This window comes from Schistocerca serialis, chromosome 1 (assembly GCF_023864345.2).
Source record: "Schistocerca serialis cubense isolate TAMUIC-IGC-003099 chromosome 1, iqSchSeri2.2, whole genome shotgun sequence".
In the NCBI taxonomy this organism is placed as follows: domain Eukaryota; kingdom Metazoa; phylum Arthropoda; class Insecta; order Orthoptera; family Acrididae; genus Schistocerca; species Schistocerca serialis.
In genome coordinates, this window is record NC_064638.1 from 186665160 (window position 1) to 186953517 (window position 288358).

The window sequence follows — 288358 nt, forward strand, 5'->3', positions numbered from 1 at the left end:
TGTCGCAAGCCTTCTGGATATGGTATCAATTTGACATCCCCTGTCGATAGCACTCATTACTTTATAAGTAAATGGAGCTAATTGTGTTTCACAAGATATTTTCCGAATCAGTGTTGACTATGTGTCAATAAATCCTTTTCTTCGAGGTAATTAATAATGTTCGAACACAGTAAAACCCTACTACAAATCGACGTCAGTGATATGGACCTGTAATTTAGCAGATTACTCCACGTCAATGATATGAGCCTATAATTCAGCAGATTACTCCGAGCAATTTTCCAGTCTTTAGTCAATTTTACAGTACGGATTTTTCTATGAGCGAGCGGTTGTATGTAATTTCTAAATATGCAGCCATTTTATCAGCATGCTCTGAAAGGAACCTGACTGGTATACAATCTGGACCGGAGGCCTTGCCTTTATCAAGTGATTTAAACTACTTTGGTATACCGAGGATATCTACTTCTACGTTTCTCATCTTAGCAGTTATTATTGATTGGAATTCAGCAATATTTACTTCGTCTTCTTCGGTGAAAGAGTTTCGGAAAACTATGTTTAATATTTCTGCTTCAGTGGCACTGTCATCAGTGACTTCACCGTTGTTGTCGCGCAGTGAAGGTATTGCTTGCGTCTTGGAACTGGTGTGCTCTGTGTATGACCAGAATCTCTTTGGGTTTTCTGCCATATTGCGAGACAGAGTATTAACAGCAACTCGTATTGATAAACGCGCTATATTTAGAACTTCAAACCTTTGACAATCTTGGGGATTTTGCGTTCTTTCAAATTTGGCGTGCTTTTTCCGTTGCTTCTACAACAGCGATCTCACCCTTTTTGTGTATAATGGGGAATCAGTACCATCACGTATTAAGTTATGTGGTATATATCTCTCAATTGCCGTCGATAATATCTCTTTAAAATCATCCCACATTTTTTTACGTTTACAAGATCAGATCAAAAAGAGTGGAGACTGTCGCTAAAAAGGGTTTAAGAACATTTTTATCAGCCTTTTTTAAATAGTTGTACTTTACGTGTATTTTTGATGGTTGTGGGTGTTACGGTATTCAGCCCATCAGCAACCGTCTTGTGGTCGCTAATCCGTCATGATACACCCTATATGTCCAGAATTATTTGTTGCTAACAAGTCAAGTGTGATTTCGCAACCATTTACGCTTCGAATGGGCTCATAAACTGATTGTTCAAAATAATTTTCTGGGAAAGCATTCAGTACAGTTTCGGATGCCAATACTTACGTTTCTTACAACTTAGTTAATAACGTTTCAAATATGTTTATTTACTTATTTGTGAGTTATTCACATTGATTCCAAAGCCTCCCACCAACTGGTTACAGATAAACTATCAGGGGCTTGTTCTTCATCTACGAAAACCAAAAGAAATGTTCGTGTTTCAAGTGTTTTCTCCTCAACTTAGTATCATTGGCAAAAAGATTGTTCAATCATTGATCAAACAGCAGCATTGTATACAATTTCTTCAGACTAGATTTCCTTTTATCCATCTTATGTAAAATGTCTAATAATCAGAGCAGAAAGACTATTAAGGGTTTGATATCTCTTACGCTCATATAATTTTCACCATAATTTTTCTCTCCTCTCTTCGAAATTATTATCATATAACCTATTTTCTGAAGACTTCGATTTGTTTTATTTGATGTATATTATTATTACTACTTTTTTCTTTACGGAGTATTTCCAAAGATTTATTTATTTTCACGTATTAAGTATTTTTGTCATGTCTTTCGTGCTGCGTTACGTTAATCTTCTGCAGCACCGACTATCAAGAGATTATTTCATGACACTGTAGCCTAATAAATTTTTGCTGGTACATTTGGTGTTAATTTATGAAGGCCGCTAGCAATGTATTGTACTCTACAAACAGCTCTCCTAGTGACATCTGATGAAATAATAAATAGTCGAAAGATGACATTGCCTTCAGACGATGACTGGTGTTTACAAACTTCTTGTATACTATGAAGAAATATTATTCTGGCGAATATGATAAAGAAGTAGATATTTGACGATAAAGATGTACACTCCAGCTTGTATTACGACTGGCCTTAGAAATTACGTATGTATATTCGCAACACGGTTGTCAGCTATATATGTCTTACGTGCAACGTAAATGCTTTCTTCTATTCGTCTACTTTGCTAATTTGGAGCGAGTTCTTGCTGCTGCTGTACCTACTCTCTTGTTGGAAAGAGCATGTACAGCTACTAAAACTAGTGTCATAGCTCTAGGCAATTTCGAGGCTTATGAGGCAGCAAGCCCTTCAATTGCGGTACACAGCAGTTTAATTTTATACGGCTCTATTCCAGCAATTACCCGCACAACGAAGTTTTCAAATGACGTGCTTTAACGACCGCCAAGTATATGCAAGAAAACTCTTCATGCAACTTTGTAGTTTATTTACTTAATATGAGGCAATATTTCTTCTGCATATCAGTTAACTTCCTCTGCAGTAATTTTAAAACTGCACAAAGTTTCACTAAGTAATATCAGAAGGAAGTGCATACTCCTCTCTTTTAAGAGAAGTCATATTTTTTCTTATGAGATTTGGATGACGATATACAGAAAAAATTCATAGATAAGATAGGGACGTAAAACTGGATCTGCAAACTTTAGGGGCCATCGCTATATCCTATTCGATGCAAGCCCTTATATTACATAAATTTCCTCGTTAATGTTGCACAATAACTTAATGAATCTATCTCCGATCTTCCACATCATTTATGTAGATAGTGGAATTGTGATACGAAACAGTCTCGTTTTTGTCAGTATACAATGGAACCTCCCGCGGTTTTGCCAATGAAGGGAATTTACTGTGTGGTGTACAGCTTCCTCTCAGCAGGACTCCTTTATTTATAATTCATAGAATTGTCAATCGTCTGACTAGTTTGATGCTACTCGCCATGAATTTGTCTCCCGCACCAAACTTTTCATCTCACAGTAGAAATTCTGACGTATGTGCTCCATTATGTGCTGGATGTTTTCCAGTCTCTGAACTCTTCCACTGTTTATAACCTCTACAACGCCCTCTATTATCATGGAAGTTGCTCCCTGATGTCTTAACAGATCGTCTGTCATAGTGTCAGTGTTTTCCATCTATTCCATTCCTCTTCAGAGAACCTCCGCATTACGTAAGCCCACCTAATTTTGAACATTCTTCTGTGACATCTCATCTCAAATTATTCAATTATCTTGTGTTCAGGGTTTCCCACAGTCAATGTTTCACTGTCATATAACGCTCTTCTCCAAACGTACAGTCGTACTCAAAAGTATCCGAACGACCTGAAATGCATTTCTCCTGATTCGCATGCAACCCACATAACGCAGCTGTCTAGCATATCTTCTAATCGCTCCTCGGTACAGTCGTTTGACTATTGAAAATGGTTCCAACAAGTCGCCACTGGAAAACACTGCTCTGTATCGCAATAACTCAAGATGTAAAGTAATACCACGATACTACAAATATCCGGGAACACCTTATCACTGATAAGACTGTCCTTAAGGCTTGTAAGCTCATCTTTATTACAATAAATGACACACCTGAAATGTTATCACTCTCATTATTACGTCAGATAGGTAATGCACGTAGTAAATGCGTCGTATTCTTGATTTCCTCTTTAAAGTTACATACCGTACTTATTCTATAATACAAAATTACATTTAAAATTTAGGTTATTCACGAGCAGCTAGTTCAGAATATGTACGAACTTCAAATGACATGTCGAACCGTCTCGTTCTGCATATGGATTCAAACCCTGGTCATGGAGACTAAGCAAAGATGTCGTGACTGACGGAATCTAACAGTCATTCCTGACTATTCATACAGAGAGTGATACACCTCGATTTTAGACAGTTTCAGTTCTCAAATAACAACTTTAAATTACATAACGTAAGCATTTTTAACAGACAGGAATTTCTACCCAGCATCTATTGTCCCTGTTAACTAACTACGAGACATGTTAAATATAGCTTCTTCGAAAGTAACTTACTTGAAATGCCGTGAGGTAAAGTTTTGTGTTGGACAGGGATACGAACCCAGAACCTATTCTGATTGTTATCAAAGCACAATCAACTGTACACATCGGATTTTCTCAGCAGTAGCTAAATGTTTTAACTGAGATGACGAGACGAAACATTAATTTTTTCCTTTCCAGGTCTCCAACCCGACACCTATCGCTGTTATATTCTAGAGACAACCATCGTTAAATATGGGTTTGTTACACCAGCAGCGACATGTGAGCATGTTTGAACTAGAAATAATATGACGAAGAGTTGACTGGGAATCGAACCCTACACATATCGTTGTTGACTACACACAAAGAGACGTCAGCTACTGAATTTATCTTCACTAGCATCATTGAACTTACAGTGATCTCGCAAATAGTTCTGACGTAATAATGAGTCACTGGGAGTCAAAAACGTCAGATATCGTAAGTGTTGACAACGAATGAAAGTACATTAAAAATCAAAATTATTATCCTCGAGCAGAGAGGTGCTCCCATGCTAGAGCTTGATAATACATAATGAAAACCTTACTGCTGGGCCAGGATTCGAACCCATTCACGCCCAATATATGGAAATGTTGAAGAATCTGCAGTTTTGAACAAACAACAAATTGTAGGCGAGCTGTATTGACGCAAAGGGATCAAATTCCGCGTTAAGGGCGGTCTGTGTTGCATTCCCAGTTCAGTACCAATTTCACAAGCTGAAATGAAAGATGGAATAAGCGTCCTGTACCCTACATAGCGTTTGTTTCGTCACTAGAAATAAATAACTAGTATAATAAAGGTTACTACATGTCGCCACACCTGACTTTATTGTGGTTCACCCTGGCGTCTACTTGGTAGAAAAGGAATATCATGATTAATGTGAATTTCAGACCACGATGCCATTATACCTCCTTCACTTGGCGTAGCCAGAACAGAATAGAATCTGTCTCTCCCTATCAAAAATCATTGGCAGAAGTAGGAATCGAACCCACAGCAACTGACCATCGGATCCTCTACTCTAAACGCCGTTGCGCCACACTGGTTCAGAATTCTGACACACAGGCTCCCTGTAGTGGTTTGCAGCATGTTCAGCACATGTCCATTTACTTGGTTTATCGAATCGCAATGAACTAGCTGCCTCAGATATCCAGTGCATACATTCGACTTTATTTTGTAATCACCGAAATAAATCACGTAACTGCCACCTACACAGAACTGCCAACAGTGTAGGATGCAGAAATTTAAATAGGAAGCGTTCGTTTTCACTTGAGCTACTCTGTCGCGCTATCTGTTTGTCTGTTTGTTGAAAACGTCGTGCAGTGCAAAATAAAAGCTGTGGCTGTCTGTCTCTCAGAAGTCTACATCCGGCCCTATGCATTATCTCAGAGCACTGTGGAATGCGGAAGTTCAGGAGGTGCTAGTAGCGTAATGGTAAGCGTTGTGCACCGGGTATAAGATGTCGTCAGTTCGAGTACATTCACTGCTACATTTTTTAAAAAGCAATTCTGCTATCTGCTGATGTTATCGATCTAATGGAACTTTGAACATAATTCCCTTCACTTCTCAACAAAACCGTCGCATGTGGAAAAAGGACTAACTTCTGCGACATTTTGTTCTTTTCAGGTTTAATAGAAGGCCAGGCAGCAGATGTACCTCGAAACTTTTGTATTATTTATGGGGAGAGCGCCTCGTGTCAAAATACGTCAGAAAAGTATTTTCTACATTTGCTGTCGTGTGGTAGTGGCATTTTTTCCTTCTTCGAACCTTGTTTGACTGCTTTAGCTCAGAACTAGTTTTCTACATGCATGTAATCAATAAAGTGCAGGCCTAGCGGTTGTAGGCGCTGCAGTCTGGAACCGCGCGTCTTGTCGAGCACAGTAAGGGGACAAGATGCTAAAAGAACATACCATAACACCACCTTCTACGTTGTTAAGTGTTTGGCACTATGCATGATGACCGGTAACGTTCTCCACTTATTTGCCATATCCAAACCTAACCTTAACAGGGTATTTATTCGATGTTTCCTCACTACACATCACTCGTTTTCAGTCACCCATTGTGTAGTCGCATCGCTGTTTATACCATTTCAAACATCGCTTACCGGTGACTGGACAAATGTCCAGCTTGACAGTTGTACTCCACCCACTTTAACTCCCTGCACACAGTTGCTGTGACAGCTGGCCAGGAGTTAGCGCTTTGGAACTGACTGGTAACTCCGTCCGCTGATCTCTTGTGATTCTTACAGCCACCACTCTCCTCTATGAACGACCGTCCGTGGCCGTCAGTTCTTGGGGTATGCATGGTGTTGAATAAGCTGTCTTTGTCCCTTCACGTTTCCACTTAACATACACCAAGAGTTGACCATGGCAGCTATAGAAAGTTGGAAATATCGCTCATAGATTTGTTACCTGGGTGACATCGAATGCCTTAGTCCACATTCGAAGTCAGTGTGTTCTCCTGACTGAACCACTCTGCTGTTAAACAATACTGCAGTCCTACTTTTATACTAGAGAGTCCACTTCGAGAGAACCGCAGTGGTCATTGCGCATATTGTGGGGATGTCCGATTACTTTTGATCAGATGGTGTGGATTAACGAGACTCCATTTCACTGTTTACATTCTCTGCAGTTGCTGGAAGCACTAACATTTTCCTGATACCAGTAAAACCTCTAAATAATAAACACGAAATGAATGAGAAGTCGGTCCTACGTCTCAATAATGCATCACAATTAGAAGCCTAAAGAAAGAAAGACAAGCATTAGGAAATGTGCAAAGAACTTCAACGCGAAGGCAGCTGGCACCAGCGAGTGCCGACCATTCACAGCATGAGTAAAGTACCACGTCTCTCAACAACTTTTTGTTCATGTATTCATGGTTACAGAACGTATTTACAGTTTTGCTTAGTACTAATTCTTGTAAGACTAAAGAGATTAATTTAAAGCCGTATATAACTGCAACAGTGTATAGTAACAACAGCCGGCCGCGGTGACCAAGCGGTTCTAGGCGCTACAGTCTGGAACCGCGCGACCGCTACCGTTGCAGGTTCGAATCCTGCCTTGGGCATGGATGTGTGTGATGTCCTTAGGTTAATTACGTTTAAATAATTCTAAGTTCTAGGGGACTGATGACCTAAGAAGTCAAGTACCATAGTGCTCATAGCCATTTGAACCATTTAGAAACAAGCCTACTTTTCCTTCTCGGTGCTGTTAATTTTTTTCCGTCAGTGTGTTGACTGGAACTGACGTCCAGAGAAGTGCACGACCTCATAATAGCGCAATTTGTATTCGGAACCTTTCTTATGCTCTCTACATTTGCACCTACACTCTGAAAACAGATGTGAAATACATGACGGGCTATACTGGGCAATTTACTATATACTGGACTTCATTTCTTTTCCTTGCACGAATGTAGCGGGAACAATAATGATTCCTTAAACGCCTCCTTACCCGCTGGTAATTAATGTATTCTCGTATTCCAAGCCACTGCGACAGCGAGATGTACGGGGCTGTAGCATGTTCCTACACTAATTTCTCCTAGTGGTTCTGGAAGTTATGTAGGTGGGTGACAGTCTATCTTAAAGCGACTGTTAGTCCATGTCTCCCAACATTCCAGTGAGCATTCGCGTGTCATTCTTTGTTTACGTTCAAAATCACCTGCTAATTCTTTATGTGGGCCATACACTTGAGCCGTTTTGTAGGATGAATATCACGAGTGATAGATAAGAAATTTCCTTTGTTGCCTGGTTACATTTGCCCACTTCCTGAAAATGAACCACAGTCAACAACCTGCTTCACCTGTGACTGTGTGGTTATCAGTGCGTTTCATGTCCGTACAAATTTTTACACCCAAGCACCTCTATGGCTTCTGATTTCAACTGTCGGTCGTTGATGTTGTAATCATATGTAACACTTCCGTGCCTTTCGTCTTAGCATCGCATATTTATCTTGGTAGGAACAGGGGAATCAGACGCTATCGTGCGTGTAACTGGGCATACTACATGAACATGTTCTACGTGACATTCATTACGGCACACATTTTGTAGTAATAAACGTTAGAAATGTTACAAACGGTCTTAGAACAGACGTGGATTCCAGCACTCAGTATTACCAACGTACGACGACAAGAGGTCGCCGTCAGGTTCGTTTTCCAAGCAGTGTCACAGAGGGAAGACTCTGCTCTGTTAGAACCGAGGGGTGTATTTCTCACATTTAGCACCCTGTACGCGACGATGTGTCGAGCTTCTCCCGTTTTCAGCAGACGCTGTGTTTACAGCGGCGCAGCAGCTGGCGCCTTACACACTGACGGCGAACAAAGCCACTTTGCATCTCATCTGCCGCGAGCTCGCTTCCTCCGGGCCTTCTTAGTGGGGCGTCTGCTGCATCCCCGTACTGCAGCTCGAGCTGTTTTGAACGACGAAACTGGCTGCTTCATAACTTACGTGCTGTGGTCATATATTTTCATAAACGACTAAACTTTACAAATTAAGCCAGCCTCTTCCAGAAAAATCAGCCACGAAGAATTTCCGTGTTTCCATTTTACATATTGGTACGGTGTTGTTGGTAGGGCATTCCTCTACTATTTGGATCTCTTGAACACGTAAGTGCCTTTGGACTGCGTGAAATTATAAGCGCGTTGTGTCATCAGAGATACTGTGTCGTCTGGAAGTTTGCTCGGATCATGTCCGCTTTCCAAGATGCACAGATGATGCGCACTGTTAACGGTGAGATGAGGAGACACAGTAATCGGCAGTGGTGTGTCATGAGTAGTAGTACGGCAAGGGCCAAGGACAGTAAATAATAAATCTGGGGAGTAAGCACTCTGCTCTGCCATTGGCTGACGTTGTGATGTCAGCGTGGAAGAAGGCGTTCACAAGCAGATGACACGGCATACATGTTTACGTCAAGTTTTTGGCGAATGATTTTGTTCATACCAGAATCTCAGAATTTAGATGTCTAAACTGCTTTTCTGCTGCTAAAATATTACAATTAAAACTGACGAGTTATAGTCTACTATAGCTTATTCCTTACGAATCGGTAAAACGTCAGATCACAAATACCCTTACACGCACTTGGAATGCGAACCATTGAGTTACATAAATCAGAAACTATTTTTAATCGTATTGAAAACAAAATACAAAAGAGCTTAATTGCTTTATATTACAAAAACCAAGTTTACTTACCATTTATCCACCACAGTGAAGCTCCCAAGCAGTGTTGTAAATACGCAAAAACATTCGTAAAATCAGTCTTGTAACGCCCGATCAAATTCTGGTGATGTTAACAAACACAGTATCACGCGCCGCTACCACCTATATACAATGGTTCTTTCAAAAACGTATGTACCTACATACACAACTTTTATTTACAAAAACAGACTACATACTGAATTTATTATTGGGATGACATATGCCATTTTCTCCCTTTTTTCCAATGAGCTGTTTCAGATATTCTTGATCTGTCTTTGAATGAAAGCCAGCGCAAGTGAATAAATGTGTGAGTTCTAGCGTAAATTCTAATTATCTCTTTGTCTATATTGGGGAACTGCTCTCCAAGTGTTTCACTCAACTTACTAATGATGCTTTTCTCTCTAGACCAAATTGTCACTACCATGAAGCTGATCAAATGTCAGTTCGAATTGGGTTACTGTCTCAAGCCACTTCTCTAAGGCACAAGTAAACTTCCGTTTGAAATCTTGCACAAACAGCTGATAGATTTTCTTGTGGGATTGACACTAGGTCTTCAGTAGGTGTGGCTAATGTTGTGTCGTACCACCTGCTCCGATGAGCTATATATCTGGCTAGGCACCGAAATCCCTGCACGTTACAGTCCTACCTAGGGATGCTGAGGAGCTCTCATAATTTCCTATCCCCTCAATTTCTTTCTTCCCTTCAACCACTGACATTGCTTCAGACATATCGGGAAGAATGCTGCTGACTATTGTTGCAGTCGCAAATGTTCCTCCTTCATCAGGTCCAACAAAAGAAGCATTTGACAGACCAATATCGGAAGCATTGACAATTAGCAATTATAGCGTTATTCTATTTTTTACGTCTACTGGAGTTGGATGGTCATAAAAATATCCCAGGCCCCTTAAAAGAGAAAAGAAGTTATCCAGAGAGTTTTTATTGAGCCTGGCAGAAAGTATATATTTGACATATTATTATCTTAAGTCACTGAATAGACGTAAAAGTTGCCGAATACATTTCATGAACCCTTTGTGAAAAGGTAACAAATATCTTGATGGTCCGACGCGCATTCTCTCGCATCACTTGTAGGACTTGCGCAGACATTGTTCTTGTGCGTCGACATGAATTCCGAATCCACGTGCGAAAGTTTTCTTACTTTCGAAGGTCCTTGATTTGAAGACCTGTAAAGTGTCATCGTCCAGCTGTATAAAGTCACTAGCGTGTCCTTGTAATGGAATTAAATTGTGAGCGGCCTGAGGTGTGAGACAGCAGTTTGTTTGTTAAACGCACTCTCTGCCGGTCTCTGCCCGTAACAGGGATGTGTTGTGAAGTGGGACGCGAAATTCAAGCGTCACCCATCCACCAGTGTCAGCCCAGTTTGCAGTTGAATATAAGTTTAATTTAGTTTTTGTTTACGTATTTTTGTAATATTTGTAATGGTTGTGAATTGTCTAAGGTTTTTGTATTTATTTTTTATGTTTCATGTACGGAGAGGGCGGCGCAACGAACAGAGACAGCATCTTCGCTGCCGGGACCAGAGAGAAAATTGCTGGCCACTATACGTCGCGGGTCGACAGCCAAAGAGCAACAGAAGATCCTGAAACCGGGTTGCTGCGTCGTGCTTCTAAAAATTGAATAGTTAATAATTTGTAATGTTTGTACAACAATGACGTCATAGAAAGTTGAATCATGTTGTAAAAGTTCTGTTCTGTCTTGTCAAGGCTCAGGTTCACGTCTATATGTAGGAAGATAATAAACTAGTGGATGCTACAAAAGTTTAAATACGAGTTCCGAGAGTTTATTTATGAAGAATTATGTTAAGTAATTTATTTGACAAGATTATTAATTTTTGACAGCGTCCATCGCGAGTGTGATTCTTGAACGTTTATTCAGTGTGGTTCTAATATTTGTTAAAGCAGATCACTTGCATTAATATAATTTCTGAGGAGAAACAAACGACATCTAAATTGAAAAAAGTTTGCGCAAACCAATTGGCCTGAGTGACATAACTCTGCGCATACGACTCAAATGATGATGTTTTAATTACAGTTTCGTTCAAGAACCATTTAGAGACAATTTAAAAAAGAACTTAAATAATTTTGAAGTGTGTTGTAACTCACGTAGGTGACGAAGTCTGCACATGGTCACATATCAAAAGAAAACCATTTATACAAAACTCACGTCGTTACACTACAGTTGCTGAGTTAAGTTTGGCCACATCTTCATCTCTCCGCTGTCTCAAATCTCTTGGACATGGATTTCATCGCAGTCTTATATTCTACAATAATGCCTTCATCCATAAAATCAATCCGTAACAACTTCAGGAAATGTGGGACATTACGGTTCCGTGTGTCACTAAGATGAGGGAAACAACCCTTTAAGTGCGTCTCACCAAGCTCGTTCCTAGTGGAATACTTTTTGTTCCCGTGTCTGCTGCGGAGCTGTAACCGTATACGAATTACAGTCTAAGGCGACAGTAATATCATTCAAGAAGGCAGCTGTCATGCGAATAACAAAATCTCAGCCCCAGCTAGTGTATATAAGCGGCGTACCAGCCGCCCACTGGGAATCATATGACATGACAATGGCCGAGGACTTCTTGGCCGAAAGCTAGTGTAATTTTAAATACTTGACGCGGTTGTAAACCCAAGGATTTTTATTCAAAATCAAAATATAGAGGTTATTTCTAAATCACAAATAGCGCTTACACCCTAACAACTAAAACATTACTGTGGGGCCGTAACACCCTGTCCACTTTTCGATCATAGTATATACTGCTGTGAATGTTCATTTCGTTAATGGAGAAAAGGCAAACACGTTCCTTGTTGGTGAATGCCTGCATTTTAATCACTGCAAAAATATCTTTCAAAATGACAGGACAGCAACTAAAAGAGCGGTTTATCCAAGCCCTCAACGTCGACACTGTCGTTATAGGAATAACGATTTCTTTCCTGAAAAAATTGTAACATTCAGACGACGTAGGAGGCAGAATAATCGCTTTACGAATGTCCTCATAACTTCATCGAACTATTTTTGAGCCGTTTAATAAAATTTTTATTTGTTTGGGTAAAATTATTTTTCCCAACGCACTAGTAATTTCATTAGACGCAAGGATCCCCTTATTAATTTCTTCCTCGCGCCGAAGTCGTGTTCTTGACGGCTGACTCCGAAGATCCTTATTGCGCACTCAAAGTTGCAAACTCTTGTTTGTAAGAGCAGCATTCCTTCTTTCTAACACTTATACAGCGTTCATCAAAGTAACTTCATCTGTACCAGATGAAAGAATTTCATCCGTAAATGTGCCATTGTTAACATGTTTCTTATTTGGTGTCAGCTTTTCCACAGTCACGGGAGACGCTTTATGTAGTTCTCGTTTCCCATACCGTTTTCTCCTTTTTTTTATTGCAGGTGCACGGCAAATTGCGCAATGGAACAGCGTCTGGGTGGAGCACTCTTTTTCAGTGTAAAATGAGCAATTGACCCTGTAAATTCCTAATGTTATCTGCTTTTGCGAAGTGGCGAGAGCATATTCGTGCATGTGCAATATTTACACTGTCTTTCCTTCAACACTTGGAGGGTAATTGTTTTCGTAATGTTTCATTACGCGGGATACTGTGATACATTACGTCAGTTCCCTTTATGTTCCGGTTGGAAAAACAGCTCGTGACAGCACAGCCTGACATAGCAACAATTAGTTTTCGCACTCACTTGTACATTCGGCACAGAGAATTTCACGGGACAAACCGAAAACCATAAAGCTGGAGAAAGCAATGTTGATCCTGGTGTCCACTGTTTGCTAAATATTTAAGTTGCGAATCAAATGTCTATGCAGTTACAGCAAACAGCGCAATACTACAGAATTCGTTAAAGTTTTACTGTCAGCTGTGTACTTCCGAGAGAAGAACGTAATCGAATTACTCCACCAAACTGGTGTACTGTTTGGCGTGGTTGCGTCCACTGTCACATCATACACACAACTGGGAAAACGCATTACTTTCTGCGCATTGCGTGCTGCGGCCCCCCTGGCATAGGTCGTGTGATACGGTTGTAGTTATATTATGAGGAAACGGAGCGTGATGGTTTAGTGATTACCTACTTGAGATTAGGAAAGAGATTGAAGCAGTTTGAGAAGCATGTTTTATTATGATTATTTTGATGAGTAACAGAGAAGGATTTAATTTAAGGTAAGTGATTCCAGATTTTGTAGTTTATTGCGGCAGCTCGTAGTTGCACATTCTTGGTTCAGATATCCAGAGACCTGAGTATAGGGAAAGATAAACTGCAACGCACAATTTTCAATTGGAATATGGCAGCAAGAACAACTGTTGAATACTTTACGTCATTTTTTCTCGTTGCATTTTTGTAAAAATCTCATGAAATGTTGATGACCACATATGTTTGTCCAGTCCAGAAATGTAATTTTTTCTGTCTATTAATGTTTGTGAAGCTAAGACAGATATAATTTTTCAATATAGAACTTTCTAATCAGAAAACTAGTTTTATTTGCTGTTATAATTTGTTGCAATTGATTGTCCGCATCCAAAGTGCATGATAAAATATGATATCATTTTTAATTATTCTGCATTGTTCTGATTACTTAGTTGTAGCTCAGCAAATGCGACATGATTTCAAGAACAAGAGCAGTGTCACGGTGTTTCCATTTTGCAACAGGAAGACCAAAATGAAATAATGAAAAAGGGAACATAGAGTAGTTTCAGGGGACAATTTATCAGGTTGAAACCTTAATGACTCTTAGTATTGAATTCAGAGAGTATTCTTACCTTTACGAATGTTTAAACAGACGGGGAACCAGATAGGCACTTTCAAGTTACTCTCTCCCACTCAGATTTTTTTCAACTTTCTCACAGTCGAATTCTTATGTTCGAAGCTTACGAAATTCTATGTTGAAAGCTTACGGAAGTTTATACTGCCATAAACAAAACGTTTGATGAACGAGAAGTACCTTATTAATTTTAGAAAGATAACTTTCACATGTCGGCCTTCCCGCCTGAACAGTGTGTTACGGAATTTTTTGTAAAGTCAGGTAAGTGCAGTGTTCTGGACTTACATTTTTCACAACTGGGCTTTGCAGTTGCGCCATTTGCAAAGAAAAGTTATGTAACTGCACCTATTAGAGAGACCAGCTTTTATATTTTTCATCATTTAGTCTGAACACTGTATGAATTTCTTGGCTAACATGCCGCGCAACACTGGAAACATTGAGCCGCGTACCACAGTCAACTCTCAGTGAGCATAATTTAGTTGCAATAATGTAGGACGCCGTTACGTCCCGTGCGGACAATTAATATCGACTCTCATTGATCAGACAGGATTCAATATATAATTAATAAGGCATTCACAAATTTGAAAATTTCTTTGTCTGAGGATAGTCAACACTCGAGATTACTCAAACAGTGTAAAGTTATTCAGACACTACAGTCAAACAACCGGTTCATCACTCAACAAATATCACGAACTCTCCCCAGAACAATAACCTTGGTCTTCTGCTTCATCAGTTATTACAAGAAAATAACATAACAATGGCAAAACAATTTGACACTTTACTCAAATCTGGTAAAAAGATACTATCAAAAGAACAAAAAGAGAACGCAGAATTACTTGAGAGGAATTTAAAGAAAATTAAAACAGGAATTAAATGTAGCTTCTAGGATCGATGAATCTGCGGTAACACAGACAGTTATAATGACGTTTTTCGCATAGAGAGGCTGAGGTAGACGAAAGGCTTAAAGCAATCACTGACACATATGACCAAGACAAAGCTTTAGTTATTGCTATCCAAAAGGTAATTCCTAGTGCAGTCGTAACCAAATTACAAAAGAGGTCACGCATATATTCATAACTGATACAAGAAAATAAGATCAATGCCTCAAAAAAGGAACAGTGCGAGACACTGAAAACCCAGGTTGATGGCCCTTCAAGTAAAATAACTCACAGTGAAACGCAGATAATCTATCAGATGGAACCCTACAGGTACACTTTTCAGAAACAGAGTAATACCAATAATTAGAAATTGTAATTAAGAACAGATGGCACTTAATAGACAGCAATGCAAGAACTGACCAAAATTCACACTCAGTTTGGAGAAATTGAAATAAGTTTAACTTCTCAGGATTATACTCACAATTTCCTTGTACTCACAACTGCAGAGAAAACTATAACGCATGCGAAATCGAAAATATTCAACAGCAACACCTTTGAGAGAAAGAGACTTTGTACCAACACACGAACATTCTGGCATTTTCTCCAATAGACAAAATTCTTACTACGACACACAGAGGCACGACAGCTTTGACTACAAACAGTTCTTATCAGTAAGAAAGTTTAATGTTCTTCGAAATGGAGCAAACGACGTATGTCCTTTAGACCGACACCAGCGGTTTAGTTTTTCATTACCACATTTGTAGCCAGTCACACACAAATTTGATTTTATTTGCAGTTTTTTGAAAGGAAAATCGCCAGTGAGAATCATACCGATTGCACGACAATGTTTCTCAGTTGAAGAATTTAAGAGTACAGTCCTTGCAGCGTACTGGTATAAGACAGCAAGCGTAGTGTCTAGGATGAACTTCCAAATTGACCAAACTTTGAAAATTTGAAACACTCACACAATCTTTTGAACACAAAACAACTTTTGTTAGAACCTTACAGCCCATTAGCTATAATCCAACTCCGTATTTCGAAACATCCAAGATTACGCACATCGCTACTGAAAGGGCAGCAGAAACACAGTACGTTTTACAATTACTATAGATTAAGGAGTCATCCATTCAATAGCGGAATATCAAATTTTTCCACAAAAACCACAGATATCAGGCCAGGAACAACAGAGGCCAGTCAGGGTCATTTAATAAAAGACGAAACCATTTTGCCAACGACACACATCAAATCCAAAAGAATAAAAGACCGAAATTTAATCGATCATATCAGAACAGTTAGTAGTAGAATCATAATTATCATCGCAACAACCAGCACACATTCAACACAGGAAGCAAGAAGAATCATTCCTCACATCAACAGGACACATTCGCACACACAGTAATAATTCAGGATGTAATTACGTACAGAGGAATACCAATTTACACAATCACAGACAGCAGCTACAGTATCAAAGATCACGTTACAACAAATGACACTATAAAATCAAAATGACGGTTATGGGAACAGGAATAAAGAAAACTGGGGAACAAGAAACTTAAATAACTAACAAAATCTTTCTTTAAATGAACCAGACAACCGTTTCAAAAATATGATCTGTTTAGAAGATATTCGAAATTTGCTATTACGAGAGAAAGAAGAGCCGCAGATTTACCACCCAGTCATCAAATAGGAAAACACACTTGAAATGCAGTTTTCGACTGAGGCTCTCCCAGCCCTTGTTGCGGTTACGTCGTGCCTCTTCTTCCTTCTACGTGTGGCAGCAGCGATGTGTATCGATATTTGCCCCGTGTAACATCTTTGGTTCGGTCCATATAGTTTCCGGCTAGGGGATCTGGAGGCAGTCGGTCGGTTGTTGCGGACGAGGGAAGTTATCTCCGCGCAGTGCAGTTGGCTGGGACCGCTGGCAGCCCCTGCGCAGTATCGGAGCGTGGCGTGTGTGGAGCTGTCCGATCGCTACGAGCTTCGTGGTTCACCGACCCAGGACGCCAAAGTTGAGTAGAGGTTTCAACAACCGAGGCCACGTCCATTCATGATGTGGTCGTTCGTTTAGGTGGTTTGCTGTTGGGGAGGTTTTCCTGTGAGTGCCAACTGCATAATTCGAAGGCGGTGGTGTAATGGCGTGGTCGTGTTTTTCATAGAGGGGGCTTGCACCCCTTCTTGTCTTGCGTTTCACTATCACAGTACAGGAATGCATTGATTTTTCTAAGCACCTTCTTGCTTCCCACTGTTGAAGAGCAATTCGGGGTTGGCGATTCCATTTTTCAACACGATTGAGCACCTGTTCATAATGCACGGCCTGTGGCGGAGTGCTTGCACGACAATAACTTACTTGCAATGGACTTGGCTGCACAGGGTCCTGACCTGAATCCTATAGAACACCTCTGGGATGTTTTGGAACGCCGACTTCGTGCCAGGTCTCACCGACCGACATCGACACCTCTCCTCATTGCAGCACTCCATGAAGAATGGGCTGCCATCCCCCAAGATACCTTCCAGTGCCTGACTGGACGTATACCTGCGAGAGTGGATGCTGTCATTTAGACTAAGGGTGGATCAACACCATACCGAATTCCAGCATTTCCGATGGTGGGCGCCACGAAGTTGTAAGACATTTTCAGCCAGGTGTATGGATACTTTTAATCACATAGTTTATTTGTAGCTCACCAAATGCGATGTGCTTCCAAGACATGAGCAGGGCCAGCGTGTTTCCATTGTGCAAGAGGTAGACCTAAATTAAACAATAAAAATACCATCAATGTCATTTTACTTTAGAAAAACACAGAGTCTTCTCGTGGCGCTTTACAGTTTTGCATTCTAATAAAATCATTCAGTTAGATGCATGGTTCGAGAATTGTTGTAAATACTATAGTTTAGGTCACGTATGCACGTCGTTACCTGTCGTGCGTCTGCTGTAATGTCTCAGCTATACCAACTGCAGATCCGTCTATCAAATATGTAAACAGAAAAGTAAAACGTAATTCCATCCTTATTGTAGTGCGTATTATCTAATTTTCATTGTCAGTGGGCCTGGTATGGCTGAGACTGAATTAAACTCGTCAGGCAATGTACATGTTTAATTATATGACAAATAATGAAGCTCATCAGTACTGCTTATTTAATACGCAGCTGCTATATTGTGCAGCGACCATATAATTTGTGGTGTCACCGCCAGACACCACACTTGATAGGTGGTAGCCTTTAAATCGGCCGCGGTCCGTTAGTATACGTCGGACCCGCGTGTCGTCACTATCAGTGATTGCAGACCGAGCGCCGCCACACGGCAGGTCTAGAGAGACGTCCTGGCACTCGCCCCAGTTGTACAGCCGACTTTGCTAGCGATGGTTCACTGACAAATTACGCTCTCATTCGCCGAGACGATAGTTAGCATAGCCTTCTGTGGTGTCACCGCCAGACACCACACTTGCTAGGTGGTAGCTTAAATCGGCCGCGGTCCATTTAGTACATGTCGGACCCGCGTGTCGCCACTGTGTGATCGCAGACCTAGCGCCACCACAAGGCAGGTCTCGAGAGACGATATAGCACTCGCCCCAGTTGTACGAGGAGATTGCTAGCGACCATACGGACGAAGCCTTCCTCTCCTTTGCCGAGAGCCAGTTAGAATAGCCTTCTGCTAAGTCCATGGCTACGACCTAGCAAGGCGCCATTAGCCTTACCTACTTTGAGAGTTATAGTATAAATGTCTCAAGAAGAATGCTGTAGTCATCAAATAATAAAGTTAAGTATAAAGCAGCTACGTACTTTTCTTGTTACCATTCAACAGTTATCCTGTTCCAGAATTGACGCCCGTCGGCGTGAGTGTGTACGCGTGCCTTTCTATCGGCTACCCGTCACTGTGGACTGGCTGCCTTGTCAGTCCACTTCACCTTCAGCTACGTCATTTGCTACGACCTAGCAAGGCGCCATTATCATTTGCTAGTTATCTTGTGATGCCTGTACCGTCAGACCGATGTTCACCAATTATGGATTAAAGTTAAGTATTCCAGTAGTTACTTACGTTCTTTGCTACTATAAATTCCCTTACCTGTTCCAGAACTCACGCCAGCCTGCGTGAGCTTAAACGCGTGCCTTTCGGCTTCCTCTCCTAGTGGCTTGGCTGTCTTGCCAAGTCACAACATAATATTCACGAAAGTTAGAGCATAATGAGAAAGACCGCTCTAGGGGTAGTGGTGTGTAAAAGTGAGTTCATTTGATCTAGCTTTATATGATGTATATATGACAGACCTACCTCAAAAAGATAAATAACGAAGCTCAAAATGCACTCCAAATGTTCGTACTTAAAACAATTAACGATTGACATAATTCGCGGTTCGTATTAAATTGGATCCTTTGTGAACATTTGTCATCGGACCTGAAAACTCAGGAGCATAAGCTACATATTTGATGTACAGCATTATGATTTTAGCAAGTTTATGACTATAACCGTCGTGAAAACAACTATCTGATAGTCGTTTCGTGATGACAATGTACCATAACTACCCCACTCACAGTGGTTGGATGTTACAGTATATAGTTTTACCAGTACTCTGTTAAGACCTATGGCGACCGGGGAGCAATGAGGCGGCTCCAGCACATACCATGAACAAACCACGCATACATTTATCACACATATTTATTTATTATGATGTTTAATCCGCTTGTGTAAATGGTATTGAAGGTTTACCATCTTGTTGGCAGCAAAGTCATTAACAAAAAGAAGGGTTGAAGTTTAATGGCCCGTAGACAACAACAAAAAATTGTTCAAATGGCTCTAAGCACTATGGGACTTAACATCTGAGGTCATCAGTCCCCCAGGCCTGGAACTACTTAAACCTAACTACCCTAAGGACATCACACACATCCATGGCCGAGGCAGGATTCGAAGCTGCGAACGTAGCAGCCGCGTGGTTCTGGACGGAAGCGCCTCGAACCGCTCGGCCACCGCAGCCGGCTGGTCCGTAGACAACAAATTCTTCACAAAAGGCGCACGTGCTTGTATTGGGAAATAACGGAGTAGTAGTGCCCTTTCCAAGAGACCATCCATTGGACGGGGTTGTTAACGGATGTTCTTATTTATTGAACCTGATCAAATTAGACTTTTCAAGCCCTCTCTTACATCGGACCAGGCTTTCGCACATTCAATACGTTTGTTTTTACATCATAGTTACCAAAGAAATAACAATAATTTTTATGTTCCAGATGGCAATGAAAGAGTAGTAATAAATTAAGAACGATCTGAATGCTCTCCGGAATGAGAGTCCAGTTTGCTGCCCACTGTACCACCTCGCTCTGCCAGGTCATTACAGGAAAAGGAACGGAGAGATGCAGTGAAGATGCTACTGTTACGTAATAAATAATTGGCAGAATATGTTCACAGTGTTGTCAGGTTGCTAGCAGTTTTCATCCTTTGGTCGTCTTTTCCCAAAACTGTAGCCAGAATTATGTGAACCGCCGGCAGTAGTAGCCATAAATTGTCATATTATCAGCAGAGACACTCCTACTTCCTTCAGTTACGAACTCTACACGGATATCTATCTATCTATGTTGATTCCAGTGCCATATGACTAAATGTCGAAGCTTGATTGGTTAGCCCTAAATAAAAGAAAGGTCATCGATTTAATGTGTACATATTTGACTGGTACTACCCGCATTCCAATTTGACACGAGTTATTTCATGAGATTTCGATAATCTTGTCTATAAGAGTCATGAATTTGAAGTAGGGAGGGGTGGATTACAGAACAGGGTCATCACTTTGTCGATTCCGGGAACTGCACCTTATTTTCTGTCCCTGTAATATCATGATTGTTTAGGTAGAGATAATGCCAGAAGTATTCTTGTACAAAGCTTGGCTTCGTCAATTTGTCTACCCAGATGGTTTATGTGCCATATTAACTGTATACACTTATGTTGACACTTGTGACGAGGTATGTACGACACTAAATTTCCGAGTCTCATTTCCAACAGCGTCGAACGATGACTATGCCTCTAAAGTGAAGAATTTACCAAGGCGTACTTATCTGGAGAGGGATTCGAAAATTGAAATGGTTCAGACGTATCCTCTTAATTTTAGTGCTACTCTGTTCTTGCAGTTATATGAATAACCAGTGCATTGACAGATATTTTCTAGGAACGGTATTAAGCTCTTCGACTTGCCTTTACAGTCTAGCTGCTGAACTAGGAAGTTATTCTCGTTTATTAGGAACGGTCTCTCCCCCCCCCCCCCCCTAACAAAAATGGGTCAAATGGTTCTGAGCACTATGGCACTTAACATCTGAGGTCATCAGTCCCCTAGAACTTAGAACTACTTAAACCTAACTAACCTAAGGCCATCACGCACGTCCTTGCCCGAGGCAGGATTCCGGATTTTCCACAACTTTGTCCAATTACGCAAGATCCACCTCACGATCATCGACGTCGCGAGAATTGACCGTAGCGGTCGCGCGGTTCCAGACTGAAGCGCCTAGAGCCGCTCGGTCACACCGGCCGGCCCCTCCCCAACACTGAACCTTGCCATAGTGTAGTAGTTTATGATTCACAAGGATTCATTTAGCTCTACTATAGATAGAATCACAAAGACAGGTAACTGTAAGAAGCCACATTAATACAGCTTCATCGAGAAGGTTGGCAGTCGTTTCAGAAGATCTTGGGACCACGAACTGATCCAGCCTTGAAACATTGACCTACAGGGCTTTGCTGTCTAGGCAGAAAATAAGAGAGGCTATAGCTGTTATACACAGCCTGGTAAAAAAATGGAGCAACAGAAGACATAGTCCGACGTAAGTATAATTTCGTATATGTACTCATCATTGCCACGTTTTTCTTTTTTTTTTTTTTTTGCTTTTTTTCTCTGCTGATTGGTTTGATGCGGCCAGCCACGAATTCCTCTCCTATGCCAACCTCCCGATCTCGGAATAACACTTGCAGCCTATGTTCTCAATTATTTGCTAGATATATTTGAATCTTTAGCTCTCTCTACAACTTTTACACCCTACAGCGCACTCTACTACCATGGAAGTTATTCAGTAATGTCTTAAATGATGTCCTACCATCCTACCCCTGACCTATCGTCAGCATTCTGTCATCCTACATGCTGCATGCTACTTTCAGAATGTCTTTTGGTATACGTAAACAATATCATTCGTGTAAGATATTCCCAAAAATCTTGTCATCTCTAAGCAGAAAAAATTGTACATATACAGCGGTATGAAAAATTGGAACGGTCATAACACTTTTTATCTAGAGTTAATTCGTTAACATATAAAAACCCTACATTCCAGGTAACCATCAATATTTTTAAGGCCAAAGGTGAAATAAATAATTACCATTCAGGCACACTCAAAACACAAATTTCGAAAATAAGTTTGTATTGCTACAACCAACAGAGGAACAGACTGTTCACAGAAAATAACGTTACTAGAGATTTTCCGCTCTGTTGCAAAATTAGGAAAATATTCTTACACAGTGCAGTATTCCATACATTCCTTTCCTCTCCGATTCTACGGAGAACCACTTCATTCGTTACTTTATTAGTCCAACTAATTTTCAATATTCTTCTGTATCACCACAGCAGGCCTAACAGGATATGCAAGGGAGCACGAATATCGTCAAACGTTGGGTGATCACTCTGAAGGTGACGGAGACGCGATGTACGTGTTTCAGACAGCGTTATCACCAGCTGACACAGTAGGAAGGGTCCTCGTTGTGGGTATCCGTTTAAGCGGTTTGTCGAATCATGGAATACCCTGTGATAAAGGCATCCCAGTGTGACGGTTGCCCGCTCATGGACAGCACACAAACTTGCTGGCAGGCATATTCGTCGTCAAGATTCCGGTCTAACATGTGTGACCACCAACAGGGACGATCGTGATATTGTGTACCAGTAATATAGCAATTCCTTCACATCTTTTTCCTCCATCCAAGATCGAATTAAGGACTCCTTTCAGCATTCTATGTCATCCGGACAAGGGGAGGTGTGCCGTTTCCTGCTGGGGCCAAGTTACCCAATTGGGATCCTTGGTACACGCAATGCATTTTTCCAAGATAACCACCGAGAATTGATCAAGGTCACCCAGGGGAACCACAAGACGCTGCTCTCCTCACCGTCTCCCTCTCCCCTTTTTGTAACTGGAACACCTGCGTGGTGTAGTTCACTCAGCAGCTAAGCAGCATAGAGGCAGAATAAGGCTGTGTCTATTTGTTAATTACAAGTTAAGCCACTCGAGTACTATTTGTTAGTAATAATTTAGTGTTAATAATAGTTTAGTATCATGTGGCACCAGCAGATACCGCAACATGACGGATAGGAAAGTACTTTCATTTTTACGTATTTATCGATATTTTTCATATATTCCCCTAAATTAGGCATTTTTCACTTATTTCCGGATTTTCCATAATTTTGTCCAATTGCGCGAGACCCACCTCACCATTATCGACGTCGCGTAGACGTCATGATGCTCTCAGCAATCATAGTGGAGTATGTCCCTGAATTAGACATCACTGATATTGGTTCACAAAACCACAAATCCATTTTTTACACCTGGGTAGTTTGTAGGTTGTGTATTTGTTACTAACAAATTATGTCACTCGAAGTCTGTTTCTTATTAACAGTTTAATATTTCGTCATCGAGACACCAGCAGACGCCACACCAAAGCAGATACGTAAGAACGCTCATTTGTCAATGTTTTCCACAGTTTTACTCATTTTATCCGATTGCACGAATTATGTGTCAACACAACAACACGTGGCATCGTGTCAACCCCGCATCACCTTACAATGATGTCGTGACGCTCTCACCCGTTCATTCTACAGCACTGTCCCGATTTATGTATCAGTGCTTACTCATCACTCCATTACTAGTGTGTGTGTGATGTTATAATGTTAGAAACGAACACATTGGTAGAAACAGCCACGTCATGTCGAAGACATCGTAGAGAATTCTATAAGCACTGCTGATTTCTAACCGAAGGTATGGTATGTATAAACACAACACAAAAGATAAACGCCCACTACTTTGGTAGATTGTAAGTGATGTGTTGGCAAATGTGCCAACACCTTGTAGATAGAGGAGGCCGAAATGCACGCTATCTAACGCAGACGGGCGTGAATTCTGAAACAGGATAAGTAGTGAATGGTAACAAGAATAGTACGTAGCTGCTATACTTAACTTTTATATCGTCCTTGTGGTACATCGCTCTTGATAATACAAATAAGACTATCTTCAGATACGGTTAATGGCGCCTTGCTAGGTCGTAGTCATGGACTTAGCTGAATGCTATTCTAACTGTCTCTCGGCAAATGAGAGAAAGGCTTCGTCAGTGTAGTCGCTAGCAAAGTCGTCGTACAACTGGGGCGAGTGCCATCCCGTATCTCGAGACCTGCCATGTGGTGGCGCTCGGTCTGCGATCTCACAGTGGCGACACGCGGGTCCGACATGTACTAAATGGACCGCGGCCGATTTAAGCTACCACCTAGCAAGTGTGGTGTCTGGCGGTGACACCACAGTAAGAACTCATAGTAAAATTCTGATGTTTCCAGACATACTGTATTTTTTTAGCATAGTACGAAGGTATTATATGCATAAAAAATACCACAACACAGAAGATAAACCCCCACTACATTGGTGGACTGTAGGACCTCATAGTAAATTTCTGATGTTTCCACAGATACTGTATTTTGTAGCACAGTACGAAAAAATACGGTTCTAGAGAGATGAGCAGTATCAGCAACAACCACGAAGAAAAGCACGTCACCGGCTTGGCAGACTACCCATAGAATTCTGACATACAGGCGTGTATTCGCGAACGCCGATGCTTGGGGAATGATCGCGGACACACTACCAAGCAATGGTCGAAAAAATTGCGGTACAATCATCTCTTGCCAGGTGGCTGACGTTGCTGCTACGAGTACATCAGTTCTAGCTGAGTGATCTCCCAAACTCTGTAATAATAACGATAAACAGATACAAAGACTGGTACAAATACGCACCTAGGTAACGAGAAACTCCCAGCATCATTCAGTAAAGTGAGATGCGGCAGAATACGGAAATCCTCGTATTATCGCGGCCATGAGGTCGCGAACTGTAGAGATCTGCTTCTGCATCCAACACTACCGCCAGCCTGTCTTCCCAGGAAGGGTAGAGAAGTTTGCACAGTTCCTGTGTAATCGTCTTCAATCTGGTGGCTAACAGTTTAAGAGCCAAACACACAACTCCTTTCCACTCTTTCTCTCCAAACCACCTAGGCAATCGAGTAGTAAGTCTATGACATGTACATGCTCACCAGAGGAAATTTGTAGTCTCCTCTGCGGATAAACGTTGTTGACAATTTAAGTGCAAAGCACTTTCCTCCCCTCTACCTTTTCTCTCTGGAGGAATCAATTACATAATACTCGTCCACCCCCAACAGTCATGATTTTGAAACTTGGATGGGTGAGTCCATTTTCAGCCAGGTAGTCTCGTAGGTGGATTGAAGATACATAATTGCATTGTGTAAACAAAATAAACCCTACAGTATTATTAGTATACGCCGCATTACCGTAAGTCTCGTATATCAACCACCGGAGAACCGAGTATGGTCATTGCTGTTAACGCAGTTACGACTGATTCTTAGGATTTCAAAAACACTTACAGGACAGATAACACACAGAATTCGCTTCGAAAATGTATTGTGCGTAAACAATGAGTATCTTTCGAACATGTTCGAGACTGTCGTAATGTGACCCATACTGGCTATATCGGAAATAAACCATGCGAAGTCTTAGAAAATAAACGATGCGAAGTCTTACACGCACAGAGGTCAAGATACTATAAAATCCGAGCTGTGAGACCTACAGGGATCGAGTACCTTTTGTTTCAAGAATTAACCTACCACCTTGTAAACTCAGATTTGGAACAACGTAAGCACACTTGAAATGAGTTGCATATACTTGGTAGCAGAGCTCTCAGCAGCAAATTTGTGACGAGATGCTGCTCGTATCTGCCGGCTCTGTCACAGCAGTGAATAACGGGTGCCTATGTCACCGCTGTGAGCCTGCAGACTGCCATGTGAATGCGGACCAGATCTCGACCGTGCAATACCTCTCTCGCTGTGTTTTTAGTTCTGTTGGGCCGTACCTAGGTATTTTTGTTTGTATCTCTTGACGATGTCACTCTACCTTCATTACATTAGGATGTATTTTAAATAGATCTGACAACGGTCGATCTTATATACTGGAATAAAAGAAACAAATTCTTCACCTGCTAGTTCACTGTTTTTGTTCGTATCTATTTCGTGGCTACTGATAGAAGAGAATATACGCAAACAGAAGGATCGAGCAGTGTTCACAGATCCGTTTATTAAGCTCTAAATGTGTCAAACTCAAGCTGTACATCCATCACAGGCACACCTTTTTGCATCATACGGACATAAATTTTTAGTTCAGTAGTTTCTCTTTGGCTACGTTGTGTCAAAGTATAGAACATAGTCATATCGCCTTCGGCAAGCCGAAGTGTTTTTGTAGTTGAGTAATAATTGGGGCAAGTGTAACGAACTTTCGTGTCGAGCACGCAATCAACATACTAATCTAGTTAGAATTGCTTCCTGGTTTGGTTGGTTTTTTTGGGGGAAGAGACCAAACAGCGAGTTCATCGGTCTCATCGGATTAGGGAAGGACAGGGAAGGAAGTCGGCCGTGCCCTTTCAGAGGAACCATCCCAGCATTTGCCTGGAGCGATTTAGGGAAATCACGGAAAACCTAAATCAGGATGGCCGGACGCGGGATTGAACCGTCGTCCTCCCGAATGCGAGTCCAGTGTGCTAACCACTGCGCCACCTCGCTCGGTGTGAATTGCTTCCTGACTCTGACATCTTACAGCAGGTGGAGTCGGCGGCCCCCTTGAGTCAGCTAGTTTGTTGCAAAGTGTTCATGTACTTGGTAGATTACTTGTTTCCACTGGCAGTTGGTGTTTACGGAATGTATTCAGTTTGTCATCCAAGTTTCTTTGCGTAACAGACCTTACGATTATTTAGTCATTTGTGTAAAACAGAGAGACAATCCGTTTCATCACAACAACCACCTGATCCTTTAACTTGACGTCTGCTTTGATAAGCGAAACGTTCTCCGATGCCACAAGTGCATTCGTAACTCTATGATACCACCGCTACGGATATTAAGAGTTTTGAAAGCGGGACAAGGCTGAGTGCTTCCAGTGAACATTAAAGTGGACTAGAGACTCTTTCACAAGAGCATGGTTTCGTAAAGCACCACACCTAGTCACAAACTGGACAAGCGAACTATGAAATTCATTCTGCACATCTGCTGTCTTCTGTGTATTTTCCAGTGCAGCAACTACTACAGACCTGCAAACGAAATAAAGCAATTATGAAGTGATGAGGTAATGAAAGGTTACATGATCTGATGTCTTTTCCGTGACAACTGTTGGTAGAATGTGCAGCTAACCTGATATTTTTATCGATATTCTGAGAACTGCAACAAGTAAAATAAATCTCACTTCCTAAAGTCATGAAATCGCGATCTTCAATTTCCTCTGCAGTTGTCGATAAAGACGATTCTGCTTTATCGCGATCAACGAAGATTTTCATTTCGCAACAGTATCTCATGGTGCTTTCATATACAGGGCTGTTACAAATGATTGAAGCGATTTCATAAATTCACTGTTGCTCCATTCATTGCCATATGGTCACGACACACTACAGATACGTAGAAAAAACTCATAAAGTTTTGTTCGGCTGAAGCCGCACTTCAGGCTTCTGCCGCCAGAGCGCTCGAGAGCGCAGTGAGACAAAATGGCGACAGGAGCCGAGAAAGCGTATGTCGTGCTTGAAATGCACTCACATCAGTCAGTCATAACAGTGCAACGACACTTCAGGACAAAGTTAAACAAAGATCCACCAACTGCTAACTCCATTCGGCGATGGTATGCGCAGTTTAAAGCTTCTGGATGCCTCTGTGAGGGGAAATCAACGGGTCGGCCTGCAGTGAGCGAAGAAACGGTTGAAAGCGTACGGGCAAGTTTCACGCGTAGCCCGCGGAAGTCGACGAATAAATTGGCTCATACCACAACTGGAGACCGACAGCGCGGACTTCATCTTTCAACAGGATGGTGCTCCACCGCACTTCCATCATGATGTTCGGCATTTCTTAAACAGGAGATTGGAAAACCGATGGATCGGTCGTGGTAGAGATCATGATCAGCAATTCATGTCATGGCCTCCACGCTCTCCCGACTTAACCCCATGCGATTTCTTTCTGTGGGGTTATCTGAAAGATTCAGTGTTTAAACCTCCTCTACCAAGAAACGTGCCAGAACTGCGAGCTCGCATCAACGATGCTTTCGAACTCATTGATGGGGACATGCTGCGCCGACTGTAGGAGGAACTTGATTGTCGGCTTGATGTCTGCCGAATCACTAAAGGGGTACATATCGAACATTTGTGAATACCTAAAAAAACTTTTTGAGTTTTTGTATGTGTGTGCAAAGCGTTGTGAAAATATCTCAAATAATAAAGTTATTGTAGAGCTGTGAAATCGCTTCAATCATTTGTAATAACCCTGTACAACATTTACTTTTACCTTATTTTATCAGGTCACTTTGTTGTCGAAGGTTTCCAGAAATTGCTGAAATCAGCCGCCTTTTGTTTTATTTTCAATTTGTAGTAAATATTTATTAAAAATTGGAGAATAAAACAAAAGGCGAAATCCTGCAGTACTTTCTGTAGATCTTTATTCATTCCTGTCGCAGCGTTCCACGTTCATTATGTATAAAAGTATTATTTTATTGTCTCTCTGTCTGTTTGGCATAACCTCGCGAATCCTCTCTAGTGTAACCGGTAGGCGCGTGTGAACAAAGGGCATTCTGTAGTGTTCGTTAGTATTCACTTGTGTTCACTCGTGTTTCGCTGGTTATGGGCGTTTTACAGAACTGTCAAAGGAAGTTTGCGTCTTCTTCACTTTGGCGCCAGCAACAAATTGCGTGAGCTATACAGTGTTCCGGAAATAATGTTGTTGATAAAAAATAAGTTTCATAAGTGTTTGTGGGTATAGTGCTGGACGAAAAATACTTTTGAGACTCTCGCTTCGGCACTGTTGTGTGGGTCTAGCAGGCGTACATTTACTTTCGAGGAGGTCGTTAAGGTACTAGAACACACAAAATATTACATCACTTTATTCAGACTTGAACAATCTCAAAAATGTATCTTGGAAACAGCCCATGTCCATAGGAATATCTATTTATTTGTCACTGACGCTGAGCACTATCTTATCGCTTGATACATTACAGACAACTCTCAATGTACAACTGATTACAACCTTCGATACAGTTTTGGCTCCTAATACAGCTCGCGCTGCTGAATTTGAAATAAGATGACTCTGCTCTAGCAAGCGATAGTTAGCGACGGAGACAAGACACTCACCTCTAACGTAGGCTATCTTCCGACAACGGAAGCGCATGGAACCACGTGAGGGCGTGTGTACGCCAAGATCTCTCATTCGCTACCGCCTCAGGCAGTGACTATCCGCACTTATGGTTCCGTATCGGATATGACATCATGTCCCGTTCTTCGGACGACACGACTCTGTGATGCAAGAGCTCCACGGCACAAATGCCGAAGGAAGAGATTTACGATTGGTAGAAAATTTTCGAAGCTGTGACAGGTATTACAGGGGACATGACAAAAACGTTAAATTGCACACATACTTGTAATAGAGTGAATAAGTTCGATCTTTGCAAGTCCCTCTATTGAACAGGAGAACCAAAATACGTTTCCGTGAAAGAAGTATAAGGACGCGATCATTCTCGTTGCTAATGTTCATGTCATCTGTAATTACAAAGCTAATGTATTACTGCTATGTTAAATATTTCTGGTAATAATCAAAAATGATTTGGGCTCGAGCTATCTACCCAGACTTTAAAGCCTATGTCTACTTAACATTTTTGTTGTTGTATTGGTCCATACCAACTTCTTCCAAAGTACGGAAAGCAAGGAGTCTGCAGTACAAGAGCCGTTACACAGTAATAAAGATAATGAAGAGCTCATAGCTCCTGCGGTACGCATTTTACAGCCCATGATTAATATACTACTTTTACTTAGTGTTGTGGGTTGGCAGGAGAGCAAACCCCGTGTTAATAGAGGAAGCAGAAAGGCACGCGTTTTAGCTCATGCAGGCTGGCGTGAGGTCTGGAACAGGTCAAGGAAATTAGACCTTAGAAAAACGGACGTAGCTGGTGGAATACTTAACTTTAATCCATTAATGATGAGCGTCGCTCTTGACTGTACATTATTACAGTATCAATAGTAACTGGTACTGGCGCCTTGCTAGGTCGTAGCAAATGACGTAGCTGAAGGCTATGCTAACTGTCGTCTCGGCAAATGAGAGCGTATTTTGTCAGTGAACCATCGCTAGCAAAGTCGGTTGTACGACTGGGGCGAGTGCTAGGAAGTCTCTCTAGACCTGCCGTGTGGCTGCGCTCGGTCTGCAATCACTGATAGTGGCGACACGCGGGTCCGACGTATACTAACGGACCGCGGCCGATTTAAAGGCTACCACCTAGCAAGTGTGGTGTCTGGCGGTGACACCACACTTAGAATGATCGTTCCTATCCTATTCCTGAATACTGCCATTTCCCCTGGGACGCCCCGTAGAACAACTGTCGAAATACGAAACAGTCACTGACATAAATGTCTGCTGTTGCTAAAACCAGAGTGTAAACGATAGCCTTTCCTCAGGTTATATTGGCCATCTGAAATCAGTGTTCCGTTTTTAAATTTCCTCCTCAGCTGTTACGACAAGCCCGTGACAAATATCAACCAAGCTATATGTAAAGTTTTAGAATAGTGCTAAGGAAAGTTGGAGTTGCAATTCAGCCGTTAAGTGCACTACCTCCGCGCATTACACTTTCTGTTGAAAATTATTTAAAGAAATTCTTCCTTTCCGATGCCATTTTTCAGTGGCCCCGCTATGGAAAATAAACCGCTCTGAACATCAATATTTACATTGCAACTCTAACTACATTGGGTTCACTCCTGTGAGCCGAACATTAGAACCTCAAGACGGTAACGCAATAACGCAGCGTTTATAGGTTATCTTTGGTATTGATACCGTCAAATGATTTCCGATTTGTACTTCTGCAGTGTGTACATGCGACCGTAACGATTTCTGGCATCGGTGCGCATTCACGCAAATAAAAATTATTCTGCGATCAGAGATGACAGGATCTGATAGTGGTTTTAAGCGCTCGCCGGGCGAGCCTGAGGGAGTGGTGCTCTGTAGGACAGAGGGCAGAGTTGGCCGTGTAGCGAGAGCCGGGCGCATCCTAGTTGTTTAGTGGAAGGGCGCGAGTGCTACGGCGTCGTACGACTCACGGATACCAGGTTGCTGTTTGGTCGGAGGATGGCAGGGAGCCCATCACATCGGAAATAGTGCCTCGCTCTCCTACAGATTCTGGCATGCAGTTTGAAATTTGAACTGGGTCATTCGTCTTGGCTGGGACAGTAATTTGTCCGTCTGTGATCGACTCAGGTCACGTGCAGGGTCATCCTATTAATTAAACTGTTTTCTATTAACAAGCCGCGGGAGCATTTTTCAAATTTCTTTTGGGACACATTACATTTGACGTAACGCCGAAGAGTGGGTTGGGCTTATTATTCCCTATAGTATCACGAAATAGTACACTGGCAGCGTCCTTCAAATTTTCGTCTTTTATGTGGCTAATCAGATGCCTTTCTTTTGTTTACGTTTCGGGTTGTGCAAATCATGTTGAACTATGTGCATGGTATTCTAGAGAAGTGATGTTAGCTTCGGGCCAATTCATAACTGTGGATACATGTTCTCTGGTTCCAGTGGCCGAAATTTGCATGTAAGGAGGGTTAATTAATTTCTGTATTACAAAGCTACGTTTAACAGTGTTGTTCAAAATAGCGTCACGTTCAAGAGGCAGGTTGAACGTAAAGCTGGTTATCACTGATAGTCATAATTTGTCGTTTATATTGTTTGTTCTTAGCTTACGACTGCAGTAAAGTGAGCCATGCACCGATGTATCTGATACTGATGAAAGGTTGATTTGTATCCTGCTGTATTAGCGCGTATTATCCTTCTATAAACTGTAATTAAATTTGGTTAAAGTTTTTCCAGTAACTATCCTAATGTTGGTTTTCTGACAATGGGATTGATTGAACTGGAGTTAAGTTATTCACATGTCAGTATCCATATGGCCAATTGAGGTGCACTAATGTGAAACTGACTCCGAACTTAAGCTTAATTGTTTTAAAAAGAATACCTTGAATGATTTTAATTTTTTTTTAAAGTTATGGTTTTAATGCTGAAAGGAAATAAAATCTGGAAAAGAAAAGGAAAGCAGCTCTAGATGAGCTTTAATGATTATTCTGAATACCTTGCATGACTTAATTTTTTCAGACTATTGGTTTTAATTTGTAAGGCACAGGAAGTTTTGATTAATTTATAACTTCAGTAATTACCCTAAAATATTAAGAATGATCTTAATTTTTTTAAAAGTTATTGTTTCTGATGTTTAGAAAAAAGTGAAATTTGGGAAGTTTAGAACTTCAGTCAACATTCTAAAAATGTTAGTGTTTTAAGGGTTATTTGTTTTAATGTTAAAGGAAAAATGTAAGAATTTTGGTTCAAAAAATGATTCAAACGGCTCTGAGCACTATGGGACTTAACTTCTGAGGTCATCAGTCCCCTATAACTTAGAACTACTTACACCTAACTAACCTAAGGACATCACACACATCCATACCCGAGGTAGGATTCGAACCTGCGACCGTAGCGGTCGCGCGGTTTAAGAAGTTTGTATACTTGTTTATGCCTCTGTATACTAATCAAACCAATACAAGTTCAGCTACTGTGCTGAGTCGCTTATCACCCTAGAACAGTTGTCTTCTATTTAGACCAGCTCCAAAGGTATCCTTTCCCTTTCGAAACCTTAAGAGAATCCCACAGGTACCTCGATCTCCTTCCATTTCGTCTAGTGTAAACTGTTGTTGACAGATGCAAGAGAATGGCAGTGAATTTGGCGAACTGTCTACGAATGCACATACGCCTGCTTTCGCTTCCGTTCGCTCCTGTACAAAGAATGCTTGAAGGCCCCACGTGAGCGGCTGAAGCACTGGCTGAAGCTCAAGAACGAGAGTCAATGGAACACCGTTGTTGAGTCCAGAGATGCTTAAATGCGCGTTGCCACACATCGCAGAGTTTGCGTTTGTTCTCGTTTCGATCGATAAGCAACAATGGTGACCTGACAGGCAGTTAATAGTATTAATCTGATTAGTAGGGTATATGCTGTTAACCAGCAACGAAATTCCAATTGTGTACTTCCGAAGGTGTTTAATTCGCTACAAATGATATGTACAGAGAGAGAAAATTGACAACTAAGGAGGAAGTGATGAACAGGCCTCACTATTAATTAATGTCCTAATAAGCCATAAATTCATTTGAAACGTAAGCTCTTCGATTAAATTCCCACCAATTACAGGTTACCCAAAGCCAACCTTAATAGGAAATGCTACGTTAAAGATAACATTTGCTGTAACTTACACCACTAGAGGAGATGTTCCACGTGTCGTCCTGACATTTGTTTGCAATGCAGCACTCATCTCTGAAGTGAATCAGGAATTCTTTTAAACGCTCCTGCATCATCTCGCAAATCTGGACAAGATTGTACAATTAGATGCCACAGTTCTTCAACCGTATCAGCAGTTGTACACATACTGAACAGCTGGTTTTCTGACAACGGGATTGATTGAACTGGAGTTAAGTTATTCACATGTCAGTATCCATATGGCCAATTGAGGTGCACTAATGTGAAACTGACTCCGAACTTAAGCACATTAACTTGTGGTTTCCTCTTCGGCTGCATACACAAAAGTTTTGACCACATATGTAAATTTTCAACAACATTCATGTCAAAGTTCCTAAAATTTAACTACCTACTGTTACATTTTCTCCAGACGTATCAGACAATCAATTCAGTGAAACAGTCTTGTGTTTAACACATCAGTATAAAATTAATTGGCAGTTCTATTTTTTTTATTTTGTCATTTGTTTCGTATGAAAAGTAAAATAAATATTAAGTTATAAAATTAAATAGTTCCGTTATTAAACGGAAAGAAATCCGAACTTATATATTTCCATTCTTTCGTTCAGTTTAATACATAGGACATTGTTTTGGATTTAGGACAACACAATATATCTAATTCGTTTTACTTTCAGTAAAAGCTTTTATAGGTCTCAAGAATTGCGTTAAAGGGAAACGAATTGCTCCTTCTTCTAGACTCTAGCTCTGGCTTAAGATCGAGAAATTTATTTCCGATAGAGAGGACTGTCAGAGTAGAATTTATTTTTAAAGAAATTACGGCACATTCTTACAATCACAGATTGATTTTTAAAATCATACCTAGAGCCCAAGGAGTGCCGAGGAATGTTGGTCGTTGTGGACGGGGGGAAGAGGGGGCTAGAGGCAATGGTATTTCGGCCTGTGTACAGACGTCGCGCATGTGTAACATCCGTCATATTCATATACGTATATCTGTAGGTACGAGTATTGGAGAAACGGTCACTGCAAGTGTATTTTCTTCTTGCAGATACCAGTCCGGTTGGAAAATGTGGCCTGTACACATTAAAGCCCGATGGGGGAACTACATATATGAGCACTGAAAACACGGAAACATTGTGCCTCACATATTTATTACGTAGACTACAGGACAGTACTGCTTTCATGGCGCAAAGTGGCTACAGCACAGCTCACATACAGTGTGTATGATAAAACTGGGTCTGAAAGCATTGAATCAAGCCCCCCACATAGTTCGCCATACGCTGCCAAGGAAGTGGGAGGCGCTGGATACTATCTGCGTCGTGTTTGCCGCACCATGTCTGAATCGGGTTATCTGTAGTCGCACAGCACTTGCAGTACTTCCTCATCCCAGCGTCCCCGTTCTCGCTGTAAACGCTCCGCTTTATGAGATTGTGTGTTGTTGTGCACTATGATTGCACTGTCCAACATGTGGTGAACGTTGGAGGCGACGACTCCGATTGCCTTCACCCAAGTTTTATCATGTCAGCTGTATGTGTGCTGTGATAATTTTGCACCATGAAAGCCCTATTATCCTTTAGCCTACCGCAATAAATAAGCTGATGGAAATAAAAATCGCAACGAGGGGAACGACTTCTGCGACATGATGTCTATTTAGATTTCGTACCAGTCGCTTAAGGGGATGCATATTAGGTTGACATTAAATATATACTGGAATGCTCATAAGCGTTAGCTACCTTTCAGACTGGACGTGTTGAGTTGATGTTAATCAAGAATGCCTCCAAGACGACAGAGATACCCTTGTCAACACGCCACTGAATCTGAACTTAGTCGTGTAGCAGGGCGTCAAGAAGCTGGATTTTCCTTCTGCAATACTTCAAAACTCTTGACAAGAATGTAGCCACTATACATGACTGCTGACAGCGATGGTCACGAGAACAAATGGTCGCAAGAAGATCGGACTCCGTACGGACAAGTGGCACTACCGAGAGGGAAGACCATCTTGTCCGGCGTTCGGCTCTGGAACACCGTACTGCACCTGCAGCACCAATTTCAGCATCAGATTACATCGCAATGATGTAAAAAAAAGTTGCAGATTGCTTACTTCAAGGACGGATAGGAGACAGACTCCCTGCTGCGTGCTTTTACTGACACCAAACCACCGCTGTTTTTAACGTCAGTGGTTTCTAGCGTGCAGGGCAGTGTGGAGCCCTGCTGACTATTCTCATGACAACTGCTTCTGCCTCGGTGCCAGTGATGGCCGTATGTTGTGAGGGCACGCAACCAACTTGTTGGTGTGCTAGACACACTGGACCTACACTTCGAGTTATGGTCTGGGGTGCGATTTCGTTTGACAAGGGGAGCACTCTTGTGGTTATCCCACGCACTCTCACTGCAAAACTGTACGCCAGTCCGGTGATCCGAATTGTTATGTTACCATTCTTGAAGAGAATTCTAGGGAGTGTTTTCCAGCAGAATAACGCTTGTCCACATATCGCTGTTGGCTTTCAATATGTTGTAAAGAGTGTCGACATAGTACCTTAACCTGGTCGATCACCAGATCGAGCACGTAAGGGAAAATGTCGGACGACAACTCCAGCATCATCCACAAATAGCATTAAACATCTCTGTACCGACCGACCAAGTTCAACAGGCAAGGAACTCCTTCCCACAAACTGGGTCAGACACCTGCGTATCACAATGCATCCGCGTTTGCCTGCATACATTTAACTTTCTGGGTGTTATACCGGTTGTTAATTTACCAGCGTTTCACATTTGCAATGGTTTATCTGACGTTTACATTAATCTCTGATCCTACAGTATTAATCACAAAATATATTACGTAGACATGTGTATTTCCGAAATTTCTTTTACTCTACATTAATTAAGTTTGGTATAGCGAGTTTTTCTCCGCCAATGTATGTGAGGCACAATGTTCGCTTGTTCATCAGTGTCCTAACATGCAGTTCTCACCTCGGACTTCCATATGTACATGTCGCATTTTCCAACTGGAATCTTATCTGTTAGTAAAAAAAGTAGTGGCAAAGATTTTGCCGCACCCCTCGTATTAAAAGTGTGCTTAGTGAAGGACGACGTGTTACCAACTGAATATTGTCCTAACCCGTCACACACTGTCATTTCGAGCGGCATCAGTGTTTTCAGTACAAAACCCATACATAAATACTGTATCAATATACTCCACATATTTAAATATGTGTGGCGTTCCTGAGCAATATGAATCAACTAGCTAACAAATCACAATCACAGTTGCAACAGATAATTACGAAAACTAAGGCGCAGCTTCGCAATTGTAACTTCAGAACAAAAATGACAAACCAATATCAGTTATAGTATCAACACGTGAAATGGAAACTTCTCTCTCTAATTTGCTCTGTGTCGATAACCAACTTAAACTAGGTAACACTATACAGAGTATTTTATTCGCATTACTCTATACCGTGCTAAAATATTTTCTATTCTACTTCATACACTGTGTGTATTATGTATGCACTCCAAGTTCCTCTGAAAAAGGTGATATAACATGTCCATTATTTGTTCGTCATACTGACCGAATGTGTAGTCTAAACTAAAATTTATATTGTCTGCTATTCATACTGTGTTTTACTAAGAGAAAAAAGCTAAGATATCACCAATTCTGTTAGTTTGCTCTTGCAAGTCTTTTACGGTCTGTGACTGATTTATAGTGTCGTAGACAAATCTCAAAGCTTTTATTTACTCTCGGTGAACTTTAATTATCCTTCCACATTACTCTCTGTCTTCCACGTCCATTCAAATGGTGATTCTTAGGAGAAAGTTTTGTAGACGTTTTCCTGACAAGCTTTCTACACATTTTCGTGGGTGCTGAATCCGAAGTTTCAATGTCTGACCAGTACTACGGCGGTAAATAAGTACAAAATAGAAAAAAAAAACGAATGAAAGGACTTTTTGGGTTTTTTGCTTATAACTCGAAAAAACGCAATTTTCAGCGAAGTTGACTGTTTTTGACAATAAAATGGATAATCTTTCCCACAAAATAGATCCATGTGACTTTTTTTTTTTTTTTTTTTGCAAGATCAACCTTATGGCTGGAAAGAGCATGTTGAAATTTAATTTCGGTCGCCGCCACCTAAATGCAATACGTCATCCCTGAACACGAAAAGACGTTCGTTCAAACGGAAAAATAACTTCTACAATTAAAAAGTGATCAAATAACTTATGAAAATGGTATAATAATAATTTTAGATGAATTTTGGTATAAATAATAATTGTCATTATATATTATTTAGTAATTTAATGAAATTTCAAAGCTGTTTCATCCTCTTCACGCTTCGCAAACCACTACCGTCGCCTTTACTTGAATCTTCTGCAAAATCAGAAAATGTGCTATATGGATATGTTACAGCCAAAGAAGGTAATGCACTAATAATTTCAGTTCACACTAGACAGTACGTGAAAATTGGAGTCGAAACCAATTGACAGTGTGTGTTGCGATAATGTGGTCACTGGATTACCACAGCCTTATTACGATAACAACAATGTGAAATATGGCTTACATTCGTCTGCAGCAGTCCCCTTTTCAGTCTTCTGTTCGTCCTCTATTCTCAACATGGCTTCTTCTAAATCCTGATAATCGAGGTCGGTCACATTCTAGCAAACCATATCGCAGCTGATGCAGAGCTTCAAACAGTGGAGGCCTGTTTATCAGGAGCTACGACAGTAGCAATCATATCCTGCCTTCGGCAAGCGTTCGCAAGAGGAAAAGAAACAATAACTCATTGAGCATTTAGACGTGAATATCGTAAAAAGGGCTCTGAGCACTATGGGACTCAACTGCTGAGGTCATTAGTCCCCTATAACTTAGAACTAGTTAAACCTAACTAACCTAAGGACAACACAAACATCCATGCCCGAGGCAGGATTCGAACCTGCGACCGTAGCAGTCTTGCGGTTCCAGACTGCAGTGCCTTTAACCGCACGGCCACTTCGGCCGGCAATGTCGTAAAAGCGTATGGACGCGTTTTCTTTGACCCAGCTCTCCTCTCTCAGAAGTGATTTGTTAACAGTTGAAACACATAAAAAGAAAAAAATGCTACAGATAAATGCTGCTCGAAGTAAACTGACAATAACTAAATTACGAAAACTAATTGACGAGCTGGGTGTTGATATGGTATGTTTTCCAGACAATTAATTCGCTGCAAAAAACTCATAAAAATCAAATATGTCCATAGTATATACTACACCACGAAGATAACTTGCTACAGACGCGAAATTTAACCGACAGGAAGAAGATGCTGTGATATGCAAATGTCTAATTACTACACAAGGTTGACGCCACAGGCGACACCTACAACGTACTGAAACGAGGAAAGTTTCCAATCGATTTCTCATACACAAACAGCAGTTGACCGACGTTGCCTTGTGAAATGTTGTTGTGATGCCTCGTGTAAGGAGGAAAAATGAGTACCATCACGTTTCCGACTTTGATAAAGGTTGGATTGTAGCCTATCGCGGTTGCGGTTTATCGTATCGCGACATTGCTGCTCGCGTTGGTTGAGATCCAATGACTGTTAGCAGAATATGGAATCGGTGGGTTCAGGAGGGTAATACGGAACGCCGTGCTGGATCCCAACGGCCTCGCATCACCAGCAGTCGAGATGACAGGCATCTTATCCACATAGCTGTAACGGATCGTGCAGCCACGTCTCGAACCCTGAGTTATCAGATGGGGACGTTTGCAAGACAACAACCATCTGCACTAACAGTTCGAAGACGCTTGCAGCAGCATGGACTATCAGCTCGGAGGCCATGGCTGCGGTTACCCTTGACGCTGCATAACTGACAGGAGCGCCTGCGATGGCGTACTCACTGCCGAACCTGGGTGCACGAATGGCAAAACGTCATATTTTCGTATGAATCCAGGTTCTGTTTACAGCATCATGATGGTCCCGTCCGTGTTTGGCGCCATCGAGGTGAACGCACATTGGAAGCGTGTATTCGTCATCGCCATACTGGCGTATCACCTGGCGTGGTGGTATGGGGTGTGATTGGTTACACGTCTCGGTCATCTCTTGTTCTCGTTGACGGCACTTTGAACAGTGGACGTTACATTTCAGATGTGTTACGACCCGTGGCTCTACCCTTCATTCGATCCCTGCAAAACCCTACATTTCAGCAGGATAATGCACGGCCGCATGTTGCAGGTCCTGTACGACTGCTGCCCTGGCCAACACATTCTCCAGATCTCTCACCAATTGAAAACGTCTGGTCAAGGGTGGCCGAGCAACTGGCTCGTCACAATACGCCAGTCACTACTCTTGATGAACTGTGGAATCGTGTTGAAGCTGCATGGGCAGCTGTACCTGTGCACGCCATCCAAGCTCTGTTTGACTCAATGCCCAGGCGTATCAGGGCCAGAGGTGGTTGTTCTGGGTACTGATTTCTCAGGATCTATGCACCCAAATTGCGTGAAAATGTAATCAGATGTCAGTTATAATATATTTGTCCAATGAATACCCGTTTATCATCTGCGTTTCTTCTTGGTGTAGCAATTTTAATGGCAACTGGTGACTTGGTGACATGACATTGAGAAAGCCACGAAACCAGTTGTGTAAATTATTCAAAATTATTTATGACATTGTTTGAGAATTTTTTACATGTAATGATTGTTTTCTAATTCTCTTGTGCAACATCACGACTGGGAATAAAATAACCAGAACCAAAAATCCTTATAGGTAAAGTAACCAATTCAAAATGGAATTAAAAGTGAAACCGGAATTTACGGAAAGCTTCCTAAATACACTGTTTGTTTCATCGCAGTAAAGTTAAGACCGCTACGCAACCGCTTACTTAGCTATGCTTGGTACCGTCTCCTGCATAGTAATTAGACATCCGTCTCCTTAATTTCAGAAATTTTACGTAATGGGTAGCCAGAGAAAAGTTTAATGTTTCTGTGTCATAACATTTTGTGCGTCATAAAAGTAGCTAAATAACGCTTGACGACACGCAAATCGCAAATTTAAATTCACAAAAATAATATGTTTCAATTTTCTGTTTTTCAAAAACTGTAATTGTAATATTCAAACAGAACGGCTCAAAAATCAGTTTCCATGATTGATGACAATGGCGAAAACGCAATGAGCGAAGATGGTGTGCAATTGCAGGATAGAACATCTGAAGTACCAGCACCATGTCTTCCACAATTAGTCGCATTAAATAGTTCAGGGTTGAACATGACCGAAATGACAAGTGCTAGTGAGTTTACACAGAGCTCTAACTCTGATGACCCGTTGATGACGATAGATGAAACTACATCACGTATCTCCGTGAGCAACATTCTGTTCGCATTGGAAAATATAGAAAGCACAGATAACATGATTTTTTACGACACTTTACCGTCACCCAATATACGAAATTCAAATGTTGATTTGCAGAGTACAGCTGTCAACAACAAAAGTACATTAAATAGCAGCCAAAATAGCGCACTTGCCGCGATATTTCAAAAACATGATAGCTTGAGCACCGAAATAAAAAATACAAACACCAATTAGCGAACGGATATATATACAAAATTTGATAGTTTGTCGCAAAACCTTAATATAGTCATACAAGACATAAACCACATACAGCAAGAGCAAAAACAAGTTTTAAGAGATTTTCAGGATACAGTCTGCTGTGTCGACAGAAGTGCCGACACAGTGTTATTTTGAGGGGGCCGATGGGCACGCTATAAGCTCACGCAAAATATCTTGAAGTCTGAAACAGGACGCTCAAAGAATTGCTATAAAGAAAAGTACGTTGCTTTGGGAATACTTAACTTTTAATCTATCCTTGTTGTATACATCGTTCTTGATGAGACATTTCATACTATAACTATCAAACTACGTAAAGCTAATGGCGCCTTTGCTAGGTCGTAGCCATTGACTTAGCTGAAGGCTATTCTAACTGTCTCTCGGCAAATGAGAGAAAGGCTTCGTCAGTGTAGTCGCTAGCAAAGTCGTCGTACAACTGGGGCGAGTGCTAGTCCGTATCTCGAGACCTGCCTTGTGGTGGCGCTCGGTCTGCGATCACACAGTGGCGACACGTGGGGCCGACATGTACTAAATGGACCGCGGCCGATTTAACCTACCACCTAGTAAGTGTGGTGTCTGGCGGTGACACCACACAGTCACACAGAAGATCAGTGATTTGACGAAGTATTTTCGAAAGGAGATGAATTTAAAATTTAAAGAAATGGAGAAACAGTTAAAACAAGATGTTCAAATGGTTCAAATAGCTCTGAGCACTATGGGACTCAACATCTGAGGTCATCAGTCCCCTAGAACTTAGAACTACTTAAACCTAACTAACCTAAAGACATCACACACATCCATGCCCGAGGCAGGATTCGAACCTGCGACCGTAGCAGTCACGCGGTTCCGGACTGAAGTGTCTAGAACCGCACCGCCACCGCGGCCGGCAAAACAAGTTGTACTTTCCGAAGTAAACAATGACATTACGGGTATAAAACAGAAATAAGACACTTTTAACGAGCAAAATGATACAGTAGAGCATCAAATAAAAGCGACGAAAGACACACACACGAAGCTGGATGCTATACAATTAACTTCCACAGTATAGAACATCTCTACCGTAATAAACAAACTGCACAAGGATTACGAAAATATACGAGCAGCAATATATGAACTCACTTTAAAAAAAGCATCACAATCGAATCAGTCTATCCCAAAAAGGAAAGACACAAAATTAATGAAAATTTATGAGACGTAATTTCACAAGCTGAAGCAGGTACTTTAGACAAAATCAGTACCGCAGCGGAAAAGGTAGTGAAGCAATGTAAATTAATCAATGATGTAGTTGAAAATGTTATTGAACAAAAGGAACACCACGTTGGAAGCTACAGAGCACAGGATACGAAACTACTTAGGTGAAACTGATACAGAGCCACCAGTTGTACACATAAACAAAGTGCCAGCCACAGCAAACCAAAGTAATGTATGCACACAGATCAGTGCAAACCCTACAAACAATGTCAGTGGTAATGACAGACCAAAAAGTATAAGTCTACATGGCATAACACCAGAACCAGTACCTACGAGAAGTGTAAATTGTGGTGTCACCGCCAGACACCACACTTGCTAGGTGGTAGCCTTTACATCGGCCGCGGTCCGATAGTATACGTCGGACCCGCGTGTCGCCACTATCAGTGATTGCAGACCGAGCGCCGCCACACGGCAGGTCTAGAGAGACTTCCTAGCACTCGCCCCAGTTGTTCAGCCGACTTTGCTAGCGATGGTTCACTGACAAATTACGCTCTCATTTGCCGAGACGATAGTTAGCATAGCCTTCAGCTACGTCATTTGCTACGACCTAGCAAGGCATTATTACCAGTCACTATTGATGCTGTAAACACGTACCGTCGCGAGCGATGCTCACCAATTATGGATTAAAGTTAAGTATTCCAGAAGCTCCGTACTTTTTTTACTAGACTCAACTCCTTTAACTGTTCCAGACCTCACGCCTGCCTGCGTGAGCTTAAACGCGTGCCTTTCCGCTTCTTCCTAGTGAATTGGCTGTCTTGCCAGTCCACAACATAAATCATTATGACTGCTATGTAAACACAGCACAAAATTCAAACAGCTATTCCACCATATTTTCTGACGAAGGTCTGATAAGACACCGTCAATATCCAACACTTAAGAGTGAAGGTAAGAAATGAAACATGTTGTTTTTATTAGTGCTTTTCGACCTGTGTTTCCTAGAAATTGGACGGAAGCACAAAAGAGCAGGGTTCTTATTGGGTACACGCAAGCCGATGTACTTTTGCAAGCGACCGAGGTAGCTGAGCGTTGTACCACATATTTACAATTTGAACGGGCATTTCTTGACCAATACTGATCAGAAGCTGTACAGGAGAGACTTAGGCGAGAGGATTTTAACCCCTTCCATTTTAATAGCAAGTATGGGAGGTTGCGAAGATATTTTGAGAAGTATCTCAACAAAACACGTTATTGGACGAATCCTATTTCTCATGTGGATGTTTTCAAAATTTTAAAAAGTCTTTTGCCATCACACATTAGTGAAAAATTAATTACTACACCTTAGCAAGACACTCCATTTTAGATTCAACGACCCAATATATGAAGAGAAAGTAGTAACAAAAATGGCGTCAGACAGCCAAACACCACAACAAAGTAACTTGAATTGCCAATACAAAAAGACAGACACGAACACACAGCAAAGCTGGTGCGCGCAACCGCATGGATACTTTAACCGTGGTAATGGATGCGGGAATGGAAATGGTAGGAACAAGAGATTTAAACAAATCTTTCCGTATAACAGGAACGACTAACATCCACAAGCTAATTTCAATCCCTGTTCTCAAAATTATGCACCGCATGTAAATGAAAACGTTCAGCCGCATCTGTGGCCGTAGCACTGCAACAACAATAACATACAACACGCAGTACCGCAGCCAACCTTCGCGCAGCAAAATCACAATGCAGCAACATTTCAGAACAGCCTTACGAACACACGAGAAAGCATGTTACGAACTGGAAATGATACACACTGGAGAAACAATCACAGTACAACTATCAGAATTTTCCCGTGTACGGAAGTAGATCAGACTACACCGCTGGAAAACCCGACTCGGTCGTAGTTGAGCCACATACTATAGACGTTATAAGCGATGGGGGCAAACCGGGTTTTCAAACATGTTTCATACGATTCGATGAACAAGGACACATAAAGGACGATCTATACCTATATGAACTAAAATCGGCGAAAAATACACTGGAAGAACAAGTGCAAGCAGTAACCAGAGTGAAAAGTTTTGGTATAGACACACAGTTAATACTTGATACAAGATCCAAGACTAATTTAATGTCGGAATTATTTTTCACTGGATTAAAAAGACGGAATAAATATCTGCCAGTGTAAAAGGGAAAAGTGAAAACCGCTGCAGGCAGCAATACCAAATTAGTAAAACACCAAGCTTTTATCACCGTGAGCATTGAACAGTTTTCTGTGCAGTGTAATTTTTTAATAGTAGACAAACTTATAGTCAACTGATTGATAGGTATGGACACAGAATGAGATTTTCACTCTGCAGCGGAGTGTGCGCTGATATGAAACTTCCTGGCAGATTAAAACTGTGTGCCCGACCGAGACTCGAACTCGGGACCTTTGCCTTTCGCGAGCAAGTGCTCTACCAACTGAGCTACCGAAGCACGACTCACGCCCGGTACTCAACAGCGGCCACTGTAAGCGTCGATAAAGATATATTTTTTATGCCGGTAGGCGAATAACAAATGATAAAAAAAACTCCTTTCAATTTTTTTGTCAATTAATAGAGAGACTCTGTCCTTAGTTCTCGTGGAGAGAAGACATTTTTCTTATCAATCAATGTGTTGTCTGAATAATAACCCTCTGAAAATACTAAGTCTGATTTTTTTTTTCCAAAACCATAAAAGTTTTCTTTTCTTTTGCGCATCACCTCAATGTCAGGTCAACAAACTGCCTGCATCAGGAGAAGAAGCGTGATTAAGAACTGTTGTACACTCGGTCAAGAGACAAATACTTATGGCGGAAGAATACGAATATAACCAAGGAAACCAGACGTACGTTCACGACACCATTGGCTCAAAAGTGGAAGACAATTAATTCGCTGGAAAAAACTCATAAAAATCAAATATGTCAATGGTATACCATCAATTTGTTTATATATATATATATATATATATATATATATTTATTTATTTATTTATTTATTTATTTGCCATACTGTAGAAGCAATAAGCTCCACATTTTCCTGCGGATATGGTGACAGTTATTGGCCATGATGAAACAATGTCTACCATTGTCACTACAGGAAGGGAATTCACTGTGACAAAAGTTGCAAGGTTGTGTGATAAGCACATGGTCACAGTAGAAGTGAAGGACGCATAGACAAAGTGCGTTGTAGTAAGCATGTACAAGCAGTATTCTCATCCCGTCGTACCTTACGTAGATAAACTCTGGGCGGTTGTTTTATACGCCTGATGTGTGTGTGTGCACTTGTGGCGACGGACAAGAATGCAAAATCCTCTCTGTGTCACAGTAGGCAAACTGACGAACGAGGTGAGATACTACACGGCGCAGTAAAGGAAAAGTACCTCATTGTCTTCAGTCTAGAAGGACTACGGAGTACATTCGAGGGATGAGCAGGTGTAGCAAGAAAAATAGACGTCACTTCCGCAAACCTCATGGTAGCAATTAAGATTAATATTTGGCAAGCGCTGCAGTACCTCAGATCTGGTGACCATAATGCAATGGTCACCGAAGGGGGAAAAGACAATAACACAAGAAGCCAATCAGAGGAACGCAGGATTGCATTAGACATAAGAAACACGGATTGGTATAATTTACTTGAATACCTTTCAGAATCTCCAATGGATCGCTTTAGATACGTGTAGAATTGAGTGTGCAGCTACGAACTGAACTTTTGCAAAGGGGACAGGAAACTTATTTTCACAAGAAGACGTTAAAAAGTCAGGCTACAAACCCTTGCATCCCAGAACATTTTACGGTGAGGCGAAGGGGAAGACTGAGAAAAAGAGCTTAACAACATGCTCTAGGGCAATCTGAGCGCACAGCTGGGCGCCATGAGTACAGAGCAGCTTAGACGCGCTGCAAAACATTGCTTCAGAAAAGTAAAAGAATATACTGGGAGAAATTTCTACTGCAGTGTGACATAGGCGGAAGACCGTATAAATTATTGACTAAAAAGGTTAAGGGATCTGCAACCATCTCCACAATTCGTAAGGGGGATGGCTCAGTGACGGCTGGACGGAGGGAGTCAGCAGAGTATCTGCCGATCGCCCTACCTCCTGATGATGATAACGCAAATACAGATACTGAAATAAATGCACTGCTTCGAAGTGAACTAGATAATGAAAATCAGACGTTGGTGATACCTTTCGCTCAAGAAGAAGTTGCTGTCGCAGATTTTCAAGTTCAAAACTGGAAAGACACACGGTCCGAATGGCATCTTCCCAGGTGTCGTGTGAACGGTAGGTCTATTGACAACGCCAAATTTTACTAACCGAGCCGTTCCGAATAGACAGGATCCCCGCGATATGAAAAACAGCTAGAGCAGTAGTGACTAAAAATGGAAAGGATAAAGATCCGGCATCGCCGAAAAGCTAAAGACCTATTTTTTCTTAAGGACATCTTGTTTACGCCAATGACTGTTATAAGGTTTTATTACTCTATTGCAATTTCGAGCTTAGGCAATTATCAGGTGCTGATATTACGGCTTTAAGCTATGTCAACGTAATGTAAGCACTTGATAATGGTCAAAGGCCGAAAATGCATTAGTGTAATTAAAACCGATAGCAGTCGCTGACGTAAACATAATGTCCTTCAAAAAAATTTTTATGACTGTGAATCCCAACTACAACAAGTGTATTGAAGCTCTATTTGCTTATTAAACATCTTGGCCAAAGTTGAGGAATGTCTGCTACGTGATGGGTTGCAGGCGCACAGGGAGCTCTTGGCTCTAAGCCAATGCCAATATGGATTCAGAAACGGGACGTCTATAGATGATGCGGTTAACATAGCTCTTCAGATTGTATAAAATTTGAACAATCAGTATGCAGTCGTGCCCATGGCTGACACCGCATAACATTCTAGAATCTTTGGTGGCTTGCCGTGTTCGCAGACCGTCGAGATCTCAGGGTCCCCAAAGGACTGTATAAGAGCTTTGTAGACTATTATAGTGGGCGTAGAGTCCAGTGGCTTGCGTGGCAGAGAAAGGTAATAAAACAACTCTCCTCAAGGCTCCAGCCAAATGCCGGGACGGTTCCTTTAATCCGATGAGACGATGACCTCGCTGTTTGGTTTGGTCTGTTCCACCTCCCCCCATCCCCCCCCCCCCCTCCGTGGGACGAGAAGAGAAGCAGCTATTGAAGGTGTTGTCGCCTTCGCAGATGACATCCTAGTAGTTGTCTCTGCAGACTTGAGGGAAAGGCGAGTTCTGTGCTTGCTCAGATACAGCATTGGTGCAAGAGCAACAAACGGACTACAGCTGTTCATATAACCACATACATACTTTTACGGGGAAGACTTTTTATTGTCAGAGGTCCTTCCAAGGGGCTTGACGGAATACCTGTGAAAACGCAGCGCTGTTAGTAGATATTTAAGCTTTCTAGAACACGAAAGATCTCTCGTTCAGAGAGAGACCAAAATTATGCATGAGATAGCCCGTGCTGGCACTGCTGACTATAAATTACAGTTGCATGTGGTGCGGTCATATCACGAAGCTATCTTCAACGCCAGTGTGGTCTTCGCTGCCATCGTTTTGGCGCATCGCCTTAGACTAAATAGCTGCAAAGCAGTATTGCGACGAATTGTACTGAGCGTACTTCACATCAGGTATGTCGAGGGATACCTGGTGATTCTCGGGTTATGTCCAATGGCTATTGTGGTACGTTATAGGGCAGCGCTGTGTTGATTAGAGCGTGAGCAGTATTATCGTGTGTACGAGATCACAGGAAATGACATTACCGAAAAAAGACATTAACGAGCCAGGCAGTTAGATGAATAGCGTTCTGCCTGGGACACTACAAACACTGCAAGGCCGATTTACGATACATTCGCAAGCATCAGGAAGAGGCTCACAACACGGCGACATTGCCTGTATTCGAGATTTGGCGCAACTATTAACAAGTCACGGTCCAAATCCCTAACATTTGCGTCGAGTGGGAAGCAGTAACACACCAATGTGTGAATGTGGAGAGGAAGGCTCCGCTGATCATATCGTTCCTAGATGCCCGCCTTTTCGGGTAGAGAGAGGGACTGCTGACTATTAGACTGCAATCTGCAAACAATTGTGAACCAAACTTGTGGACTAAAGTCAGTATGATAGCACATGGGATATCTAAAAGGTAACTGCTTAACTTTCAATCTGTAAGATCGACACTCTGAATACCAAAATAATGTCGACTGGGCACAAGGAGCGTTTCTTCAAATTACGGATAACGACAGGCACATACACATCTAAGAGAAACTTCAATATATTTTCCGCGACTTATATATATCAGAAAAGAAGCAAAAAGAAGAAAAAGAATGCTATGGCCATCCACATGGGTATGCCTAGACTGTAAGATTGCCGAGGTACGCACATACCAGTGTGGGTTATGTAGAAAAGTGTAGCAACAATAGGTTTGGAAGTAAGTGTAGTTGTAGTTAGTCGGAAAACCTTGCGAGGCTGTCTGCAGCGTATATAATATTGTAAGATGGGAAGTATTCAGTTTCAACTTGAGTAAATTCACTTTATTTTCAAATCTTTTATACAGTATATGTAGGACCTGTTTAAAGTTTCCAGGTAACAGGTCTGAAATTCGCACAGTAAATTGAAATGAACTGAAACCCAGTTTTGTATTTTCATGTAATATGGATCAGAATTTTCATACATAGTCACTGAAGCCGCCAATTTCATTTCCAATCCGAAAAGTTTTTGGGACTTTGAAAATTCGGATTCAGCGTACTAGAGAACAAAAAAAGAACAAAAAAACATAAAAAAAAACTTCCACAGAACTTTTTACTGTTTGATCTTTCAGAACACCATTTGACTGGAATAGTTACTGTCCATGTCCTTATGTCCTTCGAATTTTATAACGGTCATCTGGTATCTCTAAAAGCTTTAGATAACCTTTTCAATTATATATTTTATCCCAGCTACCATTCAGAACATCAAGAAGTTTCAGAGGTTCTCACTGACTTTACAGATGCTGTAAGTGTAGATTGGTCTTTTCTTAATTTGTCTCTAAGCGCCGATTGTGAGGCCAGTACTGCCTCGCATGTTTGTACACTTTCCGGGGCCTGAGATAATGATATTCGCCCAAGCCGGCTTATGCTATTCTTTCCATTCATACGTAGATAAGTTGAGCTAGAATGATGGATTTTCACTTATCTGGACGTATGAATTAAAAAACGCCTTCACTCACAAATTTTCGTGTTTGGTTAAATACACGATGAATTTCGGACCCTCTGGGTCCATCATGAGGTGTAACTTGTCTTAATACATGATATATTTTTGCTCTTGAATGAGGTGAAATGCACGTTCCTCGCATGAAGAGGTTTGATTTTAGGTTAAGAATTTCGTAATTCAAATGTGGAAAATGTGTGCGAAGTAGTAGAAAAAATGTACAGTGTATACATACCACATCGTCCAAGAAGAGTCTTTTTAACTTTTACACTGTTCATTTTTTAGTCTTTTAACCCATACTTCCAATATATTGAATACAGTCACGTTTGAATCTGCAAAATATTAATAAAATTAAATTTTTATTTATCTGTAGAAAATTCAATTATTACCTGGACATCCCCGAAATATACTGGAACAGCGATTGTTGATTTAACAAAACCAGTCAAAATTAAAACATGAGTGCTTGCAAGTATATAACAAAGCGTAGTGCGAGCACGGTCTGCCACAGAGAACCAGTCACTTGCAGGTACGTTATGGAAGTATGAAGCCTAGTTCCCCATTATCCACGTAAATTCATGCAACTCGAGCATGTGGTGGGTAGCCTCTGCAAGATTCGGCACGGCGACGCTCGTATGTTATGCGGATAAAAACAGCGCCGGAAACGGATACCGGTGTGGGTGACACACGGGTAGCCGAGCGGCCGTGCGTCTGTGATTGAAAGCGACGATCGATCAGGAGCGACGATTAAAAGCAACGCGGCACACGGCTTACGAGCCTCGGATATGACTGCGCCAGTAGTTGGCCGGAAAATGGAAAAATCTGTCATTACTTTACACAAAGTCAGATTTCCCGAGCGATGCATCCGTCAAGGTGAAATATGCGGCCGGATTTCAGGGAACATTCGGTTTCATCGATATACTGCAAAACTCTCTCCAACCGAAAATATGTGTATAAAACGGATCTGTAAAATACACTGCCCTGCAGAAGAAGTGAAGAATGCAGAAGAGGAGGAGGAAACGATTTGAAACTTCACTCTTTCTGAAGGTACGTGATGCTATTTGTGTGATTACAAAATGGAGTCAAATTTACAAAGAAGTCAGCAGTGAGAGCCCACTTGTCATTATGACTTTGCAGCCCCCCTGCCTTGCGTGCGTGCACTGGTTCGTTTGGGACATACAGCCGTTGTACCCTGTCCTGTGACAAGCTGACTGACAACTAGTGTAGCTAATCATTTGTATCCTGTATGTTGGCACTCGAAAGGGAGTTGACATCGAAGCTGGTCCCGCACATGTTTTATCAGGGGCAGATCCGAGGATATTTCTGGGTGTGGTAGTACCTCAACATTACCTAAGCAGTTCATTATGGCTCGCGCCTTATATGGGCGAGCGTTCTCCTGTTGAATAATAGCGCTACAATACTGACGCATGGGAGGTAACACATGTGAACATAGTGTAACCACTCTCACATTTCCACTAGTGTTAGAGAAATATTTCTGTAATCTTTCATCCATAATAATGTTTAATCAGCTTAATTTGAAATATTTACGTAAAAATTTCAGTCAAAAGGATGGAAAATGACTAAGAACATAACGTTATAACAGAACAAAGCTGTAATATCGTGTTTTGATTTTGCCTACATGTGCGTGTAACCATAATTGTTAGCTTATTTCTATTCCGATTATTGTTACGAAAACAAAATGTCTCTGAGCACTATTGGACTACACATCTGAGGTCATCAGTCCATTAGTTCTTAGAAGTACTTAAACCTAACCTAAGGACATCAAACACATCCATGCCCGAGGCAGGATTCGAACCTGCGATCGTAGCAGTCGCGCAGTTCCGGACTGACGCGCCTAGAACCGCTCGGCTACCGCAGTCGGCTATTGTTAGGATTTGCTGTCTTGTGATTGTCATTATTACTGTTGTTGCGATTGCTAATACTGCATATTGTGTAGAGTGAAGTGCCTAAAAAATACTAAGTTATTTTAAAATGTCTAGCGATCATTTTACAGAAGTATTACTTGCTCTAAGTCGGTGTAATTTTCATCATCCGAAGATACAGTTTCAAAGACTTGAATTTATTTAAAGATAGAGAAATAGATTCTTTACTGATTCGAGCTGAGGTTATGTGATATTTGACGTTAAATGGAATTATCGAATAAAAATTAAAAGGTGAAATTAACTGGATTTTATTGTGAATGATTGCAACGGTTAACAATATCGATATCGACATTCAAGCATTAGTATAAAATTTCAATATTGCAAACTGTTAGAATCTCTGGTCGGAAGTAAACTTTGATCTAGCTGGAACATTTCGATAATTTGTTAATGAATATTTATTGGCCTATCTAAAGAACAAAAAAACATAGCAAAGATAGTAAAATTTGCAAACCCATAATTAAAATGCAGAATCAATGGCGCAGGCCGATTACTGAAGACGACGTAGAACGTTCTGTAGCGTTCGTAATAAACACTTCAATACTATGGCATGACGTGACTATAAATTATTTAATTTGATTTCATTTCAATTGAAACGACGTATTCCTCTTGAAGCGAGGTACTCGTTCTTAATCTGCGTTCATATATAATAACTGAACTGAAGCTTCATCGCCGTGTTCAAATAAAACAAAATAAGAGCTAGCATACTCCAGTAACATTACGTACGATTTACGTCGATATCTGCACACACGATGAAGCAGCAGTTCAAGAGAACCACTTGTTAACATACCTGCGGTCACGACAACGAAATCCCACCTTCAGCTTCAACAGGATGTCCATGAAGTACAGTTGTACCGTCAGAACTTCTCTGATCACTGCCAGCCGTGACCGTCAATGATACCCAATAGCCCCCTGCAACATGACAGAAGAAGTACCACAGCTGCGCCTCTCCAAAACATTGCATAAAAAAAAGAGACATCTTCCACATGCCATTGGAATGCTCGCTGACGATTGTCATTCAGATTCGAGATACATCACTGAACGCCACGCAACACCATTCTTCAGTACTACATTCACGCCGCTCGCTCCACCACACTAGGCACAGCGGTTTTATGTTCATGCGTTAACGGCAGCCTACCCGTAATTACATAGTCACTATATTTATAGCGTGTGGCGAGCAATACAGGGTGACACAGAAAGTTTCAGCGGCGGTAATTCCAAAGTCACAATACTGCTAGTGGCTGGCCAATGCAGGACGACTGAGATAGTTGCAGGAATGGTAATTCCATAGTCACTATACTGCTAGTGTCTGGCCAATGGTGCAGGACGCCAGAGATTGTTGCAGGAGCGGTAATTTCATAGTTACTATACTGCTAGTGTTCCACGAGCGGTAATTCCATAGTTACAATACTGCTAGTGTCTGACCAATGCAGGAACACAGAGGTAGTTGCAGTAGTGATAATTGCATAGTCGCTATACTGCTAGTATCTGGCCAATGGTGCAGGACGACAGAGATTGTTGCGGGAGCGGCAATTTCTTAGTCACTATATTGCTACTGTTCCAGGAGCGGTAATTCCATATTCACAATACTGCTAGTGTCTAGAAAATGCAGGACGACAGAGATAGTTGCAGGAGTGGTAATTGCATAGTCACTATACTGCTAGTGTCTGGCCAATGCAGGACGACAACGACAATTGCAGGAGGGGTAATTCATAGTCACTATACTGTTAGTGTTTCAGGAGCGGTAATTACATAGTCGCAATACTGGTAGTGTCTAGCCAATGGTGCAGAACGACACAGAATGTTGCCGGGAGCACATTACTTGATCCCGAATGCCAGGCGCAGATGTGAAGGGATTACAATGTGTCTGGTACACAGTTTGGCGATTCTCCCTTGTGGTGGTCAGACGGGCTAGGCCAGAACCTTGTCTACGAGGCTGCCTACTGTCACATTCAGTCCAACGTCGCACCACTGTGACCTTCAAAAGCTCTACAAATTCTGACACTGGGCAAGTTGACTATACCGCCAAATAGAGGCCAACAATTAGGCCCATTTGAACCTCTGTCCGGTACTGGCAAAGTAGGGTCATACGCGTACATGGCATCTCTGTAGGCAATTACAGGCGTCTCCGTAACTTACCTGATTATGTGATGTTGAAACGCGCTACATGATCCTACTCGTAAACGTAGCATCTCACACGCAATGCCTTTCCAGAAAAGCAGAGAATCAAACTAGCCCAATCTAAGCGGCAAAGAGATTTAATCGGCAAATATTGTCTGAACTAGTTTCTTCAGCAGCGTTTCTTGACTGTCGGGAATCAACGCTGTCTTTTAATCACATAACCAGAACCTAACTCTGTCAGTTGGCATGTGTAAAGTATTCTTTTTGCACTATGGTATCTGAGGAATAACTGTAACTAGATCTGTCCCCAAATTGCAACCTTCATTTCAGCAAATCGGTCTTATGAAATGTCTATCTCTTCATCTCTGAGTAGAATTGACATCTAACGTCCTGAGATTTTGTTACGTACATTCCAAGCTCTACCTTCCCCGAGGGTTTTCTCCATCTACTTACTCCTCTAGTACCATCGAAGTAATTCTGTAATCCTAATATATGACCATTTCCTCGCCCCATTCTGTCACATAACTTTAACTTATCATTCAAGATGTTCTTAGTACCCCTCTGCCTTACATCACGAACTCTTTGACTGTGTTCCTTATCGGCTCCTTCAGTACTTTTGCAAACTTCTCGCATACATAATGTAATGTTTCTCAGCGATCCCGAAGCATCAAAGTCGTCAGATGTATTCCATTTAGCACTGGTGAATAGGACAGTGGCTACCAGTTCTCTGCACTGACAGTCCAGGTCAGCCACATTACGCTGCTTTTAGTCCGTTCTGCAACTTTTTAATGTCTATAAATATGCGTAACCCACTTTTCAAGTTTCCGGTCGTAGTGATTGTGCTCGTAATGTACCAAATATAGCTAAACGTAGGCCTCTACGGGAAGGTGAACATCGGTTGGTTGTTTCTTGAAACGATGGTTCAATCAGTTTGAGGGGCAAGAACTCTGCTTTCTCGTCGTGTTTTCGTTTTCTCAGAACGCCTATTCCTAGCACGAACTTCTATTGTATGAACTATCCCTTAATGGTCCTGTGTGACACACAAAGTACACAGGAACCAAGAGGGAACAACAAGATTGGAACACCAAGGAAGAAATGTTGGGATGAAAAAGAATGTACGACAGGGATGCACTTTTCACTCCTGTTGTCCAGTTTATACATCGAAGAGGAAATGATGAACATAAAAGAAATGTTCAACCATGGGATTAAAATTTCGCAAGGATATCAGTGATAAAATTCGTTGATTACATTCCATTCCTCAGTGAAAACGAGGAAGAATTACACGATCTTCTTTATGGGATAAATAGTGTAATGAGTATGATGTTTGTTTTGTATAGCGCTCAACTGCGCGGTCATCAGCGTTGTAATGAGTATATAGTATGGACTGAGATGAAACCGGGAACAGATAAAAGCAATGAGATGTAGCAGGAACGAGAATAGCGAGAAACTTAAAATCAGTATTGGTGATCACTAAATACACGAAGTTAAGGAATTCTGTCTTCTTGGAAGCCAAACAAGCAAAGACGGTCGAAGCACGGAGGCCATAAAATGGAGACTGACACAGGCCAAGGAGGAATTTCCGCCAAGTGAATTCTGCTAGTATCAATCATAGGCCTTAACATGAGGAAGAAATTTCTGGGAATGTACGTTTGGAGGACAGCTGCACAGTTGTGAGCCATGTACAGTGGAATAATCGGGACAGCAGAGAACCGAAGAGTTTGAGGTATGGTGCTAGAGAAGAATGTTGAAAATCAGGTGGACTGACAACATAAGAAATGAGGAGCTTCTCCACATAATCGGCCAGACTAGGAACATATGGAAAAGACTGACAAGAAGTAAGGTCAGGGTGATAGGACACGTATTAAAGTGTCGGGGAATAATGTCGATGGAATTAGAAGGAAATGTAGACGGTAAAAACAGAGAGGCAAGACTGAGATTAGAATACATCCAGCAAATAATTAAGTATATAGGGGGTTAGACCTACTCTTAAATAAAGCGGTTGGCACAGGAGAGGAATTCGTGGTGGGTCGCATGAAACGAGTCACAAAATTGATCGCTGTGAAATAAATTCCACTGCCACTTTTTGCAACCAACAGTCCTGTGGGTCTAGTATGGAACGGAGCAAATTAAAAAGGAGACTCCCAGCTTGCTGCTGTGATTGTACTGAAAACTGACATGAGGACCTATGGCAGAGTGAAAAATTGCCAGTCAGGCTTGGCGAGCGTTTGAAGGATTTAATGTACCGTCAACATCGAGGTATGGACATGGAGCACAAGCTCCAATTATTTCGACGATGGGTAAGGAAACCATATGTGCTGTTTCAAAGAAACCATTATCCCTTGCCTCCGCAAACTCTAAATCAGAATTTGAACTGCCGTCCTCTCAAATGCGAGTCCAGTGTACTAATCATTGCGCTGGCTCTCTCGTTTGTATTTGACATGACAACATAACCGTATGTGATAAGGCGCGTACAATTCGGCGCGTCAAATTCCTCCAACATGGCAGCGTCGGGCTACAACTGTTGACCGCATGGGGTAGAGGAGTCACAGCGTAATCCAACATTGCGCCCTTAAAAATTACTGCAGTCTGTCAGGAAATGGGGTAAAGGATCACAGTCCCCCGTTTAAATTGTGATTTAGTTCAATATTAAAATATTCTCGATTCTTTCTGAACAACTCCGTATTACTTAAAAATTTTTAGATGCATAGAACTAAAACGTTGAGTTTTGATGATAAAGGTGATAAGAGAAAACAAAAAAAAAATATTATTGGCGTATGAAATATCATTCTGTCCCTCTAGTTGTATTATTAAAAATGTACTAAAGTTATAAACTGGCTTTAAATCTGCTGCTAATTTTTTTACAATATATACATCTTGAACAACTGAATTTGTTGGCAGAATGAGATTTTCACTCTGCAGCGGAGTGTGCGCCGATATGAAACTTCCTGGCAAATTAAAACTGTGTGCCGGACCGAGACTCGAACTCGGGACCTTTGCCTTTCGCCGGCAAGTTTCAACTGGATTTGTTGTTTGATGTACAATACATAGTCAATGTCCTGTTTTAGGAAAAAGCTGCTTCTTTTGCCTCAGACATACCAGTTAAATTACCACTACAAGCAATGTGGTTGTCTTTAATACCGCTGTTCTTCACTGCTATAAAAGTACCAGGCCAAAACTTTTCATCTTCATTTTCGCTGATCTATTGCATTATTTTGTAATCCATAAAAAATCAGGATAATAAGAGTAATGAAACATCAAAAAGATTAAGAAACAGTTTCGTTATTTTATATATGAAATTTATTTCAGTCCTTAAATATCCTCGCATTCAAAGGCAAGCTGTTTGCACCGTAAATGTTATGTAGAGTAATCTTACTATTGGTACAAATCTGTTTCCAAAATTCAAGACACAGGCATAGAGGGCCTTTATCGACTAAACCGTCTGTAAGCATTTAATAATTTTTCAATTCTACGCTTCCCGGAAACTGACTTTGGAAGCTAAAGTATTGTGGAGGGAGTTACAGGTCGGTGATAGCCTGGTACAAAGATTTGTTGTTCCAGCCAGTCTCGAGACGATATGTCTCATAAAGGACACTTCGTCCTAACAATTCGTGAGCGGACGACGTGGAAGACTTCTTCACCAAAGCTCGAGGACTAGTGGATAGGTTTGAGTGTGGTGGTGCACAACGTTGTTGAGATGCTGTGGACCTGTTACCTCGCTCCGCTGACGCTATAAGACGAGCCTGTCCTTGGCTCGAGATGGTGCAGTTTAGACAGAACTGTCATTCCTGCTGTTCCTAAGGGGGAGAGAATAGATACTTGTCTTCTTGATTCGTCCTTGCTGGTGGAAACCTGTAAAAGATATAAACACAGTCCCTCATGAGGTCAGGCCGACGCGTGGTTGGCCAGTGGTGTGGTTTTTGGTGCATTCTTCGTATGAGCCGGTTGCGTGAGTGGCCCGCTTTCTCGTAGAACCTCCTGGCGATGGCGAGAATCCTATCTTGGAGCGCTAGGATCTCAGTGTCCTCGTGGAGTTGGCGCGTCGAGTAGTGCCTCGGAAGATGCATGGCAGTCTGTATCCACTGCAGGGTCACAATGTGAACATATGCGGCTTTGCCCCAGACCACGACCGCATACTCTAACAGTGGGCGAACCAATGTTAGGTATGGTGTGATGACGTGTTGCGGTGGCTATGACGACTGCGGGTTTAGCAGCACATACAGGGATCCATTACCTTGCTCCATTCCCATTGTGTTTCTTTATCCAAGAACAAATTGTGGCTCTGCAAGTTAGCGAAAGTATCTGGCGTAGAATATATATTGTGCTTTAATAACGTGTTGTAAATGGGCCGTGACATCTGTATTACTTTGTAAGTTATCCTGACTTAGTTTTATTTATTCTCGGTTAGGAAAAAGGTGGTAAGTTTGGCACTGACGTGAGCGCATACTGATGTCATTCCAATTGTTCCCTATGCTACGTGTATTGTGTTGCGTGTATCCGCTGTGCAGTAGGGTACAGAGGTGACGGAATAGGTGGAGGTCAGTAGCGCTTGAGCATTAAATAAGAGGTCCGATTCACTGAATTCCGCAGGTTACGAAATCTGTATACAGAAGGAAAATACAACAACTTTCTAAATGGATAATGCCTCAGGCAGTTTATATCATCCCAACCAAGAGAAAGCGATTGAGAATATACACGGTGGTCCATTGATCGCGACCGGGCCAAATATCTCACGAAATCAGCGTCAAACGAAAAAACTACAAAGAACGAAACTTGTCTAGCTTGAAGGGGGAAACCAGATGGCGCTATGGTTGGCCAGCTAGATGGCACTGCTATAGGTCAAACGGATATCAACTGCGTTTTTTTAAATAGGAACCCCCACTATTTATTACATATTCGTGTAGTACGTAAAAAAAATATAAATGTTTTCGTTTCACCACATTTTTCTCTTTGTGATAGATGGCGCTGTAATAATCACAACCAAATAGCTCACAATTTTAGGCGAACACTTGGTAACAGGTGGGTTTTTTCAATTACAATACAGAACGTAGGAACGTTTGAACATCTTATTTCGCTTGTTCCAGTGTGATACACGCACCTTTGTGAACTTATCATTTCTGAGAACGCATGCTACTACAGGTTGATAACCTGTAAATACTACATTAATGCAATAAATGCTCAAAATGATGTCCGTCAACCTCAACGCATTTGGCAATAAGTATAACGACATTCCTCTGAACAGCGAGTAGTTCGCCTTCCGTAATGTCCGGGCTGACGCATGTTGTCAGGCATTGTCGGTAGATCATGATAGCAAATATCCTTCAAGTTTCCGCACCGAAAGAACTCCGAGGACGTCAGATCCGGTGAGCTTGCGGGCCATGATATGGTACTTGAATGACCAATCTACCTGTCATGAAACATGCTATTCAGTAGCGCTTCAACCGAATGCGAACTCTTTGCCGGACATCCATCATGTTGGAAGAACATCGCCATTCTGTCATGCAGTGAAACATGTTGTAGTAACATCGGTAGAACATAACGTAGGAAATCAGCATACATTGTACCATTAGATTCCCACCGATAGAATGGAGGCCAATTATCCTACCTCCCATAATGCCGCACTATATATTAACCCGCCAAGGTCGCTGATGTTCCACTTGTCGCAGCCATCTTGTATTTTCCGTTGCCCAATAGTGCATATTATGCCGGTTTACGTCACCGCTGTTGTGAATGACGCTTCGTCGCTAAGTAAAACGTGTGCAAAAAATCTGTCATCGTCCGTAATTTCTCTTGTGCCCAGTGGCAGTGGCAGAACTATACACGACGTTCAAACTCGTCGCCATGCAATTCCTGGTGCATAGAAATACGGTACGGGTGCAATCGATGTTGATGTAGCATTCTCAACACCAACGTTTTTGTGATTCCCGATTCGCGCGGAATTTGTTGGCTACTGATGTGCGGATTAGCCGCGACAGCAGCTGAAACACCTACTTGGGCATCATCATTTGTTGCACGTCGTGGTTGACGTTTCACATGTGGCTGAACACTTCCTGTTTCCTTAAATAATGTAATAATCCGGCGAACAGTCCGGCCACTTGGATGATGTCGTCCAGGATACCGAGCAGCATACATAGCACACACCCGTTGGGCATTTTGATAACAGCAGCAATACATCAACACGATATCGACCTTTTCCGCAATTGGTGAACGGTCCATTTTAACACGGGTACTGTACCACGAAGCAAATACCGTCTGCACTGGCGGAATGTTACGTGATACCACGCACTTATACGTTTGTGACTACTACAGCGCCATCTATCACAAAGCGAAAAATGTGGTGAAACTAAAACATTCATATTTCTTTACGTACTACACCAATATGTATTAAAAATGGGGGTTCCTATTTTTAAATACGCATTTCATATCCGTTTGACGTATGGCAGCGCCATCTAGCGGGCCAACCATAGCGCCATCAGGTTTCCCCCTTCAAGCTAGACGAGTTTCGTTTTTTGTAGTTTTTTAGTTTGACGCTTATTTCGCGAGATATTTGGCCCGGTCACTGTCACTGGACCACCTTGTATAATGGAATGACATAGAAAATTACGTTTAAGCTGCGAACAGATGACTGATACGGAACATTTCTAAATCTGAAATGGGAGTCATAAAAATTAAAGATCAAGAAAGGGTAATACGTGCTAAGGCGGGTGGAAGGAATGGTTGGAGCTTGCCACAGCTCTTGTTTGGGCGATTCTACGTGGATGAAGATATGAAGCTAGCCAGAGAACGCTCCTTAAGAGAAATAAAATTGGACTGGAGGTGGGTTTGCATAACCAAACGCAAGGATAAGCTAAGTACAAAGCCCCTTTAGTAGGATGCAACACCTGTAGAAACGAACGGACAACGCAATTTGCACAGCGACCTACCTAAGTATACACAAACTATACAAGAAGGTTACAAGGAAGATTACATTGAAAGTTAACAGGAATGGTTGAAACGCGAATAAGCACTTGCTTCATAACGTTAGGGGTATCAACACAATACAAACGAGAGTGTTCTGTTTCCTCTGAAGTACGCTAGCTGAAGCAATGACATATGTAGAAGGAACTAAAGTGCTGCATGATGTTATTGGCATGTACCCCGTCAGAATTTTAACCTGTCTGTGTTGCACAATGCCTCTCGTGTAACATATGCCGCTTGAAATTGCCAGGCATCTCGTAAATCATCTCGTGCTTAACTAAGCAAATTCGTAACGAAAGTTGCTGTTAATGTTTGGATATTCTCTGTCTCCTATATTAACTTTACGCAATGAAGGTCCCCTGTTGAAGAGCAGTAGTCGGGTTGACCTAACAATCGATCCCAAATGCCTGCAATGTATTCTTCACTTCATGTATGTTTCTCGTTGGTATGCTTTTCTGGATTTTGCAATGTTGGTGGCACGGATTGGGCAGATGCCCTTCCTGTCACGAAATCCTGCCCCCACCCCCCTTCCCCGCTTGTATCGGGTGTATTTGACCGGAGCGGTGAGCTAATGTACTCATCAATCGTTGCGGGTCACGTCTGCAGCTTGCGGTACCGTAGTAAATAGTAGTGTTCGCCGCCATAGTTCAGTAGCCACCATATCTGAGTAGTATGAAAATGATCTGTGTCGCTTTCCGGTGCTATCATGTCTTTTTCCTTCGTGGTCGGGCTGTAATGGGCTAGGGGAAAGTATTGTACCTTGGCACACTTTCCAGACGTTCACCTCCAGCGAGTCCTGTAATACAAGTTTATAATATTTGCTTATTCCGTTTTTAAATGATGGCATTTTCTTTTCATGTGCCGCAGCCTTTTATGAAGGTACAAATATAACTCCAAAAAAGTAAGGTCTTCCGAAACCCGCCAGGATAGCCGACAGCGCTAATGTGCTGCTTCCTGGACTCGGGTAGGCGCGCCGGCCATGGCTCGAATCCGCCGGCGGATTCGATCCACCTGGACCAGCCTGGATGTAGCTTTTAAGCTGTTTTCACATCACGCTTTGTGAATACTGGGCTGACCCCCATGAATACTGGGCTGGTTCCCACGTTCCTCCTGAGTTACACGCAGACATTAGAAGATTCCATGGCTTACACTAGACACAGACAGCTGGGGTACACTATTTCCATCCCGGCGGGTTCAGGTTGGCGGCAGGATGGGTATCCGGCCACCCTCTGCAACTAACGCTGCCAAATCAATAGCAACATGGTTGACCCCGCGTGATGCGGGAGAAAAAGCTCCAAAAAAGGAATAAAAAATAAAAGTAAGGTGTTTCCAAATGAGAAAACATAGGTACGTCGTGCATAGAATTGCAATTCCATTTCTGGACCAAAAACGACCTCGAACTAGATCGTTGATGACCTTGAACTCTTTGCGTTTAGGGATACAGAATTCATTTTCTGGGTATGGTCTTGGCGACCCTGGGGTTACTGAACTGGGGCTGGCAAGTGCAGCCAGTCCTTTGTCAACCTAAGATCTGGGCTTACTTCAGTGACCACCGTGCGGCACGGCAGTGGAACATCGGTGACACAGGGAATGGCGACCCTGGGCTGATCGCTCAGAAAGCAGAGAAGGTAAAAACGTATATAAAAAAAAACCTCAATCTCAAGGTCTGCTGCGTGCTGAGAAGATGCAGAGTTGTTGAGGAGGAACAGGCATTATGAGGCAACCTCAGAGGAACCTGCTGCACCTCAGTTGTACAAGGCTTACTGAGACACTTGGGAATGTTCGAGTGAACCCTTCTCTTTCCCAAGCTGCTCCTGGGAATAGGACGGATCCTCTGAAATTTTTCGCTTCGCCCTCACAGGGAAAAAAGGTGGGCCACTGGAAAGTACCAACACCCAATATAATAAGAGGGCTCTGGTAGACAGAAATTGAAGTTTTGAGAAAATCTCACCTTTTTATACTGAAAAGGGTTTGGACTGGACTGCATGTACGTTAAAATTTGCTAAGCAGCTTCAAAATGGGACACTCTTGGTGGAAACCTCAAGTTCCCAACAAGTGACAAACCTGCAGAAGACCAAAAATCTTGGGAAATTTTCCACTGAGACAGAGCTGCATACCACATTAAACCACAGTAAAGATGTTGTGACATGAAAGGAGGTGGTGAACATCCCCAAAGAAAACCTGAATGTTAAGTGGCCCAAGAAGGCAATGTAGATGTGCAGAATATTATGAAAAGTGTGCAACGCGATCTAATCAAATCTGACTCATTCTTTTAATAGCACTAAACCCAAGAACATATGAATATGGGTTTTCTTCACTTAATTGTCGAACTCTATGTCCCAAACCCAGAGCCCTGTTTTAAATGCCAGCACTTTGGGCAAACCACTCTTGGAAGTAAGGGAGAAGCCACTTGTGGCAAATGTGGTAAGGTTGTCAATGAAGGAGTAGGATGTTCTTTTCAAAGTTTGTGAATTGCTCTGGGACTCACCCTGTCTGGCTACTGGCCCCTACGTCTTCCTTGGTGAACAGAAGGTATAGGAGACCAAAACCACAAAATGGATCAGTCATGGTGAAGCCAAAAGATTTATACAGCAATTCAGCCTCCCACATTCACTACCTCCTCTGCTTCAGTTTTTAAACAGCCAGTTTAGAAAACCGACGCTCCCACACATACGGATGTTGCTACTGTTATCACTAGTACCTGTCTTTGTCATTGTAATTGTGTTGCTGCGGTTGCATCAAAGCCTACCTTCCTCCCAAAACATTAGCCAAGGCTATGGTAGCCAACGTTATGTAGCTCCATGCTCTGATACACTGTCCAGCGCTCCCACTACCAGTGCCATGGTTATGGTCCCAAAGCCTACTCAGGGCAAAAAGTCAAAGCTTAAGCGTCCAGCACCAACAGGGTCAGAACGCAAACAGTCTGCCGATGTCGACGTAGTCCTCTCTGATGTCTCACATGATTCGTCTATAGAGCTAATGACTGGGGCACTCATCTAGCCCCAAGACTGAGCCTTCACCCATTATCGGCTCTCCTCCCTGGTGAAACGACAGGGTGAGAGTGCAGCACCTATGATAGATGGCTCCCATTTTACAGTCCAACGTTAAAGAGTTCAGGACACATGTGGAGGAAACGCAACTGCTAAAAAAGGATCTCCCCCTGATTACGAGATGCACATTTTAAAGCCACTGACATCCCTGCACTACAGGTCCATAACCTTCACCGAAAGGATGACCTGACTGTGGACAGATCCAAGGGAGGGTTTGCTGTGTTTCACAGTAACATACACCACTCCTTTGCTCTCTCCTTGGTTAGTGACCATGTGGGTCAGAAAATCAGTAGCTGCTCACTGTAGTTATCTCCACATGATTCAATAGATTCTCCCACAAGCCTTATTGAAGAATTCTTACACTTTTCTACTGCTGGGTGATTTCAGTGCCCATAATATATTATGGGGCTCAGGCTATCCTTGCTCTAGGGTTCGAGATTTGAATTAAAGATTTGGAGAACCTCACGATATCTCAGAACCAGTGTATCCTCAATACAGACAGTCCCACTCACTTCCACTCCTACTGTCTCATTCTCAACCACAGACCACTCTTTCTGCTATCCCACCCTTGCACACTCAACACAGTGGCAAGCGACTGATGACCTTCATTCCGGTGGCCACTTCCCACTGTTGATTTACCCACCGGATGGAGGACTGTTTGGAGAGAAGTCACCAAAATGGATGCTAAGCAGGGCTAAATGGACGCTGTTCAGCCACCTAGCTGTGAACACCACAACAGCGTCCATCAGTGGGTGGATCACATGAGTGACCTACCATGCCACAGATGTATCCATCCTGATGTCTTCAAGGTCATTTTAGGAGGCCACCTGTTCCTTGGTAGACTGGTGAGGGAATTTTGTAGACGCCTGCTTTCTTCAGTTGTAAATCGTCTTTAACGGATCCAACCAGGGCCCGGCTCTTGCTGGTGGAAGGAAGATAATCTTGATTTTATTTTTCTTCAGTAATCTGCCTATTTTCGATGGCTTCCGGATTTTGGGATTTTGTAATCAAAGAATCAGTGGAAATACGTCTTAGCGATAATATAATAAATCGTGACAACGGCTTTCAGTTGGATAAAAATTGGAATGCTGTTATTAAAATTATAAAATCACAGCGGAATCGACGGCGTCATTCGATACTCAATGACTAGATGACCTTTTACTTTCACCCGAGAGCACCACTTACTACTTGGCTCTGCCGCGCGTGTCAAAACCCGACGCATACGCTGTAGTATGCCAGTACATTTCGCATGCGCGAGATCAGGCATAAATACCGCGACTGCACCTGGGCTCTTCAGTAGTTGTGTACTCACCTGACGATGGCCGGACGTCTCTGGGCCGAAACATCCTGGCAGAATGTCGACTGGATCCGGCTGCATACCCGGAAATTATTACAAGAAGGATAGAGATTTATCATTTGATCAAACATTACAAGAGCCCAAAAATTTTTTTTAACACACAGCTTTAATATTTGGGACTTAATTCACAGCTGAAAGCCACTTTAATTTGAAAACGGCTGAAGGCCCAACACTTAAAACTCCAAAACATTCCTGTTTTTAAATACCAAAGTCCTTACGTGAAACAGGTCTTTAATTTAAGCTGAAGGCCTTAAGAACAAACAACAGAAACGCAAACCGGCTGAAGGCCGAAAACTTAAATATTCAATAGGTTGAAGTAAACATGTTAAATTCAAATCGGCTAAAGCCGAAGACTTAAAAATACAAAAAAAAAATTAATGGCAAAGGGTTTACTTTAAACTAAGTAGAAGGCCTTAACAGCAAAACAACTCTAATTTAAAGCACAAAACCGGCTAGAAGCCATACAGGTACCAACAAAAGTAGAAATTAAAAAAAAATAAGGCAGTACACACATGGGCAGCCAGATGCTCGAGGGTCGCCCTGTAATTCAAAAACGCTCGCTTGGGTGAGACAGGCTGTTGGGCCAACCATTCACGATCCTACGACAACCCAACCGACCGACAATCAGCGGCCCAACCGACAAGATAATTTCCACTTCACCCGACCAGGGCAAAACAGGGAGTTCAACGGAGCAACGTAGAAGATATTGGCGCCCACAACCAATCATACACGGAGCTGTCAAACTACACACCGTGCTGGACAGCAACAACACGATGAGGAAACTACACTACCTGAAATTTACGTCAACGGCCAGGGCAGGTAAGCGTAACGTTAACTGCCACAAGGCAGAAAATTCCGCTGGTGCATTTCGATTCAAATAGCCAAATACAGCGAAACTCCACCGGAGGGTGGCTAGAATTTTGCAACTTGAAAACCACGTTGTTGCTCGCGGGAATACCCCAAAAGCCGAGAACGAACTCCAACGACACAATGTGAACAGTCTTGACTTGCTGGTAGGTTCAATCAAAACTCAACTTTCGTGTCCAGGGTCGGTGAGCCACAGACCACGTAGCAATGGGAACAGATCCTCACTCTCTGACGGCGCGAAGAGACCGTCAGCGGGCCCCGGCCAAACTACGCCCCGCCGATAATGCCGCTATGTTCCGTGCCAACCGACCGACTCCTCAGAGCCAGTACACCGACAACATTTAAACTAACTTGTCACTCAAAATCGCACAAACTACACACAGTTTCACGAGCACTTGCAAGAAGAACTAGACAATCCTAACGGCAGTGAATGTACAATAACAGGGACGAATCACACAGCCAACCCATAAGCGATCGCCGGCCAAATACACGTCATCCGGCAAGACGACCGACCGACGACCAACCAAAGTGGTCCCCACTCCAATCATGTGTGTCGGCAACCGTCGGGCGAGTCATGGCGGTCCGGACATGACTGCTGCCACGCCCCGACTGAACTTGTGTCCCGTGCCAACTCAAACAATGTCAGGTCCGAACTGCACTGCTGGTGCCTCCCAGCTCACTAGCAGATCCGAACTAACTCAGAAGACACGACATCCGGGGAAGTAATAGCAGTCAGCAAAGATAATACGCCAGGGCTCATATGGATAAGCACCGCTGCTGCCAGTCACGGGCAGGCAAGACGGCAACTCAGTGACACCAGTAATTGAAATTACGATAACGAGGTGGTAGTACAGTAAAAACAGGATGTCAAATGACGTACGGCATGAACACGCATGGCTCAAACTGCATGCATAAGGGTCAAAGTTGGATGAACGGTTTATGGACAATTTGTTAAGACCTTTCTGTTGAATAAATACTCTAGTTTTTTGAAATTATAATCATTTGTTTCTACATCTGCATTACATGTACCGATCTCCACTCCATTGGGATAATTCGATCGTGATGTGTGTTTCTTGTTCAAAAAAATGGCTCTGAGCACTATGGGACCTAACGTCTGAGATCATCAGTCCCCTAGAACTTAGAACTACTTAAACCTAACTAACCTAGGGACATCACACACATCCATGCCCGAGGCAGGATTCGAACCTGCGACCGTAGCGGTCACGCGGTTCCAGACTGAAGCGCCTGGAACCGCACGGCCACACCGGCCGGCGTGTTTCTTGTGTTAGAGTGTACATCAGACGCATCTTTCATGTTTCAATGTAAACAAAGCATATGTCACACAGTTAGTACCACTGGCTCTAACGTAACTCAATCAATAATTTCTCAGGAGACACACTTGAGTCCTCTTGAAGTGATTGATCAAGAACATGAGGGACTTCAGAGCTACACAAAGTTCATTTGTTTGATAAATTAAAGTCTGAAATATAACATAAAATTTCCCGCTTACTTGAACAAATTATTTCTGAAATAGCAACCAAAACGTAATGTCCGCAGTCTTAGACACACATTAAAGTACAAGACTGCAACGGAACTTCCCTGGGCTCGTACATCGCTGATGAAATCCCGACGAGAGAACAGGATAAATTGTCTAACAAGAGGAGGCCGCCAATTGTGAAATTCAGATTCGATTCATATTGCGCATAATAAAAGCTCATGGCCAGAGGTGTAATGTGGCAAAGCACCAAGATGCACTTCTCAGCCGTTGTCGAGAAAATCGACAGTTAAAAGAAACCGTTGCGGTGAAATACTCTCTACGATTAATAATTTTCTACAGTGTCGTGGCGCAGGGGTAGTCGCTCGGGTTCGTAATTCGAAGGTCGCCGGTTCGAATCTCGCGCCATGCAATTTTTTTTATTATTAGTTTTTTGTAATTCAAATATATATATATATATATATATATATATATATATATATATATATATATATATATATAACTATTAATGAATTGCTTATGCATGTTGGTGAAGGCGGATCGCTCTCCAATTGTACCGCCTCCATTTTTCCGTTTGTTTAACAGGGTGTACCAAAGCTCTCCCGTCCGCACTGATTTTCGACGATGTTATAAGTTGCGCTACGGACCGCATCTACCTTCTTTCGAAGTTAGCAGGCAACTACGCTGTTATGCGGCGGCTCGTTTAGGCCCATTCAACATCTATCCTTCAAGTGTAACGAGCGAGTAACGGAGTTTATATTTCATACCTGCCACAGCAAGTTTGTGTTCGTGGGGTCTCTGTTCTAATTCGAACGTTTGACTTACGCTATACGTATTCGTTTCGGAATATCGTTTCTACGTCTTCCGTTAACTATACGTGGTTAACATTATGAAGATAATTAATAACATTTGTGAAATACAACTTTGTTTGCGGAAAACATAATGATGTTCGAAGTCGCCAGTTTTTCCACGACAAACGACTTTCAACAACTTATTATATGCATAATTGTTGCAACTGATTGCCGGGAATTATATATATATATATATATATATATATATATATATATATATATTTTTGAATTACAAAAAACAAATACTAAAAAAAAAAGGTAGCATGGCGCGCGAATCGATCCGGCGACCTTCGGATTACGAATCCGATCGCTTACCGCTGCACCACGACGGCGTAGAAAATTAATGATCGTATAGAGTATTTCACCGCAACGGTTTCTTTTAACTGTCGATTTTCTCGACTACGGCTGAGAAGTGCATCTTGGTGCCTTGCCACATTACACCTCTGGCCATGAGCTTTTATTATGCTCAGTATGAATCGAATCTGAATTTCACAATTGGCGGCCTCCCCTTGTAAGTTTATGAAGTGTTACCAGACAGTGCCAAAACTTCGAAGAAGTAGTGAAGCAGAGTATACCAAGGGCTCCTGGCATGGCACGTCGCTGACGAGGTGCGGTCACTCGGTGACGTGCAGAGTGAAGAGGCGAAGTTTTTCCGGGGCTGCTAGCTGAAACCCATGAAAACAGCCCTTCCGCGAATTCAGCACCGACAACCAGCATGTGAGTGTTGACGCAGCTGAGGCCACCGTATTCGGTACGGGAGGGCCAAGTACGGCGCCTGCTATGGGAAAGTCATCGCTGCTGACGCAGCGTTGAAGTCTTCGTGGTATCCCTGCCGCCGCCGGGCCACGACGCACGGACATCCGCCTGACTACCAAGCGCAGGCAGATAGACTTGCGGCAGCCACCCGCCACTGCTCTCTATCCGTCGATCCGCTCTTCGACTCCGGGCAGCGAATACTCCACGCGGTCTCCTACAGCAAAATACAAGACGTCACTGCCTTTCTCCTCACCGCAGCAGAAGCGGGCCTCGTGGAGCGCCTGTGTCACCCTCGTCACTTCAGCGCGCAAGGTCGACGTCCCATATATAAGCAGATTCCCTTTCTCCGCCACTGGCCGTTACTACACCTGCCACTCAGTGCCGGAGTATTAGGCCTACGTGAAGAAGGAAATACACTTTAATGACTGACTATAGTAATTAACGAGTTGGTCATGTTCATGGAGGACCCAAGCAGAGTCATTGAATGGTAGGTTTACATCCGACTGGTTCTTGGTACCCAGACAATTTGCCGATGGGAAATTGATTTGGCGAATTTTGTTTGTTCCTGGCATAATTGAGTTAGCTGACTGACAGGAGAACTTGAGAAAGGGCTCCTGAGGCCTGAGCAGGTCAGCTCCACACCACAGAAGACAACAAAAGGTGTGGTGCTTACTGTATGTGCTGTGTAATTTCAACTAAGAATTATGGTGCAAAGAAATAAAAAGACCGAAGACAAAAAAGGATAATATTTAGAGGACTTAAAGATAAGCTGCTGGATCACCTTCGATTCGTCTATGTTTTGTTACTTATAACCTTCCGCCAGTCATATCAGCATCATGGAAATGTTGATGAATAAATGTATTTAGCGTAAGTTTGGTGAAGTCAGTGTAGGTTGTGCTGCCGCACAAGATAACATAGAGCCTTGTTCATTTCGATGTTTCTGCTATGTAGAATTGATTTCTGTATATTATTTACTATCTCAGGGCGCAGATTTTGGGGTCGATAGTTACGATACCACAACTAGGTGCACGCTCTAGTAAGTAAGTAAGAAGTAAGTAAGAAGACTAATTACGCTGACAACAGCGCCTTCTGGCCGACTCTCTGGAGCTCAGGGAGTGCCATTTTCGCCCCATTTCATCTAGAGCAGACGGCCCGGAAATATCGCTTCTACTGTCGAGTGGGCTGGCTTGCTATTGAGACTTTGTGTTAGTTACGTTCGATTAAAGTTTGGGCAGCAACGAGTATTTATTAGTTTTGAGATTACACAGAACTGTCATGCTAACATCACAGGATTACACATGGACTACGGCTTGAAACCTACGTGCTCATCCTAGCCAAAGTTGTGTATGCATTTCATATATACCTCTGTTTTTGACTCTATTAAAAGTGTTAAAGTTACATGCTGTACAAAAGTGCTTCACCTATCCTGCTCCCACTCACTTCCTTCACTCTCGCCCTACATTACAGAATCTGTTCACAGGAGCAGACCCACGCAAAGCCTATCCAGGCGGGATACAAAACAGACTGGGTTTGGTGCTACCTGCGACACCATGCACTGCGTTTATGGAGCAGCAGGTGGGGATAATTGTGAGCGTAGAAGCTGTAGGGGGAGCTAAGAGCGGCAGTTTCCCGGCGCAGAGCGCGTGGCTTGCGGTTGCTACGGGGCCGTGGGTAGCGGCTAGCGTCTACGCGGCATTGGAAAAACCCGAGAGCTTGGTAGGGGCACGTATGGCCGTCTTTTCGCTCTTGGAGGAATTTGTATTCCAGAGAAAATTGATAAAAACAAAACTAAGTGTGACATGGAGGTGTGAGTTGGCACTCATGGACAGAAAAGTATATAAAGCTAAATTATCAAGACGCGCCACAAAATATGTTAATGTTTAAAAGTTATTTTTGTCTTAAAATTTGTAAATTTATGAAATTTCAAAATCTAATATCTCGGCAATGCTTTCACCGATTAATATAAGCGTCCGCAGCTCGTGTTCCTGCGGTAGCGTTCTCGCTTCCCGCGCCCGGGTTCCCGGGTTCGATTCCCGGCGGAGTCAGGGATTTTCTCTGCCTCGTGATAACTGGGTGTTGTGTGCTGTCCTTAGGTTAGTTCGGTTTAAGTAGTTCTAAGTTGTAGGGGACTGATGACCATAGATGTTAAGTCCCATAGTGCTCAGAGCAATTTGAACCATTTGATTAATATAAGCAAAGTGTTTACGGATGGTGCTAGTAGAGCTGCATCGAGAAATCATAGCCAATTTCGCATTGTATGTATCATTTTTGAGTGAGAGGTTGGAATATGGGATTCGACTAAGTGAAACTGTGTTTTTGGAAATAAATAAATTTAAAGAGACGAAACTAGCTGCCGCATTCTAAAGTTTAAAGAGGTAGATATGTAACTAAGTACATATTTTTACTTGCTCAGTTATGTTTAGTATCATAAATCCGTGAAAAGCAATATTACGCCACCAGCACATTATTTGTGAACAAACAGTGGCAGATACAGGAAACTTGTTATTGGCCGTAAATTTTCCATATGTTTTAATGTATCATATGTGTTTTTGTGTTTAGTTTTAGAATATTAGTAATTCTTTATGTCAAACATTGTTTTGAGTTAGGCAGTTGTTTCGGGGGTGCATAGGGCGACCATCTTTGATGACGGGGGAGATGGGTTTGAGCGACGCCAAGAGACGGACGGGTGCCCATCTGGGGATAGTAGTTGGTTGGTAGCCCCGTTCGGGGACAAGTATATATGTAGCGACGTTCGAAAGCGATCAAGTGGAGCGCAATATAGTGGTTTAGGACAGCATACAAGACTGTATTTTGTGAATTGTGAACAGACTGCCGAGTGCCGTGATCTCGACACATGAATTTTGTAGTGAACTGTTGAGCATCAGTTAACGGCCACCCTTACGTAAGAGCCCCTCAGACTGCATTTTAAGTGTGTAATGAATATATTGAAGAAATATAAACTGCTTGTTCAAATTATAAATCAACGTGAGCGACTCAATATCTTAAATTTCATCGCAATGCCTGACTGCATTGTTTTGTTATGTTTATTTCAGCTTAAAAACTGAGTTTACTAGAGGTGTGCGCTGGCATCCTATGAAGAAAAAAGATTGAGACTAGCCACATCTCTGGACCACTCAATCAAGCTGTGTGTTCGTGCCATAACACGTGGGCGCTCGAGCCAAACTATTGAGCTACAGTAGGTAGTGCCCAGTACCGTCGTAGCTCTAAGATTCGCATCTTATGTTTGTGGTCCTTACGCGAAATATATGTTGCGGACATATAACTGTCCTGCCGTCAGCTTCAAATGCTGGTTCTCTAATTTTTCTCAGTAGCATTCATTGATAAGAATTCAGCCTTCTCTACTGAATGCCCATTTGAGACCCCAAAGCATATCCATAACACTTGGTTCTTGTTCAAACCAACTAGTAACAAATCTGGTGGCCCACCTCTGAATTGTTTCGAAGTCTTCATCCAGTGTGACCTGGTACAGATCCCAAACGCTAGAGCAGTACTCAAGAACAGGTAACACTAGCGTCCTACATGTGGTCTCCTTCACAAGTGAACGATACTTTATCAAAATTCTCCCATTAAATCCATGTTCACCTCCCGTACCACAGTCATCAGATATTCGTTCCATGTAATATCGGTTTGCAACGTTATGCCCGGATAGTTAAACAGCTTCATTCTATCAATAAGCACTACTAATGCTGTGTCCGAGATTTGCCCGTTTGTTGTAACTACTCATCTGAATTAATTTACAATTTCGTTCAATCGGAGATAACTGCCAGTCCTAACACCAAATACATTTTTTTGTCTAAGTCATAGCGTATCCTCCTACAGTCTTCGATACCTTCCCATATCCCATACACCACAGTATCACTAGAAAACAAATGCAGATTTCTGCCCACCCAATCCGATACATTGTTTATGTAAACAAAATGTAATATTGGTCCACACTCTCCTGGAACTCGTCATCGAGCATGATATTCTAGATTCTATTACTCTAAAAGTCTTTGAGCCATTCGCATTTCTCGTACCATCCTCAACAGTCTGCAACAGTGCACCATTTCAAATACTTTCTGGAAAACTACACTCCGGGAAATGGAAAAAAGAACACATTTACACCGGTGTGTCAGACCCACCATACTTGCTCCGGACACTGCGAGAGGGCTGTACTAGCAATGATCACACGCACGGCACAGCGGACACACCAGGAACCGCGGTGTTGGCCGTCGAATGGCGCTAGCTGCGCAGCATTTGTGCACCGCCGCCGTCAGTGTCAGCCAGTTTGCCGTGGCATGCGGAGCTCCACGCAGTCTTTAACACTGGTAGCATGCCGCGACAGCCTGGACGTGAACCGTATGTGCAGTTGACGGACTTTGAGCGAGGGCGTATAGTGGGCATGCGGGAGGCCGGGTGGACGTACCGCCGAATTGCTCAACACGTGGGGCGTGAGGTCTCCACAGTACATCGATGTTGTCGCCAGTGGTCGGCGGAAGGTGCACGTGCCCGTCGACCTGGGACCGGACCGCAGCGACGCACGGATACACGCCAAGACCGTAGGGTCCTACGCAGTGCCGTAGGGGACCGCACCGCCACTTCCCAGCAAATTAGGGACACTGTTGCTCCTGGCGTATCGTCGAGGACCATTCGCAACCGTCTCCATGAAGCTGGGCTACGGTCCCGCACACCGTTAGGCCGTCTTCCGCTCACGCCCCAACATCGTGCAGCCCGCCTCCAGTGGTGTCGCGACAGGCGTGAATGGAGGGACGAATGGAGACGTGTCGTCTTCAGCGATGAGAGTCGCTTCTGCCTTGGTGCCAATGATGGTCGTATGCGTGTTTGGCGCCGTGCAGGTGGGCGCCACAATCAGGACTACATACGACCGAGGCACACAGGGCCAACACCCGGCATCATGGTGTGGGGAGCGATCTCCTACACTGGCCGTACACCACTGGTGATCGTCGAGGGGACACTGAATAGTGCACGGTACATCCAAACCGTCATCGAACCCATCGTTCTACCATTCCTAGACCGGCAAGGGAACTTGCTGTTCCAACAGGACAATGCACGTCCGCATGTATCCCGTGCCACCCAACGTGCTCTAGAAGGTGTAAGTCAACTACCCTGGCCAGCAAGATCTCCGGATCTGTCCCCCATTGAGCATGTTTGGGACTGGATGAAGCGTCATCTCACGCGGTCTGCACGTCCAGCACGAACGCTGGTCCAACTGAGGCGCCAGGTGGAAATGGCATGGCAAGCCGTTCCACAGGACTACATCCAGCATCTCTACGATCGTCTCCATGGGAGAATAGCAGCCTGCATTGCTGCGAAAGGTGGATATACACTGTACTAGTGCCGACATTGTGCATGCTCTGTTGCCTGTGTCTATGTGCCTGTGGTTCTGTCACTGTGATCATGTGATGTATCTGACCCCAGGAATGTGTCAATAAAGTTTCCCCTTCCCGGGACAATGAAATCACGGTGTTCTTATTTCAATTTCCAGGAGTGTATAAATATGGAATATGCCTGTTGCCATTCATCCAAAGTTCGCAGTTTATCACGTGAGAAATGGGCAATCTGAGTTTCGCAAGAGCGATGCTTTCCAAAACCGTGCTGATTCGTGGACATAAGTTACCCAGTCTCAAGAAAATTTATTATATTCGAACTGAGAAGATGATTAAGGATTCTGCTGGATGTCCATTACTGTTCTGTCTACCGGGTTACCCACACGTGTCTCTTAAACCATATATGCATCTCACCACGCCCACTGGAATAATCAATCCCATCCTGACAAGCAAGAACTGCTCATGTTTAACTCTCGTTCCCCTGGTTCAAATGCCCCGAGCACTATGGGACTTAAAATCTGAGGTCATCAGTCCCTTAGAACTTTTTTTTTATCATCAGTCTACTGATTGGTTTGATGCGGCCCGCCACGATTTCCTTACCTGTGCTAACCTCTTCATCTCAGAGTAGCACTTGCAACCTACGTCCTCAGAAATGGTGCAAATGGCTCTGAGCACTATGCAACTTAACTTCTGAGGTCATCAGTCGCCTAGAACTTAGAACCAATTAAAACCTAACTAACCTAAGGACGTCACACACGTCCATGACCGAGGCAGGATTCCAACCTGCGACCGTAGCGGTCGCACGGCTCCAGGCTGTAGCGCCTAGAACCGCACGACCACATGGTCCGGCACTACGTCCTCAATTATTTGCTTGACGTAGTCCAATCGCTGTCTTCCTCTACAGATTTTGCCCTCTACAGCTCCCTCTAGTACCATGGAAGTTAATCCCTCATGTCTTAGCAGATGTCTTATCATCCTGTCCCTTCTCCTTAGCAGTGTTTTCCACATATTCCTTTCCTCTCCGATTCTGCGTAGAACCTCCTCATTCCATACCTTATCAGTCCACCCAATTTTCAACATTCGTCTATAGCACCACATCTCAAATGTTTCGATTCTCTTCTGTTTCGGTTTTCCCACAGTCCATGTTTCACTACCATACAATGCTGTACTCCAGACGTACATCCTCAGATATTTCTTCCTCAAATTAAGGCCGGTATTTGATATTAGTAGACTTCTCTTGGCCAGAAATGCCTTTTTTGCCATAGCGAGTCTGCTTTGATGTCCTACTTGCTCCGTCCGTCATTGCTTATTTTACTGCCTAGGTAGCAGAATTCCTTCATTGACTTCGTGACCATCAGTCCTGATGTTAAGTTTCTCGCTGTTCTCATTTCTACTACTTCTCATTACCTTCGTCTTTCTCCGATTTACTCTCAAACCATACTGTGTACTCATTAGGCTGTTCATTCCGTTCAGCAGATCATTTAATTCTTCTTCACTTCCACTGAGGATAGCAATGTCATCAGCGAATCGTATCATTGATATCCTTTCACCTTGTATTTTAATTCCACTCCTGAACCTTACTTTTATTTCCATCATTGCTTCCTCGATGTACAGATTGAAGACTAGGGGCGAAAGGCTACAGCCTTGTCTTACACCCTTCTTAATACGAGCACTTCGTTCTTGATCGTCCACTCTTATTACTCCCTCTTGGTTGTTGTACATGTTATATATGACCCGTCTCTCTCTATAGCTTACCCCTACTTTTTTTCAGAGTCTCAAACAGCTTGCACCATTTTATAATGTCGAACGCTTTTCCAGGTCGACAAATCCTATGAAAGTGTCTTGATTTTTCTTTAGCCTTGCTTCCATTATTAGCCGTAACGTCAGAATTGCCTCTCTCGTCCCTTTACTTTTCCTAAAGCCAAACTGATCGTCACCTAGCGCATTCTCAATTTTCTTTTCCATTCTTCTGTAAATTACTCTTGTAAGGAGCTTCGATGCATGAGCTGTTAAGCTGATTGTGCGATAATTCTCGCACGTGTCAGCTCTTGCCGTCTTCGGAATTGTGTGGATGATGCTTTTCCGAAAGTCAGATGGTATATCGCCAGACTCATATATTCTACACACCAACGTGAATAGTCGTTTTGTTGCCACTACCCCCAGTGATTTTAGAAATTCTGATGGAATGTTATCTATCCCTTCTGCCTTATTTGACCGTAAGTCCTCCAAAGCTCTTTTAAATTCCGATTCTAATACTGGATCCCCTATCTCTTCTAAATCGACTCCTGTTTCTTCTTCTATCACATAAGACAAATCTTCACTCTCATACAGGCTTTCAATGCATTCTTTCCACCTATCTGCTCTCTCCTCTGCATTTATCAGTGGAATTCCCGTTGCACTCTTAATGTTACCACCGTTGCTTTTAATGTCACCAAAGGTTGTTTTGACTTTCCTGTATGCTGAGTCTGTCCTTCCGAGTATCGTATCTTTTTCGGTGTCTTCACATTTTTCCTGCAGCCATTTCGTCTTAGCTTCCCTGCACTTCCTGTTTGTTTCATTCCTCGGCGACTTTTATTTCTGTAATCCTGATTTTCCCGGAACATCTTTGTACTTCCTCCTTTCATCAATCAACTGAAGTATTTCTTCTGTTACCCATGGTTTCTTCGCAGCTACCTTCTTTGTACCTATGTTTTCCTTCCCAACTTCTGTGATGGCCCTTTTTAGAGATGTCCATTCCTCTTCAACTGTACTGCCTACTGCGCTATTCCTTATTGCTGTATCTATAGCGTTAGAGAACTTCAAACGTGTCTCGTCATTCCTTAGTACTTCCGTATCCCACTTCTTTGCGTATTGATTCTTCCTGACTAATGTTTTGAACTTCAGCCTACTTTTCATCACTACTATATTGTGATCTGAGTCTATATCTGCTCCTGGGTATGCCTTACAGTCCAGTATCTGATTTCGGAATCTCTGTCTGACCATGATGTAATCTAATTGAAATCTTCCCGTATCTCCCTGCCTTTTCCAAGTATACCTCCTCCTCTTGTTATTCTTGAACAGGGCATTCGCTATTACTAGCGGAAACTTGTTACAGAACTCAATTAGTCTTTCTCCTCTTTCATTCCTTGTCCCAAGCCCATATTCTCCTGTAACCTTTTCTTCTACTCCTTCCCCTACAACTGCCTTCCAGTCGCCCATGACTATTAGATTTTCGTCCCCCTTTACATACTGCATTATCCTTTCAATATCCTCATACACTTTCTCTATCTGTTCCTCTTCAGCTTGCGACGTCGGCATGTATACCTGAACTATCGCTGTCGGTGTTGGTCTGCTGTCGATTCTGATTAGAACAACCTGGTCACTGAACTGTTCACAGTAACACATCCTCTGCCCTACCCTCCTATTCATAACGAATCCTACACCTGTTATACCATTTTCTGCTGCTGTTGATATTACCTGATACTCATCTGTCCAGAAATCGTTGTCTTCCTTCCACTGCACTTCACTGACCCCTACTATATCTGGATTGAGCCTTTGCATTCCCCTTTTCAGATTTTCTACTTTCCCTACCACTTTCAAGGTTCTGACATTCCACACCCCGAGTCGTAGAACGTTATCCTTTCGTAGATTACTCAATATTTTTCTCATGGTAATCTCTCCCTTGGCAGTCCCCTCCTGGAGATCCGAATGGGGGACTATTCCGGAATCTTTTGCCAATGGAGAGATCATCATGACACTTCTTCAATTACAGGCCACATGTCTGTGGATACACGTTACGTGTCTTTAATGCAGTGGTTTCCATTGCCTTCTGCAACCTCATGTCGTTAATCATTGCTGATTCTTCCGCCATTAGGGGCAATTTCCCACCCCTAGGACATGAGAATGCCCTGAACCTCTATCCGCTCCTCCACCCTCTTTGACAAGGCCGTTGGCAGAATGAGGCTGACTTCTTATGCCAGAAGTCTTCAGCACATAGAACTACTTAAACCTAACTAACCTAAGGACATCACACACTGTGGGGCGGCTGGTGGAATAATGTAGAATATTTGTTTTGTATATATGCTGCCAATGCACCATATGTGGGGTGGCGGGTTGAATAATTGTTATTAAATGTTCCTATTATTTATTTATTTAATGCTGTTGTTTGCCGTTCTCAACACTGACTCTCTAACTACAATATTGGCAACCAGAAAGTGATTAGCAAAACGTGAAGCCTGTAATTAGAATTCCTAATGCCCACTTCATCTGAGAAATGTAATTATAGCTACAGCTTATAGCACTGAGGAATTAGGAGATTGTCTGGGATTCATAATTAAAAACTATTCTTTGTAAAATGTTCACTATATTCTGAAAGTCACAAACCAAAAGAATCCACAAAATCCAACTACCGGAGCAGTTCAGAGTCTAATGCGCTGATGCAACTATAACTGTTCAAATTAAATGCTGAAGTGAATGCTCGCCATAATTTGATGGTAATGTTCATCAAACGCAACGCTAAATAATGCTAGAATGTCTGTCACGCAGCGGCACGTAAAATACGACTAATGCAAACTGAAGGTAGATCATTAAAGTCATCCCAGAATTAACACTTTACTCGAAAACGATTTCATGTTTACGCATATCCCGAGTAATTTAATACGGCATCCGAGGCTGTTTATAGCAATGATACCAACGCGACGCTACTCCCGGCACAGGTGGTGCGCTAATCAGCGTCTGGAAAGAGCTGGGGCCTTCCTTCTCTCGCGCAGCGTTCTTATATATAAAGCCGCGGTGCGGACAGCTAAGGGAACGCCTAATCAAAATTGCTCTCCCGACTAGCTGCTGGGCTAGTAATGCACCACTTTAAGTTATCGAATAAATCATTGCTTCCTTTGCTGACGGCCGATGAAGCTCTCAATTTAAATGTGCAATCAGCACACAGGTAAGTATTCATAATAAAAGTATGATGTGGCTAAGTCAAATGCTTTGGGCGAGATAATTGATTTAATTACACTACACGCAGTAGACGAGCTCTCAACTTGCCCTTTGGAGATACGCTATCGCTATAGTTTTATAGTTATTCAGTTGAAACTTCTCACATCTTTATGATTATTGGGGATCTCCCTTCTACTTAAATTTAAACATCCTAGCCTTATTTGTTCGCCTACTTAATCTATCTTGCTTCCTTAATTTCTAAGACAAAACCCAGAAAATCATAAATTTCTACAGAAAATTTTATTTTTGAGATACAGAATACTGTTTCTACTAAATTGTTATGAAAAAGGAATGTAAATATCAATTTTTAAGTTTCTAGCTCTTTTCTGTTGCGCCAGTGATTTTTACAGAAAAATGTCCAAATTTCGAAAATGGTTAAAGTTATTGAACTGATATTCAACACATATTGATTTAGTATTACTCCTGACATGCTACAAACGTTTCAGGTTATTTACTTGTTTTTTAAAGTATTGCGCAACATTTATGACGTCAGAGCTAGTTGCAGCGGACTGGCTGGCACACAATGGAAAGACTGATGTGAATTCTATACCGCGTGAGTAGGCTGCTTCCCTACAACACGTCCATGCCCGAGGCAGTATTCGAACCTGCGACCATAGCGGTCTCACGGTTCCAGACTGAAGCTCCTAGAACCGCTCGGCCACTCCGGCCGTCTCTGGTACCCCTGCAGATATTGCTAGTCCATTACACAAAGCTCACCCACAGTAATTTTCCTATGCCTTGCCGCTTTTTATCAAACGAATTGCGTATTTTATTGGTTCTACCCTTCGAGCACCTTGCGACAATGCGTCATTAGCAACAATCTCTCCCAGCCGTAAGACATTTCCGCTGAGTTCAACAACGGTCTCTGTAGCATCAATTACTGCTTGATATCTGTCAAAGAAATACAACCCCTACATTGGCAGTACCCGTCTTCCAAACTGAGCAAAACTTCTATACTCTCTCTGTTATATTTAGCTACAATGCTAACAATGAGCGTCGCCAAAGTCCACGTTGTCGCCTTATTTCCGACCCCACGTCATCGTCTACTCAAGTGATCAACACACAGCACAGGCATATAATCCTCCGTGTCCAATAACAACTTCCATTGATAAACCCAAACATTAGCATCACCGCCCACCGTGGAGCAGAAACTGACGGCGATTTCACTAGCGATGATATGGGCTGCAAATGGGGAAACCATTAAGATGATCAACTTCGACAAAGAGCAGATTATTATGACCCAGAGCCTGTTAAAGTATCTCGAAAACGACAAAACTGGTCTGATGTCCACGTGATAGAAGACGTGGTCATCGAGGTGAACAACAGCTCAAAACATGCAGCGCACCATGGACGCAGACTGATGGGAGCAGTATGATACAATGGGAAACATCATCCATCGCTTGCATATGGAACCTATGGTAGTAAACGAAGACACGCTGACAGCTGTGAATGATCTGCATTCCATCATGTTTAATGTCTTCCCTGACGGCGATGTCATCTCTTAGCGGTATAAGTGTCCCTGTCTCGAAGCCGAAACTGTGTTATAGTGGTTTGAGGAGCATTGTAGTTAACTAACTTACGTTGATGTCTCGGCGACCAAATTCGCCTGGTGTAGATCCTATGGAACCAACCTAGGTTGCTATCGGGAGTCATCACCGCATATAAAAATCAATGGCCCGTTATTTACGCTATTTGCATGACGTGTGGGTAGACATTTAATGCCACATATTTCCACAAACCTACCATCAAACTGTTGGACCCCTGAAACGCTGTATCAGTGACTTATTTCCTTGCAAAGATTGACAAACAAGCTATTAGGCAGGTGGTCATAATGTTTTGGCACATCGGTGTATGTTGTTTATGATTTACCACTCGAACCAAGAAGGACGTCGCCGCTACATTCCTACATACCTCTTGACAGTAATTAAATTTAATCGGACCACCATTCAGCGGATCTTGAGTTGCTGTTGACGTTAAACGACCATCTTTTACGTCGTTGCTCGTTCCCCTTTTTATCCCTAAAGCCACTCGTCACCTACTGCATTGTGGCTGGTGACACTAATTCTGAAGGTGACCTACATACACGTATCTGCAACATTTTATGTCTGTACAGAAAAAGCATAGTCATCCCTTATTTCAATCACAACGTCTGCCAAGCCTATAACTCTGTGGCTACCTTGACGACAGCGGTCAAGTCCTTTGGGTTTCTGTAAACACTCTCTTAGATATGACGAGTGGAAGCCCCCTTTGAAAAGCATACAGTGCTCTATGCTCCACTTTCTAAAGAATAATCCTTTTGACTCCCTCTTTTCTGTCAGCTGATAGCTATGATCATTTATCTTTCTAATCCTCTCCAGACAATTTTCCACTGACTAATTCCACCTTTGAGGCACTTCAATGAGCTGTTCCCGGAAGAACCTAAGCAAAACCGTTTCTCATAACGCTGCAGAGCCCTTCCTCGTGACACATCACATATGACTACTCCTCACTTTCTGAGCATATTAAGGTTGTCCTTAGTAGCATTTAGTTACTCCAGTTACTCAGGCTTAGCGCTCCTTCTAGGCCATATGTGAATTCCAACACATTCTCCACTGTCTTGCCCGAAAAAGGAAGACAGCAGGCGCAGTGAGACGGGATGAAACTCTTCCTTCCCTCGCTATTGCTAAGTCCCTGAAGTTCGACGTATTTCCAGCCCTCAGCAACTCCACTTGCTGTACCAAAGCTTGAAACGCCAATTGCAAAGCAACTCTCCACGTATTTCATTCTGCCATTGTGAAATCTTTATTTACCAAAGTTTAAAACATACAGTAATAGCAAATATACAATAGTACTACAGGCACACGAAAACAGCAACTGACTCTTCTTAGTCTTTGTGCCTGTCATTATCCACTTTGAGTCTGTGTAGTGCTCAGAGCAATGACCGTACTGTGACACATAATACACTTAACAGGCGCTGACCGCGCACATGACGCGATATGGTGCAACCTGCTGCAAGGAATGCAACTCAATGGCCCCTTGCTAGCATAATCTTCCCTAGTACGCCCTTTAAACTACCCCCTCTAAACTGAGCAAGATTGACAGTTCCTTCAATTCTCATAAATAGCATATTTATATACTGTGGTAATCCGTTTTCCCAACCATTCCTGTGCATATGAAGAGGGGAGGGAAACGATGCATCGTCGAAGCTATTAGCTAGAGCTGCTGAAGTCACCCACGATCCAGCATTTCATGGCAGTCAATACTCCTGATAACAAAAGTGTCAGAAATCAATTCTTCTCCTCGGATAGCGGCTGTCGAAGTTGTAGTGACCGGTTCTGTCACCAAAATGCAGAGTGAAACACTAACTATTGCCACAAAGGATAACTCCGAAAGTATCATAGGAACTGTAGGACAAGAGTTGCATGGGACAGCGAGGGTTATAATATGACCCTGGTTTTATGTTTCTAGGTGGGGATGCGTCTGATATATGAAGGTAAACGTTGTTTTCCCAAATGGGGTGCTATACTTTGACACTTATTTTCTGATAGCAGCTATCGAGACGAATCCAATGATGTGTAAGGTCTTTGAAGGTCAGAAAGGTGGCATTAACGTCCATTTAAAGAAACTGTTCGAAGTAATGACAATTGGTCTCAGTGCAGCGCTGCAATCTTCTTATGACGGATTGAGTGGTATTCCTTATCACATCGGCACTTATCGAAGCACATGATCTGACAATCCTCCCTCACATATCTTCAGGTGTAGTTGGAGCGTCTTTACGAACAATGTTTTTTACGAATCCCCATAAGAAAAATACAGAGGTGTCAAGTCTGGCGAACGAGCCGGCCACGACACATCTCCTCCCCGTCCAATCCAACGATTTGTCTCTGCAACTCATTTCCAGCCATCAGTGAAAAATGTGACGGACACCCATCGTGTTGATACCACATTCTGTTCCTAGTTCCTAAAGGTATTTCTTCCATTAACAGGCCTAATGTGTACATCGTACTATTAAGATTCGCTTCCATGAAATAGGGGCCTATAATTCTGTCCTCCAGAATCCCACACCATACATTCACCGACCACGGTTTTTGGTGTGCAACTTGCAGAAGCCAACATGGATTTTCAGTTAATTCTTGGTGGAGACTGATATGGTAAGGATGATATTTATGGCGATGCAGAGCACGAACAACACTATTCTCACCCATGTCAGATTCCCTTGCAATTTGACGTGAACTAACACAAGAATCTCGAAGCACAGTGGCAAGAGAACAAATTTTTATTTCCTCGTTAGTAACTTTCCTTTGGCGGATTTGTTTCTGATGCGTCAAAGATCCAGTTAATCTCAATTTATCATACTCATATTTAAATGTACGACATGTAGAGTACGTATGAGATCCATCTCCACTTGCTCTTCGAAGGAATACATCATTCACATTCGCTTGATTCGACGATACTAGTCTTACAGTTCCTGTTAATGTTGTATCGCGAAACCGTCGAATGGTGTTTACATCTCAAAAATGGCTCTGAGCACTATGGGACTTAATATCTGAGGTCATCAGTCCCCTAGAACTTGGAACTACTTAAACCTAACAAATCTAAGGACATCACACACATCCTTGCGCGAGGCTGGATTCGAACCTGCGACAGTAGCAACAGCGTGGTTCCAGACTGAAGCCCCTAGAACCGCTCGGCCACAACGGCCGGTTCATGAGGGGGAGATTTGCCACCGTACTGCAAGTCCTTTTAGTTGACGCCACTTCTGCGACTTGCAGGTCAACGATGATGAAAATGATGATGAAGGACACACTGCACCCAGTCCCCTGCTGGGAATCGAACCCGGACCCGGTAGGTGGCGGAGGGAGGCGGACCCCATCACTGGAAGACTGACAGCAACAGCGTATACGTGAGCAAAGTGGCGAACAGCGGTAGTGTGGCCACCTAGCCAGTGATGTCTAGTCCAGCCTCGAACCCACCGCCCACCAGAATGCTCAATGGATAACCCGAACGCACCAAATCGAGAGCATTGAATCTCAGCAGAAGGATCGGTGTGCAGCTATTGGCTATAAATTCTGATGGCGGCAGTCTGATTATTCGTTTTGGACTGTGAGCGGATGTGGATCTCTTCTCGTCTAAACAAGCCAAGGTGATATTCAATAGCGCTGCATCTTGGTCCCTACATCGTAAAATACTCATTCTGTCAGGCACAATCTTTGGGAAATCCTGACACCATTTGCCCAGTCTTTTTCATCTTGTCAATTCCTCCAGACGCCTTGTCAGCAGTGTAATGTACAGCAATGTCGCCTTTCAGTAACGTTGGGCGGCGTCTTCTGGTATGTTAGTGTGGTAAATACGTCCTCTTGTGAACTCAATAATTATTTTTGTGACATGCCACACAGTTACCGAGCTGACTTGCGATAACATCCTTGTGTCGCCGTTCTGTTGAATAGATACAGGAGCTATAGGCTTCGTTAGGTGGAAGCGTGAAGAAAGCTGGTTTATGAAATACTGAAAATATCACACAGGGCGAAATAGTAATGGCGTTAAAAAATTGTTAATAGAAAGCCTCCACTCGTAAAGTACGAGGTGCATTCAAGTTCTAATGCCTCCGATTTTTTTTTTCTAATTAACTACTCACCCGAAATCGATGAAACTGGCGTTACTTCTCGACGTAATCGCCCTGCAGACGTACACATTTTTCACAACGCTGACGCCATGATTCCATGGCAGCGGCGAAGGCTTCTTTAAGAGTCTGTTTGGACCACTGGAAAATCGCTGAGGCAATAGCAGCACGGCTGGTGGATGTGCGACCACGGAGGGTGTCTTTCATTGTTGTAAAAAGCCAAAAGTCACTAGGAGCCAGGTCAGGTGAGTAGGGAGCATGAGGAATCACTTCAAAGTTGTTATCACGAAGAAACTGTTGCGTAACGTTAGCTCGATGTGCGGGTGCGTTGTCTTGGTGAAACAGCACATGCGCAGCCCTTCCCGGACGTTTTTGTTGCAGTTCAGGAAGGAATTTGTTCTTCAAAACATTTTCGTAGGATGCACCTGTTACCGTAGTGCCCTTTGGAACGCAATGGGTAAGGATTACGCCCTCGCAGTCCCAGAACATGGACACCATCACTTTTCAGCACTGGCGGTTACCCGAAATTTTTTTGGTGGCGGTGAATCTGTGTGCTTCCATTGAGCTGACTGGCGCTTTGTTTCTGGATTGAAAAATGGCATCCACGTCTCATCCATTGTCACAGCCGACGAAAAGAAAGTCCCATTCATGCTGTCATTGTGCGTCAACGTTGCTTGGCGACATGCCACATGGGCAGCCATGTGGTCGTCTGTCAGCATTCGTGGCACCCACCTGGATGACACTTTTCGCATTTTCAGGTCGTCATGCAGGATTGTGTGCACAGAACCCACAGAAATGCCAACTCTGGAGGCGATCTGTTCAACAGTCATTCGGCGATCCCCCAAAACAATTCTCTCCACTCTCTCGATCATGTCGTCAGACTGGCTTGTGCGAGCCCGAGGTTGTTTTGGTTTGTTGTCACACGATGTTCTGCCTACATTAAACTGTAGCACCCACGAACGCACTTTCGACACATCCATAACTCCATCACCACATGTCTCCTTCAACTGTCGATGAATTTCAATTGGTTTCACACCACGCAAATTCAGAAAACGAATGATTGCACGCTGTTCAAGTAAGGAAAACGTCGCCATTTTAAGTATTTAAAACAGTTCTCATTCTCGCCGCTAGCGGTAAAATTCCATCTACCGTATAGTGCTGCCATCTCTGGGACGTATTGACAATGAACGTGGCCTCATTTTAAAACAATGCACATGTTTCTATCTCTTTCCAGTCCAGAGAAAAAAAATTGGAGGCCTTAGAACTTGAATGCACCTCGTAGATTCTCATTGTTGATATAACATGAATGAGTGCACCTCTTGGAAATATTTATGACGATGTAATTAATAGTAATATTTGACAACTGTGACGAATTCATGGATTTTATTATTTGGCTTCATTGATTTTATCGCCTAGTATGTTGTGTTTTATGAACCAGATCATGGTCTTTGTGACGCAACTAGTTGTTCAAGGAAGGAAGTTTGTTTTTCCGATAGAAGGAAAGGGTGAAAGGCTCACTAAACTAGAAGCATTAGATATTAAAAATTGACATATACATTGCCACATGTTCTATTGAATGAGTAGACACAGTTTATTCACCCCTTTTTTAATAACGTGGAAACATCTGCATACTGTTTTTATTTGTAAATAGATAATCACACAAATAGTCATTTTTGGGCAGGTAGCTCTACTCATGTACGTTTGTTTATACAATAAAACTGCTAATGATTGCGATAATAGCTGTACAATACAGACGTACATGTGACAAAAAAAAAGCTGAAGTAGCGTTTACAGTTTTAGTCTAGACTTGGTTGGTTAAGAAGTCGACACGCATTTATCTTTGCTTTGATGCCATTCTTGAAAGACTTCTGTACTGGAAAATGAACTTACAATCCGAAACTTTGGTCGTAAAATAATAAACGTTTTCTGAAACAACGAAGCAAGACAGTAAAAATGAGTTTCGTTCACTTAAATTAAATTACCAGGAGCAATGGTGCTGGTGGTAATACGATCATCAGCACCTTACTAAACTTACTGAAGAACAATGTGTGGTTTTTATTTGTAATGATTTCATTAATTCTTGCAGAACTTGTTAGATACATTTTAAATATTTTTGTAAATATCAACCTAATAAAAGCAGTCGGTATCGGTGTTTTTAGCTTGTCTTTCTGAACTTACGTATACATTTTTATGTGCAATAAATGAAGACACAAAAAATTAATTGCAAACTAACACTGTGAACATTAAAGATAAGCACTTTTTCTTTAATACACAAAGTAAAAGGAAGAAAAACAAAGAATAGATCGGTAGTCGTTGTAAATTTAGGGATGCCTGGATCCTGTGGTTACCTCCAGAGTTCTACGTTCCAGATTGTTCTCGAACGGAGCGAGAGTTAATTTAGCGACTGTCGAGCTGTAGAGCTTACATAGTTCAGGATCCTTCGTGCGAGGACACCCTGGCAGCTCGTACGTTGCAGGCAGGAGGAAAGCTGCTGAGTTACATTCCGCGGGTTTCTCGCGATCGCCGTTACTAACAGCATTAGACCTCTAAGCCACTATCGTGCAGTGCAGTAGTTAGCTGGCCGGTGCGCGGGTTTTACACTGAGCTGAACTGGTGGGTTGACCTTCAAACTTATTGGTTCTGGCTGTAGTGTTGAACTTCGTAATCCGAGTACGCAACGCGGAAAGCTATACTGAGGAAACGCCCAGTTTCTCTGACTGAGGGATATCTGTTGCACTGCACGTGTAACTAACGGCAGTGAAGTGTAAGAGTGTGTCAGCGAAACAAAACCCCAGTAACAAAGTAAAAACTATTAATGTCTCCACAGGAAATAATGTATGCATTAGCACCTCAGAAGTCTTAATAACGCATTTCGATGCAAAATAACTGGTACCTTCGGATATCAGCATGGAGTGTTTCTAGGTGCAGAAATCAATACCGCACCAAGAACGAACCACGGTGGTGAAGTTACAACAAACATAGAAACAATTAAATAATTTTGATTAATAATAAAATTATATAACCTTCTTTTGCTACTGATATTTTATTATTTTTTTGTGAGAAATGTTTCATCTAATTGTACCTGGAATCAACAGTTGTCTAGAAAGAAATAAACAAGAAAACTGTTTAAGTGCGAAATATTTGGTTCCGACTAATGTGAAATTTACAGGAAGCATATTTTCATTATCCCTCTATACTCACAATTTTCGAGCATAGTATTGTGATTTAGCAGTTTTGTGACTTCTTTGCCCACAATAAAAGATAGGAGGTGTAAGAGAAAGTGTTAAATCACAGTCCCGCATTTATAAATGCGCCGTCAGGAAACGCTAAATACCTCACAAAAATATTTATATATAGACAGTTCTGCCCATTTTTCCTTTCTTGACAGCTGAAGATGCGTAAAGACTTAGATGAACACTGTTCGGTAGAAACAATAATAAACATTTTGTTGCGAAGGACAGAAAATAATTATTGCTGCCTGTACTGTAAACATAATTGCAATAGTAACTTCCGAACAACAAGTAAGCCCCTCACAGCAACTAGTTATACAGCGTGTTTCCGTAAGAGCACACAAAATATTTAATAGGACATACACGATGCTCCACTAACAATCTGAGGTAGGGAACCTGCTGTTGGAGAAGCAAGCTTAAGGAGACAATAGGAATAAAATCATATTACTGTGTACTTTTTTATTTACATTAGCTACACTTAACTGCAAATACCATCACCGAATCAATGAACGTATCATTTGTACTGTATCTCACAGAATGTGCTTGAACTGACGGCCATCAACCTCAATGCGAGCATGACAAAAGTGAACAAGATTCTGGCGCACCCTAACAAACATTCATCGCTGTTTCGAATGACATCAAAGGCAGCTACAATTCTGGCAACTAATTCCATATCCATATCCACTTTTGATATTCCCATACGAAACAATCAAGCGGATTCAGGTCAGGTGATTTCGCAAGGCTTGGAATAGGACCTCACCTTCAAATCCAGCGACCAGGAAATACAGCACTGACATGATGGCGGACATCCACACTAAAGTGAGGCGGTGCACCGTCATATTGTATCCACATCCTCTCACGAACAGGCAAGGGTACGTTCTCCAACAACTCAGGTAGAACTCTTTGCTCTTTGCGTGAACCTTACGTAGAGGTGGGCTTTCAGACGGCCAGGTAGAAGATACGGCCCAATGAGCTTGTCGCCTACAATGCTGGGCCGGATATTCACAGCAAAACGTACATGACGGTGGGACTCTAATACTGGTTGAGGGTTTTCCTCATCCCGGCCATCGCTATTCCTGCTGATCGAAATATCCTCGTCAGTAAACAGCACGGTTTGGAGGAAATGTGGTCGATCAATCCATCATTGGAGCAACCAGTGACACATTGCGAACCTTGGTGCGACAAGCGCCGGCACGTAGATCAAAACAACACAGCAGAGAGGGCTGTGAGACGACGCCAGCCAACAGCACGCTGACTAGGACGTCATCACGACAGCGGCATCTCCACAAGGAGAATAAAAGCGACGCACCGCCTAGCCACGGCCACATTAGCAGACCCGTAGTAGTGGACGCGGAGTAGAAACCACGCACTAGAAGAGCCGCGACTTGTGACCCATATGAACTTGTGTGATTAACTAGCATGACGTTGTATACAGCGAACGGCATTGATTATTTGCATCTCGCTAATTGCTTGCGACCCAAAGTTAAGTAATGTCAACATACTTTATTGTAATAAAAACTATTAATGTGATTTGTTTTTGTTTAGATATCTGAGAAAGCACCACCGTAAGCACCCTATACTACACGAGTGGGCAGGAGACCACACATTGCATGGACTCGTTGTGGGTGATACGCGTGTCGTCCTTCGTGGATTGCCTGCCACATCCTAGTACGTACAACAATACGGGTATTTGTAGTGGGGTCCGCTGCAGCACGTTCCGGCACATCCTGCTCAAAATCGAGTGGTCCTCATGTCGCCAGATCCCTTGATTCTTCTTTCGAATGAACCAGTCTCCCGTATTCGTCGATCGAGAGAAATAAAGATGCATCGTGACTAACGATACCTGTTAGGAAATTGTTCTCTGTACAGCCTTTCGGCAGCGAAAGTATTACAGCATACTTTCCCATACACATGGCGCATGTTAGTGAGTTCGGCGAAACTGTACCGGTACTACTCCATCGTTCTCTACTGTGCGTCTCTGATCAGAAAGTAATGAATGGGTCTGTCGTTGATTCATAGGACGTCCTGTCATGGGACAACGTAAGTACGATACAACAGAGCAGTCTTACGGACAAATAAAGTAAACAATACCTGCATTTTGACTTCCTAGTAATCAGATTCGTCGTCCTTGTTTCGTTGCAGGAAATAAGCAATTACGTCTAAATAAACTGCACAGTACGTGTAAACTTGTACGCATGTTGGTTGTAAATAAATTGGAAAACAGTAATGCTAGACAAAGCGGTAGACAAATTTACTTCCATGTCTCATTAAGCTATGTTTCCGACCCCAGGTTCCCTACCGCAGATTTTTCAATGGAGCATTCTCTGTGTCCTGTTACAATTTTCACTCCCTTATGGAAACACTTGCAGAATCGAAGACCCGTGTTTATGACGTCGTATTTCATGCGCTGAGTGCCTTTCAAAGATGTAATTTTGTAAGTACATTGAGTGTACATGTCGCCACTGTCTGCAAAATGTGTTGCGAATAGAGGTACCAGTAAAGAAATAATAAACTGAATCACCTTGCCCGATTCCGAAGTCTTACAGCACGGTATGCTAATATGTGGGAAATTATAGCCGGTCTTTGTGGCCGAGCGGTTCTAGGTGCTTCAGTCCGGAAACGCGCTGTTGCTACGGTCGCAGGCTCGAACCTTGCCTCGGGCGTGGATGTGTGTGACGTTCTTAGGTTATTTAGGTTTAAGTGGTTCTAAGTCTAGGGAACTGATGACCTCAGGTGTTAAGCCTCTTAGTGCTTAGAGCCATTTGAACCATATTTTGGTAAATTATAAACTTTCTTCCGAACACTTTCCTAGAAAAAGTTTCGAGAAGGCCTGGAAGTGTGTGTTAAGTTGGTTGTAAGCCGCTAAGCAATTTAATTCTCAAATACTGGAGAAATATAATCTGGATAACTCACTCGCTCACTTTGTGAGAGTTACGCTTCCTTAAGGTACTTACACAGTTTCTACCTTAACACTTGACTTATTGTGTTAGACCTTTAGCGTAAGACTGTACTTCTTAATTTGGACAGCACATTAAATTTCTAATTCGGTCTCTGATCAATTGAAATATTATAAAACGAACTTTTGTTAACACTGGACGCCGTTAGGTAGTCAACCAGGAACCTTCGATCATGCAGCTGTTATATCCATTTAATATCATAGATGACTGCAAACATTAATAACAGAGTGAATTAATAATTGTATAGTGCTATGTGTAATGGCCTAGCAGTGGACAGAGGTCATTTTTATTTTTGTTCTTAGTCATACATGGAAGCTAAAAGATAACTTTCGGAATGTAAACGCACAGTCATGTTACATATCCTCTGCACGGCCCCAGTTCTCTTCTTATCGGCTATAAATTGTGTTCAAGTATCGTTGCGCTTCTGTAAACCTACCTACCATGCAAAGTAGTTGCCTTATTAAGTTTGCTTGCTTGCACGCAGGAGCTGTCTCGTCAAAGGTCAAACAACAAAAATAATGTTGACAACATAGTAACAGTTAATAGCATTTGTTAATATAACTCAGTTTAACTTGTGGAAACTGGTCACACTGTGCAACAATGAAAATGTTAATCGAATGAAAATAGCCAATTCCTATCAATTCCAATGTGATCATCGCGAATATTGCAAAGACTATTCAAGATTTAGCTCTAGTTTTCATTTTACACTGTTTTATTATGGTGAGATAATCATATACAGGTTTTTATGTTAAGTTTAAAATAAAATATTATAATGGTTTGTCAAAGTCATAATAACTAGTAAGAATGGATTATATTATTGTCCCTGGTCTTATGTGCATGGAATATTTGGGATATAAACAGTTTGGTAGCAATTTTAGTGATCTTTTTGTCTCCTTCCTCTTCAACTTCAGTGACTCTATTAATGAATGTAATAATTTTTGTACAATTGCTTACAAGTTAACTACCAGTTGTTCAGTTTGACTGCTATTGAAGTGAACAAAAATGCCACGAGTTTGTGCTAACAGTACTGACACATTTTGCTAAGTGTATGGAGTGCTTCACTAAAACAGCAAGTACCAGTAAATCCATTCATTAAGAAAGATTACAGTTGTTATTTTGAGTGGAAATCGGTGATCCGGATAAACCCTGGGCTCCACATGAGATCTGCAACCCTTGCACCAGCAACTTCAGGAATTGGAATCATGGGAAAGGACGTTAAATGCACATTGCAGCGCCCATCATCTGTCGAGAGGCAACTAACCATGTCAGTGACTGCTACTTTTGTATGGTTCTTCCTATGAAGAAGGGAATATCTAAGAAGAAGAAGGAGACAGTGATCTATTCTAACATTCCATCTGCCGTATGTCCAGTTCTACATGGGAAAGGGTTGCCAATACCTGATCCACCGACAGAGTAAGAGATTAATTCTGATGGGGATTCTTAATGTCCTGAACCATGTACATCACAAGATCCAGAGTTTCTTCCAAATATAACATCAACTGATGATCCACAACAATTGTCTCAAAATAAGTTAAGTGATCTCATTATAAAGACTTGGAGCTCTCCAAAGCTAAGGCTGAGATTTTAGTATCAAGATGGCAGCAGCACAATTTTCTGGGAATCAATGTAAATGTTTTATTCTACCGCTGAAGAGAGCAACAATTCAGTCATTTTTTTAACATGAAATGTGTAGACATAAATGTTCAATGAAGGCTCTCCAAATTAATTACAACCCAAATGAGTGGAGACAGCTTATTGATTCGTCAAAGGTGAGCTTAAAAACAGTGCTTTTACATATTGGTAATGAGCTTCCTTCTATTCCAGTTGGGCACAGTCTGCATATGAAAGAGTCATACCAAAACATAAAAATTTAACTACAAGCCATGAAGTATAATGACTCTCAATGGCAGATTTGTGGTGACCTGAAAGTGTTGTACATGTTATTAGGTATGCGGTTATGGTACACTAAATATTGCTGCATTCTCTGTAAATGGGATAGCCGAGCTCGTGGATCTCATTACAGTAAACATAAATGGCCCACCAGAAAATCTCTTCAACCAGGTATAAAGAACATTAAGAGCAAACCGCTATTAGGCCCTAAAAAGATGGTGCTCCCGCCCTTGCACGTCAAGTTGGGTCTCATGAGAAACTTTGTCAAGGGAAGGAACAAAGAGGGTGACGCGTTTAAGTACTTGAGGCCAAAATTCCCTTACTTAAGTGATGCCAAACTAAAGGAGGGCATCTTTGTGCGCCCACAGATTCCAATGCTTTTTTGGACCATACTTTTGATGGGAACATACAAGGTGATAAGAAGCATGCATGGAAATGTTTTAAGACAGTCTGTTTACACTTCAACAAACGAGCAATAAATTAGAAAAAGATTGTAGATAACATATTATCTTACGATAAACTTGGTTGCAACATGTTACTGAACATATCATCTTGACTTCTTCCCCAAAGATTGTGGTGCAGTAAGTGATGAACTTGGGGTGCGATTTCATCAAGATACAGCCACATTTTGGATGAGGTATACAGGAATTTGGAGCCCTACTATTTTAGCAGATTACTGCTGGACTGTCATAATGGATGTTACCGAATATGTTTATAAACGTCAAGCCAAGCTGAAACGGTCATCTTCTGAATTTACTTTGAACAAAATATATAATTGTATATACTGTACATATGGACATTTAACATTGTAACAATTTATATACATTTGCGACCAGTTAATTTATATATTTTCTTTTGTGCTTTACATAGTTCTGGTGCAAATTAGACTTACAAATTATTTTTGTTCATGTAATACTATTTTCATTTTTTCTTCATATTTTACATCTGTACTTCCAGAATTGCACTGAAATTTATCAATGCATAACACATAACATAATTCAAATAACTATTCACTTAAAATTTGTTATGCTGAATCTTGGAACATGAATGCAAATTAAGTTAGTGAGTTATTTATAAATAATTCAGATTACTTTTCAAAAAAACATGAGCCAAATATTTATGAAGATGATTTTGTATCATTTTATACTGAAATAAACGATACTAACTCAAAATCATGCAATTTACACACTTCCACTTCAAATTTCTTGTTCAGTGTTTAATGGTCGAGTGCAGCTCCACATCTTCTAACTATGCTAACTATGCAGGCCGGCCGGTGTATGATACATAAAATTAATATTCAAATCTTCAAACCCACTATTTGATAAATATTGTTGACTAACCTTAGTGGCTTTTCTTAATTAATTCAATGTAATTAAGGAATATTACATTAATTTCTCCGCCCCTTAATGGGGTGTTTTTTTTTAGAAATATGTTTTTATACGAAAAAGTATAAAATTTTTCGTGTATCGCGAGCCACACGGCGATGGCACTGTGGGCGCACCCGCCCCGTGTTCTGTGGGTTGTCAACTAATTGTCTAAAGGAGATAATCACGCAACGGAATAATGGTCCGGTTTGTAAATTACAAAGAAAAATATTTAATACTGCTATTTATAAACATTTATCAATATCGGAATTGAAAAAGAAATTACGCGCACGAGTTGCAATGTGAGCTACGTTTTTTCACAAATCATACATTTTCACATAGTGTCTGCGAAAGGGAAAGTAGCTTTCTCCTTTGCGTCTTGTTTCAGCGGTGAGGTATTCCATTGATTTATAGCTGTTAACCTTCTAGCAGTATCATATTGTACATTATCCTCCACAGTAAATTAATCATGGACTTTGTCACCATGGACGTCATTCACAAGCGAGAACTGAGCTGGTTCATTACAGAGGCACAGCAATAAATCGAATACATCGTGGTATCAGAAATTCTGGAAAGCGAAGGTAACACCGTTTTGCAGCTCGAATATATGGTCTCCTTTTTGCTGTAAGGGCAGTGAGTGAAACGTCCCTTGGAAACCTGCCAGTGTCGTTCTTCGTCACAGCGCAAACACGACAAGGGTCACAAGCTGTGAGATGTTGACGTTAGAACGACGAGTGTATGTCAGCTGTCACACCTAAAAAGGGTCGCTGAACAATTGTCTCATTTTAATCTGTACCTTTGTTCACATTTCATGATGTATAGCTGACGGTTTTCACAGGGAAACTGTACGATGTCAGACTACTACGTTGTCAGTTTCGTTAATCTCTGTTGTTGTTATTCATTGCCAGCTGTTTTATTAATTAGTGGTTCATCTTGCTTCAGTGGCCAGCTTGTATACAAAGAGTTTTTATTCTTCTATACAGTCCACGTCTTTACTGGACAACGGCTGTTATTCTAATAAACCACCACAGTTGCAACTTAAAAATTTTAAAATTAATACGTAGAACCGAAAATTTTGTTCAATATGCGTCACCGGAACAATAAGGGAGAAATGGTTGAACCATTTCGTATTCAAAGAATTCGTCCTTTGGACGCATCTGATGAAAGAGGACCGAACAATACGTTTTCAGGTTGAAAACATAATTCAAATATGCAAATGTGTATGTTCGATATTCCAAAACTGACAATTATAAGAACCAACTAGAAATATTTTGTTGTACAAACTGTTCTCGTTAACATATTCCTGTTACACAGTATCTCCAGGAAGACGAAGATAGCATCCATGTGTTATTTTCACCTAAACAGAGAAAAAAACACTGCATATATCCTATGAGGTAAACGTTGTTAATATCTTAACACTATCGATGATCAAACAATGTCTTTTGAGCTATTTCATAGGTCTGAAGTCCTATTGTTCAAATTTGCTTTTGTGAAACTAGTGTGTTGTTCAGGAGAAAACTCATGCAAGATTCCAAGAACATTTTACAACGTAGATAAAAACCATTTCATGTATTATGTAAAATACAGTACTAATAGTTTTCGTCAAACTGCAGCGTCATCTGCATCATATTCCAAGGGGATATAACCACAATCTTGTATTCGGTAAAAAAACAATAGATTTGAAGAGCTATAAAAATTTCATAGATCAAACCTCAGGACCTTTCTCCCTGTACAGGTGCAAACTGCTCTTTGAACTGACTTTTCTGTTACTGATACTGAAACTACGCATCTTAAAACAGCATAGAGGATCAGGACAGGAACCAGAACATTGCCTATCACAGACAACACTCCCTCCTATTGGTTCCGGACGTGTAACACATTTCTCCTTATTTGTTTTGTTTTTCTTTTTTTTTAACGGCCTTCTGCCTCTCCTTACGGCACGCCTTTTCTCTCTCCAAAAATGCCTTGACTTTTGTAGCAAATCAGTAACGTCATACCCTCACCTTCTCCCGAAATCCGGTTTTTTAAAGAATCGAGAGTCTGATTATTTTTCAGATGGGTCAATACTTTAAATACTAGATTATAGGAGTGTAAACGATTGAGAGTGTTTTAAATGAAGTAAAAGCTGTACTGAGCGCAATAATATATTGATTTGCTATAGTAAAATGTTTCGGTCCAAAGGTGACCGTCTTCATATACCGTAAAGGTAGGCGGTGGAGATGAACGTAGCAGGTATCGAACGTCAGCTACTGAGCTTGACGTTGGTGGAGCTACGACACCTGCTGCGTGACGACAGTTACGTTATCTGGCCCTAAAATAAACTCCGTTAATGAAAAGGTACAAATCATCCACGTGTTCAACTACAGAATTATAAATACTATGAAATGTACAGCCACTGTTCATCATATTGGCATCTTTCATCACCCTCAACTCACCAGGAAAGAAATTTGCAAAATGTTTCCTGCTATAGAAGATACAGGAAATATTCAAGAAACTCTTTTACGTTAATGTACAAAACGGCAGAAATACAAACAAAATTAACTAAAGGGAAACAGGATAATGTGTTCAGAGACAGAAAAGCAAGTAAAATAAATATTGTGTGTAAAGGTAAAAGATATGTAACCTACGATGAGTAAATGTGGCTTTGAGAGCCTGTAGGATCATAAACAGGAATGGCTCAAATGGACAAGAGTGTTTGCAGAGAACACGAAGTAAACGGTTGACGTGAAATGCCTTAACAATTGATTTGACTAATAACGTGCATCATTAGTTCTGAAAGTCCATATTGGAGAAACCAGTATACATGTGAGATTACAGAACAAGAACATAATATTAACGTTACAAATATTGTTATCCAGTGACATAAGAAGTATTGGAGAACGGGGATACTGAACCAATCAAATAAAATGACTACGTGATTTTTGCCTTTAGTATGCTACGCTGTAATCAATAACGTTAGCTAAACAGACAAGCAAAAGAGGAGTTGTTAGTAATATGACCAAACAAACTAGCGAATCAGTTTTAATAGTTTACGTTTAAAGCAAAATAATGTACACTAGATTACAGTAAGAACACATAATATTACCGCAATATATATAAACACGTGAGGTTGATAATACTGAAAGAAACAGAAACAATGCAGAAATTAATTGCAGTAGCAATATGATTACCATAAAGGTAATTAAATACCAAAAAAGGAAATCGGTAATAGTTCCTATAACTAAACGAAAATATATGTGAGACACTGTCGTCCAACGGCAGGTAACACGGTTTAACCAAGAGAAAACTGTCATACGCAACACACCACATCTCTCGGCAGTGAGTTCTAACTGTACACTATAGTAATTTTAGGAAGAAGCACCAAATTTAGAATGGCAGTTAACTTTCAGGATAATGCAATAAATCCTAGACTTAGACTCTGTCGTGGAGCTTATCGTGAAACTATTTGTCCTTTAAGGCGTAACTGCAGGTAGTGCGATAACATATCTTACAGGCACGACAAAATACAAACATCCATGGCCTGGAATTCACCAGTGGATCCAGGTGGTACGAATTTCAATGTCACACACTTTTCAGGAGGGTTAGTTCGCTATAAAGGAGTGTGATTTTCATACGTAGACTAGCAATCAAACAAAAGTAAGTTATTTTGACCAGCTAATGGCTAAAAGTGGTGCTTATGCCATAGATATAGGTCTCTTACAACCATTTATCCACTCTTGCTTGCTGTGACGTAAATATTCCTTACTGCCGTCGGACGATCACGCACCAGAGAATGAATCGTAGCGGGAAGAGCACCTCCAACCTCTCGCAGTACAATAAACAGCTTTCCAGTCAATTTACCGTACAGATTAACGATCTGAATAATTGTATACGAACGCGTTAAGGCAATGAAGTTCACTGATACAAATCTTTTGGTACTTCTAATTTCCTGGGTTCCATTCATATGCATTTCCTCTTCAAATCCCGATTGGTCAGACTAGAAAATAAATTTCTTACGGACAAGAGATAAGTTTGTTTATCTCGTCTACAAATTTTCGGGCCGATTCGGCAGGTTACTGTGCTTCGTGAAGGGAACGCTTTATTTGAAGTTTGTTATCTTTCGTCCTCTAATTCTGTGGCACCGATTGAAGCTATGCAGCCATCCACTGCTTCCCTTGAAATCACTGTAACCTATGTAGCGTCCCATTTGATGTATATAACTTATTGGGTCACTATCATGCACATCCTGTGAACTGTATCGAGCATCCTCGAAACGCGCAAACACCAGTTTTTGTAACAAGTGCGCCTTGGCTTCCCTTGAATACCCTCATTTTTTCTTATGCACTACACGGTCATACTACTGCTCATCTATTCGAAATATGTCCATTATTGTCTTTTTACTATGCTATGGATGATGTTCGGTGTGCGTAATTATCTTTAGTACGCTCTCCTTGGACGACAATTGTCCTTTCCTACGTTCGACTCGAGACTGGATTTGTGGCTCTCTGTCGAAAAAATGGTTCAAATGGCTCTGAGCATTATGGGACTTAACGTCTGTGGTCGTCAGTCCCCTAGAACTTAGAACTACTTAAACCTAACTGACCTAAGGACATCACACACATACATGCCCGAGGTAGGATTCGAAGCTGCGACCGTAGCTGCAGCGCGGTTCCAGACTGAAGCGCCTAGAGCCGCACGGCAACACCGGCCGGCGGCTCTCTGTCGGACGAGGTTGATGAACTACATGGCTTGACACTTGTTTGAATACCGCATTCACTTCTTATGCACATATCGTAATCATTGTACCCCTCATGTACATTGTCCACATATTCGAGCGTATATGGCAATACACATTCAACTGACACATCATGCAGAAACGTTATCATTTCATCTGTTACTTCTTTCTTAATCCGCGAAATTCCTTGACTTCCTTTCTGACGAAATTTCATCTTTGGCAATTGTTGTTGTAGATATAAGGCAATGGTTGCGTGGTTTATTGCTACCGGTACTGTGCTTGGTATCAATACCCACACACTGTTGTGGATTACTCGTAGAGTAAGTAGTTCAACTATGCTCCATAGCTTCGTGCTCTGCTCACCACTGGATACCTCCAGTCCTATCCCCCTGCTTCATTAGCAGTCAATTTTCCGTTTGCATGGTAGACAATATGTGGCGTGACGAACGCGGTAAACCTCATTGGCTCTCTGCCACCTCGAACTCAAGGGGTTCCATGAGAGAATTTCTTAATTTTATTTCTGTTACTTCCATAATTCTCAGCCACAAAATTTGACTTCGATTTTCCTAACACGAATAGAAAAACGTAATTAAAGTAATAACACTTTTGCCTTTCATCTCAATAAATAATAATAAAATATCAGTGCACGGTTCACACTAGCGTAGTAGTAATGATGTCGTCAAAAATCCTTTAAGAGGAGAAACTGATTAGCAGTGGATCGCGTACAGGCCCTGGCAAAATGTACGCACGCACAGCCGGACGCACGCCCCCACCCACACACACACACACACACACACACACACACACACACACACACACCTATTTGCAAGTGATATTGTGGTTGACACTTGACGTAATGAGTCCCTTATACTTTAATTGTTTCTTATACTTGAACGACAGGTAATCCTCAAACTTAGTGCCAGTACCATGCTCCAATTTATGAAAAAGGTGCTGAATCTTATAATGGAACTGTATGCATCATATTTCGAGCAGCATTGTTTGGCTGTTGCGCGCAGTTGCACGCAGGAAACTGCTCGTGTAACTACGACGGAGACAGAGAATGTCGCCGCCGATGCGAGCTCGTGGATTGAATTACAAGGCGTACTGAATATTAATGCCTCCGAATTTAAGAGAAAGCTCTTAAGACTACTTAACATTCTGTAGCTAATTTCTTCATGCACTCATCGGATCAAAATCGATATCATCTTTGTGTACTAATCCTTTTTCCTGGCAGTTTACAGCCCTCTGCCGAATTCTAAAGTGTAACATGGCGGTGTGCGGCGTAACTTCGCTGAGGTGACAAAACTCATGAGATATCTATATCCACATGTACTGATGGCTGTAGTATGTTGTATATAAGATATAAAATCACAGTGAATTGGCGGATGTGTCATTTTTACTCAGGAGATCCATGTGAAAACGTTTCCGACATTATTGTGGCTGTACGGCAAAAATTAACAGACTTCGAACGCGGAATGACAGTTGGAGATAGACGCACTGGAGATACCATTTCGGAAAAGCGTGAGGGGATTAATTATTCCGCGATCCACAATATCAAGAGTGCTCTCACTACCAAGAACACAGTGGCCGACGACCTTCACTAAAATACCGAGCACAGCAGTGTTTTCATAGAGTTGTTAGTGCTCACAGACAAGCTTGAAATAACCGCAGAAATCAATCTGGGACGTAAGACAAATGTATCCTTTCGGACAGTGCTGTGTTAGCTGTACAATCTGCCACTGCTGCCCTTACAATACTACGATCCTGGTGGCGATCCAGGCTGCGTGGATGTCCAGAACATCATCTACGTGTGTGAGAATGTTCACGTGACCACAACTGAAGCACCACTTGCAACTTGTGTGGCAATTCTCCGAATGGACAACCCCGTCACTCGGAAGGCCGCAATTTGACCTCTTTCGAACTCGATTAGTCTGGCTGTAGGAAACATGAGTGTGTCTCCGTGGCATGGTTTCCTGCATGCTTCACACGTCTGCACCACACTGAGCCTTAAGGCTGCGAGGATTTCCCATTAAAGGGTAAAAGCAAATGGCGCTCTGGTAGTTGTGTCACTATGCTATCTGTCGGATGGCGACACTGAAACCATTACCACTACATCTACTATCCGGCATGTAGCACATGCAGTCATCTGATCAAAATCGATGTCATCTTTCCAGGTGTACTAATTCTTTTTCCTGGCAGTTTATTACTATCCCGCTTCCAGCTATTCTGTTTGATCAGTTTTTCGGATACTTCGAGAGAGGAATTTTACCGTGGCCTTGCATTCACTAGAAATGAGTCTGTGACTTTTATGTGAACTTCAACAAGTTATGTTGTAACCTTCCCACAAAAAATATAATAAATAATATGAATATGACTCTAATTTAGTGTAACCTCCCCACAAAATTCGTTCCCATTTATAACTTCCCTACAGGAGTCCACTACACGCAACAAGCGGCTACACGGGTAGCAGGGGTTGTGTGGCGTGGGCTGGTCGGTTTTTTAGGTTAGATGGCCTTGGTCAGGTACAGAAAGGGCAACAGCCTCAACGGGGGCGGGGCAAAGTCAGGACATGCGGGGACCAAGCAGCAATCGGTATTGTAATTGTCAACTGTCGAAGCTGCGTTGGTAAAGTACCAGAACTTCAAGCGCTGATAGAAAGCACCGAAGCTGAAATCGTTATAGGTACAGAAAGCTGGCTTAAGCCAGAGATAAATTCTGCCGAAATTTTTACAAAGGTACAGACGGTGTTTAGAAAGGATAGATTGCATGCAACCGGTGGTGGAGTGTTCGTCGCTGTTAGTAGTAGTTTATCCTGTAGTGAAGTAGAAGTGGATAGTTCCTGTGAATTATTATGGGTGGAGGTTACACTCAATAACCGAACTAGGTTAATAATTGGCTCCTTTTACCGACCTCCCGACTCAGCAGCATTAGTGGCAGAACAACTGAGAGAAAATTTGGAAGACATTTCACATAAATTTTCTCAGCATGTTATAGTCTTAGGTGGAGATTTCAATTTACCAGATATAGACTGGGACACTCAGATGTTTAGGACGGGTGGTAGGGACAGAGCATCGAGTGACATTATACTGAGTGCAATTAAACAGAGAACCGACTCGTGGAGATAACATCTTGGACCTACGGATAACAAACAGACCCGAACTTTTCGACTCTGTATGTACAGAACAGGGAATCAGTGATCATAAGGCCGTTGCAGCATCGCTGAATATGGAAGTTAATAGGAATATAAAAAAAGGGAGGAAGGTTTATCTGTTTAGCAAGAGTAATAGAAGGCAGATTTCAGACTACCTAACAGATCAAAACGAAAATTTCTGTTCCGACACTGAAAATGTTGAGTGTTTATGGAAAAAGTTCAAGGCAATCGTAAAATGCGTTTTAGACAGGTACGTGCCGAGTAAAACTGTGAGGGACGGGAAAAACCCACCGTGGCACAACAACAAAGTTAGGAAACTACTGCGAAAGCAAAGAGAGCTCCACTCCAAGTTTAAATGCAGCCAAAACCTCTCAGACAAACAGAAGCTAAACGATGTAGAAGATAGCGTAAGGAGGGCTATGCGTGAAGCGTTCAGTGAATTCGAAAGTAAAATTCTATGTACCGACTTGACAGAAAATCCTAGGAAGTTCTGGTCTTACGTTAAATCAGTAAATGGCTCGAAACAGCATATCCAGACACTACGGGATGATGATGGCATTGAAACAGAGGATGACACGCGTAAAGCTGAAATACTAAACACCTTTTTCCAAAGCTGTTTCACAGAGGAAGACCGCACTGCAGTTCCTTCTCTAAATCCTCGTACAAACGAAAAAATGGCTGACATCGAAATAAGTGTCCAAGGAATAGAAAAGCAACTGGAATCACTCAATAGAGCAAAGTCCACTGGACCTGACGGGATACCAATTCGATTCTACACAGAGTACGCGAAAGAACTTGCCCCCCTTCTAACAGCCGTGTACCGCAAGTCTCTAGAGGAACGGAGGGTTCCAAATGATTGGAAAAGAGCACAGATAGTCCCAGTCTTCAAGAAGGGTCGTCGAGCAGATGCGCAAAACTATAGACCTATATCTCTGACGTCGATCTGTTGTAGAATTTTAGAACATGTTTTTTGCTCGAGTATCATGTCGTTTTTGGAAACCCAGAATCTACTATGTAGGAATCAACATGGATTCCGGAAACAGCGATAGTGTGAGACCCAACTCCCTTTATTTGTTCATGAGACCCAGAAAATATTAGATACTGGCTCCCAGGTAGATGCTATTTTTCTTGACTTCCGGAAGGCGTTCGACACAGTTCCGCACTGTCGCCTGATAAACAAAGTAAGAGCCTACGGAATATCAGACCAGCTGTGTGGCTGGATTGAAGACTTTTTAGCAAACAGAACACAGCATGTTGTTATCAATGGAGAGACGTCTACAGACGTTAAAGTAACCTCTGGCGTGCCACAGGGGAGTGTTATGGGACCATTGCTTTTCACAATATATATAAATGACCTAGTAGATAGTGTCGGAAGTTCCATGCGGCTTTTCGCGGATGATGCTGTAGTATACAGAGAAGTTGCAGCATTAGAAAATTGTAGCGAAATGCAGGAAGATCTGCAGCGGATAGGCACTTGGTGCAGGGAGTGGCAACTGACCCTTAACATAGACAAATGTAATGTATTGCGAATACATAGAAAGAAGGATCCTTTATTGTATGATTATATGATAGCGGAACAAACACTGGTAGCAGTTACTTCTGTAAAACATCTGGGAGTATGCGTGCGGAACGATTTGAAGTGGAATGATCATATAAAATTAATTGTTGGTAAGGCGGGTACCAGGTTGAGATTCATTGGGAGAGTGCTTAGAAAATGTAGTCCATCAACAAAGGAGGTGGCTTACAAAACACTCGTTCGACCTATACTTGAGTATTGCTCATCAGTGTGGGATCCGTACCAGATCGGTCTGACGGAGGAGATAGAGAAGATCCAAAGAAGAGCGACGCGTTGCGTCACAGGGTTACGCAGATGTTTAATAAACTCAAGTGGCAGACTCTGCAAGAGAGGCGCTCTGCATCGCGGTGTAGCTTGCTCGCCAGGTTTCGAGAGGGTGCGTTTCTGGATGAGGTATCAAATATATTGCTTCCCCCTACTTATACCTCCCGAGGAGATCACGAATGTAAAATTAGAGAGATTAGAGCGCGCACGGAGGCTTTCAGACAGTCGTTCTTCCCGCGAACCATACGCGACTGGAACAGGAAAGGGAGGTAATGACAGTGGCACGTAAAGTGCCCTCCGCCACACACCGTTGGGTGACTTGCGGTGTATAAATGTAGATGTAGATGTAGAAATTCGTTCACATTTAACCTCCACACAAAATTCTTTCTGATTTTATCTAAGCTCACAATTCATTCACATTTAGCGTAACCTCAAAACAGAAAATTTCCTAAACCTCTCAACAGTAAGAATTATAATTATGTCGTTCACATTCAGTATAACATCCCAATAAAAAAAAATTCATTAACCTGGTAATAAAACAATGTAACTAACCTCTCAATTAAATTGTCGCTCACTTATGAGTTTTCAATAATTCACTGTGAATTTAACCTGGTAAAGTTTGGACGACAGCAGTGCTGCGTCATGGCCCTGAAAGATCATTCCGAATAAAAAAGGAAAAATTCTCACCTCAATGAAGTCTCCGGATATATCTGCTCTTACAATAAATTTTTCCGGCACAGCTCTGTGCAATGCTGGCCGACCTATCTGTCATTTATTAAAGGAAGCAACTGATTTTTCTATTGCAATAATTGGGATGATCATGGATGGCAGAAATTAGTAAATTCTTTAAATTGAAATAAGCGGTGGTTAAAAGTTACTTTTTATGAGGAAGATTATTACTACGAGAGTTTTAAAACATTTAAATGGGACTTGAGATAACATTACTACATACGCGCGAGGCTGCTTTTTTTTACCTTATACATTAATACTCAGGCCCCGACATCGCTGCACCGCGACCGGGCCAGCCAACACGATACACCAGACCAGACCAGAGCAGACTCCAGACTAGCAATGTTTTCATAGCTCTCGGACTCCATGAGAACGTTGCACTGAACAAGGCTTACTGACTTTCAATGAGCGCAACGTGAAGATTAAAAAGAACCTGGAAATTGCATCTAAAATTGTAGAGCATATTTTGTTTTTGGAAACATTTGAAACTCTGCTACGTGGGTGTGATGATAAAGACGATTCGATAAATCTACGTTTAATTAGCGAAGTACGAAATTTTGCATCTGAATTAGATTCAGATTTTAAGAATCATACGAAAACCAGTGCAGTCTTCAAAGGTGTATCCAGGAACATTTAGAAAGAGGTATTTCCTTTGTAACTGTCATGGCTGATATCGCAGCAGAAGCTTCGTAGCACACTCAAATGGTCAGAATTCCATTGTAAAGATAAAAAATACTCAAATGGTCCTTGTCGTACGGTAGGTATAGCATTAATAAATATTTAATCGTTTTTGGGGATTACTTATTTGAGAAAATCAGACTGCAGATGGCTTATCAAAACGTATTTTGGAACAACCGGACGGAACGCTTCAAGAAAATGGACAAAAACTAATAACTCGGACATTTGACGGTGCAGACGTCACGAAAGGCAAAGAAGCAGAACTTCAGGCAAGAATAAATCCTGTTTACAGTAACAAACATTTCATTCGGTATACGCACATCCTCTTCAGTGAACAAACAGAAATGCAGCAAGCACTACAGGAAGATAAGAACGTTGTTTTTTTAAAGCTCTGGCGGTTCCAACATTCTTCTCCAGACAGTCGCAAAGTCTGTACAGTCTCATGAATCGTATGGATTTTAACATTGCAAGTCCATCGTCTACAAGGAGGAATTTCAACAAACAGACCATAAAAGGAATTGAAGGCAATTTGCTACCTTTGAAAATAGCTTCCTGGAATCATCATATTCAGATCAAACCACTGCAGAAGCAACGGGAATTTTAAAATACATGAACGAAGATAATTTTAAATTTTTGTCACAGAATTTCCACAGTTGTCATACACTGATGAAGCGGAAAATTATTAATCTTTCGACGCAAATTAAAATAAGAAGAATAGATTTCACTTCTATATGATTAGTTCAAGCTTGAACTGTACCATTTTAGATTAAAGTAAGTAAAACATGTTTGACTTTGTTATTTTAGAATTTTATTAAGTTTCTGAATAGCTGACTTTTTATATGGGGTTGTTTTCTTTTACACAGTTTTTAAACAAAGGCTGAAATTTTCAGGAGCAGCACACTCCCGCAAATGTTAGCTACGAACTGCCACTGAACCTGATATCTGTTTTTAAACAAGAGCTGACAATCTGCCCGCTTGGAACTTACTTTATGATGTGTAGCGCTGAAAGCAATTCTTTACTCAAGTTTGTTTCGGTACTTGAGAATCATTTTAACTCATAAAATACTTGGCACTGTTCTTATATTCTGGGAGATCAACGGCTGCTTCTTCTTAGAGATTCCCTTTTGGCTTTGTCCATATTTATATGTCTTGCGTGAACCTATCATGTTTACCTGTTCTTCTTCCCAGGCATGGTAATGCGTATATATTTTCAAGATTTTCTTTCCCAGCTGTAAGATCTGGGTCACCTGTTCACCTGTGATGATTTATAGCGCAACAATGAACTGTGAAATACGACCTCATTTGAATTCTGAAAGTACTTTTGCCCTCTACATACAAAATACACAATCGTTTGTCGGTGTGTCTGTACATGCCAGCTATTTGGTGGTGGTGCAGTAGCGAAGTTGGTGGAAAACGGTGAGAGTTTCGTGACTGGGCAATGGGAAAACCGTTACACATACTTCATCCCATGTTGGTTAAGGGGAACGCGCCTAGAACCGCACGGCCACACCGGCCGGCAGAGAATGGAACCGTGCAATATTATGTATGTGTGCACTTCTCCAGTAATCTGTTCTTCCATTTTCAGTCCAAACTACGAGACAAGCGGGCAGTCAATTGCGCCGCGAACACTGCGTGGTGCAGGCGGAAGCAGAGGTGGTACTTGACTGCAGCACTCTGTGTCAACTCGTACTCTCGAGTTCAAACGCGTTAGTCACAAACAAATTGTCTTTGCTGCCCTACACTTCCTCGCCCGTATCCCAAGGTGCGCTTGACCCAATACCCAAACAGCCGGTGGACGGTGTCAGCACTAGGACTGACGTTATTTTTAAAAAATACTGGGAATCCGGTGTGTTGGCGTTTAAGAAACTGTCCTTATTGGCCCTCGATATATGGACAGAAAGTACTGATATATGGAAGGAAAAAGATATCGGCATTTTACCCAGTAAAATTATCGGCTGCAGATTGTAAATAAGCAGCATGTTTTAGAGTTGTTAATTTAGCTAATGATTTATTATTAGATATTGTGTACATCAACAGGCTAGCAGCTTACTTATCCTCCTTGGTGGAAGAATTGAAGGAAAAACACTCAATTAGAAAATTTCTCAGTCAATTATAGCACTTTCTGCAGATGAAAACCTGTATTACAGTACTTTTAGGTCAACTGTTGTGTTTATAATGAACAACTGTGTACATGGTGCATTGTCATGCAATATTTACCTCCATTATCATACCTTATTTTCTTAAGTTGTCAGTGGCTACGTCATTCAGATTGTTGTTCATCATTTTCAGAAACTGCTTTTGAAGAAAGGCGATGTGAAGAAAAATCACACAAGTTGCCTTAAAAATAGTTTTGAACGCAAGTGGTGTTCTAGTTCTTCACATCGGGAAACACGTCATTCCATTCACACCGCCCCTCCCCAGTGCAATGAGACTTTTCTTTTGGGCCACCTATACTTGATTTACACAGTAAAAGACTAGACCTGATGATAGCTGAAAAAGTAATAAGACTTCTTCAACCAGTGAGAAAAGTTGTTTTCTACTAGTTTCAAAAGAACTATTTCACAGTTTTCACCGAAAACTGTGAAAAATATGTAATATAAAATAAAAAAATCAGCACTCGATATTGTCAATGTGATATCGTCTTATCGATATGTAAACAAATAAAAAAATTGGCATCACCCCGGCTCCCGAAACTTCTGAAGATAGACGTTGACTGTGGATATTGTATCACAGACACAATCCCTTTGACTGTTCAGTGATGTCACTAAATCCGCCCAGAAATGTAAACAACCATGCATGAGTAGCGCCTATTAGACGGAGGGAGTCCGATAGCCGATCAGTTCCGGTCATTCTATCAGGAAGGAGGTACACGGCTCGCGTTGTCAGTAGTTCAACAATACCAAGACGGTCAATATCGCGGTTCGATCGCGTCCGCAATGTTACTTTGCACCAGGAATGGCTCTCAGTAAGGGAAGTGTCCAGGCGTCTCGGAGTGAACCAAAGGGATGTTGTTCCGGCATGTAGGAGACAGAGAGAGACAGGAACTGGCGATGACATGTCTCGCTCAGGCCGCCAAAGGCCTACTGCTGTAGTGGAAGACCGTTGCATACAGTTTATGGCTCAGAGGAACCCTGACACGAAAGCCATCCATGTTGAATTATGTTTTTCGTGCTGCCGCAGGACATCGTGTTATGACTCAAAATGTGCGCAATAGGCTGCATGATGCTCAACTTTACTCCCGACGTCCATAGCTAGGTCCATCTATGCAATCACGACACCATGCAGTGCGGTACAGATGGGCCCAACAGCATGCCGAACGGACAGCTCAGAATTGGCATCACGATCTCTTCACCAATGAGTGTCGCATATGCCTTCAACCAGACAATCATCGCAGACGTGTTTGGGGACAACCCGGTCAGGCTGAACGCCTTATACACACGTCCAGCGAGTGCCGCAAGGTGCAGGTTTCCGGCTGTTTTTGGGTGCCATTACGTGGGGCCGACGTACGCTTCTGGTGTTCATGGAACGCACGGTAACGGCTGCACTATCCGCGAATGCCATCCTCCGACCGATAATGCAACCATACCGGCAGCATATTGGCGAAGCATTCTCATTCATGGACGACAATTCGCGCCACCATCTCGTGTTCATCTTGTAAATGACTTCCTTCAGGATAACGACATAGTTCGACTAGGGTGGCCAGCATGAATTCTATCGAACATGCCTGAGGTGGATTGAAAAGGGTTGTTTATGGAGGACGACACCCACCAACCACTCTGAGGGATCTACGCCGAATCGCCGTTCAGCAGTGGACAATCCGGACCAACAGTGCGTTGTTCAACTTGTGGAAAATATGCTACGACGAATACAGGCATACATCAATGCAAGAGGACGTGCTACATGGCATTAGAGGTACCGATGTGTACAGCAGTCTGGAACACTACCTCTTAAGGTCTCGCTGTATGGTGGTATATTGATATATTTTGATGTGTATATGTCTTTGATGTGTGTATACACTCCTGGAAATTGAAATAAGAACACCGTGAATTCATTGTCCCAGGAAGGGGAAACTTTATTGACACATTCCTGGGGTCAGATACATCACATGATCACACTGACAGAACCACAGGCACATAGACACAGGCAACAGAGCATGCACAATGTCGGCACTAGTACAGTGTATATGCACCTTTCGCAGCAATGCAGGCTGCTATTCTCCCATGGAGACGATCGTAGAGATGCTGGATGTAGTCCTGTGGAACGGCTTGCCATGCCATTTCCACCTGGCGCCTCAGTTGGACCAGCGTTCGTGCTGGACGCGCAGACCGCGTGAGACGACGCTTCATCCAGTCCCAAACATGCTCAATGGGGGACAGATCCGGAGATCTTGCTGGCCAGGGTAGTTGACTTACACCTTCTAGAGCACGTTGGGTGGCACGGGATACATGCGGACGTGCATTGTCCTGTTGGAACAGCAAGTTCCCTTGCCGGTCTAGGAATGGTAGAACGATGGGTTCGATGACGCTTTGGATGTACCGTGCACTATTCAGTGTCCCCTCGACGATCACCAGTGGTGTACGGCCAGTGTAGGAGATCGCTCCCCACACCATGATGCCGGGTGTTGGCCCTGTGTGCCTCGGTCGTATGCAGTCCTGATTGTGGCGCTCACCTGCACGGCGCCAAACACGCATACGACCATCATTGGCACCAAGGCAGAAGCGACTCTCATCGCTGAAGACGACACGTCTCCATTCGTCCCTCCATTCACGCCTGTCGCGACACCACTGGAGGCGGGCTGCACGATGTTGGGGCGTGAGCGGAAGACGGCCTAACGGTGTGCGGGACCGTAGCCCAGCTTCATAGAGACGGTTGCGAATGGTCCTCGCCGATACCCCAGGAGCAACAGTGTCCCTAATTTGCTGGGAAGTGGCGGTGCGGTCCCCTACGGCACTGCGTAGGATCCTACGGTCTTGGCGTGCATCCGTGCGTCGCTGCGTTCCGGTCCCAGGTCGACGGGCACGTGCACCTTCCGCCGACCACTGGCGACAACATCGATGTACTGTGGAGACCTCACGCCCCACGTGTTGAGCAATTCGGCGGTACGTCCACCCGGCCTCCCGCATGCCCACTATACACCCTCGCTCAAAGTCCGTCAACTGCACATACGGTTCACGTCCACGCTGTCGCGGCATGCTACCAGTGTTAAAGACTGCGATGGAGCTCCGTATGCCACGGCAAACTGGCTGACACTGACGGCGGCGGTGCACAAATGCTGCGCAGCTAGCGCCATTCGACGGCCAACACCGCGGTTCCTGGTGTGTCCGCTGTGCCGTGCGTGTGATCATTGCTTGTACAGCCCTCTCGCAGTGTCCGGAGCAAGTATGGTGGGTCTGACACACCGGTGTCAATGTGTTCTTTTTTCCATTTCCAGGAGTGTATATTGCTCAAGGAAAAACTCCGATAATTATGGATGTTTTCTTAGGAAGAACTATGATGTATCAATGTATCTATAGCTTGTGAACAGCCCTAGTCAGCACCTTCTAAACGAAAGCCTGTGCACTACGTGCGTGACGACGAATCATGTAGTCCAAGATAGTGTACAATAGCTTCACCTTGTAAAGTTTCGCACGGCATGCTACAGATTGTTATTAAGCTTGTTCTGTGAGCGTAGATACTACGTGACTGAAGGCAAATTCCTACCGTTTAGTTTTGTGTGTTGTGTGTATTAAACTGGAGACCTAGAAACCACCGAGAGGCTTTGTCCCGCCTTGGCCTTCAGTGGTTCACAACCCCACAACAGGTTACAGCAGTCCACCCACCCCACCGCCGCCCCACATCGAACCCAGGGATATTGTGCGATTCGGCCCCCAGTGGAGAACTTCCCCCCCCCCCCCCCCCCCCCCTGCCGGGAACGTCTCAAACCAGAAAAGTGTAACCACAAATGTTTGCGTGGTAGAGTGATTATGGTGAACGTCTACGTGGAGTCGGTGTATGCGCAGCAGTCGCCGACATAGTGTAGTGTGGAATAACGGGAAACAGCCCGCATTCGCAGAGGTAGGTTGAAAACCGCCTTAAAAGCCATCTACAGGCTGGCCGACAAACTGGACCTCGATACTAATCCGCCGGGTGGATGTCAGATCAATCAACCTAAGGTCTTGTTACCGTAATAAGGCGCTTCGTTATCATCTGCCGAACTCCAGAGGACATAACAATGAAACCACAAAAGTTATAATATGCAAAAGTTCGGAGAATAAATGAGGAAGAAATGGGCATCAAACCATTCAGAGGGACAAGTTAGCTCCTTATTTAAGTTCAGTGGTCACATTTCGTTTTCTTTGCGTTTATGTTCAAATGTGTGGATTTCTAAGGGTCCAAACTACTTAGGTCAACGGTCCGTAGACTTACACACAACTTAAACTAAGTTAAGCTAACCTATGCTAAGAGCAACACACACGCCCTTGCCCAAGTGAGAACTGGAACCTCCAGCGGGAGGGCCGCGCAGTCGGTGACATGGCGCCTCAAACCTGAAGGCCACTACGCGCGGTTTACGTTTATGAAAACATCTAATTTTAATTACGAGGCAAACAGTGTATCGAGCTTCTTTGTCTTCGCCTGTTGACCCCCCCCCCTCCAGTTATTGTGCCTACATTATGCAAATCCTTTATTTCACTAGCGCAAGCAGCATAAGTTTGTATATATATGGTTACTGAACGTCATGCGGAAACCTCTACAAAAGAAATTGCTTTCTTACATTCAAAGGCATAATTTTTTCGCCTTTTTGTTGCTAATAGTAGAAATCAGAATTGATAGGTTGGTTTGGATGGCCATCTTCCTCATCAGCTCTTATATCAGTTATGGAAGCGTTTTGCAGTCTTAGTTTATTGTATGGTTAAATGTGATGGCTTCCTCTTGGGTAACACATTCCGGAGGTAAGACAGTACCCCATTCGGATCTCCAGGCTGGGACTACTCAAGAGGACGTCGTTATCAGGAGAAAGAGAACTGGGGTTCTACGGATCGAAACGTGGAATGTCAGATCCCTTAACCGGGCAGGTAGCTTAGAAAATTTAAAAAGGGAAATGGGTAGGTCAAAGTTAGATAAAGTGGGAATTAGTGAAGTTCAGTGGCAGGAGGAACAAGACTTTTGGCCCGGCGAATACAGCATTATAAATACAAAATCAAATAGGGGTAATGCAGGAGTAGGTTTAATAATATATAAAAAAAATAGGAGTGCGGGGAAGCTAATACAAACAGCATAGTGAACGCATTATTGTGGACAAGATAGACACGAAGCCCACGCCTACTACAGTAGTACAAGTTTATATGCCAACTAGCACTGCAGATGATAAAGAAATTGAAGAAATGTATTACGAAATCAAAGAAATTATTCAGATAGTGAAGGGAGACGAAAATTTAATAGTCATGGGTGACTGGAATTCGGTAGTAGGAAAAGGGAGAGAAGGAAACGTAGCAGGTGAATATGGATTGCGGCTAAGAAATGAAAGAGGAAGCCGCCTGATAGAATTTTGCACAGACCACAACTTAAACAAAGCTTCCACTTGGTTCAAGAATCATAAAAGAAAGCTGTAAACATGGAAAGAGCCTGGAGATACTGACAGGTTTTGTTAGATTATATAATGGTAAGAGAGAGATTTAGAAACTAGGTTTTAAATTGTAAGACATTTCCAGGGGCAGATGTGGACTCTGACCACAATCTGTTGGTTATGAACTGTAGATAAAAACTGAAGAAATTGCAAAAAGGTGGGAATTTAAGCAGATGGGACGTGGATAAACTGACTAAACCAGAGGATATACAGAGTTTCAGGGAGATCATAAGGGAACAACTGAAGGAATGGGGGAAAGAAATACAGTAGAAGAAGAATGGACAGCTTTGAGGGATGAAGGCAGCAGAGGATCCAGTAGGCAAAAAGACGACGTCTAGTAGAACTCCTTGGGTAACAGAAGAACTATTCAGTTTAATTGATGAAAGGAGAAAATATAAAAATGCAGTAAATGAAGCAGGCAAAAAGGAATACAAACGTCTCAAAAATGAGATCGACATGAAGATGGCTAAGCAGGGATGGCTAGAGGACAAATGTAAGGAAGTAGAGGCATATCTCACTAGGGATAAGACAGATACTGCCACCAGGAAAATTAAAGACACCTTTGGAGAAATGAGAGCCACTGGTATGAATATCAAGAGCACAGATGGAAACCCAGGTCTAAGCAAAGAAGGGAAAGCAGAAAGGTGGAAGGAGTATAAAGAGGGTCTATACAAGGGCGATCTACGTGAGGACAATACTATGGAAGTGGAGGAGGATGTAGATGGAGATGAAATGGGAGATATGATACTGCGTGAAGAGTTTGACAGAGCACTGAAAGACCTAGGTCGAAACAAGCCCCGGGAGTTGACAACATTCCATTAGAACTACTGACAGCATTGGGAGAGCCAGTCCTGACAAAACTCTACCATCTGGTGAGCAAGATGTATGAGACAGGCGAAATACCCTCAGACTTCTAGAAGAATATAACAATTCCAATCCCAAAGAAAGCAGGTGTTCACCGATGTGAAAATTACCGAACTATCAGTTTAATAAACCACAACTGCAAAATACTAACGCGAATACTTCACAGACGAATGGAGAAACTAGTAGAAGCCGACCGCGGAGAACATCAGTTTGGATTCCGTAGAAATATTGGAACACGTGAGGCAATACTGACCCTATGACTTATCTTAGAAGCTAGATTAAGGAAAGGCAAACCTACGTTTCTAGCATTTGTAGACTTAGAGAATGCTTTTGACAATGTTGACTGGAGTACTCTCTTTCAAATTCAGAAGGGGTAAAATACAGGGAGCGAAAGGCTATTTACAATTTTAACAGAAACCAGATGGCAGTTATAAGAGTTGAGGAACATGAAAGGGAAGCAGTGGTTGGGAAAGGAGTGAGACAGGGTTGTAGCCTTTCCTCGATGTTATTTAATCTGTACATTGAGCAAGCAGTGAATGAAACAAAAGAAAAATTCGGAGTAGGTATTAAAATCCATGAAGAAGAAATAAAAACTTTGAGGTTTGCCGATCACATTGTAATTCTGTCAGAGACAGCAAAGGACTTGGAAGAGCAGTTGAACGGAATGGATAGTGTCTTGAAAGGAGGATATAAGATGAACAGCAACAAAAGAAAAACGAGGATAATGGAATGTAGTGGAATGAAGTCGGGCGATGCTAAGGGAAATAGATTAGCAAATGAGACACTTAAAGTAATAGAGGAGTTTTGCTATTTGAGGAGCAAAATAACTGATGATGGTCAAAGTAGAGAGGATATAAAATGTAGACTGTCAATGGCAATGAAAGTGTTTCTCAAGAACAGAAATTTGTTAACATTGAGTATAGATAGTGTCTGGAAGTCATTTCTGAAAGTATTTGTATGGAGTGTAGCCATGTATGGAAGTGAAACATGGACGATACATAGTTTGGACAACAAGAGAATAGAAGCTTTCGAAATGTGATGCTACAGAAGAATGCTGAAGATTAGATGGGTAGATCTCCTAACTAATGAGGAGGTATTGAATAGAATTGAGGAGATGAGAAGTTTGTGGCACAACTTCACTAGAAGAAGGAATCGGTTGGCAGGACATGTTCTGAGGCATCAAGGGATCACCAATTCAGTATTGTAGGGCAGCGTGGAGGATGAAAATCGTAGAGGGAGACCAAGAGATGAATATACTAAGCAGATTCAAAAGGATGTAGGTTGCAGTAGGTACTGAGAGATGAAGAAGCTTGCACAGGATAGAGCAGCATGGAGAGCTGCATCAAACCAGTCTCAGGACTGAAGACCAAAACAACAACAACAGTTTATTGCAGTGAACGTAAGGCGGAAAACCTAATAACAATGGAATAATATGATTTGTAACTTAATAATAAATTGTTTCATATTCTTTTTTATATTTATTTCTCGCACACCATACTTTGAGTACGTGACATCTAATCATTTAACACTTCAGAATTATAGTTAATATAAAGTCTTTACGTTTAATGCTGGAGTTCTGTACTACGGTGACTTTAGACCATTTGCATGGTTTTCCCTCTAATGGCAAAATGAAATCTTTCTCTAGTGTTGGACACACATCGGCTCCATCTACGGCGCGGGACACTTAAGAAGGCTGGCAAAGAGTTAGTTGTTATCCCCACATGTAACTGTTCATAATAACATATCAAATTTATTCGCTTAATAATTACCTACATTATTATTTAAAATTTACGACGTAATTTCTGTTCACAATGATGGCGGAATGCATTCGAGATGTTACACCAGTCAGATCTTGATAAAGTTTCAAAAAGACTGGTAACTAGCTTTAAATGCATGGATGCATGGTAACAGCATACTGTGACTGCATTTGTAAATCAGAATTGGAAGTCAAGAAATACAAATACCGTGTATAACAGTTTGTAGGGATTAGAACGAACCCATAATCTGGACCAGGAAGAAACGTTCTTCAGTTAAAAGATTGTACCCTACCGTCATCTACTTAAACATCGTTTTCCAATCGGAGCGGCACACCTTCCTTGGGACAAAACAGTTTTCGTACATTGTACCGCCATGAGGATGCAAAAGGGAATGGAAACCACAGCATTAAAGAACCCTGGAATTCTAGATCTTTGAACGTAGCAGGTAAGCTAGAAAACATGAAAAGTGAAATGCCAATGGAGGTGGGGTGGGTGGGGGGGGGGGGGATGGAAGGGTCATAGAAGTGAAGATAAGGACTTCCGTTCGGATGAATATCGGGTAGAAAACTATGCAACCGGAGTAGGATTCGTTATGAATAGGAATCTTGGGCAGATAGTTAGCTAATGCTATTAGTTGAGTGATATGGATGTTCTCATGAGTCTAGGAAGCAAACCAACACCGGCAACGATAGTTCAAGTATACATGCCCACGTCGTAGGTAGAACATGAAGAGAACGAAAAAGTATATGAGGATACTGACTGGTTAACTCAAAGCAAAAAGGGAGATGAAAATCTAGTAATCATAGGAGGTTGGAAGGTGGTTGTAGGGGAAGAAATAAAAGAAAATATTACGGGAGAATATGGGCTTGGCAGTAGGGATAAGAGGAGAAAGACTAATTCAGTTCTGCAGTAAACTGCAGATAGTAATATCAATACTCTGCTAAAGAATCAGGGAAGGAGAAGGTATACTTCAAAAAGACCCGGAGACACCACAAGATTCCAGCTCGATTACATCATGGTCAGATTCCGCAATCAGATACTGAATTGTAAAGTGTATCCAGGAGATGCTAAAGACGAACGGTAACAATTTTGTTTTGATGAAACCTAGACTGAAGGTTAAGAGAAGAGTCCAGAAGAATGACCGTGAAGGAGGTGTGATACTGAAGTACTGAGGGCTAATGAGAAGTTGTTGATGTTCGCTAAGGTTGCTAAGGCTCACTGCTCACTTGATGGGGAGCGAAGTTTTTTTTTTTTTTTTAAATGGTCAGTCGCAGCTGCTGGTAAGACAAACGCAGCTAGAAAGAAGGTAACTGGTTCAAAATGGTTCACATGGTTCTGAGCACTATGGGACTTAACATCTGAGGTCATCAGGCCCCTAGAACTAAGAACTACTTAAACCTAACCAACCTAAGGACATCACACACATCCATGCCCGAAGCAGGATTCGAACCTGCGATCGTAGCGGTCGCGCGGATCCAGACTGAAGCGCCTAGAACCGCACGGCCACAAAGGCCGGCAAGGTAACTGGGAAGATATATGATCAGCCTTTAGGAAAAATATAATCCACACGCTTCAGAAGATACCAAGAGCGGGTAATTCGAGAACTATTACATAATCAACTTATCAGCTCATGCATAGAGTTGCTGACAGGTATAACATACAGAGAATGGAAAGAAAATTTTAGGATGTGTCAGCTGACGATCGGTGGCTCTAGGAAAATTAAAGGCACCAGACAGGCAGTGTTGACGCTCCGCTTGATAAAGGAAGCAAAAATGAAGAAAAGTCAAGGTACGTTGATAGTACAGTACTGGCCATTAAAATTGATACACCATGAAGATGATGTGCTACAGACGCGAAATTTAACCGACAGGAAGAAGATGCTGTGATATGCAAGTGATTAGCTTTTCAGAGCATTCACACAAGATTGGCGCAGGTGGCGACACCTACAACGTGCTGACATGAGGATAGTTTCCAACCGATTTCTCACACGCAAACAGCAGTTTACAGGCGTTGCCTGGTGAAACGTTGTAGGAGGAGAAATGCGTACCATCACGCTCCCGACTTTGATAAACGTCGGATTGTAACCTATCGCCATTGCGGTTTATCGTATCGCGACATTGCTGCTCGCGTTGGTCGAGATCCAATGACTGTTAGCGGAATATGGAATCGGTGGGTTCAGGAGGGTAATACGGAACGCAGTGCTGGATCCCAACGCTCTCGTATCAGTAGAAGTCGAGATGACAGGCATCTTATCCGCATGACTGTAACGGATCATGCAGCCACGTCTCCATCCCTGAGTCAACGGATGGGGACGTTTGCAAGACAACCATTTACACGAACACTTCGACGACGTTTGTAGCAGCATGGACTATCAGCTCGGAGACCATGGCTGCAGGTACTCTGGATGCTGCATCACAGACAGGAGCCCTTGCGATGGTGTACTCCACGACGAACCTGGGCGCACAAATGGCCAAACGTCATTTTCCGGATGAATCCAGGTTCTGTTTACAGCATCCTGATGGTCGCATCCGTGGACATTGGAAGAGTGTATTCGTTATCGCCATACTGGCATATCACCCAGCGTGATGATGTAGGATGCCATTGGTTACACGTCTCGGTCACCTCTTGTTCGCATTGAGGCACTTTGAACAGTGGACGTTACATTTCTGATGTGTTACCACCCGTGGCTCTACCCTTCATTCTATCGCTGTGAAACATTACATTTCAGCAGGATAATGCACGGCCGCATGTTGCAGGTCCTGTACGGGCATTTCTGGATACAGAAAAAGTTCGACTGCTGCTCTGACCAGCACGTTCTCCATAACTCTCACCAATTGAAAACGTCTGGTCAACGGAGGCCTAGCAACTGGCTCGTCGCAATATGCCAGTCACTACTCTTGATGAACTGTGGTATCGTGTTGAAGCTGCATGGGCAGCTGTACCTGTACACGCCATACCAAGCTATGTTTGACTCAATACACAGGCGTATCAAGGCCGTTATTACAACCAGAGGTGGTTGACAACCAGAGGTGGTTGCTCTGGGTACTGATTTCTCAGGATCTATGCACCCAAATTGCGTGAAAATGTAATCACATGTCAGTTCTATTATATTCGTCCAATGAATACCCGTTTATCATCTGCATTTCTTCTTGGTGTAGCAATTTTAATGGCCAGTAGTGTACTTGATGCCTTACCTGACGACAATGTCATCTTCCAGTAGTATAATTGTTCCTGTCTCCTAGGCTACAGTGCTACAGTGATTTAAGGAGCATGATAGTGAAGTCATTTGATGAGTTGGCCACTAATTTCGCCTAATGTGAATCTGATTGAACCCATGTGGTTCAAGAATGGGGTTAATACTCAGGGTGAAAGGATATTAATGGCAAGATTCGCTGACGACATTGCTATCCTCAGTAAAAGTGATAAAGAATACTTACAGCATATATTGAATGAAATGAAAGATATTATGAGTGCAGAATATGGACTGAGAGTAAACTCATAAGAGACAAAAGTAATGAGAGAAGTAGCAACAATGAGAATAGCATGAAACTCATTATCAATGTTGGTGATCATGAACTGTACGGAGCGGACGGCCGCGGTGCGCAGCGGCTAAGGAAGCCACACACACAAGAAGCGGCTGGCTTTATCTGGTGATCTTGTTGGGCCAAATGTGTCACTTTGTGGAAGAGGCGTAAGCCTCATTAGCAGCTCTCATGTGTAGCAAAGCAGTAGGCGCCGTCAAACTGCAGTCAAAGGAGCCATTAGGTGCACACATCCGCTCTAGCTTGCGGCGAATCTGTATTGAGAGACACTCGGCGCTGGCCCTTGTTAACAGGCCGCCTACCGCTGTGTCACAGCCGCACTCTATGCGACCGGTGCGCTGCAGTAACGAACATTTCAAGCATCTGACCTAGCCGTTGCAGCTCAGCGTTGCAGGCCATTCAGGCAGACAGTGTTCGTTGTGGCCAGTCATTTAGCTGCGTAGCGCACACGCAGATTTGCGTGACATGTAATGTGTGAGTGCCTCGTATGATTCGTTAGTACTGTCTTGTCCCTTAGGCTGTGTTCATAGTGGCAACAGCCGTCTGACACCGTCGCCAGATGCCACCCGATACTATCGTCCGATAGCGTGGTTCAAATGGTTCAAATGGCTCTGTGTACTATGGGACTTAACATCTGAGGTCATGAGTCCCCTATAACTTAGAACCACTTAAACCTAACTACCCTTAGGACATCACACACATCCATGCCCGAGGAAGGATTCGAACCTGCGACCATAGCGGTCGCGCGGTTCCAGACTGTAGCGCCTAGAGCCGCTCGGCCACTCCGGCCGGCGATGGAGTGGTCATAGTGCGTCTAATCTTCTTCGTCAGTTTTGGCACGGGCCAAGGAGGTTAGTGAACCGGGGATTTACGTTCAAAATCTTTTCTTAATGAATTAACTTCATTTACTAGCGATTCATCTAGAACATTAACACATTTAATCACACTATGTGAGCGTGGAAGTAGTTGCCAGTGGGTAACTGATGAAAACAAATTTCTTTCAACAAATGGAAATTTTGATCCTAATAACATTTACTTTAAACAGATTTAAAAATTATAATCAGAAAGCACCCTCTAAATATCAAGTTGCAATTTATTCAGAGGCAGAAATAATAATTTTTAATTATTATTATTTTTTTTTTTTTTTTTTTTTTTTTGACAGTATGTGCTTTCGGGCTGAGAAGCTTTCCGCTCCCTTTTAACACGGCCATAGTGGCGACCGCTCACAACAACCTCTGAAAGACTACACTGGTGCAAATCTTCTACACACCAGACTAATTTAAACTAAAAATTTTAACAACTCACACAAGCACATATATTATGCACCCCATAGGAGGGAGGGAAATAGCACAAAACACTGACATACAAAACTTAGTTGCCATCGAACGTGCAACTTGTTTTAAAAGAAAACTCTTACGGTGGAAGGATGGCAACTTAATATACTAAAATGGCCATTTAAATAAAACCCATGAAATGCAGTCGTACATAAAATGTACAAACACGTATATCGCCTCGCAAGATAACAGGCAAGATAAAAACTTTTTCAGGAATTTGGCCGTTACACTTCAAGTAATAAATTCGGTAACACCGAATCCGACAAACATGACAGAGGCAGATATTAACGTACGGCAGCAGACAGACAGACACTAACTGCCTAACAAATGCGGACGGGAGACAGATGAGAAAGCTGTGGACGAGAGACTGACCAAGAAAACAAGTAGAATCTAATAAGTAATGAAACAACATATCACGAATCACTTAACTTCTTATAAACTGCAATGTCTGGCGAAGACCTGGTGCAGCAGCCCTAAAACACTCTCTCGAACCGTCCACTGCCAGCCGCTTCAACGGACGCAAGTAGGTGCGCCGATCTCCCGTCTTATGGCGTCGCAGCTCGCGCCGGCCAGACCGATGTCGTGGGTTGATTCCTGTTGCTCTCGTGTCGGCCGCGAAGCCACTACCCCTCGCTATACGGCGCGGGCCACTGGACTGACGTGGCGACCTCAAATGCGCCGACGCTTAAGACGGACAAGTTATCTTGTGTCCCAGTGCGCGACCGACCAACCGATCGATCCAACCGCCAATGACCATTGCCTGAACAAACTCGAGCAGACTGGCGGCCTAACACATACTACCACTCTGGACGACAGACAGAAACTGACTGCCCCACACTGATCCGTCAGACCAACTGACCAGACTCGCCCAATTGACCAAGCGCCGAGCTGATAGCGCCCCTTAAATCCACGTGAACAGGTAACCTTTCCCACCAGAGGGACACACCAAAGCGGCTATTGCCACAGCGGCGCCACCACCAGAAATGGAGGGCGACTGCTTCACACAACGCGCTGCGGCGCCCTCTTCAAAACCGCAAAGTTTACCACGGCTCAGTTTGGATAGGTTAGAATTTATTCTATGTATAACGTAGGTTAGATTTTATCGTCGTAGGGTATGGTGGACACCGCGACGGCTCTGTGCTTGGATACAAGTGCTATATAGAGGCTTCTGCTATTAAAGAGACGCCAAATAATGTGAATGAGCTTTCCTGTCTCGTAAAGAACGGGGCAAGTACTATGTAAACTGTCCTCAGTCATCGGAATAACCAGACAAGTTTTACCAATATATTACTTGACGGGAGGAAAGTTCTGTTACTACAAGCTCGAGATAATTCGAGGTGAGCTTGAAAAGCAAGTTACAAACACTCTGTTTCGCTGTATTTATTTAAGTTGTGCAGACGTATGTCAGTTAATCCTCAATGACTGTCACTTAGCACACGAGTGAAAGGCAAGCATAAACTGTAGCATAGTATACTCAAAAAACCTAAAGCACTCAAAAGCGCAAATACATACCATACACCTTGTTTGCTAACAGAATCACTACCCTACTGGCGTAAAATGCCAGTAATCAGTTACAATAACAGCGAGTGACAACCGACAACAAAACGATCCAGTATAGTAGCTACAAACATGTAAGATACAATACCCTTTTCACTTGTGCAAATTAATTTTTGAGGTTATAATCTATGACTAAAGTTTTCAGTAATGATTTTTGCCTATTTGAGGTCCATAGATTCCGAATTATTTCCCGATTACAATATTTTCATCCTCAGGATGCCGCAGACTCACTCTTTCTTGGACTAAACCTACCAGTTTCTCAAGCTCCATATATGATGTGCGAGAACGTCGATACATTTTACGAAAGAAAACAAACTGATCTGTAGTCCACCGATCCTCGCCCGAAGTCTGTGCTGCCTGGATATGAGATTGGCTATATATAGTGTGGCCGCACACGTAGTGACATTCTGATGTGAAAAGATCGTCCGTCTCCGGTCGAAGTCGGTCGTCTGCAGAATCAATATCGGAGCCACTGTGACGGCAGCCTTTTGGTCTCTTGGGACAGTTCCTCTTCCTTTTACCGCCAAGTTTCCCTGTCTAAAAATGATTTCAGCTTGCATTCTCAGGCATAAGGACTACGACTAGAATACAGCGTCAGCTTCCATCCTGATTTGACATGACAAGCGAAAAAATATTGTGCCACGCGAGGGATTGGCTGAAAGTGGACACCGCTACTATCAGATACTGAGTGTCTGATAGCAACACCATTACTGTGTCTCTAAACAGTATTGAGATTAGACAACCCATTGTTAACTAGTAAAGCTACTCTGCCCGAAGTCCGGGACGGTTTCGAGAACTAGAACTAAGACTGAGACGAGGTGCGATAGGCGTCATGATGTGAACAGAGAAGAAGACGACTTCGACGCGCCAATATGGTTATTTACGGTGCGGCTTTGACTGCGCGAGAGACGGATAGAGAATGCTGCAAGAGAGCATGCAGAGCCAGAGACGACGCGGTGCGAGGTCTTCTGATGCACGAGGAATGTCAGCCACTGGCGCTGGTTCGACTAAGCGAGAGCCGGAAGCTCACCGATTCAGAGCGGCGTTCGGTTACCGGAGGAACAAGACATTTCGTCAGGTTAATACAGGGTTATAAATACAAAACCAAATAGGGGTAACGCAGGAGTAGATTTAATAACGAATAAAAAAATATGTAAGCTACTACAAACAGCATAGTGAACGCATTATTGTGGCCAAGATAGACACGAAGCCCATGCCTACTACAGCAGTACAAGTTTATATGCCAACTAGCTCTCCAGATGATGAAGAAATTGATGAAATGTATGATAAAAGAAATTATTGAGGTAGAGAAATTATTGGGTGACTGAAATTCGAAGGTAGGAAAAGGGAGAGAAGGAAACATAGTACGTGAATATGATCTGGGGGTAAGAAATGAAAGAGGAAGCCGTCTGGTAGAATTTTGCACAGAGCATAACTTAATCATGGATAACACTTCGTTCAAGAATCATAAAAGAAGATTGTATACATGGAAGAATCCTGGAGATACTACAGGGTATCAGATAGATTACATAATGGTAAGACAGAGATTTAGGAACCAGGTTTTAAATTGTAAGACATTTCCAGGGGCAGATGTGGACTCTGACCACAATCTATTGGTTATGAACTGTAGATTAAAACTGAAGAAACTGCAAAAAGTCGGGAATTTAAGGAGATGGGACCCGGATAACTGACTAAACCAGAGATTGTACAGAGTTTCAGGGTCAGCATAAGGGAACAATTGACAGGATTGGGGGAAAGAAATACAGTAGAAGAAGAATGGGTAGCTCTGAGGGGTGAAGTAGTGAAGGCAGCAGAGGATCAAGTAGGTAAAAAGACGAGGGCTAGAAGAAATCCTTGGGTAACAGAAGAAATATTGAATTTAATTGATGAAAGGAGAAAATATAAAAATGCAGTAAATAAAGCAGGCAAAAAAGAATACAAACGTCTGAAAAATGAGATCGACAGCAAATGCCAAATGGCTAAACAGGGATGGCTGGAGGACAAATGTAAGGATGCGGAGGCTTATCTCACTAGGGTAAGATAGATACTGCCTCCAGGAAAATTAAAGAGACCTTTGGAGAAAAGAGAGCCACTTGTATGAATATCAAGAGCTCAGATGGAAACCCAGTTCTAAGCAAAGAAGGGAAAATAGAAAGGTGGAAGGAGTACGTAGAGGGTCTATACAACGGCGATGTACTTAAGGACAATATTATGGAAATAGGAGAGGATGTAGATGAAGATGAAATTGGAGATGCGATACTGCGTGAAGAGTTTGACACAGCATTGTAAGACCTGAGCCGAAACAAGGCCCCCGGAGTAGACAACATTCCATTAGAACAACTGACGGAATTGGGAGAGCCAGGCCTGACAAAACTCTACCATCTGGTGAGCAAGATGTATGAGACAGGTGAAATACCGTCAGACTTCAAGAAGAATATTCCAATCCCAAAGAAAGCAGGTGTTGAGAGACGTGAAAATTACCGAACTATCAGTTTAATAAGTCACAGCTGCAAAATACTAACACGAATTCTCTACAGACAAATGGAGAAACTGGTAGAAGTCGACATCGGGGCAGACCAGTTTGGATTGAGTGGAAATGTTGGAACACGTGAGGCAATACTGACCTTACGACTTATCTTAGAAGAAAGGTTAAGGAAAGGCAAACCACAGTTTCTAACATTTGTAGACTTAGAGAAAGCTTTTGACAATGTTGACTGGACTACTCTCTTTCAAATTCTAAAGGTGGCAGGGTTAAAATACAGGGAGCGAAAGGCCATTTACAATTTGTACAGGAACCAGATGGCAGTTATAAGAGTCGAGGGGCATGAAAGGGAAGCAGTGTTTGAGAAGGGCGTGAGACAGGGCCGTAGCCTCTCTCCGATGTTATTCAATCTGTATATTGAGCAAGCAGTAATGGAAACAAAAGAAACATTCGGAGTAGGTATTAAAATCTATGGAGAGCAAAAAAAAATTGGCCGATGACATTGTAATTCTGTCAGAGACAGCAAAGGACTTGGAAGATCAGTTGAACTGAATGGGCAGTGTTTTGAAACGAGGATCCAAGATGAACGTCAACAAAAGCAAAACGAGGTTAATGGAATGTAGTCGAATTAAATCGGGTCATGCGGGGGAATATAGATTAGGAAATGAGACATTAAAGTAGTAAAGGAGTTTTGCTATTTGGGGAGCAAAATAACTGATGATGGTCGAAGTAGAGAAGATATAAAATGAAGATTGGCAATGGCAAGGAAAACGTTTCTGAAGAAGAGAAATTTGTTAACATCGAGTATAGATTTAAGTGTCAGGAAGTAGTTTCTGAAAATATTTGTAAGGAGTGTAGCCATGTATGGAAGTGAAACATGGACGATAAATAGTTTGGACAAGAAGAGAAGAGAAGCTTTCGAAATGTGGTGCTACAGAAGAATGCAGAAGATTTTGTGGGTAGATCACATAACTAATGAGGAAGTATTGAATAGAATTGGGGAGTAGACGAGTTTGTGGCACAACTTGACAAGAAGAAGGGACCGGTTGGTAGGACATGTTCTGAGGCATCAAGGGATCACAAATTTAGCATTGGAGGGCAGCGTGGAGGGTAAAAATCGTATAGGGAGACCAAGAGATGAATACACTAAAGAGATACGGAATGATGTAGGTTGCAGTAGGTACTGGGAGATGAAGCAGCTTGCACAGGATAGAGTAGCATGGAGAGCTGCATCAAACCAGTCTCAGGACTGAAGACCACCACAATAACAACGGCGCTGGTTCGACTAAGCGAGAGCCGGGAGCTCACCGGTTCAGAGCGGGATGAGTCGTCATCAGTCAGTGAAATGGCTTGAGAGCAGCCAACCACGAGGATGCAGAATATTGTAAGAAGAGGCGGTGTGGGATAGCAGCTTGTGTGTGTGTGTGTGTGTGTGTGTGTGTGTGTGTGTGTGTGTGTGCGTATATGTGTGCGTGTGCTTGTGTGTGTATTTGGAGCTTACTGGCGCTCAATGGCGAGGTTATCAGCGCCTTTACACACATTAAAATAAACGGATGTCGATAATATTACTAAAATGTTATCATAAGCGCTAAGGCAACGGAGAGAGAGTAAACGGTGTTATACAGGGTATTAAAACACAAGTAACCCTGTCATCCTGTCAACACGTTAAAAACCTTTCTCTAAAACCTTGGAAAACATGTTGAACAATTCACAAAACTTTAAGACTCTAATCACATTCATTTGAGCGTTACCTTAGATACAGGGCATATCCTTCGGTAAATCTGACGAGGGCCGCTGATCGCAAAGTAAAACACAGTCTAATATAATATGGAGCGCAGATCTGTACGCCACAAGACCAAACATTGGAGGGTACTCCCGCCAGAGCAAGAAGTTATGCGTCATAAGACTGTGGCCTATGCGAAGACGAGTGAGGAGGAACTCGTCCCGTCGGCGTAGCTGGAAGGAGGTATGACAAGGCCGCTTTTTGGTCTTTACTAAACGGAGCTTATTTTCTGTCACTTCCAGCCACTCATCATCCAAATGAAGCAAGATTCTGGATCTCCACAGCAGGGCTATTGCATGTAGGGAGATGGCACACTGAAGTAACTGAGGATCACGAAACGCCTCCTTGGTTCCTAGATCCACCCTTTCGTTCCCCGCAATACCCATGTTCCCTGATATGCAGCAGAAAGACATGTTTCCCAGTAGTTGTTGTGGGAGGAGAGCATCCTGCGTGTTCTGAAATGCTTCATCTGCTGGGTACAAACTTTGTAGAGAGTGAAGGGTACTCAGAGAATAAGAACAGACAAGAAATTTAGCACTGGAAAAACGTCTCATCTGCTCCAGTGCCCACGAGATTACGCATAATTCTACATCAAAGACAATATAGTGGAGATGCTCAGTCACAGATAGGCACAACAAAAAGACTCTCACAATTAAAGCATCCGGCTATGAAGGCCTTCGCCAACAATAGACGACAGATACACACACAAACACACACACACACACTCATGTAAACGCAACTCACAACTCACACACGCGACTACAGTCTCAGGCAACTAAAACCACACTGCAAGCAGCTGCACCAGTGCATGATGGGAGTGGTGATTGGGTGGGCGTAAGGAGCAGACTGGGTGGGGGAAGATGAGGGATAATATGGTGGGGGTGGCAGACAGTGAAGTGCTCCAGGTTAGACAGAGGGCATGGGAGAGATGGGTGTGAAGGTTAAATCACTGCTGTGTTTTGCTGGAATGGGAACAGTGAAGATGATGGATAAGTGAATACATTGACTAACGAAAGTTGAGGCCAGGAAGGTTATGGGAACATTGGATGTATTGCAGGGAAGTTCCTAACTGCGCAGTTCAGGAAAGCTGGTATTGTTGGGAAGGATCCATATGGCATAGGTTCTGAAGCAGTCATTGAAAAGAAGGATATCATGTTTGGCAGAGTGTTCAGCAACAAAGTGGTCCACTTGTTTTTTGGCCATAGTTTGTCAGTGGCCATTCAAGCAGACAGACAGCTTCTTGATTGGCATGCCTACATAGAATGCAGCACAGTGGTTGCAAGTTAGCTTTTAGATCACATGACTTGTTTCACAGATGGCCCTCCTTTGATGTTAGCGACCAGATTGGAGTAGGTGGTGCTGGGAGGATGTATGGGACAAATCTTGTATCTAGGTCTCTTACAGGCTTATGAGCCATGAGATAATGGGTTCGGAGCAGGGGTTATGTAAGAATGGACGAGTGTACTTTTTTGGTTCAGTGGACAGCAGAATACCACTGTGGGAGGGATCACAAGGATAGTGGGCAGGACATTTCTCATTTTAGGGGATGGATAGAGGTAATCTAAACCCTGGTAGAGAATGTAATTCAGTTGCTCCAGTGCTGGGTGGTACGAGGGGAATGCTCCTCTGTGGCTGGATGGTGGGACTTTGGGAGGTCTTAGGAGACTGGAAAGATAAGGTGCAGAAGATTTGTTTTTGTACTAGGTTGGGAGGGTAATTACGGTCAGTTAAGGCTTCAGTGACACCATCAGTATATTTCGAGGGGGATTGCTCATCACTGCAGATCCGATGATCATATGTGGATAGATCGTGCAGAAGAGACTCCTTGGTATGGAATGGGAGGCAGCAATGGAAGTGGAGGTATTGATTGTGATTAGTAGATTTGATATGGACATAGGTACTGGTGTAGCCATCTTTGAGGTGGAGGTCAACATCTAGGAATCTGGCTTGTTGAGTTGAGTAGGACTAGGTGAAGCAAATGGGGAGAGGTTGTTGAGGTTCTGGAGGAATGTGGATAGGATATCCTCACCTTCAATCCAGATAGCAAAGATGTCCTCAATGAATCTTAAATAGTTGAGGGATTTAGGATGGACTACTCTAGATGGCCCATGAATATGTTGGCATAACATGTTGCCATGCAGGTGTCCATATCCATGCTTCTGATTTGTTTGTAGGTAATGCCTTCGAAGGAGATGTAATTGTGGATGAGGATTTAGCTGGTTATGGCGACTAGGAAGGAGGTTGTTGGTATGGAATCCGTTGGGCTCTGGCAAAGGTAGTGTTCAAGGCAATGGGCATTAGGAATGTTAGTGTACAGGGAGGTGACATCAACAGTGATGAGCTGGGTGTGGTATGCTAAGGAGACAGGAACTGTGTAGAGTCGGTGGAGGGAATGGTTGATATCTTTTACATAGGAGGGTAGGTTCTGGGTAAAATGTAGAAGGCGTTGGTCTACAAGAGGAGAGATTCTCTTAGTGGGGGCACAGTAGCCAGCCACAATGGGGTGTCCTGAGTGGTTAGCTTTATGGGCTTTAAGAAACATGGAGAAGGTAGGAGTGCAGGAAGTGACAGGGGTGAGTAGAGAGATGGATCCCTGCTGGATTTCTGGAATGAGGTCACTGTAGCAAGGTTTGTTGGTGAAAGTATCTGACAGCTGACTTAGTCCTCCTGCCAGATGATCCTTGGGGTTCAGAGCAATAGTGGTGGGGTGTTTGCCTCAAGGGAGGATTATAAGTCGGGGTTAGTTTTTAGACTGTGGACTGCAGTTCTTTCTGTGGATGTAAGGTTAGTTTGCATGTTGGGGGATTTGGAGAATGGGGGTGAGGCAAGCTTCGAGGTTACATTCCAAGTTATTATTCCATTCTGTATTTTCCATTGTTTGATACATTGAAGATAATCAATTGTTGAGGCTATCAGACCTTGATGGCATGATCTGGAAAACAACAGAGCAAGCAGCAGAACCCATTGTTGAGACACATCCATAAAGACAGCTACATAGTGCGGTGACCATATAAAATGTCAGAAAATATCACATTAAAAACGCAAACAGGAGTGCAATGTCTCCTGTACTACAACAAATCTTAAATTACTGTGGGCCTCTGCAGTAACGAGGACAGCAGACAGTTAAACCATGGGTTTGGGGCTGTACTTGCTCCACATTGAGTGACTTCATCACATGCTGCACACAGATCCCAAATGGCATTGTTGCTCATGGACGATTGGAGAAAAGGCTTTACAGAGGCAAATGAGCAACAGTATGGTATGTGGGTGAAATTGGAGCTGCGAGGAAGTTACATGCCTGGCACGCTATGAGGAGCTGCCACTGGATGGTGAGTAGCGGTTCCCCAACCTCAGCATAGTGACAAGGTATGGGGCTGATGCTGTAAGCACCTGTGATCAGACTAATCCCGTCGCAGATAGCATCAGTAATCTACAGGCAAAAAGGTCTTGCTGACCTGTCCACAGTGCATCCACAGTCTAGCCATGAATGCACAAAACCCTATTAAATAGGAGGAGACAAAACGTATATGCTCCCTAAGACCTGTGGCTAAGACACTTCATGATATTCAGCCTCTGGCCTCTAGGTTCTTTGTCTCTTAGGTGTGTTAACCACGTCAATTTGGAGTCGAAAATGAGGCCCAGAAACTTCACCAAGTCTTTAAAATTTAAAATTATGTCCCTCAGGCGGGCCACTGTTGCAGCGCTGGAGGTGGAACGGAAAACAGGAAAATCATGCAAAAGTATGGAGCACTATCCTGTATCCCTTGCCGTAGATGCGACAGTATTGGTGGCTATGGCAAAGACGGATAACACTGCCCTGAGGAACACCATTCTCCTGCTCAAAACGACCTGACACCACGTCAGCAACTCAAAACCTGAAAAAGCACTTAGAAAAGATAGGATAGCATTATGGGCAGTGTAGCTGGGAGTCTCTGCGAGCTATTGGAGATGCACAAAGCAAGCAGCTCAAACTGCAGGGACACTTGAGTAAATTCTTTGGTACAGCACGCCGTGAAAGAAGCAGGTAGAAGCAGGTGATGGTAATGTTGTAAAATCGTCACAAAGTAGGCAGTAAATCAGTTACGTGATCTAAAAGGTTATTGCCCACAGGAATTCAGTGGCAACAAAACAAAGTTAAATGAGTTTTTGCATGATAATAATAGTTATTGGCCCCAACTCAGCATCATGTCTTATTTAAATTCGTCAAAGCAGGATCTGACTACCGCCTGGTCTGATATACGTGCTAATTTAGTGTGGAACTACATTTGTAAACGCTGTTTAGATTATTACACATGAAAAATGTTTGCAAGTAGGTTAGAGAACAGGAACAGCGTTGCACAGTGGAATTCACACACTGATGCCTAAGAGCATCATTTTAGAGAAGCCATTAGGGGTATAATGGCAGAGCCTGCATTAGTTGGATGTATCACACTGTTTCTAAAAGTGGATGGAGCAATATTCATGATGGCGGAATTAAGATGACAGTAAAGGCCAGAGAAGGGATAGTAAATCTCTACAGGGAAGAATACCATTGTAACAGAGAACGAAAAGGCGAATCCGAGAAATATAGCAAGAATGCCGAAGACTGTCAGATCTAAAAGTCTGTGGTGAGCCAGGACAGATGGCAAAAGATTGTCATGTACATAGATGGGTACTACTTTTTGACAAACCGCCGGAAATAAAGCTCAAAGAGGAAAAACAAGATGTCTTTAGGCTAGCAAACTTGGAGAGGAATAGAAGCAAACAGGTAATTTAAGGGATGCCGTATAGAAACATATTGTTTAGAAGCAGTAAAATGTTCGCAAGTATAATTTGTTGGGGCACAGTACATGTGCAGAGTAAACCAACGTGGTGCGTTTTAAGTGCAATCAGAGAGGCCACTTTGTGGATGGACACTAAGAAGAAACTGTAAGAGGGAGGCAGCTGAATTGCGTCTTATTAGGCAAAATACACTGACAGAAAAAAATCAATGCACCACCAAAGTCTTGTGCGTTATAAACAAAAGTTGGTAGACGTTTTCGTACATTTGAAACATGATGTCAATTAAGATTTGGCGTCAGTCACAATAAGAGTGGCGCTAGTAGCGCGACTATGAGGATGGAAATCAGGTTTGCTTTATACCCACGCTGTGACGCGTCGTGAGCGTTAGTTACTCGTGAGACTGGAGTTAGTGAGTTGATGTTAGCCACGAATGCGTTTGCGGCGACAAAGACGCCATTATCAACTCCTCACTGATATTGAATGGTCGTGTAATAGGGCTACGAGAAGCTTGATGTTCCCCGCTATTGCAGAAAGACTTGGCAGGAATGTGAGCCACTGTTCATGAGTACTGGCAGTGGTGGTCACGAGAGAATAAGTTCGCTAGAAGACCGGGATCTAGATGGCCACGTGACATTGCAAACGGGGAAGACGGTACGTGTTCATAGTAAGGCTCTGGTACATTGTACTGCATCTGCTGCAGAGATCTGAGCAGCAGTTGGCATCATAGTATCACAACGAACTATTCGAAATTACTTACTTCAAGGACAGCTTCGATCCAGATGTCCTGTGGCGGGCATACCATTTAACCCAAACCACCCCGTTTTCGACTTTTTTAGTGTCAAGTGACAGTCACTGGAGGGCGTAGTGGAAGTCTGTTGTGTTTTATGATGAAAGATGGTTACGTCTCAGTGCCAGTTATTTGCTGTGTGTTTGTCATAACGAGGCCAGTTGAGGGCCAGCAATCATCCTGTCTACATTCTAGAAACATCGGACCTACACCTGGGATTATGGTCTGTAGTGCAATTTCATATCATAGCAGGAGCACTTTCGTGGTTATCCCACCCACCCTAACAGCAAATTTGTTCATTACTATGGTGACTCGACCTGTTGTGCTGCTGTTCATGAACAGCATTCCAGGAGGTGTTTTCCAGTTGGATAACGCTCGCCTACATCCCGCTGTTGTAACCGAACAGGCTCTACAGCGTCTGGACATGTTGCCTTGGCCTGCTCCATCACCAGATCCGTCCCCAATCGAGCAGATATGAGACATCAACCAACGACAACTCCAACATCATCCGCAACCAGCATTAACCGTCTCTACATTGACCGGCCAATGCAATAGGCATGGAACTCCATTCCACAACCTGACATCCAGCACCTGTACAACACAATGTATGCAGTTATGTGTGCTTGCATTCAACATTCTGGCGGTTACACTGGCTGTTGACGTACCAGCATTTAGCATTTAGAATGGCTTATCTCATGCTTACATTAACCTCTGGTCTTGCAATGTTAATTACATTAATATGTTATCTAGACAAATGTGTTCCAGAAATTTTATTATTCCACATTAATTATTTCTTGCTGTTGCGAGTTTTTGTCACCTATGTATTTACTGTTGACTGCACGAACGTGAGTGAACTTGGAAAACTGGGTTGTAAAATTTGAAAACGGAAGCCAATAACAGGTTTGATAGATGGTGACGCACAAATAAGTCTAGTTAAAAAGAAAAGTTTATGGAATGCTGGAAAGTGTGATTCAGGGGAAGGCATCAGAGAGTTCCCTTCTTGCTAAGACCGAAGGTGATACAGACACTGAATTGCAGCTCGTGAGCGATCTGATTTTTTTGGCATAGGTGGAGCAACTGTTTAAGGGTTTGTTGGGAAGAGATTTTTTAGTTAGATCGGTTGTTGTGCAGAAAGTGTTTGGATTAATGGGAAGCGAATCGAGTTGCGTACAACATGAAAATTTTCTCGATAAGATTTTAGTGATAGTGCTATAGGAGTGCTGTAAAAGCAAGACGGTAATCGGGAAGTGACAGGAACTGTGAGGAGGCAATGTTTTTGTCCTGCTGCGTTTGAAGCTGCTAAATGGAGGAAAGATTTATCCAATATGGGAAGGGCCTGTTAGATAACAGTAGGAGCTGTGTAAAAGATAGACGTTGTAACGAGTGCAACAGAAGATGAGAAAAAAAGCGTATCGGTTCGGCTGCGGTCGAGGCAGCAAGGATGAGAAAAGCTGTCGCGGATGCTAAGAGCCAGTTTGATGGTGGCAGGAGCTTTGGAACGACTACACCTTAATTCGATTGCTGTTGCTATTTTGGTTTCACAGAAATGTCAGTTGGAGGGACCACAAGAGAAGAGATAAGGAAAGGGAAAGAATACAGGTAATAATGGTTTCCAAAGAGAAACAACTTTTATTAGTGTGTGTAGCCATAAGGAATAGATTGCAAGCTATAACTCTTAAACAAGCAGAAAGACCAGGAGTTTTTATACCAGAAGAACAGGTAACAGTGATACACAACAGTTGCATAACGATTGTACTAAATGCGACAGAAGACAATATATTGATGAAGTGACCAAGAACCAACAGTATACGGTATAACTCAAGAAGAGGTATTGCAGAAGGAAACTGATAAGATGTGAGGCGATATTATGGTTATCAATAACAGTGTGTGGAATTATCCATTAATTTTGATTCCAAATAGAATGGACACTAGTGGGGAAAAAAGTAACGAATTGTAGCGGGCCAAGGACGTCTGAGTGGGATACACATTTACAATGTACATCCCTGCCTAGAACAGATGAAATTTTAGATGGGAAAAGTAAATCCAAGTATTTCTCAATTCTTAATCTAGCAAAAGGTTATTACCAAGTTTATAGGATAAAAAAGACATAGAGAAAACGTCTTTTAGTAGACCATAAGGGCATTATAAGAGAATGCCAGTGGGTTTACGACAGACCCAAGCACTTTCCAAATTTAATGAATTCTGTCTAAATGATGTTTCAGAGAAAAAATATTTTCATGTGTATATAGAATAACATAACAGGTTAATTGAGAAGACCATTGAGAGACTTAGATGCTACGTTTTCGAACCGCAAATAGATAAACGTGAATTCTTATGCAAGGAGGTTACCCTATGTGGCACTTATTTGTAGCAGAAGGGTTAAAGCCCCACTGAAAGCTGGTCGACGCAGTGAATGAATATCCTCAAACAATGATCACTACACAATGAAAAGCATTTCCAGAATGAAGTCAAAACTGTCACGTTTCATCCATCACATATAATAGTGAAATTCTAAAAACCCCGTAAGACTTATTGAAGGCAGGAGTGGCTTACAATTGGAAAATGGAACAGGAAAAGGTATTTCCACAGCTGAAGGAAAAACTGTTAACCCTTCTGGTATTGTAGCAGCCAGATTTATACCAAGAGTTTATTGTTACAATAGATATTAGACAGATATTGTACAAAGTATGTAGCCAGAATTTGATAGGTGCTCTTCTAAGCCAAAGGAAAATGTGTATTGATTTACATGTTGTGTAGGTCTCTACAACATTAAATAAGGCAGAACAAAATATTGAACCATAGACAGAGGAATATAAGCCATATGTTAGGAAGTTAAATATTTGCAACCATATTTGTTCAACTGAAAATTTATTGTATGTACGGAATACAAACGGCTGATGTCGGTAAGTAGCATCTCCGATCTGACATTGAGTTTGCCGAAATTCAGACTAAGATTTTAATAATATGATTATTGAAGTCTATATATTAGAGGTAATCGAAATCGTTCATTTGTCATAAATAAAATTTACTCCCCAACAACATGATAATTACGTAACATGTCCAATTTATGTCCTCTCCAACTTCACTCATGCTCATAAATTAAGGATAATTGCAGAATGTGATGCCACACAACGTGGCACTACACAACACTGGCACTAATAGCATAGGCACATAGGGAACACGCACGACACGGATCTGTAAGTCCACGGTACCGGTGATAAGTGGAAAAAACCATCCCAAAATACATGTGCAACAAAACGCCACTGTTTACTGCGCATGTACCCCGACATCAATATGGGATATCATCACCATGCACACGACCACAGGCCGCACAACGGTTGGCTTACTCTGGATCACGTGACCGAGCAGCTGCTGGGGTATAGCCTCCAATTCTTGCACCAGTGCCTGTCGCAGCTCCTGAAGTGTCGTAGGTGTTTGAAGACGCGCAGCGCTACGGCGACCGAGAGCAACCCAGACGTGATCGATGAGGTTTAGGTCTGGAGAAAAGGCAAGCCACTGCATTCACCTGATATCTTTTGTTTCAGAGTACTCTTCCACGTTGGCAGCTTGGTTGGGCCGTTCGTTATCATCCATCAGGAGGCAGGTGGGACCCACTGCACTCCTGAAAAGGCGGACATTCTGGTGCAAAATGACGTCCCGATACACGTGACCTGTTACAGTTCCTCTGTCAAAGACATGCAGGGGTGTACGTGTACCAATTATAATCCCACCCCACATCATCAAACCACGACCTCCATACAGGTCCATCTCAAGGACATTTAGGGGTTGGTATCTGGTTCCCGGTTCACGCCAGATGAAAACCCGGCTGGAATCACTGTTCATACTATACCTGGACTCGTCTCTGAACATAACCTGGGACCACTGTTCCAATGCCCATGTACTGTGTTCTTGACACTAGGCTTTACTGGCTCTCCTGTGACCAGGGGTCAGTGGAATGCACCTTGCAGGTCTCTAGAAGAATAAATCATATCTATTCAGTCGTCTGTAGACTGTGTGTCTAGGGACAACTGTACCAGTGGCTGCCGTAAGGTCCCAAGCAAGGCTACCTACAGTACTCCTTGGCCGTCTTCGGGCACTAATGGTAAGATATCGGTGTTCTTGTGGTGTTGCTGACTTTGGACGTCAAGCACTGTAGAGCCTGGACACGTTTCCTGTCTGCTCGAATTGTCTCCATAATCTTGAGATCACACTTTGTGGCATACGTAGGGCCCGTGCTACGACCTGCTGTGTTTGACCAACCTCTAGTCACCCTAGTGTTCTACCCTTCATAACGTCATTAGTATGATTTCTTTGAGCCATTTTCAACACACCGCCACCATTAGCACGTCTGAAGATATCTGCACACTTACTTTCTGCACCGTACTCTGACATGGACCAACACACCTTTGCGTATGTGGACTGCAGCCAGCGCCACCGTGCGACGACCGCAGGTCAAATGCACCTCACGATCATACCCCGAGTTGATTTTAACCCTCAAACCACCCACCACAGCGTTTTTTCACCATGTATCAGCATTATCCTTAATTTATGAGCATGAGTGTACATTTAGCCTCCACCAGAGATCAGAGGCAATATGTATACAGGTGAAGCTATTATTGTATGACAGATGTTTCCATACATCTTGAACTGCTTTGGACAGCGTTATCCTGGTTATCGGTATGTGTATTCTACACCTAATAATTTACTCCACCTCCGTCCAGTCGTAGTCTATGGGACTACTGCCAGCACCTTTGGAGGCCTGTCCACCAGCTCAGCGTCAATGTTCATTTAAAACCAGTGTTTTACACTGTTCGCTGTATGAACAGGAGAATGGTCGTGTTGGAAGACTATTCTGCCTCCAAAAATGGAAGGAACATTACGTTCTCCATTATTTCGCATTAGAAATGACTACAAACGGACGCTGGCCTCAGAAGGCCGCAACCACTTGCTGATATTCATCGGCAAGCTGTGACAGTAGTTCGGCCACTGATTTGCCCCTGATGGTCGTACCTGCTGTCGAACCTGGTTGCACTTGGTCGATACACATGGTCTCAAGTATTCGACCGTATATATAACTTTCTCATTGAACGAAAGTGATTTCCTCCAGCACAGCAGTGAGAAGTTTGATGCTCCTTCAACATTTAGTTGACCGTTTATTCTCGTCCATACTTTAATTTCTCGTTGAGGCAACAATGAACTGTCGATCTGCTCACACTTATCTCGAGGAAGTTCCTTATTTATGTGCTAGACTCGAAAGTATCTCCATCACTGCATTGGGGTATAGTGTTGTCTTGATCCTCCGTGGTACTCCGTGGACTTCACGGCGACGACGACTGCTGATTTGCCTTCCTCCGCCATCCTCTTCATCTACAGATGTATCGTAGATTTCCTGTATCTTAGAACGCAGGAAATGGTGCTGATACGGAATCCATCTTGATAAAGCGCATGAATGCGACCTTTAGCATATTCCTTCAGCTGTGACATTTCTCAAGTAAGGACTTACTGACAAGGTAGGAGACACGAAGTGTGATACAAGATGCACTTCATTCGCAGTAGAAGTCAAATTCATTCTCGATTAAAGGACAGAAAATAACGGTGGTAAGTGCTGGGTTCGATTTTCGGTCAGGCAAAAAAATTGTATCCTCATTTCGAATATCTTACTGCTGGTGAAAAAATTCGATTTCTAACCTCTGATTTTTATTAATTACCAATATGATTACGTGCTTCGTTCGAGTCCCCGTCACAAAAATTTACGTCATGGCAATTCTATTTCAACACGTACATACTGTGTTACTTCAAATTACATTAAACGTTTTTCGTGGTTAATTAACAAGGCGATAAGGTTCTTGACAGGGTTCCAGGTAAAGCACAAAAGTTTTCAAAGGTAGATTGGCTGTTAGTGGTAAGAACTTCAATGTTTCACGACTCTTTTGTCTAATCACCAATGATGAACGTTGCTGTGGACGATTCTTGGTCAGGCACGAAAGCTTTGCCTAGTTATAATGGCTGTAAGTCCTTGGTTTCAATCCAGATCCAATACAGAAGTTTTCGTCATGCCGTTTAAAGTTCAGACACGTGGGCAAATAATTGCTTAATCATGAGTAAAGAGAAATTACTGGTGATACGATGTTAATTTTGTGGTTATGGTAAAACGCTTGCCGCATTTAATCACGTTGCTGTTAACTGGTTAGTTCAACATCCATTTTACGCCAAACCACAGGTGCATGAAAAACTTTTAAAGAGCAAAATTACTTCGAATTGTCACAGAACGTTAGGAGTCCAGATATAGGCTCAAAATACCGTTTTCACAAAAATATTTAATTTTGTCTAAGATTGTTGGAAAGACTTGTGTCACGGAGTTAGTTAATTCAATTTCTAATCAATGTGGTAGTGATTTTGAAACGTCACATACTGTAATAAAAAAGAATTTACAGACGTCAAGGACTTCTCATCTGTAAAATCGCATTTCGTAGTATTTGCAACAGCTTGGTTCAGATTTACATCTGTACTGATTATCTTAAAGAACAATGTTCTCTAGTGATCTTCTTTGGCATCCACTTTTTGTAGTCAAACGAAGATACTGCAAAGTGATTAGACGACCTGCAAGACAACACCTACTTTAAGTGGGCCGCAATCAAGTCAGGCGAAACGCAATCCAGGCCGTTCGAATACTTTTGGGTATGATACTACACGACCAAGTCCCTTCGAACTCATTTTTACGTTTGAAAAAATCCTCAATTTTCCGCAGTAGTTTTTATAATTTCACGAATAAACTGTAGCACATAAAAAGTGGATGCCATTCTTTGAAAATAGAATTAATATATTGATTTTCTGTTACAGCGCCGCGCGGGGTAGCCGCGCGGTCTTAGGGCGCCCTGCCACGGCCCGCGCGGCTCCGCCCGTCGAAGGTACGAGTCCTCCCCCGGGTCTGTGTGTGTTGTCCTTAGCGTAAGTTATTTTACCTTAGATTAAGTAGTGTGTAAACCTAGGGACCGATGACCTCAGCAGTTACGTCCCACAGGAACTCACCACAAATGTCCAAAACTTTCCTGTTACAGCGCTGTTTAGAGGCGAACGTGATAAGTGTCCCATTGTACGACAATATCCCCTATCACGCAGAAATACACTGCGGTAATTCGTGTTTTGTTAACCAACAAGGCTTTGATGTCGCTGAAACTTATAATGAAACTCTCAAACTTCTCTTTACGTTATAAGAAACGTAATACTGTTGAACTGGGATGGCTGTTCCCCGTGCTTCAGAACCGCGTTCGTCACTTACAGGTCAATGGCCGCATTGTGCACGTCTTTTGAATTTTGTCAATATATTTTCCAGAGTTTCCTCCTGAAGGCTATACGTGCCAAGATAGCCGAGAGCACTAATGCGCTGCTTCCTAGACTCGAGTAGGCGCGCCGGCCCGGGATCGAATCCTGGGGGGGTTCGGGGTGGTGACAGAAAGGGCGTCTCGCCATCCCTTAAATTAACCATGCCAAATCTGACCTTACCCATCGTGACAGTGCAAAAACGTTGGGCAAAGGCACAACAAAAAGAAGAAGAGGAAGTTTTCTCCGGAAAGCTCTCTGATACTCAGGAATTTCTTTCCTGTCCATCCTCAAAAGCGAAAAACATTTCCTGTTCCTCTTAACAGTCCTTGTCAAAGTTGACGTCGATTTTGTCAGTGTTTCCTTCTTCAAGATCAGCTTTTTCTATAAGATTAGGTACATTAGTTACTAGAAGGTCCACTAAGTTGACTCACAAGTTGGTTCTCTAAGCTCTAAGACAGCAGAATTTACAAAAACATAAGAAATTAAACTCTCATCTATGCGTTCGCTTTAAGTTATGTTTTTTAAAGATATTGTTGCTGCAGAATATTTGTAGACCTCATTTCCGCATCTCAGTTTCTCTACAGCGGGAAAACGGAACTGCAGTGTTGTTTTCATTCTCCACTTCTATTTAATCAAATTTACTCAAATTCGTTCAACGTTTTACATAAGAGTGCCGTTCGCATTTCTGTTAACTGTCACATTAGCTGAGCTGACCTGTTGCTATCAAGCATCGCGTGTGTAAATTCGTTCGACGTCCGGTGTCATATTCACTCGATAACATGCGTACCTTGAGACAGAGCAGGCCGTAAGTAATGACTTACACATTTAATCGTAAGAACGTATATCCATGCCAATGTCATAAATGTGAATGTAGTTCTGTCTCTTTTCTCGACTAAACCGCTTTCGAAATGGTGAGAGCTCAACTTCTGAGGAAGAAATCAGGCTACTTTAAACACCAGTACTTTCTTTAGTACTATTAATATTTTTGAATGCGGTGTACCTGACTACGTGAATAGGATGTAGACGATGCTTGCGCGGAGGTCGCCCTAATTACCCAGGATCTTATAGGTTACTCAGTGGTAGTGCGGATCCAGTAATTACTAGTGCGCGCGGTACAGCCTTTAGAAACATACAGAGGGTTCCAAAAAGTGTATCCACTGTCTAAAAGTCCCTAACTTGCAAACTAATTGACGGAATTGTCTCAATTTTGGTGAAAGTGTAGCTTAAAGTCCAACTTAAAGATATCACTGTAGGTGCTCGAAATGGTCACCATTAACATCCACACACAAACGATGCTGCCGAGCTGCAGCACGAATTACTGACTGCAACGTCTTCAGTTGGATATTTGCACATGAATGTACAATGGATTCTCAAAGTTCATCCAATGTGCGTGGCTTTTGTCGATAAACAACGTCCTTTAGTGTTCCCCACAGGTAAAAGTCCAGAGGAGTTAGGTCTGGGGAACGTGGTGGATACTCCGCAGCGCCTCTATGGCCTATCCATCTTCCAGGTAGATTTTCGTCGAGATACGCCCTAACACGGTTTTGGTAGTGGACTGGGGAACCATCTTGTTGAAAGTATACTCTTCAGCCTCAATACAAGTCTCGGATGTCAGGTAAAATGGATGTCTAAAGCTACAGGAGGTACACCTCACTGGTAATTGTGCAGTCAAAGAAGAATGGCCCAATCACTCCCCAGTAAGGCAACCCACACCACACATTTACGACTGGCAAATTCACGGCTGTGTCTACATGTATGTTCAGGTTTTCGGTGGCCCAGTAGATGCAATTGTAGCGATTTACTGTAAAACTGAGTTCGAACTGTGCCGCATCAGACCACACAATCATTTCTGCAAACTCTTCATCGTTGCGCTACATGTTAGTAAACCACTTGCAGTACTCAATTCTACGATCTGGGTCGTCCTCGTTCATTGCGTGTAGCAATAGTGAGATGTAGAAAGTCCACTTTACTGTCTTCAAAATTCGCTATAACTTGAGCGAGTCACTCCAGTTTCACGGGCATACTGTCTCACAGACTTCTGTGGTGAGCGATTGAATTGCTGTAACACACGATGGACTTGTTGCTGTTACAGGTCGTCCAGATCGTTGTTTGTGTACATCTTTACCACAGCCCTCGGCTTCAAATTTGTCTCGAATGCGACGAATCGTTAAACGTGTTGGTGGCTCTGTTTGATACTCATTTCGCCATTGCCGTTGAACCTCATTAATGTTTTCGTACTTAAAACACCACTTCAAAACTGACTTCCTTTCATCGAATATAATCCTTGCGCAGCCATATTTACCCGAGTAACTAGGTGCAGCCAAGAACAAAACACTAACTATCTGGCGACTGTCATCTAACAAAAAAAAAAACAACGCAATACAACGCTTGTGTGGCGATTGCCGGAACTTCAAACTTTTACACTACCAAAGATGAGACATTTCCGTCAATTAGTTTGCCAGTTATGGACTTTTAAACAGTGGATAAATATTTTTGCACCCCTGTGTATTATTAATATTACGACATGCATCGCAAACGTAAATCAACGCATAGGTCTAGGAGAGACTGAGCTACGAAAGTTATTCGAACTAAAGAAACTTTGGAGCAACCTGTGATATGCTGGAACATAGACGAAGAACGTTATGCGGGGTTGAGTGCTGCATGAACGTCAGAACGGCTACAAGCCTTCCGTATTTTACAAGCTAAGGGTTTCGTGTCTCTTATAGTTTCTCAGACGAGTGAAGAGTCGTAACACCGGCATGATTTAAATGCAGTTCGAACGAGAGGCGTCGTGTCTTAACACGAAGGCAGCGGGAGGCTTTTATTGAGACTGCGTCTGAACATGATCTTTACCACTATATATCTAGCTATTTATAAATTACTAGCCGACTTACTATTACTCATAATACACTACTGGCAATTAAAATTGCTACACCACGAAGATGACATGCTACAGACTCGAAATATAACCGACAAGAATACGATTCTGTGATATGCAAATGATTAGCTTTTCAGAGTATTCACACAAGGTTGGCGCCGGTGGCGACACCTACAACGTGCTGACATGAGGAGAGTTTCCAACCAATTTCTCATACACAAACATCAGTTGACCGGCGTTGCCTGGTGAAACGTTGTTGTGATGCCTCCTGTAAGGAGGAGAAATGCGTACCATCACGTTTCCGACTTTGATAAAGGTCGGTGTGAAGTCTATCGCGATTGCGGTTTATCGTATCGCGACATTGCTGCTCGCGTTGGTAGAGATCCAATGACTGTTAGCAGAATATGGAATCGGTGGGTTCAGGAGGGTACTACAGAACGCCATGCTGGATCCCAACGGCCTCGTATCACTAGCAATCAAGATGACAAGCATCTTATTCGCATGGCTGTAACGGATCGTGCAGCCGCGTCTCGTTCCCTGAGTCAACAGATGGGGACGTTTGCAAGACTACAACCATCTGCACGAACACTTCGATGACGTTTCCAGCAGCATGGACTATCAGCTCGGAGATTATGGCTGCGGTTACCCTTGACGCTGCATGACAAACAGGAGCGCCTGTGGTGGTGTACTCAACGACGAACCTGGGTGCATGAAAGGCAAAACCTCATTTTTTCGGATGAATCCAGGTTCTGTTTACAGCATCATGATGGTCGCATCCGTGTATGGCAACATCGCGGTGAATGTTGTGTTGGCTGAAGAGCCAACACCACGTAACGAATGGAGGCCGAAATGCACGCGTTTCAGCTCACGCAGGCTGGCGTGAGGAGGGAAAGACTATACTGACGTGAGGTCTGGAATATGACAAGGAATTAGAATTCAGAAAGCGGACGTAATTAGTTTGATACTTAATTTTAATCCATTAACGATGAACGTCGCTCTTGACGGTACATGATTCACATTATTATCAGTTCAGAAGACATAGTAACCGAATATGTCACCTTGCTAGGTCGTAGCAAATGACGTAGCTGAAGGCTATGCTACTCTGTCGTCTCTGCAAATAAGAGCGTATGTAGGCAGTGAACCATCGCTAGCAAAGTCGGCTGTACAACTGGGGCGAGTGCTAGGGATTCTCTCTAGATTAGACCTGCCGTGTGGCGGCGCTTGGTCTGCAATCACTGATAGTGGCGACACGCGGGTCCGACGTATACTACCGGACCGCGGCCGATTTAAAGGCTACCATCTGGCAAGTGTGGTGTCTGGCGGTGACACCACAGTGAACGCACATTCGAAGCGTGTATTCGTCATCGCCATACCCGGCGTGATGGTGTGGGGTGCCATTGGTTACACGCCTCGGTCACCTCTTGTTCGCTTTGACGGCACTTTGAGCAGTGGACGTTACATTTCAGTTGTGTCACAACCCGTGGCTGTACCCTTCATTCGATCCCTGCGAAACGCTACATTTCAGCAGGATAAAGCACGACCGCATGTTGCAGATCCGGAACGGGCCTTTCTGGATACAGAAAATGTTCGACTTCTGCCATGTCCAGCAAATTCTACAGCTCTCACCAATTGAAAACGTCTGGTCAATGGTGGCCGAGCAACTGACTCGTCACAATACGCCAGTCATACTCTTGATGAACTGTGGTATCGTGTTGAAGCTGCATGGGCAGCTGTACCTCTACACGGCATCCAAGCTCTGTTTGACTCAATGCCCAGGCGTATCAAGGCCGTTATTAAGGCCAGAGGTGGTTGTTCTGGGTACTGATTTCTCAGGATCTATGGACCCACATTGCGTGAAAATGTAATCACATGTCAGTTCTAGTATATTATATTTGTCCAATGAATACCCGTTAAGTATCTGCATTTCTTCTTGGTGTAGCAATTTTAGTGACCATTCGTGTATTTACAAATTATTTGCCAACTTACTATTACTCATAATAACAAAACCACTGATCGCAGGAACGGGTATGAGCTAGTAAAACTAAGCATATGACGCTTTAATGGTCGTGTATGTGTCAGTGATAGTCTAACGATTAGAGCACTAGACTCCGTACCTAGTGGTACCGGGTTCTATTCCAGATACGGGTGAGGAGATTTTCCTAGTTCCAGTCCCTCCAGGACGGCCTCAGGGCCACGCAGCCTGCTGTCAGATGAGTATCAGGGCTCTCCTCTTGGCGTATGGTCTGGGCCGGGTGACGTGTTTGCAATCCTTCTTATAAGAAAGTGAAATGATCGTTTGACATTGATATCCAGGAGGCCCCATCCGGGGAAGTTCGGCCGTCGGGTTGCAAGTCTTATTTCTGGTGACCCCACATTGGGCGAATTGCACGTCGGTGATGAACTAAACAACCAGCCCACGAGAGAATAAAATTTCCGAACCGATCGGGAGTCTAGCACGTTAACCCTCTGCTAAGCAGGCGGACCGCTCTGCGCTTAGTAGTGCCACGAATAAAGATTGCACTCTACGTGCAGTCAGGCCAGTACCTACTAATGGGCTTGCGCAACAGAATTTGCCGTTACCTTCTGATTCCTGTACAGTTTGTCGGAATATGACATTGCCGAATCCGCTTCCTAATACAGTGGGTCTAAAACCATATATTTTATAACTGTAAAAGCGCCGCGGAAGTTCTCTAGAACTGGTCACGCTAACGTCTTGCTCGTGGTTTCCGAGTTAGATAAATGAGTCTTACCTATAAACCTACCGGCATATCTAAGACTTCCTTTCACCTTACCCGCTAATGATTGAACCCTTCCTGTATCATTTAAAATGAGCTGCCGAATTTTATCACTTTGTACCAGAAACGTCGTAAATTAAGGACACATACCTGGCGCTGTAGAAATAAAATACCATTAACATTCTTCTCACCTTAGGCATGGTCCAAAATGGACCTGTTGTGCCCACATCTTTACTGTTGTAATAATATTGGGTACCCTTGTCTCGTAATTGGATTATTCTAGGAAATGTATATTTGATGTGTATTCTTTGTATATGGAAGGCGAAGTCACGACTCACTGACTGACAGAATGACCGATCCATCCACTACCTGTCACCGAAACCGTCGAAGCAGTAAATGCTTAGGCATTTTAGGAAACTCAACCCCACACTGACTCACCAAATGACCAACCGACCCTACAAAAGACCCATCACCCAACCCGTCGGAGACACTATATACTTCAGCATCTTAGGAAACCCAACCCACATGGGCCATGTGTCCGAATTTAAGCCACACAAAAGCGGTATAATGGGCGATAGCTCCTTTTGAAAATAAAACATGATCGAATGACCAACCTACGCGCCGACCCATCACACCCCAAACCATGGAACATAATACATACTCCAGTGACTTGGGAAACTCAACCCACCATGTGCCAGGGGGGTGGTGGGGGGCAAATTTAAGCCTCATGCGACGATAGAGTGTGTGAAAATCCCTTTTGAATAAGAAACATTGTTAAAGAATTAAAAAAGGTTTTTAATGGTACTTCTATGAAAACTGGTGTTTGACTTTTCGTTTAAAAATTAAAAATACTTCTTTCATTGTTTACGGAAATTCAACTCTTAAGGGGATAAAGTAGGGAATCAACTGTCCTGACTCACTGACTGACCAATCCACCTACCTACCAATTGTTCAAACCACTGAAGTTAATATAGGCTTTAGCATTTTAGGAAATTTATCCCTTTCGGGTTGATATAGTTTGTGAAACTTCAATGTTTCTCGAAATACAACCTCTAAGGAGGTGAAAGGGTGATGATCTACTTTATGAAATATTTCATCACGAAAGCAAATTTTAAAGGTAAATTTATGAACTTATAAATTTATGAACTTATGAAAATTTGAATTTGGCCTCTCGATTAGAAATTTAAAATAAATACTTATTTCACTCTTCTTAGAAATTCAGCCCCTATTGGGGGCAATAGTGGATGAAGGATTTTATGGAAATATTCCACTATGCAGGGGCACAATGATTGTTGGCGTACTTGAGATACCGTAAGCCACCTGTGTCAAGAGAAATATATAAAGCCAAGGAACAGAGGCAGCCAGATAATCTCAAATGTCTCCTGGCTACAATATGTTTGCAACAAGACATGGACTCACACGGTCCTTCTCAGGACTGTCACGCTATAAACTTTGGTCCCGTCATCTTGATATGTCAAATCAACATTCGAGGCATAAGCAAATAAAAATGCGGAGTCTTACAAAATGTTTAAGCTAAACGTAACATTGATGTTGCTGTTGTCCAGGAAACACGTACTGAAAATGAAGAACAGATGAATCAGAGAGAAAAAATTCCCGGTTTGGATTTACTATGAGCAACATACCACTGTGCTTACGGAGTGGCAACATATGTACGATTGTCAGTCAAGAGTCCACATTTATGGTCTGTATCTAATCACAATGACATCCACGTAGTAACAGTAAAAATAGGAGAACTAAAATCAATTAATGTATAGGAACCCCCTACTATCACTTGGCCTCCACAAGTCATCCCTGTATCACTACACCGCGCCATGTACCTCGTAGACGTCAAGAGAAACCATACTCAATGGACGGTTAAGGAAAGTTATGAAAACGGTAAAGCCATTGTAAATTGGACAGAAAGCTATAATTTGGTGTTTGATGAGAAAGAATAAAGAAACACTTGTATCATCAGCATGGGGACTGAAATATAATCCCGATCTGTGCCTTATAACAACCATCGAAAGTAAATTACCTCTCCAAATTTCCCACTCGTTTCATCCTTTCCATGACCTAGGTGGAACTTCAGGAATGCAAAATGGGGTGTATTTGCTAAAAGTCTGGACAAATGTCTTGGTTGGATTCCCCCAAAAGCCAAAAAAAAAAAAGAAAAAAAGCGATGAGAAGCTTGTGGGAGCCATGGAGCCATGACAAGTGGAGCAAGGAAGGCAAACCCTAGGGGCTAAAGTAAGCAACATATTTTATGTTGGAATGAAACAACTGAGGAACAATATTACGATTTTCTAAAAAGCGGGGAACCGGAACTAGCGGATAACGTACTTCATAACCTCAATACAGCCAGACGTATTAGGTGGACAAGAGTAACTCAGTTTCCAAATATGAGGTAGAAAAGCATGGAAACAAGTTGGATGGAAACAAAAGTAAAGTAAGGAACAACACTCATGTATCAGGTAACAGGACTGCATCACATTTACTGTCGTATCAGGAGTAAGAAGGGAAAAATATCATACAAGATACATCAGACGCAAACCTCAAAAAGAACACTAATGAACCATTTGACTTCACAGGAACTTTCTCAATACCTGAAATTTTTGCTACCCATACAACTCTAAGACCCGGAATGGCTCCGAGAAGTAACGGAATCCACCCAGAATTTCTTCTGCATAGTGGGAACTGCGCAAAAAGATGGCCGGCCGATTTCTGCTCTGACATTATGATATCTGGTTCAGTCCCACAAAAACGAAGCAATCAAAACCCGTGGTAACACTCAAGCCCGGCAAGGCACCAGACCAGCAAAATAACTATCGTACAATCGCATTATTTATAATTTTCTTGAAATAATTCTATACAATCGGATTAGTCCAGTAATCTTTCAGAACTTTCCTAATGAGCAAGCTGGATTCCGACCAGGACGGACTGCGCTGATCAAGTCTTATCTTGCACAACATTTACTGGATACCGAATGAAGCAGAAAACACCAATTGCCTTCGTTGATCTAGGTGCAGCATATGACACACCTTGGATGCCTTGACTGCTTCATAAATTATTGCAGCTTGTCCCAAGCAAACTGTCAACAAAACTAATTGACAACATCTTAAATCGAGGTACGTTTGCCATACCTACAGCAAAAGAAACTGGCTGCCCAAAAGTATTAATTAATGGTTTACCTCAGGAATCCGTCCTTGCTCCTCGTTTAATTTAATATTTGATATCCCTCCAACACAATCCAGAAAGTTTGGCTATGCAAAGACTGGGCCATAACTACTTAACATAAAAGTTTTGCAACAACTGAAGAAATCCTGACATCATATACCACTATTTTCGTAAATGGAGGTTACAACCAAACTCGAATAAAACTGAGTTTCACCTGTCCAATAGATTAGCCCATGGAGCCCTCTGTGTCTACTTTGAAGGAGACAGACTTCATCATAACATGCACACAAAGGTACCACGTTAGATAGTACACTTTCTTTTAAGAAGCACCTGACACTAACATCAGCTAAGCGAGAAACCAGAATCAACATTCTCCATAACCCCTGCGGCTCTCGTCGGGGATCGCCAGCAGGTACTGTCTGGGTATCAGCATTCGGTTTCGTATACTCAGCAACAGAGTACTGTGCGCCTGTCTGGCTCAATAGTCCGCCTAACGGGGCCATACGCATTGTTAGTGAGTCAATACAATCTACTCCCACATACAGGCTATCCATCTTCAGTCGTATTCCGCCTCCTGGTATCAGAGAGAAGAGCGCGTTACTACCAGAAGATTGCTAATAACAACGACCTTCCTATAATGGACGACGTATTCCCTGCAGACAAATATCAAGACATCTCACTTTAATCACAGTCAGGACTCCCCTGGAAGTGCTTCTGGCAAAAAAACTGTTCCTCACAATGCCTGGAACTGCCTCGCAACCAGAACAAACCCCCTGCATTTGATCAGCCTCGGGCAATTTGGACTATCTTGAACCGCATCCGACCGGGCCATGAACGATGTGCAGATACTCTCCACATGTCGGGAAAGTCTTCGTCACCATCGTGTGACTGAGGTGCACAACGACAGACAGAAGCTCATGTTTTATTACAGTGCGTGTCTACAAGGGTCCTTTGGGGGATTTGCTCACAGCAACGACTGATTTTATGAAATACATACAAGACCTTGATATCCGTGTATAGCTGTTGTCATTTATATTATTTTATGCTGGTAAGTTGTACATAAATGTTGACGTGAAGCAGTTTTGTAATCTTTGTATGTGTATTGCCAAACGATAAATAAATAATTCACTATGTAAGACTTTTTGAAGCTAAATCAGTTATAAGTTTTTATTTGCCTTCTGTATTAGAAACAATAATGGCATTTCACTTTTTTTTGGAAATGCCTCTCCTAATTGGTTGAAATAGGAATTGAAATGTTTTATGAAAATATTTCATTGTGAAAACATTTTTAAAGATAAATCTATGATAATTCGTATTTCGCTTCGCCGTTTGAAAAAAAAAAAAAAAAAAGAAATAGGAGATTCAGTGTTCTTGGAAAGTCAGGCTACTATGGTGTGAAATAGGAGACGAAAAGTTTTATCACGGTATTTTATTATTATTAGCATTTTCAATGTTATATCTAAGAAAATTTGTATTTGGCTTCTCGGTGAGAAATAAAGCCTGCCGCGGTGACCGAGCGGTTCTAGGCTTCAGTAAGGAACCGCGCGAATGCTACGGTCGCAGGTTCGAATCCTGCCTCTGGCATTGATGTGTGCGATGTCCTTAGGTTAGTTAGATTTAAGTAGTTATAGTTCTATGGGACTGATTACCTCAGATGTTAAGTCCCATAGTGCTCAGAGTCATTTGAGAAATAGAAACAAATACGTGTTCTTCTGTTTTTCAAATTCAGTCGAACAGGTAATGGCGTCTATGTGAGTTCTATATCGGACGAAGATATTTGAGCTTCTACAGTTGTTAATATTTCTCTGCTGGGGGGTAGAGAATAACGATGATAGCATGTTGGGCTGATATATTTGAGTGGAAGTGGATCTGTAGTAATTGCATGTAGTCTGGGAACGCCCCACAATGTGCACATTTCTGCAGAATGGTCAAAACACGGTCCTGTTGCACTAACTCTTTTCTCTCTGTTTTTAGACGGGTTGCAGAAGGTGGTGGATATGGCTTTATCCGACTTCTGCTCAGTTCAGACTTAAAATGGAATTATCACATGCGCAAAGCTGTAGAAATGGAAACAGTTGATAGATGTGTAGGGACTGAGTAAGACCATGTTGGATTTTTCCTGTAGCAGATAGATTCGAGAAAGGTGTCTAGTTTCGAGATACTAAAGCGCCAGAAATATGATTCACTTGTGGCTGTGATCCAGCGCAGGTATGTGGCTGAATGGGGGGACCTGATTCCAAATTATAGACCTCATTTGTAGCGGATAGCGTAACAATAGAGGTGTGAAAAGCTAGTGCACATTTCTTACGACCTCAATAAGCAGACGATGTACTAATGTATGTGATCCTGATCAGTCAGTTATCGCCTTTAACTCAGTGGATATATAACGGAACCTCTGACATGGTATCGAGACAGAATACGTCACACATACTGGATAAATATCTAGCGGCGTGAGGGAGTTGCAAATACCGGTCACATACCACTTTGCTTAGCCGAATTACTTTCAAAATTCGTCGATTTTATCACGAGGTTGCTTCGTCTGTTTGTTTCTAGTTATTGAGCTGACTAGAGCAGCCTCCACTTTGCTAAACATTCTGGTTTGTAAACAAATAATTCCCAGTCTATATATTCGTTAGCTAAAGTTTCGGGTTTGTAAACAAATAATTCCCAGCCTATATATTCGGAATTATGTTGCGTGAGTGATCGGTAGGATGCTGCATGGTGCATGATATCGAGAAGTGCAGCTAAAATGTTATAATATTATAGCGAAAATATGGGTGTTATTATAATGGACAAGTCTGGAGATGTCTGCAGAAATGCGAGCAAGAAAGTGGAAACAGTAACGCGTTTATGCCGAGGGGAGACGAGCCCTTCCTTGCACATCGATTCTGAGACTGACTTCGGTTAGCTGATGTAAAGGGGATGATTTTGTATGTTGGGGGACATGAATTGTATGTTTACTAGATCTAGACGGTACTCGGTGACATATTACTGGTTGGAGATCGGTTTGACGCCCCAGCATTTCTGCGAGTCTGACATGTATTTGATGCCCTGTAGGCAACAATTCGATGTTTTGTTGTCGGTGCAAAATTGTAATCAGTGTAAAACAGTTTATTATTGTTGAGTGTAGCGGCTGCAGAAAGGAAAAACAGGATGACATTGCTTCCCTAGGACTGGGGGAACATCGTGACATATAGGCAGTGTGAGTGTGGGCGTACCATAATATTTTCTGGTGCTGTACAGATATAAAAGATAACTGCGCTGTTTGCGTAAAATGTGCATATATTGTACTTTAAAGTTAGTGTGGCTTACACCGTGTAAGCTGTGTATATATTGCAATGTAACGTAATTTTGTTTATGTTATGGGATGACTAGAGAGGATGACTGTGTGTCCCATGGTGAGGAACGTATAGATTGAGCACATGGATAATGGTGAGCGATTTTTTACGTGGAAAATATGCGCTATTGATACTGAGGCGCAGTCATCAAGAGGAAACATTAACCGTACATTGTCCGGTGTTAGAATGTAGCTGCAATGGTAATATTTAATTTTAGTTACACTGGTAAATATCTTCCTCGCTTCCAATATTCTTGTGAATCTAGTATGTATTTCATAATGTGTAGGCAACTTTGCATGTTTGACTGGCAGTGCAGTTTAGCGGTCTGTGCAAAATAACCACAGAAAGCCTCGGAAAGAAAAAGTGGATCGTGCTTCGATATCGGCTTCATTACTAATTCGGCATGTAAATTCGATAAGAGCCAATCAGAATGATAGATTGATTGTGGTGGGATATAGGAGGGAACGTTTACATGTGTTGAAAGCTGGCAGGGTAACACGTTAGGAGCGTTGGGAAGAGCACGTTCGATGTTATTTTCGTAAAGAGGTTATGTTAGGGGAAGAATTTCCATGCACACAACCTGCGACATCTAGAAAGCGAGCATTAACTATTTCTGGGACATTATACAATTTCCGAGAGGTTGACTTGGGTGTTACTTTTTTATCAGAGCCATGTGACGTAAGAATAAAGTTCAGAACGTTTTAGATGGCGAGTCGTCATGCAGACGTTTCACGTCGAGGCGAGGTCCATACTGGGTAGTTAAGTATGGTTAAACGTGTAAGTGTGTGTCAACATGCCCTGTGCTATTATAACTTCAATGGAAGAGACAAGTGGCACCTGGCGATACCTGACATATGAGACTGGCGTGAGCGCTGCTTAGAATGCTACTTTCATCGGTGCTCGAAGACGCCGGCTCGGGACCCGAGCTCCGGCCGCCTAACTGCACGAGGCTTGTGGCGTGCAGGGGCCAGCTTCGCTCGCATCATCGTCGACATCTAGGTGAACACGTATTTGGATAGGAATTTGACTTGTGTGAAGTATGAATGCAGCTGTCGCCACATCATGTTTGCGGAAGCCGAGCGGTTTGACAGCTGACAGGTGTATGACTTCGCGGGGGACAGGGTGTGGTGGAGGGCGCTTGCGTGCGCCTGTTGCGTTATTTTGCGAGCGGTGCTGTGCCATGCATCATTTGGACATTTTACGAGTACTGAGCGTGTTTGCCGATATGTGTACTGCGTTATTTAGGAGCAGTTTGCTATGGTGTACTGAAATTAGGAATTGTTTGCACGTCTGTGGGCTGTGCAACATGACCCCAGGCACATCTGGGTAGGTGTTCTGTGATATAAATATACTTCATGCAAAAAAAAGTTCGAAAATAAATAGAGCGCTGTCAGTCGTTACTCTCCCCAGCAGCCCAGAGCTGGCTGAGTCGTTTTCACACCATTTTCCCTAACCATCTTGGTTTACGTCACGAAACGGATGACAGTGTCCTCTGCTGGTGGTATTGAGTATTTGACCTCGTGGACAACACACCATTTGCCGCCATCATCGATATCCGTACTTGCGTCGTCAGCTGGTGTCACGGGGGCGTCCTGTGGCAGGGATGAAATGTACTGAGTCAGTTGGGGCCTGGAGCTCGTGGTGAACCCACTAGGTGGCGCCATCTAAGATTACGGTACTTGCATCATCACCTGACGTCACTACATCGTCCACTAGCGGCATCGATATGAACTATGTCAGTTGGGCTATTGACGCAGTGGCGAATACACTTGATGGTGGTGCTGCTTCTAATTGTTTAAATAAAGACTAGTGTATGATTTAGACACTTGACGATTAGGAAGCAGAATGCTTTAGATGGATTATTATGTTGACAGTTTACTAGTTGTTTGGTTCTCTCGACGTAAATGTATTGCATTATTTAAGAGTGGTCCACATGTATGTAGGTTGTACAAAGTGTTATTTTTGACGGTTTACAATTATCATGTGTGTGTTAGAGCCTTATGCATGAGTTATGTAGGAGTAGTTTGCAGGTCTGTATGATGTGGGGCATGTCAGAGCATATATTCTGTGATACATATACTCCATCCCTAAATAAATTGCTCCCATATAAATAAAGTACACTCCCTCCTCAGTCCATCAGCCTAGTTCGGGCAGAGTCCTTTTACCACCTGCCACTAGGACGAGGTTGCACCCTGGAGGCTTAGGTTACTGGTGGCGAGCTTCGTTTGGAACAATTTTCTTAGGTTGGTGGCGAAAGTGCAAGTGACCTTTCTTTATTGCCAGAATTGAAACTCGGCGGCGGTTCCTAGGATGAGGTGACGGTCTGGACCTCCGAAAGTAGTTTAGGTAGTTGAAAATATAGTGAACACGTTTTCACACCTATATGTAGTCGAATCACGTGTCCAACAGGAGGGCGGCATTCGAGGGGTGGGGGATGGCTGGCGCTAGGTCATGAATGAACACCGCACTGATGGTGGGAAAATGTGGAACTTCTCATTTGATGATTGAATATTGAAATTGTAAATTGAATTATTGAATATGATTATAATTGAAATGGAATGAAATACTCAGGTAATTGATAGGTTAGATGCACAATGTGGGTATTACTTTAGTTACCATATTTACAGAAGACTATGTACGGCGCGTGTAGTGAGTTGGCAGACGAGGGTGTGTGACATAAGCGGTCGGACGCCCGGGAACTGGTGGTGCGGCTCGAGTACGGTTATAACACGCGCGTGCTAGATGGAGCAGACGATCTTGTGTCATCACCTGACGTCGCGGTTGCGTCCTCTAGTGTTGACGATATGAACTAAACCACTTGAGCTCTGGAGCTCGTGGTGGATATATCGGGTGCAGCCGCCTTGAACAACAGTACTTGCGTCGTGATCTGACGTCATGGTGGCGCTCTCTGGTGGCACCGATACGCTGCAGTTTGCGAAAAATTAGAAAATATATTTCCTTTGCACAACATGATGACATGTTAGAGGCATTTCTTAGTCGCATTGTACAGTGAGTTAATGAAATTGTAAAGTACTGGGTCATCTGTAGGTGTTGTACGCGAGTCTAGCTACTTCGGATCACCGTTTCTTTTCCTGGTTGATGGCTCTGCACAATGGAATGCTGTATGAGCGTGGAAGCACCAAGATCCATCTCTTTCTTACAGAACTCTTTCTTACTTCGCTGCATATGAGATAGCAAGTTTGACAGAGTTTGCAAGACCTTTCGTTCTGCTGCTGGTTTCTTCGTAACCATTACCTTTTCGCTCTCCACCACTGCCATCGTCGTTCCTAGGTCACATTCTACCATTTTCAACGTTTTTCGTTGCAACAGTGCGTGCGTGTAAGTGTGTGTGTGCCTGCGTGCGTGCGTGTGTGTGTGTGTGTGTGTGTGTATGTGATCAACAGCGAGTTTATCGCCACCTTCTGTTGCAACAGTATCTGTATTTATGGATTGGGTTGATCAGCTGTTGCTTCTGTGTAGATTATCATCTCATTTCCTGTTTGACAGTCTTTGGTACTGTAGAAAACTATATACGGTCGAACTTTACCGATAAACGAGTGCTCTACTTTCATCTAAAATACATAATCATGCGAGCAGTGTACTGTGTGACAAACACTGTATGCCAAGGAACAGTGGAGCGGCTGCAGCTTGACGGATTCAAACTGAGCCACTAGGCTACCAAATTTTATTCCAGAAGCTGATTAAGAAAACCTGCAGTGTCTCGGTTCCTATCAAAGCGTTTCCGAAGACCTTCCTCGTTGACCAGTCTATTGTCTGAATTACATAGTCCGGCCACAATTAGGGCACGATAAAAAACCGATACATCGGTATATGTTCCGGAATATATCGATAGACAAAAGCGTTACTTTCCTCGTTTTATCGATATATCTGTATCAAAATGACAGTTCCAAGTGCCGTTACTTTTATTTTATATTAGATATCTTCATAATTTTCGGTAAATGCTTGACGCTGTTCTTTTGAAACTTTAGTAGAACATAATTTTACTTTCACAATGCGAAGAAGTCTTACTACTTCTTGAGCTTTCTTCATGTACAATCTTTGACTGTGTGAAGCAAATATGTTGTTGTTGTTGTGGTCTTCAGTCCTGAGACTGGTTTGATGCAGCTCTCCATGCTACTCTATCCTGTGCAAGCTTTTTCATCTCCCAGTACCTACTGCAACCTACATCCTTCTGAATCTGCTTAGTGTATTCATCTCTTGGTCTCCCTCTACGTTTTTTACCCTCCACGCTGCCCTCCAATACTAAATTGTTGATCCCTTGATGCCTCAGAACATGTCCTACCAACCGATCCCTTCTTCTGGTCAAGTTGTGCCACAAACTTCTCTTCTCCCCAATCCTATTCAATACTTCCTCATTAGTTATGTGATCTACCCATCTAATCTTCAGCATTCTTCTGTAGCACCACATTTCGAAAGCTTCTATTCTCTTCTTGTCCAAACAGTTTATCGTCCATGTTTCACTTCCATACATGGCTACACTCCATACGAATACTTTCAGAAATGACTTCCTGACACTTAAATCTATACTGGATGTTAACAAATTTCTCTTCTTCAGAAACGCTTTCCTTGCCATTGCCAGCCTACATTTTATATCCTCTCTACTTCGACCATCATCAGTTATTTTGCTCCCCAAATAGCAAAACTCCTTTACTACTTTAAGTGCCTCATTTCCTAATCTAATTCCCTCAGCATCACCCGACTTAATTAGACTACATTCCATTATCCTTGTTTTGCTTTTGTTGATGTTCATCTTATATCCTCCTTTCAAGACACTGTCCATTCCATTCAACTGCTCTTCCAAGTCCTTTGCTGTCTCTGACAGAATTACAATGTCATCGGCGAACCTCAAAGTTTTTATTTCTTCTCCATGAATTTTAATACCTACTCCGAATTTTTCTTTTGTTTCCTTTACTGCTTGCTCAATATACAGATTGAACAACATCGGGGAGAGGCTACAACCCTGTCTTACTCCCTTCCCAACCACTGCTTCCCTTTCATGTCCGTCGACTCTTATAACTGCCATCTGGTTTCTGTACAAATTGTAAATAGCCTTTCGCTCCCTGTATTTTACCCCTGCCACCTTTACAATTTGAAAGAGAGTATTCCAGTCAACATTGTCAAAAGCTTTCTCTAAGTCTACAAATGCTAGAAACATAGGTTTGCCTTTCCTTAATCTTTCTTCTAAGATAAGTCGTAAGGTCAGTATTGCCTCACGTGTTCCAGTGTTTCTACGGAATCCAAACTGCTCTTCCCCGAGGTTGGTTTCCACTAGTTTTTCCATTCGTCTGTAAAGAATTCGTGTTAGTATTTTGCAGCTGTGACTTATTAAGCTGATAGTTCGGTAATTCTCACATCTGTCAACACCTGCTTTCTTTGGGATTGGAATTATTATATTCCTCTTGAAGTCTGAGGGTATTTCGCCTGTTTCATACATCTTGCTCACCAGATGGTAGAGTTTTGTCAGGACTGGCTCTCCCACGGCCGTCAGTAGTTCCAATGGAATATTGTCTGCTCCGGGGGCCTTGTTTCGACTCAGGTCTTTCAGTGCTCTGTCAAACTCTTCACGCAGTATCATATCTCCCATTTCATCTTCATCTACATCCTCTTCCATTTCCATAATATTGTCCTCAAGTACATCGCCCTTGTATAGACCCTCTATATACTCCTTCCACCTTTCTGCTTTCCCTTCTTTGCTTAGAACTGGGTTTCCATCTGAGCTCTTGATATTCATACAAGTCGTTCTCTTATCTCCAAAGGTCTCTTTAATTTTCCTGTAGGCGGTATCTATCTTAACCCTAGTGAGATAGGCCTCTACATCCTTACATTTGTCCTCTAGCCATCCCTGCTTAGCCATTTTGCACTTCCTGTCGATCTCATTTTTGAGACGTTTGTATTCCTTTTTGCCTGTTTCACTTACTGCATTTTTATATTTTCTCCTTTCATCAATTAAATTCAATATTTCTTCTGTTACCCAAGGATTTCTACTAGCCCTCATCTTTTTACCTACTTGGTCCTCTGCTGCCTTCACTACTTCATCCCTCAAAGCTACCCATTCTTCTTCTACTGTATTTATTTCCCCCATTCCTGTCAATTGCTCCCTTATGCTCTCCCTGAATCTCTGTACAACCTCTGGTTCTTTTAGTTTATCCAGGTCCCATCTCCTTAAATTCCCACCTATTTGCAGTTTCTTCAGTTTTAATCTACAGGTCATAACCAATAGATTGTGGTCAGAGTCCACATCTGCCCCTGGAAATGTCTTACAATTTAAAACCTGGTTCCTAAATCTCTGTCTTACCATTATATAATCTATCTGATACCTTTTAGTATCTCCAGGGTTCTTCCATGTATACAACCTTCTTTCATGATTCTTAAACCAAGTGTTAGTTATGATTATGTTGTGCTCTGTGCAAAATTCTACCAGGCGGCTTCCTCTTTCATTTCTGTCCCCCAATCCATATTCACCTACTATGTTTCCTTCTCTCCCTTTTCCTACACTCGAATTCCAGTCACCCATGACTATTAAATTTTCGTCTCCCTTCACAATCTGAATAATTTCTTTTATTTCATCATACATTTCTTCAATTTCTTCGTCATCTGCAGAGCTAGTTGGCATATAAACTTGTACTACTGTAGTAGGCGTGGGCTTCGTATCTATCTTGGCCACAATAATGCGTTCACTATGCTGTTTGTAGTAGCTTACCCGCATTCCTATTTTCCTATTCATTATTAAACCTACTCCTGCATTACCCCTATTTGATTGTGTGTTTATAACCCTGTAGTCACCTGACCAGAAGTCTTGTTCCTCCTGCCACCGAACTTCACTTATTCCCACTATATCTAACTTCAACCTATCCATTTCCCTTTTTAAATTTTCTAACCTACCTGCCCGATTAAGGGATCTGACATTCCACGCTCCGATCCGTAGAACGCCAGTTTTCTTTCTCCTGATAACGACATCCTCTTGAGTAGTCCCCGCCCGGAGATCCGAATGGGGGACTATTTTACCTCCGGAATATTTTACCCAAGAGGACGCCATCATCATGTAATCATACAGTAAAGCTGCATGCCCTCGGGAAAAATTACGGCTGTAGTTTCCCCTTGCTTTCAGCCGTTCGCAGTACCAGCACAGCAAGGCCGTTTTGGTTATTGTTACAAGGCCAGATCAGTCAATCATCCAGACTGTTGCCCTTGCAACTACTGAAAAGGCTGCTGCCCCTCTTCAGGAACCACACGTTTGTCTGGCCTCTCAACAGATACCCCTCCGTTGTGGTTGCACCTACGGTACAGCTATCTGTATCGCTGAGGCACGCAAGCCTCCCCACCAACGGCAAGGTCCATGGTTCATGGGGGGGGAAGCAAATATATGTGGTACAAAACAAGAAGTCCGACTGCACTAGAGGGTTGCGGTGTTAGTGGAACAGCAAGATTTGCTAGGTGAAGAAATAGAACTCCAGTTGACTTAAAACACAGTTTTCAACTAAACTAGTGGGCTGTTTCTTTACTGACAAGATTGGTTTTTGCGGTGGGTGGAGAAGTGTGAGGGCGAAACGCTGACGTAATAGGCGCTTGGCACTGCAACAGAAACTGCAGCGTTTAACTTCACCACGCAAGTGCTAGGTCGCTGATGTTTGCAGAAATGAAAAATCAGGGAACTCGATATCAAGAGCTCCGGGCAAATCCGATATCTGATGAAACCGAACGATGGACCCATCGGACAACTTTTACTGTGCCACATACATGTAGATACCATTGTTCGTGAACGTGAGTCTTTTTTTTTTCTGTCCTTGCTGTAAGGGAGATAGGCAGGCAGCTAGCCTGTTTATGTATAGAATATGTAATAATGGATCAACACTTGATCATACACATCCTAAACTAGCAGTTTTGTAGCCGATATTATTAAAGGCCCGTAGGTCTATGTCGTTTCTGTCGATATGTCGATACGTTTTTCAATTTAACGAGACCCTACGGTGGTATTTTTAAACGTCGATTTATAGGATTAACGATATTTTTAAGAATATCAGCAGTCCTCGCCACAATAATGTGACCTTGTAACACCTCGGTTCAGTTCACAGCGATAAAAGCTATAGAAAGAATAATTGAAAATTAAGAATAGAATTTTTAGGGGGGAAATTAGTGTAGAATCAGAGTTCGGTAATTGCAGATCAAAATTATAGTATATCAACAAGTAGTTTAACGTCTAAGTACAGCAAAGCCACGGAAGCTCCATCATGGAGAAGGCAGTGACATGAGAAGCAGAAATGACTTATATGTTTTTTTGAAGGCAGTGACGTTAAAATCTTGTGATGAAAAAACTATAAAAAGGCTTTATTGTCATTACTGCAGCCGTTTTTCCTTGATTGTTTCGTTAAAGGGCGGGGAACCCGTGTCAGTCAGCGAGACAGTAATTAGATTGGACTCTATCGTGTTAAGATTCACGATAAACTGTTAGAATATTTCGGAGATTAAAAGTAATGTAGTGTACCATCTCTGACTGTTGGTAGCAACGGAGTATTAAGGGGATTTTAGGACTTTTGTGCTAGATTGGAACTTTACGGAAATATAGACGACAGGAACTCAAATTATCTGCTGATACGAGTGAATTCTGAGGTACCGGTATCCAGATATTAACGTGTGGACTTTTGAAAGTGTCGTGTGCCGTTAGTTGCGAATCTGGACGTAGAGCGCGTGCATATCGGCATTTGCGGACTAATTGTGTTCCTCCAGGCTACGAACCTATTAAACAGACCGTCATCCATCACCATCTTAATTCTTGAATATAGAGTGAAAGTGAAATACAATAGTGTAGTACTTATTTCATTTACCTAGTACTAATCAGTGAAGGTTTTACGGAACCAAAACTATTCAGCAGTAAGTCAGCACCATCTAGCGGAAAGCGTAGGCATTAACTAACACGCTAACCGAAGTGAACGTTTGCGTGTTTTACAGACTGCTTATATGAACTTTTCTGAGTCTTTGACGTCCCCACTCCCTCCGAAAGGTGGCGCAGGCTGTCTTAATCATAAAAGGGGAGAGTTTTAGCAGGGCAAATTACTAAATAAAAGCGACATTTACAAGACTCGCAGTAATAGCAAAACACAAGGCCCCCACCTTATCGGAGAGTCGTCGCTGTCACGTCGGGAAATAAAGCCGGAAAACCTACCGACGATATTTTCCATCCCCGATGATCCGCAGTTCGATTACTCCCTCTTCCCGGATGTCCGCGATCGAACTGACACCTCTGTCATTCCCCTCGCTTCTGGTTTCCAGTACTTGGACAACATTGCACACACGGAACTCAATGCTCCTATCACTACACAGGATCTCATTGCTACACTCCGCACGAAACGCAACACCGCTCCTGGTCACGATTGTGTCACCTACCGTCACCTTCTTGATGCTCCAGTCTCTTTCCTCTCCACCCTGGCCAGGCTCTACAATGTAGTCCTGTACACCGGTTACTACCCCGACCTGTGGAAAACCTCCCGTATCCTGATGTTCCTTAAACCTGGCAAACCGCCGTCCGCCGTGTCCTCCTACCGTCCCATCAGCCTTACCTCGGTCTTCAGCAAGGTCCGGGAATCTATCCTCAACCAACGCATCCACCAGCATCTCCGCCGGCACCGCCTTCTTCCCGTTACCCAGTGTGGCTTTCGGCCGTCCTTCTCTTCCGACGACCTTCTCCTCCACCTCACTCATCTCCTTTCCGACCAGCTTAATTCCCGTCGCTCCGCAATCTTCTTCTCCCTGGACCTCGAACGTGCTTATGAACGCTTATGGCATTCCGGTCTCCTCTTCAAGCTCCAAACCTTCGCCCTTCACATTAACTACGTCCGTCTGATTGGCTCCTTTCTCTCCCGCCGTCCTTCCTATGTCACCATCCATAACACAGATTCGTACACCTTTTTCCCCTCCGCCGGTGTGCCCCAACGCTCCGTCCTCTCCCCCCTTCTGTACCTTTTGTACACGGCGGACATGCCGCCGCCGTCACCCCCCGTCCACCTTCTCCAGTTTGCCGATGACACCGCCATCCTTGCCTTGCCCCCACCCTGCAACGCTCCCAACACCTTCTCCAATCCCATCTTGACCGGTTCACCACTTGGTGCAACCAGTGGTTGCTCAAGGTCAATCCCTCCAAAACCCAGGCGATCATTGTAGGCAAAACCACCCCTTCCTTCCGCCTCCTTGATTTCTATCTCACCATCTATGGCCGTCCTATTGCCCTCACTCCCACCGTTAAGTACCTTGGCGTCACCCTTGACCGTCGCCTCTCCTGGACTCCCCATATCCGGACAATCTAAGCCAAGGCACGCTCCCAACTCGGTCTCCTGAAGCTCCTTTCCGGCCGTACATGGGGTCTGGACCTCTCCACCATCCTCCACACCATAAATCCCTCATTCGCCCTGTCCTTTGTTACGCCCATCCGGCTTGGATCTCCACCCCCCCTACCTTTTATAAATTCCTCCAAATCCTTGAACGCCATGCTCTCCACCTGTCCTATCGCATCCGTCTCCCCTCCCCCATGCGGATCCTGTACGATCTCATCCCCTTCCCCCACATCCTCCTTTTCCTTGAAAGGATACAGATCCTGTACACCTCCCGCAAACTCGATCCTCCTCACCCGCTAGTCTCCCCAATCCTCTCCTTCCCCCGCCCACTGCCGCGCCTGTATTCCCACATCCCACCCGGTCTCCATCTCTCCACCCTCCTTACCCTCTCCCAAGGTGGCTTCCGACAGCTCCCTCTCCCTGATGATGCCCTCCTCCCCTCCATCTACCCCTCCTACCAACTTTGTTACTCCCACCCTCCTCATGTGTTTGCTCCTCTGTCCACCCTCCCTCCTTTCTCTCCCTCTTCCCTCCCTCCTCCATTTCTCCCCACTCCTCCCTCGGGTTTCCACTCCACTGTCCCTCTCCTCCTTCCCCTGTCTCCTCACCCATTGGCATCCTTGTGCTCCCCTCTCCCCCACCTCACCCTTATTCACCTCTTGGCAGGACCCCGCACACGCTGAGTGGACATTCGCGCGCCGGAGATCATCGCCATCAATGTCTCGTGTGTGCCATCGTGTTTAGTGTTCAGTGTTCACCGTCACACTCCATCGTTGACCAGTGCCATCGTCATCTTCAGTGTTTGTGCTTCGTGTCAACAGTTTGTAGTGTGGATTGTTATCGAGTGTGAACGGCTTCCCGTTTTTTATGTTCATGTGTCTACTGTTTCTTCCCTCTGTTTTGTTCCAAGTCATGTATCTTCTCTGTTTTTATCATTTTATCACTTTACTATTGTGCTGCTGCCAGCCTACCTGTTCTACAGGTTTCAAAATAACAATAATGAAAAAAAAAACTACCGACGATACGTATCTACGAGCAGACGTCGATGTGGAGTACCTAAAAAGGGAACCACAAGAGACTTGGGTATGCTTCAACCTCCACGTGCATTCGACGTCAGTTTACTATAACCATTCACAAACTGCAGGTGGCACAGATGTGGAGTGCATATGTTACCGGCCAAACCCGATTCTAGGATGAACTAGTTTCGCCTAGGTCAAACTCGTTCATCCTGCTACTGATAGGATAAAACAGTTGAGCCAAGGTCGAATCGGTTTATCCTAGTTAGAATTTACATACTTCAGTATAAACTGGTACGTCCTAGTCTGAATTGATTTCGCCTAATTTGTTTCTTCTTTTCAATGTAAACTGAATAAAGGAATCGAAATAAAATAGTCAATATGAAGCGTTAAAGTTATTTACACTCCTGGAAATTGAAATAAGAACACCGTGAATTCATTGTCCCAGGAAGGGGAAACTTTATTGACACATTCCTGGGGTCACATACATCACATGATCACACTGACAGAACCACAGGCACATAGACACAGGCAACAGAGCATGCACAATGTCGGCACTAGTACAGTGTATATCCACCTTTCGCAGCAATGCAGGCTGCTATTCTCCCATGGAGACGGTCGTAGAGATGCTGGATGTAGTCCTGTGGAATGGCTTGCCATGCCATTTCAACCTGGCGCCTCAGTTGGACCAGCGTTCGTGCTGGACGTGCAGACCGCGTGAGACGACGCTTCATCCAGTCCCAAACATGCTCAATGGGGGACAGATCCGGAGATCTTGCTGGCCAGGGTAGTTGACTTACACCTTCTAGAGCACGTTGGGTGGCACGGGATACATGCGGACTTGCATTGTCCTGTTGGAACAGCAAGTTCCCTTGCCGGTCAAGGAATGGTAGAATGATGGGTTCGATGACGGTTTGGATGTACCGTGCACTATTCAGTGTCCCCTCGACGATCACCAGTGGTGTACGGCCAGTGTAGGAGATCGCTCCCTACACCATGATGCCGGGTGTTGGCCCTGTGTGCCTCGGTCGTATGCAGTCCTGATTGTGGCGCTCACTGCACGGCGCCAAACACGCATACGACCATCATTGGCACCAAGGCAGAAGCGACTCTCATCGCTGAAGACGACACGTCTCCATTCGTCCCTCCATTCACGCCTGTCGCGAAACCACTGGAGGCGGGCTGCACGATGTTGGGGCGTGAGCGGAAGACGGCCTAACGGTGTGCGGGACCGTAGCCCAGCTTCATGGAGTCGGTTGCTAATGGTTCTCGCCGATACCCCAGGAGCAACAGTGTCCCAAATTTGCTGGGAAGTGGCGGTGCGGTCCCCTACGGCACTGCGTAGGATCCTACGGTCTTGGCGTGCATCCGTGCGTCGCTGCGGACCGGTCCCAGGTCGACGGGCACCTGCACCCTCCGCCGACCACTGGCGACAACATCGATGTACTGTGGAGACCTCACGCCCCACGTGTTGAGCAATTCGGCGGTACGTCCACCCGGCCTCCCGCATGCCCACTATACGCCCTCGCTCAAAGTCCGTCAACTGCACATACGGTTCACGTCCACGCTGTCGCGGCATGCTACCAGTGTTAAAGACTGCGATGGAGCTCCGTATGCCACGGCAAACTGGCTGACACTGACGGCGGCGGTGCACAAATGCTGCGCAGCTGGCGCCATTCGACGGCCAACACCGCGGTTCCTGGTGTGTCCGCTGTGCCGTGCGTGTGATCATTGCTTGTACAGCCCTTTCGCAGTGTCCGGAGCAAGTATGGTGGGTCTGACACACCAGTGTCAATGTGTTCTTTTTTCCATTTCCAGGAGTGTATTAACTAATGAATAATTTCACATCGATCACCAAATCGACTTACATAGCCCAATCCACAGAAATCATCTTAACGGCAATTTGCTTATTTACTTATTTTTGCAATGTTTACTTTGCTGGCACTTAGAATTGCAGAGTACTTTGTTTTTCTTACAATTGCATTTGCTTGTTATACAGTTTTTCACGCAACTGCATTTCACGAAGTCTTGTCGTGATGCAACAGAATGTTTCGTGGCTGCAGTCCTTAAATATATTTCAGTATCCTGGTTAATATCTCCCACTTCTAAAAAATTCTGAATGCAGATGTCATAGTCAGTTTTAAAAAAATAAAAAAGAAATTAAAACAAATATATTATTACAAAATGTTGTGGAAAATATTAATATAATCATACCTCTAATAATGTTTTTGGAGTGCTTCGTGTTTGGTGCCAAACTTGTATAGCGCCTCATTAGTCTTTTGAAGTATTACTCCAGCTATGTTTCGAAGGTCACCTCTGTCTTTATTTACGTCTGGAGTAGGTATGGTTACGTTGTCTCAAATGTCAACTGGTGGATGGGAGTTGTCAGAGAAAGCTTTCATTCTTTTAGTTAGCTTTAAAAAAAATTGTCGCAATTTTTCTAGCATTTTGAATGTCGTTTGTGTCAATTTTAACGATGTTATCATCATCACTGTCTTCGTACTGTTCAGTACTGCTGTCATCTTTAATTGCCTTTCTTAGATCATCTTCGCCCTGAATATGATTTATGATTTCTTGAGGCGACCAGGAAGTGGAAAATCCTACTCTAGGTTTGATTCCGAATAATACTTTTTAAGGTGACTGTTTTATGCCAGACTGGTAAGCTCGATTATTCATGAATTGGACATACCTTAATCCTGCCGACCACTTTGTCGAATTGTTGTCCTTTAACCTAAAATTTATTTTTTCAATGTCTTGGTTGGCACGTTCAATGGAACCCTTACTTTGGCTGTGCCTTGGTTTTCCATGCACAGTGTTCAGTTCTCAGCAAAACTTTGGTAGTTCACTTACAACATTATTGCCAAAGTCTCTGCCATAATGAGACTGAAGAATGCACGGCTCCCCTACATTTACGAATATATCATTCAAATGACAATCCACTCCTACAGCCCTCTTTGATGTCAACAAATTTTGTGAGATGGTCTTGGTAAACTAGAATGAATTTTAAATTCCCTTCTGGTTGTGTTTGGAAATCAATCAAATCGACTTGGCATTTGCTATTCATTTCCGGATGGAGAACTGCCACTGAAACTAGCCCTATTTTCTTTTTTGCCTTTGGCTGTGCCTTGGTTTTCCATGCACAGTGTTCAGTTCTCAGCAAAACTTTGGTAGTTCACTTACAACATTATTGCCAAAGTCTCTGCCATAATGAGATTGAAGAATGCACGGCTCCCCTACATTTACGAATATATCATTCAAATGATAATCCACTCCTTCAGCCCTCTTTGATGTCAACAAATTTTGTGAGATGGTCTTGGTAAACTAGAATGAATTTTAAATTCCCTTCTGGTTGTGTTTGGAAATCAATGAAATCGACTTGTCATTTGCTATTCATTTCCGGTTGGAGAACTGCCACTGAAACTACCCCTATTTTCTTTTTTGTCTTCTTTTGTTGACAAATATCACACAGTGATAAATGGAGGCATATCATTTCCTTTGTGATATTGACGTTTTTTTTATGTCTCAGCCTATAGAGACCATCATGACAGACAGCTACGAGAGGTGCGTCAGTCACTTCATAAAGGTCATCAGCCGGAACGAAGTATTTTATATTCCCTTCAGACTGTGCAATGATTTTTTTCACATCACCAATTTTCAAAACAGCAAATCGTTTCGGACTTTTTTTGTAATAATGTTCTTTTTTCCATCTTTTCGGCGTCTTCTACTTGTTTAAACAAATCCACATATTCGTCTACTGGTAACACATTATAATGAGACCACTTTTTCTTTTCACTTTGTAAAATTTCCTCCAAAAACTTTTCTCTCCGCAGCATTTGATTTGCTTGTCCACTACACGAAGGCTCATCCGTGATGAAACGCCTCTCAGTAATTATACCAGGATTATAGTAAAATCTTCTTAACGCAACCAGCAACTTTATACGCACAGTCGTCGATGCAAAATACCGTTCAAAACTAAGAACAGAGCGAGCAAGGAGTGGTTGAGAGGTGCGAGGGGCGAGCCAGAGATGATTTGGTGATTCCCCTTTCATACAGGCGTTCCGACTAGGCAAAATTAGTTCAGGCTAGGACGTACCAGCTTATCCTAAAGTATGTAAATTCTAACTAGGATAAACCGATTCGATCTACGATAAACTGTTTTATCCTATCGGTAACAGGACGAACGAGTTTGACCTAGGCGAAACTAGTTTATCCTAAAATCGGGTTTGGCTGGTAACATATATAAAGCATGTTGGGTGAATGCGGAAAACTGTACAGTTGTTCTCGGAATGTGAGTCTGGTACGGGTTTAGAATCCTTGCCAGATGGCATGGACCTCGATTACCACTAGAGGTCTGTACAGCCGACGCGCCGTGAGCCGTAGCTGCCCACGTTCCTGGCTCGCATGTAACATGAGGGCGCCACGGTGGAGAATGTGGTATCGGCAACCAATAGTGACGTACCGTATCCCGTATATAAGCGCCTGCCTCTCGCTCAGCTAGGCCTTGGCGTCACCCTCGACCGTCGCCTCTCCTAGACTCCCCATCTCCGGCGATCCAAGCCAAGGCACGCTCCCGACTCCGTCTCCTCAAGCTCCTTTGCGGCTGCATGTGGGGTCTGGACCCCTCCACCATCCTCCACACCTGCAAATCCTTCATCCGCCCTATCCTTTGTTACGCCCATTTGGCCTGGATCTCCGCCCCCCCCCCTACCTCTTATAAATCCCTCCAAATCCTTGAACGCGATGCTCTCCGCCTCGCCTATCGCATCCATCTCCCCTCCCCCATGCGGATCCTGTATGATCTCATCCCCTTCCCCCACCTCCTCCATTTCCTTGAAAGGATACGGATCCTGTACACCTCCCGCAAACTCGATCCTCCTCATCCGCTTGTCTCACCCATCCTCTCCCACCCCCACCTGCTGCCGCGCCTGTATTCTCACGTCCCACCCGGTCTCCATTTCTCCACCCTCCTCACCCTCTCCCAAGGTGGCTTCCGCCAGCTCCCCCTCCCTGATGATGTCCTCCTCCCCTCCATCTACCCCTCCTATCAACTTTGATCCTCCCCCCCCACTTCCTGTGTCCTTTCCTTTAGGCACCCTCCATCCCTTCTCTTTCCTTTTCCCCCATCCCCTCCCTCCTTCCATCTTCCCCGGGCTTCCCCTCCCCCTTCCTCCCTTCCCCCTATCTCCCCTGCCCATGGCATCTGCTCTCCCCTCTCCCACCCCCCCCTCCTCCTCTCTTGGCAGGTCCCCAGACTCGTACAGGGTTAGTGAAAATTCGCGCGCCGGAGATCAACGCCTCATGTTCTGTGTGTGCTGTCGTTTTGTGCTTAAGTGATTCAGTGTTATTCGTTTTGTGTGCCTACGTTCACGTGTGACAATTTTCGTCTCTGTCTGTGTCCAAGTGTCTGAACAATTTTATCTTGGACTCTATGCCCGTGAACGGCACCTTGTATTTTAAAAAGTGTTTGTCTCCGTTTATATGTCCACCATGTTTTTTCTCTAAATGTCTTCATTTGTATATTTGTGTTTCTCTGCGGCCACAGAGCGGCGTCGTATGCTGCTGCAGGCCTGCCTGTAATACAGATTTCAAAATAACAATAAAGGAAAAAAAAGAGAAATTCGTGGAGTCGATCGACATCTCTGCAACAGACAGCGTGTTTACAGTACTTTGTTTTCGTTGCTAGTGGACGTTGTGGATTCGTTTGGTTGTCGCTTGTGACCCCGTTGCTTCTTGCGTGTTGTCGTCATACGGTCTCACTAGGTCGTCCGTCGTTGTTCGTGTCCGTCCTTTCCCGTTCGTTTTGTCTTTTTCCGGCCGCTCCCGTTTGGTACCGCCGCACTTCGTTCTCGGCAACCCCGCGACCTTTCCGGTCGCGGTTACAACACTGAGAATGGAACATTTCTGAAATGGCTACATTTGTACACTTTTCGGATGCCGCAGTGTGCGTGGCAAAATGGCGCTATCCACAACAGGCTCCAAGGTGACTGTGCTGCACTACAGGGCACCACGTGCCATAGATGACAGGGACCAACAACGGTTACGGAGATGCGTGCACTTGTTAATTACCCAGATGAACCAAGTGGTTACCAACAGCGTCTCCTCAAGTACCGCTCAGCGAATGTTGCTGCGTATTAGTCACCGGAACAGCTACCTGGTTCATGTACTCATTCTGATCGTTCTTCATTAATGACTGGAACTTCCATGCCAGTATCGCTGATGGACGTACACAGAGAAGCGACGAGTAATCTTTTCAGGCGAATCACATTTTATGCTCCTTCGGGGAGATGGCCTTTGGTGTGTACGGCATGAAAGCTCCGAAAAGAAACACCCTACAACAATCGTCGCAAGTGCCCAGGAAGGAGGAAGCTGCGTTGTGGTCTGGGGAATGTATCCATGTCATTCCTTGGGTGATCTCGTCTTTTTGGAAAGAACAATGGATCAATACAAGCATGTATCTATCCTAGGGGACCACGTCCACCGCTACTTACTGTTTATTTTTCCCAGCATGACGGCACCTGCCAACAGGACAACGCTATGACTCACACAGCTCGCAGTGAAATGCGTAGTTCGAAGTGCGTCAAGATGAACTCAGAGTGAAATTTTCGCTGTGAAGCGAAGTATGCGCTGAAATGAAACCATCTGGAAGATCAAAACTGTGTGACGGACCGAGATTGAATTCAGACGCTTTGCGTTTTGTGGGCAGGTGCTCTACCAACTGAGCTTCCCAAGCGTGCCTCACAACTCAGTGGGTAAAGCAATTGTCCACAAAAGGAAAGGTGACCGAGTTCGAGTCTCAGTCCAGCAAGCCGGCCGGGTTGGCCGAGCGGTTCTAGGGGCTACAGCCTGGAACCGTGCGACCGCTACGGTCGCAGGTTCGAATCCTGCCTCGGGCATGGATGTATGTGATGTCCTTAGGTTAGTTAGGTTTAAGTAATTCTACGTTTTAGGGGACTGATGACCTCAGAAGTTAAGTCCCATAATGCTCAGAGCCATTTGAACCATCAGTCCAGCACACAGTTTTAATCTGCTACGATATTTCAGTACCAGGATGAGTTTACCGAACTCCCTTGGCCATCACACTCCCCAGATTCAAACCCGATGTAGAATCTGTGGGACGACATCAATAGGGCTGTTCACTCGGTGGATCCTGATTTGAGAAACCTAGTACAGCTGATGACAGTACTGGAATGGAAATGGCTCCAGATCCGTCTGGGCAGCTTCCAGAAGCTCACTGACTCTCCTCGTGCATATCTCGCAGCGGTCCACTACGCTAAATGTGGTTATATAAGCATTTTACAGGTAGTGATATTAATGTGTCTCGGCAATGTAGTTATCCCGGTCTAATATGTAAACATCAGGCAACATACAGCTCTCCGGGATTTAGTTGAAGTGAACAGGTCCAAGTCCTACAGTGGATCAGATCCGCTGTAGGACTTTTACGGCATAGTGATAAAAACAAGAAATTTCACAGAATCCATATACCTATTGTTAATCTCCTAAACTTTTTGTAATCGTTATTTCTGGACAGGAGCAATGTAAATCAACAGGACGCCGGCACTGACAACTGATGATGAACCAAAACCAGCAAAAAAGCGCTTGAAAAAAAATTTGAGATTTAGACATTGATTGTTTTTTCATTTCTTTAATTTTACAATTACAGTAGCGATGAATAGCACAATGCACGAGTGAAGCTGGTAAGACGCCATGAGAACGATGAATCGGAATCAGTGGTGCTGGCTGCTGCCAGTGGCACATGGGGAGCAGAAGGCTCTACTCGCTGTGCACTGGCGCAGCGGCATTGACGGAAATATTGATGGCGTCAGTATTTGCGTTCCACACCGCGCAGCCGAGAGTTGGCCACGAGGCCGACATGTGGGTCGGGCATTGCTTGGCTGTATAAGTCAGCTACTGGCCAGGTGTATGTAGGCATGACTGAGATAACGTTTAGTTAAAAACAGAACAATAAAACCATTTTCTCTTTCTCTCTCTATTTGTTAGTCTAGTGACAGTCTTCTTCTTCTAAATTGCGACGCTTTAAATTCAAGTAAAAATACAAAATATACTGCGGGAAAAATACTACACTCCTTTAGATTTTTCCAACTCACTCAAGATTTATTGTGGCAACAGTACACATGGAGTCCATGAAATGATTACATTTATAGATCGATAGTACAAGCGGTTCTTAAGTACCAGGTATCCATCCCTTCTGAAGTGCCCAAATTAGTACATGGTTTAACCTTCACGGGAGCGGTACAGGTGCTGAATCAAGTATCTGGTCGATCGTACTAATGGCAAATACTACCCTGGGCTATGTTCTGCCATACCTGCTCTGCCTGTTCACGAAGTTCCGTTACAGTTGTTGGTTGGCGAGTCACACGTGTCACTTCTCGTTCCATCGTATCGCACACGTGCTCGATTGGAGACAAGTCTGGAGATCGTGTCTGCAGGAAAATTACTGCAGACCTTGCAGAACTCGTTGAGTTCCAAGTGCAGTGTATGGGAGAGCATCACCTTTCTCTTGGAAGAAGGGCAAAAGAAAGGGTCTAATAACATTTTGCATGTGTCAAGCACTGGTCAGCGTCCCCACCAGAAACACCAAAGGTGAACGAGAGTTTTAGCCTATCACACCCCACATCGTATGGACAAACTACCATCATCTGTCTGCCTTCGGACAGAATCTTCTTTTGTCGCTGAATATCACGGCGGGCTATTCCTCCTTCCAAGTCATTCTCTGCCTGCACCAGTCGAGCTGTCCATGTCGATGCTGTGGTGTGAGTGGAAGACGGGCTAAAGATGTGCGTGCCCGTAGTCGCACTGCTAGTAACCGGTTGGCAACTGTCCGTGTTGACACGTCTGAATTCACAAGCCCTCTTATGTGCGCTGTGGATAGCTGTACGACGTGCCTCTGCTGCCTTTACAATACGACGATCCTGATGGGCGTCTGTGCTAGGTTCAAGTCCAGAAACTCGTATACGGGAATGAGAATCTTGACGTGACCACAGAAACCAGAATCACTGCACGACTGACGCTGTACCAAATGGTTCAAATGGCTCTGAGCACTATGGGACTTAATTTCTGAGGTCATCAGTCCCCTAGAACTTAGAACTACTTAAACCTAACTAACCTAAGGACATCACACACATCCATGCCCGAGGCAGGATTCGAACCTGCGACCGCAGCGGTCGCGCCGTTCCTGACTGTAGCGCCTAGAACCGCTCAGCCACTCCGGCCGGCGACGCTGTACGTCCAGCATGCATGGCAGTTCTGCGAAAGGACCATCACGCCACTCGGGAGGCCATAATTTGGACGCTTACAAACTTGCTCAGATGGCTTAGGAAGCATGCGTGTGTCTCCGTGGCATGGGTGACCGCCTCTTTCACACGTCTGCTCAGCACTGAACCATCTCATTGTGAGAGTTCCGTACTAAAGGGCAGACGGCGTTCTAGTAGCTATGCCACTACACCATCCATTGGCGCAAGACGTTCAAATCACTGTCACGGGATCAAAATCGACATCGTCTTTCCAGGTGTACTAATTTTTTTTCCGGCAGTATAGTCCCTCCAATATATGCTGGGTTGAACGTAGGTGGTGCTATAAATCGCGTACCTAACTACAAATTATATAAGTCTTAACATACTTAATTTTCCAATTGATCATTCACTAAACTGTTGACTGGTGATCGACACAAGGTATTATGATGAATTAAAAAAACTGCTCAAACCTCAATAGTGGGTAACTTCACACCATAAATTTAATAAATTAGCAAATTAGATGGGAAACATCAGACTGTATTTACAGCTACAAATACAATGAAACATCTTTACCAATGAAGTGACTAATCGGCATGACGATTCATTGTCCTAAATGCCGATCAGTTAAGGTATTTGACTGAAGTTCCCACAATTCGGTCTGGGAGACACTGTGCAAAATAATGTGTCCAAAGGGTGGCAGAATACTTCTAAGTCACGCGTAACCCGAAATATTTCAAACATCCAATGAGTGCGGCTGCACCTACACTCTTACAACAGACCAATGAAGACCGACAGACTGTCTGAAATGAGAAAAATAATGAGCATCTTGGGTGGTGAGCTTACAAATTCTGAATCACTCCAACCAAACTGTCGCCCTTCTCCAACCCTCGGCCCATCCATCCTCTAAAAGCGGGCCCAGTGAGGTCACGTAAGGCCCTCGCATGATCACCATCCCTTTTATACACAATTTTGTACGCAAATTTGACGAAACTTTTGTTTGGGTCATTAGCTGTGCTCTAAAATTTCACGCTACAAACATGTATAGTAATAATTCTATGTGAATAGTTTGCCCTCATAACAATGTTTAAATATTAATAGTTTAGGCTTGCAATGGCGAGAACTGTTTTTTCACGTGACACCTTTACTACATACTGTACACATATGAGTGATAATCTCCGTTTATAGTTTTGTATCCTCTTTTCATTTCTGTCATTGGAGTCCATGTATCATCAGCGAAATTTAAGTTAGTTAGAAAACATCGTTCTTTTGAAGCACAACTGTCTCTTTATACACACGAATTGTGGAGTGCTATTGACAAGGTATTTCAAACTTATTCCGCAATTCTAGATTTCCAGAAGCCTTTTGACTCTTTATCACACAATTGACTTGTAGTGAAATTCCGTGCTTAAGGAATATCGTCTGATTTATGAGACTGGATTCGTGATTTCCTCTCAGAGAGGTCACAGTTCGTAGCAACTGACGGAAAGTCATCGAGTAAAACAGAAGTGATTTCTGGCATTCCCGGAGGTAGTGTTATAGGATGTCTGCTGTCCCTTTTTTATGTAAATGATTTAGGAGACAATTTGAGCAGCCGTCTTAGGTTGCTTGAAGATTATGTTGTCGTTTATAATCTAGTAAAGTCATCAGAAGACGGAAACGAATGGTAAAACAATTTAGAGAAGATATCTGTATGGTGCGAAAATTGGCAGTTGACCCTAAATAATGAAAAGTATGAGGTCATCCACACGAGTGCCAGAAGGAATCTCTACACGATAAATTAACTAGCTCTAAATGCCAAAAATACAACCTAATACGTAGGAATTACAGTTTCAAACGACTTAAAATGGAAACAACACATAGAAAATATGGTGGCGAAGGAAAACCAAAAACTGCGTTTTACTGGCAGAACACTTAGCACATGTACCGCTAAAGAGACTCTATACACCATCCTTGTCCGTCCTCTTTTCGAGTACTGGTACGCGGCTAGGGATTCTTACCAGATATGATTAACGGAGTACATCGATATAGTTCAAGAGGGAGCAGCATTTTTTGTATTATCGCGAAATAGGGGAGAGAGTATCACTGGCATGATACCGAATTTGGGGTGGACATTATTAAAACACAGGCGTTTTTCGTTGCGACGGAACCTTCTCACCAAATTATAACCACCAACTTTCTCCTCCGAATGCGAAAATATTTTGTTCACGTCGGCCTACATGGGGAGAAACTGTCACCATGATAAAATTATGGAAATCCGAGCTCTCACGGAAAAATATAGGTGTTCGTTTTTTCCGCGCGCTGTTCGAGATTGAAATAATGGAGATTTATCGTGAAGGTGGTTCCATGAACACCATGCCTGTCACTTAAGTGCGGTTTGTGTAGTATTCGTGTAAATGGAGATGTAGACATATAGGCAACAGTATGCAAATTACACATGAAACAGTGAAAATTAATAGTAAAATAATAAATCCGAACATGCAAATGGTGCATGTAGTGAACAGTACTGCTTGTCAACACATGCAGCTGTAGTGTTAGTGAATCTCTCTTCATTCATAAGAAATGTATATTTCAATTTGTTGTGACTTGGCAAGACAGCCAAGCCACTAGGAGAGGAAGCCGAAAGGCACGCGTTTAAGCTCTCGCAGGCTGGCATGAGGTCTGGAACAGGTAAGGGAATTTATAGTAGCAAAGAACGTAAGTAACTACTGGAATACTTAACTTTAATTCATAATTGGAGAACATCGGTCTGACGGTACATGTATCACAAGATAAACAGCAAATGATAATGGCGCCTTGCTAGGTCGTAGCAAATGACGTAGCTGAAGGCTATGCTAACTATCGTCTCGGCAAATGAGAGCTTAATTTGTCAGTGAACCATCGCTAGCAAAGTCGGCTGTACAACTGGGGCGAGTGCTAGGAAATCTCTCAAGACCTGCCGTGTGGCGGCGCTCGGTCTGCAATCACTGACAGTGGCGCACGCGGGTCCGATGTATACTAGCGGACCGCGGCCGATATAAAGGCTACCACCTAGCAAGTGTGGTGTCTGGCGGTGACACCACACAATTAACTTTTTAACTAAAATGTCTTTCACAGTTTAATTATTAAAGTTAATGACCGTGTTAGTTGTTCCGTTAATGTACCTTATCAAGATCTACAAACTGAGTGTGTGGTCTTATTGGTGGGATCAATATTTTAAAAATAGTATATTATTTATTTAATTATTTATATTAAAACTATTTGTCTCTGTACCCCTCCCATATGTCAGTTCGAGGTAATATATTTATATCGATGGATTTGCAACTAAATTCTCTTCATTGGAAATTTCACATGTTTCTGTGCTCATTTCAGATGTGTTAATAAGTAGAATGGAGCTTGAAAGTTGTAACTGCTACTGGAAGCTGACGTCATTATCAGCCCACAAAAACTCCACGTGAAACCACACCGCCCCTAGTGGAGGCGAGACACTGGTGAGGGTCGTATGGGCACTGCACATCCAACAGTTGGCTAGTGGCCCAAACTCCCTGCACTCGTGCGACTTGCTGCTGCGCTCAACCAGAACACTCAGATATGAATTGGACTGTTATGATACCTCCACTTAATTTGCCTCTCACACAGTGAATGAGATACGTTAGGTACCAACAACTGTCATAAGACTCATGAAAATGACTTCAGCAAAGAAAACCAAACAATGGAAAGTCCACAATGGAATGTAAAAAAATGGTTCAAATGGCTCTGAGCACTATGGGACTTAACATCTATGGTCATCAGTCCCCCAGAACTTAGAACTACTTAAACCTTACTAACCTGGGACAGCACACAACACCCAGTCATCACGAAGCAGAGAAAATCCCTGACCCCGCCGGGAATCGAACTCGGGAATCCGGGCGTGGGAAGCGAGAACGCTACCGCACGACCACGAGCTGCGGACGATGGAATGTAAAAACATTATGACAAGGGAAGTTGCTACTCACCATATAGCAGAAATCCCGAATAGCAGACAGGCATAACAAAAAGATGTTCACACTTAAAGCTTTTGATCAATGGTCTTTGTCAACAATACACACACACAGAAACAGGCGCGCGCGCGCGCGCGCGCGCGCAAATGCAACTCACACATACGACTGCAGCCTCAGCGAACTCAAACCTCACTGGGAGCAGCAGCACCAGTGCATTATGGGAGTGGCGATGGGGTGAGGGAAAGGAGGAGGCTGGGGTGGGGAGGAGGAGGGATAGTATGGTGGGGATGGCAGACACTGAAGTGCTGCAGTTTGGTGGCAGGTGGGGGAGAGGTGGAGGGGGCGGGGGGAAAGTATTGGAAAAAGAGAGAAATAGAAGTAAATAAGAAAATAAAAAAATAAAATAAAATAAAGGAAGACTGGGTGTGGTGGTGGAATGATGACTGTATAGTGCTGGAATGTCAGCAGGGAAGGCGTTGGTTGGGTAAGGACAGCAACTGATGAACGTTGAGGCCAGGAGGGTTATGAGAGCATAGGATGTATTGCAGGGAAAGTTCCCACCTGCGCGGTTCAGAAAAACCGGTGTTGGTGGGAAAGATCCATATGGCACAGGCTGTGAAGTAGTTATTGAAATGAAGGATATCATATTTGGCAGTGTGTTCAGCAACAAAGTGTTTCATATGTTTCTTGGCCACAGATTGTCGGTGGTGTTTCATGTGGACCGAAAGCTTGTTGGTTGTCATGCCTACATACAATGCAGCACAGTGGTTGCAGCTTATCTTATAGACCACTGTGAAACCAGTCATGTGGTCTACAAAAAAATGGCTCCAAGCACTATGGGACTTAACTTCTGGGGTCATCAGTCCCCTAGAACTTAGAACTACTTAAACCTAACTAACCTAAGAACATCACACACATCCGTAGCGGTCGCACGGTTCGAGACTGCAGCACCTAGAACCGCTCGGCCACTTCAGCCGGCCATGTGGTCTACAAGCCAAGCTGCAACCACTGTGCTGCATTGTATGTAGGAATGACAACTAACAAGCTGTCTATCCACAGGAATTTCCACTAACCAAATGTGGCCAAGAAACATGTGGACCACCCTGTTACCAAACATGCTGCCAATCATGATATGCTTCATTTCAATGATGTCTTCACAGCCTGTGCCATATGGATCCTTCCCAGCACCTCCAGCTTTTCTGAACTGCACATGTGGAAACTTCCCCTTCAGTACATCATACGTTCCCATAACCCTTCTGGCTGCTGCTGCTCGGAGTTTGGTTTCAGTTGCCTGAGGCAGCAGTCATATGTGTGAGTTTGCGTGAGTGTGTATGAGTGTATGTGTGTCTAATTTTGACAAAGACCGTTGTACGAAAGCTTTAATTGTGGAAATCTTTTTGTTGTGCCTATCTGCCACTCAGCATCTGTGCTATATGGCGAGTAGCAACTTTCCTTCTCAGTAAAGAAAACATACATAAATTGTGTCTTATATTTTGTGCATAGTCACGGGAGCCTTTGTAATGTGTTCTTGTCATCTGAAAAGTAAGATCTGTAAATTCTATTATATAAATGTGTGCTGTCTGTTCATTCAGACAGGTCCGAAAAAACAGGCATCACACATTCCTGTGATTCGATAGATCTAGATGGGCGATGAATTAACCTTCTTCAGTGCAGATGCACAAACACATCTGATCTGCTGTGAGAATATCGGGAGAGCGAATATGGAGGAAATGGAGAGGAGCTGCAGGTAGGTGGCGCTCGATGGGACTGTGGGTCGGCAGTGAGGCAGGCCGAGATAATCCGTGAAATTGTTACAATGCTGCGTCCTAGATGGAGCTGTGGTTACCGCGCCGGCCTAGTAAGCAGGAGATCCCAGTTTCGAATCTCGGTCAGGTACGCGTTTCCACTCGTCGTCGCTGATTCCACGTGATATCCCAATGCAGCTGACAGGAGTGATCCATCTGCTTTCCTTTCTTTCCCTCTTCAATTCATGCATGTGTAAATACAGCATCTGTAATACTTTATAAGTTATTTGAACAACTTCTTATAACAAAACGCAACAAATAAATTAATCTGAACTCGTGTTTGTCTGTTATATACGAAATGTTGCATTATGTATGGAAAACAGCATACTGTATTTTAATTTTGGCACACTGTATTATATCTAAGATAAAGCGTATCTTTTAATCCGTCTTGATTGCAACCTGTTTAGAACCATCTTCAGATCTTTAACGATAATGATACTAATTTACAATTTCACTAATGCAAGTCATTTTATTCCATCTAATAAACATCAAATGCACCAGAAAATACCTGATATTTCGGTTACAGGAGTAACCCGTCCAAATACAGTAACTTTCACATGCTGCGTCAAATAAAATTGGTTGGCAGAATGCACGTCATTTCTAATAATTATTACACTATTACCGACAGGTGGCGTCTGGTGCATTTGTTACACTACATATGCACATACTGTATTCAGTAGATTTCTGTAATTAACTTTAAATCTCTAAAAATGCGTAATTGAAATCTTTAGATGTGCTTACCAAAATCAAAGAACATAGTAAAATTATCATTTTTATACTATCTAAAAGGGCGATTTCTATATCTGTGGCGTTGATGTAGACTTGTTGTCCTCCATGGTCTGCTTTCGTGGTCCCCGCCATTTCGGTGTTGTGCCGCGATCCGCTCAGTTGTCTAATGTCCATCGCCGGGGGAAGAATGCGGCGCGGGAGGGCCCCGTCGACGACGCCAGGCGCTGCACGCATCTTCCAGCTTCTCCATCATGCACCATCTCTCATCCCTCGGTCTGTACCTCCACACGCAACAGTTGTCATCTTCGTAAGTCGTCATAAATACGAAGATCAAATGTGATGACTGCTGTAAAGATCGCTTTCGTCATTTGGCAATATCTGTAACGACATTCCTCACAACAGCGAGTAGTTCGCCTTCCGTAATGTTCGCACATGCATTGACAGTGCGCTGACGCATGTTGTCAGGCGTTGTCGCTGAATCACGATAGCAAATATCATTCAACTTTCCCCACAGAAAGAAATCCGGGGACGTCAGATCCGGTGAACGTGCGGGCCATAGTATGGGCTTCGACGACCAATCCACCTGTCATGAAATATGCTATTCAATACCGCTTACACCGCACGCGAGCTATGTGATGGACATCCATCATGTTGGAAGCACATCGCCATTCTGTCATGCAATAAAACGTCTTGTAGTAACATCGGTAGAACATTACGTAGGAAATCAGCATACATTGCAGCATTTAGATTGCCATCGATGAAATGGGGGCCAATTATCTTTCCTCCCATAATGGCACACCATACATTAACCTGCCAAGGTCGCTGATGTTCCATTTGTAGCAGCCATCGTGGATTTTCTGTTGCCCAGTAGTGCATATTATGCCGGTTTACGTTACCGCTGTTGGTGAATGACACTTCGTCGCTAAATAGAACGCGTGCAAAAAATCTGTCATCGTCCCGTAATTTCACTTATGCGCAGTGGCAGAACTGTACACGACGTTCAAAGTCGTCGCCATGCAATTTCTGGTGCATGGAAATATGGTACGGGTGCAATCGATGTTGATGTAGCATTCTCAACACCGACGTTTTTGAGATTCCCGATTCTCGCGCAATTTTTCTGCTACTGATGTGCGGACTAGCCGCGATAGCAGCCAAAACACCTACTTTGGCATCATCATTTGTTGCATGTCGTGGTTGACGTTTCACATGTGGCTGAACACTTCCTGTTTCCTTAAATAACGTAATTATCCAGCAAACGGTACCGACACTTGGATGATTTCGTCCAGGACACAGAACAGCACACATAGCACACGTCCATTAGGCATTTTGATCACAATAGCCATACATTAGCACGATATCGGCCTTTCCCGCAATTGGTATACGGTCCATTTCAACACGAGTAATGTATCACGAAGCAAATACCATCCGCACTGGGGGAATGTTACGTGATACCACGCACTTATACGTTTGTGACTATTACAGCGCCATCTATCACAAAGCGTAAAAAGTGGTCCAAGTAAAACATTCATATTTCTTTACGTACTACACGAATATATAGTGAAAAATGGGGGTTCCTATTTTTTAAAAAAAGCAGTTGATATTCGTTTGACCTATGGCAGCGCCATCTATTGGGCCAACCATTGCGCCATTTGGTTTCCCCCTTCAAGCTAGAGGAATTTCGTTCTTTGTAGTATTTTCGTTTGATGGTTATTTCGTGAGATATTTGGCCCGGTCACTGTCAATGGACCATCCTGTATGTATAAGTCATACCGATTAATATTAAATAGTAAGTGTGCACAAGATGGGAGATTCATTTAAATTTTGAGAAACAAACAGCTCCCTAAGCCACCTAATATGCTGTGAGATTAATGTTTACAAAATTTTCAATCCTGAATAATCAGGCGCGGGGGCCAACAACCTTGAACTTGGAATATATACACTCCTGGAAATGGAAAAAAGAACACATTGACACCGGTGTGTCAGACCCACCATACTTGCTCCGGACACTGCGAGAGGGCTGTACAAGCAATGATCACACGCACGGCACAGCGGACACACCAGGAACCGCGGTGTTGGCCGTCGAATGGCGCTAGCTGCGCAGCATTTGTGCACCGCCGCCGTCAGTGTCAGCCAGTTTGCCGTGGCATACGGAGCTCCATTGCAGTCTTTAACACTGGTAGCATGCCGCGACAGCGTGGACGTGAACCGTATGTGCAGTTGACGGACTTTGAACGAGGGCGCATAGTGGGCATGCGGGAGGCCGGGTGGACGTACCGCCGAATTGCTCAACACGTGGGGCGTGAGGTCTCCACAGTACATCGATGTTGTCGCCAGTGGTCGGCGGAAGGTGCACGTGCCCGTCGACCTGGGACCGGACCGCAGCGACGCACGGATGCACGCCAAGACCGTAGGATCCTACGCAGTGCCGTAGGGGACCGCACCGCCACTTCCCAGCAAATTAGGGACACTGTTGCTCCTGGGGTATCGGCGAGGACCATTCGCAACCGTCTCCAGGAAGCTGGGCTACGGTCCCGCACACCGTTAGGCCGTCTTCCGCTCACGCCCCAACATCGTGCAGCCCGCCTCCAGTGGTGTCGCGACAGGCGTGAATGGAGGGACGAATGGAGACGTGTCGTCTTCAGCGATGAGAGTCGCTTCTGCCTTGGTGCCAATGATGGTCGTATGCGTGTTTGGCGCCGTGCAGTGAGCGCCACAATCAGGACTGCATACGATCGAGGCACACAGGGCCAACACCCGGCATCATGGTGTGGGGAGCGATCTCCTACACTGGCCGTACACCACTGGTGATCGTCGAGGGGACACTGAATAGTGCGCGGTACATCCAAACCGTCATCGAACCCATCGTTCTACCATTCCTAGACCGGCAAGGGAACTTGCTGTTCCAACAGGACAATGCACGTCCGCATGTATCCCGTGCCACCCAACGTGCTCTAGAAGGTGTAAGTCAACTACCCTGGCCAGCAAGATCTCCGGATCTGTCCCCCATTGAGCATGTTTGGGACTGGATGAAGCGTCGTCTCACGCGGTCTGCACGTCCAGCACGAACGCTGGTCCAACTGAGGCGCCAGGTGGAAATGGCATGGGAAGCCGTTCCACAGGACTGCATCCAGCATCTCTACGATCGTCTCCATGGGAGAATAGCAGCCTGCATTGCTGCGAAAGGTGGATATACACTGTACTAGTGCCGACATTGTGCATGCTCTGTTGCCTGTGTCTATGTGCCTGTGGTTCTGTCAGTGTGATCATGTGATGTATCTGACTCCAGGAATGTGTCAATAAAGTTTCCCCTTCCTGGGACAATGAATTCACGGTGTTCTTATTTCAATTTCCAGGAGTGTATATATAGTGGTTCTGACAAACCGCCCGAATTTGTTCATGCTGCTCCCATCCTCCCTACACTCTTCGTTTCTAAGCACACCCTCTGTGTGAAACACCTCAGCCTCTCTTGAATCACTAATACTACCATTTGATAATTTTCATCAGTACTCTCATCACCATTAATTAGCTTCCTATTCTCTTCCCTGACCATAGACGAGAGAAAATCTAGTTCCTCAGCAGCTGTAGCTGCTTCTACTGATTCACATTTAGATCCCCATTGCCGTTCTCTGTATTAACCGTCAGCCTATCCCAACTGAACTGATTGCTACGACTGTTCGCATTATACTGGGGGTTCTTAACATGACAGTGGTCCGGCTCTCTATCAGCGTTTTATAGATCATGTGAAATTGTGTCTCCCCTAACGTTTCCCAAGCATCTTTGACTACCAGCCCCAGTATTGCGATAATACACGGCGCAACCCTATCTTTCTACGAAATTTAGAACACCTTCAATACTTTCTGTGGAGCTGTACGCTCTCAGCCGCCTCTTAAGAGTAGAGATTTTTGTGAGAGCGCCCTTATGTACTAACTTTGCCCGCCCTGCATTGCAAAATTCGTGCAAGCTACCCTGATTACCGTTGTAACTCAGGCCGATGACAAAATCAGTCTCCAACTGTATCGGTTTCCTAGCGCTTCAGTATTAGCTGAGCAGAAGCGCCTCAAACTTGGAGTAATTGCAAAACGGATCCGCATTTCGGTTTGCCCTCGTTCGTGCACTTCGTCTAGCTCCGTTTAATGAACGTTGTTTTCACCTCGTCAGTCATTTCAGTCTACGAAGCAATCTTTGCATGAGCCTAAGAAATCAACCACATGACACTTATTTTCTCTGAGCACGCCATAAACTTTAGCCACTTTCCCCCCTTGACTAATCGCTACATTACACATCGCGACCCTAGCGGACGTCATTTGTTTTACCCTGACTTCAGCTTCTTTCTCTACCCTCTGCCTCACCTTATTTACACTCTTAGGCGCCGTTTATAGTGCGAATTCAGTCTCTTTGGCCGGTTCTATGCACCCTGTGTCCACAGCATTTATTCACTCCCCCAATATCCTTTTCTACCGCGCTAATACGGTCTCACAAACTCTTATCTACCACACCTAGTTTATCATTAATATCCTATAAAAGTTTTTGAATCGTCCAGTTTTCAGTTTTTATCTTATCTCTGACTGCGCATTTTAGCTCTTGATTTCATCTAATCCTCCCAACTACTCCGTAATAAACTGCATTTGTGCGAGAGAATTTCCAGTTACTACAAATTGACTAATATCTCCCTCAGATCTACTACGATTCCCCATACCGCTCTCTAACTGTCCAGACACATTCTCACTTGGTAACTTTCTTATTTGATCAGTCGCGGCAAACGCAGATGATGTTTACATGTAGCTTTTCGTCTATTGAAGCCATGCTGCCGATGGTACTGGTGTGGCGTGACCGGCGTGGCGGCGTGCTTAAAAACCGCGGGGCTCTTCTTGTTCTGACTCTGCTTCCTGCATGTTGTTGATGACTGTTTGGCATGTGGCTGCCACAGTGTGATGGGGAACACCTCGACGTGGCTCTGTCTCTGCGGCGACAGACTTGAGCCATGCATAATCGAACGAATTTGCGAACTTTTCCTTGCTCCCTTGCCAACCTAGACTGCAGGTTTAGCTGCATGGAAAACTACATCTCGCACGAGTCCTCAGTTGCGACACAATGTGCTTAAAAACAGTGATTCTGCTACCTGTGTTAGTCTAGAGGCAGACTTCTTCCTCAATTAAGGCGGTTCAAATATAAATAAAACTATCAAATAGTTACTGATGGCTACGTTGGACGTAGGTGCTTCAGTAAATCATATGCCCAATAACAGATGATTACGTAGATTCTTGTCCATTTAATCACTCACTAAACTGTTGCCGAGTGGTCAACAAAAGATATTACGTTGAATTAATAAAATGACTTGAACACCTAATAACGCATCACACCACAGCATTGTTTTATAGTCCGCCTTCTTAGCTTAGTGGTTACGTGCTTGCCTCCCATGCAGCGGGCCCGGGTTCGATTCCCTGCCGGGTTGGAGATTTTCTCCGCTCGTGTACTGCGTGTTGTGTTGTCGTGATCATCATGTCATCCTCATCAGCGTCATGCGAGTCGCCCAACGTGGTGTCGACTAAAATAAGACTCGCACACGGCGGCCGAACTTCCCAGACGGAGCCTCTCGGCTTGCAATGCCGTACGGTCATTTCATGTAATAGCTTTAATAAGTTAATAAATCAGATGGAAAACACCAGACCATGTTAACAGCTATAAACTCACTGAAACACTCTCACCAATACACTTGCTAATTGACATCAACCATTCATTGTCCTAAAAGCTAATTAGTCAAGAAATTCCCAATACGCAGATGTGACTCAGCACATTGTGTGGATCTATCACTTAGCTTATCAGATGATCCGTGATGGGTGAAGGTATAAGTGCTTCATCCGCCTGCACCAAACGTAAGATTACTGTATGGACACAAGTACTTAGTAATAAAACGTTTGTGTTTGTAGATAACCAATACACACACACACCCACACACACCCACACACACACACTCACACTCACACGCCAATCAAGGAGGCTAAAATTAATACCAGTTATCGAACACCGCACTCTAGGTAACTGGAGTTCAAACAATTTCTGAGGGTATGTTTGTTCCGTCGTTATAACTGCGAGAAAATGGATCTTTTTCTTACCAGAAACGTTTCACTTTACTGAAGTGCAGCATCATCAGTGGTGGTAGTTCCTGCTTGGTTTTTCGCCTGCATAAGGAAATTTCGTCTGTTAACACTTCTTTGGTTCCTGTATTCAATAGATACTATGAATTTTTTACCTTTTACACAGCATACTTATTCGTACGCAACACCAGAAATGACCACCACTGATGATGCTTTAGTTCAATAAAGCAAAACGCTTCTGGTGAAAAAACACACATTTCCTTGTAGTTGTAACAAATATTCTCAGGAATTATAAGGCAACTACAATTCCTCATTTGTGACCACACAAATGAGGAATTCAAACAACAACTCATTCATTGCAGTTTGCCTATATTAAGCAATAAAAATACTGATTATTACAGATTGACAACAAAAATCTGTGACTCACTTTCCACATTTATTCCACTGTCATTTAATCATTGGAGTATGACCACAATGTGAAAGACAAGATAAAGCTGAGATAGAATTTTATGAACCTGGGTCAACAGTAATTGTCTGAATGAGCATCTGGTCGATTATTTTACTTCTACTGCCAAATAATTATGATCAAAATTAGTCATTATTATTTTTATCCTTGGTATCATGTAGGAATAAACAAGGTGATTTCTCAATACATGTAGTTTGTAATGAGAAACGGAAAGCTGTAAAAGAATGCATGATTGTGGCAAAGATGGATGCTGCCTATAGGAAAGCTAGAGAGTCGTGTGGAGAAAAGAAGCAATTTTACGAATATTAAGAGCTGATATGGCAAGATGCTATTAAGCAAAAAAGGAAATGCTGAAATATTGAAGGCATATAGGGTGCAGGCAGACTTAAAGGAAATATTTTTTAAAAAAAAGATGAAATAAATGAAGATGAGCTGGGAGATCTGAGAAGAATTTAAAAAACAGGTTTACAGATAAGTCGGAACAAATCTCCTGTAGGATATTCCGTCAGAATTATTGAGATCCTTGGACGAGGAAGCAATAACAAATCCTTCATATCGTGTAGACAAGATACTCTCATGTCAGACAGGCGAAATAATCTCATAATCTCATATAACAAGAAAAATGTTATAATTACCATTCTAAACTAAGTTAGTCCTGGCAGGTGCGAACATTAAGGAAAATTTAGTTTAATACGGCATGTATGCAAAATACTGGCTCGAATTATTTACAGAAAAAGATCCGTTTCGTTTTCAGTGAAATGTGGGGACACGGACGATCATACTGACCGTGGAACTTATCTTACAACTAGGTAAATGAAAGGCAAACTTTCGCTTATAGCATTTGTAGATTTAGATAAAGCTTTTGACGGTGATGACTGGATTTCATTTTATAAAAATGTCAGAGGAAAAGAGACATAATATATGCAGAGAAAGGTTATTTACAATTTTCAGAGAAACGAGACTGCTGTTACGAGTGTCGAATGGAATGAACGGGAAATGTTAGTCGAGGAGGGAATGAGACTGGACCTTCGCAATGATACTCAATCTGTACACAGGGCATGCAGTGAAATAAACAACAAGATAATGGGAAAGAGAATTAGTGTCGAGCAAGGTGTAACACACTTCTGCTATTTCCCCATGCCACTATATTCTGCCAAATATCGCAGAAAGGCTTGCAAAAGCCTCTGAACGAAACGGATAGTCTCTTGCTACAGAATAATGTTGAGAATAACAATAACGAACGTGGAAGTACCGAAATTTGTAGCACCACTTCTCTAAAAGGAAGGATTAGTTAACAGAATAAGTCATGAGACTTCAAGGAATTTTGTTTAAAGTCAGAGGTAGGGCTGGGGGGTTAAACTGTCGAGCAAGTCTGCATATAACAAGCAGATTAAGATGGGAAATAGCAACTACCATATGAAACCAATTCTGGTGAATGCAGATTAAACGAAAGCAATAACGTTCCAGTAAACATGGTTCCACAATCAAGCGTTTGGGAACTGTGAATTTGTCGTTACGAGTCCCCATTGATTATGAAATATTGTCGTAAAAAAACAACTGTATTTATTAAAGTTGTCTTCTAACTGAGCTTAAATCTTCTCCATGTTTCATGATTGAGGTAAATCCGTGACTGTGGCATCAGAACGTCTCAGAAGTGAAGATGACAGCAGTTTCGCTGAATGGTTGAAAAATTGAGGAAGAGAACTGTACTCTGTTGTCAAGCTTTATGGGATCATCACGCAGTGTCTGAAAGTATTAAATCGGTCATTTTGGAAAGTTCACAAGTCCAAAAAGAACTTCTCAAACCAAAGAAATCTGTTTCTGAAGTGCATATCAGGATAAAGGCAATTATTTTAACTTCGCTGGAAGAGTATAAGGTACGAAGAGCAAGTTGGATAAAAAAAGTTATATTAAGTTATTGAAGGGTCATATTTATTATAAGATATATATATGTACATGTGACCTTTGTGTAATGAACTGTAGAACTTAGTTTACTATTTCAAGTTTCTGTCGTGTTGCAAAGAACTAACGATTTACTTAATTTTTGTCCTGTAACTCCAGTTTTTCTTTTACATTACTATCTTTCAAATTGTCCTGTAACTCTAGTCTTTCTTTTAAACTACTGTCTTTCAAATTCATGTCTGTCAGGTTTTTCAGTAACACTAACTATTAACAATTAACAGTTGTAATATATCCGCCTCAAACATGCTATGTTCTGAAGGAATGTAACGCATCAAACAACTAATGGCCTGCGTTTCGTTGAGTTTAATTGATGAAGGTGCTCTATAAGCCTTTTGTTAAGCTAAATATACATGTTTTCCTTGATTCCGAAGTCCAAATGTTGCTCAGTTAAATTTCCTAAATAATGACGTGCCAATAAGTAACCTTCTCTGTTGTTATGCCACTCAAAGTATATAAAAATTGAGGGTTGCAGTGACACTTTTTGAGATTTAGGCACATTCTTGCCTTTATTTTCTAGAGATTATCCACCTCTTCTAATACTTCGGCCACTAGTAAGAGAAATTGAGAATATCGTCTGAGGATATACGCTTTTCTGAAAACCTACTGATTTTAGCTAAATGAACTATATACTCCGCATAATGACTATTTATGCGATCAGTTCTTCGAAGCACTTGTTTGATTACCCCAAAATTCCTGTCGCAGACATTATAAAAATGTCCGCATAACTCAGAATCACTCCTCGTTTCCTTAAATCTTCCACTATCTGTTGGGTCTAGGCAGAAACGAATCATAGCATGATTCTAATTTTGTCCCACGCACCCATCCGAATATGGTCTGGTATCTTTCAGTTCGCCTAGCACATGATGACTGATATAGTCCTCCACTGAAGGAACATAGCCGACCGGTGTGGCCGAGCGGTTCTAGGCGCTTCAGTCTGGACTCGCGACCGCTACGGTCGAAGGTTCGAATCCTGTCTTGGGCATGGATGTATGTGATGTCCTTAGTTTAGTTAGGTTTAAGTATTTCTATATTCTAGGGGACTGATGACTTCAGCTGTTAAGTCCCATAGTGCTAAGAGCCATTTGAACTATTTTGAAGGAACATACTTCACTGGCTCCAGGAGCAGTCGACTGTAGACGTAGTAATAGCATTCATTCATTTTCATACTGGTTATACAAAATAAATTCACCCACAGCTATCGAAAGCATAAAACTTCCGGGACCGGAACTTTTGAGAGGGTGAAATTCTGCATATAATCGAAGCACAGTCCTGATACTCCATCATCTTCTATGTGTAAATATGTGCAGTCTTTGAGGGCATTATAAAACTTCTTTCCTCTGTGATTGTACGCCATATATTCTGCAGTGGCCACCGTTTCTGCTGCATTATTTGTCGTATGACTTCTGATTGTCAACATTAAACTCCCACATGTCACACAAGTGCCGATTTGAGGATGTCCAGAATCGGGGATAAAATTTTCATTACAATACTTAGGACAATTTATAGTTTACTGTAGTACCTGGATATTTTGTTTTATACAAATCATATATTTTTGCATATCTGATCTGGAAACTCAGTAAATGTGGTTACCAGATGCATAATGGCTTCTAGTAAACAGGAAATGTGGCAATGTCAAACAATAATTAAGCTAATACTTGCAATTTACTTCAATATGGGGATGCTTTGCTTTGCATAAATCACACATTTTTGCATATCTGATCTGGAATCTCAGTAACCATGGTTACCTTATGCATAACGGCTAATAGTCAACAGGAAATGTGGATATGTGATCACGTAGTGTTCTTACAATTTTGGGTAGTAGCACACGATTTTCATGGCCGAATAATACCTCGTAGCGGCTCTTTAGCTACAGAAGCACTGTGTGATGTCTCCTCACTCGCCCCTCTGATATGCCAAATAAACTATTAAAAGCCTTCTTAGGCTCTTGGATTTGTTTGCTATTGACTGGAACATTATACCAGCATCAAATGGACATGTGACCGTCATAAAGGCACTATAGAATTGTTCCATTCAAAGTTAATTACCACATGTGTTAAGACATTTATCCTACTGGGAGATGAGACGATCAGTAACTGGTTTGCAGAACGCTGACGGATCCACAACCGCACCCACTCTTGCGCTTCCTTGTCCCACTGAAACCGATGTCCACATACGTTTTTCTTCGGGCCGCCAAATATGTGAAAATCACGGTGAAAGATGTGGGTTGTGCAGAGGATGTTGCAGTGTTTCACAACCAAATCGCTCAACCGTAGCCTTTGTCCGATTGGCAGCCAGGCGGCGGGTGTTATCGTGTTGTAGGATGGTTTCGTGAAACAGCGTTTCGACAGACCTAGGGCAAACGGTAAAGCCTACAGTGGAAACATCCCTAATCTCCCCTAGCGAAGGAATCCGAGGTTTTTCACACGCGTTCCTGTCTTCTTTGACCGCAGAGGCCCTGTGTTCGTCATCTTTCTCGAGTGTGGTACTACAATCAATCCTCAGTGCAGAAATTGCGACGCACCACAGAGTCAGAGCGACCAGGAATGCTGTCGTACGGAATTTACGGTAGCCCCCGCCCTGACAGAGCCAATCGGACGAGGGCTATGCTCCGGAGGTTTGGTTGGGAAACACTGCCACATACTCCGTACAGCCCATACCTTGTGATTTTCGCATCTTTGGCGACCTCGAGAACGACAAGCGTAGACGCTGGTAGTGGATCCGTCGACGGATTCTATGAATCAGGAACTGATCATCTCATCCCAGTATGTAAGTACTTGGGTTGATTACTTTTTTACGTAACCATTCCGTGGTCCAGATTTGGGGCGTGTTCGATTTTCATTTGACTGCCCCTCACATTTCTTATTACAGTATGCCGTGGGTGACTTATTCAAGGAGTGTACACTTCAGATACATTTGTAATATACAACCACACATCAATTGTAGTTAGTGGTGGCATGTAACTACACATTCGAAATGTTCACGTAAACCGCTCATTGCCACACACACCTTACTGCAAAAATGTTTGCTTCTGCTATCTTATACTTTCACTCACGTCATTTTTCACTGTAATTATGATACACCTTATTTATAGGTATGCAACAATTTAACAATGTTAAATGAAACACTCGTCAATACAACAATGTAGATAGTCTCCCTCACTGTGGTATGATGACGATAACGAACACACTGTAATTCGACTTAGTCTGGATTTACTTAGCGGTCTTCTTGGAATGGCTTGAGAAACATGATCGAGGGGACAGAAATGTGTGCCGGCAGATGATTACCTGGTTGTTTGAGTTTGACGTGTTTGTCTTCTCGCGTCTGCCTCCATTCCTCTGGTGTCTTGAGTCTGTCGGTCGCCTTAAAAGTAGCGTGGTCGTTAGGGGGATCTACCCTTCTTCTGGTAATCACAAGTTCTGGTATAGAATGGTAGTTGACATAACCAGCCACAGAGTGGCTCCAAACCACGTTATCTGTAACTGGCGTCAAGGAGCTCTTGTTTCTCCTAAAGATCGATCACAAGTGGGACAGGTGTGCCGTTCTCTGGCACTCCACTGTTTTTGGCCATTTGGGCTCCGGGTGGCCTAGAGGCTGGACGGGCTACGTGCAGATGTCCGCGAAGTTGTTTGTTAAAATTCAGAATTTTAGGTTCACCGTACTTAAAACTGCTGACTCGTTCTTTTTCAGAACTGTCACAGTCAGGGTTATGTTCCGACCACCTTTTATAATTACTTCCAAATAAATGCAATGGTTAGAACTTAGATTTCTAACAATGGCATGGAGCTTATTTCAAATTCAGTTGCACGAAATTAATCCCGCAGTGCCTCCAACACGTCTAATGTTTGTGGCATTCATTTTTTCCCTCAACTCGCGTTTCCTTAGTAGACACTTTCGTATATTTATTTCGAGTTTCATTACAATCGAGTGAATAGTGTGCAAAATTTGTGTGTTCATGCGTGTGGAATTTTTTCTTTTTTAAACTGCTGATCATTGTTTCCATGCTTACACTTCAGCACAGCTAGATGGAGAAAGAACCATCTGCTTCGTGAGTTTGTCAAGGATGGGGTTTGTGTATAATGCATTTGAAGTTTTGCTATTATCCCAAGAATGATCCACTATCGTATGTATTTATGCCACTGACTTCCAATTACCCACATCGTGATGGCTGCACAGTCAATGAGGAGAGGCCGTCCTTGTATAATTTCAGAACAGATTTTTTCACCTGTCGTGCGTGGAATATTGCTATTAATCCGAGACTGATCCCACACAGTGAGTATATATTTCTGCCATTGATTTCCAATCACCCACATGGTGCTAGCTGCACGGTCACTGCAGACTGGTCGAGCTTGTAAAATATCATGTAGGCTAAATGTGTGATCGTGTGAGGGATTTTTTACGATGTACTAATAATTGTCTTCTTGGTCTCCATTTGCTCATTTTTGTGATGTCTTGAAATTACATGTTGGTTATTCCTGCTAACGCTATTCAGCCACTAGTAAATATGTTTTGTGGATCATGTTTAGAAAGCGTAGCCATTATCCAATATGTGGATGGCACGTGAGTGGAATTTACATGTGAGAATAATCTTAATTGAAAAATAATTTCCTCCAAATACAGTGATTAATAATGTGTGAGGCTGTTTAAGTTTCGATACTAAGCGCCCTGGGCACTTGAAATATACCTGGTCGTTATAATTAAACTTTCCCTATTTAAGAAGTTATATCGCGGAAACTAATTACCGTATGAGGGCCAAATTTGATAGCATTAATGTCAAGAACATGAGGAAGAGAACTAATGCTGAATGAATTTAACTGAAAAACTTTTTATGTGCTACTACGGTACATCATAACATTACATACTAGAATCATTACTGCCACGAAATGGGCTCAATATGTCGCCCATCAGTGCCTGAAAGAGCAGGATTGCGTTCTGCACAGCAGAACGAAGCATTTCCGTAGGTATGCTGGCTGTCTATCTTAATATGCTGCGCTTCAGGTAAGCACATGTGTGAATGTTCCCCTGGTAAACCCTGTCTTTCAGGTAGCCCCACAACCAGCGATCACAGGGAGTGAGACCAGGTTATCGTGCTAGCCAAGCATTTGGAAACGATCGGCTGATAACTCGATCGTTTACAGATGGTTTTCGGAGAAGCAGGTGAACATCACGAGCGATGTAGTGTGTGGCCACATCTTGCATGACAACTGTAGAGTGCAATGCATCTCTCTCCTGTGGGGCGGGTATAAGAAGCATATCGCAGTAACGCTGGCCACTCACATTGCACGTCTTTGGTCCTTGAGCGCCAACCTGTTCAAAAAAGAATGGGACAATAATGAATGTAGCCGTGAAGGCACATCATACAGTGACAGGTTCTCCATAACGAGGAATTTCATGCACAGAGACTAGAGGTGCCGAGGAATTTCATGCACAGTGACTGGAGGTGAAGATCCCCACACTCTGTATTTCTGAATGTTCACGTCAGAGAAAAAAGGGGTTCATCTGTCCATAGAATGGTCCATGGGTGACCATCGTCAACTTCAATCCTTGAGAGAAAGTGGAGAGCGAAGTCAACACGTCGTTGTTCGTCCTGTGGTGCAAGCTGCTGTACGATATGAATCTTGTACGAATCCCATTTGAGAATGATTCGAAGTGCCTTCAGTGGACCACGGGACGTTCAACTATTGTGACACAGCACGCTCACTGCCTGAGAATCGGTAATTGCTAGCAACGTTGGCTGCCATTGCAATAACGATTTCATCAACCACCCGTGCAGCAGCTGGTCGTCGCCTTCTTCCTGGAGCGACGCCCAGTTCTCCAGTTTACTCGAACTTCTTCATAATGTTCCATATTGAAGGTGAAGAACGAGGACTCCTCCATAATTGTTTCAGCCGGCGGTATTCTCGAAGCGAAGCTGCAGCATTACTGCTGTTTTGATACAAGAGCTTCACCTGCACCTTTTGTTCAAGCTCGTGTTGGGACGTCAAGAAGTGCACTGCGACTGGTTAGGTGACGGGTATTATGTATGAATCAGGTATAAAGGATATTCCTGAGATATATTGAGCCTCACCTTTATTTATGTTTCACCTCTGCCTCAGACAGTATTACTACTCAACGCACATATTGGTTGAAAGCACCGATGATGGCTGCTAATCAGTTGAAATGCATTTGCAAACTTGAATAAATAAAATATGATTTTGCGACTGGTTGCTGCATATTTTGTAATTTTATGGTTTACCGTCACTGCACGTCTTGGGAACCTCATGGAGCCCACCATTCATATATATTCTTTGTTCTCTACTAAGATTTGGGCAAAGTGACTCAATAAAATTTCGTTAGTTAATTAGAATCAATACCGACCCCACGTAATAATGCAATCCTGAATAGTTTCAACCCTAAAAATAATAATCGATCAGTCGTTATCTAAATCATAAACCCACGTGGTTATTAATTTGTCAGATAGCGGTACAAATGATTTCAGCTACCTAGCTCCTTTGGTAGCTTGTCTCCTCTTACTAGTTAACCATTGTGCTCATTCGTTCAGTTCACTATTTAACCAGTTAATGGATTAAATAAATATTCGGACCGTCCTTAAATTATTATCATCAGCAAACACTGAACCACAGAGAATCACGTGAACATTAACCACTATACACACTATAATGTCTACCATCAGATAACGATTTCATTTACTACTCGATGAACAACAAACCAATCGAGTTCTACCTACGCGAAAGTAAAAGCTGCAAAAACGGTAGACCTTCACAGCGTCATCTCGGCGTTGTATGATGCCAGAAGGGAGAAACTGTATCGATATAATTTTCATTACGACTACAAACAGTAAACATCTAGCTAATTAATTTTTTCCGTAATAACATTTCATTGTAGCAGTTGGCAACTATTAAGCATTTATCCGCTCACACGACTAAAGGAACATATCATTCAGCACTGCTAGCTATGCACTTATAGCATGTAGCTGGTGTAACGGCATTTAATGTTGTGAAGTGACGATAATGTAGTGCTGACTAGTGGCTGAAGTAGCAACTAATGACGTTGTAGACATTTACAAATAACATTTCTAAAGTATGTAGATGTATAGCGTTTGACTTATTTCGTCAAGAGCATTATGTCGTTAAGAACATTGTAAGGTTATGCATTTCTCATTATAAAGGGTCATTGATTAAAAATAAGGTTTATTCTGTAGGGAAATCTCCATGGATGTATTGGAGAAGCCATATCCCGCCTTTAGCTGCAGAACAGTACAATGCAGAGCCCTAGTAGAGAATAGGTAACATGAAGGCGTTATGTGTGTGCGTGGTGTCATTTGAGCTATCAACGACAGCCTCCGAATACAACTGTAGAATGCTTCATTCTTACACGAACAGCAGCTAAACAGATATGTGTAATTATGGGCTCAGATATGTTGTTAACACGAGGGCCCTGCAAAATTTGAAGATGCATGGAACTGGCGATTAGTAAAAAGAAGGAAGAAGTATTCAGCCACAAACGTGTATACTGCGGAGTGCGTTCCATAGTAGCACTTTCGACGGAGGCTTGGACACAGATTACCAGATAAGTTTATTTTTGTATACGCTTTTGTGTAATTCAGACATTATACAAGGGGCCCATATTTGAATTGTGAAAGGCGTGTTCTATTCTGATTTTCAAGGTACCTAATAATTTTTTGAGTTATCCTTAAAGGAAACGCTTTTACATTGTTACTATTAGTAGAGATTGGAAACGATCTTGTTTCCTTTGAGAGTGTGTGTTCAACTGCTTACGTTTTGCTGTGATAAAAGCTGTTAGACATATGAATATAAATATTTGGAAATTACTTAATGAAGCTAATTACGTAAATTATTAACTAGTTAATCCTGTTATAAATGTTACGTGTTGCCGATGCTTAACTTAAGAGCACTGCACCACAGGGTAATGTAAAACTTTTATTGTTCTTATTAAAAGCACTGTGGTGGGTTGTACATTACGAAAACTCTCATTTTGTGCGCGCGTGACGAAATAATACACTGATTATTCATAGTTCAGTTATTTCAGACAGAAAGTGTAATTTGTTGTCAGATGTTGAGGAAGTGATCTAAATAACTACAGCTTAGGTATGAGACAAATGTACATAACTGTAAACTTACAAAATCTGCCTCCACAGTAATCCAAGCGTCTTCTATGCTTTCCAGAATAGTTAATGTAATATTTATATGATCAGTGTCTATAACGTTATTTGTGTGGGAGTCATTAGAGTAGTTAACATTCCTAATTAGGATGTAACTGAGACCAACGAGGATGCCAGGAGTGTCAAACCTGGTTCCGGCATATAGCCTACTCTTTTATAATGCCACTAATTTTGCTCGCCGTTCATAACGTCTCCTTTTGACGGACGCATCGCCAACAGCATCACATGCACTAACCCAATAAAGCACTATGGAGAAGTTCGGAATTTAATCCAGAACACTGGCGCAAGGTCTGGTGATTTGGAAGTTTATGTGGCCATCTCGACTCCACTTGCCGACTAGATGGTGATAATTTTTCCCACAATCACTAGTCAAACCATCTATCTCCAAGTCTAGCGCTACATGGGACGTCCCTTAATGCAAAAAGCAGTTTTCTTCATTTCCTATTCGCAGCAACATCAGTTTGTCTGTACGCTCTATGATATGTTCAGTTTCATTTACTCATCCATCAGAAATTTCCACAGCAATTTTGCTAAGAGCGAGAAAAATTCTCTTCTTGTTCTCGAAGCTTACATGCGTAATTGACAAAGATACCGTCATTTTTTGTGTTTTCCGTCGTTTTTTAGTTGCTTCAAAATTCATTGAGGTATGTTCCGTCCATGCAACTAAATGAAAGTCAGTTTGTTAACAGAATACTCTGTCGGTTCTTTGTAGAACAACATTATAACAAATGAAAACCACTAGTTTGCTCTTGCTCTACAGTATTCCATATAAACTGTAGGTTCAATTGTTGAGGCTTTGTTCTAATTGGTACTTGTATTACTTTCCATGTTTAATACCTCTTCTAGGTGTCACATCAATTATTGTCATTTTGTTTACTTCTTTCATTTATTAATGCAAGCTGTTACATAGTCGCAGTTTTGAGTACAGTGTTAATGTTTTTCCTGTTTGCTCCTTTAGTATTTGAGTATTGTTCAGCCCTTTTTGCCTTTTAAAATGCAGTACCACCCCATTCACAAAGAGTGCATTTACAGTATGTTCTTCCACACTTCTCCACTCTCCTGCATTTATTCATTTCTGTTTATCTTTTTGATATTAATTAAGTTCCTTATATATTATGTAGTTACAAAGATAAATCTTTCTTCTTTTAATTGGTTTGTGTATCACTCTCCATTCTTTATACCTCCTGAAGTAGTCAAGTACTAATTTTACTTTATTTTATTAGTTTTCTTTATTAATGAAAACTTTTACGTAAGTATGCTGTTCATACATTGTGTTAAAGCTTTTTCCTGTCTACTCCGTTTTTGTTTTTATTTATTTACTGTCCAAATTTTTTACTTTTTACATTGCATTACCACCACACTGTCAAAGATGTAACTCACTGTATGTTTCTGCTTCAATGAAGACGTCTAACTCGTCTTCCAATGTTGTTTACAAATATTGTAACTTCTTAGGTGACAATAATCAATAAATGTCTGAAGATGGCCTTGTAAGCCGAAAACAGGTTATCACAATAAAAGTAATACTGTAGAACAAAAGTAAACAAGAGCTCAAGAGCTTTTCAGTTATTGGAAAGTCAGTTTGTTTATTGCCATACGTGTTTCGCTTATTTTATTTGGGAAGCATCTTCAGTGGCGATTTCCAATGCTGTCAGTCCATGTACGTAGTCCTGGAGATGTGTTAACTACTCCCCATGCTCCAGCTGGCCTATTTCCGGCGTTTCGTCATCCATCTTTGTTACAACACAGCGCTTCTGCCACTTGCATACAAAATGAAAAGTACAAGTTGCATTTAGTTGTGTAGACGGAACATACATCTATGTACAAAGGAGCCCTCTGTACTGTGCGACTGTAACAGGAGATGGGCCCAATATCCGTTCTTCTAACGATTCACCGTCGAGCCTGGTAGTCTAACGGACGCGTGACATAGGATACCGGTCGGTCCACGGATATGTTTAATCTGCCTTTAATCCAGCTTTCACCTCTCAACGATGTGAAGAGCCGACGTGTAGTTCGGATTCCACGTTAAACTGCTGGATAACTGGAGTACATCAGAGACATTCAAGTCGAGAAGTGATGTGGAATTGAAAAGCTTACACTCGGCCACTTAGTCGCACGAAATTGAATTAACTCGTTCTCCCCGTTCTTTGCTTAGTGCTGCACAGACAAAGAAGCCTCTGTCACGCCCGTCGCGGCAAGTGTTGGAACCGCACGTTTGGCTGCTGTGCAGGTAGTGGCAGCTGCGGCAACGACTGACCGCTGCTCGCGATTGTGGCGGGGTCACCAGCAGTGTGCCTGTGATCCAGCGTTGCCGCTGTAACCGCCGACCACGGGTGCTGTACTTTGGCAGCGTCACAGCAGGCTTCTGTGACCTGGCTCGCAGCCAGTAGACGGAGGCAGGTGGGAAATGCATTGACGACTCTATTAAAAGAACCTGGCTCTGAATTTACGCAGTAGTGCATGATGTTGTCACATATGGCATGTGAAACGAACAAAGGACGCGTGAACTATCAAGCAGATTAATAAAGTCGTATAATCTGATACCGTAGGAAACTTACAGCCTTTCACAAATCCGCAGATCCGCTTATATCCATTAATAAACATCAGCTCTGCCATTTTACATTATGGGTTCACTCGAATATATTTTACCATCGCTGCTACTTCATACCTTGGAACTATACTAATACCGTTGTTTGCGTCAACGTTAATGGAAACTATTCAAGTAGTGAAATTCTCAATCCAGTACTACGGGTATGATTCTGATCTCCTGCATTATTGTATGTCAATGGTGTGCTGTAATAGTACTATTCTTAATAATTGAGTACCATCTCATTATATGGATGCTAAGTGAAGATTAAGTGCTATAATAACAAGTTTGTTTGCTTGGTCATAATCCGCAGCAAGCACACAAATATTCGTTTTTCAAATAAAAAAGCCATCCCTACCTGCAATCTGTTTTATCTGTTCACTGTTGTTTTCAGCAATTACTATGGAGCACTACTGTTCTTCTGTCACTAGCTGCAGATATTTTATAGATAGCTGTGATTTAAAGTCGTAATTACCGTGCGTTCATTTTATGTTTCTAGTTATTTGGTTTGTTATGTGCATGTTACTACACGAACGAAGTGTAAGCTGAAAACCAACATTTGTTCATTTGTCTTCTCTTTACATCCGAGCGCCCCGGCTGTAGAAAGTCGAATGTGAATGTAATAGCTGATAGAGTGCCGTTGAAAGTTTTTGTGTTCAGCTGATTTGAGTTTTGATTTACGTAACGTGGAGAGGTTCAAGCAAGAGTGTGGGGATGGACTGTGCGGCTGATCCCGACGGAGGTTCGAGTCCTCCCTCGGGCATGGGTGTCTGTGTTTGTCCTTAGGATAATTTTGGTTAAGTAGTGTGTAAGCTTAGTGACTGACGACCTTCGCAGTTAAGTCCCATAAGATTTCACACACGTTTGAAAATTTTTGAGTGTGGGAAAGGTGGTTGGAGGGTAGTGTTACCTTAATAATTATCTGTTGGAGTGTTATTCCACTGCCGTACCTGTTAATGTAAACAGTGAGTTGTTTCTTATGTACACTTGATGACTGAACAGTTTTTTCTTGTCTGCTTTGGCTTCTTGTAAGTGGTAATTTTCTTACAGAGATAGGAGGTGCTTTTATTGTTTCTTTCAACTTTTTTCATGTATTCTTATCCAGGGGTTGCCTTGCGGTTGTATTCTCTTTGGTGTTCGGAAAATGTTGAGTGGTTTGTTCCTTACTTTTAGGCTCCTATGTGTTCTTTGCATTGGGTGTAACATTCTGCCTCTTTGTCCAACGTATCTGCCACTAAAAGCGTTCATTGTGATTCATATATACCACCTTTATGATATATGTCTTTTGTCAGTTTTTCGTGCATTTTTGGATAGAACATTCTTTTGTGTATGCTCTGCTTATATACTGTCTTTAAAAAATGTTGGTGGCTTTGCATGTGAATTTGTGTTTGGTGTCATTGTGTACCATCTTCTTTCGTCTCTTATATTCTGCTAATTATTCTGTTTAGTTGTTATGGTACTGATGGTTAGTGGTTGTACCTGGTTCTGTTACGTTCTTACGGTGGTTTTGTGTTTTATGTATTTAATTTAATTTTGTTGTTTAGCTTTGTGACTATGTCACCATTGGAACACTGCTCTATCTAACTGAGTTATTACGCCAACTGTTTTGATAGTTTTCTTTGTTGAGTAGCACTATTATGCGTCTCCGGAGCGTTTATCGAAGTGCTGTTTGCTTTTGTGTGTGTGGGTGGTCTGAGAATTAGGGGACGATAATGACCGGTGCTGTGGTTACGCTATATTTCAAATATATTATTATAGCTTCGTTTTTTGCCCTTTATATCCATGAAGTTAAGTTTGTTATCCTATTCTCTTCCAGTTGTGAATTTTATTCTTTTGTGTACCTTGTTGATGACAGAGTACAGTTTTAAAATTTTTGTGTTTCGTTTATCTATTTAGCAGAGGACGTTATTCATATACCTGAAACAGTATATCATGTTCTGTTCTTTTGCTACTGATTTTGTGAAAATCATCTGCCCAGAGTGGTTTATAAAAATATTTATTAAGGCTTCTGCATCTGCTTGCCCCACTGGTAATCCATCTTCTTGTAAATAAAATACGTTATCGAACTGGAAGTAGTTTTGTTATCTTACGAGCATTATTAATGAGAGTGTTTCATTACTCTGTTATTCAGAGAGGTGAATGTGTGTTTTCAAGTTATTATTTCCTGATACGGATATGGTTGAGTACATGTTTTCAATACTGCTCCACAGCAATTAGAGTGAATGAAATGAAAACTGAATAAAAAAGTTCGTAACGTGAAAATGTGCTTATGATTTGCAAGCGAGATTATAGAGCGACCTCCAACTTGTGACCACATGAGATGAAACGTAGATAACAGCTATAAACGCGAGTAGCAGTAAGCAATGCCTCGTTTAAGTAACAAGTTAGGTTTGAACTGTTTTATAATGTACAAAAATCGAATATTAAAGCAAAACCATATCGTTCCGGTTTCTACTGAAAACGCCTTAAAGGAAAAGGTGAAAAGCGTCTGAGGCAAATAAAATACACTGCAGCAACAAAAAGGCGTTTTTTTTTACTTATAAAACGAAGTGCCGTAACGTTTGTAAATAATAAAAACGTTAGCTTTATAAGTAAACAACGCACCATCCAATGTGTTACTGCGGTATCGATTGTGTCTTTACATACGGCGCGCCGATCACATCTCCGCACTAGAGACATTAAAACCGCCGCGCGGTTGGCATAGAGGACTCCACACAGATCGGCAGGTGGCCAGGTGGTGCCACACATGTTACCAGAGGACGCCAAAACTGCATCACCTCGCTGTCTACAATAGCGATTGGCCCGTCGGCCTCTTACGCCATAAAACTCTTTTTTTAGTCTCATTTTGTTCGTTTTCGTTGTATCTGCTCGGGGCGGACGTCGCAAGACACCCGTTTCAGTTCGTCGTTAACCCATTAACTCCGTTTTTTTTATTACAGAGGGCTGCTAACACTCTGACCGAACACGGTGCGTTACCGTGCCGGCAACTCAAGAGCTATACCTCAGATTATCTTCTGACTATGTACAAACTACAACCCTCACATTACGCTAAGTATACGGATTGCAGTGTAGTGAGACTTTATCCACGGAGAACGACGAGAGGGAGACGTTAAAAACCTAACGGGACGCAGTACTACTCTGACTGTTAACGAATCTTGATAATCATGGTTTGGGGATCAGTTCAAATGGCTCCAAGCACTATGGGACCTAACGTCAGTCATCAGTCCCCTAGACATAGAGCCACTTAAACCTAACTAACCTCGAAACCTCACACACGTACATGCCAGAGTCAGGATTCGAACCTGCGACCATAGCAGCAGCGTGGTTCCTGACTGAAGGGCCTAGAACCGCTCGGCCACATTGGCCGAATGGGGATCGGAAAGAGGACGAGAGAGACAAAGAGAGATTGTAGACAAACTACATGAGAAAAAGTTATGAATTTTTCATACTATACAGGGTGGTCCGTTGATGGTGACCGGGCCAAATATCTCACGAAATAAGCATCAAACGAAAAAACTACAAAGAACGAAACTCGTCTAGCTTGAAGGGGGAAACCAGATGGCGCTATGGTTGGCCCGCTGGATGGCGCTGCCGTAGGTCAAACGGATATCAATTGCGTTTTTTTTAAAATAGGAACCCCCATTTTATTACATATTCGAGTAGTGCGTAAAGAAATATGAATGTTTTAATTGGACCACTTTTTTCGCTTTGTGATAGATGGCGCTGTAATAGTCACAAACGTATAAGTACCTGGTGTCACGTAACGTTCCGCCAGTGCGGACGGTATTCGCTTCGTGATGCATTACCCATGTTAAAATGGACCGGCTATCAACTGCAGAAAAGGTCGATATCTTGTACATGTATGGCTATCGTGATCAAAATGCCCAACGGACGTGTGCTATGTAGGCTGCACGGTATGAAAGTGTCAGGACCGTTCGCCGGATAGTTACGTTAGTTAAGGAAACAGGAAGTGTGTAGTCACATGTGAAACGTCAACCACGACCTGAAACAAATGACGCCCAAGTAGGTGTTTTAGGTGCTACCACGGCTAATCCGTACATCAGTAGCAGACAAATTGCGCGAGAATGCTACATCAACATCGACTGCACCCGTACCATATTTCTATGCACCAGGCATTGCATGGCGACGACTTTGTACGTCAAGTACAGTTCTGCCACTGGGCACAAGAGAAATTACGGGACGATTACAGATTTTTTGCACGCGTTCTATTTAGCCACGAAGCGTCATCCACCAACAGTGGTAACGCTAACCGGCATAATGTGCAGTATTGCGCAACAGAAAATACATGATGGGTGCGACAAGTGGAACATCAACGACCTTGGCGTGTTAATGTATCGTGCGCCATTACGGGAGGAAGGATAATTGGCCCCCATTTTATCGATGGCAATCTAAGTGATGCAATGTATGCTGATTTCCTACGTAATGTTCTGCCGATGCTACTACAAGATGTTATATTGCGTGACAAAATGGTGATGTACTTCCAACATGACGGATGTCCGGCACATAGCTCGTGTACGGTTGAAGCGGTATTGAATAGCATATTTTATCACAGGTGGATTGGTCGTCGAAACACCATACCATGGCCCGCACCGGATCCGACGTCCCCGGATTTCTTTCTGTGGGGAAAGTTGAAGGATACTTGCTGTCGTGATCCACCGACAACGCCTGACAACATGCGTCAGCGCATTGTCAATGCATGTGCGAACATTACGGAAGGCAAACTGCTCACTGTTGACTGTAATGTCGTTACACGTATTGCCGAATGCATTGAGGTTGACGGACATCATTTTGAGCATTTATTGCATTAATGTGGTATTTACAGGGAATCTCGCTGTAACAGCATGCGTTCTTGTAAATGATAAGTTCACAAATGTACATGTACCACATCGGAACAACAGAAATAAAATGTTCAAACGTACCTACGTTTTGTATTTTAATTGAAAAACCCTACCTGTTGTCAACTGTTCGTCTAAAATTGTCATATGTTTCTGACTATTACAGAGCCATCTATCGCAAAGCGAAAAATGTGGTCGAACATTCATATTTCTTTACGTACTACACGAATATGTAATAAAAATTAGGGTTCCTAAATAAAAAACGCATTTGATATCCGTTTGACCTATGGCAGCGCCATCTAGCGGGCCAATCATTGCGCCATCTGGTCTCCCCCTTCATGCTAGACAAGTTTCGATCTTTGTAGTTTTTTCGTTTGACGCTTATTTCGTGAATATTAGGCCCGGTCATGGTCAATGGACCACACGGTATATATTTTCTAAATGAGAGCATTTACGTTTTAATTTTTATAAAGTGTTTGATGTGTTCTAGAGTGTCCATCCGCCTCGTTATCCCGTCAAACACAACTGCTGCAGCAGAGGCATAACGAGCCTGTCCCCCCCCCCCCCCCCTTCCTCCCAACCCCCACCCCACATGGAGGGAAACGAAACTTCATGGAATCGCAAAAAGAATGTACCCGTTTGAACAACTGACAGTTCGTTGAATAATGGTCTCGTAACTGAAACACTTACAGCTATTTACAACTAATAGTCGGGAGTTCGATTGTGAAAATAACATTAGGCATATGCCAGACATTCACATTTTGACAGTAACTAATCCATGGCACAATCATGTTTAATGACATTCTGCAAGGCCTCCCGCTTTCGCAAAAAAGGAAGGACGAAATACACGATGCGACATATCCCACACCACAGTGTAAAACGTTTCTCGTAGACAGGTTTTCGGCCGACAAGTTCTGGCTTTTCTGTGGCAAAATGCGTAAATTCTATTTATCGGGAAAGCTAACGAAATGAAAATGAACTTCATAATGTGGCGATAATGGTACCCATCTCTATTAGCAGTGGTTACCTGGTAACAAGAAAAAAACTCATAACCGAGGTTTAAACAGTTTCTTTTAAACTGTCCACTTATCCGCCCAGATCTAAGTTATTTAATAAAATAATGACGGCCATATACTTCACAAATCACAAGTTCATCAAAACCGTTTCTCTAACACTGAGATAAGTTAGCAATTACGATGATATTTAATATAATTATTTAATTGGAACAAATATTTGTGTGATCACTATTCAAATTTTAATCTTAAAAAATGTCCAAAGTGGACAGCTATAAACTGCAATCGTTAAAACACAATTTAAGAGAGAACAGTCCACAACATTAGCAACTAATCAGCTTTGGATATATGCCACTTGAACGTCATTGTGGCCTCACTTCAAAAGTCATACCAGTGTTCGCCATTTTTCCATAAATTTTAGTAGCAAGTTGGATTCATGGCCGTCCCCTTCCTCATATCAAAATAATTTGGCTCAATGTGTAGAGAGCTTCCTGAATCAGAAACTAAACAAACAAACTGTTCTCACTCACTTCAACGTAGTTCACTCTCAGTATTGTAACACCATCTATCAATAAGCGCTCATTACCGCCGGCCGAAGTGGCCGTGCGGTTAAGGGCGCTGCAGTCTGGAACCGCAAGACCGCTACGGTCGCAGGTTCGAATCCTGCCTCGGGCATGGATGTTTGTGATGTCCTTAGGTTAGTTAGGTTTAACTAGTTCTAAGTTCTAGGGGACTAATGACCTCAGCAGTTGAGTCCCATAGTGCTCAGAGCCATTTGAACCATTTTTAAGCGCTCATAATTTGTGGGCAGTCACAGAACAATAGCAAACTGCCGCATCACATATGCGAAACGATTGTAATGGGCTTACAGAGTGTCATCTGCATACACATATTGTAGACAGTACCAAAGAAATTTCTACCGCAGTATAAAAATTCATTAACAGTCACTCCTGTGCTATAACGTATGACAAAATTAAGGAGGAGCGAAGCACACAACTTTGCTCTCATATGAACTGATATGTAAATAGCAAATGTAAACAAACCTGATGTCCATTGCACAGCATTGCAACAGTAATTCTCCATCGTCATGGTTTCTAGGCCAACTCGCAAAAGCAGCCACGATTATCACTCATGATGCTACATTTTTCTGTCATACTGTCCCAGAAAGAAGCAATGTGCATTCCAAATCACCCAGTCCAGAACTGTACGGCAAACTGTAGAACCAACCCAAATCAATGTGTAGACAATGAATGTGCACTATCTCATCTGCTATGTCAGAACACTTGAAAGATAATTATTGTTAATGAAGTAATAGATCCATGCAGTGGACACCAAGTGTAAAAGCTACTCCTTATGTTTCAGGTATAGACTACCATTAAAAAAAATGCGAAGGAACTGTTAATCGGAACGAAGGGAGAAATTGTAGTCTAATTCACAATCGATTTATTGATCTTAAACATGACAAGACAACAAAATTATTAAAGAAACATCACACAAAAAATTTTTATTTAACGAACGCCTAAATAACATGGGATCTATGGTGGACAAAGTGATCTGCTGGGGATCGAACACTACTCGCTCTATCTGACTTAATTCACATGAATCCAGGTTATGGCATCAAACTACGCCACTGCTGGCATGTGTGGCCGTGCGGTCTAGGCGCTTCAGTCTGAAACCGCGTGACCGCTCCGGTCGCAGGTTCGAATCCTGCCTCGGGCATGGATGTGTGTGATGTCTTTAGGTTAGTTAGGTTTAAGTAGTTCTAAGTTCTAGGGGACTGATGACCATAGATGTTAAGTACCATAGTGCTCAGAGCCATTTGAACCATTTTTTTGAACTACGCCACTATTAAGCATCTGTATTGTACCATAAAAAAAGGAAAATATGGTTTGAAAGAACAGGGTGCTGAGAAAAATATATTATGGCCCTACGTTGCAGCAGCGAATACTTTACTGTCCTGCTGGTCAAGGCTGCTCACCACGATGCGTTCGGTGACTGAAGTCATGGACGGCGGCAATATGTTATTAAATGCGTGTTCCCGAAAAATGCATGCACTCGGTCTCACGTTCGGTTAATTCAGAACGCAGGTACTTCCCTATGAACCTCTGAAACCCCGATGGATTCTAGTGTGCAGGTGGACCCGTTTGCTGGTCTGTCAAACCAATTTGACTCCGTGCCACGACTGTGCGTGTTGGAGTACGTCAAATGTTTAGACGGTTGACTCAAGACAACTAAGTACATGCACGCATCACTTGTTATGACCATGGTGGTGTAAGCAGTACCTCTGACGGTTCAGAACGTGACTGGCACAGGCTCTGAGTCACACACTAGGAAAGGACAAAAGTCTCACCATTTAGGTAGAGATCTGCAGTTCTTTACTAGCGGAGCGTCAGTACACGCGACTTGCATAAGAGTGATCCTTCTTCCTTTCTCTCTGTTTCCTCCTCAACTCTGTTCCAAAAGCACATTTCTCTTTTTTGACTTCCCTCACTTTCGCACAAGCCAATCACGAGCTGAAGCAAGGAATTCTAAGCTCTGAGAATGGTCTTTGCACTGCAAACCGATTTGACCAATGAGAAACTTTAAAGTTAATTGGCAGAAACGGAAAAAAGATTCAGCTCCGTGGCCTCTTTCCCATGCGTTTGCCGTGTCTTTTGCTAACACAATACTGGGTGGAAGCACAGCCCTCCATAAACAACTTGTTAGCTCCCCTGATGCGTCCATTTCACAGTTTCCAAAGAACGGCCATGAACTCGTAAACAGCTTCATGCATTGACAAACGTATGTCGAAACAGAGTCTGGAGGTCTGGACGTCTGGACGCCAGTTGTCTTCTCCCACGGAGATTCGCCGAACGTTTACATTCCTTTCGGCGGCTCGCCCCCTAATAAGAGCCGACAATACGCTGTCGGCGACTTATCGGCGCTGGCCCCGTCTACCTGAACGTCTGCCTCTCGTCCGGCACCAGCTTAATGTGTTTTGGACAATGCGACCATGGCACGTGGCCGTCTGGAAATGTCTCCTCATCGTTCTCCAGGAAACCCTCTATATCATGAAACTATGCAGAGGGAATCTGACGGCCATGTTCCTGCCCAGAGATCCCCGACCACGGAAAAAAATGAGGTCTGTGGCAAAGGTGCAAATAACGCTATGTTCAGGGAACTGGAATATGGCTATATGTTGTCTTAAGTCATGGTACATTATACAGAACTGAGATTACAGTGCCTACATAATGTATAGAATTGAAATAAAGTTCAGAAATTTCCTTTTACAGCTTAGTTTACCATCATCACTTATGGTCGGGGCAAAATGAACTGAGTCCAATTGAAGCCTCGAGAACGTTGCCTGCCATCATTTGTATTGGCAGCATTGATGTAGACAGAATGTACATTTACATTATGGGAATGTTTCTCGTGTTTAAGGTATGGTCCTCTTACTGTCCTTATGAAAACACCACCTGCAGACGGATATGAAAGCATACCACAGTGATGAGTAGAGCGTACATGCAGATTGTTTGTTTGAACTCGACAACTAAATACCTGCAAACCAAAGCATCGCACGAAGAATATTTTCTGGGTGACACGTTAATGGTAGTAAAAGGGAGATAAATTTGCGCTACAACTGGCCGCCTCCTAACCCCCCTTTCCGCGTGAGCAGGGTCAACTTTGTAGTTTCAAATGGAAGCCCCTACGATTCCGAATTCTGATTCTATTTCAATATATATGTACGGTTTTCTCTGACAATTGTTTTCCATTCGTGGTAGATAATGCTGTATTCGGAAATAAGTGCGCCCCTTTTTGCAATTAAGAACGGACGCATTTGTTCTACATGTCATTAACGATGTAAATGTAAACCTTTGTGTTCTAACGGTTAATATCCATGTTCGACATTTACGTCAGTCTTCAAAATTTTATTGTGAAATACTATGAGATGTTTCAATGTCTAGTTAAAAACTATGCCACAATGGCGTGGATGTATTAGTTTTCTGTTCACATCGGGATGTATGATATCGCTGAGTCCCTATGCCTCCCACCATTGGAGTGCTTGATTTCGGTGAGTCCCATGCCAGGTGCGCCTGTCATTCTCACTTCATGGACACTTTACCTTATTACTATTGTTGCAGCTTTTACTCCACCGGTAGCCGCGTAGCGGCTAGTGCGACAGATATGGTATTTGAATGGAAACACACACCGAAGTCATTCACCCAGCTGGCGGAGTTAGAGGAAGCCCAACGATATTAAGCATTCTGATGGTTTGGGTACTCACTACAATCAACCCCGTAGGGAACAGAAAATTGCGTCATTCAGCACGTAGCCTATTTGCCGGAAATGACCATTCTAGCCATATGATTCGTACTGAACAGCCAAGTAACATCTGAATATCACTATTAACCATTAGAACACAAATGTTTACAATAAAATCTTCAATGAAAAATAAAATCAAATGCTTCGGTTCTCAGCGAAAACAGGCATACTTGATTATCGATTACAGTGTCATCTACCAACAATGGAAAACAATGGTATGAGTAAACGGTGCTTATACTTTGGTGTACAATCTGAATATGTAATAAAATGGGGCAGGGAGGGGACTCCCATCTGAAAATATAAAATTGGCTCTGCCAACGATGGAGTGGTAGTCCGTAGGGGGCCTGTTGAAGTACAGATGATTTACTATGATTAAGTTTCCATACAGACGGATTGCCCTAAACTATCATTAATTTTTCACCCAGAATATTCTTTTCTCGTACGAAGCGTCATTCTTGGAACATTTACCTAAAATCAATAATCTTTATGTATATAAAGGGACATGGTAACTGGCTTTCGAGCGAAGGGTGAAAGCAGATCGAAAAGCTGAAGTTCACAAACAGTTCGTCTGCCGCCGTGGTTAGTATATACCGTGGATGACACAGAGGCGTTATGTAAAACTGGGGCCGAGGCGACGTGCTCCATGGGCTGTAGATAATGGGGTGAACGATGAGTGCGTAGAGCTTTACAAGCGAACTGAAGTGCAACTGTTTAGCAACTGAAGACACAGATTAACCAAGGGGGTTACTGTGGTGTCACCGCCAGACACCACACTTGCTAGGTGGTAGCTTTTAAATCGGCCGCGGTCCGGTAGTATACGTCGGACCCGCGTGTCGCCACTCTCAGTGATCGCAGACCGAGCGCCACCACACGGCAGGTCTAGAGAGACTTCCTAGCACATGCCCCAGTTGTACAGCCGACTTTGCAAGGAACGGTTCACTGACAACTACGCTCTCATTTGCCGAGACGATAGTTAGCATAGCCTTCAGCTACATGTGCTACGACCTAGCAAGGCGCCATTATCCTTTGCTATATATATATTGTGGTTATAACATGTATCATCAAGAGCGATGTTCTACAATTGTGGATTAAAGTTAAGTATTCCAGCAGCTACGTACTTTTCTTTATAGCATTCATTACGTATCCTGTTTCAGACCTCACGCCAGTCTGCGTGAGTTCAAGCGCGTGCCCTTCGGCTTCCTCTCATTGTGTCTAGGCTGTCTTGTCTAGACACAACAGTTACCAACAGTGTCTACTCAACATTCGACATACGTTGCTGCGTGTGGACCTCCACAGCAGGTTCAAGCACTCACACTGACTGCTGTCCATCGACGATGAAGGCTGGAATTTGTATGACGAACCGAGAGAGGAAGCACAAGAGGAGGTGGCAGGTGACTCTTTCAGATGATTCACGTTTTATACTTCATCGGGCAGATGGTCGTTACCGTGCACGATGTGAAATACCTGAAAGCAAACTTCCTGCAACTATCGTCGGAAGAGTGCAGTCCGTTGGAGGGTGCGTTGTGGTCTGGGGAATGTTTCTGTGGCATTTTATGGGTTATCTCGTCATTCTCGAAGGCACAATGACTCAGCAAAATATGCATCTATTTTTGGGGACCACGTCCACCCGTACACGCAGTTTGTTTTTTCTCGGCAGGATGGCAACTACCAGCAGGACAATGTATCGTCTTACACAGCTCGCTGTGTACATACGCGATTTGGAGAGCACCAGGAAGAAAGTCCTGTATTTCTCCGGCTACCAATCTCAATTGATTTCAACCCTCTGGGACCACCTCTATCGGGCTGTTGGATCCTCAACCGGAAAACCTAACGCATCTGCCCAAAGCTCTGGAGTCGGTATGACTCAACATCCCTGTCGCTGCCTTCCAGAACCCCCATGTCCGCGCTGACAAAGGTGGTTATTCAGGCTTTTGACAGGTGGTGACAGTAATGTGATTGGACCGTCTATGATGGTCGTTCGGTACTGAACACTTAAGTTTTCATTGATCCCCGACGTTTACATTCTGATAGCTACGAAATTCATTACTGAGAGTTCCTTATAAAATCCCTAAATCTAAATATAGGAGCTTATAACTGCTGCAAAATATTCCTGACTGAATGCCTGAGCCACTGGGACCTCCCTATCTATAGGGTGTTTTTTTTCCAAATACTAGGGATTGATCGATTAGAGGATGCAGATCAAAAAGGTCCTAATGAAGTTACTTCCGGAAAAGTATGGTTTCCCTGCTAGAGACCATTTATTCAATTATATTTTGTTACAGAGACTGCTGTCTGGTTCAAATGGCTCTGAGCACTATGGGACTTAACATCTGTGGTCAACAGTCCCCTAGAACTTGGAACTACTTAAACCTAACTAACCTAAGAACATTACACACATCCATGCCCGAGGCAGGATTCGAACCAGCGACCGTAGCAGTCGCGTGGTTGCGGACGGAGCGCCTAGAACCGCGAGACCACCGCGGCCTGCGAGACTGCTGTCTCACACGCGCCGTACCATGCAGCCACAGGTACAGTATGCACGGTTTCCTCCTAGAGGGTGGTATTGTTTCTCAAACGGCATGCCCTAGCGTCTTCTCAAAGTGGTTCAAATGGATGGCTGGATTCGAACATGCGACCGTAGCAGCCGCGTGGTTCCGGACTGAAGTGCCTTGAACCACTCGGCCACAGGGGCCGGAAGCGCCTTCTCCTGTCATTCTAATTGGTAAAGTTGTGTCTATTACACTTCACTTGCTGACTCGCCTTAAAGTAGATGTGATAGAGCGTTGTGCACAATGGTTCAGTATTCGAATCGAGAGCTTGCCGACATGGCGTTTCCTTATGGAAAGGCTAACGGCGGGCAGCATGACAATTGTTATTACCCTTACCACTCATAGCGTGTGCAGAGAGTACTAGTGACAGATTTTCCACATAGGGATCACTTTTGCCACTGGTTTCTCCTCCGTGCAACCACAATTCTGGGATTTGTGTCATCCACCATATTCACAGATGAAGCTACCTTTACGCACAATGACATCTTCAACTTTCATAACAATCATCTGTGGGATAGTATGCAGAGCCCCCGTGGTATTGTGACAGCGGACCATCAGCATCTGTGCAGCCGGAATGTGTGAGTCGGGATAACTGGCGACCATATTTTGGAACCAGTCTTCCTTCCACGTCGCTTAGCAAGCCGAAACTACCGGCATTTCGTGCTCGTACTTTGCCTCCCCTGCTGGAAGAAGTACCACTGGTGATTCCAAGGGGTGTGTGGGTGCTGCATGATGGTGCTCCAGCTCTCCTCCAGACGCATCTGAATCGTGTTTTCCCTGTCGATGGATCGGACGAGGGGGTCCAGTTGAATGGCCTACTCGTTCATCGGACCTCAACCCGTGCAGTCTCAGGTTATGGGGCCATCTCAAAGGTATCGTGTAGGCAGAGACCATTCCGGATGTGGAGACAATGGAGCAGCGTATTAATGATGTTTTTCTCGCTGTACGGTTGCAGCCTGGCCGATGTGAACGGGTGGGACATAAGATACTACGGCGCCTACACGCATGCGTTAAGGCACGTGGAAACCATTTGCAACACATATTGTAACTGGCTGCTTGGTACAGCGCGTATTAGACTACAGACTCTGTAACAATGTATGTGTAAATGAATGGTCTCTAGCATGATAACCATGCATTTCGGGACATTTGTTCATTAGACCTTGTTTGTTCCTCATCCTCTCATCGATCAGTCCCTAGAGCTTGTAAACAGTGGAAAAAATCAATCTGTAGATACGCTCTCTCCTACTCAGTACGTTGTCCCATGTTGACACAAATCGCATGTCTGAAGAGGCATTTAGATTCGATTCGTACGTGTGCCGTCAAGTGAAAAATATATTTTCGCTAAGAGAACGCCTTTTAGTGTATGAGTCTCAAGGGAGAGACCATGAAGTTTAAGTGACAAACTGCTAGAGAATTGGTTTTTGCAGCCAAAATGAGCAGTCCTGCAGGGAGCCTACAAAACGACCCATTATTAACGTCAATGCACATGAATCACTATCTTAACTTCATATCGCTGTCAACGTTCCACAGCATCTACTATTTCGCTTCAACAATCTCGACCTTTCTAAACAGTATGACAGTTTCGGTTAACAGGGTAGAATTATTCCATAAAAACACGGGAGAACTGCCGGATGTCAGTAAGTCTTCTGGCCATCTTCAAGTGAGTACCACTGTAGTAGTACTGGCGAGTACGCGCTGAGCTCTGCTATTTAAAACCATACTGAGGTGCCATTGCGTATGCGCTGCTCAGCGTGCGCGTTCATAGCAACTCCGTGCGCTGCGCCTAGCGCCCTCCACGGTGAAAGCTTGGCGTATCGATATCAGGTCGATTTTCATCTTTATGCAGATAACTACGTAGACTAAAAAGTTTCTCTATAACAGTATTCCAAGCAGAGTTTAGCTGATAACCGCTATCTCGATTGATGAGAATCTCGTTATCAGACAACCTTATTTCCACAGATTCATTGATAATCGAGCTCCGAAAGTTTGATGTATGGGCCAAAATTTTTGTGTCGTTGTAATTCATGGAGTGGCCTGTAGAAATACAATGTTCGGCGATTGCGGACTTAGTGGGGTGGAGAAGGCAAGTATGCCGTTCGTGTTGCACAATGCGTACCTCACAGTTCGTGTTGTTTACCCTATTTATGATTTGACGCATTCATTTCACACTGAATCTTGTAACCACCTGATTTACGCAGGCACAGGTCGTGTTTAACTGATCCCACCAGTGATGAAATTTTGGAAGAAGGGCGAAAGATGACTCTCACTTGATACTTTCTCAATATTATCCCTATCTGTGAAGAACTATTCCAAATAAGTGGTAGATAAGCAGTCGATCTGAGGGCCTCTTCCTCTTCCTTGTTCCGTCGTTTGTAGGTCTTCATCACACTGTCCATTTACCTTGTTGAAAAGCCATTCTTCAGAAATACATTTTGCAGGTGTTTCAGTTCCGCTTGAAGACTGTCGGCGTCAGAGATGGTATGGGCACGGTGGATCAAGGTTTTGAGAGCGCCCATTGTTTGTGCTGGATGGTGGCATCTAGTAGCTTGCAGTTACAGGTCTGTATGAGTGGGCTTTCTGTACACCGAGTGACCAAGTGTGCCATCACTCTTACGTCGCTCCAAGACGTCTAACAATGGCAAGCTACCATATTTCTTTATCTCCATAGTAAACTTTATGTTTTCATGTGTGGAGTGCATGTGACGTAAAAATTCTTGGAGACAGTCCAAACCATGAGTCCACATTATAAAAGGGTCGTCAAAGTATCGCAAAAATACTGTCGGTTTAAAAGTGGCAGAGTCGAGTGCTCTCTCCTCGAAACCTTCCATAAAAAGATTGGGCGCCAGGGGAGACAAACGACTCCCCACGGCGACACCTTCAGATTTTTCGTAAAATTCGTTGTTAAATATAAAATATGTAGAGGAGAGAGTGTGCTCAAACGCTGTAATGTCTGCACCAAACATATTGCCAATGAGGTGCAGTGAGTTCACAAGAAACACCATTGTGAATAGAGAAACTGTTGTGACTTGGAAAGACAGCCAAGCCACTCGGAGAGGAAGCCGAAAGGCACGCGTTTAAGCTCACGCAGGCTGGCGTGAGGTCTGGAACAGTTAAAGGAATTGAGTCTAGTAAGAAAAGTACGGAGCTTCTGGAATACTTAACTTTAATCCATAATTGGTGAACATCGGTCGGACGGTACATGCATCACAAGATAAATAGCAAATGATAATGGCGTCTTGCTACGTCGTAGCAAATGACGTAGCTGAAGGCTATGATAACTATCGTCTAGGCAAATGAGAGCGTAATTTGTCAGTGAACAATCGCTAGCAAAGTCAGCTGTACAACTGGGGCGAGTGCTAGGAAGTCTCTCTAGACCTGCAGTGTGGCGGCGCTCTGTCTGCAATCACTGACAGTGGCGACACGCGGGTCCGACGTATACTAACGGACCGCGGCCGATTTAAAAGCTACCATCTAGCAAGTGTGGTGTCTGGCGGTGACACCACAGAAACCACATTAAGAGTGACCAATAAGTCGTTACTTTGCAACAGTAGTGACTGAAGTCGGCTTATAAATTCCCTAGAATTCTTTATGTGATGTGCACACTTGCCTGTCACTGGTTTCAGCAAAGAAGCCATCAATTTTGCTAGGTTGTAGGTGGCTGCTAGAATGTTGCTCACAATTGGACATAACGGCACATTTTCCTTGTGGATCTTAGGCAGCCCATATAGGTGGAACTGAACTGTTTGGTTTCATTCTCTTGATGACCTACTTGGTTGAGAACTATTTGATAAAAATTCTTCTGTTTTTCGCACCACTAGGCTCGTGGGATCCTTATCGATTTTGCGATACGTTAGGTCACATAATAAAAGATTGATCTTATTATTTTTTTCATCCCTTGGTTTAAGAACAGTAGCGTTTCCTTTGTCAGATTTTAAGACTACTGTATCCACATCTGCTCATAAGTTACTAAGGGCTATCCTCTCCATTGGCGACATGTTACTCTTCATTGGTGCACCTATGGTCAACACACGGCAAGACTCTCGACGAACTTCATCCGGTTCATCTGTATCAAGACGGCGTACGGCCTCTTCAATCGCTCTGACGAAATCCACTAGTGGCGGTGAAACAGGTGTGGGAGAAAACTTCAGTCCTTTTGCTAGCACAGACGCAGTCGCGTGATCTAAAGTTTTCTCTGTCAGATTAACAACAGGCCGTTGAGTTGGAACTTCATGCTGCATCTGTGTAGAAAGGCAGTCACTCTTGGCAGTTTGCCACGTCGCAGCTTTGTCATGGCTCCAGCTGCATAGTCATCAACAGTAACTGTTCTTTCGGGAACGGATACTACCTTCATATACACTGAGGTGACATTGCGCATGCGTCGCTCAGCGTGCCCGTTCGTAGCAACTCGTTGCGCTGCGCCTCGAGCCCTCCACGGTGAAAGCTTGGCGTATCGATATCAGGTCGATTTTCATCTTTATGCAGATGACTACGACGTTTCCCTGTAACAGGATTCCAAGCAGAGTTTAGCTGATAACCACTATCTCAACTGATGAGAGTCTTGTTGTCAGACAATCTTATTTCCACAGATTCATCGATAATCGAGCTCCAAAAGTTTGATGTATGGGCCAAAATTTTTGTGTCGTTGTAATTCATGGAGTGGTCTGTGGAAATACAATGTTCAGCGATTGCGGTCTGGGTTGGAGAAGGCGAGTATGTCGTTGACGTTCTACAATGCAGTACGTATTGTTTGCTCTATATATGATTTGCCGCATTCACACGGAATCTTGTAAACAACTGAAAAGGCTCGAGGCGCAGCGCACAGAGTTCCTATGAACCCGCACGCTGAGCAGCGCATGCGCAGTGTCGCCTCAGTATGGCTTTAAACAGTAGAGCTCAGCGCGTACTCGCCAGTACTGCAACAGTGGTACTCACCTGAAGATGGCCAGAAGACTCTGCGCCGAAATATCGTGGAAGGACGTTACTGACGTCCGACAGTTCTCCCTTGTTTTTGTGGAACAATCAGTACACCGGGAGAGCTTTAAACATCACAAGGTAGAGCACTTGCCCGCGAAAGGCAAAAGTCCCGAGTTCGAGTCTCGGTCCGGCACACAGTTTTAATTTGCCAGGAAGTTTCATTGTCAAGCTGGCCGTTGTATCTGCCATAGGTCATTAACGCACTACATTGTTTCCATCTGCCTCTGTTCGCCTTCCTCTCTCGAAGGCTAACGCGTTACACAATACGCTATACGAGCAAGTCCCTCTGAGCAAACAATGGGAACCGAGATCCACTCCAGTTATACTAACAGTGTGCAGCATCCACGCCTTTGTTACACAAAGATTCGCAATCAGACACCGAACAAAAAGCAGCCGACTGTAAATTATTACTAGATGTAATACACCATAAATACATAATGATGTTCCATAAGGGACATAAGTACGTATTCCTTTCCAGGAATTTACATACATGTACGAAACAAGCATTCGCATTTCATTTTCAGGGCACATCGATGTAGAACATAAAAGCTCCTCGCAGTCAAAGCACGTTTCTACTGTTTTACAGTAACCATTGTAAGGGTTTCTATACATTTCAGTTAGCTGGTCCCTGAGAAAGACCCAGAAATAATACATATTCTGCGAGCAGTCCAGCACACTCAATGTCGTCGCTGCTAGAATTCCATTTGTATGAAATACAGTATGCCTAATTCCTGATAGAGCTCTGTTCCAAGTAAAATACGAGGGAGTCAACTGCATTTTGTCCACATAACTACTTTCCCTTTTTTTTCGCTCGCAACAGATTGCCGAATACAGTGGCTGTGCTGCACAGGGCCAGATAATTCCTGTCAGCTCTTTCCATGTCAAGTGTAACACTGCAACAGACTCCGATTTTAACAGCAGATTGGTCCATACAGTCTACAGCCTCTTCCCATCAGATGGAACAGGGTGTAAGACCTCTCTGAAAACTCCAAACGCTGCTTACCTTACAGTAACAGTTTAGACACTGGACTATGTGAAGCTGCGTATTGTACATCAGGATAACCAGTTCGTTGAGTTTAACGGAGAGGAAAGCACTGTATGGATAATCTACAGGAGAATCACCAGTGACCGCGAATGTGCGGAAACCTGTTAGGACCAGAAGCGACAGTGGCGACCTTTAACTTGCTGAACCAGAAGCGGTGGCGGCAACGTTCAATCAGCCTGAACTCGCAGCAGCTTCCCAGCGTCCCCATATTGTTGTCGAAGACAGGATGGGCATAGGGTTTAAAACCAATGGGCACAATACTCAGCGTGTCACTTCACTACTGAACAGCAAGATGATAACATGTGTGAACTGAAAGTTTCTTACATCACTAAGTCTGAAACCTTGGAGTGATGTTGTTCGATATAATTAGTATGGCGGAATATGATGAGCATATACTCTGAAGAACCAAAGAAACTGGCATACCTGCCTCATATTGTGTAATATATCCGAGAGCGCCCGAAAGTCCACATAGACTCGACTAATGTTTGATGAAGTGCTGGAGGGGACTGACACCATTAATCCTGCAGGGCTACCCATAAATCGGTAAGAGTACAAGGGGTGAAGATGTCTTCTGAACAGCAGGTTTCAGGGCAGCCCAGATATGCCCAATAATGTTCATATCTGGGTAGTTTGGGTCCCAGCGGAAGTGTTTAAACCAAGAATAGTGTTCCTGAAGACAGCCTATAGCAAATCAGGATGTGTAGGGTGTCGCATTGTCCTGATGGAATTGCCCAAGTCCATTAAAATGCACAATGGACATGAATGGATGCTAGTGATAAGACAGGATGCTTATGTACCTGTCACCTGTCAGAGTCATATATAGACATGTTACGGGTCACATATCAGTCCAACTGCACACGCCCAACACAATTACAGAGCCTCCGCCAGCTTCAAGAGTCCCCTGCTGACGTGCAGCGTTCATGGAGTCATGGGTCAATTCCTTATCTGTTGAAGTCCATCCTTTCGATACAATTTGAAAAGAGACTCGTCCGACCCAGAAACTTTTTTCTAGTTATCTGATCAGCCCAATGTCGGTGTTTACAGGACCGGGCGAGGCGTAAAGCTTCGTGTCCTGCAGTCACCAACGGTACACGAGTGGGTCTTCGGCTCCTAAAGTCCATACCGATGATGTTTCGTTTAATAGTTGGCACGCTGATACTTGTTACTGACCCAGCATTGAAATCTCCAGTAATTTGCTGAAGGGTTGCACTTCTGTCACGCTGAACGTTTATCTTCAGATGTCGTTCGTCCCGTTCAAGCAGAATCCTTTTTCGGCCGCAGCGATATCGGGGGTTTGATGTTTTACCGGATTCCTGATTTCACGGTCCTCTCGGTAAGTGGTCGTATGGAAAAGTCCCCACTACATTGTAACCTCGGAAATGCTGTGTCCCATCGCTCGTGAGTCGACGGTAACTCCGCGTTCAAACTCACTTGAATCTCGGTAACCTGCCATTGTAGCAGCAGTAGCCGATCCAACAACTACGCCAGACACTTGTTGTCACATACAGGTTTTGCCGACCCCAGCGCCGTATTCTGCCTGTTTACATATCTCTGTATTTGAATAAGCATGCCTACACCAGTTTTTTTGGCGCGTCAGAAGTATTTCTCGCATGCCGGCCGCGGTGGTCTCGCGGTTAAGGCGCTCAGTCCGGAACCGCGCGACTGCTACGGTCGCAGGTTCGAATCCTGCCTCGGGCATGGATGTGTGTGATGTCCTTAGGTTAGTTAGGTTTAAGTAGTTCTAAGTTCTAGAGGACTGATGACCACAGCTGTTAAGTCCCATAGTGCTCAGAGCCTTTTGAACCATTTTTTATTTCTCGCATAAACCATACTCATCAACCACATTTGACAAGAATGGTAAAGTTAGGATTGTCATCCAGCACCAAAACGCTTTAACAATACCATGCAAGAATGTCATATATCTTCAAAACGAGTGGTATTGTTACAGTTGCATCGAGCATTACACGTTATGCGCCTGCGTTCCTATTCCATGAGATATGATATGAACTTAACGGTGTATTGACCATACACACAATGTAGGCATATATAAACTAATGTATGTCTTTGCTTCTCCCTCGGATATGAACGATTTGGAAAATGCTGGATGGTTCATGGACGAGATAGCGGAGAGAAGACAGCAAATGTACAAGAGATTTACTGCACTTATACCTCTATAGTTGCTTATGGGATACCTTGAAGACATGCAGCGAATTGTTCTGAATGCTAAACAGGGGCTTATTCTGGTACGGAGTGCAATGGGTAACAGCTCATACGTTCAAGGTCACGACGAGAACAAGATCACCATCAGTAAAATAACATGGAAAATGTCACACGTCACTGTATCGGATGAGCAGTGTTTAAAGCTTTTAAAAGTTCTGAATGCCAGTGTATTTCTATCGTTACCTATCCGTTCATTGGAGGGTTTCGAGTACCCAGTGCTATAGGCTGGAAGCAAGCACACATGGGTATTAGAACCTCTGCTCAATTGGAGATGTCAAGATGCATCACACTTGCGTTACAGACCAATAGGAAAGGGAATGTAGGAAATAATTACAACTAATTAGGCAATTGCAGGTTAACTAATACGGTAGTCTACCTGAGCTCCTGATTTTACCCACATGATAATTTACGCCTACAGTGGAAAAAAATTTATGCAGTCTAGCATATGACTTGTATACTGGGTGCTGTGCTTCATTGTATGAACTGGATGGTTATCAACTCAGCCCACTGAAAGTCAAGGAGCTGGAGCCAATTATCGTAATAGACTGTTCAAGAAAGCACGACTTAGTTAAATCTTGACCTATAGATCTACCAGTACAATCTGAATCTTTGGCAAATTTTGCAGAACACACTGCAGCGTGTGCTCTATGTCTACATGGCCATGTAATTAACTGTGCCCACTCACTGGTGTCATGCAAAAAGCTTTATAAATGAACAGGTGTTGAGCAAAATCCACAGTATTTCACAATGGCGTCTCATTCCAAACCGTCCGAGTTTATATGATAATGAACGTAGACAATTCAGCTTAAAAATGTTGCAATCATAGCATACACAGGAGAGGCCAGTATAACGGAGACATTCTCTGGAAGCACTGCATTACCGAGATCTTTCAATGATGTGAAAACATGGAGGACTGCAACGTGGCTTACACGTTTCAACAACATGGAAGATCCCCCATGCAGCCATAACCGTAGTTTGTTATCTCCAATGTTAAACTTCACCTTCATGGTCAATACTAACGACTGTGTGTCTTGCCCATCCTTTGTATATAGTCGTATACAAATGGGATAGGTTTCTTGTAAATAATAGCAAAAAAGGCGCTCTGGCAATGAATTTTTCATTTATTTAATCCTCACAAATATATTTTCATTCTTAAGATGGGCTCTGGTTCTTGAGATACAATATGATTCTAATATTCAATGCAGATATACCTTTTTTTACACAATAACAAAAACTTCACCTGCTGAAATTTTGCAATTTTCGTATATAAATATTTACACCAATAACTAATATGTAGGTGTTTTTATTCTTACACCACATCCAAATTCCATATGCTCACAATAGTAGTAATCAGATCTGGATGGCTAGCGGCAGCTATAACTTAAAAGAAATTCTATTTACATGACATGGAAAGCGTATATTTCCCATGGAGAATTTTTTGGTCGACGAACATGGTGCACAGATATTTGGCAACCAATATGGTTCACTGACGTTTTATCTTACAAGGTATACACTCTTATTTCCAAGTGTACAGAACAGACATTCCTCACATAAATGGTGTGTGTAAATAAACATTTACGAGACACAAACACATCATAACTTGCAATATGATAAAAGGGTAATACTATTCTGCAACATTTACATCCAATGTTTTTCTCTCCGTCACAGACCTTCCCCATCTCTCTTTCGACTCTCGATTGAGTAATAATTTGCCACAAATACGCTACGGCTGCAGCAGAGCATCGTGAACACGGCTGTACTGGCGCTGCAAATAGTCCTCGATCGAGAGGATTGTCAAAGCTGTATGCCACACACTGTTAGCCCACATCTGGGAGCACGTTCCAGTGTCTGAAACGCATACGTTTCCGCTTGCAGACCTACAAACTCCACAGTCAGTGACTAATTTGTCTCATCTGTCATTAGGCCCATAAAGATCTTGTTCTGTGGAATAATAACATAAGCATTATCGGCCATGTATGATGACGTGTCGAATTCTCCAACATATCACCTCATTACTTCATATCGATTGCAGTTATTAACACAATAGATGAGGCTATCTGTATCAATATGAAGTAACCTGGGATTTATGAATCTAATTTTTTCAAAGTCATAATGGGATCAGTAAATGTGGCGTTTGGACTGGTCTTGTATGCACATCCCCACGTATAAAGGGTTTGTGAACACTATTGCAAACATCACCATATCTGCAGCAACAAAGTTCTCAGTGGATATTCTGACCCTTTTAAAATGTAGTCTAGCGATAGACTTCCTTACGCCGAAACGCCCATCCCATTCGGTTCTCATCAAAATTTCACTATGTTCCCTCCAATTCTTCATTCTTTTGCCGAAAACTGAATTATTCATTAATTTTAAAAAATCTTTCTCCAAGTCACACATCACAGAAGCTCTCTGTTACGAATTCAAATCAATATACATACACCTTAAACCCGGGGTACTGCTTGATGCAGAGAGCCTAGATGATTTTAACCAACGTCATCCCCAATCACAGGCACTGCTGGAGCTTTAGATAATGTATAATGTACCTCAGCTTATTCGGCAGTGCTGGCGTCAACTTGGGGATGACCCAACTCCTGGAACAAATTCTCCTGACACAAAGGCAAATCGGCGAGCACGTCATGCAAAGTAATAGGCTATATAATTTCTGTCTCCACAACATACCCCCCAGCAGAATCAGCCACCTTACCTTCGATTTTCCACCTGATCCCTTGCATACTTCATTGGGCATGCGTTAAAACTCGTCAGTTGGCAGTCATTCTTACATGGTGTGCCATGACATCCAAGTACATGATGTGACTGTAATGAAGGGATGCTTTGAACGTCTCACCAGTAAGTAGGTTATTTGCCTTGGCTTGCTTATTGACACAATGACTATGGTCCCCATGGATCTCTCGCTAAAATAAAAGTGGCACGTCAGCATCGGTTAATATTTCGATGCTGGCCTTCGTTTTCTTGAGCATAGCGCCCATGAATAACTCAGGTGCTGCGTAACAAAAAGCAGCATCCAGACAATATGTGGTCAATCATTGACTCCGAAATTTCTGGAAAAAATCTGCGAGCAAGTGCACGTCTTTGTCTACGTAAAGCTGTGCACACTCTTCTAAAGTGGAGAAGCTGAAATTCCACCATATATTTACAGCATGCACTTCCCTGTGAGGTGATGCAGCCCACAATTGCGGCATTCAACAGCCTTCATGTAAAAATATTCATTCTCTTTGGACCTGTTCATGGGAATGTCGTCGCTGTAAGGCTGCCCACGAATGGTATTCAAGCTGAGTGAGAAGCCAAACAGCAGGATTATCCCCAACATCGAATTTGTATCACTTAAGACTCGAATCATAGGGCGATGGAACTTGGTGTGCTGTCGCAAAGACCTACGGTATGTGATTTTCTGTGAAGGTACTATGTGAGACTACCTTAATATTTGATCAACAGAGCGAGGAGGCATTCAAAGTCGACGTACACCACAAACCGAACGCTCTTGATGTTGAGCATTCTTGAACTTCATGTTTTTGTTTTCCTCAGTCGGTATAACAACTTATACCAGGTCCCTGGAAGCGGAATCTGCTACATGTTTTGGTAATAGCTTGTCTGAAGAAAACGTATTAAGACATCTTGAGCTAATATTCTTCACACGATGATTTTTTGACAAATGGGAGGAAACAAGTCGGGACATGTGCCTGATCCAGTCATAATAATATCTGTCTCAATCTGAGATTAGCAGCATGTTCACATGCGTGTTACACTCATGGTCAAATTTTCAGAAATGGAGGAGTCCAACGACTGTATGTTTATCGTGCTTGTTCTCCTCATATGACTTTCATTTCTCCAGGCTATAAACGTGAACCGTTTTTTTCGATATTCTGCGCGTCAAATATAGGAAAATTGGAAATTTGTGATAAGGTCTTATGGGACCAAACTGCTGACGTCATCGGTCCCTAAGCTTACTTACTACTTAATCTAACTTAAACTAACTTATACTATGCACAACACACATACCCATGCCCGAGGGAGGGATCGAACCTCCGACAGCGGCATCCGCACGGACAAGTCGCCCTAGTCCACGTGGCTACCCCGCACGCCTTCAAATTGAAGTATGTCCTGAATGTTGACGGGAAACTAGACATCATTAAAGTTCTAAACCTTCTGAATGTCAAGGTAACTACTCTATTGAGATGTGTGCTGTAGTTTTTTCGTGTAATTTCTTTAGCTATCCGTGACTGATAATGCATAAAAAGCCATATCGTTTCTATTTTCGATAGTGATGTGGTGTCACTGCCAGACACCACACTTGCTAGGTGGTAGCTTAAATCGGCCGCGGTCCATTTAGTACATGTCGGACCCTCGTGTCGCCACTGTGTGATCGCAGACCGAGCGCCACCACAAGGCAGGTCTCGAGATACGGACTAGCACTCGCCCCAGTTGTACGACGACTTTGCTAGCGACTACACTGACGATGCCTTTCTCTCATTTGCCGAGAGACAGTTAGAATAGCCTTCAGCTAAGTCCATGGCTACGACCTAGCAAGGCGCCATTTGTGACATTGCACGTACCTCAAGATAGAGTCTCACATGTATCATCAAGAATGCTGTATACCAAAGGACGATATAAAAGTTAAGTGTTCTAGTAGCTACGTTCTTTTCTTTATCACATTCATTACGAATCCTGTTTCAGACCTCTTTCTAGCCTACGTGAGATTACGCGTGCCTTTCGGCTACTTCAGTGTGGCGTAGCTGTCTTGTTACGCCACAACAAGTGATACTTATCTGCTTATCAGATTTATCCTTGCGGAGCTTGGTATATCTGGACCGTCCATTTACCGGATGACAGACATGTGCATGGAGGTCGAGGTGTAGTATTTGGTTGAGTGCTTCAGGTGACCCTTTGATTTCCACCTCGGGAAACCGCTACAGTACAGCACTCAAGGTGGACTCACGAGACCTCTTGGCGATTGATGAGCTCCGTGATATCACATCGGTTTCCCCCAAAGATAGTGAAGCCTTGCCTCTACAGTGCTAGAGGCCTGTTTGGAAGTGTGCTACAGTTAACTGCACAGCAGAGAGCTGCATTGAGTGACGTGATACTACCAACTTTGAGGAGCTCAATTTCCAGAAGAGGAAAGCATCCTTTCAGAAACCCTACAGGATGATGGTGCCGTCCTGCTGAGTTCTCGAGTCTGGTGAACGAGATTCGCCCTCAGAGGCATCCGCAGTCAATGAGTATTCTAACTGTGGTATGGCGCCCATGGATTCCAGAGCAGGGTCGGCAGTTCTGGGTCGACTGCGGCTGCGACTTTGGATGCAGCTGCGGATGCTGCAGCTTCCTGTGCTGTAACAACTGGCACCTTAAATGTCTGTGTGCGCTCCACAGAACCGCTTCATATTGGTGGTTTCTTCGTCACCCCCTGTACATGCGCCACAATTTAGTGTGGTGAGATCCCTGCTGGAAGATGAATATGAGAAAAAAATAAGCACAATGTTCCAGACATAGCAGCTGCTGCAAGTATATCGTTATAAACACTTAAAATAGGTAAGCTGCGTGAGTGTGTATAACAATTACTTGTATTCCTCTGGCTCTGTGACATACCCACAGGGTCACTCAGAATCACCTCAACCATCTCCTCACTTCTACGCTGCTCCCTCTACATTTCCTGCACCCATTGTGGTATGTCATCATTCTCGTCCAGTCCAGTTGGCGAAACAACCTACACATATTGAAAATTTTAAACATAGCTGCACAACAGCAACGATTTTACATAATAAAATTATAAACAGACGACCAGTTGCAATGGATAAAGAAATTCTTTATCCATTGCAACTGGTCGGCGGTTTATATTTTTACTACACATATTGATCTAATACAATGGAAACGTATACAGGCACAAAAGTAATAAATTTTCTTTACAATTACACATACACAACAGCTGTGACAACCTCTACCCTTCCCTGCTCCGCTTCAACCAAAGCATATTCAACAACAAACAATATGTCTCAGTTAACAACATATTATGTATACGAACAGCACTTCAATGAAGAAAAATATATTTACTTATAGTTCTGTTGCTGCAGCTGCTGTCACTGCTGCCTCTCATCTTACAGCTGTTAGCACGATTTGGTGGATGTGTTCAGAGGCAATAATATGACATGTATCCAATATTACGAAATTCTTAGTGACTGAACTGCAAAAAACGACAAAATTACAATTGTCGATTTGAGTATGTATTTACCCACTAAGTATGCTTGCCTCGTGTGTTAGCTAGTGTTGCTGCCGCTGTTGCTGCTGATGACCGCTTCATGGTACAGCTGCATGGATGCAATATTGGAAACTTGACATACTAATGAGGACACAGCATACTGATGTGATCTGAGACAATAACACAATGCGGACCACTGGGGGGGGGGGGGGGGGAGAGGTTTTATATACCGTCACTGATTCAGTCACCATTAACCAATAGGAACTCAATAATCTGAGGAGGTGTGAGAACATCATCTGCATGTCTGGACACATTTCTTCATGCGCTTCACCTAGTGCCTACCTGGCAGACTTGATTCAGCCTTCAATGCACACAGATGCATGTGCTAAGGGGTCCACCTGATGTCCAGTAGTGCCTGACAGGCTGAAATATGGTTGGGCGACCCAAGACAGTTGCTAATATGTCACACTTCATTTCTTTCCTCAGTGATGACAGGTACTGCATCATGGAAAGTGGGGGTTGGAGATACAGATGAGAGATCTACACTATGGGGTAGCCCTGTGTCCTGCAAAGTGAAAGAATATGCAAGGTGAACTGAACAGTATATTATTCTGTCAATTGACACTAATTTGATTTATGTGTCATGAGATTCTTACTCTCCAGCACAGACTGAGTCTTTTTCCTGCCGATTTCCAGATTGGGATTAGAAGTGGCTCCATTACTCCTGCGAGCCCGTTACATATCAACCTGATGCGTGTCTGTCGATGTGTCGCTAGTATCGACGCGCATCAGAGAGGTTCGTCCGCGCCAGCTAGGAAACGGGCCATGGCGACAACATCCGTGAATGGCGCTAATCGGCGCGAGGTTTAGTTAGCTGGCGACGGACAGTAGAAGCAGTCGCGTGTCAAAGCGACGAGCTGTCGATTGTGGTCTGAAGTGCGAAGCGACAGAGAGGAAGAGGCGGTGGCCGTCACAGTCGGGAAGTGCAATTGGGTTGAAGCCGCGTGACACTGGCACAACCTGATAAGAGCCGAGGACAGCAGTTGACATACTATGTGTAAGTATTATTCATCGTCCAGTTTAATGCTGGTTACAAGTTTAGGAGGCCCCATGCCTCTTTGTTGGCTTGTCTCCTTTTTTTGGTTTAGTAACTGTCACAGTGTTTAGTATCAAAAAATTTTATTTGTACAGCCAGTACAAAACTGTATTGGTTTGAGAGTTAGTGCCACAGTGTGTCAGCGCACTTAAATATTTCTGATCATATGTGCTACTGTCTGTTATTAGTGGTTAACTAATTTGATAAGCACTGTATAAAACTGTTACTGCTTTAGTAGTAACTGCCCCAGACTGTAGCGTAGAATTACGCCTCTTGTCAAACTATGTATACACCTTTAATGGTCGGACAGCCTGCATGGGGTTGTAACACTGGTTCATCCTTTGAAGGCGACTATTCCAGTGAACTGCTGTCTTTAAGATCGTTGGAAGTTCAAGACATTCTTTTCAAGAAAGAGTAATTGCTGCTTTGGGCTAGTGCCTGTAAACTGCATCTTGAGGAATGTCTTAATATTTTAATACTTTGAAGTGTTTAATATTCAGCAGATGTTGTTTAACAAAGAGTAAGTGCTGCAGTGGGGTAGTCCTCGTAGTTCTTAGTTGGTGTTTAAGAAATAATAAAAAATAATAGTCGTTGGTGGGCTGGTGCCCTTAAGTTTATTTATTTTTCCGGATATGTCAATTTTAACAAAGTAATTGCTGCTGTTCGGTTTTCACCGTAAATTTCACTTTGGCGAAAGTTTCTGAAATAACTGTTTCTCAGTGACAAATTGTTTGTAACTTCTTTTGTTAACAAAAGGTGGTATCACATCCTTTAGAAAACTTTGGAAAGATGTGGTTCGTCTCTGGGCATTAGAATGGTTATGCTTCTTCCTCCAGTTCCTTGGTATTTTGCAGAGAGCCTTGCACTTATTCATCACAGTAGCCATATTTTTGGCCACGAATCCAAAACTGTATATGAATTTCCCGCATATATAATCAAGGCCGCTTCCTTGCGTCTTGTACACTTACCAATAGCTTTAATGCGTTCCGTCATACTGAATGGCTTTCTGTGTCGTTTGCCTCTTGTGTGTGACTTCGTTTTGGTCTGCTATTTTTGATGTTCATTACTCAGTGTCGCGTTTATCAGGGAGCATTCCATTTTTGAGCATCTGTTATGGGGTTTGATTTGATTCGACGATCCGCCTGCTTAGCCGAGGAGTAATGTGTTTGCCTCCCATGCATCGGGTCCGTGTTCGATTCCCGGCGGGGTTGGGGAGCTGTTCCGCTCGTGGACTGGGTGTTGTGTTGTCCTCACCATCCTTTGTCATCATCACCGGTACACAAGTCGCCAATGTGGCGTCGACTGAAATAAGACTTTCAACTCGGCGGCCGAGCTTTCCCGAATGGGGCTTCCCGGCCGACAATGCCACACGATCATTTAATTTCATCTGATTTGAAAACTTTGTGTTTTTTGTGGGATCGCTGACGAGGCGGGTGGCTTCCGTGTGCCTTGGGTTCATCCCGATTTCTTCCATTAGCCTGACACATTCCTTGCGTCAGATATCAAGGAGGTAACTAGCTGTGATAATGAAAGATTTCCTTCTCCAAAGTGGCGCCTTTCGAAATGAGTATAGTACTAAGTTAGGAGTGCGGGCGTTTTAGGGGTAGTTCCTTGTACGTAATTATACATGTATGCTTTAAGAACGAATTCTCTAGAGCAAGTTCTAACTGTTTTCTTGAAGTGATCATATTCTTCTTGGACTGGACTAATCGTCTGGATTTCCTGCCGAACTCGTTCCTGTTTGCCTTTGTAACATTCTATCTCCTCGTAAGCTGCACCTTTTTTGGTCGGTCGAATTTTATGGTGGTAGTATTTGAAACATTAGTGGTGGGTGGTGCGTTCGCGGACGGCAGGATACACTAGTCTGGAACGACGCTCTGCCACCTTCTCTCTCACGAAGAGGAGCTCAGGTTTGTATTCACGGTGTACCTTACTCTGTTAAAAGAGTGAGGTAGTTTGTTGTCTTGAACAAGCGAAAAATCTTTTGGACTCTGCGGATGTCAGGAGAGCTTCACCATTTTTGTTGTCTTTTACATATTCCCAAACGTGGCTGTGACTGTTAAAGTCACCGATGACGGAAGATGTTTTTTGTTTATCGAGGATTTCTCGTGACTTGGAGCTAAAATGTCACTTGACGGCCTATACATTCAGGCCACTGTGCCAGCCCTGAACACTACTTTGATTATCTCAGTATCATCCTCCTTGGTGTGGCACGTTATTCTTACTCGTAAATCTGGTCTGGCGAAGACTGCACTCACGTATTGCACTTGGGTTCTTTCTGCAACTAATTCCACCTCTGTAACTCCGGCACGTCGGTGAATGTCCTTCCAGTGCGTTTATTGCATGCAGAGTACGTCACATTTATTTGATTGGTATTACTTATTTAATGGTTGTTCTTTTTTTTTCTTGCAGAATGAAAGACCTCTTTCGACATTTTTCAATTGACTGCTGAAAGCGGGAAGATTTCTCTCATATACTCATGTCATGTATTAACCATGTTTGATGGCAGTACCACCCAACTGGAAGAGGGGAAGCTAATTTTCGATTTAGTCTGTATCGCAATGTGTGACGGGACGTGATCTACAGCCTCTCTCTAAATTTGACATCGAACACCAGTTGTCCGAATGAGTTCACCAATGATACACATACTTATTGGCTGGCATGTTGTAGACAGAAAAGAAGCATAGTTCACTAGACTGCCATAAGAAATACTTTAAGATTCGCCATTCAAAGGAATATGTTATATAGAATACACCAATTAACTGTAAAAGAAAGAAACGTCCTTTGCCATTATCTACTGTTTACTCATTAATTCTGTTATCGTGTAAAGTAACCCTATCAAAAAAATTGGTTCAAATGGCTCTGAGCACTATGGGACTCAACTTCTGAGGTCATTAGTCCCATAGAACTTAGAACTAGTTAAACCTAGCTAACGTAAGGACATCACACACATCCATGCCTGAGGCAGGATTGGAACCTGCGACCGTAGCGGTCTCGCGGTTCCAGACTGCAGCGCCTAGAACCGCACGGCCACTTCGGCCGGCAACAAAGAAAGGCAAATCCCTTTATCTGGTAAGTCCTTCACCTATAACTTTCGAGTATGCCGTGACCTCCGAAATGATTGCATGCGTAAAAAAAATAAAAATAATAAATAAAAAATAAAAAAATTATCAGAAGAACATGTTGATGCAAAATGGCATGAGAAGAGAGACTGAAATGGTACTGCGATTGCCAGATATAACACCGATAGACATTTTTGTTTTGAGGTTGCGATAAATACTTAATGCTGCAGAAACAAGAGGATATTAAATGCTAACTGCTATATCGTAACGCAACAAAGCAGTCAAGCCAAGAAAAGTGCATTAAATTTCTGATTAAATGTTATGAAGAATTGTTGTGGATTGCCAAAATTGTAACTAGTGCACACTGTTGTACGGTTACAGCGAATCGTTGTAAATTTATTTTAAACTACTGAATGATATAAATTCTATCCGAATGGGTTGAAAGATAACAAACATAGTCTAGCAAATGAACAATACAATATAACTGTTAAAATTAAAACTAAAAAGAAACGCAACAAAATACCACCAATTAAAATAACAACAATTGCTTGCAAGTGCTGATCTGTAAGATCATACCAACTGCGGAAACGGTGTGAAATTCTTTAATTCAAAAACTATTTTCTGTGTCCAGAATAATGACTTTTCGTCACGAAATAGCCAGTAAATGTTTGCTTGAGATGGTGTAAACACACATTAACGCCCAGTTTCTCGTCCTCTCGTTCGCCAGTGTGTGTGACTAGGCACGGCTGGTGTAATCTGTTGTCGACAAACAGGCCGCTCCGCTTTGTCCACAGCTTATGAACTGCAAACTGCTCCTCTATAGTTGGGCTTTGTGTTGCAAGCGGTACACGGGCGCCATCATTATTCACCCCAGCTGCTTCGAGCGTCATATACTTTACGCACGCATGGAAATTATCTCTCTGTTATACATTTCGTGGAGAAAAAGGTGCAACGATCGAAACAGCAACAAACGTAGATGAAAAATCTGTTGTAGCATTTAGCATTGCCACTGGCAAAGACCCGATAGAATATACAAAAAACGTAGTTTAGTACAAGGATTTGGAGAGGTAATTTGGTTTGTGTAATTAAATTTTAAGGTTATATCCCACAGTGGAGATTTTAGGAAAAATAATTAACATTTAACGGTCTCAAATATTCTTTATTATCACCAGACGACTTTCTTTTCCGTGAAATACACTTTTTCAGTATTGTACCACCGCAAAATTTTCGTGCACATGTTTTCATTATTATTAACTACCAGCCTTGATGCATTGATAGGTTGAAATAACTGTCAACTAACTGTTTCGAAGATCTAGTCCTAAAATTCACATCGATAAGAAATATGTTAGACCTTGTAATACGGTGACCAAGATGACGTTGTGAAACATGAAATAACACATTCTTGTAACCAATAGATAGTAGATATTAGATACTTTTGGTATGTGGATTATATGACTTCTTTCTCTGAAAATATTCTCCAGTGCTAAAGTATCAGGTGTAGAAAAGCACAGCAGCAACGATCAGTTACCTTAGTTAAGTTTTCAATAAATAATAATATTAGTGTTTTACTATCGATTTCAAATTGTTCCATTAACATCCCACTATGCAATTTCAGTATTTCATCATTATGCACTTGTAATGAAGTTAAGATTGTGCAAGATCACACATCACTATTTTTTCATGTAAAACTACATTGCAGTAGATATTGAAACAACTTAAATATACTCGGAAACATCGAATGAGTATTTCACTGCATTAGCTCTTTAATTTTGTGTCAAGGACTCAGTAACAATTTTCGTAATCGGATTTACAGCATAATTAGAGTGTAAATAAGAATTATTCTCATGACATTGACTGCAAAGTTTATTTTACTAATTTTCAATTTGGACTATATTTCCAACTAAATTCCGGTGGTAAGAAACTTGGTATTGATTTTATTCGTAACAAATGTTGTCACTCAGTGTACTATACTTCCACAATATTTTATGTAATCTCAATTTTGATCATGTTAAACTAATGTAAACAGAAATATCTATATTCTGTTGTCATGTCTTTCCACACTGCGACTGCTTCTGCCAGTTAGTTGTTTTTGTGAGTCAGCTATTATTCTGCTGTGGTTGCAAAAGTAGTAATAATCCATATGTTTCACTTAGATATGTAATTTTTTCAGTGCGTTTCTTCAAGGAACCGCCGGCCGCGGTGGCCGTGCGGTTCTGGCGCTGCAGTCCGGAACCGCGGGACTGCTACGGTCGCAGGTTCGAATCCTGCCTCGGGCATGGGTGTGTGTGATGTCCTTAGGTTAGTTAGGTTTAAGTAGTTCTAAGTTCTAGGGGACTTATGACCTAAGATGTTGAGTCCCATAGTGCTCAGAGCCATTTGAACCATTTTATTTCAAGGAACCGAAAACTTTAATAAACAGTAAAAATTAAAACTTGAGTAACATGGACTGAACTAAATTGTATGTTTCCTCATAGAAAACCCAAATTTAACTTCACGCAGCGCACTGCTCCTCGTATCCTTGAGTGTTGCTACTAGTAGTCTTGGGCGCTGCTACTCGTAGTCTTGAGTTCTACTACTGGTAGCCTTGGGCTCTGCTACTCGTGGTCTAGGGCGCTGCTAATGCTACTGGATGGCGTCTGATGGGATCTCTGAATGCTGGCCGCTGCTACTCGTTACGGCTTCTCCTTCTTGCGGTGACATTCTGTGACGCAACAGCTTCTCTACTATCGCCTGAGCATACCCCACTCTTTTAAGTTCTCTCAATAGCTGCTCCCAAATGTTTTATGCTAACACCACATCTGACACAAAATTTATATTCTTTGGTTCCCGGCGCAAGTGGTGACGCTCACCAATCTTGAGTCTGTGGCGCAGAGGACGTTAGAGGCATCGGAATGCTTTTATGAAATAGGATTCACTATTCGCAGCCTTTATACCAGAGATGAGAGGCAGAAAGAATCTCCTCGGATGATTGTGAGATCCTTAATGTCAGTCATGAACGCCAGCGAATGGCGTGTAGGGGCTCTCTGAAACCCAATACAGCAGCGGTTGTGCGTGGCATGAATTCAACAGGCCGTTCTTAGCTTTCAGGAGCTTTGTTACACCATATGTATACACAAAGGGCACAGAATTACGTAAATTATAGGCCTGCGGCTTCAGAAGCGCAGAGCTGGTAACCGATTGAGTTGAATATGTCTTCTGTCCGGTACATATAAGTCGAATTTTGTGGCTATGACATCTACGTAAGTAAACTATCACCACAAACTACTGTAGAGCGAGTCTGACGGTCTGACAGTGAAAGTTATCTTGCTACAGATGCATTCGCTGTTGATGAGGACATCAGGTATCATAGTGCTTTCGATTAGTACCTTGGGTTTCATGGAATCCCAGGCGAATGTTCCCCATATCGAACTAGTGCAACTACCGATTGCGACCATGGGATGGTGCATGTATGGAACAGCTATTCGCCTTGCTGATTGCGTATGCCTACAGGACCATCGACCTAGTGAAACAAGAATCTTGATTCCTACGACCTAGTGATGTATGCCAAATGATTCATAGTCCAATATTTGTGATGCCGTCGATGTTCTTGGGTCAGCATGGAAAAGCTTAGGGGTCGTTTGTGACGGAGTTCCGTGGTGAAAATGTGCACTCACTTGTGAGCTCCGAAACACCTTTGCTAGTAACGAATTTCCCACACGTCGTTGCCTACCTCACCTTACAGGCCATGGGAGCCCCAGATTTCCATGTTGCCACCACTTTCCATAGATGCACACGACAGTAATACACGAACAGCCGATCAGCTTCGCTGGTTCAGATATGTCACCAGGTACCACGCCAGGAAGTTCCGTTCTTTATCAGAGTGGCTTATTTTGTTGGGCTTCGCCATTTGACCACCGTATCACTGCTGGTCCATTTACAGGGTGCAAATTATTGAACTATATGGAATTAAATGCGTCAATACTTCTTAAAAGTTTGCGTTAGGATGTTCAAACTGCACGGTTGATCGTGGGGCACGATGGGAATTAGTATGCACATGCGCACGTGCCTCGTTTGTCGGCCATTTGAGCGTGAAAATGTCACAGTGCAGCGTGCCTGAGCGTATAGCGCTTATGGAGGCTTACTATGCGAGCAGTAACAGCCCAAGTCTGGCTCAAAGGTTGTTTGCGAGCGAGATCAAACTGAAGACAACCGGTGCAAGGGTGCCAACAATCAAGAACTTCATTCAGAAGTTTGAGAGAACGGGTAGCGTTCGTGACGACAGTTCTAGCAATGTCGGTCGTCCAAACAGGGTGAAAACATTGAGAAGACAGGCGCTATGTTTCAAACCAGCATCAGGAAATCGACCAAACGAGCTGCACAACAGGTGCGAATCAACTGGGAGACACTGCATCAAGTTGTAGTTGAATACCTGTATCTCTTTCCATACAAAATTCAAATCCAGCAGCCATTAAGCCCCAGGGCCATGGAACAGCGGTTGTGTTTCGCCAGCAATATTGTCCACATAACTTATTTATAGCACTTTCATGTGGGTATAGTACGGTTTAGTTAGGAAGCCTACTTTTATTTGTAGTGTGTCGGTAAGTCAAACTGGCCCATTTGGGAGACTAGGAATCTGCGTTTTGCGATCGAGAAATCTCTTCATCCTCAGTGGGTGACTATCGTGTGCAGTTTGCAATCACAGAATGATCAGTGCGATGTTGCTTGAGGCACAGTGACTACCAAACGGTGCGTGAAGGTTTTGGAAGACGATTTCATCCCCATTTTCCAACGAGACCCTGATGTAGATGTAGATGTAGATGTAGATGTAGATTTCGACAAGATGTGATTCATGCAAGATGGAGCTCGACCCCATCGAAGGAGTAGAGTGCTTAAAGTCCTGGAGGAGGACTCTGGGGACCGCAATCTGGCTCTGGGGTATCCAGAGGCCACTGACATGGCCTCGATTGGCCGCCATATTCTCCGGATCTGAACACATGCGACTTCTTTTTGTAGGGCTATATTAAAGACAGGGTTTACAGCAATTACCCAAAAGACACTGCTGAGCTGAAAATAGCTGTTCAAGAGGTCATCGACAGCATCGATGATCCGACACTTCATCGGTCATGCATAATTTCGCTGTTCGTCTGCGTGACATCATCGCCAATGATGGAAGGATAACCTAAATCTGAATATCTGCAGTGACGTTTAAATGCTGAATAAAGTGTGTGCACGTCCTAGTTTGTAAATATTTTACGTTTTTTTCATATAGTTCAATAATTGTATTTCCTGTAACTCCTTGCCGCGTCAAGTGCCCCTAGGGCAGGAAAGCGGGAGGCATTCGACATCACGGTGACCAGTGGTCGCAATAGCTATAATATTTTAGCTGGTCAGCGTGTCTCGAATGTGGAGCATGACAGTAATGTAAGAGAGACTTACGCATGTAAAGATACTCATTACGTAAATTAAATACGAAAGGAAGAACGTAATGCTGGTATGCAGTAGTCTCTGTCATCTACCGTACGGATTCACGCAGAGCATATTTACTATCTGAACAAAAGTGTTCGGGTGTGCATATGCAATTTCATTCAGCACGAGGTGTCAAGAGTGGCTGATCCGCCAGTATTCAGGGAGGGGCAGAGCACTGCGTTCTCAATAAATAAGCAGTAACAGCAGAACAAGGGGGGCAGCAGAGGTCTGTGACTTCGAACGGGCACTGGTAATTGGATGTCAGCTTAGTAACAAATCCATCGGGGACAATTCAGTCCTTCTAAAGTTGTTCCTGTCGGCTGTGAAGTGACTGGGAAGGGGAAACGCTAAAGAACATCCACAGCCAGGTCAAGGCCAGGCTGATACCACTTGTTGTAAAAGACAGCATTAAACCAGGAAAGGAACACTTGTTAGTTCTAAAATGCTACCACTCGTGCAGCTAGCACAGTGACTGCATGTAGGGGATACCGTACAATGGTCGAGCAGCTGCTCATAAGCCACTCATTCCCATACTCAATACTAAGCAATACTTGAGATGGTATAAGTAGCAGCGCCACTGTGGATGGGAGAAAACAAGTTATTTGAAGTGATGAATCACAATGTATAGTGTGACAGTCCGATGAAAAGATTTGGTGTCTGGAAATGCCTGGAGAACGCAGTCTGCCATTATGTGTAGTGCTGACCGTGAAGTAAGCAGTAACTGGTGTTAGGGTTTTCTTTCTTAAGTTGTTTATCAGTTAGTGAACTTAAAAGAACGCGAAGTGCAGCGGGAAATGAAGTCCTTCACAGGTCTGTGCACTGCGACAGAAAGAGTTCTGAGGCGATGATGGCCTGTATCAGCCTCACAATACTCACCAACATAAAGCAGCATCTCTGAGGCAGGGTTTTCAGGACCATAGCGATCTTGGAATATACTGACCTGCCTCACATGCTCACCTGAACCCAATCCACCACCTTTCAGATGATTCTGAACGGGTACTTTGCTCCAGAACTAAGAGTCCAACATCACTACGCTCCCTACTTTCAGCTGAAGATCAAACATGGGCTGGCATTCCTTCACGGACCTTCAGACGCACCACATGTTGTTGTTCACTAATAGGTGTCCAAATACTTCTAACGAGACAATGAGAAATTCTGTCTAGATGCAGATGATAATTCATATGGTGCGTAAGCCAAGCATGGAATTTGTTTACACAGTCTTTTGAGGACTGTATACTGTGTTGGTTTTGCATAAATTGAAGATCTGGAACACCATTTTATCACAAAAGTCGTTGCCTTTGTTGGTTTATTGCCTATAAAAATTCATATACAACAACTGAGTAGTTAGCGGCAGTTATGTTTTAATTTGGTTGTATTAACTTGAGCATTCCACTTCTCTTCATTAAACCTGGACGACTGACGTTGCAGAAGCTGCTACTGAATTACCCTTCAAAATGTGATCATTAAAATTGATATCGTTTTAAGCCTGGAGTAACATATCATCTGCAATAATAATTTGGCGCCACAAATCTTTTCCATTCTTTCTAAGATGTTTCTGATATTGATAACAAATTCTTAACGCCGTTTGCTTTTGGTTAGCGTTCCCCATGTTCCTTCCCCACAATATGTGTAATTACAGATTTAGCATAAATTCCAGCTTTGTTCAATCGTTCCCAAGTCTGTCTTCCAGGGTGTTGAATTCCCTAGCTTATCATCTTTCTCATTTATTGGTTCAGTTCGCAATTGCATCCTGTAAACGATCGATACTGCATAATCATGTGTTTCTGTTTTTGTACGGGTGGAAATTTCTGATCTTATGACAGGTGGTACGTAACATAGGAACACCTGCACCACTCTCTGGTGTTCCATGTTGTGGTACTTTACACCGGGGTCTCCAGATCCGTACCCTATCACAAACAGCAAGTATTTGCTTCAAGTGTTTGTCTCGGTTTATAACTTGCCATGAAAGCAATGTTCAAAAATATACCCTAAACACTAAATGTATTCTCAATTGCGAATGTGGACAACCATCAGTTGTGGAATGTAATGACGACAATGAACATAAGCGCCCGATTCGGACTCGAACCCGGCTAACCAGCTTACCGCTAGCGATCGGCTTTCCTTTTGGCTAGCCGTGCGCAGCTCACGGTGAGATCCAATCTTCCATTGATCGTCAATCAAACGTCCACAACCTATACTCAACCATCAATTATGTATGTTCCCGAACAGATGAGACCTTTTACTTGAAAGTCACTTGCCGTGTGTCGGCGGATAAATATGATATTGCAGGCAATACTGTATAGTAAAACATACCCGTTTGTTGATGACGTGATTGTTTGTGCTTTGTTAAAGTGTCCCATGGATTTCTTACCTGGTAGCATCCTTCTTGCTGTCCACTGGCCTTTAAAAGGAACAACCCTTTTCGACTGAAGCAACACTTAAGTTAAGCCGTGCCTGTTTGCGTTTTTTTAAAGTCTTACATGTGGGTTTCGACTTCCTGTCTTATTCTGAACGCCTGGCACGGTGTTGTTACATGCCAAGGTTTGGGTTAATCACTACTGTGGTTTACTGGCCTTGGTCATATTTAGCATTGCATGCCCTGGTCTTCAACAGACCTAAATATACTTCACATGCACAGATCATTACCAACAATGAAAGCGATAATTGGATGAAAAATATCCTAAGACCCAATATAAATTAAAATCCGAACTTTTAAATTTGTAGCCTGGCACCAATAGTCGGCTGGGTAAAACAGATATGTGTTTCAAAAGAAGGATGACGTCTCTCTTCATACTAATGAATCCATTCATAACGTTTCTTGAACAGTAGGAATCAGACAGCAGAGAAGCAGGAATCACTGCAACGTTCACATTGATCAACGCATCTGGCACCTTACGACTAACGTCTTTACCCACACTGGATGAAAATTGTGACTGCAACACTAATTTAAACACATGAAAATGCTGTGGTGCATGTTGATGAGTGTAAGAAAACATGACAGGATCGCACCTGTAGTTAGTTGTAATTAGCTTACTTGATCGTCCTAGAATTAGTCTCCCCTCATACTTTTCCATCATGGAAGAACTGAAACTCGACGCATATCAAACTACTGAAGCTTTTGGCATATGGACCATTGGCACACTAACTATAGGCATCCTGTCAGTAAATGGCAATTTCTCGTCATAACCTGACGTTAGGATATTGTATTTCCAAACAGAAAAAAATTTAGAGTGAGGAATAGACACACTTAGTGCACAGAAAAATTTTCATCAAAACAAAACCATCTGTGATTAGTGTGGTTCAAATGTGTTCTTCTTTTGGCTTTAAATTTTCTATTAGTGGAACAAGAGTGACGACAATTTTCATTGTGCCACATTTAGGAAGGAAGAAAAGCGCTGCTTGTTACGTTAGTAAAGGACTGTCTACATAAAATCAAACTAATATAAACTAGAACTACGTGTAACAATGAATTAGAAAATAGGAAGGAGGGTAAGCTATTAACTTTATAATTAATACATTATATTACCCAAGATTCAGACAAAATAAACATCCACCACAGTAGTACACTTTTACATGCTAACTAACTCCGCAGATGAAGAGATTGAAAGAAGGTTATGAGGGAATAAAATAAATTGAAAAGTTAGTTCAGGGAGAAGAGGATTTAATTCTGAAGAGAGGATATAATTCGACAGAGAGGGTAAAATTGTAGGAGAATATGGACTGGGTGATAGGAATGAAGAGGAACTGCCTAGTAGATTTTTTCACACAGCGTAATTAAATTATAGCAAACATATGCTTTAAAAATGTTATGGAAGCAGGTTAAATCCGTGGAAGATACCTGGAGAAACTGGAAGCTTTCAGCTATATTATAATACGATGGTACGACAGAGATTTCTGTCAGTTTTTTCAACTATGAGATATTTCCCAGAGTAGGTGGGGTCTCAGATCCTAGATTATGGGACGTAAACAGCACATTAAAACTGAAGAAATTGCAAATATACAAAATTAAGGAGGTTAGAAATGGATAAAACTAAAGAAACATAGGTTTCTCAGAGTTTCATAGGCGATACTAGCCAACAATTGACTGTAACACAGGAACCCAGCACAATAGAAGACAACTCGGAAGCTGTGAAAGATAAAATAGTGAAAGTGGCAGAGCCTCAAATAGGCAACATGACAAGGCCCAGATGAAGTCCTCGGATAACCCAGGAATATTTGATTTTATTGACGAAAGGATGAAATATAAAAATGCAGCAAATAAAACATACTGAATGGAAATGCAACAATCTACAAAATGAAAGTGACAGAAACGACCAAGGAGGAACGATTAGATGAAAAATGGTAGAACCTTGATAAGTTATGGATAACTCTGGAAGAGATTAATGCCCACCTACAGTAACATTAAAGAGACTTTTGAAGAAAGAGAAGCACCTGTATGAATCTCAAAATACTCAGATGGCACCCAATTACAGGGACAATATGGTAACCTGGAAGGGGAAGGAACTGATAGACGGACTCTGCAGTAGAAACAAACTTTAATACATTGTTACAGAAACGGAAAGGAATGTAAATGAAGGAGAGAGGTGAGATACGACACTGAGAAGAAACTGACAGACCACTGAAAGTTCTACGTGGAAACTAAATCGCTATGGTAAACATCATTCCCTCAAAACTGCTGATTGCTGACATTCATGGAAGAGACAAGTGCCGAACTACATGAAAGAGGAGCAGTGGTCGAGAAGAGAATGAAACAGAGTTGTAGCCTATCCCCGATGTTATTCAGTCTTACACTGAGCTAGCACTAAGTGAAATGAAGGAGACATAGAGAAAGAGAAATAACGTTCAGGGAGATGAAATAAAAGTTTGAGTTTTGTTGATGACATACTGTATTTTACGAACTATAACATTATTTTCTTCGGAAAATGGCCTCCAAAATTCAGGTGCGTCTTATACTCGAAATTAATATAAAAATGTTCAGTGTTTGATTTACAATTCCCGCCAGTCTTAAAAATAGCCATTTGTTCGATGCAGCTAGAAACCTATCTCTACCTGGCAATACTGGATTCAACTGACAGCAGCAGTGCACCTGTGCGACGAACGTGAGTTGCAAGGGTACACAAACTTGCTAACACTGCCTATCTCCCACCCTGCAAACACAAATCCAAAACACTGTCTAGCCTATAATGCGTCACTGCAGTCTTCGGTGCCAGTGGACTTGAACAGAAAGTGATTTTGCTATCGGTACTGTAACAGTACAACAATTTTGTTAGTAGCTAGATTCTTAATAGAAAAAATGAAAGGTATTCTTAAAATGTGGGCTATAAATTGAAAGTAAAAGTATGTGCAGAAGAGCTTGGAAACAGAACAGCTGACTGGAACTTCAGCCCACCACCAACAGAGAGAAAAACGTTCGCCATTAGTGGGCTGATAAAGAAGAACTACAAAAAATGACGAAGACTAAATATGCAAATAGAGGACTGAATGCAAAATGCCCAACACTAGACGATGAGCATTTTCAGGGATTTTGAGGATCAGTTCGGTTTTATAAACTACGAACTTTGTTTAGTCTGGCTTTGCAATGTAATAATCAAACTGTTGAAAATTAAGGAGCGTCTTATAGCCCGTAAAATTAGGTAGTAAATTTGTCAGAGGTGGCAAAGTAGTTGCAAAAGCAGTTCAGCGGAACTGATCATGCCATGAGAAGATATTATAAGAAGAAAATAACGGAAGTATAACGATGATAGTCGAATGTAATCAAATAAAAGAGGGCAATGCTGACAGAATTACGATGCGAAACATAATTAATGGTTCACATTTTTCAAATTCCGTAACTGTCTCCCATTGCGACAGAGAGATTTGAATTTGGGCTCAAAGTTGCCTACCAACCTCCTCTGTAATAGTGCAAAAGCGTGGCCCCCTGCGACGTGACTCACGTACGACAGTTCGTGCTCAGTGTGTCGACATATTCGTAAAAAAGGGCTATAGGTCCGACGTTCATGTGTGGTGCATGGTGGATTAATTGTGTCACATCGGCACTAAATTGCACCGGAATTACGCAAAATGCCACCTTGAGACGTGTCACACTATGGTAAGATCGTCACTGCCTCTCACATCCATATTTCATCTCTTTGACGTGCTGCGACGGAGCTGAGAATCTCTAAGCCCAGGGTCGAAATAAACGCGATTTTACTATGGGTGACCGGGGAAAACGTTCCTGATAAGGCCGGCCGTGGTGGCCGAGCGGTTCTAAGCGCTTCAGTCTGGAATCGCGCGACCGCTACGGTCGCAAATTCGAATCCTGCCTCGGGCATGGGTGTGTGTGATGTCCTTACATTAGTTAGGTTTAAGTAGTTCTAAGTTCTAGGTGACTGATGACCTCAGATGTTAAGTCCCATAGTGCTCAGAGCCATTTGAGAAGCCGTTCCTGATAAACTACAGCGCAAATCAGAAAAAACACTGCAGAAGGCACTCAAGGGCTCAGGAGATCGTGAGGGAGTCATCAGTCTTCTAGGTGGTTTGATGCGGCCCGCCACGAATTTCTCTCCTCTGTCAAACTCTTCATTTCGGGTAGCCCTTACAACCTACGAACTGAATTATTTGTATTGCAAATTTTCAGATGTGTGTGAATTCCTAAGGGACCTAACTGCTGAGGTCATCGGTCCTAGATTTACACACTACCTAAACTAATTATGCTAAGAACAACACACACACCCATGCCCGAGGCAGGACTCGAGCCTCCGGCGGGAGAGGCTGTGCAATCCGTGACATCGTGCCTCAAACCGCACGGCCACTCCACGTGGCGATGTTTTCCAATTTCTGTCTTCCTCTACAGTTTTTGACCTCTACAGCTCTATCTACTACTATGGAAATCATTTCCTCATATCTTAACAAATGTCCTAACATCCTGTTCCTTCTCATTGTCTGTGTTTTCAACATATTCCCTTCCTCTCCGATTATGTTGAGAGTCTCCTCTTTCCTTAGTTTAATCAGTCCACCTAATCTTCAACATTCTGTGCGTAGCACCACATCTCTAATGCTTCGATTCTCTCCTGGTCCGGTTTCCCCATAGTAGATGTTTAACTACCATACAACACTGTCCTCCAAACATACATTCTCGGAAATTTCTTCTTCAAGTTAAGGCCTATGTTTGATACTAGGAGACTTCACTTGGTCAGGAATGCCTTTTTTGCCATTGCTAGTCTACTCTTGATGTCCCCTTTGCCGGCCGGGGTGGCCGAGCGGTTCTAGGCGCTACAGTCTGGAACCGCGCGACCGCTACGGTCGCAGGTTCGAATCCTGCCTTGGGCATGGATGTTTGTGATGTCCTTGGGTTAGTTAGGTTTAAGTAGTTCTAAGTTCTAGGGGACTGATGACCTGAGAAGTTAAGTCCCTTAGTGCTCAGAGCCATTTGTCCCCTTTGCTCCGTCAGCCATTGGTTATTTTACTGCCTAGGTAGCAGTATTCCTAAACTTTGTCTAATTCGTGACCATCAATCCCGATTTTTTGTTGCTGTTTTCATTTCTGCTGCATTTCGTTACCTTCGTCTTTCTTCCATTTATTCTTCAGTCCATGTTCTGTACTCACTAGACTGTTCATTCCATTTAGCAGATCATATAATTCTCCCTCATGTTCACTCAGGATAGCAATGTCGTCAGTGGATCATATCACTGGTATCCTTTCACCTTGAATTTTAAGTCCACTTCTGAAACTTTTCTTTTATTTCCATAATTTCCTCTTCGGTATACAGATTGAACAGTAGCGGCGAAAATCTATATCTCTGTATTACACCCTTTTTAATCCGAGCACATCGTTCTTGGTCATCCCCTCTTATTATTCCCTCTAGGCTCTTGCACATATTATATGTTACCTCTGTCTCCCTATAGCTTACATCAATTTTTGTAAGATTTTAGAACGTCTTGCATCATCTTATACTGTCGAACACTTTTTCCATGTCGAGAAATCCTATGAAAGAGAGCTGATTTTCCATTAGTCTTGCTTCCATTATCGTATGAAGAGTTTTGATTTTTCTTTAGTCATGCTTCCATTATCCACCGCAACGTCTGAATCGCCTCAATGATGACTTTATGTATTCTGATGCCAAACTGATCGTCATGTGACACGTCCTCAGTTTTCTTTTCCATCCTCTGCATATTATTCTTCTCCGCAACTTGGATGCTGAAGTTGTTAAGTTAAGAGTGCGATAATTCTCGCACTTGTAGCTCTGGCAGTCCTCGGAATTGCGTGGACGATATTTTGTCGAAAGTCAGATGGTATGTCGCCATTTTGCTGCAATTCCGCCAACGATCTTAGAAATTCTGATGGAATGTTACTTATTCGTTCTGCCTTATGTGATCTTAAGTCCTCCAAAACTCTCTTTAATCCTGGTTCTAATACCGGATCCCGTATCTCATCTAAATCGACTTCTGTTTCTTCTTATTTCAAATCACACTAGACAAATCTTCCGCTTTACAGATGCCTTCAATGTACTCTCTCCACCCATCCGCTCTCTCCTCTGCATTTAACAATGGAATTCCCATTACGCTCTTACCGTTACCACTCATGCTTTTAATTTCGCCGACGGTTGTTTTGATTTTCCTATATGCTGAGACAGTCCTCCCGACAATAGTTTCCTTTCCGATTTCTTCACATTTTTCTTGCAGCCATTTTGTCTTAGCTTCCCTGCATTTCCTGTTTATTTCATTCCTCCGCGATTTGTACTTCTATATTCCTGAACTTCAATGAACATTATTTTACTTCCTTCGTTCGTCGATCAGTTGAAGTATTTCATTTGTTACCCATGGTTTCTTCACAGTTACCTTCTTCTTGCGATTGCCGCTTGTCGATATGTCCATTCCTCTTCAAATGTACTGCTTATTGAGCTATTCCTTATTGCTGTACCAATAGCCTTAGAGAACTTCAAGCATACCTCATCATTCCTTAGTACTTCGGTAACCCACTTGTTTGTATATTGATTCTTCCTGACTTCACCCTATTCTTCATCACTGCCAAATAATGATCTGAGTCTATACCTGCTCATGAGTAAGCCTTACAATCCAGTATCTGGTATCTGAATTTGGAATCTCTGTCTGACCACGATGCAATATAATTGAAATCTTCATGTATCACTCAGCCTTTTGCAAGTATACCTACAACTCTTGTGATTCTTGGACAGAGTACTCACTACTAGTACGTTAAATTTATCACAGAACTCAGTTCATCTTTCTCCTCTTTCATCCCTTATCCCAAGCCGATATTCTCCTGTACCCTACTGCTGCCCTTTATGTACTTTGATACACTATCAATATCCTCATATATTTTCTGTTTTTCTTCGTTTTCACCTCGCTACGTCGGCATGTATACCTGAACCATCGTTGTCAGCACTGGCTTGCTGTCAATTCCGATGAGAACAACCTGTTCACAGTAAAAGACACTCGGCCCTACCTTCCTATTCTTAACGAATCCTACTCCCATTGTGGCAGAATAAATGGAGGTCAATTTCGCACCTTACATAACAGCTTTATACTCGTACATAGTAACGGGAAGGTGAATATGACACGTTACTTACTTCGGCGGTAGTGAGCAGATTTGCCCATAAGTATGTAATGCAAAATGGATGACACTCAATCGACGGTATTAATACACTGCTCCTATATAGTGAGCATCTCAATGAGCAGAAGGTGAAACCAGCAGCGAGACAAAACGTTTTGTGTGGAAGCCAGTGTGGGCAGACGCAGAGGCTACACCCCAGGAAGCACTACAGAAAGCTCTTAGGGAGCGTCTAACGGCTAGAGTCAGCAACCGGACAGGTGACGTCTACGGCAGAGCAAGTAACAGGCCACCAGAAGTAGGACATAAAGAAGCTTTAGAAAACTGCGTTTCGGAAATCGAAATGGATATGAACAAAGCCAGTGATGCAGTTGGTCACGTGAACAGCAAATGGTATACATGTGAGCAGGCACGAAACGTCCGATTGGTCGAAAAGAACTAGGAAAGAGTAAAGTGCCGAGATTTCGAGCAGCCGGCCGAAGTGGCCGTGCGCTTAAAGGCGCTGCAGTCTGGAACCGCAAGACCGCTACGGTCGCAGGTTCGAATCCTGCCTCGGGCATGGATCTTTGTGATGTCCTTAGGTTAGTTAGGTTTAACTAGTTCTAAGTTATAGGGGACTAATGACCTCAGCAGTTGAGTCCCATAGTGCTCAGAGCCATTTGAACCATTTGAACCAGATTTCGAGCAGTTCTATAGTAGGGCCCTTGCGATTGACCGAGAGAATTTCCACAAAATAAGAGGAACGCTCCTATTGGTCGATAAACGCCGTGTTTTGGAGAACGAGTGAACCCAGGTGGGGAGAGTGTTCGGCTACCAGAAAGAGGAGAGCGAAATTTTCGGAGACTCTTCTCTGAACTGGCGTCAAGTGCAGAACGGGGCACATAACGCTCTGTACGACACAGGGGAAAAATTTGAGTGAACACTGCTTTCACTGCGGCTGACATTCAGCTAGATATTATCTGAAGCGTCGTTGAGCTCCCACTGTGGAGAAACGGACCACCCAGTTATTTAACTGCCTGTGCTGGAACTGAGAGGACATTTTAATATGTACGCTGCTCCAGCCATGCGCGTGCATATCGCCATATTCCAAGACTAGGGATGAGTACATGTTATCTCGCATAATGAGAAACATGGGGAGTGTTTCTGCTGGAAAAATCAGCGAAGACTTAATTAGTTTTTATTGGGATTTCAGAGAATGAGAGCAGCCTCGCAAACGACAACTCACCGCAGCTAAGGTAGATACCGCACAGAGGCGTAAACTTGTTGATTCATCAGCTTGCGTCCACTGCAAACTCGAGCGACCTTGGGTAACCTTTGGCTCAACTTCTCACAAAACCGACCGTCCTCCGTAGACTTCATTGTCATCCTAAATAGTACTGAACTCTGAACCAGAATCGGATGACTTATCGCAGTACTGGCCAACATCATGACATGGTCATAAGAATAATTTTGTAAAGAAACTTGTAGTTAAAATTTACCATTCAAGGGTTTACGATTATCTCACTTTCTGAGGACGAGATGCGTTTGTTTGACAACTGTCGTAACGTTCTCACATTGTAAACATTGTAAATGCATGTACAGGGCTATTACAAATGATTGAAGCGATTTCATAAATTCACTGTAGCTCCATTCATTGACATATGGTAACGACACACTACAGATACGTAGAAAAACTCATAAAGTTTTGTTTGGCTGAAGCCGCACTTCAGGTTTCTGCCGCCAGAGCGCTCGAGAGCACAGTGAGACAAAATGGCGACAGGAGCCGAGAAAGCGCATGTCGTGCTTGAAATGCACTCACATCAGTCAGTCATAACAGAGCAACGACACTTCAGGACGAAGTTCAACAAAGATCCACCAACTGCTAACTCCATTCGGCGATGGTATGCGCAGTTTAAAGCTTCTGGATGCCTGTGTAAGAGGAAATCAACGGGTCGGCCTGCAGTGAGCGAAGAAACGGTTGAACGCGTGCGGGCAAGTTTCACGCGTAGCCCGCGGAAGTCTACGAATAAAGCAAGCAGGGAGCTAAACTTACCACAGCCGACGGTTTGGAAAATCTTACGGAAAAGGCTAAAGCAGAAGCCTTACCGTTTACAATTGCTACAAGCCCTGACACCCGATGACAAAGTCAAACGCTTTGAATTTTCGGCGCGGTGGCAACAGCTCATGGAAGAGGATGCGTTCAGTGCGAAACTTGTTTCCAGTGATGAAGCAACATTTTTTTCTTAATAGTGAAGTGAACAGACACAATGTGCGAATCTGGGAGGTAGAGAATCTTCACGCATTCGTGCAGCAAATTCGCAATTCACCAAAAGTTAACGTGTTTTGTGCAATCTCACGGTTTAAAGTTTACGGCCCCCTTTTCTTCTGCGAAAAAAACGTTACAGGACACGTGTATCTGGACATGCTGGAATATTGGCTCATGCCAAAACTGGAGACCGACAGCGGCCTGCAGTGAGCGAAGAAACGGTTGAACGCGTGCGGGCAAGTTTCACGCGTAGCCCGCGGAAGTCTACGAATAAAGCAAGCAGGGAGCTAAACTTACCACAGCCGACGGTTTGGAAAATCTTACGGAAAAGGCTAAAGCAGAAGCCTTACCGTTTACAATTGCTACAAGCCCTGACACCCGATGACAAAGTCAAACGCTTTGAATTTTCGGCGCGGTGGCAACAGCTCATGGAAGAGGATGCGTTCAGTGCGAAACTTGTTTCCAGTGATGAAGCAACATTTTTTCTTAATGGTGAAGTGAACAGACACAATGTGCGAATCTGGGAGGTAGAGAATCTTCACGCATTCGTGCAGCAAATTCGCAATTCACCAAAAGTTAACGTGTTTTGTGCAATCTCACGGATTAAAGTTTACGGCCCCCTTTTCTTCTGCGAAAAAAACGTTACAGGACACGTGTATCTGGACATGCTGGAATATTGGCTCATGCCACAACTGGAGACCGACAGCGCCGACTTCATCTTTCAACAGGATGGTGCTCCACTGCACTTCCATCATGATGTTCGGCATTTCTTATACAGGGGATTGGAAAACCGATGTTCATGTCATGGCCTCCACGCTCTCCCAACTTAACCCCATGCGATTTCTTTCTGTGGGGTTATGTGAAACATTCAGTGTTTAAACCTCCTCTACCAAGAAACGTGCCAGAACTGCGAGCTCGCATTAACGATGCTTTCGAACTCATTGATGGGGACATGCTGCGCCGAGTGTGGGAGGAACTTGATTATCGGCTTGATGTCTCCCGAATCACTAAAGGGGCACATATCGAACATTTGTGAATGCCTAAAAAAACTTTTTGAGTTATTGTATGTGTGTGCAAAGCATTGTGAAAATATCTCAAATAATAAAGTTATTGTAGAGCTGTGAAATCGCTTCAATCATTTGTAATAACCCTGTATTTCTGTGATAAGATTGCAACATTAAATCAAAGTTATTTACAGCATACACAGTTGTTGTTTGCCCGAAACCTTACAGAATGGCAATTCTGCCATGGTGACAATTGGTCTGCCTGGATGGCAATTAGTCAAATTTTCAATTGAAACGAAATTTATCTTTTGTTGCCTTTGTAACGGGGTTACCCAATCTATTTGTATGTATAGTGGCCAGAATACAGTAAATGTGTGATTCAAAATGTACAGAAGTTGTATTAATAAATAAGACAATCTTTATGTTTGTGTAAAAGTAGCTTGTGCATGACCTTGCTGTCATGCGCGAAGTTATTCACAGCGTGGTTGAGTTGATTTGAAATTCTACGAACAGTGAAAGGCGTTACTAATGATGTGTCCATAGTCTCAGAAACATTCTATGATATTTTGGAAAAGTGTAAGATCATGTACCTTCATGTTGACGAGAGCTCAGGCTAGCACAATTCGAGAAAGACAGAGGTTAGTTAGACGATCGGAGATGGCGGAAAAACGGATATTATCGCAGATAGGGCCAACTGAAAAACTTGGCAGTATAGAGATTGATGTACAAGAAATTAAAAGTATCGTACGCGAGTCACAGAACGGAACGTAGTGATAGTGCCGAGGTAATGGTGATAATTGGCTCTGAGCACTGTGGGACTTAACATCTGAGGTCATCAGTCGCCTACAATTTAGAACTACTTAAACCGAACTAATCGAAGGACATCACACACATCCATGCTCGAGGCAGGATTCGCACCTGCGACCGTAGCGGTCACGCGGTTTCAGACTGAAGCGCCTAGAACCGCTGGGCCACAACGACGTCAAAATCTACATCAAATAGTGACATGTGAGGATGGCTAAGAGTCAGATAGTGTGTTCTCAATATTGAAGCAACTCACTATTATTATCAAGCAAACAAATGCAGGGTTAGGAGATTTAAAAACAGAAACAAATTCACGATTACAAGATCTAAAGACCGAAACGGCGAACTTAAAAACAGCAACAGATGCAGAGTTATCGGAAACCAATGCTGCCTTAGATAGTCCCAAATTTGAAACGTATGCTGGATTCGAAAAAGCCCACGAAGATCAGCAAAAGCTACGAACGGAAGTTAATGAACAGTTTACTGAAATCCGTAGAGAGGTGAGAGACTCGCTCGAGCTCATATAATCGTTAATGGCTGACCAGAGAAAGATGCGTTCTGACGTCGGCCACGTGCAGGACGCAGTGCCAAACATTAATCAAAGAGCTGATAATTTAGCACGAAAGACATCTGGTAAGGCGCAACAAATCATGGAAGAGCTCAATGTCAGAAAACGCTGCATTAAGTAGATTAGTTACACATTGAAAACATCGTCTCGAAAAATCAGAAACAGTATGAACAGCTTCATACAGAACTGGAGCAGTGTATTGACAACCGTACAGAAAGCAGTATTGAAGCAACGGAATCGGTAGTATCATCGGACATAGTGATGGACAGATATCCAGAAGTAAACAAGTCAGTTGTGCAGTCTTCCGTAGCAGTAGCGGAAACACAAAAAGGTCTGAGATTCCATTCGTATATCCATAAGAGGATGCGTCAATAATTACCGAAACGAAACAGAAGCAAATGGGAAGAGAGCAGTTAACACAGGAGAGTGAAGCAGGTAATGTGCGGTCACAACAAACAATGGAGCGAGAAACGGTAAACGCGCACATTCCAACAGAGCGGCAGTCGACCCTCCGAACGTACTCGAGTGATGCGAGAACAGAGCAAGTTCCGACGGCACATGTACCAATTTCTCAATTTCCGTGTTATAGGACAACAGGTTATAGACCGCAAGTCAATATGAATCAAATAGGAAGACAAAACACCGATACAGTAACGGGAAAATTAACCGAATGGTTCAGTCCGATACACGAGGAACGGTACGGTTTAGCTAATTGCATCACTGCGTAGATACAATGATAGATGGCACGTAAATTTGTCGTCTCAGGACCCAAGTATGGTAGAACGAACACGAGAAAACATGACACAGTTGAAGGGAACGGATAATATTGAGAAAACTCAAAATCTTCATGGTGAAACAGAGAAATTTTACAATGACTACTTTTTGACAGACAGAAAATTCCAACATTACAAAGAAAGCGGGAACGGTTTACACCCACGCACGTTTATAAATCAATTCGTGATCGGTTTACCAGACATTGGCCTCTTAGACATAAACTAGAATTCATTTGTGGGCATATGAAAGGCGCAATAAAAGAAACCATGCAAAGAGTAGCTGCAAACTGTAAATCGTATGAGGAATTTAAATCCGCATTCTTGGAGCGATACTGGTCCACGGAAACCTAAAATAGAATGAAGTATGAATTGTTACAGAAATAGTTATTCGAAAATTCACGAGAAAAGGAACTAGTTATATTTTTCGAAGAAATGAGAAAAGGAATCAGAGTTTAGGTAATCCATACACTGATGAGGCACTGATACGTCCGTGTACAATGAAGTTACCGTTACGTTATTAGCAGTCGTTGATTGGTAGAGTAGGAGATTATATACAAGCATTTAAAGGGATGTTGAGAGAACTTGAATTCATCTTCCTTGACGATGACGCGAAGAAGCAATGTACAGTGAGAGAAAACAATGGTAGAGGGAATAATAGCAACTGAATAGGCTTTAATAATAGTTACAATGGCAATAATAAGGTAGAAAGAGGTAATCGTTTTGGAAAGAATGGTCATCGCATATGGGACAACAATAATAACTATGGTTTGGGAAGCTCACAGAGGTCAATTAATAATTATGGTTTTGGTGAGCCGCGGAAGTACAATAGTGGATTTGGTCCTAGAAACTACGGTGGTAACTATGATCCGAGATATAATAACCGTGCACACGAGGCAGGAAGGTTTATAGATTTTCAACAACAAAATCCAAATCACTCATGTGGAAATGGAATAACCAGAACGCAGAATGGTTGGGAAAGTCTAGCTTCAGCAGGACAAAGCACGCGAAATGAACCGGTACAGGAAATGGAGTTGAGGCCACCAAAACCAGGTAAATTATAGAACTGACGAGATGAACGATGCAAAGACCAGTCAGAAGGGATTCAATCCAAAATGAAGTTAATTATATAATTAAACATGTAAATAGACATATTCTTATCAGGAAGATTCTGAAGTAGGTTTAGCGAGTAATCGGATACAAACATCAGCATGCTGACATTCAATTGACCGGGAATCGGCCGATGATTAGGAACAGGAGTTATTAATGGCGAATACAGACAGTAGTACAAAAAGTGATGATGAACAAATTGTAAAAGATGTAGCTCATTTATACGAAACGGAGAGAGAAATAGTATGCCAAGAGGATAAAGCACCATTAATAACACCAATAGTTATACCTAAGGCAGATGACATATATAGGACAGGAACATATGAAAAAGTAATAAAGGCGTTTAATAAATCACTTCATCTCAAAGTAGATGACAGGTGTTAAAAGCAATGAGGGGAATAAAGTAACGATAACAAAGCAATGGGAGAACCAGGCTAGACATATTGACAGGTTAACTTATGACCCGATCGAGGAGACACTAATACACGAAAATGAAACTAAAGCTCCTCATATGATGCCACCGGTCGTTCCGATTGAAGTAGGTGGCACGCTTGTAGACGTCATTCTTGATACGGGAAGTTAAATGACGACGATTTCGGAAGAATATTTTTAAAATGTAACGCTGAACAGGCACTACCAGTGTTACGGACAAAACGTGTTGAAGTCAAAGGACCGAACATGCGTGCGTCAGCAGTAATTAGTAGACAAATGAGTGTAACTTTTTCATGTCAGTGTCGTGAAATAGAAGCGAACATGGTAATTGTGCCGAATCTTTCTGTATCCATAATCATTGAAGCCCATTTCATGGGTCAAAATCGAGTTACACTCAATACGAACGAAGAGTACATGATGCTTGGGAAGATACGTCTTAATTTTGAAGAGAAACTCATACATGAAGAGATGCCAGAGCCTTACAAACAATTGACTATGCAACTGGATCTGTATCAATCGGAGGAGGGACATCCACAGTATAGGAGGGAGAAATAAACAATACCTGCAGATGACGAAGTAATGGTGGAAATTCGTCAACAAGTAGATAATAAGCTACGAGAAGTAAGAAATGTTTCAGATACAGACAAAACCGAATTAGAAAGAGTATTACAAGAAAATGCCGAGGTGTTTCTGCCAAAACCCGGTGCCATTAAGAATTTTCAATACGAATTTCAGGTTAAGGAACACAAGCTATTGAGAGTACCGCCTCACGTTGTTCCACTGTGCTACCAAAGACAAATATTTTTAGAGTTACATAAGATGCTAAAAGATGCCACTATTGAAACTTCAGCCTCAACATATTACAGAAAAAATGTTCAAACGTGTTTGAAATCTTATGAGATTTAACTGCTAAGGTAATCAGTCCCTAAGCTTACACACTACTTAACGTAAATTATCCTAAGGACAAACACACACACCCATGCCCGAGGGAGAACTCGAACCTCCGCCGGGACCAGCCTCACAGCCCATGACTGCAGCGCCGGAGACCGCTCGGCTAATCCCGCGCGCCACAACATACTACAGTCTCTTGCAAATTGTAGATAAGGAAGACGGGAGTATTACGTTAGTTATTGATGCAAGACAGATAAATTCCATTACCATTGCTGAGAACGTTCACCCAGAAAAAATGGAAGAACTGTTACAAAAGTTCTTTGGAATTAAGATATTCTCTTCCCTTGATTTGAGAGCCAAGTTTTGGCGAATAGAACTAACACCTGAATGTAGAACGTATACAGCTTTTATCGCATTTGGGTGAAGTTATACATTCAAAAGGTTCCCTTTCGGACTGACATATCCTCTGCTGCTTTTATACGAGTTTTAGGGCCCGTGTTGGACAAAGAACTCCAACAGCGTCTCACCTGTTATGTTGATGACATTTTAGTAACTGAGCCATCATGGAAACTTCGTAATGAGGTGCTTGATAAACTGCTTAAGATGTTAAAAGAATATGGAGTAACCGTAAACATAATGAAATCCAGTTTTGGGAATAAAAAGGTTGAGTTTTTAGGTCATATTATCACTGAACAGGGAACTGAACCTAATCCTAAAAAACAGCAAGTCATACAGAACATAGGCACTCCATATAATAGAAAGATGTTGCGTGGCTTCTTGGGATTCATTAACTTCTACAGAAGATTCATTTGGATAGAATCCCTTGCTACCCCACGTTTATGTGTGGGATGCCCAAGCAGAAGTTCCAACAACTAAAATGGTCACTTAGGTGCCGGGACCATCAAATGTCATAGCAGATATTCTCTCACGACTGCCTGAAGTAGTTAACGAAAGCAAAGTGAGCAATATGGAAGAAGAACAAGTGCTCATGTATTACCTAAAAATCGTGCCATTTGAAAATTACGTCACCAATACCTTGAAACAGTTAGGCAGGGAACAAGACAAAGACCCTGACCTAGTCAAGATTAAAATTAAGTGGAAAAACCGGGAATCTCGGGGCATTAGACAATTCTGTCTCTTAAGGAAACAATGTCTTATTCTACCGACGTAATACATTTACAAGTTTATGGGTAGCATGTATACCACAGTAACTCATAAATAAGTACATTCGGTATACGCATCCGAATAACAGCCATTTTGGTCTGAAGAAGTGTTTTTTAAAATTAAAAATGTCTTGTTACGTCGCAAATATGGAGCAAAGAAGCAGACAGGGTCAAGCTATATGTGAAAGATGCCAGAGAGCTAAACATGTAACCTTTCAAACGAGACCACCAATGTGCCCTAACATTCTGGAGAAGGTGAGACACATAGCAGCAACAGATCTCATGGATCCACTACCCCGTACACAGAGAGGACATGTATTCGTAGAATTAACGTCAAAATAGTGAAGTTAACAGCCTTGAAGAAAGAAACAGGGAGGAGCATAAGCAAATCACTGACATGAGATTTCCATCGACAAGTTTGCCAGGTCTATAAAATGTCATCGGATAATGGACCACAACAACGTTCAGCACAATGGCATAACACGCTATGGCGACATAAAATTAAACTTAATTATATTTCCAGATACATGCCAAGTGCCAACACAGCTACACGAACGATGAAAGATTTGGGAACCATCTGTCATTTGTATTGTAACAAGCAGCATAATATGACAGACATTTGTCTGATTTCCCAGATGTTATAAACGAAACGCCACATAGCAGGAAGTTGTTACCTCCAATCGCTGTACTAAAAAATAAACCAGCACCGGATAAAATCCGAGAAATAATTAAATTCCCTCCAGTACCCAGAGTACAACATCAGCATATAATAAAATTAGCACTGAAAAATTTGAAGGATGTGGCTGTAATGAGAAAGAACCGAGTGGACAGAATGGCAAACTCATGAGTATTTGCACTAGGACAGAAGGTACTAGTAAAACCCCAACATTTCTCAAGCAGAAAAAAACACCAAACCCACAAATTCTTTTCCGTACACAAAACCCCTATAGACGATAGTAAAGTAGTCCATGATAAAGCAGTCGAACTGATTAATCCAAAAAACAGGAAAGTCATTGGGTTTTCAGCATGTGAGTCATTTGAAAAAGAGTAACTATACATGAGAATTTATTTGTATTAAATGTCCAGAAATTAAAGAAAGATAACAAAATGCACAGAGATCCAACTTTTAACGCGTACTTAGCTGAGTTAGATAAATAAAACTAAGTGTGTAGCAAGGTAAAAGAATATTATGAGGAAAACACAGGAAAGTAACCACTAAAGTAACTCTCCTTCAAACGATATGTTTTCTGGGGAAAGAAGAGAGAGCAAGGAGGAAGATAGAGATCAGCATGTGGATAATTTTACGAAATAGTAGTAGATTCTCCCATAAAGACGTAGTATAAAGAAGAAGGAATTTGATTTTTGTGGACCAAAGGAAGTAAAGAAGTAGGAGGGAAATAAATAATTACGTCAGAACGAGACAGCCATTTCTCATTTGTTCCATCAAGGACAGTGAATAAATAATAAAGGAGATATTTTGGGGGAATATGTGAAGCATATATTTTTTGTGGAATGTACCACAAACAGATAGTGAAATTAGGATATGAGGGAGATAAACATAAGAAGTCGTTAGGAGGTAGTAATTAGCAAAGAGAACTGAATTATTAAGCTAAGCAAGAAACATGTTATTTCGTAAAAGGTGATTGACAGTAGGTAATTAGATTAACGAAGAAAAGATTTCTATTAGGAAGAGTATGATGGGGAAAGGAAGGAACATAAAAGTTTACTATCGAGAAACAGGAGAAAGAGATAAATACAACAAAGGAAAAAAAATTAAGCTCGAAAACAATACAATAGGAAAGTAGAGAACATTTTTAAAAAGGAAAGGAAAATTGGATACATTTATTGTATTGTGAAGTTCTGTTACAGCTAATGCCAAAAAGAAGAGATTGCAGAGAGAAAGATGTGGGAGTCAGAGTCAAAGTGCGAAGTTTTCAAAGTAACATAATTTACTTGTAGTTAGAAAACTAAAATGAGGTAAAGGAAGAAATTCACTAAATTACTGTCAAAAACAATTTCACTCTTACTATCCATCATGATGAAGATGAGGAAACCATGACCTGTAGATTAAGAAAATCAAGTAGAAGGGGGAGGAAAGATGAAAAAATAAAATAGTGATAAGAATAACATTTTATACAGTAAATGATAACTTCTGTAGAGTTTAGTATGAAAATTTTTATGTTTGTTAAGTTTTAACGTAATTTAAGGGAGTAAGGGTTAAAAAAAGTAGATAATGATATCATGTGAAACAGGGACTAGGTGAGGATGTAAGAGGACTAAGATATGCAAATTAGGCCCAAACACTGTATTAGATATGAACTCAGCAGACAAGGTACATCATCATTACGACCAGATTGACGGCAAGACTGAGTACAGCGATTAGGCGTGAGAGAAAGGGACACTGTGAGTGACTGGTATATCGCCTTACGAGATGACGGAAAAAGAGGCCTTGGTGGAAGCGGGAGTCCAAAAGGATAACATATCTCCGAGAAAAGTTTGGAGAGAAACAACGCATTCTGGATACAATCAACATGTACCCTGACGTGGGCTATATTCATGGGAAAGACATATAAACGTTATAACAATGGTTTTGCGGAAATGTTAGATACTACTGTTTAAAGCGGAATATGGAGAGATGACGGATGTCCACCGATCCGGTACGGAGGCGGACATATTGCAGCAGGGATGAACGGGTGTTTAAATTCACCCCACGAAGAAGAAGAGACGCGTATCTGTAACTCAACGTACATAATCGCTGAAATTGTTATCAGACCATACGGAATTCAACAACTGCAAACCAACCACTGAATACTCATGGGACAAAGCAAGAAAACGATGGAAGGCTGTCCAATCCATCAAGGTGATCAACCGAATACAATAAAAGAATACACAAGAATTTCATAGAAGACCCCATAAGAACGGATTAAACGATAACGAGGTTCAGCTGGTATTCAATCCCAGTTCCTGGTCCAGAGAAGAGCGAAGACAGCAAGATGCACAAAGAACAGAAGATTCAATGCAGAAGATTTGAAAGAAAGAGGAGCCTGGACCTGAAGAGATCAAGAAACCTTTCCAAATCCCTTCCCATACAAGACCAGTATTGCATTTAGCTGTTCTGGCAGGATAAATATCCGCTTTTACTTATGGGAAATTGCAACACCTACTGTTATCATACCGAGAGATGGGAGATGACTACTCATATGAAAAACTTGGAGACGAATAGACTATTGATGAACCGACTTAAAGATTCGCCAAATGAAGGCGGTAAGTTTATGCTGCCAAGAACAGATCTCCAATGCAACGTCGCCATAGACACATGTGAAATGGAACAAAGGCAACCACGCATTCAAGACACGCTCAGACTTTCAGCGACCTTCCTCTCTGCCGACCGTCATGCCATGCTCAGTGGAGACGCGGCGAGGCCCACAGAGGATCCTCATCCCATGTTCGACTGAGGCACGTCGAAACACATGAAAAACACATCGACGATTTCAATGAACCATGTTAAAGATGTAGGAGAAAGAACTGTCTGTGACAGACTAGTACATGAACAATTGGAAACAAGAAATTATTTTGCGATTGTGTTTAAAATATTTGCATTTGAAGACATTTATGTGTTAGCAACAGATCCTTATTGGCGATGCGTTTAAAATTTTTGCCTTGCCACAACAATAAAATTTCCTTTTATTCGTTATTTTTCAACAAAGTAAAAATTGTTGAGAGGTTAAGATTCTAATGTGTGTCAGGTTTTTCAGAAATAGATGATAGATAAATATGAATGGGTTTAGGTATTCCACGATGTCAGTTTAAATTTTGTAAAGTAATTAGTAGCAGTAGAAATTTAATATGTTTGTAAAAGTCAAATTTGAACATTTTTGTGAAGTTATAAGACATGAAACTTTCTTAGATTATGATTGATATGAAAGCTGTAGATACTGAAAAAGGGGAGGATAATGTTAAATGAAGGTTTCGTCAACTATAATACATATCCATCATCAGTTAACATAAATTAGGTAATTAAAAAAGAGATCAGTCTCAAAGTTAAAATTTTTAGGAATGATACAAATTTATAGATAAGCTCAAACTATTCGAATTTAAATTAAAAGTAAAATGTAGACATCTATACCGAAATAAATCTTCGATAAATTAAATAGAACTGTACAAAAATCTGAAAATAAGAAAGAATGTTAAATTTTGAAAGAAAAGAGATCGTCACTTACGAGCTGAAATCTGAAAATTTGAAATCAAGTACAGTGTAAAATAGAATGATAAGGAGACTAGATCAAACCTTTTTTTAAGGTATACAAAACATTAAAATAAGAAGTCGGCCAGTAAATATATCAATTGCTACAGTCAGCAATTGCTAACAATTTTTAACCGACCAATCAATTTCTCAATCAATGATTGACCCAGCGCAAAATTGAACTTGGATGGAGAAGGATATGTAGGGTGGCAGAATAAATGAAGGCCAATTTCGCACCTTACATAAGAGCTTTATACATCATAGTGGGAAGATGAGTATGACACCTAGCTTAATTCAACAGTAATGAGCAGATTTCCCTATACGTATGTAATGCAAAAGTGATGACAATCAATTAATGGTATTAACACGTCACTCCTATATAATGCATGTCAATGAGCAGAAGGTCAAACAAGCAGTGAGAGGAAACGTTTTGTGTAGAAGCCAGCTCGGGCAGACACAGAGGCCGCACCACGGGAGGCACCACGAGAAGCTCTTATGGGGTGTCCATTGGTGGAAGTCAGCATCCGGCCAGGTGACGCATACTGCAGAGCAAGTAACGGACCACCAGAAGTAGGACATAAAGAAGCTTTAGAAAGCTGCGTTTCGGAATTCCAAATGGATACGATGCAGTTGATCACGTGAACAGCGAATGATACACATGTGAACTGGCATGAAACGTCCGATTGGTGGAAACGAACTCGGAAAGAGTAAACTGCCGAGATGTCGAAGCAGTTCAATGGTACAGCCCTTGCAATTGGCAGAGAGAGTTTCATCAAATAAAACGCTCCTATTAGTCGGAAAAAGCCCTGACGTGGAGAACGAAAGAACACAGGTGGGGAGAGAGTTCGGTTACCAGAAAGAAGAGAGCGATATTTTCGTGGACTCTACATCTACATCTACACTTATACTCCGCAAGCCACCCAACGGTGTGTGGCGGAGGGCACTTTACATGCCACTGTCATTAACTCCCTTTCCTGTTCCAGTCGCGTATGGTTCGCGGGAAGAACGACTGTCTGAAAGCCTCCGTGCGCGCTCTAATCTCTCTAATTTTACATTCGTGATATCCTCGGGAAGTATAAGTAGGGGGAAGCAATATATTCGATACCTCATCCAGAAACGCACCCTCTCGAAACCTGGCAAGCAAGCTACACCGCCATGCAGAGCGCCTCTCTTGCAGAGTCTGCCACTTGAGTTTGTTAAACATCTCCGTAACGCTATCACGGTTACCAAATAACCCTGTGACGAAACGCGCCGCTCTTCTTTGGATCTTCTCTATCTCCTCCGTCAAACCGATCTGGCACGGATCCCACACTGATGAGCAATACTCAAGTATAGGTCGAACGAGTGTTTTGTAAGCCACCTCCTTTGTTGATGGACTACATTTTCTAAGCACTCTCCCAATGAATCGCAACCTGGTACCCGCCATACCAACAATTAATTTTATATGATCATTCCACTTCAAATCGTTCCGCACGCATACTCCCAGATATTTTACAGAAGTAACTGCTACCAGTGTTAGTTCCGCTATCATATAATCATACAATAAAGGATCCTTCTTTCTATGTATTCGCAATACATTACAATTGTCTATGTTAAGGGACAGTTGCCACTCCCTGCACCAAGTGCCTATCCGCTGCAGATCTTCCTGCATTTCGCTACAATTTTCTAATGCTGCAACTTCTCTGTTTACTACAGCATCATCCGCGAAAAGCCGCATGGAACTTCCGACACTATCTACTAGGTCATTTATATATATTTTGAAAAGCAATGGTCCCATAACACTCCCCTGTGGCACGCCAGAGGTTACTTTAACGTCTGTAGACGTCTCTCCATTGATAACAACATGCTGTGTTCTGTTTGCTAAAAACTCTTCAATCCAGCCAGTCAGCTGGTCTGATATTCCGTAGGCTCTTACTTTGTTTATCAGGCGACAGTGCGGAACTGTATCGAACGCCTTCCGGAAGTCAAGAAAAATAGCATCTACCTGGGAGCCAGTATCTAATATTTTCTGCGTCTCATGAACAAATAAAGCGAGTTGGGTCTCACACGATCGCTGTTTCCGGAATCCATGTTGATTCCTACATAGTAGATTCTGGGTTTCCAAAAACGACATGATACTCGAGCAAAAAACATGTTCTAAAATTCTACAACAGATCGACGTCAGAGATATAGGTCTATAGTTTTGCGCATCTGCTCGACAACCCTTCTTGAAGACTGGGACTACCTGTGCTCTTTTCCAATCATTTGGAACCCTCCGTTCCTCTAGAGACTTGCGGTACACGGCTGTTTTAAGGGGGGCAAGTTCTTTCGCGTACTCTGTGTAGAATCGAATTGCTATCCCGTCAGGTCCAGTGGACTTTCCTCTATTGAGTGATTCCAGTTGCTTTTCTATTCCTTGGACACTTATTTCGATGTCAGCCATTTTTTCGTTTGTGCGAGGATTTAGAGAACGAACTGCAGTGCGGTCTTCCTCTGTGAAACAGCTTTGGGAAAAAGGTGTTTACTATTTCAGCTTTACGCGTGTCATCCTCTGTTTCAGTGCCATCATCATCCCGGAGTGTCTGGATATGCTGTTTCGAGCCACTTACTGATTTAACGTAAGACCAGAACTTCCTAGGATTTTCTGTCAAGTCGGTACATAGAATTTTACTTTCGAATTGACTGAACGCTTCACGCATAGCCCTCCTTACGCTAACTTTGACATCGTTTAGCTTCTGTTTGTATGAGAGGTTTTGGCTGCGTTTAAACTTGGAGTGAAGCTCTCTTTGCTTTCGCAGTAGTTTCCTAACTTTGTTGTTGTACCACAGTGGGTTTCTCCCGTCCCTCATAGTTTTACTCGGCACGTACCTGTACCAAAGGTCCGCAGTCAGTCCTGTCGACGATGCTGCAGATGGTGAGCTCTGCTTTCATCCCGCTAGCGAAACTGGCAGTCTTCACCAAATCAGACAGCCGCCGGAAGCCAGAGAGGATTTCCTCCGATCCATAGCGACACACATCATTGGTGCCGACATGAGCGACCACCTGCGGATGGGTGCACCCTGTACCCTTCATGGCATCCGGAAGGACCCTTTCCACATCTGGAATGACTCCCCCCGGTATGCACACGGAGTGCACATTGGTTTTCTTCCCCTCTCTTGCTGCCATTTGCCTAAGGGGCCCCATTACGCGCGTGACGTGAACTGGCATGAAACGTCCGATTGGTGGAAACGAACTCGGAAAGAGTAAACTGCCGAGATTTCGAAGCACTTCAATGGTAGGGCCCTTGCAATTGGCAGAGAGAGTTTCATCAAATAAAACGCTCCTATTAGTCGAAAAAAGCCCTGACGTGGAGAACGAAAGAACACAGGTGGGGAGAGAGTTCGGATACCAGAAAGAAGAGAGCGATATTTTGGTGGACTCTTCTCTGAACTCGCGTCAAGAGCAGAATGGACCACATAACAGTCTGTTCGACGCAGAGGAGAAATTTGGGTGAGCACTGTGTTCACTGCAGCTGACATTCGGCTAGATATTAGCTGAAGCGTCGATGAGCTCCCACTGTGGAGAAACGAACCACCCTGTTAGTTAATTGTCCGTGCAAGGTCTGAGAGGGCACTTTAACATGCACGCTGCTCAAGCTATGCGTGTGCATATCGCCATATTCCAAGACTAGGGATGTGTACGTGTTTTCTCGCATAACGAGAAACATAGGGAGAGTTTCTGTAGGAAATATCAGCATAGCCTTAATCAGTTTTAATATTAATTTCAGAGGATGAGAGCAGCCATCCAGACGGCAGCTCATCGCAGCTAAGGGTAATACTGTCCGCAGAGAGGCAAACTTGTTGTTTCACAGATTGTGTCCACTGTAAACTCGAGCGAACTTGGGCAATCATTTGCTCAACTTGTCACAAAACCGACCATCTTCCGTAGACTTGATTGTTATCCTAAATATTATCGATCTCTGAACCGGAATCGGATGATTTATCATACTACTGGCCAACATCACGACGTAGTCGTAAGAATAATTTTGTAAAGAAACTTCTACTTAAAATTTACTATTGTGGGGTTTAGGATTATTTCACTTTGTGAGGACGAGATGCTTTCGTTTGACAACCGTCGTAAAATTGTCACATTGTAAACTATGTAAATCGATGTATTTCTGTGATAAGATTGCAACATTAAACCAAAGTTGTTTACAGCTTACACAGTTGTTGTTGATACCTGTAACCTTACACCATTGTAACATTTTCTACTTCTGTTGATATTACCCTATACTCATGTGACCAAAAATCCTTGTCTTCTTTCCATTTTACTTCAGTGATCCCTGATATAGCTAGATAGAGCATCTGCATTTGCCTTTACAGTTTCTAGCTCCCATACCACGTTCAAGCTTCTGACATTCATCTCCCCGACTCGTACAGTGTCATCCCTTTGTTGCTTATTCAGTCTTTTTCTCTTTGTGCCCTCCCCCTTGGCTGTTCCGTCCCGGAGATCCAGAATCTTTTGCCAGTGGAGACTTGGAATAAAGAGCGTCATTGCAACCATCTCTCCCATTGGGGTGTTGATTCCCACACATTTTGCAGTCGAATACGACTGTTCGCAATGCATGATGTGCTTGACAAATATTGCCACTGTCTACACTCCACACCATATCACAAATTTCTGTTGTCGCCGATTCTGTTAAGTACTCTAATTGCTAAATAATGGGCTGTTACCTGCACTTGGTAAACAGTATCGGCTTAAAGAAACAGATTTTTCCAATATTCGTCTTTCACCTAACAACGATTTCTGACGGGCAGAAGCGACCACAAATACAGACCAGTGACTAAGAAGCAAAGATTTGTGTTGCATGTATCTATTATACAGTTTCCTCTGATGCTGCATAGTTGAATGAATACATGAAACTGGTAAATACTTTCTTTATTGACTGGCTTAAGGTCGTCCGGAGTGGCCGAGCGGTTCTAGGCGCTTTTCGGCCTGGAACCGCACGACCGCTACGGTCGCAGATTACGAATCCTGCCTCGGGCATGGATGTGTGTGATGTCCTTAAGTTGGTTAGGTTTAAGTAATTCTAAGTTCTAGGGGACTGATGACCTCAGATGTTGTTCCATAGTGCTCAGAGCCATTTGAACAATTTGACTGGTTTAAGGTCTTAGTAACTGTTGGGCGCGTGTTGCTGTAGATGACGACTACGGTATCTGACCAGAATCGCTTTTCACTTGTAATCCAGTCTCGGCGAGCTACTATGCACATAATATTTAACTAACGGAACCCGTTGTTACATGACCTCGTTTCCACGAAGCAAAGAAGGCCGCATCTTTCTCGTGTACTAGAATGTCGATAGGGTCGCTTCGAAGAAGATGAGAGATGTTGAAACGTCAAACGAAATAACACTTTTGAGGATATGACATTGGGGTTAGCGAGTTACCTTCCACTGTTGGATATGTTGAGCCTTAGTTGCAGGTACGGTAGTTGCAACTTGCTTTCCCCTATTTATTTCTTACAGTCACATAAGAGCTACCTGCAACACTTCCAGTCGAAGGGGCGGTGTGTGGCCAACAGATGTGGGTTCACTGCGTAGGGTTGGTCACAGATTTACATTGTGTCTCTCGATAATCTCAGTAAAGTTACGCGTGGCAAATCATTAGCAACCTATTTAACTCGTATTTCTTATGATGCTTCTGAAATTTATGGAACTCGGATCGTTTCTGGGTAATTAGAGTTAATAACATAGATTTTAACAAATGTACATAATACTAATGTATACATGTAAATATTTGCATGATATTGTTTATTTATGTACGTCAGTGGTTAAATTCCCACATGCTGTCGGGCGTTTCTGCTGGCGCGCTCTAATTGACTTCGTTATCTGTTAATTATAATAATCATCACGTCCTCGTCCTCCAGCGGCCATATAATCATTCAAGTATGCCGGTAATGAGGTAATGGGATAGCGCTCTTGAGTGGCTATTATACGACATCTGGTTTGTCACAGCGTCTCTATTGTAATTATAAAATATGAAATGATTTCACTAATTAATGTTCATTAAACGCCTGTTGATCCTGAAAGGCCGGCCGCGGTGGTCTAGCGGTTCTAGGCGCTCAGTCCGGAGCCGCGCGACTGCTACGGTCGCAGGTTCGAATCCTGCCTCGGGCATGGATGAGTGTGATGTCCTTAGGTTAGTTAGGTTTAAGTAGTTCTAAGTTCTAGGGGACTGATGACCATAGATGTTAAGTCCCATAGTGCTCGGCGCCATTTTTTGATCCTGGAAGGAAATGTAGTACTGCATTGGTGACGGCAGCAAAGTATTTGTTATTATTTTGCCTTTACAATCACGTGTATGCCATTCTGGTAATATTCATGGTAGACCTACACATGACTCCTCTGTAGCGGAAAGCTAGCGTTAGTGGATTAGCCGGTACTGCGTCCGCTGCACTCTTTTGTCAGTCATAATCGGTCCGCCTTGACCGCCACTAACATGAGAATCTGCACGAATTCGAGTTTTGCTTTCTCTGAAAAGTGCATCGTTAGATATTCTCACAATTTCAGTTTTCGAACATTGTCGCTCCATATGATGTTAAGTTGCTCTGTAAACGGTGTGACACAGTCTTCCGTACTAATCGTATTCAGAGCCGGTCAGATAAGTTTTCATCTCAGGTCTGCATGACATTGAAAAAATTAAGTTCACTTTTCACCATAGGAAGTTCTACTGATACAGAGCAATTAAGAGTTAGGGGACAGCGTGTTATGTGTGCTACATATAATGGACAACAGATGTTAAGAAATGACTCAGAGGATTTGAGTAAAGATTGGGGAGTGCTGCCTAAATTGGACCACTTTTAAGTTTTATTTATTATTGCCTAAACAGTAAGCTACAGAATTATTTAAACAATGCCATACTGAAGTGTAGCGAACGACCATGCCGCAGTGGCATGACTGGTTCCCGTCAGATCACCAAAGTGAAACGCTGTCGGGCTGGGCTAGCACTTGGATGGTTGAATATCCGGTTCGCCGAGCGCTGTTGGCAAGCGGGTGCACTCAGGCCTTGTGAGGCAACCTGAGGAGCTACCTGATTGAGAAGCAGCGGCTCCGATCTCGTAAACTGATATACAGCCGGGAGAGCGGTGTGCTTACCACAGGCCCCCCGTATCCGGATCCGGTGGCGCCTGTCGGCTGAGGATGACACGGCGACCAGTCCGTACCTTTGGGCCTTCGTGGCCTGCTCGAGCTGTGTTTTGTTTTGTTGTACTCAAGTGTAGGATGTTGCTGTTGGTAACTGATTTAAAGAATGGAAATTCTGAGAAAAATAAAACACAGCGACACTTAATTTTCTAAACGTCTGCAAGTGACACAAATTAGTAATCTAGTTTTCTGGATTTTACGCGCGTGTGCATAAGTTGTACCACCCTTGCAAACTACGTTCCTTAATTATACTTACTAGTCTACGTTTAAGGAAATATTTAATATTTTAATCCTCACATCACCAGTTGCGGGATTTACAATATAACTTTTTAATCTCTTTCCCCGCCCCTGTACATTTAGCATGAACCCACATTTTCCTTTTCATTTATCACATAGTTTCTTCATCCGATCTTCCTCTCACAACTACGAGCTATACCAATCCTCTGTTTTACGGATCAGTTTCTGTGCTGGCTTCCCCGCAGAGACTCGAAAACACTGCCTTTTCACAGATGGAGCTGTAGTTGCAGATCCATACTCCTTTACATCGTTTGAATTTTATTTAATTAACCCGCTCGTCAGCTTGCAGGGCCTTGCTCGGATTTTTCATCATTTCCGTTGAATTAAGCGATATTTCCCGGATGGACCCCTTCGTCTTATTTCTCTCATGCCATAGCTTCTACTGTACTGAAATTATGGCGCAATCCGCTTCTTTCTGCAATGTAGACAGCAGAGTTTCTTACGTCCGATGTGCATAAACCGAATATCATCTCTTCGAATGTGATATCATGTTTTTGCACTTCATTTTCAGAATTGTTGGAAACAAATTTTTCGGTGGCCAGAATCTTTTACAGTCACGTTTGCCTTTATATTATGAGATTGCCTCTTAACTGTTGGCGAATGCACGTTTCATATTCTTGTACATTCATTTATTTCATGATTTCTGTTTCGACATGCCGTTATAACTAAATGCTATCCACCTGTGGTCCAGTTTCCAAGACACATTTCTGTTGGCGTACTGTAATACAAAGTAATTATATAGTTAATAACTTAAAATAAAGAACGCATCGGAAATTTAGATGATTTCGAACCATTATTTACTACTCAAAATGCTAACGCACTTTATAAAGCTCAGTAAATGAGTAAGTTTCTTAAACTGTGCCAGAACAATTCCAGAAATTTGCAGCGGTACAATGTAAGCAACGTTGGCATTCCCACTTTACCTGTTGCGTACATGCCAGCGGCAGCGAATACAGATGCGTGAAAGTCTGAAAAATAGGTTAATTCATGTGCAGTAAATTCACCCTGTCGCACCCAGTGATCTGAGGGTAGCGTCTTTGATTAGTAATGTAAACGTCCTCGCTCGTGGGTTCGAACCCAGCATGGCTTGAATTCTGAATAAAAATCAGCAGCAGTGGTGACCGAAGACTTTCACCACAAAAGGTCGCCTTCATTCAGCCAGTGGCCTTGTCAAAGAGGGCGGAGCAGCAGACAGAGGTTCAGGGCACTCTCTTGCGCTGGAGGCGGGAAAATGCCCCTATAGTTGGAGGAATCAGCATTGATCAACGGCATGAGAATGTAGAGGTCAATGGAAAACACTGCATGAGAGGAACATCCACAGGGTCCACAGGGCACGTGGCCTGTTAGTGATGTCGTGAGGATCTTTCCATTGGCGAAAGATTCCGGAGTAGTCTTCCATTGGGGTCTGCGGGAAAGGACTGCCAAGGGTGAGGTGACCAACAGAAAAAGAATGAACAACCAAGGAAAGGATAACGTTGTACGAGTCGGGGCGTGGAATGTCAGAAGTTTGAGCGCGGTAGGGAAGCTAGAAAAACTGAAAAGGCAATTATATACAGCTCAATCTGGACATACGGAGGCTCAGCGAAGTGATGGAAAGAAGTCAAGGATTTCTGGTCCGATGATTATGGTGTGATATCAAGAGCATCAGAAAATGGTATGTTGTGAGTAGGATTTGTTATGAATAGGTCGGTAGGGCAGAGAGTGTGTTGCTGTGAACCGTTCAGTAATAGGATTGTTTTTATCAGAGTCGACACCAAACCAACACCGACAACGATAGTTCCGGTATACGAACCGACGTCGCAGGCTGAAGATGAAGAGATAGAGAAAGTGTATGAGGATATTGAAAGGGTAACACAATACGTAAGGGGAAATGAGAATCTAATAATATTCAAAAGTGTGTGAAATCTTATGGGACTTAACTGCTAAGGTCATCAGTCCATAAGCTTACACACTACTTAACCTAAATTATCCTAAGGTCAAACACACACACACCCATGCCCGAGGGAAGACCCGAACCGCTGCAGGGAGTAGCCGCACTGCAGCGCCCTAGACCGCTCGGCTAATCCCGCGCGTCAAAATCTAATAATCATATAGGAACTGTAATACTGTTGTACGGGAAGGACCAGAAGAAATAGTTGCAGAAGGATGTGGGCTTAGGACAAGAATTGAGAGAGGAGAAAGACCAATTAAGTTCTGTAATAAAGTTCAGCTAATAATAGCGAAACTCTGTTCAAGAACCACACGAGGAGGAGTTATATTTGTGAAAGGGCAGTGGATACGGAATATTCCGGTTGGGTTACATCATGATCAGAAATCTGATGCTGGACTGTAATGCGTACCCAGGAGCAAATGGAGCCTCTCATTTTAGTGGGATGAAGAGTAGACTAAAGTTTAAGAGACTAGTCAGGAAGAATCAATCCGCAAAGAAGTGTAATACGGAACTACTATGGAATGAAGAGATGCGCTTGACGTACTTTGAGGCTATAGATACTGCAATAAGGAATTGTTCAAGAGGCAGCTCAGTTGAAGAGTAATGGACATCTCGAAAAAGGGCAGTCACGAGAATTGGAAAGAAAAACATCAGTACCAAGAAGAAACCATGCGTAGCAGAAGAAATACGTAAGCTGATCGATGAAAGAAGTACTAGGTGTGCAGGTATGAAATCGGAATTTGGTTGCAATAATTACGCGTCTGTTGCTTGATACTGATAAACAATATTTCATCGAAAATAAACTCGAATGCTACTTATTCATTTCTCTCAGCTCTCCGGCAGGCTATGCATGTCACGCCAAAAAAAAAAAAAAACAAAAAACAAAAAAAAAACAGTTCTTCTTTTAAAGCGAATCAGTCAGCAAGCCATTTTCCTACATTTTCATACGAATTGAAGCGCTTTTCAGCGAGAGAGTGTCCCAGTGATGCAAATAGTTGATAATCTGACGGAACCAAGTGTGGGGAATAAGGAGAATAAGCCACATGCCGCAGTATTTCCCATCTGAACGCCTCGTTTTGCTGTGTGTGATGGGGCGTTATCATGGAGCAATGTGACTTTATGTTGCCTTTCTCCATATTCCGGTTGTTTTTCGATTTAAATCGATATTTGCTGTTGGTAGCCATCAGTGTTAACGGTTTCACCAGGTTTTACCAGCTCATAACAGACGACATCCTTTTGATGGCACAAAACACAGATCATTATCTTATTTTCAAAGGGATTTGGTCTTACAGACGATGTCGATGGTTTGCCTGGATTCACCCATAATTTACGAGGCTTTTCATTCTCGAAATATATCAATTTTTCATCATCTTTCACTATTCGATGGAGAAGCGACTTTTATTTTGTGTCTGGCTAGCAGCATTTCACAAGTGGTCTTTCGATTTGCTTGTTCTCTTTCACTCAGATCGAGTGCAACCATTTTTCCACTCCTTTCCCATAGCTTTCAACCGAAGAGAAACGGCTTTCTGTGTCACATTCCATTGTTAAGCGAGTTTCTTTTGAGTCTGAGTATCATATTCATGCCCTAAGGCCTGCAGTTCGTTGTCTTCGAACTTTTTCGGTGGTTTCCCGCGATCGTCGTTTCTCACGTCAGAATCACAGTTTCACGTCAGAATCACAACTTTTGAATTTTGAATCACTCAAAGCACTGTGTATTCCCAAGAGCATGTTCTCCGATAGCTTCGACAAATATTCGATGCGATTCTGCAGCAGTTTTATTCAAATGATAACAGAATATCAATGCTGTGCGCAAATCGTTGTTCGTATGCACAGAACTCGACAAGTTTACGGGTTTGAAACAGATACCGATGTCTGAAAGTTGTGTTATTGTGTGTGTTGATATTCGTCGTCACCCGTTACATGAATGAGATGGCGCTGCAGACGCGAACTCACCGTATCTACACTGACGGTTAGCACCACCTAAATTGAAATTCCTGTTTCATACTGCTACACCTGATAAGCACGAAAATATTCAGGGAAATTCAAGAATACAGAAATACAAGTCACATACCAATGGAATAAATTGGAAGTGCAGGGACCCAAGATGAAATGGATACACGAAAAATGTGAAGAAATCGAAAAAAAAAATGTCGTAAGGACTGACTCACCATATACGTAAGGCAATAGAACCTTCGGTGAAATAAAAAGCCAGTGTAATAAAATTAATAATACAAGAGGAATTTCCCTATTAAAACTAGAAGAGAGTGCAGATAGGTGGAAAGAATACATTCTTCTATGAGGGGAAGGGTTGTCTGCTGACGTGACAGGGGATGCAGTATTATAATCAGGATTTAAAAGAGCTCTGGAAGACCTACGATCAAATAAGGCAGAAAGGATACATAATACTCCATCAGAGTTTCCAATATCATTGGGGTAGTGGCAACACGGTGGTATGTGGAATATATGAAGCCCGCGATATACCATCTGACATTCGGAAAAGATCATCCACACAATTCCGAAGAGTGCAAGAACCGACAAGTGCGACAATTGTCATACAATTAGCTTAAGAGTTCACGCATCCAAATTGACAAGAATAATATACAAATGAATGGAAAATAAATTTGAGAACGTGTTAGATGACCATCAGTTTGTCCTTATGGAAGGTAAAGAGAGAGTAGAGGAAATTCTGACGTTGCGGCTGATAATGCAAGCTAGACTGAAAAACAAAAAAAAATCAATGCACGTTCAAATTATTTGTCGATCAGGAAAAAGGGTTCGACGGGGTAAAATGGCGCAAGATGTTCGAAATTCTGAGAAAAGTTATAGAGAGAGACGGGTATTATACAATATGTACAAGGGCCAAGAGGGAACAATGAGAGTGGAATAACAAGAACGAGGTCAAGAATTGAAAAGGCAGTAAGATAGTGATATAGTCTTTCGCCCCTACTGTTCCTCTTACTTATCGAATAGGCAATGACAAAAATAAAAGTAAGGATCAAGAGTGGAATTAAAATTCAAGGATATCAACAAGATCCGCTGATGTCATTGCTGTTGTTGTTGTGGTCTTCAGTCCTGAGACTGGTTTGATGCAGCTCTCCATGCTACTCTATCCTGTGCAAGCTTTTTCATCTCCCAGTACCTACTGCAACCTACATCCTTCTGAATCTGCTTAGTGTATTCATCTCTTGGTCTCCCTCTAAGATTTTTACCGTCCACGCTGCCCTCCAATACTAAATTGGTGATCCCTTGATGCCTCAGAACATGTCCTACCAAACGATCCCTTCTATTGCTAAGACATTGCTATTCTCAGTGAAATAGAAGAAGAATTACAGGGTGTACTGAATAGGATGAACAATCCAATAGTACAGAATATGGATTGAGAGCAAATCGAAGGAAGACGAAAGTAATGAGAACTATAGATATGAGAACAGCAAGAAACTTAATAACATGACTTGTGTGTGTGTGCACTCCGTCTTCAGGCCACAGGTGGCCCATCGGGACCATCAGACCGCCGTGTCATCCTCAGGTGAGGATGCGGATAGGAGGGGCGTGTGATCAGCAAACCGCTCTCCCGGTCGTTGCGATGGTTTTCTTTGACCGGAGCCGCTACTATTCGGTCGAGTAGCTCCTCAATTGGCATCACGAGGCTGAGTGCATCCCCAAAAATGGCAACAGCGCATGGCGGCAGGATGGTCACCCATCCAAACGCCGGCCACGCCCGAAAGTGCTTAACTTCGGTGATCTCACGGGAACCGGTGTATCCACTGCGGCAAGGCCGTTGCCCAATAACATAACTAATGATCACAAAATAGACGAAGTTAAAGAATTTGGCTACCTAGGCAGTAAAATTATCCATGACGGACGTAGCAACGAGGACGTAGAAAAGCAGACTAGCACTGGTAAAAGGGGCGTTTCTAATCAAGATAAGTCTGCTAATATCAAACATAGGCCTTAAGTTGAGGAAGAAATTTTGTAGCATGGATTGTTTGGTAGTGAAATATGGATTGTGGGAAAAGCATGAAAAGAAGAGAATCGGAGCATTTTAAATGCGATGCTGCGGATGAATGTTGAAAATTAGGTTGACTGATAAGGTAAGGAAGAGGTCCTCCGGAGATTCGGCAAGCAAGGCAATATATGGAAAACACTGAGTAGAAGTGTCAGGATGGTAGGACATCTGTTAAGACAACAGCTAGTAACTTCCATGGCACTTGAGGGAGTGCTTCGAGGCATTTGAACGATTAAGAAGTGCCAGCTCTCATTTAATTCCACTGTTGCCTGAGAACTCTATTAATACAGTTGATTCGCATTTACTTCAATTTTTCAGAAATAATGTAATTTGTATTGCCATTTGTTAGAAATAAATATATTTATAATAAAAACATTTTAAAATGCTTATAATTGTTCTAGTATAGATCTATTTGCTGTTTACAATTATTGTGGTCAGATGTCTGGTGATTCTAGCACTTCTGTTATAAAATATTGTGCTGTCAGAAGAATAAATAATATCTCCGTCTGTGGCGACAAAAACAGTTCTTCAGTGTCATGTCAAACCATTTGTTTTCTGAAATTTGACATAATTCACAGATACTTTGTTTATTTACGAATATTATCAGGTAAGCTCACTAAAAAATAAAATAGTAACAAATTTTTCTGTTCCCTTACGTAGGAGAATCATCTCCCTTATTTCCAGTGTAGGGAAAATTAAAAAGGAATGGCTAATTTAAACGAACATAAAATTAATGCTCAGAATAAAACTTACAATTTTGGGAGGCTGTGTTGTTGCAAGATTTATAAGGGAGTGAGATTCCTCTTTCGATCGAAATTAACTCAGGTAACTTCGAATTATATACTCGTTTCTTCGTTTAGGGATAGTGAATTCTTCTTATGTAGTCACAAAAATGAACTCTACGTTTCTTCTCTATTCATATTTTACTTTAGAATTTATTTCTTGATTCTATTGTTGTATGTACATCCCGTTCACGTGACGTGGACCAAGTATATTGTGTAATACTTTTCCCCCTTTCCTCCCCGCCAGTAAACGTCTTTCAAGGAGGACAAGACAGTAAGATGGATGTAGATTCTCTCCCTACCGGAGATGAGATATAATAATGAATTATGGCATTTATAGAAAAGCACCATAGCTGTAAGCTTTTCGTTTGCTGGATATATACTTTCATTATTATGGGTCTTGCTTTCTTGTCTTTTCGATCAACACCGTATCAATTCACTGAGATATATGATGTTATTCACGCGTTTTATTTCTGTGTATCCATTCCTTTTTCATTTTTGTACTGAGTAGGCACCACAGTCTCCACTCCTCTTGTAAATGCACTTGAAAATGAGCCATGTACTGAACAAGTCTTTATGGAACAAGTACGACTCTAAAATACACCCCCACAGCATATTTTGTTTTTTAATTTCTTCTGTGCCTGATATTTGACGCTATTTCTGTCTTATCAAAACATATTTATAAGCCGGTTTGTTACATTATTTATTTCAGTACACTTTTTTGTTCTATTGATGTTTCAGCATCTTAGGTGTTAACACTTACGACTTGTAACAGTCCAATTCCACAATTTCCACTTCAACAATTTATTTATTTATTTATTTATTTATTTTAGTTCATAGTTAAAGAAGAGTGGCAAGAGTCTACCCCCAGTCTCGAACTACTGTTGTGATTTCAAAGAATTTAGGGATACGACCTTGGAATATTGTGTTGGACTTGTTCTTAGCAAGCTTTGCTCTTATAGTGGCTAGCATCTTCTCATCAATTTCCTGTGAGTATTCTGAGCTTCACATCAAGCTCTTTAAGTCAACCAGGGTGGAAGCATGTAGTCTTCCTCTCAGCAAATATCGGCCTAGTAAAGCTTTCAGATTCAGTATTTCTTTTGATGTCGACCGAACATTTCCAAATTCTCCTTGGTATTCTTCGAGTCTGTGTTCTGTTATTTCACTGAGCGAAATCACGTTGAAACTAAATGTGGTGGCTAGAGCAGGAATTGAACCTAGCGCTGCCAGAACTGAGTGTAGTGTTGTAACAGCTGCTCTTCCCCTGTACACTGAATAACGCCCGACGCTACATCTTCGTAGAAGGAGCCTAGGCTCATAAAAAGGTCTGAGAGTAGTTTGAATAAATGTAACCACTTATATTACTCGTAGCGTTGAATCATCATCAAAACATATAGTGTGTGATTTATTCAAACTTTTTACGTCTCTTTTTCTTTTACAATAGGAGCAAGACTGGCTTTCGTGACTCTCCGGAGATAGCCTTCATTCTACTATCGTACTGCTGTTCGTTGTTCCTAATACAAAAGAAATACAGAAAATAATGTCTGTATCATAATTCGATGAATGAGGGGCCCTTATATCAATCGAAGGCGAATAGTTGTCACTGAAAATAAAGATCTTTACCCATTAAATGAGGTGAAGTTTAACAGATAGCATGCAGGGGAATCCGTGGAAATAAATTAGTGAGATTAGCAGAAGAACCTCCAGCATTCGAGCTCTTACTTTCATATCCTTTCAACTTACTTCACAATACTTTACTGATTGAGAACTATAGGATTCCTATGGCCCCACCAGATATCTCATCACATCGAAAGGACACCTTGAAGGTTGGTGGCTTTCTGATTGTACGTAGACAGGGTAAAGCATAAAATGTCACCATTTGTTTCATACATAATTTATCAGGCGGACTGAATATCCCGGAGAGACTCTGAATAGCCTTAGAAGCAGAGCTGGGAGAAAAAATGAGTTCCAAAATGAAATGTAATTCATGATACCGTTAGTAGGAAACTAGTGTTTATGACACGGTCAACAATGGACGACGGTCGCCCCAGGGGGTCCACAACTCTTTTGTGGACACATGCGTAGCGAGCACGGGACCCCGAGCTAATGTGGCCTTCCTTCCTTTCCGGGCTACATTCCTTCCCTTTCCACATCCTTCCCCATCCCCCATAATCGCCCCCCCCCCCCTCACCTCCGCTTCTTTCCTTCCCTTTCTCCCCCTCTGGGAGTATGTTTTATGCCTACGTCTGGAGACGGACGCTCGAAAATGTGACACATTCTTTCCTTTCTCTGCTTGAAAGTCTTTGTCCTTCCTTTGTCCTTCTCCTTTCCTAACCTCTTCTCTTTGCCCTTTCCTCTGCTGCGGCGTTTGAGACTTCTTCTTTCCTTTCCCTTTGTTTTTTCCGTTTCTCTTTTTTTCTCCCTGTGCGTGTCTGAAGGCCGATCCACGCGTTTCCATGCGTAGCCGATGTCAATGTAAGGCGTAATTCCCCACCCCAGGTAGACAGGTAGGACACATACGTACCCCCTGGTAACGGCCAGGCCCAGGGAGGGGTGATTGCCCGAGCTGATACCTTCCGAAAGTGCCGATTGGTCCCTCCGTCCGTTTCTCGGGAGATGTGACCTGAGGTGTGAACAATCACCTAAGGCGGGAGTGCCCTCAGAGAGGGCCCCCACAAGAAAGGATCGCGCCATCGGAGACGCCGGTAATCATATGGGATACTTTCGCAATGGTTTCCTCATCTTCTACTGTGTCTTCTCACAAGCGTAAGTTCAATGAATATCAGCCACAGACAGTCCTTCCATCGTTGCCACAGTTCCTTGTTGTTTATCGGTCTGACAAAGGTCACGACTTCTCCATGGTCAACCCTATCAATATTCAGAAAGGTGTCGACGAAATTGCAGGTCCTGTAAAGTTTTGTTCCAGATTACGAAATGACACTTTGTTGTTACAAAGAGTCAGTGCCCTCCAGGCACAAAAATTGCTGCGTACTTCACTGCTACACACCTTCCCTGTCTGGGTGGAAGCGCACCGCGCTTTAAATTCCTCACGTGGGGCCGTTTATACACGTTCCCCCGACGGATTGTCCTATGAGGAAATTCAACACAACCTGTCTGACCAAGGCGTAACGGCTGTTCATAGAGTCATGAAAAGGGTTGACACGAACATCATTCCAACCCAAACTGTCTTCTTGACATTTGACAAACTCCCATCGAAAATCAAAGTGGGCTATGAGATAATTTCCGTTCGCCCTTACATCCCAAACCCTACGCATTGCTATCAGTGTCAGCGGTTCAATCACACCAGCCAGTCCTGTTCCAATCCGGCCAAATGTGTTACGTGTGGCAAGGATGCCCATGAGGGTGCTTGTCCACCTCCATCCCCTCATTGCACCAACTGTATGGGTGACCACGCTCCTTCCTCTCGAGATTGCCCCATTTTTAAAGACGAAAAGCTCATTCAGGAAATCAGAGTGAAGGAAAAGGTGTCGACCTTTGCTGCTCGAAAATTATTCGCCAGTCGAAAGCCCTCTGTGCCTCAGACAGGATAATACAGCACTGTCCTTGCCTCTCCTCGGCCAGCAAAGGAGGTGGCCACACAGACTTGTGATCTCACCTTTAGTGCCACGGTCGTCAGATCGGCCAGTGCAAAGATCGCCCGTTCAACCTCCCCACTTTCGCCTGCTCACTCTATGGCTCACCCTTCATCAGGTTCTGCTAAATCTCGAGCCCAAAAGTCAGACACCAAGACTTCCAAAAAAGAGCATACTCCTGAAGATATTTTACCTACCCCAACTTCACAACCATCTGTTCCTCCTTCATGTAAACATCATGCTTCCAAGAAGGCTAATAAGAAACCCAGTTCCTCTCCTTCTCCGAAAAGGCGTGTCTCATCTACAGCACCACCTGGTGGTAACCACCCTCGGCCGTCTTCTGTGTCGCCGAAGCGCACTGCTGGCGGCCTATCAACCGGCCGATCCGGTCGCTGGAGGCAGGAGCTGCTCCTGAACAACCTATGGATCAGGATCTTCTGCCTTCGGCTGAATGCCGTTCCATGCTGTCGGTCGCAAGCTCTGAGCAGTCGTTGAGTTGATGGCAACCTTGGTCACATTCCTCAATTTTCTGTTCACCCTATGTCCATTATCAACTTGAATATCCGCGGCATTCGAGCCAATCGGGATGAATTGTCGATCCTCTTACGATCCTACTCGCCGGTCATCTTCTGTCCTCAGGAAACAAAGCTGCGTCCCCACGACCGCTTTGTACTCCCCCATTTTCATTCCGTCCGATTTGATCTCTCCTCTGTTGAAGACACTCCAGCACACAGAGGACTCACGATTCTTCTCCATGATACTCTCCATTATCACCCAATCCCCTTAAACACTTCCTTCTAAGTTGTCGATGTCTGTCTTTCCCTTTCTGGATACACCTTCTCTCTTTGTACTGTCTACATCCCATCGTCCACACCAATGGCACGAGCAGATCTCCTTCATCGCCTTGGTCAGCTTCCGCCCCCCTATTTGCTGGTTGGGGACTTCAATGCCCACCACCCGCTTTGGGGATCTCTACATCCTGGTCCCCGTGGCTCACTATTGATAGACGTCATCCACCAAACGGATCTTGTTTACCTCATTACTGGGGACACTACATTTTTGTCTGCCTCCACGACAAATTGCTCTCATTTGGACCTTTCGGTCGGTACTGTTCCGCTACCTCGGCGCTTCGAATGGTTCGCCCTTGATGATACACACTCGAGTGACCATTTTCCATGTGTCCTTAGACTGCAGCCTCAACTGCCGTATATGCGCCCTCGACGCTGGAAGTTTGCCCAAGCCGATTGGACACTTTTTTCGTGTCTAGCGACATTCGATGACCGTCACTTTCCTAGCGTCGACGATGAGATCACACATATTACAGACGTTATTCTTACAGCTGCGGAACGTTCAATACCACGCACTTCCGAATTGCCCCGGCGCCCTCCCAGTTCCTTGGTGGAACGAGGCATGCCGTGACGCATCCTACTTTGGCCAACTGTTTTCGCTATAAGCAGTTCCGCTTGCGATGCCGTCGCGTCATCCGCGATAGCAAGACGGCAAGCTGTGACTTCTTTACTAGCTCCTTTAACACCTTCACTCCCTCCTCGGAAGTTTGGAGTCGGATTCGACGGTTATCTGGCGCACCTAGTTTCTCCCCGGTCTCTGGGCTCACTGTCGCGCATGATACATTAGTGGGCCCCGTCGCAATTTCTAACTCATTGGGTCAACACTTTGCTGAGATTTCGAGCTCTTCAGATTACCCGCCAGCGTTTCTCCCGAAGAAACGTGCAGCGGAAGTGCAACCTCTTGCTTTCTCCTCTCTAAATCGCGAAAGCTATAATACTGTTTTCTCCATGTGGGAACTCCAACATGCACTCTCTTCTTCTCGCTCCTCCGCCCCAGGAATGGATGGTATCCACATCCAAATGTTGCTGCATTTATCAACCCATAGTCTGCGTTACCTCCTTCGCCTTTATAATCGAATTTGGGCCGAAAGTACTTTTCCCAGACGATGGCGGGAAGCCTGAAACCTCGAAAGGACAAACATCTCCCCTCCAGCTATCGCCCCATTTCTCTCCCGAGTAGTGTACATAAGGTTTTGGAGCGTATGGTGAATTGCCGTTTAGCATGGTGGCTGGAGTCCCGCAGTCTTTTAACACCTCCCCAATGCGGTTTCCGAAGTCATCGTTCTGCATTTTGTTGCTCTCTCCACTTATATCACGAACAATTTTCTCCGGAAACGCCAAACAGTAACAATATTTTTTGATCTGGAGAGAGCATACGATACCTGTTGGAGGACAGGCATCCTCCGAACACTGTTCTCTTGAGGCTTTCGAGGTCGGCTGCCCCTTTTCCTTCGTGAATTGATGGCAGAGCGCACATTTAGAGTGCGGGTGAACACAACTCTCTCCCGTACTTTCTCCCAAGAAAACGGGGTACCCCAGGGCTCCGTGCTAAGTGTTGTTGTAGTGTTTGCCATTGCCATAAATCCAATTATGGCCTGTCTCTTTCCCGATGTCTCGGGCTCCCTCTTTGTGGACGATTTTGCGATCTACTGCAGCTCTCAACGGACCAGCCTTTTTGAACGTCGTCTTCAAGGATGTCTCGATCGCCTCCACTCTTGGAGCATCGCAACAGGCTTCCGCTTTTCTCCCAGTAAGACTGTTTGTGTTAATTTTTGGCGTCGTACGGAGTTTATTGCACCTTACTTACATCTAGGACCTGTCAACCGTCCGTTTTCGGACGTCGTTAAATTTTTGCATGTTATGTTTGACAGAAAACTGCGCTGGTCCTCCAACGTTTCCTATCTTTCGGCTCGCTGTCTGCGATCCCTCAACGCCCTCTATGTCCTGAATGATATCTCCTGGGGAGCGGACCGAGTGGTCCTTCTCCGGCTCTATCGCGCCTTAGTGCGCTCGAAATGGGACTATGGAAGCATAGTTTACTCCTCTGCTCGGCCGTCTATTCTTCCGTGTCTCGACTCTATCCACCACCGTGGATAACGTTTAGTGTCTGGAGCTTTTTACACCAGCCCTGTGGAAAGCCTTTATGTTGAGACTGCTGAACCTCCGCTGTCCAATCGGTGAGCAGTCCTTCTGAGTCGTTATGCTAGACATCTCTCTTCCATGCCTGCTAATCCGGCCCACGAAATTTTTTTCGACGCCTCCTTGGATTTAGGGTATGCAGGCCGCCCTTCCTCCCTAATACCACCGGGAGTCCGCTTCCGTCAACTGCTCCATACTCTTTCCTTCCGCTTTCCTAAAACCTTCTTGACAACTTGGGGTACAGCACCGCCTTGGCTCCGTCCCCGGACCTGCCTGCTCCGTGACCTTTGTCAACTTCCCAAGGATGGTACCCCTTCACTTGTTTATCGTCGGGCATTTGCTGCTCTATGTGTACAAATGAAGGAAGCCACATTTATTTACAGTGATGGCTCGAAAATATCGTTAGGTGTAGGGAGTGCCTATATTGTTGGCGACACCCCAAATCGATTTCGGCTTCCCGACCAGTGTTCGGTTTATACTGCGAAGTTTTACGCTGTTCTCCAGGCTGTCCAATACATCCGTCGCCATCAGCGGATAAAGTATGTTATCCGTTCAGATTCTCTCAGCTCTCTCCTCAGTCTCCAAGCTCTGTACCCTGTCTACCCTCTGGTCCACCGGATTCAGGACTGCCTCCACTTGCCCCACTTGGGGGGGGGGGGGGGGGGGCAAGTGTACCTCTGGATCCCAGGACACGTTGGTATCTGTGGAAGTGAGGCGGCCGATGTAGCGGCCAAGGCTGCAGTCTCTCTTCTTCAGCCAGCTATTCGCACGATTCTCTTCGCCGATCTACGTTGTGTTTTTTGTCGTCGTGTTACTCTTTTATGGCACGCACATTGGTCGACGCTTCCCGATAATAAATTGCGGGACGTGAAAGCTCTTCCCTGTGCTTGGACCTCTTCCTCCCGAACGCGTCGTCGGGAGGAGGTAATTTTAACTAGACGCCGGATAGGGCACTCTCTTTTTAGCCATCGACATGTTTTAAGTGGTGATCCTCCCCCACTCTATCCTCACTGCTCTCAGCTGTGGACAGTAAGACACCTTTTACCTGAGTGCCCCTATTTCACTCCGTTACGCGTCCGTCTACAGCTGTCGCCTGATATATCTTCCATTTAAGCAGATGACACGGCCTCAGCCGATCGCGTTCTCGAGTTTATTAGTGCCAGTGGGATGACGTCAGTCATTTGAAGCTCTTTTTGGGGACAACCAACCCCCTTCTATAATGATTTTTTAAGCTTTCCTTCTGTTTTTAGTTTCTCCAATTTTTTGAGTTTCGTTCCCATTTCTGCCTTTTCCTAAGTCACAGTCTGGGCGCTAATGACCGTAGCAGTTTTGCGCCCTAAAACCATAACCAAAAGAAAAGAAAATGGACGAATAACAACTCATTTTTCACGAAGCGAAAAGTCCTGTTACTCCTCAGAGACGGTTTCGATAACAGTTTAACGCACGGTAGACCCCCTACGAGAGAACCTGTCAAAGGCTGTATGATCGATTTGTACGGATATGGTCAAAGCTGGAAGTGAAGCTTCCTCGGCTGAAGCCTCTTTGTTCGCCTGTGAATAACGAAGCGTTACGTGCTTCTCCAAAGGGAAGCCCTGATTAATCGTGCAGAAATATGGAGGTCAAAATGAGAATATCCAGACGATCCGTCCAACGGATTCTTTAACGTGACTTCTGAATGTACGCTTACAAAATGACCTCTTCTCATAAGGTAGCTGCAGAAGACACAGAGTATTGTTTGTACGCTCGGAGGAGGATCGGGAAGCACCCCTCAACAATGTTTGGTTTTCAGATGCATTTTCATTTGGAAGATGTGATTAAAAATCATGTTCGCGTTTGGATAACTGAAAATCTGCAACCGCTTCATGCACGACAACATCATGTACCGAGCATTACAGTGTGGGTCGCAAATTCCAGTCACGGATTCATCGGAACTTTTTTTTAAAGAAACAATGAAGAGTGCGCTTTATTTGAGCATGCTCTTCCATAACATCGTTCCACAGCTTCCTGCTACTTCGTTGCCCTTCAACACGCAGTGTTTCATGCAAGATGGAGCAAGCCCACATATCGGAAACACGGTGTTCGAGTTCTTAAACGAGCGTTGCGATATTCGGGTCATTTCACTTATATTTCCCGATCGTACAATTTTGGCCCACCAATAGCCCAGACCGCTACTCACGTGACTTCTTTCTTCGAGAGTAACTAAAGGAAACCATTTTACCGAAACCTTCACATATTTTAATGGAACTCAAACGTTTTATTCTTCAAACGCGAAGTGAAATCAAAAAAGACATTTGCCGTAGGGTTCTCGCTATTGTCAGAGTTCGCGTGAAGGACTTTTAGAGTCAAAATGGAGGACATATTGAGAGTATGCTGGGTTAGAAGAATTCTCCACGGAGTGTTGTTCACGGCAGTATCTGTTCCTTCGATTTTATCTTGACAGTAAATTGTTTATTCAAAACCAAATTAGTGTAACATTTCATGTCCCATCCTGTACTTTTCACCATTCAACAAGTCAACGGCATGCAGTAACAATTACATGCCGTTAATCTGACGAAGTAATTTCTGAAAATGGGCGTCTGAAGCACTGTATTGTTTGGAAATGAATGTTGGACAGTGGGAAAACCAGAAAAAAAGAGAATCGTAGTGTTTGAGATGTGGTACTACAGTCGGATGTTGAAAATTTAGTGGACTGAAAAGATAGAAAAGACCAGGTTCTCCACAAAATTGGCGATGAGAGAACGTGCTGAAGACACAGAAGAAAAGGAGAGAAGGTGACAGGACTTGTGTGAAGACACCGCGGATTAATTTCCATGGTACTAGAGGAAGTTGTAGAGTGTAGAAACTGTAGAATATGTCCAACAGACAGTTGTGGACACACAGTGCAAATGTTAGTATTAGATGAAAGCTTGGCTCCGAAAAATGATGTCGTGGTTGGCCGCATCAAACCACTCCAGAAGACTGATTTTACAGAAAAGGAATACGTCCTTTTGTCATAGCACTCTGCTATGATTTAGTGCTATGAGACTGATATTTGAACTTTCTGAACGGCGGTGCTGGAAACGTCGCAATAGACTGCGCATTTTACTCGACAGATAATATCCTCGGTGGTGCCGCTGCTTGTCTGAGGAAATCGCACGACACAAACGAATACGAGGCAGAACTTAAGGGAAAGAGAAATTTCAAATGTAAAGCAAGGATTGTAAACGTTTCCAACCGTTGAAGGCCAGCAGGTCCAATTGAATTAGCCTTGACTTCAATGCGACAGACGCATCACTTAAATCTAGATATATGTGTGCAAGATCATTTATGAGTGCCCTGCCTGTGATTTAAGTTATTCATATATGATCTACTGCTACAATCTCAAAGGACTCAGACATTGCCGCAGTCACTCTGCATGGTAAATTGCGCTATCAGACACAAGTAGATGAGCATGTCGCATTGTAAGAAGGACGTCTCGAACCTAGAGATGAACAACTTACTTGTAAAAACATCATTGAAGAGTTCTGGTTGTGGACACAAATACAGTGCAATGTTAATTCTCAAGAAACTATCTTTTTGTGTGTATAAATATTGGTATTCATAATTATTATGCTGTGATACTGCACCTAACTTGTCTGTTTCACCCGAAACTTCCTTAAATGTAAGCCAAAAAGCCGAAAATCAGTTAGACATTACAAGTAGCTTCTCATATAATGTTTTTCCTCTATTTTAGCTGGTACAAATTTCTTTTTAATTACTGTTACTCAACTCAAGGTCGTGTCTTCATAAATTTAATGACCTGAAAAATGTTGTTAACACTAACATTTATATCCACAACATGAGAGAACAGTCTTTTATAACTGTCCTGTTTTTGATATGTGTGTCAAAGACTTTTCATTATGTACCATTTGTAGAAGCTGCGTGGTTTGTCTTTAATTTTTTGTAAGTTATTTAAGGTTCATTTACGCACAAACATCGCCCGTTCCATATGTTTGAAACTTGGTCATATCGACCAATAAAGCAGCATAGCATAATGCTTCCCTACAGTTGCTTCATATGTGCAAAACATGGGAAATACATAGCTCTACATTTGAGCTTCAATTTTGTCAATGTATGTCACATTTTTTGCCTCTACATGCAATCTTCAACATTTTTATGACTTTTCAAACATCTGACCATTATGCCATTTGTCTTGCACAAGCCTGACATACACCCGTTTTATTTTGTTTGATTTTAAGTGTTGAGTAAATTTTATAAATAACGAATGAACCTAAGAATCAGGAAATATATTCTAAGGTAAAATATGAACAGATAAGAAACATAGACTTAATTTTTATGACTGCACAAAAGGAATGCATATTCCCAAAACGACAAAACTCATTTATAACTCGAAAACAAAAAACTATAATATCCTGCTGTGGTGTCACCGCCAGACACCACACTTGCTAGGTGTCCATTAGTATATGTAGGACCCGCGTGTCGCCACTGTCAGTGATTGCAGACCGAGCGCCACCACACGGCAGGTCTAGAGAGACTTCCTAGCACTCGCCCCAGTTGTACAGCCGACTTTGCTAGCGATGCTACACTGACAATTACGCTCTCATTTGCCGAGACAATAGTTACCATAGCCTTCAGCTACGTCATTTGCTACGACCTAGCAAGGCGCCATTACCAGTCTATATTGAGATGGAAATTATGTACAGTCAAGACAGATGTACACCGATTGTGGATTAAAGTTAAGTATTCTACCAGTTACCTCCTGTTTTGCTAGCCTTATTTCTCTGACCTGTTCCAGACCTCACGCCAGTCTGCGTGTAATTAAACGCATGCATTTCGGCCTCCTCTAGCAACACGGTGTTGGCTCTTCTGCCAACCCAGCACATGGCGCCGAGGATTTTTCGTTCCTATCTATATACCTGCTTAAATTACTTGTGTCATGGCTTCGCCACAATCTCCAGATGTACTGTCCGAATTTTATCGCTTGCAGAATCAGCAGACGCCGGCCTTATTGGATGCCCTTGGAAACCTCGTCCAGGGTCAACGTATGATGCAAAAGGATGCGGCCGCCGCCGCTCCACCGCTACCGCAGCCACAACACGCCGTTGCACCACCTTTTTGTCCTTTTGATGCGGCACTGGAAAGCTGGACGGAGTGGTCACGCCAATTTGGATTCCATATCGCCGCCTACAGAATTCAAGGTAACGAGCGGCAGCCTTTCTTATTAGCATGCATCGGCGTATCCACGTACCGAGTGATAGTGAAATTATTTCCCTGACGCGACGTAGCAACTCTGTCCTAAGAAGAAATATTGTCGGCATTAGATGCATATTTCAAAGAATCTGTCAATGTAGCTGCAAAAAGGTATACTTTCTTTCGTACAAAACGTACGGCCGGTCAAACTAATCAGGAGTGGGTTGCAACTTTGCATGGCCTTACTAAGGATTGTGCTTTTGAGTGTGAATGTGGACTCCCTTATTCAGACAGAATGGTACGTGATGCAATTGCACAGAACGTTTCTGATGTTCGTATAAGGGAACAGATTTTGAAACTAGTCAATCCCTCCCTTCAACAAGTGATGGACATATTGGATCTGCAAGACACACTTGACTTTGCTCAGGAATCATTCGAAACTACGCCAGCTGTGTGTCACATTAACCGGCCCGCCAGTCGAGCTGCACGGAACAGTAAACAGCCCTCGCGCTCGTCCGCGCAGCTGCCGCCAAGCTCTCGGCTACGTTTGCCGCGCAAGCAAGCAAATGCAGTGCTGAAGTCATGCGGTGTGCTACTAGACATTCGCGTGAGAATTGCCCGTCATGCCAAGCTATTTGCTTTTTCTGTAATAAAAAACTACGTGTTCAGAGTGTTTGTCAGAAAAAGCTCAGATCGGACACTCAAAACCTTTGCTTCGCGCCGGAATCGGAATCGAACCAAGAATACTCGGGCTCGAGAACCGTCGCCCATGGACGTTCATGTAGTTAATTCCACTCCGCCCAGTGCCGCTCTCTCTAACAGTGACTGTGTTTGTCCCACAAATAGTGTGCGTCGACATCGACGGAAATCACGTCAAGTCGCAAGTAATTCTGTGCCAGTGTCAGTTCCCGTTGCATGAGACAGTCGCTCTTGTCGTCAGCAGGACAATAAACTTTTTGTAGACTTGGACATTCATGGCCACGTGATACCATTCCAGCTCGATACCGGAGCTGCAGTTTCCTTGATCAATAAAGACACGTACAAACAACTGGGCACACCTGCATTGCGTGCCGCAAATGTTAAGCTAACTACATATTCACGTCACAAGATCCCTGTGTTAGGACAGTGCAACCTGCTTGCAACATACAAGGGACCAACAAAATTTGTGTCATTTTACGTCCTTCGTTCTTCTTCTGCAGTGAACTTGTTTGGTTTAGATTTATTTCAGTTGTTTAACTTGTCTATAGTCAATCAGGTCCTATCATAGCACCAGACTGTGCCTTCAGCCAGTGTTTCTCGTCTATGTGACGAATTTGCAGACATTTTTGCACCGAGCCTTGGTTGCGCTAAGAACTATAAAGCACATTTGGAACTGAAAGTAACTGCGCAACCGAAATTTTTCAGAGCACGCAATGTTCCCCATGCATTGCGTGATTAGGTCGCACGAACGTTACACGATTTGGAGTCACAAGGTGTAATTGAACGTGTGCAGGCTTCTCTCTGGGCATCACCCTTAGTAATTTTGCCAAAACCTTCCGGAAAATTGAGACTTTGTGTGGTCTTCAAGGCAATGGTGAATCCACAACTAGTGATTGCAACTTATCCTTTACCCCGCCCAGAAGATCTTTTTGACAAACTGTGCCCGGGTAAATATTTTTCGAAGTTGGACCTAGCAGATGCGTACTTGCAAATACCAGTGGACGACGAATCCCAGCGCGTTTTGGTGGTTAACACGCAACTTGGTTTGTACCGATTCAAAAGACTGCCATTCGGGAGTGCATCCGCCCCTGCATTGTTTCAGCAGTTTCTGCAAACTGTTTGTGCGTCGGTCCCAACTGCAGCAAACTATCTGGACGATATTGTGATCTCCGATCAGACAGAAGAAGAACATTTAGCCAATCTCAGAACATTATTTCAGGTCTTGCGACAAAATGGTCTTCGCTTGCGGAAGTACAAATGTGTGTTTTTTGCTCGTGACTTACCCTATCTGGGACATGTAATCAATGCCCAAGGCATACATCCCAGTCCCGAGCACCTCAGTGTCATACAAGACTTGCCTTCGCCGCAGAATTTGAAGCAGCTACAGAGTGTGCTGGGAAAAATTAATTATTACCACAGATATGTGCCACATGCCTCTTCCATTTCAGCTCGGCTTCATCGCTTACGCCGTAAAGGTGCTCCGTTCGTCTGGACGACGGAATGCGAACGCGCCTTTCGCCAGTTGAAATCGGCGTTGCTTTCCAATACTTGCCTTACGCCATCCGATCCCAAGAAACCCCTTTTGTTGATGGTAGATGCATCGGATTTCGGGATCGGTGCTGTGCTTGCGCACAAAGATGAATCGCATGATCGACCTATTGCCTTTGCGTCCAAATTGCTTTCGTCTGCGCAAAGAAATTATTCACAGATCGAGAAAGAAGCTTTGGCTGTCGTATTTGGTGTTACAAAGTTTCATGATTTCTTGTATGGTCGTCACTTTACCATCGTCACAGACCACAAACCTTTGACATCGCTTTTTCATCCAAACAAGCCTGTACATCCACGTACAGCACAGAAATTCAATCGCTGGTCAATATTCCTCTCGCAGTACCGCTACGATATCTTGTATCGGTCCACTGCTAAGCACGGAAACGCTGACGCATTGTCCCGTTTGCCTGTTGCTGGGGATAGAGCATTCGATTCTTCCGAACTTGCGTGCATGTTCACTCATGCGGAAACCGATGACGTGGTCGAATCGTTTCCGATTGATTTTCGTCATGTAGCTACAGCCACAGCTGCTGACCCTGTCCTTGCTAGCGTTTTGCGTTTTGTTGCTACGCAATGGCCCTTGTCAAAGTCATGGATCGAGGATCCGTTGGTTCGCCGATTTTTTGCTCACAAGGAGAGACTTCTTGTACGACGTGGTGTTTTGCTGTTGCGTTCTGATAATGATCAGTCCAGGGTCGTGGTCCCACGTTCGTTACAGTCCTCTGTCTTACGGCTTCTCCACCAAGGACATTGGGGTATATTGAGAACGAAACAACTTGCTCGTCAGCACTGTACTTGGTTCGGAATCGATGCTGCGATTACGAATATGTGCTCTTCTTGCATGGCGTGTGCCGAACAACAATCTGCCCCGCCGCGGAAATTCTTTGCATGGCCAAAAGCCACTTCCCCTTGGCAACACTTACACATCGATTTTGCTGGTCCATTCTGGAATGCTCGATGGTTGGTTCTGGTAGATTCATTCAGTAATTTTCCTTTTGTTGTCCGAATGTCTTCCACTACGTTATCTGCCACCACCCAAGTGTTATCCGTTATCTTTTGCATTGAAGGTCTTCCGCAGACTATTGTTTCCGACTATGGCCCACAATTCATGTCCGCAGAATGTCAGTCATTCTGCAAGGCCGATGGGATTCAACATCTGACATCCGCGCCGTTTTCGCCTCAGTCAAACGGTGCCGCTGAACGTTTGGTCAGGACTTTCAAGTCACAGATGTTGAAGTTGAAAGAGTCGCATTCGCGGGAAGACGCGTTATTGCTCTTTTTGTCCTCGTATCGCTCTCAGCCCCGAGATGGTCGCTCGCCAGCTGAGTTGCTCCACAGTCGTCCTCATCGAACCTTGATGTCTTTGCTACATCCGCCGCATCAGGTTCCTGTGCAGCGGCAGACACCTGCTTTTGCTCCAGTCGACTTTGTCTACTATCATCAGTACCTAGGTTCACGGCGTTGGCTCGAAGGGCGTATCCTTCGCTGCCTCGGCCGCGCTATGTATCTGGTTTTGGGGGCCTCTAGTGAGGTGCGTCGGCATCTCAATCAGCTGCGCCTCTGTTGTCGCACGGGTTCTGCCGCTCCCCGTCTGTTTTCAGCGACGGTGCCGTCATGTCAGCGCCCTGGGGACCCATCTACTGGCTCGCCTCATCCCCAGGTGTTACCGACGATGCCTTCCATTTTGCCCCATGGCGACGCGCCGCCGCCGCCGCCGGTCCTCCCGCCGGCGCCGCCCGCAGTGGAAGCGTCGCTGCAGCCACCGGGCGCCTCTCTGGGTCCCGCGCAGCCGATCGCTTCCCGTGGCCAGCTGTCCTCCGACATGGAACTCTTGCCCGCTCTGGACCAGATGTCGTCTTCGGCCGTCGGGTACCCCGACGCGATGGAGGTCGACCCTTCGGCCCCTCCTGTCTCTCTACGGGCGCATACACCGCATGTTGGCGTGCACCCTGGACTAGGTTTTCAGGCGTTTCCTAGCTCCCCTCGGATCAAATGGCCGGGTGCGGGTGGCACAGCCTCGCCTGTTGATAGGCTCCCCACCTCGTCGCATACGTCAACATGGGGTCCTCCCCACTGCGGGCGGAAGCCTTATAACACAGCCGTTCGCCGATTTGCGGGGGAGGAATGTGGTGTCACCGCCAGACACCACACTTGCTAGGTGGTAGCCTTTAAATCGGCCGCGGTCCATTGGTATACGTCGGACCCGCGTGTCGCCACTGTCAGTGATTGCAGACCGAGCGCCACCACACGGCAGGTCTAGAGAGACTTCCTAGCACTCGCCCCAGTTGTACAGCCGACTTTGCTAGCGATGCTACACTGACAATTACGCTCTCATTTGCCGAGACGATAGTTAGCATGGCCTTCAGCTACGTCATTTGCTACGACCTAGCAAGGCGCCATTACCAGTTTATATTGAGATGGAAATTATGTACAGTCAAAACAGATGTACACCGATTGTGGATGAAAGTTAAGTATTCTACCAGTTACCTCCTGTTTTGCTAGTCTTTTTGCTCTGACCTGTTCCAGAGCTCACGCCAGTCTGCGTGTAATTAAACGCGTGCATTTCGGCCTCCTCTAGCAACACGGTGTTGTCTCTTCTGCCAACCCAGCACCTGCTACCTGAACGTCAAAGTGAGAAATTGAAACAGAAAATGTGCTAAGAGGAGTCATCTTCGAAAACACGTGCAGTGACATCTGTGATGAGAAAAGAACAAGTATTGCCAGATGGTAAAGCGAAAATGGTACTACAAACCTTACACGGGTTGGAAACATTTAACATAAAAGAAGAAACAAGCTCAGACGAATTGCCTTACTGCCTCTACGATTACAGTGGTCGTTAGATTGATGACTACCGAAAATAAATAAATAAATGAAACATAATGTGAGTGGCTAAGTATTATCTTGGTGGAGAGAAGGGCTGACTTTCTAGACCAACCCGAAATTATGGTTCTTATCTAATGCCTTATTCGTCGACGGGACACAAAACGTTAACATTTGTTCCTCCTTTCTAACTTAATGACGGCACAGAAATGCACTGTCAAATAACAAATATGAAAAACCGGGAAGCGGAGGAGCGAACGAAATGAA